This window comes from Podarcis raffonei, chromosome 4, assembly GCF_027172205.1.
Source record: "Podarcis raffonei isolate rPodRaf1 chromosome 4, rPodRaf1.pri, whole genome shotgun sequence".
NCBI lineage: Eukaryota > Metazoa > Chordata > Lepidosauria > Squamata > Lacertidae > Podarcis > Podarcis raffonei.
Genome location: NC_070605.1, coordinates 21663732 through 21952089, shown reverse-complemented (window position 1 = coordinate 21952089; position 288358 = coordinate 21663732). Strand labels below are relative to the sequence as shown.

At 42.5% G+C, this 288358-nt stretch overlaps 2 protein-coding genes and 1 long non-coding RNA gene across 5 annotated transcripts; 2 read left to right on the top strand and 1 right to left on the bottom strand.

The window, feature by feature from the left end:
• Positions 1-90977: 90977 nt before the first annotated feature.
• DYNC2H1 (dynein cytoplasmic 2 heavy chain 1) lies at positions 90978-243643 on the bottom strand. Of its 3 annotated transcripts, XM_053385713.1 has the most exons (89): positions 243329-243643; positions 241220-241390; positions 239117-239252; positions 238449-238567; positions 236724-236868; positions 235358-235590; positions 234305-234439; positions 234093-234206; positions 232836-232947; positions 232297-232421; positions 231165-231340; positions 229708-229903; positions 227761-227856; positions 226576-226716; positions 226385-226483; positions 225781-225920; positions 225412-225640; positions 223814-223941; positions 222839-222954; positions 222183-222310; positions 221088-221237; positions 218849-219054; positions 218034-218189; positions 217834-217948; positions 217277-217447; positions 215066-215448; positions 214699-214831; positions 214034-214151; positions 213410-213522; positions 213202-213321; positions 212164-212314; positions 210708-210910; positions 209471-209653; positions 202132-202314; positions 201176-201399; positions 199181-199296; positions 198281-198480; positions 196566-196830; positions 195901-196108; positions 194156-194285; positions 193162-193317; positions 191893-192152; positions 190822-191068; positions 189283-189434; positions 187481-187625; positions 186712-186814; positions 185540-185707; positions 185298-185428; positions 183254-183502; positions 182318-182426; positions 181452-181565; positions 180936-181078; positions 179249-179327; positions 177026-177180; positions 176737-176874; positions 175342-175455; positions 173751-173911; positions 173018-173141; positions 172303-172424; positions 171113-171199; positions 170466-170592; positions 168786-168927; positions 168149-168258; positions 167400-167498; positions 166667-166790; positions 165289-165452; positions 162541-162660; positions 160888-161022; positions 159120-159263; positions 155586-155675; positions 149395-149460; positions 147877-147927; positions 146994-147071; positions 145604-145735; positions 142318-142390; positions 140567-140727; positions 139201-139326; positions 138065-138175; positions 137000-137155; positions 135693-135768; positions 131426-131637; positions 130592-130696; positions 116036-116152; positions 110775-110984; positions 110509-110598; positions 103119-103228; positions 101418-101499; positions 96209-96325; positions 90978-91169 (listed from the first exon to the last, which is right to left on the bottom strand). In XM_053385713.1, exons 1-89 carry the CDS (start codon positions 243530-243532, stop codon positions 91011-91013), a joined length of 12915 nt encoding a protein of 4304 aa, XP_053241688.1. In that variant the 5' UTR covers positions 243533-243643; the 3' UTR covers positions 90978-91010. The 3 variants fall into 3 exon arrangements, with proteins under 3 accessions (XP_053241688.1, XP_053241686.1, XP_053241687.1); XM_053385711.1 differs by lacking the exon at positions 226385-226483; XM_053385712.1 differs by lacking the exon at positions 226385-226483 and having other exon boundaries at positions 185540-185686.
• A 1781-nt stretch (positions 243644-245424) lies between these two features.
• Positions 245425-261655, top strand: DCUN1D5 (defective in cullin neddylation 1 domain containing 5). Its single transcript, XM_053385710.1, has 8 exons — positions 245425-245846; positions 251827-251918; positions 253408-253478; positions 255100-255191; positions 256299-256407; positions 256490-256594; positions 257495-257597; positions 259071-261655. The coding sequence occupies exons 1-8, from the start codon at positions 245770-245772 to the stop codon at positions 259124-259126; spliced, it is 705 nt and encodes a 234-aa protein (XP_053241685.1). The 5' UTR covers positions 245425-245769; the 3' UTR covers positions 259127-261655.
• An 8143-nt stretch (positions 261656-269798) lies between these two features.
• Positions 269799-272861, top strand: LOC128412340 (uncharacterized). Its single transcript, XR_008330049.1, has 2 exons — positions 269799-269908; positions 270025-272861. It is a non-coding gene; the product is annotated as an uncharacterized LOC128412340 (long non-coding RNA).
• Positions 272862-288358: the final 15497 nt, after the last annotated feature.

The following is a 288358-nucleotide window of genomic DNA, read 5'->3' as shown; positions in this document are numbered from 1 at the left end:
CTCAGTCCAGTATATCTGAAGGAGCGTCTCCACCCCCATCATTCTGCCCGGACACTGAGGTCCAGCTCCGAGGGCCTTCTGGCAGTTCCCTCACTGCGAGAAGCCAAGTTATAGGGAACCAGGCAGAGGGCCTTCTCAGTAGTGGCGCCCGCCCTTTGGAATGCCCTCCCATCAGATGTCAAAGCGATAAACAAATACCTGACATTCAGAAGACATCTGAAGGTAGCCCTGTTCAGGGAAGTTTTTAATATGTGACATTTTAGTGTATTTTTCATCTTTGTTGGAAGCCGCCCAGATGGGCGGGGTACAAATAATAAATTATTATTATTATTATTATTATTATTATTTATTAATTATTATTATTATTATTATTATTATTATTATACTACACTAGATGGACAAATGGTCCAACTTGGTATATGGGGACTTCCTATATACTTTACTCCAGTCTCCTTGTAAACGTTTCCTATCTGAGTTTCAAACAAAAGCAAAACAAAAAAATTGGAATAGAAAATAATAGCCCAGTTGCCCTAGAAATCTGAGATTATTATTATTATTATTTATTTATTTATTTATTTATTTATACCCCGCCCATCTGGCTGAGTTTCCCCAGCCACTCTGGGCGGCTTCCAATCAAGTGTTAAAAACAATACAGCATTAAATATTAAAAACTTCCCTGAACAGGGCTGCCTTCAGATGTCTTTTAAAGAGAAGATAGCTGCTTATTTCCTTCACATCTGAAGGGAGGGCGTTCCACAGGGCGGGCGCCACTACTGAGAAGGCCCTCTGCCTGGTTCCCTGTAACCTCACTTCTCGCAATGAGGGAACTGCCAGAAGGGCCTCGGCGCTGGTACTCAGTGTCCGGGCAGAACGATGGGGGTGGAGACGCTCCTTCAGGTATACAGGACCAAGGCCGTTTAGGGCTTTAAAGGTCAACACCAACACTTTGAATTGTGCTCGGAAACGGACTGGGAACCAATGCAGATCTCTCAGGACCGGTGTTATGTGGTCCCGGTGGCCACTCCCAGTCACCAATCTAGCTGCTGCATTCTGGATTAATTGCAGTTTCCAGGTCACCTTCAAAGGTAGCCACACGTAGAGCGCATTGCAGTAGTCCAAGCGGAATATAACTAGAGCATGCACCACTCTGGCAAGACAGTCTGCAGGCAGGTAGGGTCTCAGCCTGTGTACCAGATGGAGCTGCTAGAGAAGCAACTTTGACCAATTTCTGCAATAACACACCTTCCTACCTTCAGATTTGAGCTTGCCGCTTTCACCGCCTTTCAGTGTCATTAAAACCACATAATGCTGCAGTTCTGCGTATGGAATAGCTTCCGTAGGATTGATTTTATTATATTTCCATACAGGGGAAAATAACAACAGTAAAGCTGGAAAGAAAATGAACAAGCAGACTCAGCCTAAGGCCTGACTGTGCCTGGAACAAAGGACCGACAGCAAGCGGGGAGAAGAAGCAGAGAAACAGCAACTGTAAAGAGAAAAGGAAGGATTCCTTCACTAGCAGCAGCCTAAGAATGCAATCACTTATTGGCTAACTGCTACCCCCTACCTGGTACTGCAGAAACCTGCACTCGGATATGATTTCTAGGAAGCAGAGCCAGGCAGGATGTATTACACTTTGGGTCCAGGCAGGATGCAAACCAGAACTGCCATGGACATCGGTGAGGAAGGAGGGCAACTCCACCAAGCCTGTTATGATTCTAACAGCTATCAAGGCAGCTGTCTGGGGCAAGATCCACATAGCAGGAGTTGGCCTCCCAGCCTGAGTGCTGTTGTCACCACCTCTGCTGGATCTGGCCTGGGTTGGGTGGGTGCTTGCAAGCAATTGGGGTCCATTCTCGCATTAAGGGTGCTTGAGAATAGGATAATGGCCAAGGCTATTGCTTAAATAAGAAAGCATTTTGTTGCGGCTTCGGTAGCTCATGGGTGGTGTTGTTTGGCTAAAATTGGGGTGATGGCTAAGGTGTTTAGTTCTAGTCCAATTCAGGCTAGAAGCCAGGGGTCAGCAACATCAAAAGCAACATGATGGCCAGAAACAATAACAATGTGAACAACTTTATGGAATAATTCAAAACATCAAAACTAACAAACTGAAGTCTCTGAAAGTCCTTAAATGAATCACGGAGCTGGACTTTACCCGGCGGAGAGCAAGCTGTGAAGCTTTGTATAATCAGCAAATGTCCAATTCTGATGTCCAACTCTGAACTCTGCTGAACAGTGTTTCCAGATAACAACTACTGTTTCGTTGAATTCTTCATCAGCCAATTAGTTCAAGTTCTAATTCAAGTAAAAAGATATGTAATTTCTTCATTAACCAATCTTTTTTCGAATAGATATAATGGAAAATACTCTGGAACAGTGCTCATGCAACTACATAGTGGGGAGTGATAAAAGCAGAACCCCTCCTGGGAAATAAAGGGGAAGTGTCGTGCTTCCCTGTGATAGGTTATCAGTGGGTTATATTTAGCAGGTGAGGCACACGAACGTGTGAAATTGCCCTGATTTGTGCAGTTTCTCAAAGCGAGAAATCCTAAGGGGAGAAATTGCTTAAGCAGGTAGAACCACGGCTCCTCCAGATATATTTGTTATGACCCAAGGGGATGCAATTTCACTTTCTGAAAACCCAGGAAATGAAAAATGCATATTCCTTACTAATATGTGTCTAGCTATGAGTGATGTCAGCTGAAGGAAGGCTGTAAGAACAGAAGGCAAAGATTAATGGCTGCTCTTATAAATCTGTTGCTTACATTATTGAAAAGATCAAGCCATACCAGGAAAAAAGGGTGTGAAATCGTAGAGTCAAAGTTCAGGGCAAGAAATAAAAATGAGCCACGTGAGAGCAGCCGGGGAACTGAACACACATATTGAATGGGGAGGATTGGCACAGTGGAAACGCTTTGAATGCTCAAATATTGCACTGCTTTGCAAGTGGCTTTAAAAAAAATGCTTTGGGGGAAGGTTTTAAACACAGTTCTTTAAAGTACACGGCACAGATTGTACTATCAGAGCCTGCACACACAGCAGTCTTGAGTGGTGTTTCTGCTTAATCAGAAACAAATGTGCAGTAGTCAAAATATTGGCTAAAAAGATATTCATACAGAATATCCATCCTGCTTATAAACCATATAAATATACACTTCCACTTTGCTGCATTGAGGGAGAGACTGTACTGAAGATTCCAGTCTAGCAGTTCTGTGAGACTAGTTGCAGATCTGCACTCATGGTTTATAACGTTAAGGAATCACGTTAATGGGCACATCACGTTTTGTTTGTAACGTTAATAATGCGTTATTAAAATGTGACAACAGAGTGTTGCAGAGCGACCAGAAACTGGAAATAGGGAAGCTGCATTGTTATGGACAAAACAAAGCAAGGAATGTTTTTAATTTACCTTTCAACTATTATCTTGTACATGCTTTTAGCTTTCTGTGTTTTATTCATGCTTCTTTTAATTTTGGTGAGCTGCCTTGATTCCCAGTTCTGGGAGGAAGGCGCTATATAAATAAAAATAAAAATAATAGTGATGATGATATTTGATGTCCAGTCAGGGGCTTACAAAGTAATGAAATGCCTGTTCTGGATCTGTGATGACACTGGACAGCACTGAGCACACAGCAACTGGAGGTTGTAAATTCATTAGTGCTCTTTCTAATTATATAATGGGCCTCTTGTCAGAGAAACAATCTTTATTAATGAGGCATCTGTATGGCTTTGCCTCGGGGGGTGTTAAAATGTGACAAGTTGGCTACATGCAGCATACCAGCCTGTTAGGACTAAAAACTTTTTTTACAAAGCTCATAAGAAGAGGTTGTAAAAAACATGTTTATGATCCAACCTTGATTACACTGACATTTATAGGGGGTACAATAGGATCCCTATGACCTGTCACAATCTGCTGCTGCTGTTGTATGAATGCTAATATGAACAACGAATGCTCATTCTAGAGGTATCGGTTCAGGGTGGGGGAAATAGGCATTCTTCACCCTAGCACAGCCTTTCCCAACCTTAAGTGTTCACATGTTGTTGGACTACAACTCCCATCATCCCTAGCTGGCAGGACCAATAGTCAGGGGTGTTGGGAGATGTAGTCCAACAACATCTGGGAACCCAAGTTTGAGAAAGGCTGCACTAGCACATCACCTGAGGGCTGACAAATGTGCACGCCTGCTCTTCTCTGTCTCCTAATATTTAATAATGCAAAATACACAATGTTTTGTCATTGTGTTCTGAATCTTACCACCCCTGAAACCAGAAGTGGCTCATCTGATAATTTTGTTATCAAGAAGTGCATATGGAGCAATTTTAAAAGAATTCTTTTAGAATTTGTTTTAAAGATTATAATGTCAGATTATATCACTCAAGATGACAGGAGCTTTACCAATGAAGATTTCTAACTCCTTAATGGAGAATGCTACTTAAACACACACACACACACACAAACCCACCCTCTACTGAAGACTGTTAGGCACAGTCTCCATCAATCTCTACTGATTAAAATGATAGACTTTGTAAGCAATAGTCCATTAAATGAGTTCAGTGTAGGGAAAGTTGGAAATCAATGCATTTTAAAAGATTAGGGAGATCACAAGTTGGAAAAAAGAGCCATCCTTTGCTTTCTACGTCCCAACAAGAAATCAAGAAAAGCAGCTACCGTTTAGTCCAAGAGGGCAATCAATGACATTTCCGATGCAGCAACAATCAACCTGCAAAATGACAACACTAAAAGAGAAGAGAAAACCACTTTCTTGGTGCTTTTAATGGTCAAACTGGTTGGAAGATGGAGCAAGCAAACACAAAACTCTTTGAAAGTGTTCCATGTTCCCTGGTGCTAAGTTAATTGCATACAGAGCCATTCTAAATATAAGAAATCAGCAGGAGGTATGTTGGCTTAAATTCAGTAGGGATAAATTCACATTAAATAGTGAATAGTTTTCATGAGAATTTAAGAAGAAAAAAGAAATCAGCAGAAATGCTGCCAAAATATAGAGAACTGGATTTAATATTGGAAAAGCAAGAAACTGAGAGAACCAAAATTAACAGATTATTTCATCCCCACCCAGGACATAACTTTTCCAAGTATGTGTTCCACCACTGAGCTTGTGGCCTCCTTGTGGCCATGGACAACTCAGAACATTTTATTGTGTGAATACAAGATGGCACCCATCTCCCCTATTCCACATAAGAAAGCTGACAGGACTGGCAGTTGCAACCAGCTCCACATCTAGTGAAAGGTTGGGCTGGAAGGGATAAATGTGCATTTTTCATGCAAACCTACCTAGTTTTCACTTCCTGAATCAATCAACCACTGAAATGCAGTTATCTAGCACATTAAAAGTTGTGTAATTCTTTATCTCCTTGACATCTGAAGGGAGGGCATTTCACAAGGTGGGTGCCACTACCGAGAAGACCCTCTGCCTGGTTCCCTGCAACTTCAGTCTGACATCAATACCAGGGAAGAACTTCCTGACAGTAAGAGCTGTTTGACAGTGAAATTTGCTGCCAAGGAGTGTGGTGGAGTCTCTTTCTTTGGAGGTCTTTAAGCAGAGGCTTGACACTCATATGTCAGGAGTGCTCTGATGGTGTTTCCTGCTTGGCAGGGGGCCCAAGACAGAACCCTGTGGCACCCCACTAGTCACTCTTCTCCAGGATGAAGAGGAACCATTGATGAGCACCCTTTGGGTTCGGTCAGTCAGCTAGTTACAAATCCACTGAGTGGTAGCATAGTCAAGACCGCATTTTACCAGCTTCTTTACAAGAATATCATGGGGCACCTTGTCAAATGCCTTGCTGAAATCAAGGTAGGCTACATCCACTGCGTTCCCTTCATCTACCAGGCTTGTAATTCTGTCAAAAAACGAGATCAGGTTAGTCTGACATGACTTATTTTTCAGAAATCCATGCTGACTATTGGTGATCACAGCATTCCTTTCTAGGTGCTCACAGACTGTTTGCTTAATGATCTGCTCCAGAATCTTCCCTGGTATTGATGTCAGACTGACTGGGCGGTAATTATTTGGGTCCTCTCTTTTCCCCTTTTTGAAAATATGGACAACATTTGCCCTCCTCCAGTCTGCCGGGACTTCGCCTGTTTTCCAGGAATTCTCAAAGATGGCTGCCAGTGGTTCTGAAATCACATCTGCCAGTTCTTTTAATACTCTTGGATGCAGTTCATCTGGCCCTGGAGACTTGAATACATCTAGACTAGCCAAGTATTCTTGTACTATCTCCTTAGTTATTCTGGGCTGTGTTTCCTCTGCTGAATCATTTGCTCCAAATTCTTCAGGTCGGGCATTCTTTTCTTTATGGGAGAAGACTGAGGCAAAGAAGGCATTGAGGAGTTCAGCCCTTTCTGTGTCCCCTGTTTGCATTTCACCATCTTCTCCTCTGAGTAACCCCACTGTTTCTTTGTTCTTCCTTTTGCTACGAACATACCCATAAAAGCCTTTTTTGTTGCTTTTAACCTCTCTAGCAAGCCTGAGTTCATTCTGTGCTTTAGCTTTTCTGACTTTGTGTCTACACGTGATGGCTATTTGTTTGAATTCCTCTTTGGTGGTTTCCCCCCTTTTCCATTTTTTGTACACATCCTTTTTTAATCTTAACTCAGTTAAAAGTTCTTTAGATAGCCACCTTCCATGTTTCCGTCTCATTGGTATTGCCTGAAGTTGTGCTTTTACTATCTCCCTCTTAACAAACTCCCAGCCATCATGAACTCCCTTTCCTTTTAGTATTACTGTCCATGGGATCTCACCCAGCACTTCCCTAAGTTTTATGAAGTCGGCTTTCTTAAAGTCAAGAAATTGAGTCCTAGTATACTTGGCTGCTCCTTTCCACTGTATAGTAAACTTCAGAAGAGCATGATCACTCGCGCCTAATGATCCTTCCACTTCTACCCCACTAACCAGGTCATCAACATTGGTTAGGACCAGATCTAAAATGGCTGTTCCTCTTGTTGCTTCTCCCACTTTCTGGACAATGAAGTTGTCTGCAAGGCCAGTGAGGAATCTGTTTGACCTTATGCTCTTGGCTGAGTTTGACATCCAACAAATATCCGGGTAATTGAAGTCCCCCATTACTACTATCTCCCTTCCTTTTGCATGCTTGGCCATCTGTTCCAGGAAGGCATCATCTATGTCCTCCGTTTGGCTTGGGGATCTATAGTAAACTCCCACAATGAGGTCACTGTTATTCTTCTCTCCCTTAATTTTGACCCAAATGCTCTCACTTTGGCTTTGAGGTTCTAAATCTTGGATCTCTTCACAGGTATACACATCCCTGACATATAACGCCACTCCTCCTCCTTTCTTGTCTGGTCTGTTTCTCTGAAATAGATTGTATCCCTCCATTATTACATTCCAATCGTGGGACTTATCCCACCAGGTTTCAGTGATGCCTATTATGTCATATTTAGTTTGCTGTACCAAGAGCTCAAGCTCATCTTGTTTATTTCCCATGCTTTGCGCATTAGTGTACAGACATTGAAGTCCATTAATCATTCCCCCATGTCTCTTATTTAAGGATTTTTTCCTCCCACCACTAGGTCTGCGTGCTGTTTGCTCCATTCGGTCCATGACATTTGGATGATCATCTTCATCAATTGATAGACTCCTACCTTCAGGAGCACTGTCTCCCTCCCCCACATTAGTCAGTTTAAAGCCCTCCTGATGAGGTTTCTGAGATTTTTTGCAAAAACATTCCTCCCAACCATTGTGAGGTGCAGCCCATCGCTTGCCAGAAGTCCATCTTCAAGAACTGCATTCCGTGATCTAAGAATCCAAACCGTTCCTGTTTACACCATTTGCAAAGCCAGTTGTTCACTTCCACTATTTTCCCCTCTCTCCCTGGGCCACGTCGTTCAACTGGGAGGACAGATGAGATGACAATTTGTGCATTTAATTGCTTCAATTTCCTGCCCAGAGCCTCATAATCTCTTTTGTTTTTTTTTTATTATATAATTTTTATTAAAGAATTTTTTATAACCACAAAAACATAACAATACAATACAATAAACACAACAAACAAACAAACAAAAACAGAAACAAGTACAATTTCAGATCTTATTTTCTTATACCTTTCTTCTCCGACTTCCTCATGCCTCCCTTTTCTGTATTCCAATTTCTAATCATTTATTCAGCAAATCTTCCCTTATTTTAATTTAGTTTAATCTTCCTTATTCCCCTTATCTTATCCATTACTAATAGTAACCATTTATTTTCTGGTCCAACATCATTTTAGCTTTCATTAATTTTGTAATATTTCTTTAAATAGTCCTTAAATTTTTTCCATTCTTCTTCCGCTGCTTCTCTTCCCTGATTTCGGATTCTGCTCGTCATTTCTGCCAGGCCCATGTAGTCAATCACCTTCATCTGCCATTCTTCCAGAGTGGGTAGATCTTGTGTCTTCCAGTACTTCGCAATGAGTATTCTTGCTGCTGTTGTAGCATACATAAAAAAAGTTATATCCGTCTTTAACACCCCTTGGCCGACAATACCCAAGAGAAAGGCCTCTGGTTTCTTAGGGAAGGTATATTTAAATACCTTTTTCAGTTCATTATAGATCATTTCCCAGAATGCCTTAATCTTCGGGCACGTCCACCAGAGGTGAAAGAATGTACCTTCCTTTTCCTTACATTTCCAACATTTATTATCAGGCAAGTGGTAAATCTTTGCAAGCTTGACTGGGGTTATGTACCACCTATAGATCATTTTCATAATATTTTCTCTTAAGGCATTACATGCCGTAAATTTCATCCCGGTGGTCCACAACTTCTCCCAGTCAGCAAACATAATGTTATGACCAATGTCCTGAGCCCATTTAATCATACTTGATTTAACCGTTTCCTCCTGTGTATTCCATTTCAGCAGCAAATTGTACATTTTTGACAAATTTCTAGTGCTGGATTCTAACAGTTCAGTCTCCAATTTTGATTTTTCCACCTGGAAGCCAATTTTACTGTCCATTTTAAACACTTCATTTATTTGATGATAGTGCAGCCAATCTCTCACTTTCCCTTTTAATTTCTCAAAACTCTGCAATCTCAGTCTGTCCCCTTCCTTTTCCAGAATTTCCCAATATCTTGGCCATTTAGACTCCATATTTAGCTTTTTAACTGCCTTAGCTTCCATTGGCGACAACCACCTTGGGGTTTTGTTTTCCAACAAATCTTTATATCTAGTCCAGACATTTAGTAGTGCTTTTCTGACAATATGGTTTTTAAAACCTTTGTGTGCTTTAACCTTGTCATACCACAAATATGCATGCCACCCAAAGATATTATTAAAACCTTCTAAATCCAGGATATCTGTATTTTCAAGAAGTAGCCAATCTCTTAGCCAGCAGAAAGCTGCCGCTTCATAATAAAGTTTGAAGTCTGGCAGGGCAAATCCCCCCCTTTCCTTTGCATCCGTTAGTATCTTAAATTTTATTCTGGGCTTCTTGCCCTGCCAGACAAATTTAGATATATCTTTTTGCCACTTCTTGAAACAATCCGTCTTATCCATTATTTGCAATGCTTGGAACAGAAACAACATTCTTGGCAATACATTCATTTTTATAATCGCAATTCGACCTAACAAGGAAAGCTTCATATTTGACCAAATCTCCAAATCCTTTTTCACTTCTATCCAAGTTTTTTCATAATTATCTTTAAATAAATTCACATTCTTAGCTGTCATATTTATCCCCAAATATTTCACTTTTTTAACCACAGTCAACCCTGTCACATTCTGAAACCTTTCTTTTTCAAACAGTGTTAGATTTTTCTCCAATACCTTGGTCTTTGACTTATTCAATTTAAATCCTGCCACTTGACCAAACTCATGAATTATTTCCAAAACTCTTTTCGTGCTAGCTTCTGGCTCTTGTAATGTAAGTACCAGGTCATCTGCAAATGCTCTCAATTTATATTGTTTAGCTCCGACCTGAACCCGTTTAACCAACTGGTCCTTCCTAATCATATTTAACAAAACCTCCAGGACCGATATAAAAAGTAGTGGGGAGATAGGGCACCCCTGACGTGTCCCTTTTTCGATCTTGAACTCTTCTGTAACCACATTATTTACAATTAACTTTGCTTTCTGTTCAGAGTATATTGCACCTATACCATTTTCAAACCCTTGACCTACCCCCATCCCCCGGAGGTTCTTCAGCATAAAACTCCAAGATATATTGTCAAAGGCTTTCTCGGCATCCACAAATATCAAAACTGCCTTAGTGTTTATATTCACTTCTAACTTTTCCAAAATATCAATTATATTCCTTACATTGTCCGACAAGTGCCTTTTCGGGAGAAAGCCCGCTTGGTCCCCATGAATCTCCTCCATCAAAACTCTTTTCAATCTCTTTGCTAAAATATCAGCAAAGATTTTATAATCCACATTTAGTAGCGAGATGGGTCGGTAGTTCTTAAGTTGGGTCTTTTCAGTCTCTGTCTTTGGTATAAGTGTAATGTAGGCCTCACTCCACGTATCTGGTGCCCTTCTCCCCTCCATAATTTCATTACAGACTTCCTTCAAAGGTTGTAGTAACCCTTCCTTCAAAACTTTGTAGTATTTGGAAGTCGGAGCCTCATAATCTCTTTTGATCTTCTGGAGGCTATTGCTTGCAGTGTCATTGGTTCCCACATGAACCAAGAGGAAGGGGTATTTGTCAATAGGTTTTATGATTCCTTGCAATCGTTCAGTTACATCTTGGATCTTAGCCCCAGGGAGACAGCACACTTCCTGAGACATCTTGTCAGGCCCACAGATCACTGCTTCTGTTCCCCTCAGTAGGGAATCCCCTATCACCACTACACGCCTCCTCTTAGGTCTGGTCGGGGTTCTTCCGTGAGCTGTCCGTTCCAAGGTCGCCTGCACATTCCCTGAGGACTGACTTTGTTGCTCGTCTTCATATACCTGATCGACTGTAATGAGGGAGAGATCCTCAAATGGAGTCTGCTCTTCGTCTTCCATGCTAGGGGAGAGGACCTCAAAGCGATTGTGTATTTCTAAACAATCAGAGCGAACCCTGGGCCTCCTACTTCTTTGAGTCACGTTTCTCCATATATCTGGCTCCTGTGTTGGTGAACCAGCCTCCTTCTCAGGGGAGTCCCCTGTCTCCTCCTTGGTGGAGACGGTGTGCTCTGTTGCTTCCAAGAAGAGCTCCAGCTCTCTAATTCTTTTGAGCGTAGCTACACGTTCCTCCAGTTGCTGGACTTTGTCTTTTAAGAGGGCAATCAACATGCAATTGCTACAGGTAAAGCTGCCTGCAACCCTGGGAAGATGGCAAACATTGCGCAGGAACCACAGGCGACTGCAGCTGTTCCCTCACCCTCCATCTTGAGAACGTGTCATTGGGGGTGACTACAGCGGTCCTCCATCATAAAAAGCGTGAAGACAGGACAAATAAATCCCCCCCAAAAAACCTGATAGGAGAGGCTCAGAACTTACAGGGTTAAGAGTTCTGAGTGATGACGCCTCACATTCTGAGGGCGGGCATAGAACACGGAAGGGGTGTGGTTTTCTCTGTGTGCTTTCAGTCTGCGTGTTTGCTCTAAGGAGAGAGCAAGCAAGATGGGTGAACTGTCTCCAGGCAGGAGATTTATAGCTGTTGTGTTTTGCTAAGGAATAAAGACTTTAAAGATAAGGAGACTGCTGTGTTTCAGCCTGAGTTATTACCACACGACAGAACGTTCCTGCTTCTGCTGCTGCTGTGTTTACTCTGCTGAGTCAAAGGTCCCGAGGGGGAGAGCAGAGCTGCGCATGAGGAAGTGTGCCGGACCCCCCTGGACGTAATTGACCCGAATAGGTTATGGCGATCAGCAATAAAGATAAGCAACGTTCGTGCGTGTGAGGAGGCTGCAGCCGGAGGCCAGCCGATGAGACGCTGGGAAAGAGATACTGCAGGCAAAGAGGCTGAGCAGCAGCCAAAGGCCAGCTAAGGAGTAGCTGGAGCCAGCCGGGAGGAGCTGAGATCTGCCGGACCGGGAGGTACCTGTAAGTAAGCTGGGCCCCCGGGGGAGAGATGGCAGACAGCCATGAATCGCGTGCAGTCCCTTTTGAAGAGGCAGACGGGAAGGAGCCCTGGGTCGGTTGGCCCAGAGGGGGCCAGATGCTGCACAGAAGCTGGGGAACGCCCAGAGAGTCAAGGAGGGGCTGAGGAATGCCCAGAAGGCCCAGAGGGGGCTGGGACTGTGTTGGAGGGCTGCCGGAATGCCCCAATACGTGAGCTGCATGCTGCAGAGCAGCTGAGAGAAGAGAGGAGCTTTGCACCAGAGTTTGGGGGTGCAGGCCAGAAAGGCCGGTCCAAGGGTCTTGAGAGTGCCCAGGCTGTTTGGCAGGAGCTGGAGGGGGTTTGCAGAGAAACCACAGCAGAAGCCAAAAGCCATTTTCCCAACGGCAGAAAAGCCTCAAGGAGGAGGGCTGCTGGAAAGGTTGGGGGGGCACTGACGTCCAAAGGCACGTTTGAAAAGTTTTCCACTAGGCGATGTTTTGTTTGTGCTTCGACTGAACATCTGCGTCGCAGCTGCCCACAGAGAGCAACGGAGCCAGGGCAGGATGTTTTCAAGGTCGTTTCCCATGGGAACCAGCCGGGTTTCCATGGCAACAGAGGGAGCAGGCGTGAGAAAGCTTATCAGCTGACTGCTTCGATGGCTATTGTGGAAAACACCACCTGCAGCGAAAGCTCCAAGGTCGGGGGCAGCAGGAAGTCAGTTGCAAAGGCAACAAAGAAGGACAACTCCGGAGGGGGGAGAGTGCTTCGTTGGGTTGTTGACTCGGCTGCGAATGCCCATCTGGTCACAGCGCCACCTGATGGACAAATGTGGAACTGCAAGGCTGTTTCAACTGAGAAAACAGATTTGCTACAGGTTCACAGAGACGTGTAACCCATGTTTCTAACATGTTTGTCTCTTTTTTACAGGCTGAATTGAAGGTTTATGTTCTCCCTGAGATAAAACATTGCCTGCTGTCTGTACCTTGTCTTTTACAGGAGGGATATTCTGTGAGTTTTGAAAAAAATGTTTGCACAATTTCCAGAGGTGGAGAGCAACTGGTACGTGTTGAAAAAAATCAGAACAACCTCTTTGTTCTGGAATCACCTCTCGAGGGTGAGGGGAATGTTGGGAAAGCCACTGATCACACTCATGTGTCGTGTGCTTGCGTGTGGCACAAGAGGATGTCACATGGGTCCTGTGAGGACGTCCAGATGTTATCAGAGTGCACCAAAGGTTGCAAGGTAAAAGAATGTGGTAAACCTTTGAATTGCAAGGCTTGCAGGAAAGCCAGAAACAAGGGATTTAGCCATCCCAGGGTAGAGAGAGTAACCACAAGGCCTTTTGAGCTTGTGCATGCAGACCTTTTAGGTATGCCACAGCCAAGTCTGGGCAAGGCCAAGTGGCTGATGGTGCTGACAGATGATTATACTAGGAACGCATGGGCTTTCACGCTGAAAGCTAAGGAGGCAACGCAACTGATCAAAGATTGGGTTGCGGAGGTGGAACTGAGGTTCTCCACCAAGGTGCAAGGTTTCCAGTTTGACCGTGGTTCTGAGGTCACTGGGTCTGCTCTAAAGGGTTTCTTTCGCCAGAGGGGGATACGTCACAAGGTGACTTCTCCTCAGAAGAGTGGCGTGGCAGAGCTTAGGAGTAAAGCTCTGGTTCGAGCATCCGAAATTCTACTGGATGACTCTGGTTTGCCTCACAGTTTTTGGGGGGAGGCGGTAAAAACGGCCAATTTCTCGATGAACAGGTGCTACAATGCAGTGGTAGGTGACACCCCATATTTCTTGCTCAACGGACAGAAGCCACAGGTGCATTTCTTCCGTTCGTTTGGTTGCAGGGCCATGGTGCCTGTACCAAAGTGGTTGCAGCAAGAGGGTGGTCCAAAGTACCAGGAAATGATCTTCTGTGGATATGAGCCTGCGACAAAAGGGTGGAGATTCGCATATCCAGAAGGTGATCAGACCAAGCTTCTGGTCAGTAAACAGGCTGAGTTCTTTGAGCAGGATGGTTGGGCAAGGCGCAAAGTGCGCTCTGACACTGTCTCAGATTGTCTGTCTGACTCTGAGGAGGAAAGAGAGCCAGAGCCTGAACCTGCTGGTGGAGACCAGGTCCCTGAACAGAGTAGGGCGTCTCCACAGGTTGTTAAGAGAGTGTCCAAGAGTGAGCCCTCATCTCCTGTGCGCATAATGGAGAAAGCTCACAGACGTGTCAAGTCAGAGGGGGAGTCTTCTGATGAGGAAGACGCACATGCTGGCCCCAGTGGGTCAGGAGGAGCACCCCAGTTTGTGCCCAGGCGGTCATCGCGGGCTACAAAGGGAATTCCACCTGAGAGGTTTCAGGTCACAAATGCGTGGGTTGGTTTCGCACAGTGCGAACCTGAGGTTTGTGAGGTTCAACAGGTGCCTAACAACGATGCCAGGAAGGGGCGGAAGGCAATGGGGAAAGTGTTGAACACTCAGAGGTCCTCTCAGAACGTGATTCGAGAGGGGGTGATAGGAGAGGCTCAGAACTTACAGGGTTAAGAGTTCTGAGTGATGACGCCTCACATTCTGAGGGCGGGCATAGAACACGGAAGGGGTGTGGTTTTCTCTGTGTGCTTTCAGTCTGCGTGTTTGCTCTAAGGAGAGAGCAAGCAAGATGGGTGAACTGTCTCCAGGCAGGAGATTTATAGCTGTTGTGTTTTGCTAAGGAATAAAGACTTTAAAGATAAGGAGACTGCTGTGTTTCAGCCTGAGTTATTACCACACGACAGAACGTTCCTGCTTCTGCTGCTGCTGTGTTTACTCTGCTGAGTCAAAGGTCCCGGGGGGAAGAGCAGAGCTGCGCATGAGGAAGTGTGCCGGACCCCCCTGGACGTAATTGACCCGAATAAAACCTAGGTCTCCCCCAACAAACGTTTGAGACTAGCTCCCCTAAATCTAAAAGATGGATCAAACTGCCCTACAAGCTCTGATAAGCTCCTCCCACAGCTAATCACCTACCTCAACAGAAGCCCTGTCCCCTCTGACCTTTGCACAGGGAGAGCAGCTAATCAGCCAGAAGAAACACACACAAGAAAACCCTTTTTGGGAGGTAGATGGCTGAGGGTTGGCAGCTGCCCCAGGTTCACCCAGTGAGCTTCAGAGCTGATTTGAACCTTGGTCTCCTGGATCCTCGTCTGACAACCTAACCACCACACCACACTGGCTCTGCCTTCCCACTGCTTGCTTGGGATTGGAGTGAGCAGTGATCCCTCTCCCTCCATAGCTGCAGAAGGGGAAAGGGGCAAATCTTCCTCTTCCACTTCTGCTTCTGCTATCGCCAGCTGTCAAAGAAAGAGGGAGATAGCATTTGGGGAATAGATGAGGATCGGCTGCCTTGAGCGTGGTTTAAATATGGAAACATAGGATTAGGATGACGACGACAACAGAAACGATGATAGTGCCCTGTGGATCGGGATAGCTGAATTGTGTTGGGAAATTTTCTTTCTGGTTTTGCGGGGAAGAACTCGAATCATTTTTTTGCCCATCTGAGCTGAGCAGAAGAGAGACTGCCCATCTCTGCTTAACAACCATTTGTTGTTGTTTAGTCGTTTAGTCATGTCCGACTCTTCATGACCCCATGGACCAGAGCACGCCAGGCACTCCTGTCTTCCACTGCCTCCCGCAGTTTGGTCAAACTCATGCTGGTAGCTTCGATAACACTGTCCAACCATCTTGTCCTCTGTCATCCAACTTCTCCTTGTGTCCTCCATCTTTCCCAACATCAGGGTCTTTTCCAGGGAGTCTTCTCTTCTCATGAGGTGCCCAAAGTACTGGAGCCTCAGCTTCAGGATCTGTCCTTCCAGTGAGCACTCAGGGCTGATTTCCTTAAGAATGGATAGGTTTGATCTTCTTGCAGTCTATGGGACTCTCAAGAGTCTCCTCCTTCAAAAGCATCAATTCTTCGGTGATCAGCCTTCTTTATGGTCCAGCTCTCACTTCCATACATCACTACTGGGAAAACCATAGCTTTAACTATACAGACATTTGTTGGCAAGGTGATGTCTCTGCTTTTTAAGCAACCATTAGCATGTCTTAAAGAAGCCCTGGCAGCCTTGAAGAGCGCCTTCGTATGTTCTGTTTTCTTGGCAAATCAAGTTTGGCAGCTCCGTGGCTTTGAGAAGGTATTACATTTCATGCCTGCAGCTATGGAATGAAAGCACAAATTTACTGAGGGGTTATGCCATCGCACCATGCTGAATGGCTCCCCTCCTAGTTCATCATGGCTCTCGTAGGTCTGTTCTGCGCAGATGAGCCTAGAACTGGCTTTGAAGTGTGAGATTGAAAATGCATGCCCTGACACCAGTAATTAATGACGGGTTTATAATATTTGCGAACGACAGGATATTACGGAGGGGAAATGCCGAGATGGTGGTGGAGAATGATATTGCTGAACAGCTACGGTAATTAATGGAATACTTTTAGAAAGATATAGCCCCTGGTTCAGCATTGATGAATAACCTGTCAGATCCCGAGTTGTCTTCAAATGAAATGTGACAACGGAAGCTGAGTTTTAGCTCTGAATCCATAGCCGGGATTTCATACTAAAGTTACTCCCTTGTAAAACACAATAGGCAAGTGAAGGTTTTCATGCTTGGATTGCAGTCTTTTTTAAAAAAGAAAAGAAAAGTGTGTGCGTCTAGAAAGAAACAGCTTCAGTTCATGCACAATTTTAAGCCAAGCCATGGCTTAGTGTGAACATGTGAGCAAGTGGGGAGCACAGGTGGAGGAGAGAAGGGGAAATCCCATTGCACAAGTAGAAGTCATTCTGCTCATACAATTTTTTTTTTAATGACACCCACAGTTTGCAAGATATCCCTTTTGATGTCACAGGTTATGTTGGGGCACAATGCTTGTACAGTCATACCTCAGGTTACAGACACTTCGGGTTGTCCGATTTCAGGTTGCACAGCATGCCGAACCCGGAAGTACCGGAACGGGTTACTTCCAGGTTTTGGCATTTGCGCATGCGCAGAAGCGCTGAATCGTGACCCGCATGTGCACAGACACGCGGATCATGGATTGCGAATGCTGCAGGTTGCGAACATGCCTCTTGCATGGATCACGTTCGCAACGTGAGCATCCATTGTATCATGCACAATTGCCAGTGAAGTACGCATTTGTATTGCTTGTGCAATCCAGCTAGACTCACTCAGAAAATGTGCAATATGGTACATGAACAACATGATGGGGAGTGGAGAAATAATGCGGCATCATGTGACATCAGTGCTCTCTCTCTCATACACACACACACACACACACACACACAAACCAATCAAACAAACACCCAGCCAACCAGTGACTCTATTACACTCTTCCATAATTTCCATCATCTACCAAATGGTATCCAAGCAGAACATTGTGATCAACCTAGAGACCGTAGATACACCTTATTTTCTCAGAAACAATCACTGCTTATGGGGTTTTTTAAAAACAAATTCCTAGTTCCATGGACTCCTATTTAAAATGTGTCTGAGCAAAGAATTAGCTTCTGTCTGTACCATGAACGGTTGAGCAAAAGAGGAAATTTCAGCAAAGAAATAACCCAGCATTGTTTACACCTGAGGAAGACTAGTCTCATGGACCACACCCTTGGCAGGTTGGCAAAGGCTGGTATAAACCATTTAACATGATTTCCCTCACTGCCACCTACAGGTATTGATCACCTGACAGTCTGCAGTCTCCAAATGCCTCATCATCAAGTTACATTCCTAAGCGATAACAGCAACAGCGAGCTAGGTGTTAATTTTGTGTCACTGTTCATCTTTAATCTGCCCGATTCGTGCACACACAAAATTACTCATGCAAACACCTTGTCATAAGGCTCACTTGAGCAGCACAAGTGACTTCATTTAATTCTTCAAAATTCGTTCTCCAAATGAGACACTTAATGCCCCACTGTGTGTCTCCTGGTTCTGCTGTGTTCTTTGGCGACGGAACATCCCACTCAGACTTTCCCCACATGCTGAGGAAACTCTTAAAGCTTCAGCACGCAGGTCTCTTAACTGGCTGCACAGATGAATTGGAGGAGAAAGCTATTAAGGGCTACTAGCCATGATGACTCGACTCCACAGCTGGAGGTTGTAATGTTTCTGAATACCAGTTACTGGAAGCCACAAAAGTAGAGAGGGTTCTTGTGCTCAGGTCCTGCTTGGATCCTTGCTTCCCCATGGAGCAATAAAGGAACATGATGCTTATAAAAATCCTTAGATCTCTTATCCCCAGATCTGTCCAGACCTTCTTCTCCCATGAGTACACATACCACCCGAGAGAGGGACTGAAAAAATGTTGCTACCCCTACCCCACCCTCAGCGCCAATTTTCTCACTGGCCATGTTCCCAGTTGGATGTGCATTTGGTGATACGGTGGTGATGGGGGCTTGGGAGATGCAGGCACACAGGACTCTCCCTCTGTGTGCATGCAAGCACATCTTCATGCTAACTGCAAGTGTGTCAATCACCAGGGGCAGGTGTGCCGACCTGAATAAAATATTGTGGGGGCAGGTAAGCCCCAGCCTGCACAATCGATCACAATATACACCATTTGAATGGCCGTGGCCATCAACTTTGGGGGGCCCTGGCCCCCTCAAATATTACATTGTGGGGGCAGAAGGGATCTCGGCCCCTAGGAGTTGGCTCCTAGGACTGGGGGCATGGCCGGAGAATGTGTGGGGGTGGGAAAACAGGGTGATCATGTACTCTCCTTTGTGTGTCTGCAATATACAAGCAAAGGAAGGTTTCAGCCAGGGATGGTGAACTTCAGGTTCAAATGCTGTCCTCCAGAGACCATGTTCCCATTCTGTAGGACCTACCCCTCAACAAAGTCCATGCTCTGTTAGAGGGATTTTGACTACCTAATAATAATAATAATAATAATAATAATAATAATTTATTTGTATCCCGCTCTCCCCAGCCAAAGCCAGGCTCAGAGCGGCTAACATCATATAAGTAAGACAATATACATAATACAATATGCAAATAAAATAACATTCAACATTCATTAAAACAATATAGAACAATATTAAATATCAGCATTTCAAAATTAAACAGAAATCCACTCAACAGTTACAATAAGTAATTTCTAAACTACAATCAATAAAACAACAGCAAACCATAGTGCACAACATAATACAATACAAAATGAGAAGCAGAGACTAGAGGGTGGAGCAAGGCAGGTGGAAGGAGGCCTTGCCTGATGAAGTTCCTCCCCTCACCAGAATGTCTAGAATGTCTAGCTAGAATGTCTCCTGCCTGCCTGCCTGCCTGCCTGGAGAGATGTGTGTGTGTTGTGGATGAATATGGATGCCTCTGACATTTGTATAGCTAGAACGTAGCCGGCTGTGCAAAGATAAGAGTCATACATGTTGCCCACCCTGTTGCCCACATGTTGCCTCTGGCCCTGCCCATCACTGGCATATGGTCCCTGAAAAGTTTGCCCACGAGGCAGGACAGCCCTTCCCATTTTGCTGTCTGCGCTGAAATGGAAAGGTCCCACCCCACATGGCTGCCCGCCCCCCCTGCTTACTGGGGTTACATGGCTGCAGCGTCAGCTTCTGGGTTCTGGTGATAACAGCACCACCACCACCACCACAGAAGAAGTGGCAATGGCTTCTCCTCACTTCTTTGGCAGCAGGGGACTACAGTTCCCATCATCCCTGACAGCTGACCCTGCTAACTGGGGATGGTGGAAGTTGTAGACCATAGAGAGATTCCGAGGCAAGAAGGGGAACACTCTGACAAAACATCCTTCACCACTTCACCCATCTGTGTAGGAAGAAATTGAGTCTTTAGTTCCCATTTGTCAATAATCTACCTAAATGAGTAATAGCTTCCAGCAGTGAGCTCTATAGCCCTTCCAACAAGGCTGAACTGAAACAGATCTGGAATAAGTTCTGAAAACTATGGTTGGGGACAAGTCATCAGACAATTTTGCTTCCCTGATTAATTCCCATGCGGGAGCTTGCAACTTGAGCTCTCCCTTCTCCTTCTTTACATATTTTTTTTAAGCATTCCCAAACTGACTTGTTTCCTCTCAGCAAACTGGAACAGAGTTTAAAGTGGGTTAACCATGTTGCACCAATCCTGAGGGTATGCGCAACAGTTAAAGAGTAACCACTTAATTAAAAGTCAATTAAGAGTTCCCATAGCACTGAAGGAAAACAAATGAATATAATGGTCTCCTAAGTGAGAGGGAAAAAGGTTAAAGTAATTGTTTCTGCTGATAGGGCTCTTTCAAGCTTCAGCTAAGTGCTGTGGGTAACAGGAGACATGGCAAAGTTGGAATTAAAAGGATGGTTCAATGCTCACTTCCAATCAAACCAGAAGGGTGAGAAGTCTTTGCGCTAGAGGAATAGTCTCATTCATGCTGCTCAGTCATCTAACCAAAAGGGCCGTGTGATAAATTCAATTTTGTTTGTATTTACAGCCAAATCTACCAAATTTGCACTTTCTGAAACACTGTGAGGACTAAAACACAGCCATCCTTTGAAATTCGCAACTCTCTGAATTTTGTAATGAGTTCTCCAATCAAAGAATGTTCACAAAAATGTATATTTTACAGGGGGCATGCATAAAAACGAATATATTTGGGTAAATATCATACAAAAACACCTTATATTAGACGAAATATTTCCATTCTACTCTCCTATTTCCATGCTCCAAGGATCATTTCACAACTGTTCCTCTTTCTGCTATCTCTGGCCTGAAGAACCATCTAGTCTGATTTTGCAGCTTCAACCAGATATCCTTCAATTTCAACGTCTTTGAACCACTCCCACTACCCTAAAATGTAAATACCATCACCACCAATGGCCCCACAGTTGTGGAAAGGAATATTTGGTCTGCTCTAGTGCCCAACTACTCATCTCAGGTTGTTGTAAGCTTGTGCTCAACATCCTAGTTGGACTTTGTGCTGGCCATGTTAAGTTACCCCACTGTTTCCCAGCAAAGCATCCGAGGCATTTGAGAGACAGAACAAATTATGGAATGCAGGTTGGTTGTCAAGGTAGCGGAATATGAAGCAGTGGATCTGTCAAGGGGTTTGAAAATGTATTAAGATGCAGATTGGAAAACAAGATTCTATTTAGTTCAGCAATAATGAAATCAGATGCAACATGCTGACATGTTGCAATACCAATTCTGAATTTAGCCTTGATCTGTCTTCAACTGGAGTTGTTAGAAAGGCTCTGTCTTAAGAACACGAAAATTGCCTTGCTGGACAGATGAAAGGAATGATGGTGGCCTTCATCACACAGACATGATGGCACCTGAAAGCTCAGAAAGAGTTTGGTGATGCAGTGCAATGGAATTCCATCAGGGTGCTCACCTGTAGCCTTCTTCTGATTGGTTGTGGGTACCCCTAGCCAGAAAGGGATGGAGTCAGCACTTTGGGGGGGGGAGAGCTGTTGGAAAGTGAGAGAGAGGAGAGTTGGGGTTCTTGGAGTTCAGCGGGATAGGAGTGCAGCTCCTGAGCTGTGTTTGTAAGATCCACTCTGAGGAAAATATATGTAGCCAGAAAAGGAAGTCTCTGAGCTTTGTTGGAAAGACAGTGATTCGTGTCTTTCTCAGAGTATTCATACAAGAGTTAACTGGCAAGCTGAATTTGAGCAAGAAGTTGAGGTCTACTTGGGTCTCAATTCAGTCAGAAGGAGAGAGGTCTTCTGGAAAGAGGAGAATCCCAAATCAGTTAGGAGGGGTGTGGTGATCCCCTAGGTCAGTTATACTCCTAGAGTGTGATTAAACTGGGTCAGTTATACTCCTAGAGTTATACTCCTAGAGTGTGATTTAAAGAAGGCTGGGGAACTGACAGAAAGTCTCACCTTGTTTAAGAACCCAAGTATTAAGACCTAAGCTGTAACATCTATACAATTAAGTTTAAGATACTGAAGTGAACTAATTAAAAAGAAGCTGTTTCTATACTTGCATTCACTGAAAATGGTCCCAGAGCAAAATAAGACAATTACAAAATTACTTGTTTTGCAAAAATAATAAATAGTAAAACATAATACATAATAAACAGAACATTACAATAATTATCATAAAATTACACGAAAACATAAAATAGCAGCAACATTAAAAACAACACCTTATTTCCAAACCCTTCGAAAGCCCTTTTTTTTTGTGCACACCAAACAAATTGTTCTGAATGGTGAGTGCTTGAAAAGGTGTCTCAGGATAGATCCTAGCATTTGGGAAGATTAAATGAGGTGACCTGGATCCAAACCATTCAGGGCTTTAAAGATTTAAATCAACACTCCAAATTGAGTTGAAAAACCTACCGGTAGCCAAGGCAAGCGGCGCAAAGTTCTGTATTCAGGTTTCTTGCCCTCTTCCAAGAGGCAGTAAGAAAAAAGGACCACCCCCTTCTCCAGACACCATTAGTAATTTTCATGTATTGCCATCCAATCCAATCCAATGCCATTGGAAATCTCGATGACTTCCAGTCAACTTACTTCCAAGTGCAGTTTATATCAATGTCTGGGAATAGCAGGTGAGAGAGTGTTGTTAACGTTCAGGCTCCTGTTTGTGGGCATCCTATGAGCATTTGTTTATCCACTGTGAGACCAAGATGCTGCTCTAAATAGGCCTTTGGCCTGACCCAGCAGGATCTGCTAATGTTCTTATGCTCTTAGAAACCCCTGTGCATAGGACTACAACCTTCCTGTGAAACCCTGTGCACACTTACTAAGAAGTAAGTCTCATTGAGCTCGGTGGGTCTTATTTCTGAGTAAACAGCTTTAGTCCTCCTTTTCTTCCCTATAGTCTGGAAAGATCTAACCACACATGAAGGCTTCACTTTGCAATTCTGACAAGAACTCACAGACCAGACTGACAGAAAAGTCAGCATTATCTAAGATTCCTGACCTAACACTGTCAGCCTGGGGGAAATTCGGGTCACAAATGGTTGACAGGATGAGCAGTGGCTTCAAATGTCAAAGTTTTATTTATGTATCTGAATGCAGTATTAACTTCAGCTTCACCACACCCAAATGCACTATTTCTCTCAGAGCAGTTGCTCAGGAAAGCACACGAGAGGGCTGGCAATCCTACAGAAAATCTGGTTCCAAACTGTTTAGGCCACCTTTGAAGTTTTATTCACGTAAAGAGGAAATTATGGTGATGATCCCAGTTGGTATCCGTACTAGAGTTTTTCAAATTGTTAATCGCTTTGAGCTGTTTTCATGGAAAGTGGATTCTTAAATTTGGCCATAATGATGATGATGACGCTCACAAGGTGACCTTGGGCCAGTCATTCACTCTTATCCTAACCTATCTCACAGGGCTCATGCAAGCATAAAATAGGGAGAACTATATAGGACAAACCTAGACAGCATCTTAAAAAGCAGAGACATCACCTTGCCAACAAAGGTCCGTATAGTTAAAGCTATGGTTTTCCCAGTAGTGATGTATGGAAGTGAGAGCTGGACCATAAAGAAGGCTGATCGCTAAAGAATAGATGCTTTTGAATTATGGTGCTGGAGGAGACTCTTGAGAGTCCCATGGACTGCAAGAAGATCAAACCTATCCATTCTGAAGGAAATCAGCCCTGAGTGCTCCCTGGAAGGACAGTTCCTGAAGCTGAGGCTCCAGTACTTTGGCCACCTCATGAGAAGAGAAGACTCCCTGGAAAAGACCCTGATGCTGGGAAAGATGGAGGGCACAAGGAGAAGGGGACGACAGAGGACGAGATGGTTGGACAGTGTTCTCGAAGCTACCAGCATGAGTTTGACCAAACTGCGGGAGGCAGTGGAAGACAGGAGTGCCTGGCGTGCTCTGGTCCATGGGGTCACAAAGAGTCAGTCACAACTAAACGACTAAACAACAACAACAACATATAGGACACTTTGAGCTCCTTGAAAGAAAGACAGAATATAAATGCAATAAAACATAATGGTTATGGTTATCTGAAGTTCTAGCCCACCTTTCGCCATATGCACTCAGGGTGGGTTGCAGCGGTATAAAAACAGTTTAAACAATTTACTATGGGGTGGGTGCTAAAGATCTATATCCTGGGAGCCAAATGCACCCATGCACTTTCCATTGAAATGAATGGAGAGCACCCCACTAACTCTGAGCCCAATGCACTTGTGGGGTGCTCTGGATCTGGGCACATTAGTGTAAAATTCTTAAATGCTAAATGTTCTGTTAGAGACTCTCTCTCTCTCTCTCTCTCTCTCTATCTATCTATCTCTCTTTCACTGCCCACCTGAACAAGGTATGCTGGAGTCAATTCTAGAGCTGCTTAGAAAATGGAGCTATCATAAGATAATTGAGAAGGTTCTTGAAAGTACTAAACAGGCCTAGGACAACAATAAGAATGTGGTATAGTAATATGGATTTAAGACAATAAGAAAAGAGTTAAATATAGTTAATTGAAGGAACTAATTATCTAGAAAGATGTTTGGGAGAACTGTTACAAGATGATATAATGAAATTCAGTTGGGGGGATTTGAGGAAGTCACTTAACAATGGGATTTAAAATGAATATAAGAAAGAATATGTGTTTTTCTTTTTTTCTTTTTTTAACATTGTAATGTGATTTGTGTGTTTTATATGTTATATTTGTTATAAATGTGGGAAATTAATAAATTTTTTGAAAAAAATAAATAAGAAGTGGAGCTATCATGGTTTCTATGCGGTAATGCCTGTTAGTTCTGTGTTAATGTGAACTGCCTTTGCGTAAAGCCCAGGGAGAGCTTAGCTTTAAGAGGCTCAGATCTATAAAGATCAGACAATGGGAGTGATTAAATTTCCTACCACTACCAAACTCTGTGGACTGGTTGTCAAGAAAACACAGAGCTGAGAGGCAACGGGGGACCCCCTTTTCTCGTCCATTATCTTGGCGGCCGTATGAAAGGTAGAAATAGCGGAAGCAGAGATGACTGACATGTTTATACAAACCCAGGAAGCCAAGGGATCAAACCCCCCGCCTTCACCCCCACCCCCACAAAAATGGTTTCACAGCTTCAATCTTTTTGAAAAATCTTATTCCATAAAGAGAAAGTGCTGATAAAACAAGTTTCGCTCAGGGCTCTCCTCCGCAGTCTAAAAGGAGCAACACGATATAACACCCTTACTTTCTGTGCAGGGAATGTCATTACAAGGCCTGTAGCTTGACAGTTGCAAATGGACATGTATTGAGGATCACATCGAAAAATAGAAAAATTTCAGGTCATCCAAGGGAAGGCTGGAACCTTTGGCCAAAGCACCCATTCCGTTATTAAATACTTGTTATTGGATTGTTATATATAGTCACAAAACCACAATATAACATCCCCCCCAACACCCATAACAGTTATCTAGTTGTACATTAACATGGTAAAAAGGTAAAGGTAAAGGGACCCCTGACCATCAGGTCCAGTCGTGGCCGACTCTGGGGTTGCGGCGCTCATCTCGCTTTACTGGCCGAGGGAGCCGGTGTACAGCTTCCGGGTCATGTGGCCAGCATGACTAAGCTGCTTCTGGCGAACCAGAGCAGCGCACGGAAATGCCGTTTACCTTCCCACCGGAGCGGTACCTATTTATCTACTTGCACTTTGATGTGCTTTCGAACTGCTAGGTTGGCAGGAGCAGGGACCGAGCAATGGGAGCTCACCCTGCTGCGGGGATTCGAACTGCCGACCTTCTGATTGGCAAGTCCTAGGCTCTGTGGTTTAACCCACAGCGCCACCCACGTCCCTTAACATGGTACTAATAGCCAAAGCTGTCAGGCAGTTAATAGATGATAATGTGGAGAAAGCACTTAAGTTTACAAAGTTCAGTGAAAGGCACAGTTACCTGCAGGAACAAGTGAGGAAGCCTTGTAGCAGCCTCAACAAATCTGTTTGCAAGCTTCTTGAGAATAGGGGGCCTTTACCCAGTATGAGAACACCTGTGAAGCAAAGGAGACTGTTCCATTATATAAAAATATATCTATTGCATGTAGGTTTGTTTGGGGATAAAGTTTTCAGTCTGTAAAAATTGATCTGCCCAGGGATCAAGTGGGAAGGTGGTAGAATTTTCAGATCTTGTGGATTAGGAGTCATCTAGCCCCAGGGTATATCTGATCACTAATGTGCTTTGGTAGGCAGATCAAGGTGTGATCTTGGACTAAAGATCAAATGCTATTCTAATGGCATCAAGGGTGCTGTTCTAACATGGTAGTGAGCTGATAGGAAACTTTTCAGCTGGAGGGAAAGTGGATGGTGCTTAACCCTCTGTTCATTTAACTGTATTTTTTGCTCCAACCTCATCTCAAGGGCACCATGTTGGCTCCCCCCCCGCTGTAAATATTTTCCCCCTTTTAAATTGCCTCCTATGGCTGGGGTCTCTTAACCAACAGCTCACCCCTGCTGCTTCCTTGGCTAACAAAGATGTGTGCACCATTTTATTTGTGACTTGTGATTGTTTTACTGATGATTTGTTAAGCATTCTATATGATTTATGCTTTATTTGTGATGTTTCATCATGGTGATTTTATCTTTTATTTGTAAGCCGCTTTAGGATTTATTTGAATAAAAAGTGGCATTGAAATAAAATCAACCAATCAATTGCCTAATAGAAAGATTTTTTTTAGTAAAGCAATCTAATAGCTTAGAACAGTTAGATCAGTGGCACTTAACTCTTTATGGGTCATGGACCCCTTTGACAATCTGATGTAACCTATGGACTTCCTCCACAGAAAAATGCACACAAACCATACAAAGAAAATTATGCATACAATTTGTTTCATTGTATTTCTGGGGGAGGGAGGGCATTTGAGCTGGATCATGGACTCTTGAAGTCCATCCATGGATCCCCATGGTCAATGTTCAAGGCTATCGGAAGGGCACCCTTTATCTAGGGGGTGGGAGTTCCATTATTTGAGAGCATCTCTCCGTGGATTTTAGCTATTCATTACTGTAATTTATTTTTGCCTATATTGACAAAACAGATGGAGAAGGAGGAGGAGGAGTTTGGATTTGCTATCCCGCTTTATCACTACCCGAAGGAGTCTCAAAGCAGCTAACATTCTCCTTTCCCTTCCTCCCCCACAACAAACACTCTGTGAGGTGAGTGGGGCTGAGAGACATCAAAGTAGTGGACTATCCCAAGGTCACCCAGCAGCTGCATGTGGAGGAGAGGAGACGCAAACCCGGTTCGCCAGATTACGAGTCTACCACTCTTAACCACTACACCACACTGGAATGGAATGCTTCCTGGCAAAACCAAGCCAACAAATGCACCTCTCTAAAACTTTCTAAGTTCCATATTAGATATGGCAGAGAGTCCCGTCTAAAATATATTTATAATAACCATGCTTCTTATTAGCTGCACGGTGTTCAGTGGTGGGAAGAGCCCACTTCATTCCACCAAAATGGATTCCAAAGAAGATGCCTCATTAAAAAAGAATTATGCCATCATTTTAAATTGACATAATAGGATTTTAAATGAGTTTGCTACCAACCTCCTTCACTGCCAGAGGACGTGAGACTGAATTAACACTTGCAAAGTGCTGTGAGATCCTGGGAGTCTCAATATTATCTCAGTGCAAAGCATTAATATGATAATTCCCTTATCCTACAAAATTCACCCCTGACTTAACTTCAATAGGTCTACATACCGGTAGGTTAGAGAAATCTGCCAACAACAACCCAAAAGAGGAAAAATGCAATAATGAGCATTACCATTAATTTCCCTTGGAACTTTGGCTGCGTACACAATTTATCAGCTTAAAATACATTGAGGTCTCTTTTGACGTTTGCCGTGTTTCACATGGCATCTGCATGATGCTATACACATCAGTGTGGTTTAATGTGCTTCTGAGTCACCTGCTCTCTGTCCACACCATTGGGTGGAGAGGGGACAGGGACGTCTCCCCCCCCCAAAAAAACCCCTCCTATTTATGAAGCTTCCATCTGTGCATGTAAGACCACCCATTCGTAAGAAAGGTACCTTTCAAAAGTATAGACCTTAGCTTAACTGAGAACTGAATGTGGCGTAAGTTTTCAATTCAGCTCAAAGGTGGTTTCAGGGAAAACACAACAAACCACAGAACAGCGGCTAATGTTGTCTGTACATAGCTTCAAAAACCAGCAACTGGAGTGCACAGGATGCAGAGTAAACAGTACTGTGGACACAGTGTTTCCATTTCAAGCAAAGAACCTTTATAAGCACTTGTTGGACTCCAGTTTCATAAGAACACAATAGTCCTTCCAGATCAGACCACTGGTCCATCCATTCCTGTATCCTTGTGTCAGCGCTGCCCGAGGTCCCAGCTCACATAAGACCAACGCTGCCTCGTTGTTTAGTATAAAAGTCTTTATTGAAGTTCAGTTCACTTCCACAGCCGCAACGTGCAGCACTACGTCTCAAACTTTAGACCGCCGAAGCTCCGTCTGAATCTCCTCCCCCCTGACACCAGTTTAAGACTCTAGCCTTGCTCCACCTCTTCCTCTGTTCCTTTCTCCTCTGGGTCCGCCTGCCCGTCGGGGTCTCGCCCTTCCTAGACTCTTCTGACGCTGAGTCCCCTGACTCTTCCCCCTCCCTCCTTCGGGCTTTAGGACCTGGCTCCCAATCCGGGTTTTCTGCTGTCCCGCGCGCCTGCACATTTGAACTTGGCGCGCGCGCCCAGCCTCCCACTTTCCTTCTGACCGTTACACTGCTGTCACTGCTCCCTCCTTCAGGGAGGCTAGCTGGACCTGACCTCCCCTCCGTTTCCCCACTTTCCGATGGGGGCGTGGTCAGCCCTGACTCATCTTCTCTCCCCGCTGGAGGAGAGGCTGGTTCTGACACATGTGACTCTTCCCCCCCACTGCGCTCTGGTGGGGGAGCTGGTCCTGATCCTCCACTGCTGCCTTGGGAGTCCCCGCTGGCCCCTTGCTTCTGGTGCATCCCCCCGGGACCCCCCTTGCCCTTACCATCGGCGCCCCCTTCTGGGAATCTTCTGATTCGCTGGAGAAGCTCATGGAATCTCTCGGGTCACTGTCATACTCCCCTACGCTCCCCTCGGATTCCTCTCCTTCGCTCTCTATTTGCTCTCTCCCCTGTGCTTCTGCTCCTGAGCCCCTGACACCTTGTTTCATAACATGCCTTGTTTCATAACATGCCACTGGTCCATCCATTCCTGTATCCTTGTTTCATAACATGTCTCTGAGATGGGAGCCTTCTTGGGTGGTTGCTCCCCGGCAACCAGCACTCCCACTTCTGAAGCATAGAGGATGCATATAGCCAACATCACTAGCAGCCATTTTCTCCATGAAACTATCTAATCATCTTTTAAAGCCAGCCAAGCTCATGGTCACCGCTACATCTTGTGGCAACAAGGTCGTCTTGTGGCATGTTCACTGTCTGAACCTGCCCCTCCCAGGGCTTTTAAACCAGGGACAAGTCAAACCTGAGGGGCAGCTGCAAGTTTGAAGGGGGCCTGTGCAAGGTGCCCTCTGTGACATTGGTGGCAACGCTTGACCTTGGTTGCTGGAAATGCTTTGCCTGCCATCTCTGCTTGTCCACAGGAGAGGAGGCAGTGACTAGCAGTGCTATTCTGGGCTCCTAGGCTTGCTTCCACCATCACCGCCAGCGGAGGCTGCTCTTCTGGGGCAAAAGCAACATTGCTCCACCAACTGCAGGCTGTTTTGCAAAGCACCAAATTGGAGTCCAAGCCAAATCTGGTGCTTGATGCATGCCTCTAATATGTGCTGAGCTATTTAGAAGTGTGTACCAATAAAGCTTTGAAAAGATATTTTCCTTGGGCTAAGAAATCTTCACAATCTCTTGCACTTTAAACACAAACAAAAACCAGTCTGGGTAATGCCCTGAGCCAAATATAATTGCATGCAACTTCCATTTGCATGTCAGGTTCCATTGTGCATGTGCTGTATGCCTTTATTTATTTACATTATTGGTATACAGCTCTTTATACAGATATATCCCAGGGTGGTTCTAATCCCTGATCCCTAATCCCTGGCTGCAATAGTTCCTGTCAAATCAATAAAGATTTACTCCTAAATTATGGGCATCATAATCTCAATATGAAATGCTGAAATATACAGGAATATGTTCAGTATATGACTTAAATGTTTATTCAGAAGTCCCACTGCTGTAGGATTTACTCCTTAAGAGAGACTTCCTTCCTTTCAATTATACCTTTCCTAAGCATATATCCACTGCAGAAAGTTCTGTAATTCTCTCATAATAGCCTATGTCTCTGCAGGAATTCTGGTTCCCCCTCTCTCTCTCTCTCTCTCTCTCTCTCTCTCTCTCTCTCTCTGTGTGTGTGTGTGTGTGTGTGTTTGGTCTGCAAAGCAATCTCTGAAATTTCTTTAAAGCTACAGCTCTAAATGTAGACTCTAATAAGTAAATTCCACAGAGTTCAATGGGACCTGCTTCTAAATAAACATGAGGCATTATCCAGCCAAGATTAAGCACTTTTAAATACTGTTGCTGTACATGAGGGAGATTTATTTCATTTCATTTTGTTTATTTTTACATCCATGCACCACCTCCCTGCCTTACAAATGCTCCCAAGGCAGGTTGCAGTATTAAAATAAATAAATTTGATAATAAAGAACACTCCAGCAACAAAAGCAATAAGGGGGCACAAGCAACAAAACAATCAAAATGGTGGCATCAAAACAACAATAACAATCAGCAACATCAAGGAATGTAGAAGAGTTTAGCTTTCTTATTTGAAAGAGAGAGACAGAGGCCCAGTGTGGTGCAGCCATTTCAGAGTGCTGCTGACCCTGGAGACCAAGTTTCAATCTCCACTCAGCCAAGAAACTCACCAGGTGACCACAGGAAAGCCACTGTCTCTTAGTCTAACCTACCTCACAGGGTTGTTGTGAAGACAAAATGGAGGGAGAGGGCGAACCACCTGAAAGGGGAGGGTATAAATGTGCTAATTAATGAAACAAATAGATAAGTTTCATCTCCACAAACTTTCAGGAGATCTTCTTACATTGCGTAGCCTGCATGTGAATTCTTCCCTAATGCAACTTTGAGCGCATATTTGTAGGATAAGTGTCACCTTTTCCCTATACCCAAAGAAAAGCAAAATCAAAATGCAAATTGCTTATTAAAAACACACACAGAGAGAGAGAGAGAACCTCATTAAGATGCCAACAGCAAAACAGAGGCGGAAGGCAAACCACTCCAGAGAAACAGTCGCGGTTCACGTGTTTGCAGGAATCTGACTGGAATGATGCCATGTTGCTTAGAATATAAATTAATGGCAGTTATTACAATCAAGGGCTGTAGCGTTCAAGAGCCAGTTTTATGATCTGATCAGGTACATTGCAATTTAGGTCTTGCGCTCTCGCCATTGCTGTTTGTCATCCTCCTGCCTCTTTCATGCAAATAGCTTGATCCTGGTGTCCCAGCAGACCCTGTCGCCATCTGCATCTGTTTGCCTGAAATAGCTTTGAAGCTGACAGCCTAAAGAGTGGAACAATTAGGGAGAAATCATAATGGGACATGAGTGAGGATGGAGGGCGGGTGCTCTAAGATGCTCCATTAGTTTCTCCATAAGAGCTATGTTCCATAGTCTATCCTGCCATGCCACTAGTGTTAACTTAGTAGCCAGGGTGTCAACTTGAATAAAATATTGAGGGGGCCTAGTAAGTCCTGCCCTGCATAAATGATCACATGATGCAGTGCACACACACCATTTCCCCCCAATAATTTTTATTATTTTTTCCCAAATATCTTAAACACAACACAGCTTAACAATATTATTCTCCTTTCAATCTATATCTTATCTGAATTAACTTCCCTCCATCCCGCTTCTGGCTTCTCTACATTGCTCTTACTTAAGTGTGATTACTATATATACATTCTATAAATGTCTATAATTCCTTAATAAATTTTTGTACTATACTTTAGACATACATATTACAGCATTACATCTTGTGGTCTAACCAAATGTTTACAATAAACATTACGAGTTTTATTTCGGTCCTGTGAGTGTCTTTCTTTATGTACAGTTTTCTCTAAGTATACCATAAATTTGGACCATTCTTTTTGGAATTTCTCATCGTCCTGCTGTCGGATTCTTCCAGTTAGCCTTGCTATTTCCACATGCTCCAATACTTTCTGTTGCCATTCTTCAATTGTCAGAATATCTTTGCACACACACCATTTGAATGGCAATGTCCATCAACTTTGAGGGGGCCCAGCCCCCTCAAATATTTTATTGAGGGGGCTGAAGACACCTCAGCCCCTAGGAGTTGGCTCCTAGCTGTTTTCCAGTATTGCATTAATTTATTTCTAGCTGCAGGCATGAAAAGAATTAGTAGGTCCTTAAGCAGGAAATTCTTATGGTCATCTGTAAACAGCTTTAATACAGCTTGCCTTGAATCAGGTTGTATCACCTGTCCTGCAATGAGCGCTCACATCTTCCTTTGTGGGCGGCCTTTGCAGAACCACGCACAGCACCTCAGTCTACGTGGGACCCACCAGCTGGTTGGGCTGGCCTGCCTCCCTGTGTTAGTCATTGGAGGTTCCTGCCAAACCTCAGTTAGCCAATCAGCACTGCAGGGAGGCGGGGCCAGTTCCTTAAATAGGAGCTGGAGCCGGCGGCAGCCATGCAGTCTGCTCCGGAGCTTCACCCACCCAACCCTCCCTTTGTCTAATGTTTGCAGGTTAACCATTTTCCTTCCTGTTCAGCAGGTGCTGCTACAGTCTTTGGATGGTTGCTGTTGAAGAGCCGGGAAGGAATTTCCTTGCATTGGCAGGTTTTGCCTTCCCCGTAGCAATTTGTCACAATTTTGGTGGTTTTAGGCCTTGGGCGGAATCCTTTAGTCTATCTTCCCTATATGGGGGGTGGGGATGAAGTGGTGGCTCACCCTCCCCCCATGGCAGCGATTCCAGGGTCCCCTCTTAAAGGGGTTTGTATATGGGAGTCACTGGCCATGCACTGAAAGGTTGTCAGTGAACTCTCCTGCATTGTGGGGATATGGGGTGGGATGCCAGCATACACAAGCGTCTTGCTGTGCACCCTCCCATATCCCCTTCACCCTGAGGAGCCCCATTTCCCCTGGCTGGGGGGCTGGGAGGGATACACGCCCAATGCCTAAGCCAAGGTCTCCCTACATCTGAAAGGTTTAATAAAGTTGTGGCCAATTTTTAATTCCGTAACACGTTGTCACGAGTCATTATTCCTTCTGGTGGTCTCTTGGGGCCGGGGGGGGGTCTCCGCCTGGGCACAAAATAGAAGAAACATTTTCAAATACCATTTATCAAACTAATGGTACAGGTTTTCAGCCCCACCACATCTGAAAATATGTACCTGGCTGTTGACCTCTCCAACAAAAGGACTTCACCGGTGGCATTTCACAGATGTGCCGTGCCATCTGTGAACTGTGTCAACACTATTTTCATTCTTGTCAACGCTGGTTTAAAAAGGTTTAAAAATAGTTCTGGTGCTAAACAGCTTCCAAGATGGTGCCACAAAAACAAGTTCTAAAGTTCTTTTTTTAAAAACCTGAAAGGATGTCCAGAGAAGGCATGAACAATGAGCTTTCCCAGACCACTTAGCCTCTACAGATTTACCTGAGAAGCCTACATTTCAGAATCCATTTCCTGCCAATTCGTTTGGGACAAACATTTTACTAGCATCATGCTGCTTGCAGCCACAGTTTGCTCTGACATCCTTGCAGCAATAAAACCTGAGGGAGCCCAGGATAGGTGTTCTGAAATGCAGGCATGCTTTCCTCCAAACCGTCTACACAGTACAAGTCAATGCAAAAAGGACAGTCTCCCCCAGCTCTGTTGGCCCTTTGTATCAGGGAATGTGTTTGCCAGCTGATATTTCTTCTCTTTTTTTATCAAAGGGTGGAAGGAGGATAAGCCAGAGCGCCAGAGGGACTGAAATCCATTTTAGATAAATGTGTCAAATAATGTAAGTCTTCTTTGCCTCAAAATTAAATCACTATGGAATTATATTTTGAACATTACTCCAAAGGCCTACAAGGCTTTGATATGTTAAATTCTGGGGACAAGCAGTAGATGTTGAAGTTCAATGTGGGAAGGGAATTGTGTGGATAAGAAAAGAAACACCGGGGGGTCTTTATATTCAGCATGTATGCCCTAGAGTGGTAGACCATGGTTGAGGCCAGTAGCTATTTGCCTAACAGGGAAGGGTCATAGCAACAACCTTCCAGTGGCAGCACTGCTGTCAGATACCAGGGGGAGGATGTGGTGGCAAAGTCAAGGCTGTTCAGGTGCACCCGTTGAGCCAATCCAGCACTCCTGCAGGTGCACCCACACAGTCCCCACCTTGCTGCTTCCTGTCCTCTACCCCTGTTGTTAAGCAGCAGCGACACCACTGGTGGGAGGCTATTGCTGCGGTCCACACACACACTCCTGGTTAACACCGACAAGGGAAATCACACTGGAGTGAATTCACACTGGAAGGAGTGCACTGCACATTACAGTGGTACCTCGGGTTACAGATGCTTCAGGTTACAGATTCCACTAACCCTGAAATAGTACCTCGGGTTAAGAACTTTGCTTCAGGATGAGAACAGAGGCGCGCCGGCAGCGGAAGGCCCCATTAGCTAAAGTGATGCTTCAGGTTAAGAACAGGTTCAGGTTAAGAACAGACCTCCAGAACGAATTAAGTTCTTAACACGAGGTACCACTGTACTGACTCTCAATTTCCAAGCTGTGATTTCACACTCAGCCTGTGTGTTTTTCTGCCATCTACCTGAAATTGCAAAGTATGCCGACATATTTATAGCTATGCTGCTGCATCATTAGCTATGAGTTTAGGTCCAATTGCCTAAACTCCTATTCAGTCAATCAAAATGCCCATTACGTTTATCCACTATCATGATTTCCTTTGCTGGCAATGTCAAGGAACTGCGAGTGGATTCAAGAGTGCCTTTTGAAAGGAGCCTGACTGCAAAAGGCTAACTGGGAACAGAAATCATGTTTGTCGGTAAGACCAACAAATTGGACAGAATGGACCGGAACATGAAAACAGACAATGGGAAGTGACGCTTGACATTCCTAGGAAGCGAAAGAGTGGTAATCTGGCCACAGAAATTGAATTCATCTGAAATAAAGCTGAAAGGTTCATAAACTGACCTCAGCACCATGGACCAAAGAACTTGTCATACAAGTGTACAAGTGTCATCTGTGGGAATCAAAGATGCTCAAGTTTACCTCAGGAGGCATCCAGCATCTGGAATTATACGCTCCATAACATGAGGCAGGATTAAAAGGCAGAGAAAATGGTTAAACTACATAAGAAATAAGAAAAACAAAAAAGGGAACATTTCATGGCCAGAAATTGGGAGCAGTTTCAAGCAAGCAAGCCCTCTGTTGTTTTGCGTATCTTGAAATAAGGATCTTAGTAAAGAACTGAGAGAATTAACACATTTTGAGAATTGAACCTTTAAAAATATGGAGCATCTTTTGTCAAAGATTTACAACTTATTTTCAAAATTCAGTATCAAACCTGAGCAAGTAAAGGGATTTAATATTAAATGGCCACAGAAAATAAAGAAGAATGGAGTTTATTTGTTTGTTTGTTTGTTTGTTTGTTTGTTTATTATTAAATAGATCAATCTGCAGGAAAGAACACAGATGTTTATTCGAAACATATCTGTTGTAGGGTTTTGTTTTGTTTTCATTTACTCCTACTTTATTTTTGTAGTTGTTTGTAAAAACAATTTTACAACAGTGTTCCATGCTTCCTGTGTTTGTCACACTGGGTTCCTAACTGCAGAAAGTTGAGGTGTTAATTTACTTAATCAGGGAATGCCATTTTATTTACTTGCGCTCTAGGCAGGAAACCTTTATGCACAATAAACTGGGGTAAGGGAAGCTGGTGTAAATCAAGCCGGCATAAATTTACGACAGATCCAAACCCCTTTTATCAGTGTTGCTGCTGTTGCTCTGCCCTAAGCCTGGCAGGGGAAGCAGCCTTTAAAACAGTGTTGCATGCTGGGTTATCAGGTCATGTGACAGAACTGAATGGACTCAGGATCCAGCCAAAGTCCCCACTCTCTGGTCCTGCCCTCACCATGTGCCCAGAATGCTGAGCCAGAGATCCACTGCCAGTGGCATAGCATGAGGGGCACATTATTGGAAGGGGGCTCGACCAGGCGCCCCCACAACAGGCTCTCATCAGAGCCTGGCTTCAGTGTGTGAGGGAGCTGCCAAGGCAGCTTTCTTGCACCCAGCCGCTGCTTCGTTCCCGGGTCATGTCGGACCTGGGGGCAGAGTGAAGAAGAGTTGGCAGCAGCTTTGCAACCCCTCTCCTCATTTGGGCTGTGTCGCATGTGTGTGTCCCTCACTGTGCTTTGGGAGGCAAGCTGCAGCCGGCTCCCTCCACACCCCATGTGTCCGTCCCAGGCAGCAGTTGTGGATGCTCTGCCACTGTCCGCTGTATCCTAAGCAGCTGACCTGGTGGATCTTGCCCCAGGATTGCCCCCTTAGCTTTCTTTCCAGTCCGCTTGATGCGAAGTTCTTTGTAGCTGAACCTAGAGCGGCCGTGTGTCCTACTTCACAGAGGATGGTCAATGTGGCGTTTGCCTGTTCGTTTGAAAATGTCTGTACGGGGGGGAGAAAGGGTTAAAATGTAGACCAATAGGAAAGCCGGAGGCGGAGCCTACCTGTTTATAAAAGGCCCAAGGTTTGGGTGGGGGTAGTTGGTTGGTTTTAGTGGGTTGGTTGGATGGGAAAGGCAGTTGGAAAAGCAGTTGGCAGGCAGTTGGAAATAGATAGTTAGTGCAGTGGGTTCTTGTGTGAGGGGAGGTAGAAGAGATAGAGACAGGATAAAATAAGACTAAGAAGGTAAAGAGTTACAATGTTTGGAATGCAGTTAAAGTTTGTTTGTGTCTGAAATAAACTACACTCTTCTTTGTTAACTTGAGAACCTGACTGAGACTAAGTGATTTACCGGGGAGGACTGGTTGGTGGCAACAGATTAGTGGTATATGGGTCAATAGTCCGTGAGATGACCGGGGGCTCCATACAAATGCCACAGTCCTCTATTTGAAGGACTGCCTGGTCCAAGTCCATTTTAAAGGTGAAGAACCATCAGAAAGAAGAGCATCAAAGGTCCTGGAAGTTGCTCATCAACAGCTAGGAGCACTAAGCTTTTGGCGATTGGTTTGGGAGGGGATGGAAAAAGAAGGACCCCTTCCTTTAAAACAAAAAACAAAAACTAGGATGGAGAATCGTGGCCAACAGGAAATGGGACTGGGAAATATGGAACTGGGTATGAATTACCGAAGACATAACAAGTAAATAATGGTGGACTAATACGCTGTTAAGAGTTGTTGGAACCCTTGGAGAGAAATTTATCATATTGGATCAGAGAAAGACTATTTTTGACATTTAGCAATGTTGAAGAGTTCCTTTTGGACTTTTTGGGTTGAAAAAAGAATGAACGAACTTGAGATACCTAAGGTTGAAAACTGGGAAAACACTGCTGAGCATATTGAGAAACAGTTGGATATTCTCTTGGAACACAGCTAGATGTTTTCCTGAAGTGTATATTTTGAATAGTCTTTAATTGGCAGATAGAAAATCCGAAGCACTTCACACTTTTCCCCCTTATTTCTTATTTTATTTTTATTTTCTATAACTTCTAATTTTCATTTCCTCTCCCACCGCTAACTCTATCTATATTTATGGTCTGTCTCTTTTTATGTTTCCCATGCCATGTTAATGAAGATACACATAGGAAGGTGAAGGATGGAAGACGAACAGCCTTGTGTGAAGGTCAAGGCAGGGAGGATCTCCCAGGGTGGGAGGCTGGGGGAAGAGGGGGAAGGTCCCAGGTGAGAGCTGAGAGGGCTCACCCTCCTTTGGGCGGAATAAGGGTAAAGTCACATCCTCTTCCTCTTCCTCTTCCTGCCTTTTTTCTATCTTTTCTCTCTGTTTTATTTTTATTTTGTTTGTCTTTTATTGTATTATATGCTGAACCATAAAGAAGGCTGATCGCCTTCTTGATGCTTTTGAATTATGCTGCTGGAGGAGACTCTTGAGAGTCCCATGGACTGCAAGAAGATCCAACCTATCCATTCTTAAGGAAATCAGCCCTGAAGGACTGGAAGGACAGATCCTGAAGCTGGTGCTCCAATACTTTGGCCACCTCATGAGAAGAGAAGACTCCCTGGAAAAGACCCTGATATTGGGAAAGATTGAGGGCACAAGGAGAAGGGGACGAGAGAGGACGAGATTGGACAGTATTCTCGAAGCCATGAACATGAGTTTGACCAAACTGCAGGAGGCAGTGGAAGACAGGAGTGCCTGGCGTGCTCTGGTCCATGGGGTCACGAAGAGTCAGACACGACTAAACGACTAAACAACAACAATGCTGAAAACGTTCAATAAAATGTTGTGTGTGTGTACACACACACACACACACACACACACACCCAGGAGCACCTGAACAGCAGACTGAGCAGACGCAGAGTTCCACCTCTTCGCAGCCTTGTTCCTCCCTATGGTGAGATGCATTGTATTTCTATTTAGAGTGATCATTTCCAAATGTGCATCAATCCCCGTAAATTAGCATATGCATATTGTATATAAATCTGCATCCTCTTTTGCCCTGCTTTTTAGGCAATGTGTTTCCTCCTGCTCCCTCCCCCTCCTGGCTGCCCAAGCACGCCACCCTAACATAAACAGATGTCAGCTTGATTAAAAAAAATCCCTTTTTTATTATCTGCTGGGACTGACACAGCAACAACTGTCGATTCTTATTTTCTCGGCGTTGCTTCAGCTGCGAGGTGCCTGACAGGTATGCACTTTGTCTTCCTCATTTTTCCTTCTTCCCTGACAGCATCCTATTTGCATAGACACTTGTAGCCGGACGTCGAGGGTGTCCTTAGGAAGATATCCTGTTTAACTCATTTGCTTTGTGCGGCACGCAGCGCAAAAGGTGCCAATTAGAAGGCAGCGGGAGGCTAAGAAGATCCTGTCTGTCAGCTTGGCTGGGAGAGAGAATTTGTTATTAATTATTAAGGCTGCTCTGCCATGAAAGGATTCGCTCACAAAACACCTGTGCCTCAATGAGCAGAGCGAAAGGAAGAGATCATGGGAAGGGGGCCAGGAGGAAGAAAGAACTTCCTCCAGCATTGAAATGCACTCTTATCTCTCTCTCTCTCAGGGTCCATTCTCATTAGCCACCTTCTCCTTCGCTCAAGCCCAGGAAGAATGTAAATGGAGCCCTGCTGGGTGAGACCAAAGCCCATCCACTGTCCAGCATGCCACGTCCCGTTTAAGAGATGCCTCACTGAAGCCTGCCTGCTTCAGAGAAAGGCTATAGAACCCAGCCTCTTGGATAATGGCATTGTCCTGAGTGAATCTCCACCCTGTCTCTCCCACTTCTTCACTCGTCACTTCTACGGGTGCCACTAAGTGCCCTCTGTCTTTGAGCTCTTTGCTCTCCTACTTTTAAGGCTCGCTGGGTTCTGGGAGATGGTGATTCTGGAATGCTTTTTAATGACAATGTGTCAGCCAGCTGCTCTGACACTCCCATGATTTCCCAACTTTCACCCTCATTTGCCTCTGAGCTGTGACCTCCTTCAAACCCCTGTTGTAAATCTATACTGTCTTCTACCTTCCCCTCCCTGGAGCGGTCAGGATGGGGAGGCGGTCTCCACCATTCCTCCTCTGCCCAAGTCCCTGACAATGAGTGCAACAACTTTTCATTTTTCTTGTTCCTCAGCAACTGGTATTCAGGAGCATGCTGCTAATCCTGGAAGTTACACATAGCCATCATGGCCTAGTAGGTAGTGGAGGTGGTCAAGTATCAGGGATTGCAAATAAAGTAAAATCCAAACTCTGCTGAAGTCCACCTTTCAGAGACTGCCCTGGCTTCATTCCCATCTCATTGTGATTTGGGTCTTCTGCTCCTGGTCCACCAACCTTGATGGTGATCTGTATCTGACCCAGAAGATTCCCCCAGACCTACCAAATTCTGCCCTCCTCTGATATGCTGGAGCTGTTTTGGTTTTGTCAGCTCTGCTCCAACCATGCTGCTCACTTCTCAACCATATATAACATTTATGCCCCACTTTTCTTTCAAGACAACTTGAAATGTACACCATACATTTACAGCGCATCCAAAGCCCATTTAAAGCAAATGACTTCCCCCAAAGCATATGAGGAACCATAGTATGTTAAGGGTGTTGGGAATTGTAGCTCAGTGAGTGGGTGGAAATACAGTTCCTAAAATTCTTTGAGGGGAGCCATGTGCTTCAAATGTACGGTTTTAATCTGAGTTTGGAATGCTTGGTTAAAACCACACTTTGCCGTACGTCTCTCCCATCACCATGAAGTGCTAGCATTAAATGTGCCTGTATTCTCACATTTAAACGTTTTGTGCCAATGTATCGCTTTTCTGCAATTTTGTAGTAAGCCTGTTCCTCACACCTTCTTTAGCACTTTCTGTATTTATATAACAGCTGTTTATCTGTGAACATTTCATTTGACGAAGCTTAGGGATGGTGCCACAGCAGAAACTGAGAGGGCAAGGGAGGAGACTAGTGGAATCTAAACACTCATGGGCAGAGCCTGTCAAAACATGGAATCCATTCCATTTTACACACACACACGTATGCACACACCCTGTTTAAATTTGCCCTGAATGATTCCAGCCTTGAATAATGTCTGGTATCCATTGATGATTTGCGTGTATGAATGGGTAACCACAGTTATAATACCAAGCACTTTCATATTGTCTTATATCCCCGCAAAAACAAATGCATTTCACTGGAGATGGTTCCCCATTGCAGGGCTGAACCTAAATGCTCTCTCCGTTTTTGCCACCTCAGCCACAAGTGATGGTAATAGTGGTGGTTGGGACATTTTGGCATTGGCGGCATGTGTGTGTTGACAGCAGTTACCGAATCTGGGACAAAATTTGGGACCAAAACTCAGCTGCAGCAGAGGTTGTCCATGTGGTTGCTGATTGGTACTCACCATTTCCCTTGGAATGACACTATGGCCAAATTCGCACCATACTTTTAAAGCACTACGATACCAATCAAAACAGTCATAGTTTCCCCCAAATAGTTATGGGAGCTGTAGCTGTTATTAGGTGCTGAAAGTTATTAAAGGTAAAGGTAAAGGTCACAGATGACTCTGGGGTTGCGGTGCTCATCTTGCTCTATAGGCCAAGGGAGCCGGCGTTTGTCCACAGACAGCTTCCGGGTCATGTGGCCAGCATGACTAAGCCGCTTCTTGCGAACCAGAGCAGCGCACGGAAATGGTGTTTACCTTCCTGCCAGAGTGGTACCTATTTATCTACTTGCACTTTGATGTGCTTTTGAACTGCTAGGTTGGCAGGAGCTGGGACCGAACATCGGGAGCTCACCCCGTTGCGGGGATTTGAACTGCCGACCTTCTGATCAGCAAGCCCTAGGTTCAGTGGTTTAGACCACAGCACCACAACACGCTTATTTCACTTGGAGAGCTACAATTCCCAGAGTTGTTTAACAGCTAATCCCTCTTCCAAGAGAACTTTGAGAATTTTAGCTGTTAGTCTTTAAGATACCTCAAGACGATTTTCTGGTACCTTGTTTCTGGTACCTTTTCTGGAGGGCCCTATTTTGGGAACTGCTCCAGGGCCCAGGGCCACCTTAAGCCAGACTAGTGCAAAGACTAGTATCATTCTATCCTAATCCAGTTATATCTGGGAAGGAACGGCAAAGGACAAGAAAAAAATGTATTAATCTAGAGGCAGGCATGTCACCAAGTATTATTCTACCTGTCACCTAAAGCCATTTGCACAGGCCAGTAAATATATGGGATCCACATTGCTAAATGCTTTGCTCGTTTCCCTCTGCTATGAGTCAGACATCTCTAATACAAATGGCTGAGAGACTGCCTTAAGCTCTGACACAAACTGCTTCTGCAACACTGTCTTGTGACAATGACCAGGAAATGAATTTCTCTGAAACAGTATTCACTTGCTGTTCGGCTTAAATTTAGGACAGCCGCGCTCTCTGGACAGAATTCAGTATTCTGCAACTACAGAAAATGCGGTAATAGAATTAGATGGTAGAATTTTGGACTCTACCACTTCAGATTTCAGTGAGGGGAGTTCTTTTTAATGCTGCCCTGAATTTTTTAAAAAAATAGAAGCTTCCCCATAGTTGTCACATCAGGGAAAGGGTGATTCTAAAGCAAGGATGGCGAACCTGTGGCTCTCCAGATTATCTTGCTTCTCTCATCACCCCCAGACCATTTGTTGTGTTGGATGAAACTGATGGGAGTTGGAATCCAACAACACAGTAGCTAAGCTGGGGAACTTTTTCCTGCCAGAAGTACTGATGTCCACCAACTTAGATGGCTTCAAAAAGAATTGGGAAAATTCATGGAGGATGTTGTGATTGATAGCTACTAGTCACAATGGCTATGCTCCACTTCCACAGTTGAAAACAATTTATCTCATTTTGCTTTAGTGATGAAGTAAACAGAGATTTTGTTTATGCACCAGTCTACGTGAAAGCTTTGCTCAGACCTTCTGCTGAACAGAAAGCGGTTGGGACTGTTGGGATTTCATTCCCCCGTTGCAGGATGGATGTGTGATTGCTTTCATCACATGTCTGTGTTGACATTCCATGTTGTTGGAGTTATGAGAAGGGAGGTTCAGTTACACTGTTCCGTTATGTTGTACTTTTGCTTTTCTGCTCTCTCGGAGATGAAGAAGGAGAGAGGAGCCATGATCTCCTTTGTTCTGTTTTGTACATAATAAAGTAGCTTAGAAATCCACACCTCCAATGCCTAGCTTCTGCTTGGACTCTGCTATTGTATTGTGTGCATATATCTTCAAATATGTGTCCCAGAAGCACATCAGGAAAGAAGAATAATGAATCATCCCAAGGGTCGCTTGTGGGAGACAACATAACTGCCTGGTATTCTCTAGTTGTTGCAAGAAGCCCAGCGAGGTCTATCTCTGTGTACTCAGGCACCAAAAGGGAATGGGGGCCAGAGCATTCAGTCGCACTTCCTCCCTTCAAATGGTCAGTGAATATTATAGAGACCATGAAGAGAAACTCAGCAGATATTTGACTTTCCCAACCACTAAGGAGCTCCTGGAAGCCCATGGTGGTCTCAGTTGCTTAGCTTGATCAGGACAGGAAATAAATGTGGGTGGATTGTCCTTTGTTTTGATGGTAGGGTTGGTGGTGCAGAACCCCTAGTCTGCAGGTCTAATTTGGCCCAGTAGGCCTCCACATTTACTCCATGAGGCCATTTTGGCCAAGCCACGCCCACATGTGCTACATACCTGATGTCAGGTGCAGACATGGCTGTGCCCCCAAAAGCATTTACACCTCCTTCTGTGGAAACATGTTGAAGAAAAGATGGAGAATAAATAGTTTTTAACCTTTTTTTAGATCTAGTTTGGAAATGGTGGGGTGGTAGTTGCCTTCACACCTTCAAGTCCTTTGTGGGTTTATAAAAGCTATTTCTGGATTCCTAAAAGTACACCTTCTCCCAACTCTTCCTTCCTGAAAACTCATAACAAGTAGGTCATAGCTACAAAGGGGGAAGAAGGAGAAAATTTAGCTTGAGTTCCTGCCTGGAAGTTGTATCAGAAGCCAAATCTTACATTCGTTATAGACCCTCGAGAGTCAAGGTATTTGACCTGCCCCATTTCTACCAATCAGTGGGATTTTCAAAATTTCTAGACTTTAAAATAGTTCTTTACTCTGAAAACACAAAGGGCTGCAAAGGATGAAAGGTCTCCCTGTAGTGTGAACTAACATGCCTGCAGAACCTCAGTAAAGGGAAAAGTGTGTTTTGGAAGCAGGCAGCTGGGAGAACAGCAGAAGACATGTAGAAATGATTCACCAGAGTCTCTGGGCTGGTAGCCAAATTCCAATTTTAAAATGGAAAGAAGAAGACGAAAGTATTAAAAATGCAGGTTTGTATATGGTGAGAATGGTCTTCCCTTATATCTCGGAGCTTTCTTATAAAAGGCTTAAGAGGACGAATGCATGCAGGAGGTCCTTTGGAGAGAAAGGGCAACCCAAATGGTCACGGTGGTACAACAGCTCCCCTATGAAGAAGGGTCACAACATTTGGGGCGACATCACCTTGCCAACAAAGGTTTGTATAGTTAAAGCTATGGTTTCCCCAGTAGTGATGTACGGAAGTGAGAGCTGGACCATAAAGAAGGCTGATCGCCGAAGAATGGATGCTTTTGAATTATGGTGCTGGAGGAGACTCTTGAGAGTCCCATGAACTGCAAGAAGATCAAATGTATCCATTCCGAAGGAAATCAGCCCTGAGTGCTCACTGGAAGGACAGATTGTGAAGCTGAGGCTCCAATACTTTGGCCACCTCATGAGAAGAGAAGACTCCCTGGAAAAGACCTTGATGTTGGGAAAGATGGAGGGCAGAAGGAGAAGAGGACGACAGAGGACGAGATGGTTGGACAGTGTTCTCGAAGCTACCAGCATGAGTTTGACCAAACTGCAGGGGGCAGTGGAAGACAGGAGTGCCTGGCGTGCTCTGGTCCATGGGGTCACGAAGTCGGACACGACTAAACGACTAAACAACAACAACAAAAGTATAGAGAATAGGTGAGTAAAGGATGGCATGGTAGAAGGGTATAGATTTATGCATGGCATGGAGAAAAGTGGATAGAGAGAAGTGTTTTTCCCCCCATCCCCATCTCAGAACACTAGAAATCACGGTCATCCAATGAAGAAGAATGCTGGAAGATTCAGAACAGGCAAAAGAAAGGATTTCATCACAGTGCATAGTTGAACTATGGAATTCAGGAAGGGAGGGCCTCCAGCTTGGATTAGACAAATTCCTGGAGAATAAGGCTAGCAGTGGCTACTGGCTACAGTGGCTTGGTTAGACCTCCACTGTCAGAGGCAGTAAGCGTCTTCATAACAGAGATATTTCCAGAGGAAGAACTGTGAGGGGAGGGAGACTTTGTGCAGTCCACCAGGAAATGGCTTTTTCCACCTGCCTTGCCCCACCCTCCAGACCACGACTTGAAGAACAGCAGAAGCATCTTGGAAGAGAGAAGAGTTTAGGGATTTTTAAATTGATTTTAAATATAAGTTGTGTGCCTTTATTTATCCATGTGATCCTTTTACACGGTTTCATGTAATATGGCATTTTATGCATTGTGACTCGCTGTTATTTTTATTGATTGTAGTTTGGTAGTTATTTATTGTAATTGTTGATAGTGAATTTCTGTTTAGTTATTATTTGCTGATATTTAAATTTTATTGTGTGCTATTGAATAGTGAATAGTACTTAGTTTATTTGATATAAGTCGTTTATTTTAGTCGTTTATTTTACCACTGTACATCCAGCTCCAAATATGTGTGCAACAATCATAGGTATGCATATATATATCAATCCTAAAGATACAGTGGTACCTTGGGTTACATACGCTTCAGGTTACAGACTCCGCTAACCCAGAAATAGTACCTCGGGTTAAGAACTTTGCTTCAGGATGAGAACAGAAATCCTGCATCGGCGGTGCGGGGGCAGCAGGAGGCCCCATTAGCTAAAGTGGTACCTCAGGTTAAGAACAGTTTCAGGTTAAGAACGGACCTCCAGAACAAATTAAGTTCTTAACCCGAGATACCACTGTATATTTGTCAGAGAGTGAAACTCTATAGAGACATTATAGCTCCTGTGTTCATCAACATGGGATAAGGGACTGGGGATGCCCTGAGCAGGCTGCCCCACAACACTGTGATCTACCATCTCTCCCCCCCCCCCCAGAACCAATCTGGTTGCTTGTGCAATACACAAATGTGGCCCTAGGTGAGTGTCTGAAGGCATTTCATATGGGAGCCTATGTGAATATAAAGGTTCCCATACAATTCAGAACCCCAATTGTTTGGTATTCCAGATTCCATATTTATGAACATGGGAGCTATAAGGCCTGAGTCAGGCTTGATTCTTTACATACAGGTACACTGTTTCCCTTCCTTATTCCGCACATTACATAGGAACACAAGAAGCTCACTTCGATCACTGTTCCACGCAGCTCACAGGAGCTCTTGCAGGAGCTCTCCAAGGTCTCAGAAAGGAAACATTTCTAGCCCCACCTGGAGCTGCCCAGGGATTAACCTGAGGCCTCCTGCAGGCATGGTATCAGCAGCGACTGGTGTGGTGGAGCAGAGACAAAGAGATGCTCATCTGACGCCAGCAGCACCAGAGATTATCTGTATGGGGAGACGATGTAGTGGGGCAGTGATGAGGTCAGGAGCATGGGATTGGCTCCACCAGTGCACCCACACAGTTCCTGACCTCATTACTGCTCTGGCCCCATTCAAGCCCCACTCAAGTAAGCTGTACCACTGCCAAGCCAGGAGAGTAGCTCTGTCCCTACTTGCACCAGCCTCTACTGCAAAGCATGTGTTCTATCTCTGAATTACAACTCTTCCAGATAGTGTTGGATCAGGACCCAGATCTTCGTCTTTGGTGATCACTCATAGCCAAGTAAGTTTGTCTTCCATAAATATGGTTTTAAAAGTGAGTCTGTAAGTGACTGTGGAGGCCAATTCTGGATCCATACATCTTTCTACAGTGGGAATATAGGTTCCCGGGTGGGAGTTGATCACGGTGAGGGTTTGCCAAGCATGCCTTCCTCTTAGCACGTTTCACCTTTTTGACCTGAGTTTGAGCATCTTCAAAGCCTATGACACCTTTGGCTGTTCTCCAATTGGCCAGTGTTTCCCAGTTGTCGGTGTTTATAATACTTTTTTTAGATGTGCCTTGAGAGAGTCTTTGAACCTCTTTGGTTGACCACCAGCATTACACTTACCATTTTTAAATTCGGAATAGTGTAGTTGCTTTGGAAGACGATAATCAGGCATCCGCACAACTTGACCAGTCCAATGTGGACCACTTATAAACACCATCTCCAGCTCCTTGAAAGATTCCATCAACAATGTTTCCGGAAAAAATTTACACATCACCTGGGAAGACAGACAAACTAATGCCACTGTACTGGAAGAACCGTATAGATCAGGGTGGGTTTAGGTGGGTATCAGGGCCCGGATCTATACCCACTCTTGTTCTTAACTACGTTTTCCTTGGATATTACCCAATGGAGTAATATCATATCAGTGAAACATCATGTTTCCTCCTATCAACATCTTTTTGACCCAACATCTAAATTAAGGGATATTTTTATTGCCATCTTTAAGGCCGCAGCCCAGCCAAAACCAAAAGCCTCTGATATGATCTGCAATCATCCGTTAACAATCTCGCAAAGAGCCAATCTGGCTGCTTAAGTGGTACAAAAATATGGCTCTGGGTTTTTGGCATTTCTTTTTTTAAAAAAAACCCAAATAAACACACATATTTGTCAGGTTATCACATGGTATAACTTCTCTATGGCTGAAAACAGAAGTTTTCAGCAGAAACTGCAACTCATCCTTAACTATGCGGATGTGAACATTCTGTTCTAATATGTATGGTAAAAAGTTATAAAATTGGCGGGACTGAACGTTTAACTGCCGTAACTGGGTATTAACAGACAATAAACCGCACATCATTTATAGAAAACTCAGCTGGTTATAAATTCCAGGATTTATGGCCATTTTATAGCATCTATAATGAATATGAAGCTGTGATTTTGCATTCAAATTAGGCATGTAAGAAGCCATTCAGAGAACTGTTTACTGTTTTCATTAACACCGGGCTTGCATCCCCCATTCACTACTGCTTGGAGATTGCGTTGGGGGACAGCCTGCAACCTTCGCAGACTTCCCTACTTCCTTATAATCCCTCCATCAGTTACCAGATGTTCATGACAACTAAATCATATCTATAGCACCAGCTGCTCTGTTTTTCAGTCCATTGTCCAAATTACAAGGCTCAATGAGGTATGGAAGGAGACACGGCGTCTTTAGGGAGCACTTCTTGCAGTTTCAAGAAGAGCTTCAGGGGAAGACATGAGATGTACCCAACCCTTCCATCACCTCCTAAATGTTCTCTACCCACCTTGTGTCTGTGGTTAGCCGTTAGGCAGACTGCAAGATGCAAAGCCAATTGAGGTGGGGCAGGAGGGGTATTTGGTCTGGGGTCTGAAGCTGAAAGGGAGCTTCCAATTGGACACTTACCCTTTTGGGGGCATTTGGTATGTTTTACAACTTGGTCATCAGGCCAAATTGTGACACAATTGTTCAGATTACAGCTGCAAACTTAAACAAATAAGTGGTGTGATTTGGTAAAAAACTTCATTTTGTTTTTCAACTGTTGTCGTCAGATGTTTAATATCAAATGTGGCATTGCATAAATATGAGGTTTTATTTGCACAGAGAAATCCTATAAATGCTCTTGTTACATAATAAAAGAATAAAATTACACACACACACACACACACACACACACACACCCCGTCTTGGGCCTTATTTTGTTTTTGTGTGCTGCCGCTTTATATTTTTATTATGGAGACTTCTCCGTTAAGTGAAATACCAAGCAGTTTTTAAATAATAATTAAAAAATCCCACCCCCCAAATCTCAAAGCTGTGCCCTTTCCAATTCCATACACTCTTCTGAAATCCATTTAGATGTATGTGAGGCTTCTCCTGGAAACATTTATATCTATCCCTCATTCTCTGGAACAAGGGAAAACACAAGATGGCTGTGCAACAGATTGCACAAGAAGCAGCTGCTTGATCAGCAACCTTCCACTAACACAACTGCTGTGTTGGATTCCTTTGTTGAGTAACCTGCAAACTCTGTCCTCCGTTTCTGCAAGGGGTCTTGTGCTAGTAGACAGAGAACATTGCCTACAACCCGTAGTTCCTGCCACAGGGCAACTGAAATGCCCTTTCTGTCTACTTTTTCCCCCCTTGGCCATGAGCTGCACAGAAAATAGGTCAAGTATTTGTGGCAGGTTGTCATATATCTTGCCAGCAGTGCTCAGGAAACAAGCCCTGTGAACACAAATGGAATAGCTTTGTATTTTCAATGCATGCAGCAAGTCTTCCTGAGTACCTAATATTTTCTCTCTCACTTCGCTTTCATTAGGTTCAACCTGGGGTGACTGACTAATCCAGCTCTCAATAAATACAACAAAAGTGACACAGCTAAAAAGATGCAAGGTTTCTGTAATCAGATAGATATTTATTCACATAAATCTAAAGGGTGTTAAGCTTTATTATTTCACAAGCAGCCCCCATGAGAAAATGCACAATGCGGGATTTGGATGGCCCATGCATGGTATGTCCTGGTAAGGACCAGAAGTTGCTTTCTGCAGTGAAAATGACTTCCCAGACGATTTCCTGCTTCTGCTGTATAGCGAAGGTCACCATGACATGATACTCTCCATCTCTTGACTGTTTGCTCATTGTTTTAAGCTGTCATTACATGTTTATATTTCGAACATTACCAACTGTTCAGCTCCTTGAATGGGAATTTTGCATGTCACAATAAATTCCTTTTGCTGCTAATTTGGACAATTCATTTATGGCTCCTTTGGCAGAACAGAACATTTTGTGTGTCCATAAAAGCCCACTTCATTACATAATTGTCCTCTATGATACATTTGTTGATCATATTTCCTTGGTATTTACCTACAGTCACAGCCCTGTTTTCCTGTAGATTTATCCCAGCCATCATTACATAAAGGCAGGAATGGGACATGTTTTGCAGCCCCAGAGCCACTTTCCCTTCTGGATAACTTTTTAAAGGCCACATACCAGTAAGGGGTGGGGCCAGAGACAAACGTGGGTAGATCAATGGGTGTAAATTTTGCCTTTGTGTGATAGGCTAGTTTCTACACACGCTTGCACTCCCCTCTCTATCCCCCATGCGGAAAAGCAAGAGGCATTAGCAGAATTCAAGGCTACATTCCACCTAGGCAAAAACACTTTGGGTATAAAGCAAGACCGTTAAGGGGTGTGGCCTGGGTTTAGGAGGTGTGGTCTAGAGAATGCCCTGAGAGGCCTGGAGGGCCACAATTGGCCCCCGGGCCCAAGCTTCCCCATCCCTGGATAAAGGGCACCTGCAGATGTTCAGTATTTTGTGGGAGGGATTCAAGGGTATTCTAGGAAATTTAGGTTTGCAGCATCAAAGTAGATTAAGGCACTCTGTCATCCCTGCACAACAAATCCACTTTATAAAAGAAACAGACCTTTAGCTCTCAGGGAAATGATGGGGAAATGCATCAGAAAGTGTTGAGTGGATGAATGATTGATGGGAAGATGTATAAACACCCCATAAGCAAATTGGGATGCATGCAGTTTGAGTACTCATTGTTGCACAACCTCCCTGCAATGACATCAGAGCAAATGTTCAATAACAGCTGGATATAAGCTAACCTCTCTTTGCTCAAGCAAATGAGGATGAATGCTCAGTACATTGGAGAATCCCTTAGGTATTCCTGATCTCCCGGTCCTCGCTCTCTCTCTCGCTCTCTCTCTGGGCACTGCAGTATACATTCAATGATGCATGTTAGCAGTTCAGAGTTATTGTTGCATTTAATGATAGGAAGGCAATTTAGCATTATACTAGTCATCATCCAACTCATCGGAAACAGACTTAAGCAATTAAAATGCAGTTCCAGGGAGCAATTCCAGCATGTGCAAATACAGGTGCATTAGAATCCCTGTGTTTGCCTTGAAAAGCATTGTGGCTTTGGGCATATTCCAAGCAAATGCATACAAAACCACACCTCACCTCCATTTTCCCTGTTCTGTGGCTAAGAACCTTACCCTGGATCATGTGAAGGCAGAGACGGTATCTGGAGGGCATTTGCAGCCACTAGCAAGCAGTCTTTTCCCATTCAAGATCTGTGACTACCAATCACAGAATCCCCAGTAGAAAAATATATTGTACTGGGAATTTGGGGTTGTCCCCTCCTTGCCTACTTTTTCCATGCACCAAGGTAAGTTTCCTTGTAGTCAGCATTGACCTAGACTAGTTCTGTTAGCAGTTTTGAGATACTGCATGATAAGGTTGCCCAAGTTAATTAACCTCAAGGAGAGAGCCGGCGCAAGCTGACAGAGGTCTAAGGAGAGGTGAAGGAACAGAAGGTTAAAAAGGTTGCTCCCTCAGAGTTGAGAGAACAACCTATTAGGAGCAGCAAGTGGAAGGGAATGAAACCTGGCTGCTGCAAAAGATTACTGTTTCCTCCTGGAAAAAAGCAAACGTAGCTGGGCTGGACTCATAAAAAGAAGGAAAATCCCAGCATCCCTGACTCTGTGTAACACTCATGAGGAAAGATGGAATGGTAAGAAATTATAAGAATAGGTGCCAACACAATGCCTTCCAGATGTTAAGTACTACAACACCCATCAGCCCAATTAACAGGGATGATAGGTGTTGTAGTTCTGGAAGGTTGATCACTGCTGGGGTCTCAAGCAGAGGTCTTTCTTATCAGCTGCTAACCAATCTAACATGCTAGGGATTGAACTTGAGACTTTTTGCATTCAAATCATGCACTCTTCCACCAAGTTATGGTCCCTCACCCAGTTGTCTTTTAAGATAGAGCCCACTACTAGGAGACTCCACCAACCACAAGATTTGCCTTGTTAGGAAGCAACCCATTCAGTTATGGGGCCATTCTGTGTCTTTACAGTTTAACAATATTCAGGTCTGAATCAGAGCTACAGTGGTACCTCGGGTTGAGAACTTAATTTGTTCTGGAAGTCTGTTCTTAACCTGAAACTGTTCTTAACCTGAAGCACCACTTTAGCTGATGGGGCCTCCTGCTGCCGCAGCGTGATTTCTGTTCTCATCCTGAAGCAAAGTTCTTAACCCGAGGTAATACAGTGGTACCTCGGGTTACAGACGCTTCAGGTTACAGACTCTGCTAACCCAGAAATAGTACCCCGGGTTAAGAACTTTGCTTCAGGATGAGAACAGAAATCGTGCTCCAGCAGCGCGGTGGCAGCAGGAGGCCCCATTAGCTAAAGTGGTGCTTCAGGTTAAGAACAGTTTCAGGTTAAGTACGGACCTCCAGAACGAATTAAGTACTTAAACCAAGATACCACTGTATTTCTGGGTTAGCGGAGTCTGTAATCTGAAGTGTATGTAACTCGAGGTACCACTGTATTAAACCTGCAGTTCTGTTTCCTCACACTGATTATGATGGGGAACAGCTATAACTTTACATCCTTTTCACAGAAGTGGATGAAATTTGCAGGCAAAGGAGCCCCTCCAGACTGAATTAAGCTCCCAAATTGCAGGCAGATCAGTCAAGGGGTTTTCATGCAGGCAATGTGTAGCTGTATTTATTTTTTAAAAGAAAAAGCCTATAACCTTTTTATTTACTGTGAAAATTGGACACAATTTGAAGGCACAGATGTTCCTTCTAAATGGATAAAATCTGCAAACTTTCAGGGCAATATGCTCAGTGGTTCCCTCCACAAACTGTAGATTTTATTGTATGGGTAGGTGGGTGTGGGTGGGTACACACATGTATGTGTGTAGATTGATCAATTGATAGATCGATAGATAGTTGAAGGAAGCAAAGGGCTTGGGCCAATGCAAAGGGCTTGGACCTGCTCTCCACCCATTGCTTCCTTCACCCACCTGTATGAACTAACTTCATTTAACATGTAATGTTAAATTCTATAGGAATTTAACATGTAATGTTAAATTCTATAAAATTACATGTTAAATTCTACAGAAATTTCACTTCCCAGTGCAAGAATATTTAGCTCACACACATCCCCTTTTTGTCACCTACAATTAGCATCAATAATTTTTAGGATGTCATTTCTGCTCAACCTTACTTGGTAGAAACGTTCCAGTGATTGCAGTGGGACATGTCTGTAAACATGTCTGAGATTGGGCTGCACAGCAATCTTGATATGAGCATTTTATCTAGGAAATACATTTTCTCCCAATGCTTTCTTCTTCTTCTTCCTCTTCTGTCAAGCACAGTCTTTTCACGCTGAGCTGCCATTGTGATCAAACAGATGGAGATTTGCAAATGATCTTGGTGGCCGTTGTATTTTTTTTATCTTACTGAAATATTTTCTGAAGTATTTTAACCAGCATATGGCAAAGTCACTTTCTATCAAATGAAGGGATGGGGGAAGTGGAGGAAATAAAGAGCCGAAGAACAAAGATGCTCTACCTTCTGCCATTAAAATTAGGATGAGTAATGCTGCTACATATTAAATCAGACTCCGTTACAGCAGCAGAATTTGCTTTGGAGTCACTCTAAAAAAATATGCAAACTTATTAAATGAAAGCATGCATTTAGTTCCTTTTGAGCTCTTCTCTATGCAGCAACTGGGGATATGCATCAGCTATGTCTCCCACTGGCTGCTACCAGTGGACTGATGCCAGAAACACTCCTCTGATGTGGAGTTCTCCCACCTGTCCACCCAACGTGTGAGTTGGTGGAAATGTTGCTGGTGGAATCCCCACGGGTGGCAAACAATGGAAAGCCTCAAAATGGGGCTTTCCAGGAGTGGAGAGGGAGTGGGGCTGAGGAAGCTGACTTTGAGTGATGGCATCAGACCCAAACCTTCCTGTATGCTTATGAAACATGGACCACTTATAAACCTCTTCTGTGGAGGTTTTTGGCTCAGAGGATGATCTCCAAACCATCCTAAATAGCTTTGCAGAAGCTTATGAACAGCTTGGTCTATCACTCAACATCCCAAAAACCAAAGTGCTGCACCAACAAGTACAAAATAACCCTTCTGCAGCACCACAAATCCAACTCAGTGGTGTAACGTTGGAAAATGTTGATCACGTCTCCTACCCAGGCAGTTATCTTTCGACAAGGGCCAACATTGATGCCAAGGTCCAGTGTCGCCTGAGCTTTGCGAGTGCAGCTTTCTCCCAACTGAAGTGCAGAGTGTTTGAGGACCAGGACATTCACAGGGAAATCAAAATGCTTGTTTACAAAGCTATTGTACTGCCAGCCTTCCTATATGCTTGTGAAACATGGACCATTTATAAACTCCAACTCCTCGAAAGATTGCATCAAGGGTGTCTCCGAAAAATTTAAACATCACTTGGGAAGACAGGAGAACTAATATCAGTGTACTGGAAGAAGCAAAGATCACCAGTGTTGAAGCAATGATTCTTCAACATCAACTTCGTTGGACTGGTCATGTTGTGTTGATGCCTGATGATCGTCTTCCAAAGCAACTACTCTATTCCAAACTTCAAAATGGAAAGCAAAATGCTGATGGTCAACAAAAGAGGTTTAAAGACTGTCTCAAGGCAAATCTTAAAAAAATGTAGTATAAACACTGACAACTGGGAAACACTTGCCTGAGAGTGCTGCAATTGGAGAACAACCTTTACCAAAGGTGTCATGGGCTTTGAAGACGCTCAAACTCAGGATGAAAGGGAGAAACGTGCTAGGAGGAAGGCATGCTTGGCAAACCCTCACCGTGATCAACTCCCTCCCAGAAACCAATGTCCCCACTGTGGAAGGACATGTGGAAGGACATGTGGAAGGACATGTGGAAGAAGAAGAAGAAGAAGAAGAAGAAGAAGAAGAAGAAGAAGAAGAAGAAGAAGACTGCAATCTGCCTACTCCATGCCCCATTTTTTACCCCAGCCATTATGTGACTGTGGATGAGCAGTGGCCCCAACGTGCAATAAAAACCAAGCCACTTGGATAGGGAAAGTGTGAGGATTTCTCCCTAAGCCTTCTGTTTTATCAGGATGAAAAATCTGTGCCCCAGCATAGGACTGTGTGGCCTCAGCTATATTCTCCGGAGTCAACAGTACTTGCCTCGGCAGGTGATGGGGTTGTCTCCAATGCTGTGTATCAGGAGAAAAATGATAATTCCTTTTCAGCTTAGCCTCACTTAAAAAGGATCCACTTCAACAAGGAGCAGACCGGAGTGAAAACTTGATTCCTTTTATAAATCAAAGGATTGTTATTTACAGCATAAATAACTAGAGAAAGAACATAATGGATGAAACCCATCTGAGTTGCAGGGAGGTTTTTTATTATTATTTTGAGCTAAGTAAAAGTGAAATGATGCACTGACTCATTATCAGGAAATATTTCAGTTAATTCAGAGAGATCCGCATTCGGAAGCGACAAGGCCATCTCAAAGGCTGCCATCAGAAGAAAGCGATGGCTCTTTCATGCTTCATTCTTTGCTCCCCATCACAATATGTTCATGTCCAATGGCACTCTTCTTGCTAATCATAAATTTAAAAATGAATTGACCTTTTTAGCTGCACTAATAAAACAGACTTCCTTTCTTATCCTTCATGCAAAATTCCAGGACCATAAACCTACCCGGGGTGCACCTTTCACGATGCAACTTACATATAAGTAGACCTACAAGATATTCCTTCTATGATGCTGCAACAAATTGTCACTTGCACACCATCAACACCACACACACACACACGACATAAAATGCTCTAGAAACATTGGATTTTGTGATTGGAGTGTGTTTATTACTCCAGCCAATGTTAGCAAGAGAAGGGTAGGAAAATACCCTGTCATTTTTCCATAGACAATTTCATACTAAAAAAACAAGCTTCCTCCTTCTTCTGCCTCCTCCTCCTCATCATAAATAAGATGGTTATTTCCACTGCACCCTCCATCCGTGGGATCTGGCAGCATCAACCAAGGATGGTTGAATCAAACTTTTTCTGGACATTACCCATTTAGCATGTGTTCATCATAGGTCCACTCTGTTCCATTTCTGTAATAAGCTAAAAAAATTAAAACAAAAACTCCATGAAAATTTGCATTTAAATGATATTTACATATTTAACCATATATTTAAATATTTAATCATATATTTAAATATTTAAACATATTTTCTCTCAAAATTAACATATGTAACAAGTACAGCCTTGTACTCAGAAGGAAGTCTTATTGAGATCAAGGGGACTGATTCCCAGTCCAGTCTTATGCTACCATCTGAACCACACTTACCTGGGAATAAGTCCTCACAGGACTCACTTCTGAGTCTATAAGGTTAGGGTAGCAAATGTATTTTGATACTTCTTTATTTGAAACTGAGAACTGTGTTAGGAAGTGCAAAAACCCATAGATAACTAAGCACATCAGTTTGGGAGATGCAGCGTGTAGGTCCATTCAGTCATACTGAAAGTCAGAAAGACTGGATTCCTCAAGCTTCCCCAGTGTCAGTGGCTATGACTGTGAGGCATTCTAAGCGTGAGCCCCCACACACTATTTGAAATACTGTTGTAATATTGTGGAGTCATATATCTGCATTGTTCTCACTCTGCTCATCCTACGAGGCCTCTGGGAACAATATTTCAAGGTGCAATTGTCCTTAAGATTTTATGGATTATTTTAACGGACTATCAAATACCAGGCACCAAGACTTTTAACGTAGCTTGAGCAACTTTGCTGAGGATGGCTGCTTCTCCCATTAATGATTAGTCCGTCTCAGGAGAAGATTGTTCCAACATGAGACTGGCTGGCTGATCACTTTATAAAGGGTTGTTTCAATAATCATTTCATGTTGAGCGAGAATAGAGAAGTGAATTCATGCCACTCTTTGATTAATGGAATAACGATGAAATGCTTCATTCCAACAGACAGAACAAAAAGTTCCAGTGATGGAGCCATAAATGTTTTCAAACTAAAGAAAATTCTTCAGCTTATTCCTTTAAAAAAACTGCCTCCCATCCTTGGTCCATGGAGCTCAATGTAGGGCTTTCACAGCAACCCTGAGAGGTGGGGTAGGCTTGGTGTGGAGACCTGACTCTCCACACCAAGATGTGGTGGGTCCTCATCTGAGACATGTTGTCTGCAGATGACACAGCCTAGACAGTTCACTTCAATGAAGCTCTCTACGGAGTATTATCAACCCTTCTGCCCAAGCCTGAAGGGAATTCAGTCTTAGCACCGGTCTGATGAAGACCAGTATCCTGAATTGGGATGTTGCCAGCACTCCATGTATCAGCATACTCAAGGTGGTAGATGATTTTGCCTGCCTGGGCTCCACCATAACCAGCAACCACTCCATCAATGCTGAGATGGGCAAGCATGTTGGCAAGGCAGCTGTGCTGGTCCCGGGGGGTTACCATGTGGCGTGGCCCAAGTCCAGTCAAGGGTGTGGTATGGAGACTGTCCATCAAGGCTGAAGCAGGGTCCTAGGCAAGGAGTCGGGTGTGGTAAGGAACTCTGGCAGACAAGCAGGACAGGGTGCCAGCAGGAACAGGTTACCAACAATGTTGCTCCCGCAACCTGGGACTGGGCGGGCTGGCTTTTATCTGCCCCGAGGCATAGGGCGGTCCCGGTCCACAGGTGACTCACCTCCCCTGGCCTGGAGGTGAGCACTCCTCCTGCGAGAACTTAGTTCCTTCCGCCTCTCTGCCCTGAGCCTCTGCAGCTCAGGAGAGGCTGGAGGGTTACTGGACCCAGAGGCAACTTCACCTTCCCCTGACGGGGCTGAGAATGGAGCACCTGCAGGCAATGGGTCCTCGATCACCTCTGGAGCCAGAGCAGATCCAGCTGGTGTCTGCTCCTGAGGATCCAGCACAGGTGAGGGCCCTTCAGGTTCAAACCCCAGCCCCGGCTCAGCTGGTCCTGGAGGCAGGGACTCCTGTGCAGGCTGGGATTCCTCAGGTTCAGCCTCTGAATCCGATTCCCAGGCCATCACAGCAGCCAATGGCAATGGCTCACCTCTCCAAAAGGGTACGGGAGAATGTGATGCTTATCAGCCAACACCAAGATGAAGGTGTACCAGGCTTACCAGCCAACTCCAAGATGAAGGTCTACCAGGCTTACGTGTTCAGCATGGTAGTGAGACATGGGCAACTTACTCCCACCAAGAGCGATGCCTCAATGCCTTCCACATGCACTGTGTCAGGAAGCTTTAGGGCATCACACAACAGGACAGAGTCTCAAACAAAGATGTGCTTTCCCAAGCCAACATTCCCAGCATGTTCACACTTCTGTATCAGTTATGTCTATGCAGATTTGGTCATGTACACAGATCCCCAAGGACATGCTCTATGGGGAGCTGGCTGCAGGCCAGGCCAACTCTGCAAATGTGCTATGAAAGCTGGCGACATTAACCCTGCCATGTGGGAATTCCTTGCAGACAACTGCAATGTCTGGAGACAGACAGTCAGGCTGTGCATCCGTAGTAGTGACCAGAGGAGGAATGGCTGCTGGGAGGAGCGCAGAGAGATGAAACGGCATGGTGCATCTGCAGCAGCACAACCGGACAACTTCGTCTGTCCCAACTGCAACAAAACATGTCTCTCTCATAGAAATCATGTTGCAATAATCCAGCCAACATGTAACTAAGGCATGTTTTACACCTCGCAATCGGATTTATTCTGGGCTAGTTTGAGGGTCCAGTAACACTTTGTCAGGTGTGCATGCAGGAGCTGGGCCCTGTGACCAATAGGACTCTGCAGCACTGGGGCCTTCCTAAGTTTGTTCTGGCGAGGCAAGGCACGGCCGCACAGGTGAGGCCGATTGGTAACTCACAGCACCTGGTGGCAAGAGCCGGGAAGGGATATAAGGTCAGCATTTTCCCTTCGGCTCTTTACCACAGCAACATGTTTCCTGCCTTGCTGCGTTTGACAACTTGACTCCTTGCTTCTTGATCCTCAGACCCTTGACTTTGTCTCTCCTTGCTTCCTGACTCTCAGACCCTTGGCTTCTTGACTCTCAGCTCTCTGACCCTCGGAATATGGCTTCTGGACTCCCGTTCCTGCTCCCACCCTGCCATCTTGCCCCTGGTTCCGACGTCCCCAGCCAGGACTTTGATCGCCCGTGAACTGGACCGTGACACACTTTAGGTTGGAGTTTCATGAGTCTCAGTCTAATTTTGTTCTTCAGAAACCAGTGGGAGGGAGCAATTTGAATTGGGGTTACAGCACGATAGGAAGGGGGTCCAACCTTTTACTACTACATAGTGCAGCCCTGATACAAATCTCTCCCCCCTCCCCAAGCTGCTGTTAACTTGTACCATGGCCCCAATGCAAATACTCCACCCATAACAGCTGCTTTTTGCATGGCAAATCTGTGTTGGGAGTTCCAATTATACAACTCCAGGTTATTGGCCACAATACTCAGCTGAGGGACAAACCTGACCATCTCTACAAGTTGTGAGATATACCAGGCAGGAAGAAATGTTGCCAGGTGGTACAGCATAGTCTAACAAGCACCGTAAGAACACAGCCCTGTATGAGTCTACTGAGAAGTGAATTCAAGGGGTCTTCATCCCAGGGATATGTGTACTTATAGGACTGCAGCCTAAATGCAATTTCAACAGTGCAGGACTTGACTAAGTCCAGTTAGGGAAACTTTGGCAAAATCCTACTTTGCTTCACTCTCCTACTGATTCTTATTTCTCAGGGGGAAAGCACACCTGGGTTCCTCTCACGTAGATGAGAATACCGGCAGCAAATGTAATTAACCGAACATTTTACACTTCTCTAAACATGAAGCTTCACAAAATAATTTATTTTCTCTCTAGTGCTCTTGTTGGCATTCTATTCCCCCCCCTTTCCCACTTAAAATAGATTTGGATTGCTCTCTTCCATATGTAAATCAGATTTGGATGCCAAGATCTGAGCTCCTACACATGATTGCACTTCACTTTTTCAAGGAGGCCCTCAATCGTTGCATCTCGAGTGATGATGAACGGAAACGCAGGATCCCCTTTCCCAGAGCTGTATCCCTGAGTGACCTGGGGGAAGGGCTGTAGCTCTGCAGTAGAGCATCAGCTTAGCATGCAGATGGAAGCTCTTGGGTTCAATTCCTGGCACCTCCAGGTAGGGCTTGGAATGACTCCTGTCTGGAACCCTGGAGAGCTGCTGCCAGTCAGTGCAAAGCATGCTGAGTAAGTGGAACAATGGCTGGACTTGGAATAAGGCAGCTTCCTACCTCATTATTTCTTCTCTAAAGTAGTTATCTGTGAGCTGGTTTAGCCTCATGTCTCCAATTTCACCTCAGCCCCCAAAAGTGCAATCGGGGGATAATAAGATCGTCAAAAGAATCCCTGAAATAACATAGAAGAAGTTCCTCGAGCACTTGAAATGCACTTTATGAGCGCTAAGGCTACCGTCTAGCCAAATGTTAGTACTTGTAAATCCCGCTGATTTTCATAGGACAGATTAAAACCTGATCTGAACTTTCTCAGAGCAATCAATTAGACTTGCACTGCGTAATTTTGAGTGGCTCAGAGAAGTATTACAACACCAGGAAGAGCTTTCTAACAGTAAGAGCTGTTCGACAGGGAAATGGACTTCCTTGGGAGATGGTAGACTCTCCTTCCTTGGAGGCTTTAAGCAGAGGTTGGGTGGCCATCTGCCGTGGATGCTCCCATCTCTACAATTCTATGATTCTAGTATGTACATTGTTTATTCTATTACAGTACTCTTCACATGTGCATCCATGAAGTCCTTGCATGCAAATGCTGCCTCGTTAAGCTGAATGACGTGAGTCAGCCCAGGCATGCAATGGAATTCATGTAGATTTCTTTCTCCATTGAAATTCTTGGTCTATACAGCACTTCTGGAGGTAGGGACGCAAACAAGCTTCAAAGCCTCCTTTCTTCAATCTTTGTTCAATGCTGGTTGGTTTCCAGTAAGTTCTGTATGGCAAAACTGGGAATGTCAACTTCATTGCCTTTGTTACTAAGAAGTGTTTCCCCTTCCTTCCCTTCCGAGTGTGGGGAATGAGAGGACTGAATTTGCACTCAGTTCCCAGGTAGCCAGATCTGATTGGTTATGCGGTGACAGTCAATCTGAAAGCAAAGGCCTCTTATTTCCCCCATTCAATATCCCTGTTGCCAATGCAAGAGAGGGAGATCCCATCTTCCCTCCAACCAACAGAGAGAGGAAAAACAACGTATGCCACCCTGAACGCCTTGGTGGGAAATAAATGTAAAAGTATAAACAAACAAATCTCAATCCACACCGTTCAATTCAAAGTCTCAGAATAATCTTCAAAGGGGGAAGTACTAATGAAAAGATATTTATGATGTTACTAAAAATCACAGCAGCTTTGTAATTTGATTAAGAATGTTTAATATCTCTATATATTATATTTGCACTGGTCTGTTGTCACACTGTAGTTTGTGTGGCCACCAGCAGATGGTGCTAGCCCTGCAACTTATAGCAGGCAGTGTCTCCAACTGTTTTTGGACTACAATTCCCATCATCCAATGGTCCTGCTAGCTCAGGATGATGGGATTTGTAGTTCCCACATAGCTGGAGACCCAAGTTTGGGAAACTGTGACAGAGTAAGAGGAAAGAAGGGTGGAGGCTGAAGGAGGAAAGGAGTCTAAGGCAGAGGAAGAGGCAGTGACTGAGGAGAAGACAGAGAGAATGGAAGGAAGACTGTGGGGGGCCATTGCCACTGGCATCATCACCTCCATCCCTCTCATCAGGCTTCTTGAGTATCCTGAGGAGGTGAGGGGACCAAGCAGGGGCTTCGCCGTTCGTTAATATTAAGGATTTATAATTCTACAATTACTTGTGCTCACAGCAACCTTGTGAGAGAGAAGTACTGATGCGCCTGTTTTACAGACAGATAAATCAGTCCAGGGAATACGGACTTGCCAAAGGCCACAAAACAAGATCACAAAAAACAGAATTTGAGCTAAGTTCATCAGTATGCGGATGATACCCAGCTCTACCTCTCTTTTAAATCAGAACCAGTGAAGGCGGTGAAGGTCCTGTGTGAGTGTCTGGAAGCGGTTGGAGGATGGATGGCGGCTAACAGATTGAGCTTGAATCCTGACAAGACAGAAGTACTGTTTTTGGGGGACAGGAGGCGGGCAGGTGTGGAGGATTCGCTGGTCCTGAATGGGGTAACTGTGCCCCTGAAGGACCAGGTGCGCAGCCTGGGAGTCATTTTGGACTCACAGCTGTCCATGGAGGCACAGGTTAAATCTGTATCCAGGGCAGCTGTTTACCAGCTCCATCTGGTACGTAGGCTGAGACCCTATCTGCCTGCAGACTGTCTTGCCAGAGTGGTACATGCTCTGGTTATCTCCCGCTTGGACTACTGCAATGTGCTCTACGTGGGGCTACCTTTGAAGGTGACCCGGAAACTACAACTAATCCAGAATGCGGCAGCTAGACTGGTGACTGGGAGTGGCCGCCGAGACCATATAACACCGGTCTTGAAAGACCTACATTGGCTCCCAGTACGTTTCTGACCTTTAAAGCCCTAAACGGCCTCGGTCCAGTATATCTGAAGGAGCGTCTCCTCCCCCATCGTTCTGCCTGGACACTGAGGTCCAGCTCCGAGGGCCTTCTGGCGGTTCCCTCACTGCGAGAGGCCAAGTTACAGGGAACCAGGCAGAGGGCCTTTTCGGTAGTGGCGCCCGCCCTGTGGAACGCCCTCCCATCAGATGTCAAAGCGATAAACATCTACCTGACATTCAGAAGACATCTGAAGGCAGCCCTGTTCAGGGAAGTTTTTAATATGTGACATTTTAGTGTATTTTTCATCTTTGTTGGAAGCCGCCTAGAGTGGCTGGGGAAACCCAGCCAGATGGGCGGGGTACAAATAATAAATTATTATTATTATTATTATTATTATTACTAAGTGTAATGTATTTGCTAAAAATGAAAATGGGATTTGAAGGAGCATTCACTGTGACTCTTAATGAGACAAAAGGAAATACCTACAGGCAATATTCTGTTCCCTTGTTCTATATCTATATCTATATCTATATCTATATCTATATCTATATCTATATCTATATCTATATCTATATCTATATCTATCTGTCTGTCTGTCTGTCTGTTTGTTTCTCTGTCTGTCTATCTACACACACACACACAACCAGCTCCCTGTATTGTGGTCAAATATTGGTTTTCTGATGAAAGAAATTCAGGCCTTTTTGCCAAGATTTAAATCACGTTGCAGTTGTGGTTAGTGCCCCACTTTACAAATCACAAAAATCTACACAAGCTAACCTGCAATTCATATTTTAACCCCAGAGAGTTTTTTGGTTCCAGCTTCCAAAAAAGTAATGGTGCACTCCACATCGATTTCAACAAAAACTTATCTCAGGTGCTTACGGTATCAACTGCAAGAAGCTATTCCTTTGGATCTTCTGATAAACAAATAAAGAACCGTAATGGTTTATTACCTCATTCTCGTTCTTCTCCAGGAGTATACCCTGAGCGACTAGACATTCCATGAAATGCATTTACTGTTTTATGGACTACCAGATAATCCTAGGAGCCAAATATACTCCAGGTGCAACTTGAGAACCAGATAGAATCCATGCAAAAATAACACATTCCTTTCCAGTAATTTCCCACAGCTTTTAAAAGTGTAGATCTTTACCCCCACAAAAGCTGTTTTGTGAGCTTCACAATAACGTAGGACTTGCTTGCATCTAAAGGCAGCTTTTCATTTTCATTTTTTAAAAATCAAAATACAGTTCCTCCAGCAAGAATGGTTGTTAACATGCCAGAGCATAAATAATCACCTCAGCGCTTGGAGTATACCACACTTGATTATATGCCTCTCCTGCTCCAATAAGGCCATTTCCCCCTTTTATTTTCTTTCTTTCTTTCTCGTAAAGCTTTGTATCGGCTTTCTCTGATTGTGCACCACCACCTCTCATCTCTGTGAGGAGTCCAGGAAGACTGAAGCATGTCCTTATTGTGGAAGGTGCTAGGCAGGAGATTCCCCTCAGGATTAAATAAAATTGGATAACGAGAGACGAGGAAACGAGGATAGCAATTATGCAGCAGAGTCGAAGTCGTTTGCATTTCAACCAGCTTTTCAAATACCGTTTTTTGCTGGACCTTTTCCACTTGCCAATATGTGAAATGCAAATGCGTCTCAAAGATTACCTGACCTCGAGTGAAATCTGTGCCAGCTGCCGTAGGAAGATACAGAATTGGGGCCTTCACACTTGGTCGCTCCCTGCTGTACAGCTTGCCCAGAAAACCTGAAGTTCCTCTGCCCAGGAAGTCCCTTTCTTCACAGATGCAAATTCACTGCCTCCTTTGCAGAAGCGTTACTTCACTTATAAGTCCTGGGGGAATTCCACAGAAAGTGAAAAGTTAGGTGAATTTGCCGACTCCTTTGATGTAAAAGTGTTTCTTTGTTTTACTCTAGTTTATTCATAGACCTGTCAACACCCCGTTCATCAAGGGCATGTAACCAGAATACAATATGCTAAGCAAAACGTATCATTCAACCAATTCTACTACAGTGGTACCTCAGGTTACATACGTTTCAGGTTGCATTCGCTTCAGGTTACAGACTCCGCTAACCCAGAAATATTACCTCGGGTTAAGAACTTTGCTTCAGGATGAGAACAGAAATCGTGCTCCGGTGGCACAGTGGCAGCAGGAGGCCCCATTAGCTAAAGTGGTGCTTCAGGTACAGTTTCAGGTTAAAAACGGACCTCCGGAACGAATTAAGTACTTAACCTGAGGTACCACTGTATTGAGACATCCCTCCGTTATCACACACCAAGGAAGGGACGTAGCTTAACAGTGGGTATCTGCTTTGCCTGCAGATGCCCACAGGTTCAACACATGACATCCCCAAGTATGAGCTTACCTGTGTATTTGGACATAAACCAAATATTACAAAAGTGTCGCAAGGAGTTTCCTTTTCTGCCATCCTCCCCATCTATTAAGGAACATAAATTCAGCCCGGACACTGAGATCCAGTGCCGAGGGCCTTCTGGCAGTTCCTTCATTGAGAGAATTGAGGTTACAAGGAACCAGGCAGAGGGCCTTCTCGGTAGTGGCACCCACCCTGTGGAACGCCCTCCCTTCAGATGTGAAGAAAATAAGCAGCTTTCCTATTTTTAAAAGACATCGAAGGCAGCCCTGTTTAGGGAAGTTTTTAATACTTAATGATGTATTGTTTTTAACACTCGATTGGGAGCCGCCCAGAGTGGCTGGGGAAACTCAGCCAGATGGGCAGGGTATAAATAATAAATTATTAATAAATTAATATTAATAATATTGTTACTATACAGTGGTACCTCAGGTTAAGTACTTAATTCGTTCCGGAGGTCCGTTCTTAACCTGAAACTGTTCTTAACCTGAAGCACCACTTTAGCTAATGGGGCCTCCTGCTGCTGCCGCGCCGCCGGAGCATAATTTCTGTTCTCATCCTGAAGCAAAGTTCTTAACCTGAAGCACTATTTCTGGGTTAGCGGAGTCTATAACCTGAAGCGTATGTAACCTGAAGCATATGTAACCAAAGGTACCACTGTATATATATTCTTTAAAATATGATCTCATATTGAATTTTCATTGAAACTCTTACCTGGCAGCCAGTTTTACTTGTTGTTGTTGCTTAAGTTTGTACATGACATATATTTTTTGTTCTTTTCAGTCATTTGTTTGTATTTTCTTTGAAAGAGGCCATTTATTGTCTGCATGGCTGCTTTCTTTTGAATATCTTAAAATTCAGTAAAAGCCCTTTAAAGGTTTTTCTGATCCCACCACACCCCCAAAAAACCAACCTTTCACTTGTCATTTTCAAATAAATAAATAATTTTTTGACCATACCCATTTTTTCATTTTGCCTATATCCAGTGCTATTTTTCAAGAAAAATGGGTGCTGGAACTCACCATGAGCGTCCCCCGCTTTCCTCTTTCTCTTTGAATGGCAATGGGACTCGCCTGAGAAGTGTGGGAACTGGGTTCCGGTGAGTTCTGACTGAAAACAAGCCCTCCTTATAGCAATTTTGATAATTAGGACACACCCACTTTCACATGAGGCGCCCTGAGGTCAATGTGGCCCTCAGCTTGAAAAAGTTTGCCGGCCCCCGCTTTACCAATTATGCTGTTGTGCTGCATGAGATAAGCAAAACGAAATCACTAGCTCAATCCCTGGCACAACAGGAAGCATCAGAGGTGGGATGGCTTACCTGTGGCACTCCAGATGCTGTTGGACTTCAACTCCCATCATCCTTCGGCACTCGCTATGCTGACAGGAGCATAACAATATCTGGAGGGCCACAGTTTAGCCACCCATGTGCTACAGAACCAATGCGCAACTAGCACTAATGGCTACTTTTCCTGCAGCTCACAGTTTTTCGAGTCCAACCCCTAATGACTTTGGAGCTCATCCATGAAAGCCACTTACATAAAGTCTGTACACAAAAACATAGTGTGGACCATATTAAGCCTTCATTCAAATGGTGTACAATCTTTATGGAGAAAATGGGCGCAGATGAGTGGCCTAATCATTTAAGTAATGAGAATTTTACACTTATCTAAGGAGATTTATGAGGACAATTATCCTAAGCAGGAGTTTCCAGAATGAGAATTATTAGCAGTAATAATTAACCTGCAACGGGAGGGGGGAAGAGAGACTGATTTCTCAGTGTGTTGGCTTAATCATAATTGAATGAATGACTAAATCTACCATTCTGAATATTTAAAATAAATTTGAACTCATGTTGATGATAATTATGACTAATGGAAAGGGAGGAGAAGAGAAAAATCCACACAACTTTGCACATCTAATGGGTTACCTTCCTGGAAAATCTGAGAACAGCAAACTTGAGCATTTGTTATGTGGCAAATCAAGTTGGTAGGGAACGAAAGGCATCTTGGTATTAGACACAGTACATCCAAAGTTTCTTCGTTGTTTCTGTTGGATCTGCTCATTAATTTAAATTTGTGTTGTTGTTTAGTCATTTAGTCGTCTTCATGACCCCATGGACCAGAGCACACCAGGCACTCCTGTCTTCCACTGCCTCCCGCAGTTTGGTCAAACTCATGCTGGTAGCTTCGAGAACACTGTCCAACCATCTCGTCCTCTGTCGTCCCCTTCTCCTTGTGCCCTCCATCTTTCCCAACATCAGGGTCTTTTCCAGGGAGTCTTCTCTTCTCATGAGGTGGGTGGCCAAAGTATTGGAGCCTCAGCTTCAGGATCTGTCCTTCCAGTGAGCACTCAGGGCTGATTTCCTTCAGAATGGATAGGTTGGATCTTCTTGCAGTCCATGGGACTCTCAAGAGTCTCCTCCAGCACCATAATTCAAAAGCATCAATTCTTCAGCAATCAGCCTTCTTCATGGTCCAGCTCTCACTTCCATACATCACTACTGGGAAAACCATAGCTTTTACTATACAGACCTTTGTTGGCAAGGTGATGTCTCTACTTTTTAAGATGCTGTCTAGGTTTGTCAATTTAAATTTAACCCACCCCATTCCAAAAGCTTCAGGTGAGCAACCCACCAACCCCCCAGCAAAAGAGAGCAACATTTCATTCCCTACTCTACTCCAGTTGAACCCTGGTCCCCAAAGGTGAGCCTTAGGTCACTTTCAAAAGGTGCTGAAAATTCACCCCTTTCCATGGGGTGGAACTCCAGAATTTAGATGGGAAAGGGCAATTAGAGAAGCACTACAAAAGCTTCTCTTTATAATGTTTGAGCCTGACCACACAAGTTATGAGGATGTGCCAGTAGTTCTTGGCGATTTTTGTAAAATATACAGAGACTGAACTATTTGGTATAGCTGATCATCCTCTCCTTCAGAGGACGGGCCATAGCTCAGTGGTAGAACACTCACTTGGCATGAGAAGGTCTCAGGTTCAATCCCTGGTGTCTCAAGACACGGCTGAAAATGACTCCTGCCTGAAACCCTGGAGAGCTGCTTCTGGTCAATGTAGACAATACTGAGCCAGACAGAAAAATGGTCTGACTCAGTTTCAGAATGCAGGATGTGTGCCCTCATTTAGAATGTTTTCTTTGTGTCACTTGTCTTCTTTCCTCATGAAATACTTTTGCATGTGGGTTTATACTGGCTTGGCCTTTTGTAAACAAAAACAAAAGCAAACAAACAGTGTGGTAATCCTTAAATTCCAGTGGCACCTTCCAGTTCTGGAAAAGACCCAATCCCATTCAGCTCGCGGTGCCCGAAAACTCCCATGCTGAGAAAATGAAGTATCATCCAACCTTTAAGGCGCAGAGAAAATGACCACAGTGATTGTTTGCTCAAACAAATACAGTAACTGCGTCTGGGAATGTAATTTAACAGCCATGTTCGGACATTTCCTGTCATCCATCAATTACCCGATCAGCAAGCAGAGCTGTTTTCCCACAGAGAAGGCTTGTTGTTACCACACTAAATGGTGCCTCTGCTTGCTTAATGCAGGGGAGACACTGCCGGGCTTCAGAAACAGAACCAAAAGAAAATATTTCCGCCTTTCCAAAGTGGCAAAGTGAGCATGGAATGTCAATTTCCTTCCTCTTTTCTGATTCACATCCAGTTTCTGAAATATAACCTTCCTTGAACTATAACAAATTGCAAATGGAAGAGATGGATCAGTTCTTCATGAGCCACAGATTCCCCCCCCCCTTTCCTTTTCTGTAACACATTTCAAAGGCAGGGCATTAGTCAGTTTTAAAATACCAAATGATAGGATTTCTATGAACTCCCCAGAGCCCACATCAGGCCACAATTTAATTCCTTGCCATGACCTTCCCTTCTGTTCTTGTGTTCACACAAGCTCTGCCCCCCGCCCAAGTTTGCCCAATTACCATCTTCAGCTTACTGAATAAATGCATTTTTTTCATGTTATTTCCCTCAAAGTGAGGCATGTTTAGCCTGTCCTAAGTTGCTTGTTTGCTGCGATGGAGAACAAATAAGGGAAATTCGACAGGCGAAAATGCATCACTGCCCAGAGATCAGATGTGAAAGGTTTTCTTTTTAATGGGGTCCAACTGCTTTAATGTACTCCTCTATAAGTGCATGACTGAGCGTCAAAGAGTTCAACTGGATGCTTCTTTGTGTGGGGGTGGATGGGTTGGGATTGCACAATAAACACACATCTGTCTCCAATTTGTTGCACATAGCCTGCTTGCTGTGTCTTACAGTTACCCCTTTATTGCAAGGTCACACTTTCGCCGCAAGCAAATCACATTTTCTGGACACTCCAAGGCCACATGTCACACTTCCTCGGGGTGTTCTGTTCATTGCTCTTCTCACTGCTGTGTGGCTTTGTACCAACTGTGATTCATTTGACGGTGGATAATATAACCCTACCACCTTAGGAACATTGGAAAGTACCTTATACTGAGTCAGACAGACCATTGGTCCATCTGGGCCATTGCTGTCTACTTTGACTGGTGATGGCACTTCAGACAGAGGTCTCTCCCTAAGATGCCATGTGCTTGACCACTGAGCTACCTCTTCCCTACTTGCGGCCAGTGCTTTTTTCCTGGGGGGACTTTCCTGGGATTTTGTGAATCTAAGTTTGGCTTCATTGAGGGGCAGTGTTTCAATATGGGGTGAATTGGGGTGAAGTGAGGGCTTTGGGGTCTTTGCAACTGTATCTTACTTTTGCATTTCTTTGTAAGCATTTGCTGCCATTTGCCTCCCTTGTTTGAAGCAATTTTATCTCCTACTTCACTGCAAGGTTCAGGCAGATCAGGGGTCACGTAATGAATGAGATTATATCATGACCAGACCTTACATGGCCCCAAACAGCCAAATTTCTTTCTTTCTTTTTTGAAATTGTTTTATTTGATTTTACAAATGTAAATTTATTACAATGCCAAATAAAAGGTAAAGGGACCCCTGACTATTAGGTCCAGTCGTGACCGACTCTGGGGTTGCGGCGCTCATCTCGCTATATTGGCTGAGGGAGCCAGCGTACAGCTTCCGGGTCATGTGGCCAGCATGACTAAGCCACTTCTGGCGAACCAGAGCAGTGCACAGAAATGCTGTTTACCTTCCCGCCAGAGTGATACCTATTTTTCTACTTGCACTTTGACATGCTTTAGAACTGCTAGGTTGGCAGGAGCTGGGACTGAACAACGGGAGCTCACCCCGTCACAGGGATCTGAACCGCCGACCTTCTGATCGGCAAGTCCTAGGCTCTGTGGTTTAACCCACAGCACCACCCATACAATGCCAAATACATATCCATAAAAAGATATTTCTCTGAATCTTGAGACTCCCCCCCCCATCCCCTCCATGGATTCGATTGCCAACATTTCCAACTGCATATTATTTCACAGTCTATATTTTGTATCTATCCATAGTATTTGTTACATTACAAGTGAGGTTAAAATCCTGCAAAAATTTTCATCTGCTTACAGTGGTCTCCTAAATAAATTATGTTTCCCCCCATTCTTTCTGAAAGTTTTTGTCTTCTTGGTTTCTCAGCTTTCCAGTTAGCTTTGCCATTTCGGCGTAGTCTAACAGCTTGGTTTGCCGTTCATCTCTGCTAGGGTAAAACAGCCAAATTTCAATAAGGGTGAGAATTCCCCTCCTTCCCTGATCACCATAAAACAACAGTCTGTGGTTCCTACTAGCACCCATCATCGTCCCATTGACTTCTGCATGTAGAGCTTGCCCAAATGAACATAGCTTACTGCATTGCTACCCTTCTGAAATAATCCACACTGATATACCTGTGAAGGGATATTCATTTTCTTATGACATATTCACTGTTTCCTGATGAAGTTTACAGGGAACCAGGCAGAGGGCTTTTTCGGAACGCCCTCCCAGCAGATATCAAACAGATAAACAGCTATGTGGTTTTTTTAAAGACATCTGAAGGTTGTCCTGGTGAAGGAAGTTTTTAGTGTGTGATGTTGTATTGTGTGTTTACTATTTTTGTTGGTAGCCACCCAGAGTGGATGGGGCATATAAAATTGTTGTTGTTGTTGCTTTAGTTCCCAGAGCCAGATTATAGATGGCAATCTTCTTCCACAAGATATGCAAGTTTCTCAGTTTTTTAGTTTTAATTCTGACATTCTGTTGGATGTGGGGTTTTTTGCTTTGATTTTTTTTTTACAAGTTGGCAATCATATAGGTGAAAACTTGTCCTAATGTGGATAATAAACATCTAATTTTCTCCTGCATTCATTAGCTTTTCTGAAAAATAAACCAGCAATAACTAAGTATAAGCTTTTTGTGCACTCAGTGGTTTTTGCCTTCCAGGATTTGGAGATCTAAGAGCCATTCAAACATCATGTAACACGGGACCTCCTACCACACCATACTTTATATGATGATACAAATAGAAACTATATTCAGGGCCAGCCCAAGACACGTTGGCACCTGAGGCGAACCACAAAATGGTGCTCCCCCTCCCTGCCAGGGAAGAAGAGGTGAGTGAAGCTCTACATTAGGAACAAGGATGGAATAACAATCAACACGGGATCTGCTGCTCTTGTGGGTTCTGCCGCCTGAAACATTTGTCTCACCTTACCTAATGGGTCAGCCAACCCTGACTGTATTGCCTGCAAATTCTTAACCTTTTAGCAGAATCTTAAAATAAATAGCACGTTTCTTTACTTTACACATGCTCAGTTGCTTGGAGGCCCATCTAATCCAGGATCCTGTTCTGACAGTAGCCAACCAGATGCCCAAGGGAAACCTACAAGCAAGACTTGAGCACAAGAGAATTCTCCCTTCCTGTGGCTTCCAGCCACTGGTCTTCAGAAGCATTCCTGCATCAAAAAGCTAGAAGGCTTTTGTTGAAAGGCATCCCACAAAATAAGCTTCTACCCAAACAAGTGACTACATTCACTCCGAGATCTCCTTCCTGTGTCAACCAGAGTTCAACCAAGTATTTGCAAATTAATTTAAGGACAATCAAATTGGTAAAAGCTAGGAAAAACTCTGGGTGCTTTTCCACCCTCCAGAAAAATTGCTCCTACTCCTCATCATAAAAGGTAAAGGTAAAGGACCCCTTACAGTTAAGTCCAGTCGCGAACGACTCTGGGGTTGCGGCGCGCATCTCACTTTACTGGCCGAGGGAGCTAACGTTTGTCTGCAGTTTTTCCGGGTCATGTGGCCAGCATGACTAAGCCGCTTCTGGAGAAACCAGAGCAGAGCACCGAAATGCCATTTACCTTCCCGCCGGAGTGTTACCTATTTATCTACTTGCACTTTGGTGTGCTTTTGAACTGCTAGGTTGGCAGGAGCAGGGACCGAGCAACGGGAGCTCACCCTGTCACGGGGGCTCGAACCACCAACCTTCCGATCGGCAAGCCCTAGGCTCTGTGGTTTAGACCACAGCGCCACCCACATCCCCATTACTCCTCATCATAGCAATATGTTATTATTGAACCAGGCTGTGAGTTGCCTTTGCTATCTCTCCATGCATATGCAGCCACATACCTTTGCATCATCAGTTCCCTCGGACTACAAGCCATTACTATGCATCCCACCACCTTGATGACTATTATGCAAATTTGCTGATGGCTCAGCTGCACAGCCTAGACAAATATTTATCATGCTTAAAGCCTCCCCTTGCAAATGGCAAAGCAGAAGGTAGGGGCCATCTAGTCATTTATCATGATCTGTTAGACTAACTCGCTGCCTTGACATAGGGGAACATCTGGGCCTGCTGTGCTTTGTTGCCACCTTCCCTAGTTGTTCTATAATAAGGAGAGGTGAGACTCGTCTGCTGTCGTTGTCTGTTAATAATCTCACAGCTAATGACTGCCACATTAAGAGAGGCTGCTGTTAAGGTTCTGATGACAGCGATTTCTGCACGGGCCACTTCGATGATTGCATGTTTCCAGCATGTGTCAAAACAAGCTTCCTTTGCCCAGTATTAAAGAGCAGTGATGTCATGGGCTTTGAACAACAGGCCTAAGAAGAGACACCGATGGACTTCACCATGCTTGGACCCAGAATCAGATTTTAGGGGCCGTGTTTTGGAGCTAAGAGCCAGTGGCTTTTGCAAACATCGGCCCCATAAATAATGGTCTTAGGAGCAAACCATTGTATGGGGCTTTTCGGTTTAAATCTCCATCTGCCCAGAAAATCTTCACACTGCTTTACGTCAATGAGACTTACCCTTTCAGGAAACAGACCTGGGCAGTGTGGAGTCATTTGTTCTTATTTCCCAGAAGGGTTTACCAAAGGTGAGATGTGGATATCCCTGTTTTTGTACAATTCTGCCTCTTGCCTTCGAGCACACGGAGTTACCATGTGCTTCCTGTTTTCCTACTGCGTTTAGCATTCCTAGAAATTTGGCTGCAATTTCTCATTCCTCGTTGGCTGCGTAAAGGAAAGGGAAGTAATTCTGGCATTCCAGAGAAGTGGAGAAGAGGAGAAGGGATGGGAGATATCTTGGTTCCTTGGAATGCTCACCAGGATTGTAAGGTTTTTGGGCCGGGCCAATGTTGAACATTTATTAATGTATTTTTATGTATTTATTTCATAAAATGTGTATACCACTTTATTATGATAGGAGAAAACCCAACAACCCCAATTCAGTTTTCAAAAAGAATAAAAATACCAGTAAAAAACTACTATTTTAAACATTTAAGAAATAATTAAAATCAACGATAAGCCAAAAGCCAGATTAAAACACATGTCAACATTCTACATTTGTGGATAGGTTTGCCCAGTGCTTTTTTCTTCTTCTAAAAAAATGTTTAGGGGTACTCTCTTTTTGACTCAAGAAAGTCACCATTTTATAGTTCAAATCAGGGAAAATAAATACAGCAAATAGACAAAAGGTCAAAGATTCACAAAATGTTTAGGGATATGCACCCCCCCCAAAAAAAGCACTGGGTTTGCCTAAACAAAAATGTTTTTAGCAGGTGTCAAGAATAGTATAGTGGCCTGATATCAATAGGAAGGGCGTTCCAAATTTTGATTCCACAGTTGCTTTAGCTTCTTTTTCCTTGTTCAGGAGAGATAATATGAATATTTGAGCAGGGGAAGCAGACATGGCGGCATCAGTCTCTGCTTCCCAACCTACACCTATGTACAAGTCTGCAGAGAGTCCACACACAAATGTAAACACACCTAGATCACTCACTATTATTACGGCTACATACAGAGACTCTTCACTAAAGATGGATGTGTTTGTCAATTTCAGTTTCTTGCAGTTTCTCGTTTTTCCAATCTTAATTTCATTTCTCCCCACCATTTTCACATCAGGTTGCAAATAATATTATTTTAAAGCCTTTATGAATAATGTGTATGCATTTTCATGCGCAGCTCACTGCTGAATGCATGCATCTTTTGTATAAGCATTTTTGCAAGCAATTCCCCCTGATATAATGCATTTCTGTGCATTATTTTCACAAATACAAGCATTTTTGTACCTACATTTCCCTAATATGATTTGGTACTTGTTTGTGAGTTTTGAAGCATAGCTACACAATCAGAGGAGAGCGAGAGCGAGAGCGAGATGAATGATTTTTGAAAGAAAAAGGAAATATTGAATATGCCGTGATTTTTTAAAACTTAAGTAACTTTTCCCTTTCTTCATTGCCACAAGTTCCAGTCTGGGCTAAACATCTCTGTAAAAATTGCTTCGGTAAGAATTTAATTTCCCTGTTCACTAGTTTTATACCATTTAATTAAGGAGCAAATTCTCCATCACAACTTGTCTTAAAGAAAAATATCTCAGCCCAAACCTCTTTCAAGAGAGGGAGGGAATCTCTCTGCAGCTCAAAGAGATTTGTTCCCCTAACTCTCTTGCAGTTTAAGAGAGAAAGAAGAGGGGCAGGAGGAGGTTGTTTCTAACAGTAGCAAGCTGTGAATTTTTAATATATTCATTACCAGGGAGAATTGGGGCATTGTTGAAAAAGTATTTCACAAGCGTCTATGTATTTTATGACTGCCTAGTACTACAGTTGGTGTGTTGCAGAGGTTGGAGTCATGGATTAGGGCTGAGGAGACCCAGGTTCATATACCAGTCTGGCCATGAAAGTCACAGTATGGCCTTGAGCCAGTCACAATCTCTCAACCTAACCTCCTTGCAAGATTGTTGTGAGTATCAAATGGCTGGGCAGCATATAGACTACATTGATCTCCTTGGAGCGAAGATGGGGTCTAAAATGTAATGAATAAAAGCATCAGCAGTATAGTCAGTGATCAGGGTAGGTGGGATTTGTGACTTCTGGCACCTCTTTTTCTAGAAAAATAGCACTGATTCTCAGCCAGTTGAAGACCATAGAATCATGGTCCATAGCTAGGATGCTAAGACACTTAGAAGTGAGGCCATGCTAGGGAACTTAGCATTTTTTGTTTAACAACTAGATATTCTGGAGGATGTTAGGAGGAGGAACCCAGATTAGATAACCATATTAACCCATATACCTCCTGAAGTCTGGTACGGCGAGGATGATGACTGCATAGCTTGACTCTTTGTCCCCCTTTTCTAAAGGTGTGTGACCATGTGAGCTGGTTTAGCTTCTTTTCAAAGAAGGAGATAATCACCCTGTATGTAAATGCTTTGCATGTTCTTTGGCATGGTAAAAATATAGCACTTATCACAGTAGTGGCCTCACAAACAGCCTTTAAGTGCTGTTTGCTTAGCTGGAAGCAGATGCCACAGGCTATGACAAAACAGTCCTGCCCCATGGTTTGCAACTCTTAAAGGGCACACCTGGGGCTGCATTAGGAAAAACAGATGGACGAGATGTTATAGCGGCAAGAGCTAATTGGACATCCCACTGGTGGATGCTTGAAGTAATTGGGGGCTTATTGTGACATATGTTTACCTTTTCACTCGTGTTAAAGATATTGTTTTGCTACTCACCATGAAATAAGCTACTGGCCCTGCAGTTTCAGCACCTGCAATTCTTCTTTGAATTTTCTGTACAATGTGAACGTAATAAAAAACATGCCTTTTCTTTTCTTTTTTCTTTTTTGCATCGACTCCTCTTTGTGTGTAAATATCCTGACCTTCAGAAAATCACCGCCATCGTGTGAGCAATTAACCTTCAGCTGAAAATGGCCACGGTGAGAGTCAACTACTGGAAAATTATTCCAAACAATCTGCTGCACCATGATGGCTTCCACATTTGGAAACCAAAAAGCAGCCGTGGTCCACTGCAAACCATGGACTGAGATGCATTCAGTTCTGCTTCTCATGCATTCAGTTATGCGTCTCCCCAGACTGAGCAGCACAATACTGTCAAGTAACACGATGTTTCATAACTTTAAAAGGAATGGAGTGGGGGAGTGGCCTGCAGGTAAGAAATTGCAAATTGTGAATGCATTGGAAAGGTATCTTTGCCTGCATCTGAGCAAGCTCTAGGGCAGAAGTTGGCAACATTTTTAAAAAAAATAATATTTATTAACAGTTTAAAGACTATAAACGACCTCCAATGCCATTGTCCGATTTTACCACCAGAAGGGCGGCAAACACCTTCCAGCAGCAATTCAAATATTTAATGCCAAAGTTGTTCCTAAATTATTATATGGCTGTGAAGTATGGACTACAGCAATATCAGGTAACTTGGATCGCCCACTTCATATGTTTCTGAGATCTCTTTCCGGTGTCCCGAGATGCGTCTCAGGTGCAGCCCTACGACTTGAGTTCGCCCAGCCCTCAATTGTAAAACGAGCATGGTGTCGAGCCATTTCCTATAGCTCCCACCTACTAGCATCGGATGATCGAATTAGAGGTGGTTTTTCCAATCTGATCCTAAGAGATATTCATAATTCCCCTTGGAAAACTACAATTAACCTCAAACTCCGCTCTCTTTTCAATCTGAATTGCAAAACTGTTCTTAAATTAGAGTGTATCAGTCCGGCGGCCCTACCCTCAATCAAAAAGAAGCTACAGCAACTTGACTTCTCTAACACAGCTGCCGATGCAAGAGGGCCGTGTTCAGGCCTAGCCCTAGCTATTCCTCCCCCTGAAGGAATCCCTCTATACTGCTTCACAATTTCTTCGGAGGCTAAGCGAAGGGCCTTTACCTGTGCCCGTCTCAACTGTTTTCCTACAGCAGTTCTGTCGGGTCGTTATTCCAGAGTCCCCATTGCAAACAGAACATGCACCTGTAATGACACGGCTCTGGAGACTATGGAACATGTAATGCTCTTCTGTCCCAACTGGACAGATGAAAGATCTCGGTTTTTAACTCCTCTCATGAACAAGCTTCATCTCCCAATCCAGCCCTGGATAGTGTCCCTTTTTTTGCAGGATTCTGACTGTTGGATTACCGAGATGACAGCTAACTTCCTGCTCAGTGTGATGAAGAGGAAAGCGGCACTAACTTCTATTTTAACACCACAGCTGCAGTCGATACGCTGCACAATCGAACGAAGTTCCAAGTAGTTTTATTGTACAAGGACAATGGAGCTAGGACAAATCTGAGGAGCTGAAGGACCCCTTTAACGATCCTCCCCCAGCCTCAGCAGTTTTTTGTCTTTTTGTTTTTTGTACTATCGGTCACTCGATGTTTTAAATCCCCTGTTGCTTCTGTTATCTCTCCCCCCCCCTTTAAGTATTTGCCCAGGACGATATCTACCTTTACCTCCCCACCCCCATTTTATGTTATTATTTCTATGTATATCATGCTATGGCCACACGGCTAATGCAATAAAATCTATTGACTATAAAAAAAGAAAAAGAATTCAACAAAACAATACAATACAATACAAAAACAAAAACACTACGTAACACTAACACTAAAACATTGAATTAACAAAACAAAACAAACACAATTTAAAACACATCCAGTAATTTCAATATCTTATCTTTCATTCACTTGTTTCCACGACCTCCTCACACCTCCCTTTTTGTATTCCACTTCAATTAACTGTTTCAGCAATTCCTTTCCATCTTCCTCTGTTTTCTGTCCTGTAATTTATCTTAACTTATTCTAACCTTATTTTTTTCCCTTTAATACATTAAAAATCTATTTGTACTTAATTCCTTATAACATTTCTGCTAAAGCCATATAACTTCATTCCAACATTTTTCTAACATCCATTAATTTTACAGTATTTCTATAAATAAAAAGGTAAAGGTAAAGGTACCCCTGCCCGTACGGGCCAGTCTTGACAGACTCTGGGGTTGTGCGCCCATCTCACTCAAGAGGTCGGGGGCCAGCGCTGTCTGGAGACACTTCCGGGTCACGTGGCCAGCATGACAAAGCTGCATCTGGTGAGCCAGCGCAGCACACGGAAACGCCGTTTACCTTCCCGCCAGTAAGCGGTCCCTATTTATCTACTTGCACCCGGGGGTGCTTTCGAACTGCTAGGTTGGCAGGCGCTGGGACCGAGCAGCAGGAGCGCACCCCACCACGGGGATTTGAACCGCCGACTTTCGATCGGCAAGCCCTAGGCGCTGAGGCTTTTACCCACAGCGCCACCCGCGTCCCATTTATTTCTATAAATAATCTTTAATTTTTTCCAGTCTTCCACCGACTCTTCTCTCTGGTCTCAGATTCTGCCAGTCATTTCCGCCAGTTCCATATAGTTCATCAACTTCATCTGCCATTCTCCCCGGGTGGGTAAATCTTGTGTCTTCCAGTTGGCAACATTTTTTAGCCACAGGGTGGTCCACTCTCCCTCAGACATTGTGGAGGGCCGGAGAAGCGGCGCCTGGGGGGGGGAGCTGGAAGAAGAGCCAAGGGGGCAAGTAGTCCTTCCCCCCCACCCCCAGCCCCAGCCCCAGCTGCTGCGCTTACCTTCCCAGGGGTTGCCTCCACCATTGCTGCTGCTGCTGCTTCTCGTGGGTAGTAAGTAACCAAACAAACCCCTGTGTTGGAAAGAGAACGTCAGCAATGTCTAAAGTGACTACAGTGGTACCTCAGGTTACATATGCTTCAGGTTACAGACTCCGCTAACCCAGAAATAGTACCTCGGGTTAAGAACTTTGCTTCAGGGTGAGAACAGAAATCGTGCTCCGGCCTCACAGCGGCAGCGGGAGGCCCCATTAGCTAAAGTGGTGCTTCAGGTTAAGAACAGTTTCAGGTTAAGAACGGGCCTCCGGAACGAATTAAGTACTTAACCCGAGGTACCACTGTACATTATTACATGAGCACTGTTCCACAGCATTTGATATTTTCATTTACATACATTCATTCGAAATAAGGTGGGTTTATGAAGCAATTCTATATCCTCCCACCACGCTGACGAAGAATTCTACGAAACAGTAGTCAATATCCGGAATCGCTGTTCAGCGTTGGACATCATATTTGCTGAATACACAAAGCTTCACAGCTTGTCTTTCATCGTACAAAGTCTGGTGCCTTGCTTCATTTAAAGACTTTCAGAGACTTTGAGACTAAAGATTTCATTTTGTACTTGTTATGGTTTAAAGGAATTCTATAAAGATTGTCTATAGCGTATTTACGTGGTCATCGTGTTGCCTAGACATTGCTGAGCTTCTCGTGGGTAGGCAGAGTGAGCTCATCCGCTCCGCTCTCTGGCCCACAGGAGCACCAGGGTGGCGGTGGTGGTGGAGGGAAGATGAGCAATGTGAAAGGGCTGGCTCTGGAGAGCAGCTGCTTAAAATGGCTCTCAGCCAGCTCTGCCCAGCTCCCTTCCTCCTCTAGGCAGGGCAGGGAGAAGCCAGGAGGGAGGGAGGGAGGAGGCGCCGCCGTGGTGTGTGTGTGTGTGGGAATGGAATGGTGCAGGAGGGGAAATGGTGCAGCCCGAACGAACAGAATCCCTATGCCAATCCATGGACAGTCTGTGGGCCGGATCCTGAAGGCAATTGGGCCTGATCCAGCCCCGGGCCTTAGTTTGCTGACCCTTGTTCTAGGGATGCTGGAGAATTAGGATGAAAACGGAAGAGGAATTGGAAATCGCAAGTGGTTCTTGCGTTCACAATTGTTGTTCTTTTCAAGTCTGCAAACGACACGTGATTAATGGTTGGGGCTTTTTCTACATTGTTTTGACTTTCACTTTACATTGAAACGAATTTGAATTACATAACTTAAGTTAAAAGGTGAGACAGATCTTGAGTGTGGTGTTTGGCTCAAACTAAACTGCAGCTCAAGGGAAGCAGTCGCTCACTGTGACAAGTGGAGGTTGCATTGGCAACTGCTGTCTTCTTACATCCTCTTGTCACATTTCACTCAGTGTCACTGTCATGCCATCTTGCTGGTGCCAATCAGAGGCGCCATCGTCTCAAGTTGCGAGGAGGATCCGAACGCCCTCTGAACCCTCTGAACATTGAGGGGGCCCAGCCCCCTCAAAAAAAAAATAGGGGGGACTGAAACTGCTTCGGCCCCTAGGAGTTGGTGTGTATGGTCTCATTTAACAAGTCCATGTTTCATTTATGCTTGACTCTCCCAGAATATGAGTTGGGTAGAATATCAGCTCATTCTCACCAACCAGTCCCCTTGTACGGTAGCTGGAACCTGCCCTGTCTTTCCTTCATCAAGTTCGATACAAACTCTCACTCCAAGCTATAAATGTGGTTTATTCTGGTTATAAAAACAGCCATGACTTTCAGCTCAGAGTTATGATTTCAGCTTGTTAGATTTAGATACCTCTATAATTAATCTAGGCTTTGGCTACAGCTATATGCATCGTGCGTGCATTGCTTTCACTTAGGCCTTAGGAAATTTCTGAGAATATGTTTGCCAGTTTCACAGTATGACTTATCTGAAATCCAGGGCAATAGGGTTTTGTTTTGTTTTTTTAAAAAACTCTTCTTCCCTTGCCCTACCCCCCATGAGAATTGCCCCTCCCTATATTAAGAACAGAGGCAGCTGCCTTTTCAATACAAATAGCAGCTTTGGATGGGGGGGGTAGCAGGTTTGTTTTGTTTTTTTTGAGACTGGTAAAGACAGCGCAAGGCATTGTATGGCTATTTTGAATGGATCTTTGATGCTTATGTTCTGTTTTTAAAGAGTTCTGCAAGTAAAAGTTTCAATAATATTTTCATGGGTCTGGACAATGATTTCTTCCAAAAGGAGTCAGTTCTTATGCTTCCAGTTACTTCAGACTGGAATGTTAATATCTGCAATATAGTGGATTCCTTCCTTTTAGTGGATAAACGACTTGCTAACATTTACAGTACTCTAGTGACCTTCTCAGAAGGATTAGTGAAAGCATCCAAAAGCTAAGAGGAGAGTCGTATTTAAAGGTGGATTTCAAATTGCCACATATTACCTAGATAATTTGCCCTTCTGAAAAGTCTACTGATATTCTTATGGGGTGAGCTGCTCATAGCACTGACTTAATGCTGTTTGTGTGTGTGGCTCGCTAATTGAATAATTCACTCAAACGCCAGTGCTGCACTTAGCAGAGGAATATCAGTAGCAGCTGGAAATGTTGCAGTAGCTTTAGCAGTAGATACTTCTGGAGGGATTGAATCTGCAGTATATAAAATAGCAATCTTTGGATATATTCAAGAATCAGCTCGCTCACTCTTTTTTAAAGGGACCTTGCCCTCCTGGCAGGGCTGCAGCAGGATCAGTTGCCAAAAGAGACATAGCAAGTGAGATTGGGGACTTGTCTACACTCATAGTTTTTAACACTAAAAATGAGTTTTAAAAGGGCTATGGTAACCATATAGCCATACGACTTTTTTTTTTTTAGTTAATAATGTGTTATTGGGACGCAGGTGGCGCTGTGGGTTAAACCACAGAGCCTAGGACTTGCCAATCAGAAGGTCGCGGTTTGAATCCCCGTGATGGGGTGAGCTCCTGTTGCTCGGTCCCTGCTCCTGCCAACCTAGCAGTTCGAAAGCACATCAAAGTGCAAGTAGATAAATAGGTACCGCTCCGGCGGGAAGGTAAACAGTGTTTCTGTGTGCTGCTCTGGTTCGCCAGAAGCGGCTTAGTCATGCTGGCCACATGACCCGGAAGTTGTATGCCGGCTTCCTCAGCCAATAAAGCGAGATGAGCGCCGCAACCCCAGAGTCGGCCACGACTGGACCTAATGGTCAGGGGTCCCTTTACCCTTTACCTTTAATGTGTTATTAAAATGTGACACCAGAGGGTGCTGCAGAATTCTCCCTGTCAAATAAATGGGTAGACCTTCAAGGAAGCGAAAGAGAAACAAAATGCCTTTATGCTTTAGAGCGATATCAAAAACACCGTTCTAGGAATGTTTAAAGAGTAAGCATAGATCCAGCCTGGGTGTTTTGTTGTTTAACCTCCGACCAGGCAACAGGGATGAAATGAGCGTTACCATGCATTGGAGCGGTCCTTGACCAGTCTGACCTTTCTGCCTCTCACTTACCAGTCCAGGAGGTAGAACTGCCAGTTAGGTACCTCCTCTTGAGCCTCAGTGTTGCCAGTGGCGGGGGGTGGGCAGGGAAAAAGCTAGAATTGGTTTGTGAGGTTGTGTCAGGGACCGTGTTGAGGAGGGCTGCACTGAGGAGGAATGGTGGGAGCCACCCCTCCCCCTGATCCTGAATCTTCCCAGGAGCAGGAGGACAGTATAGATTTGGAAGAGTGGTTTGCAGAGGGGCATAGTTCACAAGGCCGAAGCTGGGAAATACTGGATGGGGAACACCTAGGAGAAGAAACACTGGAAGAGAGAGGGTTAACAGATTCACAGTCATTGGACAGCATTCCTCCACCGCCCTCCCCAAGGTTGAGAAGAGTCTCAGAACAGAAAGCGCAGGGGGTACAAGCTCAGATTACAAGACATAGGAGTGACATAGATTAATAGGGACAGAGGGGGTGTAAGCCTTAATTGGGAACACCGCCATTTCTAGGGAGATGTGTTCTTTTGTCTCTCATTGTGATTATAAAATAATCAAACTGGTAAGATGTTCCTTTCATCTGATCTTCTTATTTACTTCCAAGGGGGAGGAAGCCAATTCCCCAAAGCCTGACAGGTTGCTACTTCTTGGGGGGAAATGCTCAAGCCCTGTGTTCTTCAGTGTGGTTCCAAGATGAATACCAGACCAGAAACTGTGTAACAGAAACCAAGAGTTGCTTCTCATCTTACTGGTGTAAGCTACATACATTACACTGCCAGTAACTGGTTCTGGATCCACCTGCTGTTGGTCTTTGATGGAACAAGTAGCCTTGACGCCACACGCTCTTGAATCCGCTTGTCATTTCCATTTGAGATTCGCTTTTAGGGGATGTTTTTCCCTTTTGCCGGACTGCAAAAATCAGCCACGGGCTAATCTGCTTGGAATGTCAAGGAACTCTGGGCTGACGCCTTGATGTATGAATCGTCTATGCTGATAACTCTCCGCTGGGCTTTGATGAATGCATAAAGAGCTGGCGGACGAGCAGAGGTTTTGATTAACTCTGCCAGCCTGGGCATACTTAAACTTCAGCGCAATTGTGTATTGTCAGCCCGCTTGTCTCTTGTGTGCTGAATTCTCATCTAAGCTCTTAAAAAAAAGAAAAAGAAATATCAGTTGGAAAATGCCAGTTTCTCTTTCAGGCTGGCTTTTAAAATGAAGCCTGAATCAGGCATAATTTGCCTGGGTAATATTTTTCTTTCTCTCCAAGTAGCTTTGAAATCAAATTACCTTTAATGTTTATCACCTCTTGTATTCACATTTCCATTAATACAGTTTTCCTAACGAAATGAAAACGTTTCTCTGCCAAGCACATCCTTGTAGAGAACAGATAGTTCCTGTACGTAGCTCTGTGTTTCAGGGACCAACAAAGGCTGGCGGTTAATTTTCATTATGGGGGGGGGGGGAGGTGGTTTGAACATTCTTGGATGCCAGTAAAACCAGCCTTTTATTTGAGTTGATCACCCCTTGCATCATAATTAATGAAGGCTTTCAGATCATAGCAATCTGTATTGTTTTAGGGTCTCAGCCTCCCTTCCTTTCTCAGATGTAACTCTTGGATCGTTGGCTTAAGTTTTCCATTCCAACTTGTAACAGACTCAGAATGGGAAGGGACTTCAAAGGTCATCTAACTCAATCCCTTACTGATGCAGGAAATACACTGCTACAGCATCTCTGATTGGTGTCCATCCAGCCTAATGTTTAGCCTAAATCCTGTGTCTTGTAGTTTGAACCCATGCGTTTGAGTCCTACCCTCTGGAACAGGGGTGGAGAAACTTTTCTGCCCAGTGGGCCAGATCCTTATGTCTCCACCCCCGGGCTCAATTCCCTGATGCCATATTGATGTCAGGTGGCACTGCACTTTGATGCCTCCAACCTGTTGGGACGTCAAAGCCCAGTGCCACCCCTCCACTCACTGTTCTATCCTTTGTCTTCTGTCTTTGTACACGCCCCCCCTCCAGATGAACATACGATGACGCTCTGTATTGCGTCACACCATCGATTCATTTAACTCAGAATTGCACAATCTGTGCAGCAACTCTCCAAGTTTTCAAGTAGAGAGATTCTTCCTAGCTCTGTTACACAAGATTCTATTAACAGAAGATGCCAGGGACTGAGTCTGGAACCTTGTGCATGCAAGGCTCTTCCTGTTCTTCTCCAAATCATTCACTTGCCTTGGGGAATCCTGGGAAATGTAGTTCTGTGAGGGAGGCTGTGGATCTCTTACTGAAACTCAGAATTCTCACTACCTTTACCAAACTGCAGTTCTTTAGAGGAAGTGTGTCAGTTGAACTGATATGAGGATATGCCCTTAGAGAAGATTCAGGTCCTTGACAAGCTACTTTTGAAGTTATGCAGAACACCTACGTTTCTCCAGGCTAGAAATATGTATGAATTTCTATATGTGCTTTTCAGACATATGGGTGACACATGTGCTCATTCCAGTGTATTTCTGCAGCACACATTCAGCTCTGAAGTCTCTTGTGAACTACTTTCATACTATCAATGTTTAATGCTGTTGACTCTGAGTGACTGCACTGTGCTAACATCTAAATATTGCAGTGGTTTGCTAAGTTGCATCCTTTTTGTTGACTGAGAAGCTCATTAAGGACATCAGACAATGGATCACGGAATCCACCACGGTTCATCCTACCTGTGGCAATGACAACGGCAAACAGAGACGCAAAGTTCGAGGCTGCACGTTGAAGCGTTTGGAAGATGTCAGGTGAAATTTGTTGCACACCGTGTTCTTCATGCCTGGGTGGATCATCTGGTAAAAACCACTTGCATTAACAAATTGCTTTATCGTATGCTATGTTGCTTCTGATTTTATGCTCTGTTAACTCAACTAAAGATTAATTAATACCAGTTGAAGCCACAGACACTTCCTGAAGAAAAGCTATCTTCATAGCAGCCTCCACTAGAGCACGGGCGTTCAGCTGGCAGACCAAGACCCATAGTGGAAAACTGAGGAGGCAGAACTATGCTGGGTCAGACTCTTTGTCCAGCTCACCCACCAGTTTCTACTTGTGACTTTCTGCTTCCTTCCTAGGTCACAGGCAGAGGTTTCCTCACCTTCTTCCAGATCTTCCAGGGATTAGACCTGTGTTGTACCACTGAGCTACAGTCCCTCTCTCTACTTGAAGAAACAACTATTTCTTGAAAAAACAACTATTTCTTGTTTTCTGGATCTGTACTAAGTATCAATACAAACTCTTGATGATTTGTGATAAACAGGGGTCTAAGGTAGAATATCTGTTCTAATTGCTCGTGTATTTTTCTCAGATGCATGTGCCCATACATACATAAATTTTAAACTGAGCTGCCCCATAATTTTCTTCATTTTAATCTGATTAAATGTGAGTGTCCTCTTTTTTTCAACAATCGACCGTCTTTCGCTTCCAAAGTTGTTTTTTTTAATATCCAAAATCTATTTCATTTCTAGCAGTCCTCTTAGTGCTGTAGAGTTAGGATTAACCAGTGTAGAGTTAGCCGGTACCATTGAACGAAAGTGTCAAGTACTGTTAGATGTATTAAAACTACAGTGGAATTAATTACCTTGGTAGAGGACCACAGAGTTGGGTCAATTAGATTGGCCCATGGTAATTAAAGTCTCAGATCTCGCCAGACCATCCTCCACGGCCAGTTCTTGAGAAGTGAAAGTGTCCAGTGTTCAACTCAAGGCCTTCTCTGTGAAACAGTAGGAGCTCATCAGGAAAAGCTGTCAAGATCCTACAGTCAATGTTAATTCCTTGAGTGACCTCCATTCTGGCGTAGGCAATTGCAGAATGTACAGGCTGTTCCATTACTTCTGAATGGCAGCGCAGGTGTCAAGATAAAGCAAGGCCCCTCCCTTTCCCTTACCTCTTCTCATGCTGAACTTCTGCTTCACTCCTTAACTGCTCTATTTCAAAGCCTTGACAACTTGACAGGAGTATTACAGCAAAACCTCAGCATTACAGCTATCTCAGGAAGGAAAGTGGTTCATAATTTCAAAATGCCTGGAACTCTGAAAGTTCTCCCAGTCAAAGGAGTGAGGGATGAGGCACCAGGCATTCAAACAAGGCTGCATTTGGTGCTATTTCCCTTGGAGGGAAATAGAGGCAAGGGAAGAGGAGAGGGGGTTGCTTTCAAAGAGAAACTGTGGCAGATCCTCCAAGTGTCCCTATTTTCCAGGGACAGTCCCAGATTTACAAAAGCCATGCTGGCTGGGATCTGATTTGATCCCAGAATTTCCTGCTTTTCCTCAGGACGTCCCTCAGGGAAGGTTCATCAGGGAAATATTGGAGGGTATGGTAGGACGTCCCTATTTCCTTGGAGAAATGTTGTAGAGTATGGAGTTATGTGAGATAAGTAACTATACAACCTTTAGAAATCTGAAGGCCGCCATGTTTAGGGAAGTTTTAAATGTTTAATTATGTGTGTGTGTCTGTGTGTGTGTGTATAATATATATATATATATTGGAAGCCGCCCAGAGTGGCAACCCAGCCAGATGGACAGGGTATAAATAATAAAATTATTATTATTATTATTATTATGGAATTTGTTGTTGTTTAGTCGTTTAGTCGTGTCCGACTCTTCGTGACCCCATGGACCAGAGCACGCCAGGCACCTCTGTCCTCCACTACCTCCCGCAGTTTGGTCAGACTCATGTTTGTGGCTTCGAGAACACTATCCAGCCATCTCATCCTCTGTCGCCCCCTTCTCCTTGTGCCCTCCATCTTTCCCAGCATCAGTGTCTTCTCCAGGGAGTCTTCTCTTCTCATGAGGTGGCCAAAGTACTGGAGCCTCAGCTTCACGATCTGTCCTTCCAGTGAGCACTCAGGGCTGATTTCCTTAAGAATGGATGCGTTTGATCTTCTTGCAGTCCATGGGACTCTCAAGAGTCTTCTCCAGCACCATAATTCAAAAGCATCAATTCTTCGGCGATCAGCCTTCTTTATGGTCCAGCTCTCACTTCCATACATCACTACTGGGAAAACCATGGCTTTAACTATACGGACCTTTGTTGGCAAGGTGACGTCTCTACTTCTCAAGATGCTGTCTAGGCCTGTCATTGCCCTTCTCCCAAGAAGCAGGCGTCTTTTAATTTCGTGGCTGCTGTCACCATCTGCAGTGATCATGGAGCCCAAGAAAGTAAAATCTCTCACTGCCTCCATTTCTTCCCCTTCTATTTGCCAGGAGGTGATGGGACCAGTGGCCATGATCTTCGTTTTTTTGATGTTGAGCCTCAGACCATATTTTGCGCTCTCCTCTTTCACCCTCATTAAAAGGTTCTTTAATTCCTCCTCACTTTCTGCCATCAAGGTTGTGTCATCTGCATATCTGAGGTTGTTGATATTTCTTCCAGCAATCTTAATTCCAGCTTGGGATTCATCCAGCTCAGCCTTTCGCATGATGTATTCTGCGTATAAATTAAATAAGCAGGGAGACAAAATACAGCCTTGTCGTACGCCTTTCCCAATTTTGAACCAATCAGTTGTTCCATATCCAGTTCTAACTGTAGCTTCTTGTCCCACATAGAGATTTCTCAGGAGACAGATGAGGTGATCAGGCACTCCCATTTCTTTAAGAACTTGCCATAGTTTGCTGTGGTCGACACAGTCAAAGGCTTTTGCATAGTCAATGAAGCAGAAGTAGATGTCTTTCTGGAACTCTCTAGCTTTCTCCATAATCCAGCGCATGTTTGCAATTTGGTCTCTGGTTCCTCTGCCTCTTCTAAATCCAGCTTGCACTTCTGGGAGTTCTCGATCCACATACTGCTTGAGCCTTCCTTGTAGAATTTTAAGCATAACCTTGCTAGCGTGTGAAATGAGTGCAATTGTGCGGTAGTTGGAGCATTCTTTGGCACTGCCCTTCTTTGGGATTGGGATGTAGACTGATCTTCTCCAATCTTCTGGCCACTGCTGAGTTTTCCAAATTTGCTGGCATATTGAGTGTAGCACCTTAACAGCATCATCTTTTAACATTTTAAATAGTTCAGCTGGAATACCATCACTTCCACTGGCCTTGTTATTTGCAGTGCTTTCTAAGGCCCATTTGACTTCACTTTCCAGGATGTCTGGCTCAAGGTCAGCAACCACACTACCTGGGGTGTACGAGACAGATAAATGTTGGAGGATATGCTGTGGCAACAGAGAGAGAAATTGTGGTTGTGATGGGGACAGCGGGGCCCCTCAAACCTGCCATTGACCACTTCCTATTTCCACTGTGCCCAGGACTGCCCATTTGAGAGTTCTGTGTCCTTCTTGCATGCACTCATAGCTTTGGGTTAGAACCAGTTGAAATTAAAAGAAGGTTTTATCTAGCAGTAGCCCAGGTGGCTACCCTATATTTCATTTGAAGACTCACTAAGAGCAGAGGTGCAGGATCCCAGACTTAGAGCCCAAGGCCCACACTTACCAGTGTCACTGCTTATAGTCTGCAAAAGAAGCCTCGAGATGAGGGTAAGTAAGTAAGTAAATAACTTTCGACATTCCTACTATAATTTGGTAATATATTGGCAGGCATATATTGCTTACGAGTGTCTGAATATGTTTGCAGAATTCAGGACCAAAACACGCTTTCAGGCTTGAACAGAATTAGATTCTGCTAAAATGGATTGAGCAACTTGTTTCTGCACATTACATGCTGGGAACTAAGTCAATGTTGCAATAGGCAGGTTGAGACGCACAAGCTCCAATGAGCTATTCAGTATATGAATCTGTCAATGCGAGCCTTATGTTTAATAAACTATGCGGTATAATGTCTCTCTGTACCTCATCAAACAATGTTAGCCAAGATGAGATGGATGGAGTGACAGCCAGTGATCAAATATATTTTTAAAAAACCAAGTATTGTTTTCTGCATCCTTGTTTCCTTTTGTCAATTCCCAGTTTATTACTGACACCTCAAAAGGACTCACATATCTAGTTGGCATCTTCATTTCAACTACCAAAATGATCAGCAATTGAAACAGAAAGGTGTTGATGCTGAAATGCCACCACCAGGCTGACACTTTGCTGAGAATAATCAGGAACAGAGGGGTTTGAAATCTGAGTTGCTGCTCCAAGCTCTCTACTGACACTATGACACCAGCTAGCATTCTGTTCACAGTTGCAAAGTCAGTGGACCCTGAATGCTAAAAATTCATTTGCAAGAAGAGAAGGGAAGATTTTCCACAAACTGTGCCTGTCAGAGAGACAACCTAAGCTATATCATGTTTCAGGCCCTTGACGCACAATACAAAATACTCAATAACCTTTGGGAAATGCTAGAACATGTTTTAGCCAAGTGAACATATTTTGTAGAAGTTCCATCACAAAAGTCCTGATAGCTTTGAAGGCAACGAGGCCTCTAGAGCTGCACCAATTTATTCCACACAGGCTAATATTATGCCTTGTCTTTGATCCATGTGCTGCTTTCATGAATCAGGTATGGTGGGGGCTGCTCCTAGATGATATTATTATTATTATTATTATTATTATTATTATTATTATTATTATTATTTCTATACCACCCTTCATCCGAAGATCACAGGGCTGTTTACAATATAAAAAACACAAAACACATATCATAACATACAAAAACAATAACACCCTCACAGTATTGTTATTTATTACTACTTAGAATCAGTGAGGCACACTGTTGAGATGGTGCAGTTCTGAGTAAGCTCAGTAACTATTCTTCTCCATTGCAAAACTCATTTGCTGATGCAGGTAAAGGTAAAGGACCCTGGACAGCTGAGTCCAGTCAAATTCGACTATGGGGTGCGGCGATCACCTCCGCTTTCAGGCCAAGGGAGCTGGTTTTTGTCTGCAGAAAGTTTTCCTGGTCACATATGTGGCCAGCAAGACTAAACTGCTTCTGGTGCAACGGGACACCGTGGCGGAAACCAGAGCGCATGGAAATGCGGTTTACCTTCCTACCACAGTGGTACCTATTTATCTACTTGTACTGGTATGCTTTTGAACTGCTAGGTGGCAGGAGGTGGGACAAAGCAACAGGAGCTCACTCTGTCGTGCGGATTCAAACTGCTGACCTTACAATCGGCCAAGCCCAAGAGGCTTGGTGGTTTAAACCACAGCGCCACCACTGATGATGCAATAGGTCATTGGAAGAGAATCTAGATCTCTCTGAAATGGGAGCCCACAGCCAGCTCTGTTGGGTTAGAGTGCATTCATTATTTTTCATCTCCCCCAAAGTGAGGCATGTGATGTAAGAAGAATATAGATCTATCATTTTAATCTGGAGCTTATTAACATTCTCCTTAATTTGTGGATTTTCTTGTTGTATATATATTCAGATCCTGACTGGAATTCAGTCCAGTCCAGACATAAGTCTTTCTGCTGCAGGAGTCAGATAAAACAATTAATACACAGCACACGGAAGAATCTGGTTACTCACAAACCACACTCAAACAAAATAGCAACTGAAAAGCTACAAATGTTATTTAATGAGAGATTTATAATAAATATAATTCACATATATATTTTTTCAGTAAATATATCAGCATGACCTGTTTTTAAAATTTGTACCTAGACAATTCTAAGGTTTTTATCTTTTACATGTGCACAAAAAAATATACTCTTTAAAAGATGGAAATGTAGAAGATGGAAAAATAAAGAGATCACAGGAATTTCAAAGACTAAATCTGCTAAAATACTGTAACACATAGCTTGAAATAGATAGTATTACAACCTTGAGAATATGTAGAGTTGTGTGGATGATGTTTAGTAAACCACATGAGTAAATAGTTAGTAAAGTTAACGGAAAGACTCTGCAAGGACTAGTGATGCACAACCTGGATTCATTTTAATGCCAGGATGCACAAAATAAATGGAGGTTGCACAGCACATGAATTTAATGGATTATGCATAATGGGCACAATCCACAGAGAAATTCAGGCCCCACTGAAATAAATAGGAGTTGTGCAATGACACTACTAGGTTTTCATGTTCAGATTCTGCTTATTTGAATTCAGCTTTTGCAGGAGAACTTCCTGGTGGATTGTGCTACAATGAGTGATGTGTCCATTGACTAAAAAAAAAGAAGCATTTTTTTTAAAAAATAAAATTTAAAAATGACCAAGTCTTAAGTTATGCTGTCAGCCCATTGGAATGCAATGTGAGAATTTCTTATGTACAGCTATTTATATAATCTTTGGATTTTTCACATTCTGGTTTTAAATTAACTTTGCAAACAGAGACAGTTCTTAGATAACAGAGCTCTATCTGGTGGCTAGCAGCAAGAACATTTATAGCCTTCCTTCTTCTTACTGATTTTTCAAAAATAAAGCAGCTCCACACTGGATCCACTGATCTTGGCTGCCTCCACATGGAACATCAATGTTTGTTACCACGCAATCCCTCTCAGCACTGGTGTAAACTGGCAAAGAGATGCATTCATCAGGAGAATAGGACCCATAAGCATTCTGCCAAGAAAAAAACAATCCATTTGAATGTGAAGGCATTAGATGAATTAATCTCATGACACTCAAGGATGTAAAGGCCAAGTATGACGAATTCATTTATGTTTAGATATCAGAAGAGAACTTGAGTAAGAGAGAGCAGAGTAGGAATGGATATGTCAACTGCTGGAAAGCCTTGCTAGCCAAATGCATTGAAGGTCACTACCAATTACCAGGACTCATTTCATACAGGGTTGTGAAATTAGGTAAGAATGCCAGGAACTCAATGAGGCTGACACCTGTGAAATTAGTCTCCACAGTTAGCAAGAGGGTCCTCATGTGTGCACAAGTCTTTGATTTAAGGATGTGCAACCTGAATGCTGCAGTGAATTGGGGTGATTCAGGTCATGGTTTCACATTGCTGGTTAATATGGTGTCTTTAGGTTGATCAAGGGCCTCGAAAGCTTCTGAGCCACTCTGTGGGCTTGGGTTTTCCAAAAAGTTAAGCACACAGCATTTTCATTCTATTTTATTTTCTGCTTTTATTTTCTGAGATATATAATAAACCTGACTGGTGAAACACCCAGAGTCCGAGAGGGGAAGAGGCCGAGATGTGTGCAAGAGAGAGATGTTTCATTTTGACCAGGTGTGAGGAACCTTTGGCCTCCTCAGATTTTGCTGAACTACAAGTCCCATCATCCCTGGCCATTGGCCACACTTGCTATGTCTTATGGGAGTTGTAGTTCATCAACATCTGGAGGGCCAAAGGTTCCCCACCCACAGGTCTAGTTTAATCACAGAGAATTATTTTCTGAGGCCACTGAATCGGTGATTTAAGGGACAGATGTTAAAGTAAATAAACAGAGCAGGGCGTAAGTAACAGAGTAAGATTATGGGAGCAGCCTGCTTCTTTCCCAGTTATGCTTCTTCCTAAAAAACAATGAAAAATAATAACACCATCTTTTTAAAAATAAATAACACAATTCTATAAAAACAAGCCTTGCTGAATTCAACAGAGCTTGCAACCATTCTACAGCAAAAGAAACCAATTTGATAGGTGTGAACTGTGCCCCAATCATTTTATCCACCCTCTGTTTTCTAATATGTCCCAGAAATCTGTGTTTCCTTTTCTCCAAGGACAAAGCAACATATATTTTTTCTGCAATAAAATTACCAGTTTATATTTTCATAGTGAAAACCCATGTTTAAGGAAATTAGCATGTAGAACAAATTATTTGAGGCTTCCAAATCTGCATTAAATAAAGATTATTACTTTAATTGGAAAGTTGTATGGAGCACAATTCTTAATGTTCAAGGTTTTTAAAATCTAATTCTATGCATTTAAATAATATTTGGGATTTGTTTTTCTTTACGTATATGTAATACCAAACAACCCTTGTACACTGTTTATAGAACATTCTGTTTAAAATGTTATTTAAGGGCACATTCAAAACTTCTCACTTTGCTCCTGGCAAATTAGTAGCAATTAGGAGTGTGCACCAGCATCAGGATTCCTAACTTCCTACCCCTTGTGGACGGAAGTGGATAAACTGTGCAGGTGTGGTAGCCCGTCTAGAGTAGATTAAGCCAGCCAGAAACATTCCACTGGATGCCTTTAAATTTGATTTTTAATGGAAATGTATATAGCTCTCTTTCCCCCCCCTAGCAGAATTTGGAGAAATTTGCAGGCATGGTTGTCCAGTGTGAGCTGTAGTCGTTCTCCTTCAAGGGCAACATTACAGTTTCCTTATGAGCAACAGTTAAGGGAGTTGATGGTTAAGGGTATATGGAACAGTTAAGGGTATGCTGAGCCTGGAAAAGAGGAGGTATCTTCAAATATATAAAGGGCTGTCAATGGAAGATGGAGCAAGCTTGTTTTCTCCTGCTCCAGAGGGTGGTACCCAAAACAATGGCTTCAAGTTGCAGGAGATCTGACTAAACACCAGGAAGAACTTCTGGCAGTAACAACTGTTTGACAGTCTCTCTCGGGGGGTTGTGGACTCTCCTTCCTTGGAAGTTTTTAAGTAGAGGTTGGATGGCCATCTGTCATGGATGCTTTTACTCGAGATTCCTGCATTGCAAGGGATTGGACTAGATGACTCTCGTGGTCCCTTCCAACTCTACAATTCTATGATTCTATCATCACAAATAATATAGGACAGATACTGTAGGTGTGTATGAGAGAGAGTGATAATAAATTATGGTAGACTAAGATTAAGCAATTCACTTTGGCAGAGTCAGAGAGAGGCACACACGCAACTAGGGGCTCACTTGAGTATATGAGAGAAGCAGGCTGAGCTAAAAATAAAATGAAATAACTCAGCTTAATTAAAAAAAAAAGACTCATATACAAAGTCTCAAATCTAGAGGGGGCAGAGGAATGAAACTCTACCAAAAATGAAAGTACAGCAAGGTAAAAACAGAATGAAATAGAAACACAAATAATTCCAGCATTAAACTGAAGGGAAGAGGGATAATACTGCACTGTGATAAAACTTTGCACCAATTCCAATGAGAAAAGGATATAAAGAACAGACTGAAAAGGAACATTAATGCCCCAACCCTACATACAACTAAGGTGTGTGTGTGTGTGTGTGTGTGTGTGTGTGTGGAGAATAGAACTGCATTTAATAAAACTGCACAAAAGTACTCAGACAAATGGATTTTTTAAAAAAGAAATTCAAAGTGTGGAGATAGGAAGAAAAGCTCAACCTAGTTCACTGAAAGCTTTTGCTTCTCACAATAAAATAAAATAGCAGTTTATTGCTACCAATTTGAAACAAGCCTTTTTGGAGACTCTCCTTTGACATGAGGGACCTTGCACAGATTCTGCTGTGGGAAAGCCCCCAAAGGCTCTGAGACACTCCCGTTTGACCCAGAGTTCATATGAAGCACATCTCTAACAACAATACACTTTACTGAGATCCAGTAGTGAATGTCATTGTCCATGTCTTTGTATCAAATGTTCTTTTGATCTGCCCTTGCTGAGGTTCCCCCAGCTGATCTCTCAGAATTGCATTCGGTGAAGTCTTATGGGATCATAGGAAGTTTCTACACATGACTCAAAACTGCCTTTGAACCACTCTTGCATTGCTTCTACATGTGTGCCAACATTGTTAATGGAAAATAAGATACCTGAAAATCATGACTTCGTTAAAAAAAAATCATATAAAGATTCTTATCAAAGTGTTATATTCAGACTATAAACACAGGAAATACACACAGCAGCACAAAAATCTGAGGGTCAAATAAATGCAGCTACATGTCTCCTTTCCCTCAACTTAAACAAAAAGGGATAGCAGTTTTGAGAGCAGAAGGAGGTAAGTGTATGGAAGGGCTGCACAGTCTATTTCCTTCCAGCACTTTGTCAACTCAAAAGCACCCCAAACATGCTCCCCCCTCCTGCAGAAAATATACAAGGTCCTTTTCCCCTGCGAATAAGCAAACAGGTTGGGGTGAAAAAGCAAAAGTGAGGTCTTGAGCAAATGAACAGCCAGAGGGGAAAGAGTAAAATACTCCCCCCCTCTTCCTTACTGCAATATTCAATGCTGTTTTTAATTAAGAAAACACTGGAGGGAAAGAGTCATATGACTGCATATCACACCTAATTTGGTTCAGATTTCAGTTTTATGGGGAAATAAACTGCAGACAATCTGGCAATAATTATTCATCTGAGGTTAATTGGGAGAGTGTGATAAATGGCAGACAATGAACAAAAGTTATTCTTCAGGACAGTTTTCTTCCCTAAGGATTTATCAACCAGTCATATGAAAAAGTCTGGAGTGCTATACTATATTCATCTAAGAGCTCTGTGATATTCAACAACTATTGATTAGCCAAGTACAGTGCTTTTTTTTCTAAAAAAAAGTTTAGGGGTACTCTCATTTTTCTACTCATATTGAAATCCTGCCCCTCAATGAGGCCAAACTTAGAATCACAAAATGTTTAGGGGTATGTGTACCTCTGCATCCCCACAGGATAAAAACACTGGCCAAGTATGACCTGCACCTTGACAGACCGCTGTGTATACTTCCAGTTGCTCCTTGCTTATTCCAAAGGCTGACTCCTATTGTTTGGTTTCAGCCTGCTCTTCTCCGCACAATTGTTTCTGCATCAGTACATAGTGAGATACCTGTATGACTGAATTGTTTCACTATGTAAAACTAATGCAACTGTGACCATCATGGTTTAGAAAAGCCTTAATATATCTGGCTTATTACATGATAGGAAAATTAGTCATTCATTCTATTCTGAGGGACTATTCCTAGGGTTGCCATATTTCAACTTTTTTGGGGGAACGTTGTTGAGCTTTTTATTATTATTATTTGCCAAAGCTGTTGAGCCATTTTTAAGAAAAGTTGCCAGAATCTACACTTCTGACATGGGTTGCCCGGACACTGATTCTGACTGCCATATTCCAGCTAAGTCTGGGAAATTCTGAATGTATGGCAGCCCTATCTTCTCTCAATAATTTTTTGCGTGTTGGAATCAACTTTGCAGATTCTTTGCATGAAATTGTTTAAACAAAAGTTTGTATAAAGCTACAAAAATAATTGGGAAAATTTACTGAATCAAAGTAAGTTGAATGTGATCCGGGCACATATGAAGCCTTGAGACTAGCTCAATAGGTAAATAGCCATTGAAAAGAACTAATTTAAGGTAACATCAGTGAGTTAAAAAAATAGTCATGAAAACTGGCTCTGGTTATGCAATATGGCTTTTGTGGTTAGTCTGGTTAAATGTTCCCAGCTAATATTTGAGGAAATGAAAATTATATTAACCTGCACCAGGAATAGAACTCTCTATTTACAGGTCCACACTGCAACAACAAAGGGCGAATGAGCCCCATGTGTTCTATGAAAACCTATTTCCTCTTCCCGAGAAGTATAGCTTTAGATAAAAAGAAAATCCACTTTTGAAGATATGAAGAATGGAGCTTATTAAACTGCAAGGAATCTGACCTCTTTTTTTTTAAAGCAGGTCAGACGTCATACTGAAAACCTATTACAGCAAAGGAAACCAATTACAGAACTTAAAGTTTAGGACCCTTAATAATGAATTACCTGTGGAATCCAGGCCATGTAACAAGGGAGCACGGATGACACACTGGGAGAATCATGCTGGTTTTCTGAAAGTCGATTTCCATCAAAACTACAGCCTTCCAGTTGAAGGCCACTGATCTGTCATGGAAACACATAAAATATTCAAATGTGTGTTAGGGATTGAAAATGTGAGTAGTGATCATGTTATATCTTAGCATAGGCTAAAGCAGTTCTCTGAATGGTTCGTGTAAATAACAAAAATCAGCTGAAAATAGTACAGAACAGAGCAGGAAGTGTGATTACAAAGTATGTTCTAGAATAAAGGGCACTTCCTATGTTTTGGATACAAATTATTTATTATCGCTAGAGAAAAAATACCAGTCTATGTCAGTACCTGTGTCAGTGGCAAGTGTCAGGGCACTAGAGTAATGGGAATAGAGCAGCGAGAGCCAAATAAACATTAACCATGTCACATAAAGAGGAGAAAACAAATGCTCAAATAGGCATGGCTTTCCATTGAGAGGTTTGACATTCACTTTCAAAGAACGAATTCAGTTACTGCATGTTTTCTGCAAGTCACTGAAATGTTTGCCACTCTACTATGTGTAGAAATAATGCACAAGGGGAATGAATAAAAGAAATCTTAAATGTATGGGGGGGACTGTACAAGGTCTGCTGCTCACTTTATTTTTTTCTATTGTGCTAACAAATCTGGCACTCTAGAATTCTAGGGGTGATGTGTTTTGAAAGCTTCATTTTAGCAATTAATTCCTGAAGCACCACATACAATTTCTGAAGGAAGTTTCTGAAGGAAGCTAATTTTTGCTGAAATTAATAATAAAGTAAATTATATTTTTTTCTCATTGGCATTCCCAGCTCCATATTTTTTTGAATCCATTTCAATATGATTCTCAAAAGCAATGTGTATAATAAAAAATTGTTGCCACTTGCCACTGTTGCAGAGCTCAGTTCAATGGAAGTGCTGCACATGCCCCCAAAACTGTGTATCATTTAGCATCACACTGAAAGGGGGCACATTTAACAAGAGGACCCTCAAACCTACTATGTCATATTCAAGTAGATCCCCAGTTGTTTGGTCTAAGGATGCTCCCCAGAGTGATTGCTGAACATGAGATTTTCCCTGTGACAAATGAACCACCTTAATGCTTGCCTAATTAATCCTATGGACTCTGTGTCATGTCAAATGCAGGTAAACACCTCAAATTCAGCTATTAATTATCCTGCGCGAATAATGAGCTATCTCCAGCAAACATGCTGCTCTAATTAAAATAAGCAACCTTGTTTGTATTTCCTTAGAAATCCAAGGTCAATCCCTGTAGCGTACACAGTCTTAAAGCATAATCTTGACTGGTGAAGTCAACCTTTTGTGACTTTGGTGGGAAATGTAATTGCTATTACTCATGGCAGATCATTAACTGCACATTTTGTTCTTCAGTGTCACCTGTGCTTATCCCAGACATGAATTAAGATGACCTTGCAAATTTAGGTTAAATGTCAGCTGATAAATCAATTCTCTCTCTTGCACCCCCAAGTTGTACAGCTTTTTTGAACCTATCCAGAAGGCGATCCCATGCCTCTCCTTTTCAAGATACTTTGACCCCATGACCTACTGGGGGGAAAGCCTTCTCTCCCCTACCTGAGGTTTAGCTAGCATCACTCCCTTTATCTCTCACTCCTGTATCCCTGTTGGATAAGGCCAGTCAAGGCCCACAATATGGAAGGTTGTGGTGGAGATAACTGAAGACATAGAACTGTAGAGTTGGAAGGGACCACAAAGGTCATCCAATCCTACACCCTGCAATGCAGGGATCTTTCACCCAATGTGGGGCTCGAACCCACAACCTTGCGATTAAGAATCTCATGCTTTAGCAGATGAGCTATCCTCCAGAATACAGGGGGAGTTGGTTAACTCTCTGTTCTGAAAAGAAACCCCTTCCCACCCAAATCAGCAGTAAACCTCCAAACCCAGCCACAACAAGACTCCAGCGGTAACAGTGAAATCTCAAGAAACTGCTTCTTAGTATTCATTCTTCTTAATATTCATTTATGAGACAGGGAGCCACTGTGTCCCAACCCTCTTACTTCTTTCTGCCTTTCATATTTCATGAGTCTTATGCACCTACAGCTCCTGGGAGAGCTGAAAACCAGCTATCTGCATGTGAACTTTTCCTCCGCTTGGTTTATTTAGTATCTTTTTGCTTATGTTGGGTTTAAACATCCACCTCATAATCCCTTATACTTTTCCTATCTCTGTTGGGAATTGTTTTGGGCAGATAAGTCTGCATAATTTTAACCACTAATCATTCTATTCTATTTTCAGTATTTGTGCTTCCATCCATAAGAACTATTTTTTACTCTGTCAACCATTTTGAGTAAATAAACACATTTAAATGTAATACAGTGGTACTTCGGGTTACGGACGCTTCAGGTTATAGACTCCGCTAACCCAGAAATAGTACCTCGGGTTAAGAATTTTGCTTCAGGATGAGAACAGAAATCGTGCTCCAGCGGCATGGCAGCAGCGGGAGGCCCCATTAGCTAAAGTGGTAGCTCAGGTTAAGAACAGTTTCAGGTTAAGAACGGACCTCCAGAACAAATTAAGTTCTTAACCTGAGGTACCAGGTTGTTCTTCTAATTCCCTGTGCAGGAAAGGTAATATAGACATTTATTGCCATTGCTATATATTCCCCTGACTTATCTCACTGCAAAACCTCATTGCTTTGTGGGCAGGGGGGTCCTTGTTGGATCCCCAGGCAAATTTTGTGCCACTAGTCCTTGTATGAGGACTGGTGCCATCCAGGACAAATAATGCAGCAGTTTCGCCTTGACTGCTGGGAGTTGGGAACATGGAATGGCAGGGAAGAGGCTATTTCTTCCTGCTGCCTCCCTTGACTGATTGTATGCACAGGCAGGTGGACAGAGGACAGAAATGAGGGAGAAAGAAAGAGCTCACCCCTTTTCTTTCCTCCTACGATTCAAAGGAAGGAATGATTTGCAGCACTGATAGAAAAATAAAATACTGTTGTGCCTTAAGTAGCAATGCAGCCTTCATGATCATTATTAGATAAATTTGCCCACACATATCAAGCTTCACTTTATTTCAAACAAATGTGTAAGCTGGCTGATTGCAAAGAATCTCTGATTTTCAGGGTTCAAGTTCTCCACTGTAGGAACTGAATGATCATTAAGTGCAATCACAACTCAACTGGAAAGCCATCAGGAAGGCACAGCCATGCTTCTCTTTAGTTTATACAGAGCCAAGTGTCTGTATGGTTTTAATATTTGTGTGTATAAGCAGCACATCTGATGTTTGCAAAACTTGAAGACATAACTTGGGATATATTTTCTCTAACGTCTTTATATTCTGTTTTAACTGAATTCATGCTACTGCTAAAATGTCATTGGGAACACCTCTTTATTTTTCATTTCCCAGTGATTTAAAATGATCACAAGAGGCATGTATTTGCATATGGGCATGAGATGTGTCATGGTAGAGTCTCTGTCCAAGTAATTCTAAATGTCATTAAAAAGATATAATAATGTACAAACTGACTCTGAATCAAGAATGCCTCATAGCCTTAATAGGAAGGAATTGTTACCCTAATCATGCCTTGAGGTTATCTGGTGAATTAATTATCCATTTCAGGATTGGAAATCCCTCTGGACCAAGCTGTAAACGTGGTTCAGGTACCTGACTAAAGAGCACCTGCACTTCCAATGGTCTTTCAGAGGATCCCAAAATTGTTAGGTGACCTTTACAGATACACTTGAAAACCGTATCAGAAGTCTGAATGTCTGAAAAATGCATTTGTTGACAATCCGCTCCTAGATTTACAATCTGCAAGTCCTAGCCTTCATTAAGCCACAACAAATGCCTTTGCTCCTGTCAACTGGTCTTTTTCTTAATCAGTTCATTTTTAATCTAAACATGCTCTTGTTATGCATGTCGTGCTGTCGCCCACAACCCCTCCCTGAGGACTCTGCCAGTCCTTGAAGTGCTATTTCTGCCTCAAGGTGATGACTTCTGCTAGGCTTCTATTGGCGCCTGACTAGCAGTTGCTGAAGTGACAAGCTTTGTTTAGTCGTTTAGCCGTGTCCGACTCTTTGTGACCCCATGGACCAGAGCACGCCAGGCACTCCTGTCTTCCACTGCCTCCCGCAGTTTGGTCAAACTCATGCTGGTAGCTTCGAGAACACTGCCCAACCATCTCATCCTCTGTCGTCCCCTTCTCCTTGTGCCCTCAATCTTTCCCAACATCAGGGTCTTTTCCAAGCAGTCTTCTCTTCTCATGAGGTGGCCAAAGTATTGGAGCCTCAGCTTCACAATCTGTCCTTCCAGTCAGCACTCAGGGCTGATTTCCTTAAGAATGGAGAGGTTTGATCTTCTTGCAGTCCATGGGACTCTCAAGAGTCTCCTCCAACACCACAATTTAAAAGCATCAATTCTTTGGCAATCAGCCTTCTTTATGGTCCAGCTCTCACTTCCATACATCACTACTGGGAAAACCATAGCTTTAACTATACGGACCTTTGTTGGCAAGGTAGTGACAAGTGACAAGCTTACCTTTCTGCAATACTCACATGTTACAGCCAGCAGTGATCAGTGGAGTGGCACAGGCAGGGCAGCATTGCACACCTGGCTTCCCAATATCGAGCACTGCTGCTGCTAACTGAGAAGGGTGGGGTATGGGAAGCTCAGCGTGGTGCAACCAATCAGATGTTCCTACTATTGCATTCACACCACATTGAGCTCCCTGTGCCCCATCTCTCCCGCTTTTAGTAAGCAGCAGTGATGCTCAGTGTTGGGAAGACAGAGGTGCAACACCATCAAGCTGGTTACTGCTGCCTATAGAAAGCACCATTTACCAGAGAAGCACTCTAAGAGGAAAGCTCCTTAAAGGAACGGAATTTGGTTTGTGTGCTACAGCAGTGGATTCTAGTAACATTTTCTGTGACCCCCATACTCAGCTTTTTGAATAATTTCTTCTGGAGACCTGCATGTTTGTCTTCCAGAAGTGGTGAAAAATGTTATTGGCTTTTGGTTCCCATGGAAAATAAGAGAGTGTCTAGGATAATTAGGTAACTGATCACGTTTGGGGAGTGGGTAGGCTATAATTTCAATAGAACAAATGAAAGGACATTTCAATTGGCTTTCATAGAATTTCATGGAAGCTTCAGTGAATGAGAAAAACATGAACATGCAGAATACCTGAACTTGGAGCTTTGCTGCTCGTATCTGACCTTTCCAAGATGCTGTAAATTTTAGGCTGTCTACTGAACAGCCCATCACCCTAGAAGAGAGAAATAAGATGAAAACCTAAATAATGTATTTCACAAGACCATAAGAAACTTAAAATAGCAGATTCATCTGCTGAGTAAGGGAGTTGGATTTTTTTTATTAAAAAAAGGAGCAAGAGAAAATACAGCATTCTGTAAAAGAAAATATTTCTGGCAATGAAAAATAAGATAGAAGTATTTTTTTCAAACAATATTGTTTCAATTTGAATAAGAATTTAAGAGCCTAAAAAAACTACATAGTAATTTCTGAAGAAGCAAAATCTCTTATTTCCTGGACTATGAATTCCTAATTTACATACCTACTGGTATGTTTAAGATAACATTTTCTGCACAAAAACATGTTCTGTCTCCACAAAACATTCCCCCGAGAGCTGTCTTCATGTTCTGGCTCTGAAGAGTAGAAATGCTGGGACTTAACCAGAAACCGCTGGCAGAAAATGTGGAAACCTAATGGAGCTGCTGCTGCCAGGCAGGGGAATTCCAACCACAGGCACAAAAGTACCCACATGTTTCTCTTTTAACTAATTACTGATAACCATTGCCTTGATAGGCAAGGGAATGCTTTCAGTGCTACACTGTCTGAACAATCCTACAAATTTTTTTGTTGGCTGCATCCCAATATATCATATGAGCTTTGGCTCCTTTAGTATAGTCTGTCTTTGCTTCTTGTGTTTCAGCTCTTCTCATGCCAGTGATGCTCTACCGCAGTGGTTTTCAACCAGTGTGCCGTGGCACCCTAGGGTGCCTTGAATGATGGAATTTACTTTCAAGTAAGCCTGGCTAGCTTTGCTGTCCCCACTACACCGTTGGAACACTCATTTTTCAGGGTTTCTGCTTGAGTAACATCCACTTATTTCAGTTCATCTGGTTGAGTCAGGATAAGGAAGTTATGCCAGCATACTTATGGCTGTGTTGGGAACTGGCCAATAGAGCTGGAGATTTGCTGGATCCTAATTTGCTCATCCAGGCGGGTTTTGAATTTGGGTTGCTCCCTAAAATATCACAGAAGGTGCTGCCAGAAGGAGGTCCTTATTATTGGAGAGAAAGTTGTACTGCGGGGCTGCACAACATCAGGCCAAGGGTGCCAAATGCAGGCCTCCAGCAATGTATTGTGGTCCAATGGATGCTTGATATCCCTCCTCCATTCCTTCCCCTGCTTTTACAATGCCAGGAGATCAAGGTTTCTCAGCTTATCTTACATGTCATTAGGCTTGGTGGCCTAATGGTTTTTCACCCGTTTATTTAATTTAGGAAGTCTATATCCTGTTTTGCTTTCTTTTTTACATTTTTAGAAACACCACTCAGGGTGGCCCACATTAATTTTTAATGCAAAATGTATAATATCTTTAACATCTATCTAAAAGAGAGTCCCTAAAAGAAGATAAAACCACAGGTTTATAATGCAATTAACTAAAAGTCTCTCTAAACAGAAAAAGGTCATAACAAGAGGACAGGAGAAAGACACGAGAAGGGGCCAACTGGCCCCCATGCAGAAGAGAATGTTTTTGATTGCTACCATTTAGTATTTTCCTGGAAAGAAAGGCAAACAGGAGGCAATAAAAGGAAAGCAAAGGTGTTAAGAGATTCATAAAATGGCAACCAATTCACTTACCTTGCGGTCTCTTGTCGTAAGGCATTCAGAAATGTGTCAGGGTGGAAGAGTTCTGAGAGGTCGAGGGTATCTGAGAGCAAGATCTGCTTTTCTGCTTTACTCACCCAATTCTACAAAGTTAACAATATTGCACATTAATTGGGGGGGGGGGAAAACACCTAGTTTACTGTTGTAAATGGTCTTGAATCTTGAATACATTCACCCACCAATCCTCTATACATTATATGCTTATATGTCCCACTGACATCAATGCATATAACCAAGCCCAGGACTGTAGTTTTGGATGCAAATGATAAATGCACTTTGAACTTGATTTTAGTGTGATTGAGGGGCAAGAAAGATGAAGTTGATGCACAACATGATTAGGGTTTATTTACTCATATGGCAGCTTCCAGCTCAGGGAGCAAAAATTCATATTCAATGAGAATGGGGGTGACAATAATAATAATAATAATAATAATAATAATAATAATAATAATAATAATAATAAAAATAAAAATAATAATATAATTTCCCATTCTGGAAAATGTCAGGAGGTAAGTGAATGCTATGGGAAGTCACCCCTTTTACATCAGACTGCAAAAGAAAAGAGACTTAACTTGGATTGTGTTTTCCATTCAAGCAAACGTAGTCTCCATATAAAATGCTATTAATCCCCTAAATTGGATCGTTCAATTTATTTATTTTGACATTTATACTTAATCTTTCTATGATAAAATCAAATTCAAGGCAGCTTAAAATGAATATATAAATCACACAAAATTAAAGTGATTGTGAGAACTGTGGACTGCATCTGCTAGGAAAAGTCTCTTCCATTTTCTGTTCTCAGAAAGAATCTGCTTATCCTGGTATGTTGGTGAACCCTCAAGTGAAAATTTGGTGTTTGAGAGAGGAGCTTACGATGTAACAGAGTGGTCCTGATATGTGACAGTTGTCTAAACAAAAGGAAATTGTGAAGTCTCATTTCTACTAAAGGGGTGTTACTAATGTCCTAGGGGCAGATTTATGAGTGGGAGAACCCTGAACTAATAATGTTTGATGTGATTCGTCTTCTTGTGGAGAGAAACACAGGAACATTGAGCCTGCATCCTTCTAATAGCTATCCTGGATTATTACTTTTAATGAAGTTAAGCTTTTTAGCTTTAAAATGGCTTATTTGTTCCTGATCTTCTTCAGAGAAGACAGACTGTAGGCCTTATGGAATGATAGAGTGAACTCAGTATGTCATATCTAAAAGGTAAAATGAAGTATAAAAATCTTCTAGTATTATCTGGAAATGATTGTTTCCACTTTGAAACAAAAAAATAGTTTTATGAAAAGAAGAACAGTCTTGTTTGATGAATGGGACTTATTGGATACAAGCTGTGAACTGGCCCACAAATTCAAATTGGCTGCCTAGGCTTGTCTGTTTTCCCTGTATGTATCCCTTCTTAGTACACAATATGTCACAAAGAACATTAATCTCTTCCCAAATGAATACGCCACTGTATATAACAATATTTACTATGATTCTGAGTAAGCCTTATAGTTACCATACATAAATTAGTTCACAAATTACACTGAATTTTATAAACAGCTAATCATAATACATATGTGTCAGTAAACATTATAGAAACATAGTACCCCACATAAATTTTGCATGTGAAGTGAAAGTTGGTGAATTATGGCAACAATGGTCACAATATATTATGAAATAAAATAGCGGAAGTGCCACATAGCTTTCATAAATACGTATCATTATCACACTCACATATCCTGTAACAGACATTTTCCTTCAGCTCAGCACAATGCATTGGACAATAAGAGACCCATTAGTTATAATTTTTGGGTTTTGAAGTGAAATATTTATCATAAAGTGAAATCCACATATGCCGTGCATCAGAATAAAGAGACCATGAAATTCTCAGTCATAAAATGAAATCTCACAACCAACCAAAATGCAACTAATTCATTTTCTGAAATCTATCCTTATCCAAAATATATTGGATGGGTTTAGAAGTTCAGCGAACAACTGACAGAGAACACGTTGTTCCTTTTTCTTCCAGGACAATATGGATGAACTTCACATTCATGAGAAGTTCATGCATCCCACTGTTTCAATGAACAGAACCCTCCTTGCTATAGTCATATATCACAAGCGCTTAAAGGAAGAGGACCAAGACTGGGGCTCCTCTTTATACCCTCATATTGATTTCTTCTTCCTTTACGCTTTGCACTCTTTCATAAAAAAACAGCCCTCAAGTCCCCAAACAATAACTTCTTAACCATCTCTGCAGTTTCTATGCTGAGCCATGCATGTTCTGATCAGCAAAGAAGCACAGAATTCCCTGATGCAGGTAGATGTGCTGCCCATGGCATGCAGCCCCTAGCATTGAAGTGTCTCCTCTTCTCATCTAATCACAGCTGGAACATCTTAGGTGAGTGCCATCAGCATATCCTTCTCAATGGCTCACTAGTTGGCTCTGGTCACCTCCATCTTTTGTAGGAGCTGCCTGATTCATGTGACAAAGTGTGGGGACCCAGCTAGCTTCGTATAAAAAATATATCTATTTTTCAAAAAATATTGCTAGTTTTATAGCACTGAGTCATCGTTGAAGAAGCCACTGAAACAATAATATCACTAAATAAATTGTAATTTGCTTTTCTGTCAGGGTCAAAATATGTTGCTGTGGTCTTTCTCTCAGACACAGCCATTTAATCAGGTGACCTTTAAATGTGTCACAACACAGATTATGAATGTTCATCCCTGACAATTAAGAGTGATTTGATTTTGTTCCCCTTTTCTGTATTCATTAGTTGTACACTGGGCATCTCTGCATGCTCCTTTCAATGATTTAACAACAGTTCCTTTTATAGCATGGCCATAATTGCAATTCCCCATTAGAAAAACAGCATTTTGTAAATTGTTCAGTATCTAAGTGGTCATGGGAATCATTTTGTAATTTGTTTTTAATAAATTCATTTTAGCAGCGCCTTCAAAAACATTTAATTCAGTTCCTCAAGAAAGTTATGGGCAAGCAGTTATATTCAATAAAATTATAAGAGACTGCAATGTTTGACAGTCACATGAAGTCTGAAGTAATCACTCCTAATTTGGTGTTTAATAAAATCTGTGAGCTTGGCTGGGAGATTGATATTTAAATACACAAACTTTTTAACATCACTATATTTTAGTTTAATGCCGGAATGTTTCTATTTAAAATATATACTTATTATACAGTTAAATTCAATGCAGAATTCATTGTGAACTTCCCATTTTAGATTGCACTGAAATGACCGAGAGATTATATAAAAAAGCTACAGCAAAGGTGTTGAAATTTCCAGTTGAATTATTCCACAGTGCTTTTGTAAATGTCAGAAAATCCACACAGATAGTGCCTGGCCAAGAGGGCAACCGATCAGATGGGAACGCCACATCAAAGTGGTCCACCCATGCGATTTAAGTATTCACATGCATAGTGCTGTGGGATATTGTTACAGAAAAGAACTCCAGTGTTACTAGAACTAAAGGAAAATGAGGGATTAGAACTGACCTCAAGTGTAAAGGTAAAGGGACCCCTGACCAATAGGTCCAGTCGTGGCCGACTCTGTGGTTGCGGCACTCATCTCGCTTTACTGGCCGAGGGAGCCGGCGTACAGCTTCCGGGTCATGTGGCCAGCATGACTAAGCCGCTTCTGGCGAACCAGAGCAGCACATGGAAACGCCGTTTACCTTCCCGCCGCAGCGGTACCTATTTATCAGGTAGGCAGGAGCTGGGACAGAGCAACGGGAGCTCACCCCGTCGTGGGGATTTGAACCGCTGACCTTCTGATTGGCAAGTCCTAGGCTCTGTGGTTTAACCCACAGGGCCACCCGCGTCCCTGACCTCAAGTGAGGCAGCAGCTTTTGGAATTGGGAATACGTATCCTAGTCCTGGTTCTATAAACTAGCCTGTCCTCTCCTGCTAGTGTATCAATTTAGTTATGGCTTAAGCACATACAGAACACACATGGTGTTGTGCCAGGAACCTTCTCCATCCTCTTCATGACATAGCTGTACTGTGCTAGGGTGCTGGAGACAAGGTGCAAAGGCAAAACATTTGTAGCATTGTCAGAGAGATTGTTTCCATAGAATTGCTGGTGGAAACTAAGATTTAGTTCTAAAATGTAGGAATTTATAAGGTACATTGTAAGGTCCTCCTTTTCCAGCTTGAGACTGGTGCTTGCCTTCCTGGACTTGGGGGGGGGCACTGCATGCTATAAATCTTCTTCCCTTGAGGGGAAAATGCTTCTTTCCATTCCAGTTTTGGAATTCTGGGGAACTGCCCAAAAATTCTGAGTCAGCTTTTTGTGGCTCCTTCTATTACATCATTGTCTTGGCTGTAGAGCAGAGAAGGGGCAGGGTCGGCATTACGCTACAGCAGCTGCTGTATTAGAGTCTGGATATTGTTAAGATTCCTGCTCCATGATTGCAGTCATGAGATTGTTGTCTATCACATGACTGTGTATGTTTTCATTCCACAGAGTGGGAAGTGACGGAGACAGGATGTTTGTGTTACTGTGTTCCGTGAAGTGGGACTATTGTCCTTTGTTTGTTTGTTTTTGCTGTCTGATGCTAGAGAGAGAGGGAGCCATGTTGCAGGGCTCCGTGTATGCTTTATATGTAAATAAAAGTAGATTAGCCAAAATGCTGAGTTCTGTCAGGCGAACCACGAAGACTCTGCAGATCCCTGAGTGTGCCGATGTCTGTTGGCATCGGTTGCTGTGATGTTCGGGCAGAAGAAAGCTTTTGAAGCTCCCGAACAATTGACCAGGAGGGAGAGAACATGCCAGTCAGGCATGTGTCTCTGCCAGGGTCCTACTCGAGTGTAGGACAAGCTCCTGACAGGTATTAAGTAAGCTACAGTTTCCTATCCCCGTCCCCACCCAAATAAGTGTCTCTAACTAGGAAGAGGAAAGGATGTACAATTCCGGACTTAAGAAAAAGAAAACTATAGTCAGAATGTAGGAGGGATCACAGAAGCTTTGTGCCCGAGAGGTGGGGATAATCTGGGTACCCAGGAAGCCTCTCCTCTGCCCCCTCTCCCAGTTGCCCTGTGGAATCAGAAGATTAAATCAGTCTTCAACAAGGAAGAGGTGCTATTCCCAGAAGCAGAGACTGCACTCTAAATGCCAGAGACAGAACACTGTAAATAATTCCCTCGGCGATGCAAATTTGGCTAAAATAACTACCAGAAACTAGCACACACAAAACATTATTGTCACAAAGCTTCCTCAAGGTTTAATAAGGTTTCATGCCTGTGGAGTGGCCTAATGTATCTAATAATCCTTAGCAATATGACAGGCTGAGATGTTAATTTGCTAGTGCATTCTTCATCTCATTACGTGTTCCCAAGGGTAAAGTCATTTTATATGAAAGAATGAAATTAAAACACTCTTTATTATAGAACTTCCTAATGCAATATGCATCACCTACAGACAATTCAAGGGAGCCTATTAAGGAAATGAATTTTGGAGCTGGCAATAATAACCTTTTGACTACAATATCTGTCATGGGATGTGCTAAGGTTGGATCTTCATAGAACTTCCGAGAGCCACCGTCAAGGTATTTTGTAGTACCAAAGGGAATGCTTGCATACAAATTCACCTCAGCTTCTGAATGAGTCAGATTCTTCAGTAAGAATGAAAAATGTTATCTGACTTTCAAAAACCACGACTAGAGTTTTGCGCATTTACTCCAATGTGCACTTTCATTTGTCTAAATAAAAGCTAAAATGTTTCTTCATATTTGTTAGTTTTCTTGGGAAACTATCCACTAAGTATTTAGAATACCCTAGACATGAGTTACTTTTTCAAATTAAATTACCTTTAAATGATTTTTTCCTGCCTCAAGCAACCAGAACACAACCCCACACGCTGGTGCCCTAGTGCCCACTGAAATATGGACACCTGCCAAATCATATTCTTCTTATCCTTATAACATCATGCCAGCTTTTGAAGTAGAGTAAGCCATATGAACTTAGTGGAGAGAGAAAAGCCACCTCTTTGTGCTCTGCTTGTGCTACCATGGTGAAATATAGGAATCAGAGTAACTCCCAAGCCTAGTGACAGCACACCACCAGCAAACCATCAACTCCTGAGAGGGAGAGCATAGCTCATAGGACAGGGCATGGGACTATATCATTCTGGCTTTGTGTAGTGTAAACTTAAATCACAGAACATTACAGGACTCTAGGCACAAACACCCAACACAACCCCAACACCGTTCCTGAAACTATGGATGCAAGGACAATATATCCATGTAAAAGCTTGGAAACCTTTAGTCACAGGGGTTCATACTACTTCAAGACCAGATTACAGTGGTACCTCCGGTTGCGGACGGGATCCGTTCCAGAGGTCCGGTTGAATTCTGAGGTTTCCACAATCTGAGGACGGCTTCCGCGCATGCGGCGGTAGACCGCTTCTGCACAAACACTTCCGGGTTTGCCGCTTTTGCATCCTGAAGTTTACGTAACCAGAGGGTCATGTAACCGGAGGTACTACTGTACTGCAACGTGTTCTATGTGAGGCTTCGCTTGTGCTTGATCTGGAAGCTGCAATTAGTGCAGAATACTGCAGCCTGGTTGCTGGCAGGAGTGAGACCCTGTCAACGCCTGTGTTCAGAGACCTGCACTGGTTGCCAATTTGCTACCAGGTGCTATTATTAGTATATAAAGCCCTGAACGACTTGCAACCCGTCCACCTCGACTCGATGATTTGTGGAACTGACACAGTTACAAATGCCCAATAATACTTGTTCCACATTTCAAAGAAATCGATCTTTTGGTGTGGCAGCACCTACAGTTTGGAACTTCCTGCCTATTGACATCAGGCAAGGACCTGCTTTTTTGGCACACACTCAATTTTTTATGTTCTACAGATGTGTAGAACATATATTTTAATCTGGGTGTTTTTTTAAAAAAAAACTTATCACTGATTTTAATTATTATTTGGGTGTTTTAAACACCCAACTGTTGTTAACAGTTTGTATTGACAATTTTATTGCTCTATTCTTTTTGTAAACCACTTTGAGGTTTTTTACAATCAAGTGTTATATGAATTTAATGACATGTTGCTGTTTTTTAAAAAAGCAAGTGAAGCGGGAATTTATGCTACAAGGTATAAACTCTACAAGTCTATGATTCTAGTCAGTTCTATGAAATAGGTTCCACATCTTCCGCTCCCCCGCCTTGCTATATGTGAAAGTGTTATGTAGACAAAACTGTATTTGTGGAACACTCCAATACAAGCTACCTAGAGATTGTCTTTAATAAAAGAAAGGTAGGTATGAATATGAAATATAAAGAGAACACACGTGAACTTTACTTTTTATTATTAAAATTCTGAATCTTAGAGAAATATTAAATTGTACCTGGATAGCATGTGCTCGTGCTACAACAGCTCTGAGATATTGCAAAGGATCTTCTGGGCCTTCCCATTTGCTCTGCCATGTTACGGGGCACTGAAAGAAGAAGAAGATAATAATTGCAGGCGTTGCTGAGCTTTGTGAGTCACACAAGAACCTAACTGAAGATTAAAACTTGCACTTATCTAAATTAGTTGGCTTTGGTTCAAGCTTGCCATATTTACAGAATAAAGATGTATTATGTACAACGAGAATTTAAAAGAAGACCTTACCTTTTGGTTTAGCAAAGCACTTGCTAGTTGTTGTACTTCTGAACTCAACAGCGAGGTTCCTCTGATGACTTTACTGAGAGCAGCAAGAGACAGATGAATACTCTGAACCAAGCGAATGGCATTGAACTGTTCAAGAATAATGAATGAAAGGATTGGAGATCCTTGACGCTCAGAAGGAGGGGACACCTTCTGATGAATCAGATTTGAATTCTAAAAGGGGGGAAAAACGTTATTCAGTGGGGTGCCACAGGGTATTATTTTGTCCCTAATGCTATTCAACATATATATGAAGCTGTTGGGACTCGTCACTAGCGGTTTGGAACAGGGTATCATCAGTGATACTAAATTCTATTTCTCCATTACACTGGAGTCAGGAGAACCTGTACAAGCCTTGGCCTGGTGCCTGGATGCATTGCTGGACTGGATGGGGGTCAATAAACTGAGCTTGAATCCTGGAAAGATGGAGAATGGGTGGGTGGGTTGTTCCTGTGTCCAGGAGAACACAGGACTGCCAGTTCTGGATGGGGTGGCACTCTCTCTAAAGGAGCAGGTACACATTGTGAGGGTACTCCTTGGCACATCTCTGTGAGCGGCGTCCAATGTGACCTACGTGGCCAAGAGTGCTTTTTGCCAGCTCTGGCTGGTACTCCATGTGTAACCATTCTTGTAATGTGACAGCCTGACCACAGAAGTGCATGCGTTGGTAACCTCAAGCCTTGAATACCATAACATGTTTTATGTGTCATGCCCTGCATCTCGTCCAAAAGCTTCATCTAGTGCAGAATGCACTAGCAGCAAATGGTCACTGAATAATGCTCCTGTGCATTATGAAAAGACGGTGTTTGTTTTCTGAGACAGGTCAATTATGAAATTTGGTTTTATTCCTAGCTAAAAGCCTACACACACACACACAGAGAGAGAGAGAGAGAGAGAGAGAGAGAGAGAGAGAGAGAGAGAGAGAGAAACATATATATCAGGAAGTAAACAATGTTTTAAATAGACTCTAACAAGTGAATTATACATGATGAACCTGAAACTCGTATTTTGGGGAAACATCTGATGCTGTAGTTTAAATGCAGCTAATTAGTGCTTCCTCTTCAATAATCAATGTTCTTAAATCCCCAGAACTCTGCAAATTGCTCAGCTAAAGCCATTAGCAGAAGATTACTCCAGATACAATTTTCTGTTTCCTGATTTCCCCCCAAATCAAGCTTTGAAATCATATTATATGTAATGGAAAAAAGCTACACAGGCTAAAAGTCTTTACATAAATTATACATTTACAGCATTACATTTTCTTTTTTGATAACTGTACAATAAGATCAGTCATTTTTATCAGCTGGTTTTGAGTTGGTTCTGATGATATGCCAACCTGACGTGTGTTTTAAAAAAGCTATTCATACAAGCGAGTGTGCGCCTCTCTTCCAGCGTTCTGGCCAATGCTTGTGATGGCACTGAGACAACTGGCAAGCACTCAGCACTTATTTTGAAATTTTATAAAACTACATTTTATTTAATTAATAAAACCATGGGAAAGTATGTTCAGAGATTTCTTCGTTTGACTCACAAACCATGGAGGACCAAAACATTTATGTATATGGCAAAAGGTTACATTAAAGCAAGCTCTTCTCAGATTTTTATTAGAAACAGATTACATATATATGATTTTACCTATTGTTTTAATGTAGCCCAATTTGCATTACACACACACACACACACACACACACACACACACTTTGTGGAAAGAAAGTTACAATTGAGCATGCCAAACTATTTCCACAATGGACTAATTCTTGCTATATGCATACAAGTGTGCTGAACTAAATTTCATAAGAGCACAGTGGCTGACTTATTTAGAATTTTAATTCAATATGTAGGAAAAAGTTATCAATCACATTTACTATATGGTACAGCAGTGACAATACTTTCATCACCTGTCAGTTTTTACCAAGAAGTTGCTTCAGAAAATGGCCTGACGGCTGCAACTGATTTAGGTGGCTTTTCATGGGCTTCATTTACCACTCTCTTTCCAGTCACCATTGTCAAAAGAAAGGAAAATAAATAGGAAAGCTCCGCCAGAATTTATTTTGACAATGTTAGCACACCACATTATTCTTGTTGTCAGCTGCGCTGTTCCCACATTTATATAGTGAGTTTCTTCATCACCAATCCATGTCACTGATAACTACTAGTGTAAAAAAATCACTACACAATGGCTCACACAGTGGGTCCTACTAGATTTAAGGCCATGGGGTGGGAAATTCATCATGGTGATGTTAATTATTACATATATTTAGGTGCCAGGCAAAAACATTGTTCTGCCAGGCCTTCAGCTAATTCAATGATCTATGGCCTTTTAAACTATGTACGGGTTTTTGTTTTTATTTGTTATTATGGTATGCATTATTGTGTTTCTATATTGTAAACTGCCCCGTGATCTTTGGATGAAGAACTGTATAGAAATGTAATTAATTAGAAACTGTATAGAAATTATAATAATAATAGTAATAATAATAATAACCCATGTGGTGAATATAAGATCCTGTCCAGATTCAGTTATCATGTACAGTTATATCTCGGGTTGCGAACATGATCCGTGTGGGAGGCGTGTTCGCAAGCCACAGTGTTCTCAGCCTGAAGCACCGCGTCTGTGCACACGTGTGACGCGATTAGACTCTTCTGCGCATGTGCGTGACGTTGTTTTGCACTTCTGCGCATGCGCCAAAACCCGGAAGTAACCCGCAGGTATAACTGTACTCATTTCTAGTGATAGGAATTTGCTACATAGACACAAATACACAAATTTCGCAACACTTTTGCATTCCGTGTCTGGTTTTCATGAACTTTTCTTGAAAACAGCACAGATGATATGAGACTGACACAATGTGTATTCACTGACTACAAACTACGATAGAAGCCTTAGTGGTCAAGTCATTTTTTTGTGATCAGCACCAACTCCAGGATTGCCATATTTTAAACAGTGAAAATCCAGACAGAAAAGTTGTTGGGGGTTTTTTTTTGGCTTGCCCAAAGTTGTGCACAAGGGTTTGCTGGGGAGTTCCTGCAGTTCAGTGGCACTTAGAATGCCCCTATATGAATTGCAGCATAAAATCAGAGATTTATATTGCCACACCCCAGTGCCTGTGACTCAGTTGAGAGGTAGAGCTTTTTCTCTGACAGCATGATCAGAGGCAAAGAAAGCGACTGTGTGGTTGCTATGGTGACTAAATTTGTGGACCCTTGAAAAATCCTCACACTGTTGCAGAGACTCCTAGTAACAGTATCATGCAAATTACTTTTGTAGGGCTACATCAGTTTGGGCATCTCCTGCTCAAAACAGGGAAATAATACTTTTAGAGAAACTTTGTAATGATAAGTGGTTCCACTTTAGTGCAGTACAATGAAAGTAATTTAGTTTATTGACTACAGAACTACACCCCAAGCATTACAAACATATGCATCATCATCATTATAATATATATTTTTAAAATGGCTACGCTTTGCAGAACTGTTCATTATAATTTTTAGTAACAAAAATTCTGTAGTTTAGTAAGCTGTGGAGAGATGTCAAGTTTTCATAATTTTCATAGTGAAATATATTTTAAATATACATTAATGTGTACTAAAGAGAACTATTAAAATTATTTCAAATCTGCAATGTTTCCTCACTTAAAAATTAAAGTATTTCAAAATTAATTATAATTTTGAGCGGCACAAACTGCACTTAATGCTGATTAGTATTCTTAACTGAGTAATTTTTAATTCAAAATGACCATCAGAAAGAAATGTGTCTATAGTTAATCATATTGATTTTAATAAAATATAAAATGCAGTGAGTAATTATGTAGATTAAAAATGGAAAGTGATTCATCCAAAGGAATTTGGAAAGAGGCGTCTATATTAAAAAATATTCATAGTTTTTCAGGTATGAAAGTATAATTTTTGGTTGGCAGTTTCTACTAACTGAACCAGGAAGATAATAATTATGGTCCTTACTTGAGCAGATCTGCATACATATCCCACAACTAATGGTTTTCAGAGATGGTTTTGACAGTGCCAACAGTCAAACTGGATGATTTCCAAGCAGTGATTGAAAATGTCCAAGCCCAGCGCATCAGCTCACAACAGATAGAAGCTGCAATGCTGGCTTAAGAAAGGAAGCACCACAATAGTTATTTTCAGGTGCTACCTATATGCATTTACTAAATGCGCAAAGGGGAAGGAGGATCATCTACAGAGGTGTGCTAAAAGCTGGATTCAAGTGGAATCCTGTATATGCTGGTCAATACTCATGACAGCATTTCCACACACTGATGCCATTGGCTTCATCCAATTCATTGCTTATTTGTTTAAATTTATATTTCTCACTCACAGTAATGACTTAAGGTTGATACTGAAAGGGACATAATTCAAATTTGGGCTTTGGAATAAGTTCAAGTAAGTTCATGTCAGCAGTATGAAACTAACATGTTTTCTTTTTGGCCTCTGCCATAGTCACTATTGTCTCCTAAATGTACAGATTTCTCATCCATTCTCACTCCAGTTATCTTTGTACCCATTTTTAAAACAATATACAAAGAATACATGTAGTATTCAAACAGATGATGAAAATCAAAACAAATTTACATAAACCAGTATACATTGTAGAATTTATTTTAGTCAAAATTTAACAAGGACCTGCAGATCCCTTGAATACGCCATAATAGTACAGAAAATAGAATCGAACCATACAGAAAATAAACTTTTTAAAAAAAATCTAGTCCTCAGCCAGCTGGAATTTTTGCATTAAGTTTTCTACGAATACTCAGAATCGTACATAACTTGGATTACTGGTTGCCTAAAGTGGTTCACTAAATCTTTCCAGACTCTTGAAATGATGAGACATGCTGCCAACAGTATGTGGGTTGAAAGGTCTTTACTTTTCAAGTTTTTATCCAACTCCTCAATTATATTGAGCATCGCCACTTCTGGAGATATGCTCACTACCTGTGAGGTGATATTACTTGTCTCTTGAAAAATTTGTACCGAAATGAGGTCTACCTTACTACAACCTGCAGCACATTCTTTTCTCTGACAGAAAAAAAAATTGCATCAGTTGAAAGGAGTCTTTGGCTCCAACAAAATATTATCTGAAATCCATGTTGTACTGGAATTCCCTTTTTGTGGAATGCCCATCTTTCAAATGAATGATATAGACATTTTACCTAGACTGTTCTGTTGAAAGTAATACTGAAAACTTTACCAACAAATGACCCTCTTACCTGATTAAGCTTCTTCCATAGATTGAGGACTGGAGAAAGCTCATTAGACCAGATTTCCCTGTCAAATTTGCAGCCAGCAGTTACAGACCTGCTCAAGATCCGAAGCTGTGAAATTACCTATGAGATAAAAAGATAATATGACAGTGTGTGAACACTTAGACAATTCTCTAGTAAGGTTATGGGTAAGTCAAATAAACAGAATTGTCTTCTGGAGGTTGGGGTGGAATCAAGCACTTCAAAACCGACTCAAGGCTGCAGTACCCTAACCAGTTATGCGTGTATATTCATGATGGCAATGCAACTGTAGCAATCATAAATATGTGCAGGATTGAACCACATATTATTGAAATTCTTCTGATATGGCCGGAGAAGGAAGCAAACATACATTGTCTTGCTCAGGGGTCGGCAAACTATGGGCCGCAGGCTGGATCCGGCTCAATTGCCCTCTGGATCCAGCCCGCGAACAGTTCGGCAACCACCGCTTGGATCGGTGCAATCACCATATTTTTCCTGGGTGCCATTTTTTTTGCGATCCCCCCCCCCCGGACTAAATCTCCCAGCATGCTCTGAGGTTGCTCAGACTTCTGCAACACTGGCCAATCCGAAGCCTTAGCAACCTCAGGCCTCCCTTCCACTGGCCGGTTTGATGCGAGCTGGCTGCCAATGGCAACCCTTCCCGAGACTCGCTGCGCCAATCAGGGTGAGGCGCAGGGCAGGGTGCCTTGTTGACATCTAGCTCAGAGAAGGGAGGAAGAGAAGCGAAGGGGCGGGAAGAAGCGGGAGCAGAGGGCCTGCGAGGAGGGAGGAGGAGGAAGAGGAGGGGGACTCTTCTGTGCTGCTTGGCGGTGAAACATCAGCAGCATGGTCATGGACACCCTGGGGTAGGGGCCCTTCCCGGCGGGGATACTGCAGCCGCTCCCCACAAGCTGAGACCCAGTGCCGGCAGGACGCCCCCTCCCCAGCCCAGCCTGCTCCATCTGAACATGGTGAGTAGAGGTATCTCAGCCGCTCTGTCTCTGAGGGAGTGTGTGCATGCGCGCACATGTGGTCCAGCCCGCCACAAGTTCTGAGGGACAGTGAACCGGCCCCTCACAGAAAAAGTTTGCTGACCCCTGGTCTTGCTGCTATCACTATTGAGGCATAGATGCTGGCATTTGTTTCGGCCTATAGAGACAGGCAGCTGTAAGAATGCCATGCACACCCCTTATGCGCCTGTCTTGCCATAAGCATTGCTAGAGGCTCTGGTGAAGGGGGGGGGAATCTTTCCAACAAGGAATATTAAAAAATCAGCTGCATTTATTAGTTTTGATCTTGGCAAGAAATCAGTATTTTATCTTTAAAAAAAAAAAGTTCCATTGGGATTTTTGGAAGTTTAAGTGGGATAGTTTCATTTTACTTCGTCCTTGTTGGAATAATAAAATATCCATGAATTGTTATGCATTTTTTTCACAGCAATGCAGTAGCATTGCCCATACTGACATTTATTTATCTTATCAATATTTACAGGCTGCCCTGTAACAGAGCTGTCAGGGTAGCTCCCAAGAAGATATGAAACAATTTTAAATTCAAGATCAATAAAATAGCAGCATGTTTATTTTCTGTTTACATGTAATTTAAAATGGTTTTTTTCTTCTAAGATTTTAAAACCACAGTGTAGTTCCTGTTTTGCTTGGCCACACAGAACTTTTGAAATAAATAAACATTAATCTTTGTCTAGGGCAAACTATTTAGTTGTTAAATAGTCAGAATTATCCACTTAAAGTCCACCAGTGCATTTTTGATTGATTTTCTAATCTTGAAAAATGTGTGATGATGCACTGTTTCATTTTCTTTGTTTGTCTGATAAATTATGTACTGTTGTTTGGTTCAGTGAAAGCAAATTAAAATAATTTATCAGACTTGCTAGAACATGAAGCCTCACTAGTTGGTAGTCTGTGGAAGTATTATTTTAACTTTTATCATTGTTGCTATCGATTAATTTGCTAAACATTGAAGAAAACAAATTCAAGCTTTAAAAAGAACATAGACACAAATGGGGATTTTTTTAAAAACATTTCCATTCTCAAACTAGATACAAAAGATTTTGAATTTTGATGGAAATGCATCACTTAACTTATTGGGAATGTTTTGTTCCCTTGAAAATCCAAAATGCAACCTTGCTTTTTCTGAGCAGAAGCAATATTTCTGCTACTAGATAAAACAGATTTATACTAAGCCATATACCATATTTTTCCATGTATAAAACACCCCAGTGTATAAGATAACCCCTAATTTTTGAGCCCAAAATTAAGAAATAAATATTTTAAACATTCCGTGTATAAGAAGACAACCAATTTTAAACTTAAAAAATTGGGGGGGGGGATATATTCTTATACAAGGGAAAATACAGTAATTAGATGCCCCCCTCCTATTCCTCCCAATATATATAGGATTACAAAAAAAAATCCTGTCGAATGAGTATATTTTATTGCACTCATATTAGCCAAACTAATCTTTATCTGGTCTCTTAAGAGGAGCAAAATGAAGGTGAAGACTAGTAATTATTTCTTTCAGAGGCCCAAACAGAAAAAAGTTTCTCACGCACATAGCTGTGTGGTTAACATAACACCATTTTTTTAAAAAAAGCTCAGGGTGAATCCTGGAAGTTACACACTGGTTACTTTAATGCTTGTTTCTGGAAAACTGAAAGAGGGGAAAACACTCTAAACCACTATGAACCAATAATGCACTCCGTTTCTAAAGAAAAGAACCCTCAAACAAGCAAAGAAACCACCTTTGTATATTAAAAAAATCTTAGCTTGTGACTGAAGTTCTTGCAATCTAAACAACAATCTAAGTACTAGCAGAAAAAGTGCTGTGGAGTTCAAGTGAGAATGCAAAGGGCAAGCTGGAAGCCTGGAAAGCAAACTTGGGGTTAGAAAGGCAGAAATTGAGGAGGTGCTTGCACACTATTTCTTCTTAAGAAAAGTACAGCCTTTTCCATGGCACAATGAAATGTTAGGGCTGAAAATCCTCTCTCATCCTGAACTTCATAATACTATATGGCAGTCCTAACAGTTATAGGAACCCACCTGAGTTAAATAATTCTACCTTACATTCTAGTTCATGGGCAGGCAAACTAAGTCCCAGGGGCCAGATCCGGCCCAATAGCCTTTTGAATCTGGCCCATGGATAGTCCGGGAATCAGCATGTTCTTACATGAGTAGAATGTGTGCTTTTATTTAAAATGAATCTCTGGGTTATTTTGTGGGGAATAGGAATTTGTTCAATTTCCCCCCCCCAAAAAAAAATATAGTCCGGCCCCCCACAAGGTCTGAGGGACAGTGGAGGACTTCCGGGGTGGCGCCTTCGGTAATGGCTGCCTCCCTCTGAACTGGAGGGACCAGCTCCGCGTGAAACGGGTCATATCCGCTGCGGCGAAGCGGGGATCCTCTTAAAAATCACAGGCGGATGAAGCCTGTGACCATGGGACTCGGTGGGCACCTTTAGCGCCCCCCCAACCCACTAAGGAACCCGCCAACGGGCTCCGAAGTAAAGAGGGGGAAGCGGCGCGGTGCTGAGAGTCACCGGCTATTTCCGTGGAGCGAAGCCACATTGCTGTTGCCGGAGAGCGCTGCCTTTTTCCTGGAACAATTGGGACTTTAAAACAACAACCTGTGAGTAGTACGGAAATTGGATCTTTTAAATATTCTTAAATTCGGCACTGGTCGGGGAAGGTCCAAACAGGAAGTCTGCCTCCCCTTTCTGTAAATATTTTAAAGCAAAGAACCTCCAACTAAGGTCGTGGAGAACTTTACTTTTTATAAAAGATTTTAATTCCACCGATTGAGATTACAAGAAAACTTATTTGGAAGCAGGGGAACCTGCGGGAGAAGAGCTAAATTTAAAAACTGACGTGCCACCCCGCCCCCCCCCCGGACCCGGGAGTGGTCTGTGAGAGCCGGTTGAGGAGTAATTGAACAATTTGACAGCTATCAAGTTAGCTGTCAAGATACAAAAAGAGGACTTTGTCTCTGCTGCTTATACTGGTTACAAATTTATGTTTTAAAAGAAGGAAGGATTGCTACAATTTAACGTATGGAACCTTTGGTTTTGTGCTGAAAGGAGTAAAAAGAAACTTAAATTCCCCTAGAGGGAGTTTTGGGACATTGCATTAAGAACCAGCTGAGAAATTGTTTTCTGACCTTGATATGTTTAAGAATGGCAGTTGGCAAAGAAATACAGTCTGAACTGAACAAGACTTTCTTTCTCTTGGGAAAGCTGCAAAGTCAAATAGGTGTTTTGACTACAAATGTTACAACTTTGGGCACAAGAGTCAGTACTAGTAATGAACTTGATAAGAACTTGGTACAGGAATTCTACTTAACTGAACAAACAGAGGAAATTGGGAAGGAGAATAATGTTGCCTTTGAAGAGAAAAAAGGGGGGGACCCAACCCTGCAGAAGCAAAAAGTGAGCTGTAACCTGAGGCTGGACACGATGGTAACAAGAAGAAACAAACCTTTGAAGATGGAAGCCTGGCCTGAATTGGAAAATGAAAGATGGAGAGATCTCCTTATCTGGGGATCATATGACACTTGGATTATAAATTTGACTCAGTTGGAAGTTGGAGCTATAGGGACATTTGGAATCCTAAGGAGAATGAAACAAGATGTGGAATACCCTATAGGCCTTATTTTCAAGTACGTAGGCCTGGCTGGAAGAAACCTGGATGCTGCAGGGCGGGAGTCCCATCGAGATTTGGTCTTGAATATTAAAGACTATCAAAGAGACTGGCAGAGGGGCCATGAGAGAGACTTAAGAGCCTCGGACATTAGATCACCGGGTTGAGGGTTTTATTTTGAGATCTGTTGGGGACTGAAACCGGGAAGGGGGATGGGTGGAATGAAAAATGGGAATTTAAAGTGTACATAATACAAGTTGCTCTTTTGTTTAATTTTTTTTGTCTTATTTTTAGGAGAATTGGAAATTTGTGGAAGGGAACTTTCTTTTGACCTTAGGGAAATGTTTTAAGAATAAGTACCATTATATAGATTTGGACGAGAATTAAGTCTGGATAAAGTAAAAAAGTGGCTTATATAAAGAAAAAATATGGTAAAATTACGGACTTTGTGATAAGGACTTGTTGAACTAACAATTTGAACTGGAACATAAGGATTTGTTGAATTAATAATTGGAATTGGAATACATAAAAGGGAGGTATGAGGAGGTCGAGGAAACTTGTTAATGAAAAATAAGCATTAGAAATTTTGTGTGTTTTTAATTTTTATTCTTGTATTTTTGTTATTTCTTTTTTCTTTTCTTTTTTTCTTTCTTTTTGATTCCTTTTTTGTATTAATATTGAAAATTCTAATAAATATCTTATAAAAAAAAAAGACAGTGGACCAGCCCCCTGCTGAAAAAGTTTGCTGACCCCTGTTCTTTCCCATCCATTAATGAACGAAGTCACTAGATGCAAAGGTTGATAGGAAAGGCTCTCTATACACATGAATAAAGAAAGGGTTGATTTTCACAAGAAATGTGCAATTTAAAGGATAAAATCTGAACTGGAAAATAATATATGAACTAAAAGTTGCTTTAATTTTTAGTAACTACATGCATATGTTTAAGTTAATTTTTATGTATATAAAAAAAATGATTCTGTTTTGTCTGCAATGTAGTTTAGCTACAGATTTCCCCTACTCTATATTAAATATGGCTAAACCATTTGTTTATTTAAGCAAATCTACTCAACAGTTTTAACAAGTCACAGAATGTAAACATACATTAAATTCAAAGATAAGTGACAAAAACGAGTTTTGTACAGCTTCTGCAGAATTATCTCTTCAAAACTCTGTGGCAGACTTTTGTACTAAAGTACAAAATCTTTAATGACTTGATTATTTTTTCTTATAAAATCAGCCAATAAACCTTCTTCTACATTTTCACCTCCCCATCCATAGGAAAATAAAAAGGCAAGTACTCTACTGCCACCTACCATATTTAGTTACTGTATAATATATGTGACAGAAATGTTATTTCCTCAGATTTTATCACCTCGCTTGAAAATATACTATTTTTTACCATGTTAATGGCAACAGGCAGTTTTCAAAATAGGTAGCAGCATCTAAAAATTATGTTATGTGCCCTGAATAAACTAGCAAAGAAACTCATGAAAGATGACCCTCATTCAAACACAGAAAAGCTATTTTCAGTCACATGGTCCACTTTTGATGAATGTAAAATGGAGCCTATTTTCCAATGCAGTGATTTCCTGCCTCTACTTAACTGCAAGAAAGACTCTTTGGGGAGGTACATATAAACAACTTATTCTTCTCCTAGCCTTCTGCTGGAGCAGGCTGAGGTGTCAAATGATATTTTGCTTCATCTGTACTTTACTGGCTTTCATCGTCTGAAAGAATAACTTTCTGACAGTACAGACAGTGGAATGGACTCCCTCGGGAGGTGGTGGAGTCTCTGTCATTAAGCAGAGGTTGGATGTCAATCTGTCAAGGATGCTTTAGCTGAGTTTCCTGAATTGCAGGGGGTGGGACTAGATGCTCTGGGGATCCCTTCAAACTCTACAATTCTATGACTCTAACTGCTGTGCTTACTAATAAGTATAGGTAAAGGACCCCTGGACAGTTAAGTCCAGAATTCAACTATGGGGTGGGGCGCTCATCTCTGCTTCCAGGCCAAGGGAGCCGGTGTTTGTCCACAGACAGCTTTTCCGGGTCATGTGGCCAGCATGACTAAACTGCTTCTGGTGCAACAGGACACTGTGTTGGAAGCCAGAGCACACATTTACCTTCCCATTGCAGCGGTACCTATTTATCTTCTCGCACAGGTATGCTTTCGAAGTGCTAGGTTGGCAGGAGCTGGGACAGAGCAACGGGAGCTAACTCCATTGCATGGATTCGAGCTGCCTATTTTTGATCGGCAAACCCAAGAGGTTCGGTGGTTTAGACCACAGCGCCACCCATCTATATCTACAGTCATACCTCGGGTTACAGGAGCTTCAGGTAGCGTTTTTTCAGGTTACAGACCTGCCGAAACCCGGAAGTACCGGAACGGGTTACTTCTGGGTTTCGGGGATCGCGCATGCGCAGAAGCACTAAATCACACTTTGCGCACGAGCAGAGGCGCTGAATCGCAACCTGCGTGTGCACAGATGCGCCGCTACGGGTTGCGAACGTGCATCCCACACGAATCACATTCGCAACCCAAGCGTCCACTGTATATCTATATCTATATCCCGTATATATATATGGGTGGCGCTGTGGTATATGCTAGCACAGTACTTAGTTAAGGATACATGCGTACTGGACAAAATTATGGGTAGGTCCATACTGGAAACCTCAACTTATGCAGCGAGAGGAAGGTTCGATAAGAAGCAATAGTGCACTGTTCTATGTCAGGGCTGGCAGCTTGAAAGCACACTCAAGGTAGTTAACCCTGAAGACAGGCAGCACATGGCAAATGAGTGTAGAGAGTGCAGGGTGAGGCAAAGCAGCTGGTGGACAACAAGGTCTGAGGATCCGTAGAAGATTCTGAGGATTTTAGGCCAAGGTGAAAGCAGAACACCTTCAGCTCTTGTGCCAGCTGACAAATGGCTTAATCATACTGGCCATGTCAGCTAAGAGGCTGCAGTACTTCCTTCTGGCTACCTTCATTGCCAATGGAAAACACGTTCAAGACACCAGTTGCTCGCTAGCTTGGCAAGCTGACACGAGTGTTGTTAACCAGCTCTCCTTGTCAGCAGTTCTACTGTGAGAGAACCATATCTGAGGGAGTGTGCAAGAAACTGGCTGGATCAGGTCCATAATTTGCATGGAAGGAAACCTTCAGTCAACATACTTCCAGAAAAGAATGCTAAATACTTAAGCCCTAATGTTAAAATCCTTTGTCTCTTGTAATTTGACACTCCTGAAAATGAATTGTTTGTATTTTGGGAAGCTTCCTGGTGCTTAGTTAGATTTAATGTTTGTATTAAGTTAAGTATTTAAATCGAGGGTTACATGAAATCCAACATTTTACAAATGTTTAAAAAAAGAAAACTGGGATTCTTTCTGTAAGCCTGCCATGAAATGTGTTTTTAAGTATGAAAAATTAAACTGCATAAGCTTCCTCAGTGCTTACACCAAATGTCATTTACATTTTTTATCATTTATTTACTTATATCACTGAGAACTTGACTAAGGATCTGTTAGCATGAGACAGTACTAAAGATTCGTAACTACAATAATGGCACTCTTTGTCAGGATAGTGAATATTATGAGAACATAGATTGTCTCAGTATCCTTCCAATATGCATTCTAGTCTTGTGCATGTCCAAACTATAATTTATGGCAGTGATTTGCAAGATGAGGTTTTTACTAAGTATCAGAAGTAAAATGTGCAGGCTTTATACTATGTCAAGGAACTGCATCAGCATATTTTTCAAGGGAATTAGGTCTTAAAAGCTTGAATACAAATCACAGGAGACATGCTAGCTTATGCAATTTTAACTTAAGCAAACTAAAAGCGAACCTCTCTGTCACAGTGAAAAACCCATTCATTCTGCCAGCTGTGAATATGAATATCATCAAAGTTCAAAACTATGTGCCACTTGTTTCTGTGAAGAGGCCATGTACTGCATTTTATTAGGAATACAGTCAGTTAGTCTTTATCTGTATATAACCATAAGTCATTACAAATAAGCCAAAAATGAAAAGAAAAAGGAGACCAACAAGCAAACTGATGGATATACTGTGTGTGAATAAACCAAGGGAGTACATTCATTTGTTCTGTCCCAGTTACAAAACACAGGGAGACAAAGACCCGGTTTGCACCCCTCCTTGCACCTAAGATACCTGTCAGACATGCAATGCCACTAGATGTTCCATGGGTAGGTAAAATATTTGAATAGGGCATATGCATGTAAAATACAGCATATGAAGGTCTACAGATCACATTGATATTCTAGATAAGATCCATTATTTGGCCATAAAGTCTGGGCCTACATACAATTGATTTTATACATGAACGCTATAATGAAGCATTAGACCCACGGCTGAAGGAGGAAGGTTCTGCCAGTTGGGAAGGCACTTTCTAGCTCCCCCACCATACAATAAAGTGATGATAAGAGAGTTGCTGCTGGGCATGGATGCTGCTGTGAGAAGCAGAGAAAAAACTCTGCTAAAATTCAGGCTTTCTTCTCTCTCTGTGCAGCTGTGGCAGCAGGTGGAGGGGGGACAAAGGAGAGAAAGGAGCTTCTTTCTCCCTTTCAGCCCCCCCCCCATGACTGCCACAAATTGCTCTCTGAAGTGCCCCCACTCCATTGAATATTGCTCCTGAGACAAGTGATGGAAGGGGGAGGTGCTTCAGAGAGCTGTTTGGCAAACTTCTCTCTGAAGTGCCTCCCAAACTCCTTTAAAAGGGGGTGGGATAGCCTGTGAGGGGATAGGCAGGTGGGTGGGTTAAGGTATAAAGAGAGGATGGATTGGCCACGTGTTGGGGAAGGGGGGGTGGGTTGGCAAAGGGAATGGCAAGGGGAGCGAACAGGGGAGGTAGCCCCTAGTAATAAGGTACTGGTATATTTGTCTAGATCCAGCAGCAGCAGCAAAAACAGCACCTCCTCAGTATTTGTATAACTTGCAGGCAGAAAAAAATGTCCTGGTTCTGTTCAGTCACTTGTTATATGGATTTATTCTGCTTTGCATCTCACTCCTCCAATTTAACTAAGAATGTATAGTAACTTTGTTTGCATGTAACACTAAGTAAACAGGGACGCGGGTGGCGCTGTGGGTTAAACCACTTGCCGATCAGAAGGTCGGCGGTTCGAATCCCCGCGACAGGGTGAGCTCCCGTTGCTCTGTCCCTGCTCCTGCCAACCTAGCAGTTCAAAAGCACATCAAAGTGCAAGTAGATAAATAGGTACCGCTCTGGCGGGAAGGTAAACGGCTTTTCCGTGTGCTCTGGTTCGCCAGAAGCGGCATAGTCATGCTGGCCACATGACCCGGAAGCTGTACGCTGGCTCCCTCGGTCAATAAAGCGAGATGAGCGCTGCAACCCCAGAGTCGGCCACGACTGGACCTAACGGTCAGGGGTCCCTTTACCTTTACCTCTTTATCACTAAGTCAAATCATTTTCAAGCTGCCTCTCTAGTACTGGAAGCTAAACCACGGCTTGCCTTAACATCTGTTTAGCCTCAGTTATGCTGTTTTCTCTTCCAAACAAACCACAAGCAGTAAGCCCAGAACAAATCTTGGTTAATGCTCACTGTTTGTTTGGAGCAAGGCAAACCACAAGCTCTGATTTGGATTTAACACAAAGCCAAACCAATGTTTCACTCTCAGTACTGGGCAGCAGGAGGAGGCAGGGGGCTGAAATGGTCAGCATGTTCTCACTATGCACCAACATGTAGCATGCAGGTGGCCCAGAACATTGATGCAACACCAGTACACTGGTAAAGCACCACACGCACTTGACAGAACCCTACATTCAATCTCATCAAGTAATTGTGTTGTGGCAGTGTTTTATGAATGTGCACTGGGCACAACTACACAAGTGCAAAATATGGCTCTAAAGAAGCTTGATAAGATCACAAATACAATCACATAAAATTGCTTTTGTGGTGTTTTTCAGTTTGTACAAGTGCACATATATAAAGAAACCCAGACGAAGGAACTGAAAGCTGAGGGAAAGCAAGCATGCACCCTGCACAGAAATCAGAGATTAAAAAATGGTACAATGTAGAATTCCAAATGCATTTGTTCCACTGAGGAAGCAAGTGCAAGTAAATCCAGACTCTAAAATCTAGGATGAAGCCCGATTCCCATAAAGTTGACAGTAACGGAGGTAATGAAAATATTATCTATTGTGTTTAGGCCACACATACGTAAGCACTGGTAGACTAGGATTCCAAGGTTTTTCTTCTGAGAAAGGCATTGCATAGAAATAATCAATCTTCCGATAGCTTTCCTCAACAGAGGGAAATCAGCTCTTTAAATAACCGTATTTTTCTGTGTATAAGATGCCCCCATGTATAAGATGCCCCCATTTGGGGGGACTCCAAATTAAGAAAACACCCCTCAGCATTACCTGTGTATAAGACGAGCCCCAATTTTAAACCTCATTTTTTGGGTAAAAAAACCTAGTCTTATACATGGAAAAATACGGTACTTTGGATATATATGATTCAGGATAAGAAGATGGTACCATTTTGAGAAACAAACTTCTCAGATCATCATGCACCATTTAGAAAAACAACTAGTTGTTTGGCTAAGAGTTTTCTTTTTTCTTTTAGTAATGCTTGTTGTCAAGTATGAACTGGGTCAAGGTGTAGTCCAAGAGGTAAGTGCCAAAGCTAAACTCCGTATCTGAAATCTCAGTATCTTTATGTCAGAATTTAAACTAACAGGGGCTAAGGGCAGGTTTCACTTTTTCATAGTCATTTTTCATTATTATAAAAATGCACACCTTATTAATCAAAGACTTACAACTACTGTATTATCTGCTGTAAATGGCTGCTGCAACATGATGCAATGTTTCAAGGGCATCGTAAAGGATCTTTATGACAGGAATTTGCAAAGCTGAGGCTCAGAGCCGAGTTCAAAACTCCATATGGCAATAAGATAACTGAGTGTATGATTGAATAATAAAAAGCAAACGGTACTTTATAAATGATTTCTGTATCCTCCAATTATGTGGACTAGAAGAAAACAGTGTGAATTTCATGGTTCAGGTCATGTTTATGAAAGGGTAATTTGCAGAGATCCTTGCATACAGTAATAATCGTGTCTGTGTGCATTTATATACCAAAGACACATATGCAGAATGTCACTAACATTGCTTAGAGAGAATACTGGAGTTTTGCTGTTGACTGACTATGCCACTCAGTTCGGAAATGCATTCGTGATGCAGTAAGATTTCAAAGGGGATCCCATGACTCTGCAGTATGCTGCATTGTGCTGCAGCGTATATTTGTATTCTGCATCAAAGAAGGGCCAGCATGCTTCAACAATGGCTTTCCATGCAGAAAACACATTACAATTGAAATATAAAAAGCTAGAAATAAAAATGATTGTTTAAATGGTTAATTAAAGGATCACCAATATGATCCTTTCTCTTTACTTTTTGTTTAGGATGAAATGTTTAATACAGCAAAATGCATCCTGAAATAACCATCCCTTAATTCAGCTCACCTTTCTTATATGTTAAAGTAATTTATCAGAGGGCTGGATCTCCTGATAAAACAGGGGCTTTTCTATTGCTTCTGATATATTTTGTAATGAGTGGTTGTGTACAGTATTTCTTCAGTTAAGCAGCAGTGAACTGAACTCAGACTTTGATAAGCTGCAAATGGGCTCACAAAATGAACCAAAGAATAAGGCTATAACTCCTTTCTTGTCAAAAATGATTTACGGCTATTAATTGTCAATTAATCTTCATTAAATCTCAGAGAAACTCATTACACCTCAGTGTAACTGAGCTCTAACACAGACATTCCAAACATTTTTCACAGAATAAATTTTAAGCACTTGCATTTTCCTGTTCTTTTTGAATCCGAGAACAGTGCACCCAATACCCATCTCTCATTGATGGTTCAGCAGGATACCATGGTTGATGCTATCCAAAAGTCACCAAGATCTAGTAAGACCAACAAGGTCACATTTCCCCTCTCCCTCTCCCTTTAGATGTCATCTATCAGTGCAACCAAGACAGATTCAGCCCCAAACAGGTCTGGAGTGGATCTAGATAGTCAGTTTCCTCTAGGAATGCCTTAGGCAGCACAATGATAAGTTTTGTTTAATCTCTGAATTAAATCTGCAGTCATTGTTTTCCATTTCTTTCTGTTACCAGAATCAGAACATTAGAAAATACACCAGATTTAATGGAACTCGTGTATGAACAAGGTAAACTGATACACAGCTTTATTATGGCCATCTTTATGGTTTGTCTGGTGAGATGTTAGCTGCAAAAGCGTATCTCAGAAGCTAGCAGATTCTCACCTTCCATTTGCCTGGTGGAGAAGTGAATGCACACCACCAAAAGCAGCACTTTAATTGACTTACCCCAAATAGAAAGACATTAAACAATTGACTGGAGTCTAACATTGCATTCTAATCAATGTTGCAGAACCTTCTTTTGAATATGTGTGCTGACAAGCAACTCAATTTACAATTAATATTGTTTGCACGCCACCTCAAACTTTGAGCCGTGCAAGATTCCAAGGTTCCAGGTGCGAAGGACAGCAAAGACTGGTGTCTTTATGATATATGGCTTATTTACACGCTCACACATATACACCCTGAGCCTATGATGGAGGGGTTCACAGCATTAACACCCCAAGAGGGTTTTGCTTCTTCCATAGTCACAAATGTGGCAGAGCTCTGGCTCCCATCTGTCCAGCCTGCAAGCTTCTAATTGTCTATCATTAAATAGTTGAAGTAACTACTACATGATAGTATTTTGTTTTAGGAAAAATTAGCTCAGCACATTTAAGGTTTAGAGTTAGAAAGTATGTATTGGAAGATGGTCTTTCTAGCTGCAATCCCCTTTTTGTATCCTAAAATAAAGCTGCAATCCCACACACACTCACCTGGTTCTAAGCCCCACTGAATATAGTGAGACTTACTTCTGAGTAGACAGGCATATGATTTCACTGTAAAACTGATAACTATTTTCTCTGACCATAGATCTGGCTCTGTGTCAATTGTTCTAAGTTAATTCCTTTCTGTGGTTCTTCCAATGTAGCTGGACATATTCTAGCTAGTTATACAAACAATTCACATGAGGACTTTTGCCTGCTAAGTTTACTGAAAAAAATTCTTTAATGTAACTTGGAAATATTAAATAAAAACTACCTAATATTTGATAGCATGTGATTTCATAAGATTCTATGTAGCTGGGCTACCAGTAATATCAAGAGGAGTGAAATCTTCACAAAATTACAGAAAGGGGTCTTTATCATCACACTTCCCATTACAGTGATACCTCGGGTTAAGAACTTAATTCGTTCTGGAGGTCCGTTCTTAACCTGGACTGTTCTTAACCTGAGGTACCACTTTAGCTAATGGGGCCTCCCGCCGCCGCCGCACGATTTCTGTTCTCATCCTGAAGCAAAGTTCTTAACCCGAGGTACCACTGTACCACATGTGATATATCAACATGAGAGAACCAAAGTTCCTCAAATCTATAGCAGAGTGGCTGTCCATGACTCTACTGACAGATAAGATTTCCTCCTCATATGAAGAGAGAAATTCCTTCTATATATAGAGTCCTGGATAAGACAGAAGAAGTAACCAACACATTCCTTATATTCATAGGATCAGCATGGTCTATACAACACAGGTTCAACACAACTGTTCTGAGTATGAAGAGGCGTCAGATCCTTTATCTGAATCTCATCACCTTTGATCAATTATCCCTCAGAATGAATTATTTTCCTTACTTTTCCCTAAAAAGGGAATGAGCCTGGAAGCAATAGATCTCACTATCACAGGGAACCCTGTAAGATTTATTTTTGAACTGATATGATCTTTTTAGCAAGTGAGATTTGAAATCTTGATAATAAACAAACAAACAAATGCTTACTAGAGAACTGGTCATTCGTTGAGATGAGCGAGCAATGTTGGCAGGCAAGCCGAAGAAATCAGGTTTATCATCTTCTGGAAGACTTTCAATAACATGACGGTAATCCTATGCAAAAAGGAAAACTGGTATTCAATATGTTAATAAAAAAATATCCGAGCACTCTTATTTTAATGAAAGGAAGAGAAACATGTGGGTAATATACTTTGGAAATGAATTTCAGATTTAGATTTCAGTCTTTTTGTTATGTTCTTAGCCAGGTGAGTTCTGAATACACTAATAAATATATGATTTTGAATGTGCCCATAGATATGGTTAATATTATTAATCAATCTAAGTGACACAAAATTTAAATTTTTTTTAACTTAATAAGCTTAAACTTGATAATAAAGTACCTAACAATAAAATCATTAGGGCTGTAGTCCTATATACATTTCCTTGGGAGTAAGTTTGAGTGAGCTCAATTCAATTTACTTCTGAGTAAAAGTTCTTAGAATAATGTGGTGATTAACAGTAAAACAAGAAGAGTTGTTTTTAAAATGCAGCTTATCATATGCTCAAATCAGGAAAAGACCCACAATCCAAAAAAACCACGAGCCCAGCATTTGTATTTTTTATAGCTGTACTACTAGTTCTGACAGAATAAGGTAGCTATAAGTCTCTAAGTCTGAGATTCTCTCACTTCTGGTCAGCCTTCAGCATGCCAGGAGCCATAATAAAACCAGTCTTTAGTAGGTCTACAATTAAGCAACAAGAAGCATAATCACCTGCCAATTTAATAAAGCCAAAGAAAATTAATATTATTTTAACATCTGATAAGAAGGGACACATACTCACCAATATATTGCAGGAGCTAGGGAGAGTGATGGAATATGGAAATCTGCTCATCTTCTTGCCCCGGAAATTTGAGTCAGCAATGACTCTGGAATTAAAAAACTGTTCCAGGTATGATCTAAGGACTCTCATATCAAAGTAATTATCTATACGACCTCCATAAATAGCATTTTCCAATAAACCATGCACGAATTCCCACTGAAAATCTTTGGCGCCTGTAAATTATTAAATATAAAGCATGTAAAAATATGGCACAATGGCTTGGTTTCGGATTTCATCATTAAAGCAATCTTTAATACAGTGGGCAAATAGAATCTGCCATGCAGTGACTCATGTCTATGCAGATGACCTAATGTTTTCATTTAACTATGACATTACCTCCATTATAGATCCCTAAGGAGCCTTAACCATTTTGGCCTCAGGGACATTAGACAGTCCCTCTTTCCTTATAGCAAATCATAAGTACCCCCAGCAGCTGAGGACACACTCTAGAAAGTGAAGTCTATAGAGTGGTACCTCGGTTTATGAACTTAATCCGTTCCAGAAGTCCGTTCTTAAACCAAAACTGTTCTTAAACCGAGGCGTGCTTTCCCTAATGAGGCCTCCCGCCGCTGGTGCCTTCCACCATTCAGATTCCGTTCTTAGACCGAGGGAAAATTCTCAAACCAAGACACTATTTCCAGTTTTGCGGAGTTTGTAAACCAAATTGTTTTTAAGCCGGACTGTTCTTAAACTGAGGTACCACTGTATATCAAATAAGAGAATGTAAAGACCATTTCTTGGAGCATATTCCCAAAGCAAAAGAACCCTCCCCTTCTCCAAAGTGCAGTAGGAATGAGAGACAGGCACTTCAAATGGAGATTCCTTTTTTTCTTACCTGTTTACCTTCCTTCCCCAGTTTCAACAAAAACCTTCTACTTAAACTTTCTCTGTGTGTGTTTTTAACGTACTGTTGTAGCTCTGCCTAACTTGGCAGCTATCTTTTTAATTTCCAAGTGATCTATTTCCAGATGTGTTGAGAAGAAAAGCGTGACAGGGAAAAATAGTCTGGCTGGGATTTTTGGGAAGATGTGGGATATGCCCTTTCCCCACAATTTTTGGTGTTTGCATCTTTGCCTGTTTCATATGCTTGAGTTTTGGCATCATAGTTTTTCTTTCTTTCTGGAAGTGAGGCTTAAAGTCTTCAGTTTCAAACAACCCACCACCTCATCAACCTGTACGCACTGATAACTTCCTCTGCCCAACCTCCCATAGTGTAACTTCCCACATAATGCGCAGGGTGGAAGCTTAGATTAGCTCCAGAGAAGCTGCTGATTTGGGATGAATTGTACCAACACAGAGGGAACTTGAGCTGCCTGATGCTTCAGTGTTTCTTGAAGAAGGAACGACTCTTGAAGAGGGAGTGCCCTGGGCATTATTTTGAGTTATGCTCAGTCTTGGAAACCACTTCCAATGTTATTTTTAGGCTTTAAAATATGTGAAGCAAGAAGAAGTGGTCTCTGAGCATATGGCTGGAGAGAAAAAGTGACAGAGGAGATGCCTGCCTCCCAGGATTCTATGCTCTCCTGCCTTGTCACCAGATAAGATCATACCCAACCAGTGAATGGATTCCAACCAACGCAAATAGCGTTTTACCCTTGTTCCGGAGTAATTTCTATCTTACTGGTTACATGGGTGATGAATGAAAAGTGCTTCTAGTTGAAAGGAAGTGCATGGCAAACCAAGATTCATACTGATAGGCATGGTAAAAAGGTAAAGGGACCCCTGACCCATTAGGTCCAGTCATGGGCGACTCTGGGGTTGCGGCGCTCATCTTGCTTTATTGGCTGAGAGAGCCGGCGTACAACTTCCGGGTCATGTGGCCAGCATGACTACGCCGCTTCTGGCGAACCAGAGCAGCGCACAGAAACGCCGTTTACCTTCCCGCTGGAGCGGTACCTATTTATCTACTTGCACTTTGATGTGCTTTTGAACTGCTAGGTTGGCAGGAGCAGGGACTGAGCAACGGGAGCTCACCCCGCCGCAGGGGTTCGAACCGCTGACCTTCTGATCGGCAAGCCCTAGGCTCTGTGGTTTAATCCACAGCGCCACCTGTGTCCCAATAGGCATTGTAAGGAGTTCAAAAATCCCCTATTCATCCACACCTCTAATCTAGCCATCCCCATGCTGTGTTGGAAAGAAGAGTCTTCACCACAGAAACACAGTTTGCTGTTGGGTAGCAAAAGGCTGCTCTATTGTCTCCAGCAGCTTGACTTCTGTGTTGGGCAGGGAGGGAGGGAGGTTTCTTCTTTCCACCCAGCATGGACACTCAGAAAAGTTAAAAACTATTTCACACTGTCTTAAATAAAGTTGACCGAAAGTCCAGAGGTAGCATTATCAATTTACGGTGGTGTGGAAGGTTCACAGGCTATGAAGGACTTGCTCACAAATTTACTGACAACTGCATGAGTTATTATAGATAGGAAGTAAAAGGGGCAAGGTGAATATAAAATGGAAGGATGGTATAAGGAGGTGTGGGATATAGCTATGAATGATAAATTAATACGTGCTATTAAGGTAAGATGGGAAATATGGAGGAGAAATGATTTTGAGGTGATATAGAAGATATTTGTAGAATTTGTACCGTTAAAACGGAAAGGGGTCAAACCATCGCAAGAGGTGTTGAAATTATGGTAGGCTGGATACTTACAATGGAATGGTCTTGGGGGTGGGGTGAACATTTTTATTTATTTTTATTTATTATTATTGCATTGTCAAAATAAAAATAAAATCAGGATAGGAAGGGTGGGAAGACAAGCGGAAACCTTGCATGCTAAAAAGAAATTGTATATGATGATAAATATTTTGAAATATTTACAGAGACTTAATAACAATGGAGACTTTTAAAAAAACTATTTCATTAAATTCTGTCCTTTTGACAACAGTAAATTTGGAAAGTCAGTTGCCTTGTGACATATATTTTATTTGTATTCAAAGAAGCATCTTGCTGTACTAGATAAAGAGACCTTAGAGGCAACCAGCTGCCTTTTGTTGCTGCAATGGAAGAGGAAAAAACCCACTCAAGGCAGCCAGCTGCTTATTGCTGGCTCTGCTGCAGCAGTGGCAAAAAAGCCCCCTGTAACAGCCAGCTGGACTTCACATTCCTCTTAAACTAATGGAACAAGTTCTTTGCAAGATTTAAAATAATTACCGTATTTTCCCGTGTATAAGACAATGTTTTTTGCTAAAAAAAAATAGTAAAAAATTGGGGGTCGTCTTATACACGGATGGTGAATGCACAAGGGTTTGGGATCTGGTGTGAGCGGCCACGTGGTCAGTTTCACTCGTCCAAGCAGCCTGTGCACATCCTCGGAGGTAACAGACTGGAACTGATCCTACGCAACTTGACCAGACAGGACTCTAAGCACTCTCCTGCCCCAGCCCCACTACCTCTTTCTGAATCTGAGCGACTTTATCTGCAAAAAAAAAACTTTGCAAAATCATTACAGAAGATCTTGATGTCCTCACCAGGCCCCAATGGTGAAGGTGGTTCCGTTAGATTGTGAACCAAGGAAAAATATGGTAAAAACCAATCCTGTTCAGTCAGAAAAGAATGCAGTAGAATTTACCTCATGCTAAGTTTGAATAAAAGTGCACCCCTGTCACATCCTGCCCCATCAGGCAATGGGGTACCAAACACCCCTGTCGAATGTAGTGAAGCAAAATCCTCAAACCTTCTACACTGAGACTGAGCTGGCTTAAGTATTGTGACCTCCTAATCTCTCAGAGAAGCATGTTTTAAATAATTAAACCCTCTAATTAACTTTGTACTGATACGTTTAAATGCGTCCTTTTGGACATGATCAAATTTATCTGTCTATTATTTGGCATTTTTCGCAGTTATACATGCAGTTATGTTCATGTGACAAGTCAACCATAATTAGTCTTCATTCAAAGTTATCTGAATAACTACACATTTTTATAAAAATTGCCACATTCTTTTCCAAATATTTTCTTACATAGAGAAAATTCATGAATTGTTAATGTAAATATGCTCGTGAACTATTTAAGAATTAGTTTTCAACCACCCTCCAAGGAAAGTCTTGTTTTGAATTAGGACAATAAACAGTATTTTGGATCAATGGCTTAGGTGCTTCCCTAGTCTTTTCCGCAATTGTTATCCTTCCATTCCTTGTTAAGCTCAAATATGGGAAGCTCACATGGATTTATGGTTTTAGCAAAATGAAGTCAGACAATGAAATCAGAGTTCCCTGAGAACAAGATGACTCACCTTCAAAGAGTCTGTCAATAATGTCATACCCTGCACGAAGATCAGATAAAGAAAATTCATAAAATTTGGTCCAGCCCTGTAAGAGAAAAGGCAGTTTCTATTACTCATTATTAAATGTGCATGACCATATGATGATAAGAAAATGTTCAAAACTATGTATCATGGAGAAACATAGTAAAAAAAAAATGTAAAAGAAAACAGCACTAAGGCGCCCTAGACCTAAAACGTTCTACAGGTCTGAGTGAATGATTACTGACCAGTAAATAATGAAAGAACTTCCAAAACAGTCTGCTAACCTATAGATTACCACCACCCAGATTTCTAGGATTGCTAGCTATCCCAGAAAACACACAACACACTGAACTTCTATGCCATTCAGGCCCTACATGCAAGGTAATGTTTCTGAGCAATGCAGAGATCCAGTGCTTTTAGCCTGAATTTTGGGAAGAAGGAAAAAAAACCTTAACATTGAGGAATAATGCTATTTTCAAATGCTTTAAAATTCAAAGGTCTCAGGAGCGGAAAAAACCCAAGTGTGAGGATCCAAATTAATCACAGGGGCACCACACAAGACAACAAGGCAGGGTTAGCTTTGGCAAGTGAGGAAAGAGTCTTATTTCATTTAAGTCATGATGACCTCCCAAAGTAAAATAAGAGCAAGTATCAATTTTGTGGGGGGTAAAAAAAACACCCCAAACTTGCCCTGGACAGCTTTCTCAAGGCATAGTTCCAAATGAAACAAATTGTAAGAATTTATGACAGCTGCATGGCCTGCAGGCATTTAAAACAGCTTCTTTCAACCAAAACTCCAGTTTGGGAAAACAAACCCCAGTTACTACATTTTAACAGTTCATTTTAGTACAAGTAAACAGTGGAAGCTAGTGGAGTTTATCGTGGGATCTTCTGTTAGGTGGACATGGAACAACAGCTATTCTATGAAACAAGCTGTTTCTTTATAAAGCTTCTCCCATACAACAGAAATAATGTTAGCTTACAAAAAATAAAAGTTCACAGAATTCAATTAGCTCCACCTACCCACCCCTTACTTTTTCAGCACTGGTCTTTATGGTTCAATCTTTATAATAATAAATAATAATAATAATTTTTTCATTTATACCCCGCCCTTCCCAGTTCAGAAAACCAGACTTAGAGCAGCTAACAACAAATTTAAAACACTTAATTGATTTAAAATCAAGAAAGGGAAGGTGCACAATTTATTTTAAAATTAAAAATACATCTGAAATGAAAGGAAACAATTAGTAACCGAAAAACAAGATAAAAACATAAGCAATGAGTAAGACTCATACCTGAGGGATGTAATTTCTTCTTTCTTGACATGCAGCATGAAACCAAGCCAGGCTAAAGAGAGCATGGGCTCGAGACAAATTCCCTTTTTTGCTAATTTGCTCTGGACTCCAGGATTCATAAGTTCGCAGTAAGTTCTTTTTCAGGCCTGGAGGTGCCTATGGAAGAAAATAAAGTCTTAGTATAAAAATAGTATCTGCAAGCAGAAGTCGTGCAATAGGGCTTTACCATTCCTGTCCTCTCCTTCCCACTATAGCCCATTGTGACACACAGCAAGGGACACAAAGAGTTACAATGGAGATGTTGTTGTTGTTTAGTCGTTTAGTCGTGTCCGACTCTTCGTGACCCCATGGACCAGCGCACGCCAGGCACTCCTGTCTTCCACTGCCTCCCGCAGTTTGGTCAGACTCATGTTTGTAGCTTCGAGAACACTGTCCAACCATCTCGTCCTCTGTCGTCCCCTTCTCCTTCTGCCCTCAATCTTTCCCAACCCCAGGGTCTTTTCCAGGAGTCTTCTCTTCTCATGAGGTGGCCAAAGTATTGGAGCCTCAGCTTCACGATCTGTCCTTCCAGTCCTTCAGGGCTGATTTCCTTAAGAATGGAGAGGTTTGATCTTCTTGCAGTCCATGGGACTCTCAAGAGTCTCCTCCAACACCGTAATTCAAAAGCATCAATTCTTCGGCAATCAGCCTTCTTTATGGTCCAGCTCTCACTTCCATACATCACTATTGGGAAAACCATAGCTTTAACTATACGGACCTTTGTTGGCAAGGTGGAAAAACTGAGAGCAGGAAGTTTGCCCCTCTTGCACAATCTGACTCCCAACGGTTTTTGCAGATTTCTCCCTTCACACTGCAGCCTTCATAGCCAGGAACTTTACTGAGGGTCCCCAACTCCCAAAAGAGGTTTTTCAAAGGCTGCTGTGAGAAAGAAGGCACAGGAAACCCCAAATTCCCCACTGGACATCTGCTCATATAACTCAGAATACAATCCTATGTGTTGCTTTAGGTGTCAATATATTTGTGAATTCCCCACTATGTTATATTTTGCTGGTAATTTAATCTTGCCTCATATGTTATCTTCAAACTTGATTGAAGCAAAATAGGAGAAAATTTAGAATGGACTTCAGCAGTCAGCCAAAGACGAAAACCAGGCTGGGGTTGCAGATTATTCAGTTCCTGTAGAAAAGAAATGTATTTATATAAACAAACAAAAATTTAAGCAATACCACTGATGCACACGATTCCTGTCTGAAAACCTTGGGCAATAACTGAGATTTTAACACACCAAAAGGAAGCACAAGCCTTATTCATCCAAAAATAATTTCAGATTAATTTTAGTGTTGACTTAAGCAAAGGGCGGGAATAAACCAGGATCTGAAACTACGGTTTGGTCTTGGCTTGTTGTCACAAACTATTGTTTAAAAAAAACAATTTCCATGAATTTGGATGTTATTGGGAACTGCAGTTATCTTAAAACTCACAGTAAAAGCTTTCAATCTTCTGTTCCATGTAGAACAGGAGAACAGGGGGAACCATGGAAGCACAAGGTTTGTGCAGACTCAGTCACATAGTGGGAAAACCAAGTTTCTGGTTATGTCTGAACTCAGCTTCCAACAGATTCCTCTCTTCTTTTGTTGTTTGAGCCCTTGGAGCACAGTACATTTTTCTAAGCAGCTGAAATATGTCATATTTTTCCTAAGGAAATTGAATGCATAGTATTTCAATGGTATTTACTAGGGACGCGGGTGGCGCTGTGGGTTAAACCACAGAGCCTAGGACTTGCCGATCAGAAGGTCGGCGGTTCGAATCCTGCGACGGGGTGAGCTCCCGTAGCTCGGTCCCTGCTCCTGCCAACCTAGCAGTTCAAAAGCACGTCAAAGTGCAAGTAAATAGGTACCGCTCCGGCGGGAAGGTAAAGGGCGTTTCCGTGCACTGCTCTGGTTCTCCAGAAGCGGCTTAGTCATGCTGGCCACATGACCCGGAAGCTGTACGCCGGCTCCCTCGGCCAATAAAGCGAGATGAGCGCTGCAACCCCAGAGTCAGCCACGACTGGACCTAATGGTCAGGGGTCCCTTTACCTTATTTCAATGGTTTAGTATTTTTAAAAATAAATAAATTGGGGGGCACCATATTCTTTTCAATGCATAGGGCTTCTGGAGATCTTAATCTGACCCTGCTGCTGAACACGTGTATTCTCTTACCTTTTCTAATATGGGAAGCCATGACACAACCAGATGCAAATTCTTCAAGCAGAGCCATTCTCCATTTCGTGCACATTCTTTTACAGTCTGAATAGCTAGATCAGCTTGGCCCTGGCCCATAGCAACCTGCAAAAGACAATCAAATGTTCTAGTTTATCATGGATATATGGTTTTATGTATCGTTTTTTAATTGGACGATGGGTTCTAGCTGTGTTTTATCTCCAATTTTATTTATAGATTGCTTGGAGAGATTTTTAAATAAACAGAATTCCCACACTATGACACTGTGAAAATGCACAATATGGTAAGTTTAGAATTGCTATTGGCATTTATTTGTGAATCATTTTGGACCACATCATCTCTAGTTAATGGAGACAGATTGCAGCTCTGTTGGTCTCATTTACATTTGTTCTGTGTCTTTATTGTACACAAAATTACTTCAGTGTAAGCTGAAGGGTCCTTCCTCTTCACTTTACATCTTATTTTTATTAGAGGGAAGCAGAATAGCAAGTTAACACAGCTTCCATCAGTCTTGTACATCTTACATGCATAGTGTTGTACATCTTTCCATTTGGAAGATCTAGTTTTTAGCAGCCAAATATATTAAAGTAGACTTTCAGAAGAAGATATGACAAACAGGAAAGGATTTCTATTTCATTCCAGTATATTTATTAATAAAACTTGTATAAAAATAGTGCATTTGCTGGCCCAATTCAAGCTGCTGGTTTTAAAGTGATAAATATTTAGGGCACAGAGTATCTCACACATCATCTTTGCCCAAATGTTCCCACCCACCCCAGCTTTGAGATTTGTTATTGGCATCATACTAAGGATGACATTATTTGAAAACAGAAAGACTAGCATTCACCAGGACCAGAGCCTTTTCAGTAGCTGCCTCAATTGTTGTGGAATGGCCTCCTCCAGGAGACTTGTTTAGCCCCAGATCATGTCTCCTTTCAAGGAAAATCTTTTATAACTCTTGTTTTGTCCTATTGCTGCTTGATTTCTTCTGTTACGGTTTCATTAGTTTTGAAGTTGACTTAAAATTGCTTTATTCATGGTTATCATATTAAATCATATTGTAAACCAATTTTAAAAGAGCAAATAGAGGTATATAAATCTACTAAATAAGCAAACAGGTCTAGCCATCGATAATATTCATATTTCTTTAAAGGCCTGTGAAAGGAGGGGTGGGTGCTCTGAGAGCTAAGCTGGTCGGGGGGCCCTGCCAGGGATTGGCCACTTTTTTGTTTCTAACAACACTCCTAGCCCTGGGCATCAGACAAGCTCTGCATGTGCCTGCATGAACCCTTATCATGCAAATAATTTGTGGGCTTTTTAATGCACTGACATATATGAAACTTACCTGATGGTAGCACTCCCCATTTCTTTCAACACTTGCAAGTTCTTGTAATTCCTGAGAAGGATCAGCACCAGGAGAAATAATGATCAAGATAGGTTCAATTTCTAGCGTTTCTTTATACAAGCGTTTCAGATTCAGTGGAGGAGGTGACAACTCTTTGATCCCTAGAAATGGACAAATATATATATATATGAATTTTAAAATACCAGTAAAGTTGGGAATGCATTCTGAGTAGCTACCTCTTTGCATCAGTGGTTGGAATTGACTAGTTTCCCAAGTTCCCGATTTCACTTGAAACAAAACAATAGATCTTTGATCTATAAAATACCTTGTTATAGAAAATCATACTGCAAAAATCAGACAGTAAACTACAACAGGGTGGATACTGTCATAGATATTGACCTTCCTTTCTAGTAATGTTGAAGCTGGTGATAAAAGTGCCTGTATTGGAAACATATTACTGTAGCTAAAAATACCATAATTCAACTCTTGAGTTCATATACACAAATCCTAGAGCTGAAAAGGAGGTACATTTTAGAACTTGAACACTACAAATCACACCACATCTGTTAGTAAAATGAAGAGAGAATGGTAAAAGGTACGATATGTTTAAAATGTACACAATCTCCACGTAAACTCAAACACCAGCAAAAGCAGTCATAAAAAGGCAAACTCATGTGCAGAACTACTGTGTTACAACTTTCAGGCTATTTACTTGTCAGTGTTTTAAGAAACTACATCTTCCTGTTTAGTGTGTCTGATGAGCATTTTTCAGGCTTTCCTGAAAAAAATCATGGGTAAGTGCACACTTAGATTCTAATGACAGATTGTTACCATGTAGAAAAATGAACAGAAAAGGCGAGAATGAGAATAGCGACAAGAGCTGCCTTTTGTACGAAGGAAAATATAAATAAAGCTGCCGCAAAAACTGGTTCATGGGCAAAAGGGGAAGGGACAGATTCCTAGGAAGAGATCCTGAGCAGACTTCAAATAATATTTTAACAATGTTTAATAACACCAGTGGAACATCAAGAATATCAATATCAATAAATTAATAATACAATAGCAGCAATAAAAAAGAATCATTTACAGGGCAGCAGACATTTAAGGATTAACAGGTTGGGGGCAAGGATGAGGAGAGAGTCCAAAAAACAAAGGGTTAAGTTTCCTGGTCCCTACCCAATGACAGCACTAGAGATAAAACATTGGCCATGGAGGGACCAAGAATATTTGGTGGAGCCAAACACTTATTTCAAACGCAGAAGCTGCTAGAAGATAACTATGTTTAATTCAGCACATGTAATTCTAGCCGTAAGCTTGCATGAGCGCTGGCCAGAGCCAGCAAGGCTGGCTAGGGAATTTGGGGGACAGGAAAGCACAGTTTTCGTTTTGCCTCTTTCTTGTGTTCTTCAGCTCAATCCCCATGTTCTAATGCTTAACCTTGAGTTTTCCACATGTAGGTATAAATGACTCTTCACATCAGACAGAATGTGGTTCTGCAGTACTATTGAATCAACTCCCCGCTTTCTCATTTTCCCTCCCACCGAGCCACTGCCTGGATTTTAGTTTTCAAAAATGGCTTCACCTGTTGCCTCAGCTACTGGATCAGAAAGAAAAATTGTATGCAGCATCTAAATGTGCATATGGTTCTCTACATAGGGATATGCATGTGCTTTGAAATATATAGTACCCATACTAGAATCAAGGCGTAATTTTTTTTTACCTCATGTTGTTCTAAAAACCGATCAACTTACCCAGAGCTTTACATGCGAAAAGGGCCATTGCGCTCTGTAGTCTATCTGGCCTGACAGCTTGAACCACAAGGACCTTGAAACAAATATAGTCATATTAAAATTCCAACATATTATCAAATATCAGTGTGCATTTTTTGATGTTAGCCGCCCTGAGCCCGGTTCCGGCTGGGAAGGGCAAGATATAAATAAAATTTATGATGATGATGATTACTACCACATGATTAACACAAGCGCAAGGATTCACGTTAGCACAGACGGAATTCCCCCCTCTCCTTGCCCTGCACCATCCTCCTGCTAGGGGAGGAAAAGGTAATACAAAAATCTTTAAAAGAAACTGGGTATGCTTTTTAAAATATAAGCTTTTTTAAAAAAGTAGACGAAATGACTTTCCAGATAAGTTACAATGCTGATTTAAAATACATCATTAATTCAACGAATAAGGGAGATACAAGTTGTTATATATGTTGTTTGTTCTGTGTTATTTTGAGGTTATGATTTTTTTAAAAAATTCTGTACTTGTAGGTTCAGATTCTTGGTAATAGGAGGCACTCAATGAAAATAATTGGTGCTTGATTCAGGACAGGTAAGAGCGCAAGAGAGTTAATCTATCAAATTCTCTGCCACACGATGTGGTGATGGCAATTAAATTGGATCTTTTTTTAAAAAGGATATTGGATCTGCAAATGGGTATTAGTTATGACAACTGTAGTGGAATATTCATGTTCAGAATGCCATCGAATACCAGTTGATGGTGTATGTGGAGGACAGAAGTAATTGATTATTAACATGACTTATCAGTGTTAGTCCTGGAAAAATCTGGCTAGTCACTATGGGAGTAAAGAGACCTGGACCAGATAAATTTTAGTTTTGATACAGCAGATGTTTTTGCATCATCTCAATTCAATATAAATTCTGCAGTATTTCTAGGCTTGTCAACCAATTAAAGTATGCTTTCTGGGTGATTGACTTTTGAAGTTAAGCAACTAAAATAAACACCAATTGGTGAGCTGTTGTATAGGTGAGATTGAAAAGCATTTAATGGAAAGAGTGCTTTATTTTAATAAAATGAACAGATAATCTTCTTAAGTAGTGCCTGAATTATTTTTTTAAAGTAATTTTTAACAGTTCCATCAGCACTGATAACCTTCTCACAGGTGACAGCTCCAATTAAAATCAATTAAAATGGCAGTTTTTAATATGTGACTAATACATTAATCTATCAATTCTGTTGCTCAGTCAGTCAATGCTTCCAATTCTCTCTCTTTACAATATGGCAATCTGATGTAGCTGGTAGAAGCTGACAAAACAGCAGCACTGCAGGGGGAAAGGAAACACTGTAGCACCCACTGTAAGAACATAAGAGGAGCCCTGCTGGATCAGACCAAAGTCCCATCTAGTCCAGCATCTTGTTTTCAGAGTCATCAACCAGGTGGAAAGTCCACAAGCAGGACAGGAGTGCAACAGCACTTCTCCTCATTTGTGATTCCCAGAGGCATACTGTCAGAGGCTAAGACCTCTACCTGAGGGATAGTTTTATTCCCCAGAAGATGTAGTAAATAACAAGGCGTCCCTTTGGCCAAATTGCCACGCATACCGAGACAAGAGAGGAGGAGGGGTGAGGCAGAGAGCCTGAAAACATGCTGGCAGAGCCAATCCAGTCCTCCTGCCAGTGCGTTTCCACCATTCTGACCTTACTCCTCCTCTTCTTCTCTAACCAGGTAGGTAGCAGTGACTAGGGCTGGAAGGAGGTCAGGTAAGTGATGTGCCCCCCCCCATTGTCTACTACTGCCTGGAAGGTGAGAAGTAACTACGGTAACTTCCTCTTATCAAAGCCCGAAATTTACCTGCACAGATGGGCTAACTCTATACAGAGTTTTGCCTAGACAATCAGGAACAGTGGCCAATCTCCTTATTATAGCCTTTTATTATAAATATATATAATTGTACTTTAATAAGGCAAGCTGGATCAAAAAGTCAAAAGTAAGGATGGATTGAAAGTTTATAGTCCTTGAAAATATAATTAATTTATTTTACTTCTCGGGCAAGATCCTATCATCTTAATAATAAAAGTAGGCAGGCGGGCAGAGCACAGGCACAAGCGTGTTCTTATTTCCTTAAGTCTCATATCGTAAACCTTTTATTCCTCTCCTCACCTGGAGACAGTCTCCACCATTCCTCCTCTGCCCAGTCCCTGACAGTCAGAAAGGAAGGAAAAAAACAGAGAGAGGAGACACTTGCTTCCCAGAATTCTATGCTCTCTTGCCTCATCACCGGATGAGGTCATACCCAACCAGTGAATGGATTCAGACCTCCAAAATCTATTCTTCAGGTAAGACCAATCATACTTTCTCTTGGTGCCTGGTGTGAAAAACACAAGCTCCGTCTGGCCTTGCTACCTTTCAGACTGAGAAAAATCACTCTGCAGGCTCCAAAACATTCCCACGAGGTCCACTGTTCACATTTTCACAGGCCGATTCTGGCTTAGTAAGGTGTAAACTTGAAATAACTTTTTAAATAAGATGTTAAATAATATCAGTGCATCAAGAGTGGCTTCATCAAGAAAATCATTTTTTTTAAGGGAATAACAATTAATTGAGGGAATGTTAAAATCGATCAATTAATTTATGGGGAGAATCAATTTCAAATTGGAAAAGGAATCAAAGGACAACAACAGACAGAAGAAACCAATGGACACACACATTCAGAGGAAAAAATAAACTTAAAAGCCCTTAAATAAACCCAAGTACTGGAATTAATACAGGGATAAAGGCACACCACTCACACCCTCATCTAATTCACAAACCACACAAATCACAGACTAACCAACAACAAAGCAAGGCCAGAAACACACAAGCATTTGCCCTAGTGCCCACTTGAGAACATAATACTTATTTCCAAAGCACCATGGAAAAATCAGGCTGATGCTAAAAAGAGGTTATACTGTCTTGGGTATTTTTATATTGTTAGTTATACTGTGAAGCTTGAATAAGTCTGCTTTGAATGAACTGTGGTCTATAGTGCTAGCCATCAGTAATTCTATCTGTTTTATTGCTACTTGTTAAAAACAACAACTTCAAGCCATAATAAAATTACATGTTAAAACACCAAATTTAATTTTGATGAAGTTCCATTGCAAATGGTATTTTAGCAATGACAAACTTCTTGTTTCACAAACTCACTGGTTTCAATGAGACTAAGGATGAGTAGTTTCATTGAACATGGCTGCAACGGCCACGTTTAGCTAGACTGTGGTCTAATATTTAAATAAGGAAATATCAAAGTATACCTGTTGGAAGAGTGAGATTCTGTTTGCAATAATAGACGGAAAATCTTGTTCACACATTGAACTCCGTGAGAAAATCTGCCATAGAGGTGCATCTTGAAAGCAAATGGTCTGATACAGGTTTGGAAGAGAGATCTGAAGAACAATTGTGCAAGTTTTATATTTAACAGCAAAAAAAGTAGTGATCTATTTTTAATAGCTGAACAAGGAATAATTTGAATAAACTGTCATATAATTGCAATTGTTGAACAATCCATTCTTTGCAGCCCTTTAACAAGCTACTTAGGAGTAACTTTTTTCATTGATTTCTAAAGAAGTGCACTCATGTGGCTTATAATGTACCCAATGTGTCAAAACAATATGCCAGTTATAAGACCACTGCTAATTTAAGAATGTGGTCCCATTTACATATATTTCTAGTGAAATGAAAGCTATATCCCATGCATAATCTCACAGCATCACCAGTGATGAGGAGAAGAATTGTTCCACTGCTATAGTTTTCTATGGAAAATGTTCCATTTCTAAAAATGCATTGCTTCATAAAATTAACAACTTTGTAAATTTTTACAATACCAGTCAAACTGAAAACAGCTCAAAAGTGTGACTAACTTTCCCAGGAAATGCATGCATGCACACACACAGGCACAAATAATGCACAGCAATTTGGCCACCAAAATTGGTATGCTGATTTAGTGCCTTCAACCGTCCCAGCGCCTTAATACAAGCACCTTCTGGTGGTTCCCTCACTGCAAGAAGTTAAGTAACAGGGAACCAGGCAGAGGGCCTTCTTGGTAGTCACTCCCGCCCTGTGGAACACCCTCTCATCAGGTGTCAAGGAAATAAACAATTATTTGACTTTTAGAAGACATCTGAAGGCAGCCCTGTATAGGGAAATTTTTAATGTTTGATATTTTATTGTGTTTTTAACATTTTGATGGGAGCCGTCCAGAATGGCTGGGGCAACACAGTCAATTGGGCAGCATATTATTATTATTATTATTATTATTATTATTATTCCATATTTGTATAATTTTTCTGCTAAAATATTACTTAATTAATGCAATTCATACTGTTTTGGTAAATTGAGAAATGAGGCAGCAAAACAGGGACTACAGAGAAGACATACTGAAAAGTCAAGAGTACATGTTACATATAAACATATATAACTGAACCTCAACAATACTAGATCAATTGCTGCATTATTATCTAGAAAAGGCAGGCCACTCTACAGAATGAAAATATATTATATGGGTGTGGTTTGGATGCAAGAAAGTGAGTGAAGAATTCATTTTGGAATAGTCAAATTTAAATTAACTAATCCGATCATATTAGCAAACACCAATTTTCTTAGTGTTAAACTGATTTTTGAAGAAAACGTCAACTGAAATAATACCTTTAGAGTTGCTACCGCCCATGCTCTTTCCTGTTCAATCCAAGAAGGAATCTGGTCTCTAATGCTTTTTTGGGAATCCTTAATAGAACAAGAACAGATTATTGTATTTTGAAAATGTTTCACATATACCAGCAAGTTTTAAGGTATAGCACAGTAAAATTGAAACATTTTAACTTCCACTGGTTTCAAAGGCAGTGTTAGGCATATCTCAACCTTACTTCATTGAAATCAAAATAATGTGAAAGTGCCTATTTGTTATGGAAAGGTGCAGTAGAGAAGAAGACACAATGCTGGAGTTATAAAAATGCATAATCAATAACAGCTTTTGACCATTGCTTTTCTGTATTGATCACTTGTAATGTGCCTCAGAAATATCCACATCTTTCACTACCTGTACTCACACAGCTAAAACTGAAAACAAGTGATGTGAACATACCCTAATCACCCATGTTTTAGAGGTTTTTTCTCCTTCAATCATTCCTGGGGGGGCAGGATTAGTTCTGATTTCAAAATGATATCTGTGATCTCATGAGTAACATCTACAGTATTTTCTATAGTAGGGATCTCTCTTAATAAAGCTCTTCAGCATTGCTATGTCTTATGAAATCACTACAAAAGCAGTCTCCACTTCCTATGATATTTGGAATCTCAGCTTGTCTAGAGTGGTCAGAAGGAGCCACCCATGACAGGAACCTGAACTACTGGTTTGGCCCAATCAGGTACCCGCTTGGGGCTAAAGTCCAAAATTCTCACCAGCACAAAACAGTTAAAAACAAAAAAACACACATGTTTTTAAGGTCTGAGGCCTCTGGGCCATGGAGGTATATGGCATTTGGAAGATATAGTGCACTACTTTTCATGAGAAATATCTGTTAAGACTCACAGATTTTCGTAACATGTCTCCAATGATCACACCCGTAAATGTGTCCCATTCCTATAAAATAATGAAAGAAACCCAAGTTAAAATATGCTGAAGCGTAACGTACATAATTGTAAATTCTGAAAGCCAAAAGGAAATGAGTATTACATTTTCAAAGGGACCTAAGAAATGTAATGCCCCACTTCACGTGCAACGGTGAAACATGGAAAAGCCTCAAAAAGCCCAAGTGAAATGTCACACCTCTGCTCTCCTCCTGCAGCATAGACAGGAGGAGCACTTCTCCTGAATTTAGTTAAACTATTAAAAGAATCTCAGCTTAGCACTGTGTTTGAAAGTAACCTTGGCAGAAGTCCTGGTCATGTGCAAGGAGTAGTAGTAGGGAGCGTGAGAGTGTGAAACATCACTTGTTAAGGCTCATTCCTGGTTCAGTGTTACATGCAAACGTGACAATTATTGGCTAGCAATGACTAAAGCATATGTGCTTGGAACCCTGTAAAAGATGTGGGAAGAATTTGAAGTGCAGAGGTGGCAGGCAAGAGAGCAGCTAAACCCATCCTACATCCTGTTGATAATTTTGTTCTTAGCTACTTTCTGAGATTCCTGGATCAGGAGGTCAGTGTGAAAGAGACTAGTGGCACTGGTGACAGTTCCAGGGAACATTTGAGCTGGAACATCTATAGTACCCATTAGTCAGAGGTAGACTGCTCCTACTACTGCTGTGAGACCATCTTCTCTCCCAACCAGGGCAGGCCTGGAATCATTGGGAAGATACCCTTCTTGCTAGTCTGAAAACCATCTATTGAGCAAGCTAAGGCCACTGAGACAAGGTCTGCCAGTTTTGTACTGTCTGAACGAGAGAAGTCTACTACATGTGGAATCACAAAGCTTATATTGCAATCGGGAAAGGAAATTATTGAAATTTTTATCTCATCTTTGTTGATAAATAAACCTCTGTTTCTCTTTGCTTTCCTTAAGTACACCTTTAGGAGTATCCCGAATAATTTCCCCCAAACACAAAGAGGACTAGCGGTAGCTACATTTGTTTCATATGTTGTTTTATACTTTGAAGCTACATGTCAATTTTTAGCCATATATTATGTAATCACAAGTAACTTCTAAAAGATCTCACACCCATAACACACAGCTGTTCTAGCAAAATGTGGAGAGAGCTACGGGCTGATAGTGCTAAGGAATCACAAACTCTGCACACCACCATTTCATTTCATCCTGTGGATCTCTCATATCCGGTGGCAATATTTCATCAGGCATTACAACTGTCAGAGGAACATTCAAATGTAAAAGGAAGCATTCCTATATCACTTACAAAAAATTTTTTTTCCTTCCAGTAGCACCTTAAAGACCAACTAAGTTAGTTCTTGGTATGAGCTTTCGTGTGTACACGAAAGCTCATACCAAGAACTAACTTAGTTGGTCTTTAAGGTGCTACTGGAAGGAAAAAAAATTTTTTGTTTTGACTATGGCAGACCAACACGGCTACCTTTCTGTAACTATATCACTTACATTATCTTGAAAAAGTTCAGGATGCATGCCTTTCACAAAATGCAATGCAAACATCAGTTGATCAGCCTACAATAACAAAAAGTTAGATACATTAAGGACAGCATGCTAGGCTACATTTTCTAGAAATTTAAACCCTATAATTTAGTTTTCACATATGCACAGGAACTAAAGGCAATGTTAATTATAAGACCATATATTATTTTCAAAGAACTGGCAACATACTTTGAGGGTGAAACTAGATGTAGCTCATTTTCCTTTCATCAAGCCAGTTTGGGAGTGTGGTGTGAAGGCTTTAACTCAGGCTTCCTCAACCTCAGCCCTCCAGATGTTTTGAGACTACAGTTCCCATCATCCCTGACAGCTGGTCCTGCTAGCTAGGGATTATGGGAGTTGTAGGCCAAAAACATCTGGAGGGCCAAGGTTGAGGAAGCCTGCTTTAACTCTTCGCTCCCACCATGGTCCCAATTAGAACTGCCTCACCCACTTCCTATTCATAACGAGGGGAAAGATACTGATGCCAATAAAAGCTTTCATCCCATTCTCTGGGAATAGGAGCTAAGAGTTAAGGCTTAATTCCAATTACAGCATAGTCCTTATCCAGATTACATATTCCCAATGCAGAAAGAAAAATTAAACACAACCCCAAACTATGTGACGATCATGTCTTGTTTAGCTCTTAGTCACTTCTAAGAAATATCTCTGCTGACATGGCAGGGGTGGGATCAGAGCTTTAGGCAGAGAAGCAGCAGTCCCTCTGTTGAATGGGCTTTGGATCTGATGTAACTTTACACTAGCTTAGTTTACACCGGTGTACTTTATGCCAACTTCTTGTGCATAGGACTGCTCTCTTTATTTCTTAAATCAAGTTTAAGAGAACATGCTATGTGATCACATGTTCCTCTCTCCCCTCTTGTGCAGATATTTTCCCCAACAGCCTTAACAGTGGCTGAACAGTTATGACAAACTAGAACCATTGGTTAATGCTAACTAAGGTTGCGTTTAATCAGAATCTGAATTGTGCTTCAAATTATTCATTTCTGTGAATAAGATCATATGCCCTATTTTAGTCTGTTACTGTTAACGTGGTTACTATGTCTTTAAGTGTGGCATGCAATGATTTTGGAAATGATATGAAAGATGCAAAACAGATCTAATTAATTAATTTTGTAATGCACAAAGGCTTATAACTTTAGCTTGGAAATCTTTTAATATTGAATGGCTACAGTGTCAGTGCAGTACACAGTCTTACATTACAGCCATATATCAGCTGAAGTGAAAGGGTAATTGAACTAGCTCATTTCTGAACCAAGCAACTACATAAATCCCTAACTACTAATTTATAGTTTTTCAATGAATTCGCTTTCAGAGCTAACCAGCAGCATTTTAAATTCATCTACAGTACCCAGCTGAAACAAAGGGTCAGATGCAGCAATGTTGATGATATAAAGCACCATCATAACAAAAGCAAATGGTAATAATTCATTTTGATATCACAAAATTATATGTTTAACCTTCCATTTATCTTCTACTCTTCAGGGGAGATTTTGAAAACAAGAAATCTCTCATATACCGTATATTATGAAGCGCTTGGAATGTGCTATTTCATTCAACCTCTGTGGTAATGCAAAGTCATATAACATGCTGACAACATATGGAAGACACCAGTGTAACTATTTAGGTTGGTGAAGAAAAACTCCAGTCTTCCAAAAGCACAGTTATTGTGCAACCCCATTCCGTTCAAGGGGACTAGAACAGAGGACAGTGGACTTGGTGCAAAGATGGGGATAATGAACAACAACAGCCTCCTTAGACAGTCTTAGCTACTGAACCGAAAAGCTTGCTTTCAATTGTTGGGGTAGCTTGAGGTTTTCTTCTGACAGATGCTAATAACGAAAAAATTAATCTAGAAAATAAATAAAAACACATTGAAGAATATGTTTAAGGATTAGCTGTCCGCCAAAAGAAATCACACCAGCAAGTGATGAGCAGCTTCAGAAATTGCAAGACGAACCTAAGCATTTAAATCTTGTTTGAAATTGCCTTGGTTGCCCTGATATATGAACTACACTTCAAGAGGCAGGAGAGTGAAGCTCTGTTGCTTCTACTGTATCAATTATTGGCTTTGGATACTAGCAACAATAGCATTCTTCTGGGAAGGTTCTTGCACCTGGGAACTGGATGGCTCTATTGGTTGCATCCTACCTGGAGAGGCTGTTTCAGAGAACGGTAAAAGAGTTGGAGAGTTCTGCCTGTGAAATTTATGCTACTTGCTTCTGCAGGGCTCATTCTTGTTCCCCCTACTATTTAACATGTGCATGAAATGATTGAGTGATTTGTCGCTTGATAATTTGTTTAAAATAAAAGTAAAGGTAAAGGTACCCCTGCCCGTACGGGCAAGTCTTGACAGACTCTAGGGTTGTCCGCCCATCTCACTTAAGAGGTTGGGGGCCAGCGCTGTCCGGAGACACTTCCGGGTCACGTGGCCAGCGTGACAAAGCTGCATCTGGCGAGCCAGCGCAGCACACGGAAACGCCGTTTACCTTCCCGCTGGTAAGCGGTCCCTATTTATCTACTTGCACCCGGGGGTGCTTTCGAACTGCTAGGTTGGCAAGCGCTGGGACCGAGCAACGGGAGCGCACCCCGCCGTGGGGATTCGAACCGCCGACCTTTCAATCGGCAAGCCCTAGGCGCTGAGGCTTTTACCCACAGCGCCACCCGCGTCCCTTTGTTTAAAATATATATATGCATTTTTACAACTTATATATGCATCATACAATATTCATCATTTATCTCCTATCCTCAGACTTCCCAGTCCATCTCTCCATGGCATTCTAGGTTGTATTTTGTCGGCTGCATATTCTATTATTCCATCCATTTTCATCTCAGATCTTCCTTCATTTAGTTTCATCTGCTGCTCATATGTTCATTCCTACTTGTAGGTTAAAATTGACTATTATACCCCCTAAGATATTCTTCAAAGAACTTCCACTCATCTCTTATCCATGGCTCATCCTTATTTCTTAATTTCGCGGTCATAGTTACTAATTCTGTGTATTCTATCAATTTATTCTGCCAAATTTATTTCCATTTTTTTCCATAAAACACTCTAGCTGTGGTGGTCGCATATAAAAAGAGACTGAGTGCCTTTTTTAGGATATCATTACTTGTTATTCCTAATAGAAATGCCTCGGGTCTTTGGGGAAATGTGATCTTAAGTATCTTTTTTTTTTAATTCTGTATGATGTCACCTGATAATTTGGAGTGAAATGTAATCAATGTGTGACTTGGTTTCTATATATATTTATAGCTTAACTTTCGGGATACAAATTCTTCCAAAACAGCTTGTAAGTAACATAAAATACCTTAATAAAATAACAGCAAACAATAATAAAGCCCTCAGAATCCTTCCCATAGGACAGTTGGCAGCAGATGGTTCAGAGAGGGAGAGGGCAGATCAGCTAGAAACTGGGGTTATCATCACTTGCCTCTCTCCCCCCCCCCCCCGAATTATTCCTATAGACCAGAAGTGGCCAACTCCCAAGAGACTGTGATCTACTCACAGAGTTAAAAACTGGCAGTGATCTACCCCCCTTTTGGGGGTTCAGGTCTAAGTTGCAGTTGGTGGTAGGTAGCCCTGTGGGCAAAGGGCAGTCCAGGCGAAAGAGGCTCTGAGGTTTTATTAACTTGCTTTCCAGCTGGAACAGAACTAGGCATCACCAATGTTATTAGATGTGGGGCCTTCTTTGAAGACAGCTTGGAAAATCCAGTCACTGCTAGGCTGCTAAATGGGACTGTGTATCCAAATTACCGGTATATCTCATCTGTGTTAAAAGCATAACTGGTTCTTGGTCAATTTCCAAGCTCAATTCAAAGTGTTGGTGTTGTCCAATCTGCCCAATCACTGAAATCATCACCTGAGGCTCTTTCTAGGTTCTGTGCCATCCGAGATAAGGTGAATAGTGACTGGAGAGAAAGCCTTTTCAACTGTGGCAGTCCCTCTTTGCAATGCTTTTCCCAGGACAGCTTGCCTGGCAGCTATTAATGGCATTTCAGTGCTAGGCAAAGAGCTTTTCTTTGGTTTCCCAGACTTTGTAAATGTTTTGATCTCTTGTAGGGTTTTATTATGTGCCATTTTCAGTGCTTTTATGAATACATTTTCGTGTGTGGTATTGCTTTATTTCCATTAAATAAAATATTACTCTGCATTTCATTGCTGAAGGAACAATTAAAAAAATACATAATAAATATAGCTCTTTCTGAGTCTTGTACACACTACACTAGCTCTACAATATAGCCAATGAAATACATAAATAAGTATTTAGTTTTATTAAATGAATGATTTGCCTTGCATCATTTGTTATGTATAATCTTTTTCCGGGGGGGGGGGGGAATTTGTTCATTAGAGCTCAATGAAGCCTCTGCATGTACTCTGACTGTGAATACAATCTAAAAACTGTATGCTTATTTTAACCATACAACCACTTCACTCTTTTCAAAGTGAGTAATTGGGCAGTCCACTGGAAAAATATGTGCTGCATGGTCTGTTACAAAACAGGTCAATCATTTTTCAGTGCCAGGTAATTCCCTTTCAGCCTATAATAATAAATAAATAATAAATTTTATTTATATCCCGCCCTCCCCAGCCGAAGCTGGGCTCAGGGCGGCTAACAACAATAAAACAATACAAAAGTACAACACAAACAACACTCTAAAATCATTCATTATAAAATTAATTAAATTCAAGCCACTGGCCACTATTGGGCCAGAGCTCCGCGAAGATTGCCGAGGGAGGGAGTCAGGCTGTGTCCTGGCCAAAGGCCTGGCGGAACAGCTCTGTCTTGCAGGCCCTGCGGAAAGATGTCAAGTCCCGCAGGGCCCTAGTCTCTTGTGACAGAGTGTTCCACCAGGTCGGAGCCACAGCCGAAAAAGCCCTGGCTCTAGTTGAGGCCAGCCTAACTTCTCTGTGGCCTGGGACCTTCAAGATATTTTTATTTGAAGACCGTAAGTTTCTCTGTGGGGCATACCAGGAGAGGCGGTCCCGTAGGTATAGTGTCATGCATACAAAATTATGTGTTCCCTCTGTTCTCAGAAAGGTTATGGTCATGCAAGAAGCATTCCTGTGCAATAATGCTTCCTAGTGAACTAAGCCAATAATGAAAACCCGCTGTTCATTCACCAAAATGGTTCTCAAATAATAAGGTACCACTCTGTGGCGATACTGTGCTTGAAGCTATCCTGTTTGGGACTCTCACCCTTGACATAAGGCAATCTGGAGAACAAGTTCCTAAGTGATGAATACAAGATTCCACTAAGGCCTGGAGTGGTTCCAGTGTGTATGATGGCTATATCTTCCCACAAATTCAACTACAGTCCAGATGTTTGCTCCTTCCTCATCTGACACAAGACCTGTCACAATGTTGCCAAAAGGTACCCTTCCGTATGTGTCTGGGGGTACAGTGCAGTGCACTGCGTGCTAATGTGAAGAACTGGTCAAAGATGCATAGGTATAAATCAATTGGTGGGGCAGCACAGGATGAGGTGAAAGCAGCTCCTCCCCTGATCAAGGTTTCCAGCTTCCTTCCAGCAAGGGTTTTTTATAGGACAGGTTATATATACCCTTTTCTACTAAGTTCTATTTTGTTAGAAAAGGCAGAGAACATGGGCTGCATCAGTTCTGGGGTGTCAGAAGGGGCTGATATGTTGCTCAGTACAAGAATTCCTCTATATTACAGCATACAAAGATACCAGGATCCAGTACGACTCAAGAGATTGATGATTTTATGAACTAAGGCAATGTGCCCTTAATAAAAAAGAGTTATCAGTAAAGCCATAAGTGAATCCTGAAAGAACATTGTTTGTTTTGGGTACCATTCTTTTCCTTCTTTTTCCAGATACTGGTGTTTCTGAAGTTAATGGTGTCCCAGTGCTGTAATAAGGCAATAGTCCCAAGGTGAGCAAAAAGGCTGTTTATAAAGCAGGAAACTCATTTGTTCTGCCAAACAAGGCAAAAAGATGCTGTGTACAGCTCTCATGAGTAAAAAGCAAATACCTCTTACTAACAAATAAGCAAATTTTAGCATTATTCTGTATCTACTGATCCATATATTCAAGCGCGCCAAGCTATGGCTGCAGTGGGAATATAATTTCACATTCAGTACTGTGAATCAGTGCAGAGGAAAATAAAATCTTACCTTAAACAAACAGCGACAGACATATTCATATACCATGTGTTTTAAGGAGCTGATAAGAGACTTGATTCTTTCCTCTGTATTTCCCAAGTCCTGAAAATAATGGTTAATAATAATAATAATTTATTTGTACTCCACCTATCTGACTGGGTTGCCAGTTAAAATGTTAACTATCACTTTACAGATAAAAACCTATTTCAAGGAACTCAAATATCGCTGGTGTGCTATATTGTCAACCTACGGAAATTGTGTGTGTATACCAAGCAATAGAAGGGACGTGGGTAGCGCTGTGGGTAAAAGCCTCAGCACCTAGGGCTTGCCGATCGAAAGGTCAGCGGTTCGAATCCCCGCGGCGGGGTGCGCTCCCGCTGCTCGGTCCCAGCGCCTGCAAACCTAGCAGTTCGAAAGCACCCCCGGGTGCAAGTAGATAAATAGGGACCGCTTACCAGCGGGAAGGTAAACGGCGTTTCCGTGTGCGGCTCTGGCTCGCCAGAGCAGCGATGTCACGCTGGCCACGTGACCCGGAAGTGTCTGCGGACAGCGCTGGCCCCCGGCCTCTTGAGTGAGATGGGCGCACAACCCCAGAGTCTGTCAAGACTGGCCCGTACGGGCAGGGGTACCTTTACCTTTACCTTACCAAGCAATAGGCTCCCCCTACAATCAGCAGGCATCTACTTCAGGCTTCCTCAAACTCGGCTCTCCAGATGTTTTTGGCCTACAACTCCCATGATCCTTAGCTAGCAGGACCATTGGTCAGGGATGAAGGGAATTGTAGTCTCAAAACATCTAGAGGGCTGAGTTTGAGGAAGCCTGATCTACTTCATTCAGAGAAGTAATTTAAACATGTCAGCAGTAACACTGGGCTGAGAGAAGCTTGCCTGGGTATGGCCTACCAGAGAGGAGTACTACCATGACAGATTATACAAACTTTTCAGAACACAATGTACAATTAAATCCTGGGAAAATCTACCTGGACTCTCAAAGTTAGTTAGTTGGCAATATGAAGGAGGTTAGTTGGCAATATGAACTAAGCCGGTTTTGGAACCTTTTCCATTTACAATCCTTAAGTATTTTAAGCCTGGATTCTATTTTAATTGATCTGTTTTACACTAATTCAATGGACCCATCAGGAAGAATTCATCCAAGTAAGCTGTGTCCTTTGATACTCTTTTTTCCTGAAATTGGGAGGTTGGCTCATCATGCTTGAATCTTATTCTTCCTGCTCAGAGACAGAAATAAAGCCTTGCATGCAGAAGCAGGTGGTGTGCTGAGTCTGCCCCACTCATCTGACCTTATCCAGCTGAGTCAATGCAGCATACTAGGATGGAGAGGAGAAGAGGAATGGTAGTAGCAAGGCTGGCCCACCACAGTGCAAAGGCATTGGTGGAGTCAACCACGAGCTCCATGCCAACCCCACCACCATCCTGTTCCTCCCCTCCGCCAGTATGCAGTAGGGACTCAGCTGGATGGAGGTCAGGTGGGTGGCACCCCAGAGGACAGGATCACACTTCAAAACGACCTTGACAGATTAGAGAACTGGGCCAAAACAAACAAGATGAATTTTAACAGGGAGAAATGTAAAGTATTGCACTTGGGCAAAAAAAAATGAGAGGCACAAATACAAGATGGGTGACACGTGGCTTGAGAGCAGTACATGTGAAAAGGATCTAGGAGTCTTGGTTGACCACAAACTTGACATGAGCCAACAGTGTGACGCGGCAGCTAAAAAAGCCAATGCAATTCTGGGCTGCATCAATAGGAGTATAGCATCTAGATCAAGGGAAGTAATAGTGCCACTGTATTCTGCTCTGGTCAGACCTCACCTGGAGTACTGTGTCCAGTTCTGGGCGCCACAGTTCAAGAAGGACACTGACAAACTGGAACGTGTCCAGAGGAGGGCAACCAAAATGGTCAAAGGCCTGGAAACGATGCCTTATGAGGAACGGCTAAGGGAGCTGGGCATGTTTAGCCTGGAGAAGAGGAGGCTAAGGGGTGATATGATAGCCATGTTCAAATATATAAAAGGATGTCACATAGAGGAGGGAGAAAGGTTGTTTTCTGCTGCTCCAGAGAAGCGGACACGGAGCAATGGATCCAAACTACAAGAAAGAAAATTCCACCTAAACATTAGGAAGAACTTCCTGACAGTAAGAGCTGTTCGACAGTGGAATTTGCTGCCAAGGAGTGTGATGGAGTCTCCTTCTTTGGAGGTCTTTAAGCAGAGGCTTGGCAACCATATGTCAGGAGTGCTCTGATGGTGTTTCCTGCTTGGCAGGGGGTTGGACTCGATGGCCCTTGTGGTCTCTTCCAACTCTATGATTCTATGATTCTATGATTCTAGGTGGGTGGCACAACCCCATCATGTTGTGGTCTGCTGCTTACATGTACATTCTATCGATTTCAGGATTCCTTAGACTCTGGACTTCGGCTTCCTAAATCTAAGAATTGAGGTTCTTGTAAAACTGCCCCTTTGTTTCCCTGCCACACCAAAGCATTGCGATAAGCAAGCCGGGCTCGTGAAAGCTCCCATGGGAAGTAGTGGCATGGGTGCAACACCCTGAATGCTTTTTGTGCTGTACCTTTTTAACAAGCCACAGTTAACGGGCATTAAAGCAAGATAAATACTTGTAAGACTGAATCCAAGACTGCATCTTCAAAGTAACTCGTCGGAGCAAGTGCTTTGCAGAATGTCACTAATGGCAGCTTACATAAAAAAAATAAAATCAGGGGAATTTCAGTAGAAACTGAAAACATGCTAAGGCACGAGTTTGGTAGCAATTTGGGTCTTCCTTTGATAGAGTGTTTAACACTTTATCTTCCTAAGATAAAGTGCTCTGAGTAAAAAGGAGTTGAACTGATTATTGGGAAGGTTGCCCCTTGCTGGTCCCATGCTGCCTCACCATGCCTATTTAACCTTGACTAGCTGAAAGATGCATTATGCCTTCACAGTCCTAACTTCATAGTACCCTGGGTCTTCAAAAATCTCCCCTTACAGCTGCTGTTAACTTTGATTTGATAACATATGAGCAACTTCAAAAAACCCTTTGAAGCATGATTCCCTATTCTGACAAATACAAAAATAATTTGCTTTATTTACAAATTAGCTAATAACTGGATATCATGTATTTACATAAAATACATCTTAATATCCTCATCTGAACTTGCTTTTCAGAATTTATTACCTTTGCATCCAAGAACCTTTAGAGATACAGTATTTTATTAAGACATTCTCTGGGAAGATTCTGCAGTTCCCATAGGACAGAATTTCTCTTTATTCATACCCTGACAGTACAATGTATGCCACGTAATACTGCCAGTATTAATTTTATGTTCTTATTTAAAATATCCAAAGTACTTAGACATTTTGTGCTACCATTAATAGATTGCTTTCCCCCTTATTTCTTTCCTTTTCCTTTCCAATTTATTTCAAACAGCCCTATTCCTAGGACTTGAGGCAAGTAACAATTTAAAAGCAATACATATATAAAACTCTAAAAATAAATAACACGTTGCCTGCTTCAGAATAATGGCACATACCAGTTCACTTTGTAGGGCCCTTTGAAAAAGTCTTAGGAAAGAAGCCAAGCTAAAGCGGTACATGTTATTAATTTTGGACAAGTCAGAGATAATAAAGTACATCTTGCTGGCACTTTCTGCCAGAGGGAGATAGGCGTCCCTTTCCTAAGAAAAAAGAAGAGTTAGCATTAGAATGCTACCGCCATCTACTGGTCACAAAAAAATAAATTCATTTCTAACGAAATACTTAAAGATATATACAGTACAGTAGTCCTGCACATTGTAAGTCATATTATATGATCCCTCATTCTTATATACATTTCAATAAAATTTCGCAAACTTAAAATATATTTCACAAATGTTCAACTGTAGAACTGGGAAAGAAAGCAAGCAATGATGAATCTGCAAGAGGAAAAAAATTAAATGGAGCTTAACATTGAGCAAGGAGACAGGGGATTTCCAAGAGGGACGCAAACCTATCTGCAAATTCCTGGCAGTTTCAAAAGCCATCTATTATTTGGTATAACTGCCTAGTGTAGCATGATGAACAAGTGAAATGTCCTACCGGCTCCACTACAAACCCTTTGATAAATCTAGAATTGTTCTCTCTGGATTTGCATCTGTGTATTAAGCCACTATTAAGGAAGGGACGTGGGTGGCACTGTGTATTAAGGAAGGGACACGGGTGGCACTGTGGGTTAAACCACAGAGCCTAGGACTTGCCGATCAGAAGGTTGGCGGTTCGAATCCCCGCGACAGAGTGAGCTCCTGTTGCTCGGTCCCTGCTCCTGCCAACCTAGCAGTTCAAAAGCACGTCAAAGTGCAAGTAGATAAATAGGTACCGCTCCGGCGGGAAGGTGCACGGCGTTTCCGTGCACTGCTCTGGTTCACCAGAAGCGGCTTAGTCATGCCGGCCACATGACCCGGAAGCTGTACGCCGGCTCCCTCGGCCAGTAAGGCGAGATGAGTGCCGCAACTCCAGAGTCGGTCACGACTGGACCTAATGGTCAGGGGTCCCTTTACCTTTATTAAGCCACTGAAGTTCTTTGAAAATAACTTCAGAACACTGGGTTTGTGGGTAAAATTTATTCCATAAATCCTCCAGTTTGCATGTCCTATTGAAAATAAGTCTAGGCATGCGTAACTACAATAATAACACATCTCCCTGCTGTTCATCTCTACCTCCTTTCCCTTTCACATCATCTTGTTGTGTTGAATTTAAAAAGTTAGTCACTAACATGTATGCAAATTTAATTTGTGACGTATCAGGGAGCCAGTCATAGAAGTCATATACCTTTAACGGCCTTCTGTTCACCAAAGTATACCCAAACTTAAGAGATAAAATTTCAGTCCAAGAACACAAAAATGTCTCTGCTAGTGACTGAAGACATCAGAAAAGATGTGTTCATTCCACAGTTTGAGAATTTCAGTTACATCACCTGCCTTGGCACTGGTGAAGGTAGAGAAAACAGTGTCCAGCTTAATATATGAATGAATAAGCCACTGCTTTCAATGGATGAATGAATCACCCTGCTGAACTCTGTCAATGAAATCACAGTGACATAGCAGGGCCAAGCATAATTCTGAGCTGGATGGTGCCCTATGTCTCTTCCTTGTGAAATAAAAGATTATTACTAGATATTTGTAATTGAAATAGTTCTACCAAGCAACGTAAGATATACTAACAGACTGCAGAATTAGGGCCAAGTTAATCAAATGGAGCTATTATAAAATATTTTACTTAGCAAAAGTGCACCCAAATAAAACAAGTATAAGGAAGCCAAGTTACCTGATCGAGAGAAATCTGAAGTCTATGAAATTCAACAAGTGATTCTTGGATTAGAGCACTACTTGCTTTTGTCTGATTCAAGGATTCAATCAGATCTTTATTTTCAAGTATATTTCCCTGAGAGGTTGCAAGTGTCTGCAGGGAGGAAAAAGAGTTCAGTTTCCTTATAACTGGGCAATTTTAAGGAAAAGTGAGGTGTATATATGGAATATGTGGCAATACTTTAAAAATTAGAGAGATGCTGATGAAATCTAAGTATGCATTACATTTCTTGAATACTGGAACCAGGCTACCCTACCCTTCCATCCTAGTCACAGCATTTCATTCACTTATTGCCAATTCACATTAAAATGAATTTGGGTATGCTCCTGAACTCATTTTGAAATTGGATTCTATTAGTCCCACAGCTTAGTCTCATCATCTCTAAATCTGGGTTTTCACATGAAGTTTGAACAAGCCCTGATAGGGGCTTGAACTGATAGGGTTCAATGAGTAAAATTTCAATGATTTATTGACATATTCCAAGAATATACAAAAATCTGCTGTGATTTTAAATGAGTTATTGACGTAGTCAATGAAATGCTTCACTAATGATCAGCTAGGTAATTTTTAAGAAGTCATCATGCACAGATATGGATTGTGTTATTAATCCACAGGTAATGAGGCATGCCTGAGAAACTCTACATATAAAGATGAAAAAGGACCTCTACACTTTCAATCTTACACAGCATATAATTTGTTTGCAACTGTATCAGTTATACAGTGGTACCTTGCGTTTCAAACATCTCTGTTGACAAACGTTTTGAAATTCGAACACTATAAACCAGGAAGTAAATGCTTCCATTTTCGAACGCACCTCGGAAGTCGAACTTCCGAGGCAGCTTCCTGTTTGAGTTTTCCATATTGAGTTTTGAGACTTCTGTATTGAGTTTTCAGTTTTTGAACGTTTTGGAACGGAACGGATTACGTTTGAAAACCAAGGTACCAATGTAGAAGAATTTTCTGAAGGGAGAAAAAAACTGCTGACCTGAAAGTGTTTTCCATACTTTCCCAAAGAAAAACATTCAAATTTAGCACTCTCTCATTCTAAGCAGGCATAGGGAACATCCAGCCCACAGTCCTAATTAGGTCCATCAGGCCTCCCCATCTGGCTCACAATACCATTTCAGCCAAGCCATACCCACCTGCCCTATACCTGATATCTTCAAAAGCCCCTTTGAAAACACTGTCTTGCCCAGGGGCTTCTGAAGACCTGACAATTAGCTGCACAAAACAGTACCTTGACAGGGGCTTCTGGAGACCCCTTATAAGGCAAAAAGGTCACCTGATATCATTGCAACATCAAGTGGCTGGCAGGTGGATGGTTCTAGGCCACTTTCTGCTCCATATACAAGCTTGATTCCACATCCCCTTTTCCTTATGCATTGTTCCAGAGCACAGTGCAGCCTTTAGAAGCAACTTTCCAATGTTAAGACTGTTGTTTTTCCTTCCCAACTAACCCCAAGCAAGCAATCCATATTCTATGGCAAGCTGGCCTAAAATAGTTATAGTCATCAGATAGTTAAACATATTTCTGGTAGTAACAATCTTCTAAGTCTGTTGTTGTCTTTCATACAGAAACTCCTAAATAAATGCAGCCCATCTACGTTTTACCTCCAAAAGTGATTCTTCAAGTTTTGCTAATTGTATCTTCTTATCTTCTTCCTGCTGTAACAATTTTGTCTTCTGTTCTTCCAAATCTGGTTTTTCATGTTGAATAGTCAAAGCTAGAAGCTGGCAGGCAATTAGTGAGATGTCAGAAGAGAATATCACAAGACGATGGAATTTTCAAGCAATGGTTTATCACAGAAATGAGAGGAATCCTGGAGGTTATCACAGCAGGATTCAACTATAGCTCCTGTCCAAGTTTCTCTTGCTATTTAGTTGAAATCTGCTTCCCTACAATTTTCATTCATTGGTTCCAGTCCTGTTCTCTGGAGCAACAGAGAACAGGTCTATTCTATTTTCCATGTGACAGGCCTTCATGTTTTTGAAAACTGCTATGTCTTTCTCTTCTACAGGATAAACATACCAGTTCTTGCAATAGTTTCACATAGGATTGGTTTCCAGCCTAAGAATGAATTTGGTGTTTCATTTTGTTTTTAGCAGTCCAACTGCACAAATGGCTCGTGTTAAGCTTGTGATTCACTACGATTCTATTCTTTATGTACTGCTAGCAATACAGGTCCCCCCTATCTTCACTTGTGCATTTATTATAATTTATAGTAAAATACAGGATTTTACATTAATCTCTCTTGAATTTCATCTTGCTGGTTTTGATCCAGTGGTTCAGCCTGTTAATATCCTTTTGTTCTGATTTTCTGATAAAATCAAGATATTTGCTTTTTCAACACTGGTTTGGGTCCAAAAGGTGCTGTTTGAAAGGTATGTTATAATGGACTCTGTGTGTCTTCCTACTTTTGAGCATTAGGAGAAGTCAAATCCACTTGAGTCCATTGCAACACCACAGGATAAAGGCACTTTACTCCCCCAAACTTGCTCCCACTCAATACTATTGATTCCCTTGCCCTTCTCAGATACTGTGCCTATCCTACACTACTCAGAGAGCTCTCCAACCCTGAGGCAGATTTTTGGGTATTGCAGGGGACTACAGTGAGGAAGAGAAGGCACAGAAACTCCTCTGATTTCACCACTCATGGCTCTCCAAATCTAAAACACACTATTCAAGTTTCCAGTGAAAACGAATTGAATGTAATGGTAGCCACTGAAGCTCTGTTGTTTTCTAGATTCATACATGCAAATGTACCAAACACAAAGAGATGTCTGGTTTATAAGTATATTTTGTTTATCATTAACATGAAAAATGTTATTCCGAGACAATGCTTTTCATTCATTGCTTAGCTTATCAGTCAAATAAATAAGCAAATTAATATCCATTGTTAGCACCAACAAGAGCACAATAAAATGAATGAGAGAACATTGTAGCACTATTTACTGCTTCTCCACCATTAGTCTACTCTAAACTGACCTTAAATAATTTTGATTTCTTATATGCATTAGACATATTGCCTTGGCCCACAGCCCTGTGGTTGTTCCAACAGGTTTCTATGTGACTGGGGTGCAACACTCATTTTAACAGAAGAAAAAAGGATATTTTATAGGCAGGGGAACTCTATGTGAATCAGAACCCACAAAAATAATTGGACTGTAAAGACTTTAAGCGTAACTTCCTAGTCCACAAAATCCAACTCAGCCCAGTGATTCAGATGGATTCTCACCCCGTTTTTCAGTATTAAGTACAGTAACTTGCACACATTAAACCTTTGCACATTCAGCTTTGCGTGCATGGGGGAAAAATTAATTAAAAGGGAGTGGAAAGGAGGCAGGGTTCTGGGGAAAATGGCACTGGCAATCCTACTTGCCATTGAACCCCATGTGTTTTTACTCTTCACAATTTTAGCTTTTAGGCACAATCTTCAAAATGTAACCCTCATATAAGCTGCATGTTATTGTATACCTTTCTCACGAGATATTTTCTATTATAATGGAACTTTCTAATCTAACCACTTAAGGACATGTTAACTAAAGTGAGAATATTTTTTTCTCTGTGGAGATTGCCAGCTGTGCAAGAGTGCTAAAAGGGATTAACGCACCATGAGGAATGTTGCAGAAAAATAGCCATTCATTGTGTTTTGATCCAAACACTGCCTGGAGCTTCTTTATTACAATCATGTTGGGAGAAACAGCCTAACAACTGAGGGCCACAAGCTGCTTGGCCCTAAGCAGAGAATGCCATGCTTATACACTGGTACCTCGGGTTACATACGCTTCCGGTTACATACGCTTCAGGTTACAGACTCCGCTAACCCAGAAATAGTATCTCGGGTTAAGAACTTTGCTTCAGGATGAGAACAGAAATCGTGCTCCGGCGGCGCGGCGGCAGCAGGAGGCCCCATTAGCTAAAGTGGTGCTTCAGGTTAAGAACCGTTTCAGGTTAAGAACGGGCCTCCAGAACGAATTAAGTACGTAACCAGAGGTACCAATGTATAGGGAAAAAACCCACTAACATGCTTCCCTATATCAGAGCACAATGTGTTTTTGGCACTAGCTCAAAATATGTTCATCAACGTAAGCACTATCATTGTGGTTACAGAACCACCTGTATGTTCTCAGAATCTTCTCATTTTCTTCATTACCCATCCCATCTCCTTGTCACAAAACAGTGGTTGACCAAAGTTTAGGTACGGCCATTTTTCCTTTACAGGTTTTTGTGATACAAGCATTAATACTGTTCAAAAGGGCCTCTCAGGGAAAGAAATCAGGATCTTCCATGAGTGGTATAAAGCCCCGTGTCTTTAGGTTAAAATGAAGAGTATCATTCCTGGAGATATGAATGCCTACCTGCCCTCTTAAGCCACTCCGTGTTATTGTAAAGTTAACCTCCGTAACAATGGAAGCTGCATCGGGCGGAATGTCAGGATTTGGGTTTCGGGTTGATAGAAACAGGCGGAATTCTTCGTTATAGTCAATTATTTTGTCACCAATTTGTACAACGTATCGAGGACCTGTGGGAAGAAAACATACCAAGATGAACAATTTTTTAAGAAGTGTTACATGCTCAGTATTATCTAATAATTATTATAATAATTAACATAATATCAGCTCCACTGTATTTACAAGAAAGTAAAGTATGCAAGAAAATAGGCAAATGACCCATTCACTATCAATACCTTCTTGCTGTATATCTAGCGGCTGCCTAGTATAACACAGTAGGCTGGACAATCAACCTGTAACCAATTCCTATTACTAATCTACCCAATACAAACCAAAGTATGGTGTACTGATAGACACCATAGTATAAGGCACTATATGTCTTATAATGGAGTACATCTGTGGTATGCTATTGGTAACCTACCACCATATCCTGAACCAGATGCAAAACAGCACAAGTAGTCTTTGTGTACACTGACACAAGAAGATACTGCTTCCTTTCTTGAAAGTAAGTATTCCTGGAACTGATTGGCAATCCAATTATAACAAAAAATAGCAAATAATAATAATCTTAAACTCTGCTTAATTTGACCAACTGAACAAACATGGAATGAATCAGACCCAGGGTGAGTCCTTGCTGTGCTAACTGTGGACCAAAGATGGTCGTAATGAAGTGTCACTTAAGGATAATTGTGCAATTAAGAAAAAATGTCCAGGTGTGAAGAGGTCAGTGTGAACCTTAGTATAATCTATCAGCCGGCAGATTGTTTCAGGTGAAGGACGTGCACTGATTTTACTTATTCACCACATAAATTTCACCTGCTTGTTGTAAAAATGTTGAATCCCAAATAGGATTTGTGGATGCACCAATTCACTGTAAAGTATAAATCATATTTTTATAACAAGCTGTGAAACATTACCAATGCATGATGGTCAAATGCAAAATAATAAAGAACCCATACTCTGTAGCTTGTGAAAAAGTGTCCATCTGCAAAGCAGACAGAGGGGAATTCTGCATGGCTGAATTGTTTCTATTTCCTCAGTTAAACAACATCAGAGTTTATTGTTCCATGTCCAGACCTGGGTGAACTAGAAGCCGGGCGAGAATTTTTAGAGATGATATAATTTTTTAAAATATATTGGATTTTTTAAAAAATCCATGTTAAAAAAAAGTCCATGCAAACAGCACAGTTACTTTTAAACTGATTTGTTCATTTATCTGACTGAGAAGTGGGCGGGAGGGTGGGAGAGTATTGTATTCCTGCCACAATTAAAGTTGGAAATTTACCTTGTGCAACAAGGTCCTTTCTGAGCAATGGATAAAGCACAGGTTCCACTCCATCCATTTCCTGTATAATGAGAGTTTTCCCAAATCGCACAGCCAGCTCAAGAGCGTTAATGAAGTTGGCATCCTGCACAAATAAAATTTTACCACCATTGTTTGATCTACTTCAGTATTAACATATTAAGTCGACGATAGGAAAAATAAATGCATCATCAAGACATTTTTCAGATCCAGTCAAGATGTAAACAAAATACAGTGAAACCATTTTTATCAAGGCTGTATTAAAACATACAGTCCCGGTTTGGAAGCATTGCCAAACGATGGGCTCTTGTGCTCCACATCTCCTCCTCTAGTAACAGAAAAATCTGGTACAGTACTTCGACAAAGCAGCACCTCTGTCACATGCAACATTAGCCACAAGGTGGAGGCGAAGGTGAGCACTGGCCCTTGAAACAGCAGAAGAAGACATTTGGAGCGATATGAATGCCTCTGTCATTTAAATGCCTTTGAACCCAATGAGGAAGAAGTGAAATTGGGTTGCTACAACTCCCACCCCCAAATTGGGAATAAAACACTGCAGATGTAGACAATTCTTTTTCAGATCAGGTATTTGCGTAAGCAGGCTCATCTTTGCAGTTATCAGTGGAGGGAAAATTTATAATTTAAAAATGGTATAAGAGAAAAAAGGGATTGCTTTTCCAAAATTAAAGAACCATCTAAAAGATGCAAATAGGACCTGTTGGTTGACGATTTCCAAGCGTGACTCTTTCAAATGAGTTTTCAGCCATTCAGTAGCTCTGGAAGATGGGTCTATCAAAAATGGGCAAACTTTACTCTGTTAAAAAAAAAGGAGGGGGGAGAAATGTGTTTCAATCATGTTTCTGTTTGAAAGAAACTACACAACTATATAATTTGTATGAAAACACCCCATTAATCATCCTAAAAGGAAGTAATGAAAAGCTGAAAATGTTTGCATTGGATACAGCAATCATAGTATATAAAGAAAAAAAGGTATCACAGGAAGGGGGAGGGAAACAGGAAATAAAATTCCATGTGTAACATTTAACATTGCAGTATCCCTTCTTAGATATTCAACTATTACCAGGATTTCAAATGCAGGGAAAGAAATTTTAAATGCTTAATAGTTCACTTGGGGATACTGGGGGAGACATTGTTTTACTTACTTATTATTTATTAAATTTATATCCCACCCTTCCTCGCAAAGGAGCCCAAGATTTCCTAGATAATCTAATACAGTATTCATGGGATCATGTGTCCACTCTGCAGACGACACTGAGTAGAGGCAGAAAATGATCTAAAAGACTGCACAGACGAGAAAAAGTGACAGACAACCTCATTCTTCACTTGCACCCCCTAGACAGTCAGGTTGTAGCCTTCCCCACTGCACACACTACCTCAGTATGAGAGTACTATCATGCTACATAGACAGTGCCTCCAAAAGAATAAAAAAGCAATACAATTTACCTGTAAAATCACAAGGGCATTTTCTATGGACAGATCATCCGAGGGCAACCCTTCACTTTTCCAAATCAATTGCTCACTCTCTGTGCTCAGGAATCGCATAAGATCAAATTCTAACAAACAGAAGACGCTTCGTTTAATTCCATTAAATTTGCTAGAGCATTTTATGTTTGTATGGCTTCTCACCATTTGGATGACCATCTAGGGCATATTAAATTGTGGTTACCTCCCCATACGTGTGTGTTATTTCATTAAGGGACCCCATAAATAAATAAAATAAATAAATTGATCACTGAGAGCTGGTTGGAGGGACAACCCCTTATATAGAACACATAACTTGCTTTCATTGGATTCTAAAGCACAATTCGCACACAAAAGTCAAAACAGATTATCTGTTTCTAAGCACAGAGTAGCTGATATTATTTTGTTCAAGTTCTATTTGAAGAGGTTTCAGGAGTCCCTCCTCCCCTTCCCTTGATGTAGAGAGGTTCCCCATGACTATGTTTGAATAAAGGAGTTAGAGCTCCGGCTTCCCAGAACAACACTACTGACTAATCAGTGTTCAATAGCGCATAATTATACCTTATAATTCTGATTAATATTTTATTTATTTTCATATCAAAGATATAGCAATACCTACTTTCCAGATTAGCTGATTTTGTCCATGAATCCAAACTTGCTTTTCTTTGATCTTCAGGCGCAGCAGAAAGATAAGTAATGAATGCAGCAGACAGTTGAGCTCTCATTGGCAGTGTGCTCAATTCATCTGCTATCTCTGAAACCTGAAAATAGATTTCCAACACAATATTGTATTTCTTTGTGTACTTAAGTGAATTTTTTTACATGAGTAGAGCAGTCTTATTAAATGATAATATAGCCACACTAGTAACTTTGTCAGCCTTGAATAATTTTCAGGGTCACAAGACAGACAACATGTAGAAATGCATACTGGACCCATCGCACATCTCGTCCACTCCATCTTCACATGCAACGACTTCAGCTTAAATGCCTGTGAAAATGCATGTGCTAAAGCTTTTATAGAAGGAATTTTGTTTTATGTTATCTAGTGAATCTCCAGGGGACGCGGGCAGTGCTGTGGGTTAAACCACAGAACCTAGGACTTGCCGATCAGAAGGTCGGCGGTTCGAATCCCCGCGACAGGGTGAACTCCCATTGCTCGGTCCCTGCTCCTGCCAACCTAGCAGTTCGAAAGCACGTCAAAGGGCAAGTAAATAAATAGGTACCGTTCCGGCGGGAAGGTAAACGGCATTACCGTGTGCTGCTCTGGTTCGCCAGAAGCGGCTTAAGTCATGCTGGCCACATGACCCAGAAGCTGTACGCCGGCTCCCTCGGCCAATAAAGCGAGATGAGCACCGCAACCCCAGAGTCGGCCACGACTGGACCTAATGGTCAGGGGTCCCTTTACCTTTACCTAGTGAATCTCCACTGAGCACAGAACATCACTGGGGATTGGGAAAAGCATGGTAGATAACTGTGTGAGCTGAATCTTGTGTTAGACGAGTTCCAAGTAATTGTAAAATGAGAGAACTGTGCTACCAAAACCTTTGAAAATAGCCCCAAAACTGAGGTAAAGTGGTACCATTGGATACTGTAGATGAAGTGAAGGTCCTTTCTATGGAATAGGGGAAATGGAAAATAAAAGTATGCCTCTCAAAGTCAGTTCAGGGCCTTTAAATAGTTTTTAATACTTAAGGCAATCAAACCTAGCATAGAGATGGGCCTCAGCCTGTAGTGTCACAACAGAAGACAAGAAATACATTGTTCATGTTGCCTGCTATTGAAGGCACCTATTGCCTTCATTAGAAGAGGGGTGTGTGAAATGAAACTATGCTTATTCAACAGTAAGGAACCCCAGATTAATTGCTAAGAAACCAAAATCAGAAGAACTAAAATTGAAAGTAAGAGGTGAATGCCAAGCAATATGCAACAGTAAAACAATTCCACACAATTACTCTACTGTAGAACTTCATACGGTACAGAATAAAAATTAAAATAATAAAAAATTGTCCAGTAGCACCTTATAGACGAAGTAAGTTTGTTCTGGTATAAGCTTTCGTGTGCATGCACACTTCTTCAGATACATACGAAAAGCATACACATGAAAGCTTATACCAGAACTTTTTCAACACTGAACTTTTTAAAATTTTATTTATTTTTTATTTTGACTGCTTCAGACCAACACGGCTATCTACGTGAATCTAGAATACTGTACACAGATATTTAAGCTTTCTGAAAATAAAACACTGACTTAAGTTTGAAGAAGAAAAGGCATATTTTTATTGAAGCTTTAGCAACCAACCTGTGAGTTCCATCTCTTATGCTCCCTATCAAGTTGTTTGATCAATATTTCTGCAGCTTTCACTGTCTCTTGTGCTTTAGCAACTTCTGCTTCAAGCTTAGCTGCCTCACTTGTTCTGGCCTGGAACCTGTGGACCAACTGAACTGTTAAGACTTAAGGAACAAAAGAACGCGTTTCGACATAAAGCCTTTTTTAATTTCAAAAGGATAGCAATGGTCACTTTTTGTAAAACATTTCAAGGCAATTTAACAATGAAAAAACATCAACAAGAACATACATAATAATTTAAATCCGATACAGATACGGACAGGTGGAGAAATTTCCACTTAAAAGGCCTATTGGAAAACAAAAGTCTTCAACGGGTGCTGAAAAGATAAAAGATAGGACCTGTCTGGTATGTAACAGCAGAGATTTGAAAGAGTAGGTGCCACTACACTAAATGCCTGATTACTACATCTTCTGGAGGAATCCTGATGGAATTGTGCCAGCAGGAGGACCTCTTCTATAGATTGCTTTGTTTCGTTAAGATATATATTTGGTGAGATTATCTTTTAGGTATCCTTGTCCCACTCTGTACACAAGTACCAATAGATGGGACATAATTAAAAGTTCTAATGAACTAAAGAGTTTGGATGAAAAATACATACCTATCTCTTAATTCTGCAACCCTTTCACCAACTGAATTAACCATATCTTCTAGCTTCTTTTTTCTGTCTTCTGTTTTCCTAAGATTACTGAAATATATTAAGAATAATAATTGAGATCCTTACCAATCAACACACACACACACACACACACACACGTGTAGGCACCTTTCAAAGATGGATGTTTCCAATGTTTGGGATCTGTAGCATATGGATTTAACCCTGCTGTGTGGGAATCTCTTGGGCTGCAGATGGCATATGCCACACAGACAAAAAGGAAGGAACCCTCAAGTCCTGGTTTTCTCCACCTGCATCAACCTCTACCTCGGTGGCAATACTAGGCCTGAGAGATCTCAACATGGCAGCAAAACTCCCCAGTGAAGCTAACAGGTGGTTGGCCAGAAAGATGCAGGCAAAGAAGGTGAGACCAAGGCCATGGCAGGACTAGTCACCCAAATTAAGAAAGAATTAGCATAAGACTGGACAAAGGCTTTAGGTCACAGCGGTTCTCAACCTGTGGGTCCCCAGATGTTGTTGGACTACAACTCCCATCATCCCTGAGCTCTGGCCTTGCTAGCTAGGGGTGATGGGAGTTGTAGTTCAACAACATCATTAAGAAAGGCTGCTTTAGGAGAAGACATCTTCCAACCAACTAGCCTCCAATCCACTTCTTCTCCTTCCCCCTCTTCCTTTCTTATCTAGGGAACTCAAACCATGCCAGCTCACAATAAATCTAATGGGCCCATGACACTATGCAAGCTTACTTGAAAGTAAGTTTCAGAATGACACTTGCAGTATGCACAGAATTTCAGCCTTGGACTAATGAGATACCTATTATATCAAATTGGATTAATACGTTAACGAAATATTTTCCTAGTGCCAACAACTGTTGGTATAGAGAGTGACAACAACCAGTGCAAAAAGAATGTTTGATTCCAAACTGTATTTCATAGGGATGCTGAATTTATTTTTCAGACTTGAGTCAAACTCTTCTTCCATCAGATTAGTCCCATGCTTCAAATGTAAAACTAAACCAAACCATGCCTTGATCCCAGGTTAACGCAGCAGGACGACCAGGGAAAGAGAACTGTGGCCGTGATCTTCACTTCAGGAACCCAAACATTGGTTTCATATTACTGTCATATTACTGTCGAGGAATTAAAAGCAACTCTAAAAAAATGTGCATTACTTACGCTTCAAGGCCTGCCTGTTCAGTTTCCAGAGGTTGAATTCGTTCCAGGACATAAGAATATTGAACATTGGCTTTAACCCATGCAGCTAAGGGTGCTGCTGCAGTACTGGCCCTTTTAGCATTCTAAAATATTGAAAAATACTCATATTATTGTGAGAAGGCATGCATCCATTTTAACTGTTTAAATACACTTCTATACTGTAAATATAATGCTTCCATCCCCATACATAAAATAAGCAATACAGAATCACTGGAAATTGTATCCTGCATTAAACCAACAACATGATTAACTTACAAAGCAGCACTGTCATTTCAATGTATAAAAATAAATAAGTTTTTTCCCCTTTCCCACCATTTCTGTAAGGTTGGATGATGAGTGATTCCAAAATGTAATTCATTTAATCAGTATTTATTATTTCATTTTATAGTTCTTTTTTACTAGCTCTTTATTCTGCCTTCCAATGTACTAAACCACAAAAATGTTTACAGCTTCAAACTGTGTTACAATATATTTAAAATTAAATTGAAAATTGAGTAGTCAAGCATAACACTACAGAATAATTTTATGTGTGTCTTCTGTGAAGTAAGTGTTGCTTAGTTCAATGGAATTTACTCTCAGGGAAGTGTGTATAGGATTGCAATTTGAAGTAGAAGAAGCAAATAACCAGTTGCAAAAGCACACTGTCATAAAATTGTTAAGTACACAAAGAAATTACCTTTGGATCAAAAGATCCCTTATTTTTAGCTAGAAGTTCTTCCACACTCTCACGGATTTCCTTTGGAATATTTCGAGCATCAAAGGTTGCAATATCTTCCCTCACACCTCTTTTGGCAAGAAAACTGCAAAATATATTAAATGACTGAATACAAAGGCAGAAATGGGCACTTCATAACAGGTATTGCTATGGTCTTTCTTTGGTATTCAGAACAAAATACATAATCCTTGGAAAAGATATACAACCAAGTTGTTTTTCTTAATGATATTTCCCCCCCGCCCCTGGATTTTATTCCTAGGAGAGGTAGGTAAGCAAGCAAGGTGTCAGAGCAGCAGCAAACAGCATGACAGCTTTTACCTGGTCTCCCAATATCTAATCACTGCTGCTTCCTGGGGGGAGAGGGGGCAGGGAGGTAAGTGTGGTGCAAATGCACCAGCAGGGCCAGTCTAGCACTCCTGCCAATGTGTTTGCATTCGAACGACTTCCCCAACCCCTCTGTCCCCATAAGCAGCAGCAACTCAGCTGTTGGGAGGTCAGCTAAATGCCACCACCCTACAACACCATCTGCTAAGGCAGGACTATTCCCAATCCTGATGACTTGGGTTTCAATATTTTTATTGTGATTTTATTAATGTGTATTCATTGACATCACTTGTAAGCAACCTTGGAAGGATTTCTGTCCTGAGAGGCATACTACATATAATGAAAGAAATAAATAAAATCTTCAATTTACCTCTTCATGCTCACCCATGATGTATCAAAGATGCCCATCAACCGTAAGACACCCTCTAGTATATCTCTAATTATGTCTGGTGGCATACGCAGGGAGCGGATTTCTGACAGAGATTCTGGTTTGATATTTCCAACGGCTAGCTTAGCTTCATTAACCAGCGGCTAAAACAAGAAAAATAGGGAAATTACCAAAGTTGATTAGTTTTAACAAAACTTTAACTTCACCTTTTTAATTGCAGCTACAATGTCTCAAGAATCTCATAGCTTAATTAAAAGCAGGTGGCAATAAGTGGGAAATATTAATTTAGGTCTTATGGTCACTGTTTATGAAAAATGGATGAGAGGGGATTGGGAAGGGGGTGCAATAATAAGCAATACTCCCTCTCCTGTCCAATTTTCCCACTGTGACCACTGACAAACCTTTCCACATTCTGCTATGCTCCCAACCCGACCCCTTGGTCTCCTGCTTATTAAGTGTGCTCTTTCTGCTCCTCATTTCACTGCCACAAACATGGCTAGTTTCTTCACTCCTTGTCGGGTGTGAAGCTATTGGCTCATGCTGGGGCCAGAATTTGCATAGTCCCACAATATAGCTGAAGGGCTATAAAAAGTACCAAAAAGGAAAATAACTAGACTGGGACCAGAACACTAGAAAATAAGGAGACTGCTAAGAGAAAGCAAAGATGATGAAGAAAAGATAATGGAAAGGAGAAGTGATAGCCAGTGATAGCCATGTTCAAATATATAAAAGGATGTCACATAGAGGAGGGAGAAAGGTTGTTTTCTGCTGCTCCAGAGAAGCGGACACGGAGCAATGGATCCAAACTACAAGAAAGAAGATTCCACCTAAACATTAGGAAGAACTTCCTGACAGTAAGAGCTGTTTGACAGTGGAATTTGCTGCCAAGGAGTGTGGTGGAGTCTCCTTCTTTGGAGGTCTTTAAGCAAAGGCTTGACACCCATATGTCAGGAGTGCTCTGATGGTGTTTCCTGCTTGGCAGGGGGTTGGACTCGATGGCCCTTGTGGTCTCTTCCAACTCTATGATTCTATTCTATGATTCTAAGTAAGGAGTCAGTGAGGAGCCACAGCTATGTACCTTCCAGGCAGAGAACTGAGAGCACGTCACATGACAGGAGACCCCCTCAAAAAGTGATGAGAAGCAACATGATACTAGCCTGAGAGAGGCTTCTTACCCCAATACTCATCTCTTCCTAACTTCCTGCCCCTCCAATCACTCCAAGTCTTGCTGCTCCGTCAGAAAGAAAATAATCCTACTCCCATTAATTTAATGGCCTATCCAGCCATGCCATGGAGATTATCTCCACAGGGACCAAAGTTAGCTTTAAGAAGCTAACATGAAAATAAATGGAGATGCTCACATCCTTTTGTTTTTACTCTAGCCAACATTCAAAGCCATTATGCACTCAAGCATGTCTTTTTCAGTACTTGTCCCCTTAAAATATACATAACTCATTCTTGATTGCACATCAAGAAAATAATGGAGCACAAATAAAAGCTCCATGAAGCTCCATTATGTTCTTTGTGTTTTATAAACCAGGATCTAAAGCCAATAAAGTTCCATTGTTATTACCTGAACCTCTCTCAGTTCATCCTCAATTATCGTTTTTCTTTCTTCAATTTTTACAACTTCTTGCGCTATTTTTTGTTTTATTTTCTCCATTTCTGATTTCTGTTCACTTGCATCCTATAAGAAAATAGGTATTATCCACAGCAGCTAAGAACATGGGTCCCCCCCCCCCCCGTTTCTTGGGTTTGAATACTGCACCACAACATGAGGACTTTTACCCTTTATGGTGATTTTGTACTAGTGCACAGATCACTCTGGTGCACTGATGCAGAGGTTCACAGGATCAGATAAAAACCGTGCTTCACCTGGCCTTAAGACTCAACCCAGCCCTTATTATAGCACAGCAGCAGTCACCCACAGTTAGGTTGCACACTCTCTCTCTATAAATATATATACTGATTGATTGATTGATTGATTGACTGATTGACTGGATTTATATACCGCCCTATACCTGGAGGTCTCCGGGCAGTTCACAGAATAAAATCAAAATATAAAACCTCCTATATTTCAAGACAACAGATCTAATATTCAGAAGTCCTACAGTCCTAAGAACAATTTTATATTAGACCCAACATGTTAAATCTTGCAATGTTGACAATGGCAAGAAATTTTGCCAACGTTTTTCTCTGTCAATGGTAGCTTCTGCAGAAATCTCTTATCAGTTTCTGCTTCATGCTATTCTCTTCCTACCACCTTATCTTTATTTTTATTTATTTCAAGATATCCATGCAGACTTTTCAACAGTAGTGGACATCGAGGTAGAACGACTTCTCAATAACGTATTGGGAGGAAGAGAGCAGGCAGGCAGGTCATTGCGTGCATACACATCTGTGAAACCAATCTGGCACTCTTGCCAGTGTGTTTGCACCCTCCCCATCCTTTCCCTTCCTGATAAGAGCAGTAGCTCATCTGTCTGGAGGTTAAGTGAGCAATGCCACCCCAGCACATGTCCACTGCTGTTTTTAGAAGGAAAGCACTCTCAGTGCAGCTTGCATTAAACACTTGTCAAATATACAAGAAAATTAAACCAGCAGTTAAAACACTGCAAAAAGCAGCAGAGTACTCTTATGAAATTAAAGGGAGTAATTTACAATCGACATGTTTAAAACCAGCAATATAAGCCTTTAAAAAGTTCAAAACAGCACCATCATTAAAAGAGGCTTGGAATAAATGGGTTTTCAAGGCTCATTTAAAAGCCAGCACTGAAGGATCTGTTCCCCTCTCTCCAGAGAATTCACCTTTCTTTACTAACTGTGCTCTTTTTCTGCACCTTTCTATGCCTTGTTGATTACTTCATTTAATCTTTTTGAGCATATTTACCAGCATGCTATCAACTGGACAGTATCCATTCTCAACCTTCCTGTAATGCATTTGCAACTTTATGTTTATACACATTACCTGCATAGAAACAGTAATTTCTTGGAGCGCAGCATCAGCTTCACCTTGCTTCATTTTCAGCAATATACTTTGTTCTTCAGCTTTCCTGTTCAATTCATCAACAAGAGCTTTTGCTTCATTCAGTTTAGCTACTCCAGCCTAATTGACAAGTGGAGAGTGAATAAATGTCATTTAGATAGTAAGAAATATACAGAAACAATACCTCCTTTATTTGGACAAAAAAAATCCAAGACAAACAGATTGTTTTGGAAAGATAATGTAAATCTAAAGTAACCTATGTCTTATATACCTGCAAATGGCTTTGCCTTTTTATCAGCTCTGCTCTTTTGCCATTATGGATGGCACGATACATATGCAGGAAAGTCAAGTATCTTCTGGGCGTAGCTCCATAGGGTTTACATGAGTCATGGATCATCAAAAATGACTTCAGGAACTCAGAATCACCTATGAAACATGTTTAGAAAATCAGCATTTATATGTAGGCAAAGAATATACAAACACAACTATAACAAAAAACCAAATTATTTGAAGCATGGCAGAAAAGGAACTGTTGTTCTCATCTAAAAGGTGTTTCTCCTTCAATGATTTGAAGCGGACACGGAGCAATGGATCCAAACTACAAGAAAGAAGATTCCACCTAAACATTAGGAAGAACTTCCTGACAGTAAGAGCTGTTCGACAGTGGAATTTGCTGCCAAGGAGTGTGGTGGAGTCTCCTTCTTTGGAGGTCTTTAAGCAGAGGCTTGACAACCATATGTCAGGAGTGCTCTGATGGTGTTTCCTGCTTGGCAGGGGGTTGGACCCGATGGCCCTTGTGGTCTCTTCCAACTCTATGATTCTATGATTCTAAGCTCTCAAGCGGGAATGAGTTCCACCTGGTGCTCAAAGGCAGAACACACAGTAGTTTTGAGGAAGAAGGTGGCTCTCCTCTCCCCTCAGGAGCCAAGTCAAGTTACAGACAAATAACACAACAATGCCTTTTATTTCTTTCAAAATGTCTGTGTTTAACCTGAAAAGCCTGAGGGGTATGGGGTGGTAATGCAGTCAACAGCTTGACAAGGCAAGAAAGAAAAACTTGGGCAATCCTCCTCAAAAGAACCTTGAGGGGACTCAAATAGCCTGGGTTGAGTGAGGTATATTACATCCTCTGTGTCATCAGAGCTGTTCCTCCATGTGCCTCTCATCTGCCAATCAATTGAGGAGAGTAATCCCACCCCCCAGTAGGCCCAGGCTTCTTTTCAACAAGCTGCTGTATAGTGTACAACATGAGCAACCTCAGCCCTGCCTGAGACCTATATGGCAATGGACACTGATAGCAAACAAAGGTTAGTACAGTCGTACCTTGGTTGACAAACGCCTTAGCAGTCAAATGTTTTGGCTCCTGGACCCCGCAAACCCAGGAGTGAGTGTTCCAGTTTGCGAACATTCTTTTGGAAGCCGAACGTCCGGCGGGGCTTCCAATTGGCTGCATGAAGCTCCTCCTGCAGCCAATCGGAAGCCACGCCTTGGAAGTCAAACGGACTTCTGGAACGGATTCCATTCGGCTTCCAAGGGACGACCATATCCGATTGCTGGTGTAATTTGGAACAATGGGTGAAATTGCAGTAAGTGCTTGGGCCAGGTCTTGAGCAACCTATGCCCCATCTGGATTCTGTTTAGAGAAAGACCCAGCCGCAAGTGGGTGGCTAGAAACAGTGCAAAGCCAAAGGGCCTACAACATGACTTGTCTATCGTCCATTTCTCTAACTAAAGTTTGTACATGCAGAGGAAGGGTATAAAGCCAAGGTTGTATTCAGCAGCACTTGGCAGATGTGTGAGGTATTTGCTCAGTTGAAGGTATCAGTGTTGAAGCGGAAAGTTACAAGCATCTTCTTCTTTGACGATCACTGGTAGCCGAGTAAGTTTGTCTTCCATGAACACTGTCTTAACATTAAGTCCCTAAGTGACTGTGGAGGCCATTTCTGGATCCACATGACCTTCCGCAGTAGAAGTGGGGATGATTAACATTGATTAATTTCAGTTGGTCAACTCTGAGTAGGGTGTAGCTGAATAGACTCATGGGATCTACTCTGGACAAAGGCAGGAAACAAACTGAAACATAAGAGAGCTACTTCTTCAAACTATCTGTGTTTCTTGCCTTCAGACACTAGGTTGAACTAGATTCCACTTGAGGATCTTCATCATCCATGGGAGAAAAAAATGTCATCCCAGGCATTTTCTTTTAAAAGTATTAGAGTAAATTTAAAGCAGCTAGTTTTAGTTTCTAGTATTACCTGTTTTGATTAGAATTGTGTTTATTATGTATCTTTTGCATATACATTATTCTCTGCAGGTCACTTTTCCTACTGAAATTCTACCCAAGGTTGATAAAATCAAATTATACCATTGGTCTACTAATTTTGTATACAATGGTTCATAATTTAATGTCTAAATGTCTTCAATATTTCTTGTTACTTACACAACAGTTTTGAAAGTAACTCTAACTGCTTAATAGAATAAGCAAATATCTCACCAGAATTCTTCTTTCTGCGTTCCTTTGATGTTTTAGTTTTTTCTTTTTCATCTGATTCAATAAACAACATTTCAGGTATCTAAAACATGAAGTTTAAGATAAAAACAAATAGTATCACTGGATATTTTTATTGCAAGTAGATATTTACCAAGGAACTATCATTGCATGGGTGCCACCCATTCCAAGCTTAAGAAAGAATCCTGGATGCTTCTCGAGTGGTTAGTTCTAAGAAAATGGAGCTGAGCACAAGGAAAAGGCTTATTAAGGCTGGGACACTTAGAGTAATCGTGCTGTATCTCGAGGTTACACTGCTTCCACGCCTTAGAAGCAGATGCCGAAATGAAGAAGTAGGTCTAGGCATTCATAGTTGTGGGTAAAAGGATGATGAGTGAAACGAGTCTTGAACCATTTAGGATGAAATAAAGGCTACATCTACATAGAATAGTACAGTGGTACCTCGCAAGACGAAATTAATTCGTTCCGCGGGTTTTTTCTTCTTGCGAGTTTTTTGTCTTGCGAAGCACGGTTTCCCATAGGAATGCATTGAAAATCAATCAATGCATTCCTATGGAAACCGCCTTCAGACCAGGTCCGGGGACAGTCTGTCCCCCAACCACTTCTGAAGGCTGGGGGGGGGGACAAGGGCTTTTCTTCCCACCGCCAGCCTTCAGAAGGCTGTTCTGAAGGCTGGCGGTGGGAGGAAAAGCCCTTCTCCCCACCTCCCGCCCCGCAAGCTCCAGGGACAGGAGGGCTTTGCTGCCGACCGCCAGCATTTTAAAAGCCCCCGGGACAGTGGAGACTTCTCCGCTGTCCCGGGGCGATTTTAAAATGCTGGCGGGCGGCAGCGAAGCCTTCGCTGCCAACCCCCAGCATTTTAAAAGCCCCCAGGAAAGCGGAGACTTCTCCGCTGTCCCGGGGCGATTTTAAAATGCTGGCGGGCGATTTTAAAAAGCTGTCCGGGATAGCGGAGAAACGCGCTGCGCTTCTCCGCTATCCCGGGAAGGCAGGCGGTTGGGAGCAAAGACTTTTGCCCCCCGCCGGCCTTCAGAAGAGGTCCAGGACCTCTTCTGAAGGCCGGCGGGGGGCGAAAGTCTTTGCTCCCGACCACCAGCATTTTAAAAGAGGTCACCGGAGATTTCCCTATGGGCTTTCTTCTTGCGAAGCAAGCCCATAGGGAAATTCGTCTGGCGAAGCACCTCGAAAAACGGAAAACTCTTTCTTCTTGCGAGTTTTCCGTCTTGCGAGGCATTCGTCTTGCGAGGTACCACTGTAGTCCTATTGCTCACTCCTAGCCAGTCATTCACAATAACTGCTATCCCTCTACTTCAGTAATTAAATAAAATTACGCAACTTTGAATACAGTGGTACCTCGGGTTAAGAAGTTACTTTGTTCTGGAGGTCCGTTCTTACCCTGAAACTGTTCTTAACCTGAGGTACCACTTTAGCTAATGGGGCCTCCCGCTGCCGCTGCGCCGCCACTGTGCGATTTCTGTTCTCATCCTGAAGCAAAGTTCTTAACCTGAGGTACTATTTCTGGGTTAGCGGAGTCTGTAACCTGAAGTGTCTGTAAACTGAAGCGTCTGTAACCCGAGGTACATGAGGTATATGAATACAGAAGCAACAGAAATTAATCCTAGAGGGCATTAAATGCGCTGAATGGAACTTCAGTATTTCTCTCTGTGCTTACCTTTTTCATACTGTTTTCAGACCAACTCTCCATCCAGAGGACCTGACATTTCTTATGAAGGGCAGGATTACTTTCGCAATTTATTGTGAAGTTCAGATTAGTAGAATCCATAATCAACACAACATGAAGGTTCTGTTGAATTCCTACAACGTATTTGTAAATCATAAACATTGTGTTTAATACTTTACATAACATTTTAATATGATATTAGGGGCTGTGCACCTGCTTGCTTCCTTTACATCACAGCCACAAGCAGGAGACAAACAAGATTTGGAACCCACCTCTGGGCTACATGGAATCTGTTTTGAAAAAGTATCCAGTAGGACAGCAATTATTATGTGTTTATATAACCTAATGCATATCAAATTTTAGTAATAGATTTTTTTTAATCATATATACTTGTAAAATTGCCATGTTTCTCCCCAGATTCCTTTGTAATGACTCACATACATACACAAATACATACATACATACATACATACATACATACATACATACATACTGTGATTCACTTACTGTAAGTGAAATAGTTAAAAACTGGTCCTGTAAATCCATCTTGTGATGCTTGATCTTTCAGAGGAGACAGGAGTGGCTCTAATTCTTCTATTGTGTACAAGCCAGGAACCTCACCTATTTCAGGAACAGGTTTTTATAAAAATCTAAAATTACTAAAATCATTTTCAGCATTCCATTTTGTGAACAATTAAATAAATGTTTTATGACTTCTTTACTTTAAAATATTTTAATTCGAACATAAAACCAGATAAAGGAAAATACAAGTCGTATATTTTTCTCCTTTTTTAGCTGAAATTTTAAAAATTTGTACAGGAAAAGCCAATACTCTTCCATATCACTATAAAATAAACAATTAATTTACTATTTCCTTAAGAAATCCTAACTAGCCTTTTGCTTTAGGATACAGGCTCCTTAATCCTTCTCTTTTGTAAGCCACGATGATGCCAGGAAATGTCCAATTGGCCATGGTTTCCCAGCCACAGTTACCAGGAAACTATGACAACCAGCTTCTGGAACAAGCCAAGATCTTAAATCATAGTTCAAAGTTGTTTGAGATTCTGGCTAGTTCTTAACTTAAGAGTAACCACAGTCCATATTGCTTCAGGCAACAATACAAACAACAGTTAATCCACAATGGAAGCAAAAGCTTCCAAAAAACATGAGGAGGAAGAAGAGAACACAAGCCAGGGCTGGGGGAAATCACATACTGTAGATTAATTATTGTAACACTGAACTATTGACAAGTGATATGTTTTAAGGCCATTGTACTTTACAAGACACAACTAGATTTCAGTGCCTATTGAAATTTGTAGCCGCCATCACATCAGGCCCTATTGTAGGCCACTGACCTCTTATTTTAATCTCACCTGACGATAGTAAGCTGTTGATCATCTCAAGAAATGTGGATTGGACAAACTGATAGTCCTCAAGCAACAACACAACATGTTGAGCTTCAATTCCCGCAAGCTGCATCACCTGGAACAATGGAATAGATTGTTTATGGGAAGATATATCAACCTCCCAAATCAGTAGAATTGAAACATCACTAATAAATTATCTGAAATAATGAAACTAAAGTTCTCAAAATAAGATCTGTTTCACACTTCAACCTAGGATTACATAGGATCTATATTTTCATGGTATAAACAAATGCAGAAAGCCACATAATATTTCAACACATAAGCTATAAGCACATGATTTGAGGCTAAATGCAGTGAGAGGTGCCTGGTCTCAACTATTTTACTGCAGTTTTTGGTTTATTTACTGTGTTTAACATCACAAATCAACAAAGGTTTATTTGACAAGTTATAAAATAATTAAATAATTCAAAATATTTTAAAGAAAAAAATAGTTTATGATGTGAAGTTATTGAGACCGTTGATATATTTCTAATGAAACTCTCCTCCTCATAGTCAGATATACACCTCAAAATAGAACAGACAAGATTGAGGAAAGAAAGAAACAAAACACAAAAGTATGGGAGGGACAGATAACACTTTTAAAAGGTGAATGGTATTAATCCAGAAATCTTGTCCAAACTAAAGCAGCTAATGGATAAACAAAAGAAACTGAAAATCCCTGAATTTCTACTCATTTATAAAGACCACTTTAAAATAATTTAAGAAGGTATATATAGCACCATCCAGTTCAGCTTGGCACGTATAAATAGCACACAGCATAATGTTTCAATTCCTATAGACAACAGATTGTCCGATATGGAATCTTTCAATAGTGATTTTCCTTTATTTAAGTTTTTTGAGAAGCAAGCTTGAATAACATAAAATATATATATTGTAACTTACATGTTTCAAATCATTTTTAAACTGCTTCATTTCATAGCCTCTGGAAATTTTGGGTGTAATGAGAACAGCTCCATGCATGTGACTAACCAATGAAGTAACAGTTCGACGGCCCACTCCACTTTGGCCTGCTAATAGAAGCGACCCTCCAGGAAAACTCAGTACTCTGTCGATTCTAGAGACATAATCAAGGACTTCTGGGAACAGCAAAATTTCTATTTCGTGGTTATCACGCCCATAGTGAATAATGCCCTGAAGAGAAAGAAGTAATAAGTAAACAAATGTAAATGCAACCATTAAATATAATGATATGCAACAGCAGAGACATAATACTGGTTTGTTCTTGAGATATACTAGCCAAAATGTAGAATTATAAAAATCCACTTTTATTCTAGAGGATAAAGTTAAAGGGACCCCTGACCGTTAGGTCCAGTCAGGGACGACTTTGGGGTTGTGGCGCTCATCTCACTTTACTGGTCGAGGGAGCCAGCGTACAGCTTCCGGGTCATGTGGCCAGCATGACTAAGCCGTTTTCTGGTGAAGCAGAGCAGCGCACAGAAATGCCGTTTACCTTCCCGCCAGAGCGGTACCTATTTATCTACTTGCACTTTGACGTGCTTTCGAACTGCTAGGTTGGCAGGAGCAGGGACAGAGCAATGGGAACTCACCCCGTTGCGGGGATTCGAACCACCAACCTTCTGATCGGCAAGCCCTAGGCTCTGTGGTTTAACCCACATGCCACCTGCATCCCTATTCCAGAGGATAGAAGTTGCTTAATTCATTCATAGGCTTCTCACCTCAATTTGTATTGGGGAAAAATGTTTGTACAGCTGGAAAGTTTGGGTGAGTGATGAAATCTGGTGGCCTGCTGTGAAATTATCTTGCCAGCTATACAAATGGCTTCTATGTTGTTATTATAATACCAAAGTCGTGTCTAGATCTCCCTGATTAGGAATAGAAGAACAGGTGATTCATTGATTCACACCTGTTCATCACTCAATAAGCAGCAAGAAGATATGAAACCGCTATCACAGACGAAACATCACCATTAGTAGTACATTACATCACTTCAAATGGGACCATTAGTCTTATCTGAAAGGTGCTATTAAGTGGGCATTTGGACACCACCAAGTAGGTTGTGTTCCTCCAGTTTCCTAAAGGCAGGGAAAGATTCACACTCTTCAGGAAGCTTTTGGTCAACCCTCTCTTGGCTAAGTCTATAAGACACCTAATACTATGGTATATTATTCACATACAGCAGGAGACAATAATTTACCACAAGAAGTCTGGGCCGCGCCATGGGCATTGTGACAGGTGCGGCGCGGGGCTTCAGCCAGAGTTTGGTGCGCCTGCTGGCCCCGCGCCTGGCACCCGGCTCAGCGCTGCTGCTGGTGGCACGCTCGGCGGCCACGCTGGAGCAGCTGGAGGGTGAGCTGCGCGCCGCCTCCCCAGCGATCTGCATGCACAGCCTGTCCGCCAACCTGGCCTCGGATGACGGGCCACAGTGCGTGGTGCACGCTACCTGGGAACTCCATGGGGAGAAGCCGATGGAGCGGCTGCTGCTCATCAACAAAGCCAGTGAGCAGATGGCGACAAGACGCGCTCCTGAGCATGTGCAGAGTACGTTCCTCCTCCAGGTCCGGAGGCAGCTGTGGGACCAGCTTGCAGGGTATTTATATTTTTCAAAATATAGTCCGGTCTTCCACAAGGTCTGAGGGACAGTGGACTGGCCCCCTGATGAAAAGTTTGCTTGATCCTATGCATATTTACACAGAAGTAAGTCCTACAAGTAAGTTTATGAGGGACAACCTTAGCTGTATAAGATGCTGCCTTTAGCAACTGTTTATAGAATAAGCAGCACTGTGTGTTTTTATAGCAGTTGGGGGACTTCAGAGCAAATTTTGGGGTAGTGAGGGTGCTACAAAAAGGAAGAGAGAAGGGGAAGTCGCATTGAGTGAGGGAAAGTCTGTCTGTACAAGTTAGTATTCAGTCCCAAATGAATTTCTGAAATACATATATATAAATATCTTGATCTGTTTTGATATACCTTTTTGATGACATCTTTTAGGTCTGCTGAGTTAAGTTTGCCAAGTGGCCTTCCATGGGATGGCAATGTTTGTCCTGGGGCCATAGTGGTTCCTAGTTCATGACGAGCTCCCCATGTTACATAGAAACTATCTACGAAAATATAATGAAGGTGGGGTCATATTATATTTTATATAAATTTTATTTCAATGCAATAAATATTGGAAACATGAAAACAAAACCAACCATTTTATTTTATTTTACCTGCCATGTTGTCCAAAATATCTGAACCCCAATCTCCTTGAAAAACTTTCATCAAAATATTATCAAATACATGAAGTTCCTTGGATCCAACAATTTTGTCACGAAAGAGACGGCGGGCTTCATAAGCAACAATTTCCAAAACAGTATCTACCGTGTGTGTTGATGACCCTATGAAGTATAAATTAATAATATACATTATAGACTTCAACCTCTGAAATTCTGTATTTCAACAGAAAGTCAAAATTAATGCAGCAATATAGGTTACATACCAGAAGGAGACCATCAAGAAGCAAAGGGGGAAATAAAAATCAAGAATGAAAATGAAGGCTTCAAAACTATTCTAATTTCAAAAGTACATGGTAAAACCAGGCACTTCATAAGCATTAAACAAAAACAATACAATGGCATTTAATAGGAATTTTCATTTAGGTCATTGGCAGGATAGCTGTCTAAGTATAAGTGCTCCTCATCTTAGCAGCAAGTAAGACAGCAAAATGGTGTGACAAATAAAAGATGTATGCTACATCATATTACAGCTCATACTGTCTCTTTTTCATAATGCGAGAAAAGACTTCAGTAGATGTTGCTGCATATGTCCCTGACTTGTAATTGAGATAAAATAATATCTATCTATCTGTCTCTCTATCTATAAAATAAAAGCTTTGCCTTTTGCTTATTTAAACGGATGTATCAATCTTTCTGCCAGGGCTAATTGCCACAACTCGCTGTACCAAGAATTCAATGTCAAAAGTTCTGCAGTTTTCCGTATTTTGGTTATCACCCTGAAATAAATGAACAATGTAAATACTGTTGGTTCCTTAGATATTAATTTCTCATTTTGCTCCTCTCAAATGGTTAAAAGAGCTACTTCTGGCGTGGCATATAGTTTGATGTGTAATGTTTGCCATTTCTGCAAATGGCAGGTTCCAAAACTTGGATACAACAGGACATGGTCACCACATATGCATGTCACCATACTGACCACAATGTTTACAACCTTTTATACTGTTTGCATTTATTATCTTTGCCAGACATACTGACAATAGTATTGAACCTGAAGCAGCATATGCATCAGAACAGTCTGCAGAGATTAAGAAGCAGCTTGGCAACTTCAACTCCAGCAAAAACTTAACTAGGTGCTTAGTCATAGAGAGTAAGTCAGAGTTACTCACCTCCTGCTAAATCATATCTGAACAATCCTAGAACCCACTGAGTAAGAATGCATGGTGTGAATAGGTAGTGGCTATGGTCATCTACTGTGAATTTTGCTCGAATCTGGAAATATAAATGATGTCAAAACTACCTCTTTTACTACAAGACTACCACTTGTTTTCAACAATATATTGTCGTAATTTCCTACAATTTTTCTACAAAATATATGTATATACATTTACATGCCTAGAAGCACAATTGTGCACAAGTTTACTTCCTACCAAATTCAACAGGACTTGCTCTCAAGTAAGTGTGCACAGGACTACAGAATTGTTTCATTAGTGAATAGACAAAATAACAATATTCAGGATATAACTCTTAATCTCAAGGTCGAGGGTTCGAGCCCCACATTGCAGGGAGTTGGCCAAAATGACCCTCATAGTCCCTTCCAACTCTATGATTTTATGAATCTTGCTTCCAGATGTATTGTACGCAGTGCAGCTGCATTGTTCTAAAAGACACTGGGGCATTCAAATATTCACCATTATAAATATGACTACAAAGTTTAAAATCATTAAAACTTGGATAAAAGTGAATCTGGTATACATACAGAAACAGTTTGTAAAACACAGAGGAAACATTGAATGGGAGACACAATTGAACAGACTCATTTGCGCCACTAGGTATTTTGCTATTTCACCAGGATGTAGAAACTCTTAATACAGGAGACATAAATTCTACACCAAAGTTTATACCGTTTCATTAGAATCCAAATTAAATCATTTGTACCTGCTCATATACTTGAACCATAGATCCTGCCAACTGATGGATTTTCGCCAAAGATCCCCAAGCAGGATGATTCTTTAGGTTCTTGTGTAGAACAGGTTCTAAATATGCACTATAAATTGTTTGCAGCTGATCTCTTTCCGGATAACTAGAAATTGGAATTATAAGTATCAAACTTTCACAGTTATTTTAAATCATTTTGTATTGTTTATTTAGAACTATAACCATCAGTATGAGCCGAACAGACCAAAAATGAAATGAAGTTTGGCTTCTTTGAAGATCTTCATCCAAAAGATTGTTCCAGTAACTGGTTAAAAATGTTAATTTATAAGATCATTACATACAGTGAGCATTTTGCACAAAGGTTCCGTTCCTGGACCCCGTGTACATCGGTGGAGTGTGTATAAGCCCGCCCTGCCCCCGTTATGCCCTCTTCCGGGACCAAAAGGACCTGTATATCTGAAATCTCACATCAGTTGGATAGGCACAAAATGGTTGCTGCCTGTACTATTTTTCATCCAGTAACCAAAAGATGAGTCAGAACCAGACTGCATTAGCTATGCTTTCAATTAGATTAATGCAGGACTACCTTAATATGGAAGGGACGCGGGTGGCGCTGTGGGTTAAACCACAGAGCCTAGGGCTTGCCGATCAGAAGGTCGGCGCTTCGAATCCCTCAACGGGGTGAGCTCCTGTTGCTCGGTCCCTGCTCCTGCCAACCTAGCAGTTCGAAACCATGTCAAAGTGCAAGTAGATAAAAAGGTACCGCTCCGGCGGGAAGATAAACGGCGTTTCCGTGCACTGCTCTGGTTCGCCAGAAGCAGCTTAATCATGCTGGCCACATGACCCAGAAGCTGCACACCAGCTCCCTCGGCCAGTAAAGCGAGATGAGTGCCTCAACCCCAGTCGTCCACGACTGGACCTAATAGTCAGGGGTCCCTTTACCTTAATATGGATGGTATCCAAGTTTAAGATCATATGACTTTAAGATAACAGGGAGGATTCTACATGTGTGCACCCAAACATTCTTAGAATCTCCCTTCATACTTTCCATGCTGAGAGGCAAGGTATGAAATTGAACCAGCAGAGGCTTGCATGTGCAACACTGCCTGCTCCCTTCATTAAAGAGTGGACATGTTCACCCCAAACGTCTAAAGAGAACGTATAAATAAAAATTCTATTCTCCATAAGTGTCAAGACTCCGGGGAATTCTCTCCCTTCCCTGGTGGCCGCAAGGAGCAGAGAAGAACACAGTTCTTACTAATGAGTTTATTCAACCATCACGGCAAGAGACAAAGAATGCAATCTGCCTCCCGTTAATAGCGTTGCTCCTCCTGCCTCCCTTCCTACCAACAGCATTTCCCCTTACGGTGGCCGCCAGGGGCTAATTGTCTCTGAATCCTTTGCTCTTGCACCCTCAATGAATGCTAAGTTCTGGGAGAAGGGGGGGTCAGAAATACTCTCCAGTGATAACATCAGCTGGCTGCTCTGTCTCCCCGCTCCCTTCTCCCAACACCTCTCAACTCTTCTGTTCGCCTGTCTCTGAGCTGTGACCTTCCTCAAACCACTGCTGTAATTCCTCTCCTCTGGAAGCTCCAGGAGAAGGGGGGTCAACCTCTACCATTCCTCCTCAATCTTTCCCCCTTAAGTCCAGGCCCTGACAATAAGCATACTACTTTTCTGAGGATAATGTATGTTAAGCTATAATTCAGAGAACATAGATGTGTAGAGGAATAAAAAGAGTTCATAAAGTCAAAGTCAGCCTAATACATGGAAATATGAAGAATTATCAAGAAGATACTTACTCAATTGCACACAGACGGACAATAGAAGTAAACCTGGAAGTAAGTTTATGCTTTCCCAGTGTTCCCCCAGCAGACATGGAAGCCACAATCTGGATGTTTTCTAACCCCACCCATTCAAGATTTTCATCGTAAAATCCCTGATACGTCAGCACCTTGGGATAAGATAAAATTTACAGAACAGACACATATAATAAGCAGAAAAAAATGTTTAATATGTGTAAGAGGCTTTTTTAAAGACTATGCAAATAGCAGTAACTATGACTATGTGGTCTAATAAAGGTTAACTCTATGCGAAATGTATACATGCACACATTTCTTCAAGGAGAAATGCTGAATTATGTAAACAAAATCTACTATGGAAAACACATAAATTTCCTTAATTCATTAATTCTGAATGTATGAAATTTCTACAGTATATGAAGGTGCACAAGAGGTCGCTAACACTCAAAATGGAAGGCACTTTGGGGAGAACTAGTCACTGGGAAAAGAGGGAAGACATGATCTTATAAGTTGGGAATGCTACAGCAAGCCCACTGTTAGCTGAAGACACTGCCCAAATCACTACTGATGTTATGAGCCCCATAGAGATATCTAAACAGGGCTGCTCAGAGCAAAAGGAAGAATGGGTTGATTGTGAACTGGATCCTGGACAGGAGCCCAGCAACCTGGGAGGCACTGATATAGATGCTGGGAAGGGACCAAGTGGGTTGCCAGGAGAGTCCCGACTCAAGGTCATTAGATGCCCCAATTGCCATAGTGGAGCTGCCTGATGACTCGCGACACAAGGGGTAGAATTCCTCCTCATAGTGCATCTGCGAGGTTCATTATGTAGCTTTCATTGAATCTTGAAGCTGCACCTCTTTATCTGGGCCTTTGGTACCTTATCTGTATCTATAGACAGAATTCAAACCCACCCTATTCTTTACACTGTAGCTTGCTTTAACTGATTTTAATATTAATATTTTAATTATTGCAACCCCCTGCTGGAACCTTAAGGTGAATGGCTGGTAAGAAATAAAACAACACTAAATGGAAGCAATTTGAAGTGCATATAAATGTAGGTTTTCTTACATGTGACCTGTTTTCCACAATAATTGAAGCAAAATGCTGCACTACAAACACTCCTGAACTTGTTATTTAAACCAAACATTGTGCATCATAACTTGTCTTGCTTACTCTTGTCAAGCTGCAAATTTTATTCTGCACCCATGTTTAATGGACTGCGTAATTTCCTATTTGGGGAAAGGACTAATGTCAGAATTACGACCTGAGACGGTAATAAATGAATAGATAGCCATGCAGCGCACCCAGAAGCTCACCCTCCTGAACAATAAGTCTTCTACTGACAGGCACACAAATGTATTCAGAGAAACATGCTTTTAAAAAAATACACAAGGATTTTCAAGAAACAAATATTATACCAGATATTATAGTGCAATTTCGTGAAATATCAAATGTGACTCAAAGCAGAACAGGAAGTGTGAAGTTCCTTCCTATACTAGAATTCTGAAAGCAACATTTAAACCAAATTCTATTCACCTGCTGCAGGAAAGCCACAAGTGTGCTCGTCCCCCATTTATCCGGTTTGGGCAAATTGATATCCTTTAAGTATAAAACCAGTCTTTCACAATCCTTTGGCCTGTATACACGCCCAGTATTGGTGCTGATCACCAAGCATGTCTGGCTTAATTTTTGGAGCAGATGTCGAGATGTAGTCTGTGCGCTGCAGTGAACTGTGGCAATTTGAGTGGACCGAAGCTGGGAAAAGGCATAACGAAGCAGCATTCTGGGGGGGGGGGGGGAGAAATGAAAAGATGCAAATACAGCACACTGGGGGGAAACATCTAAAGTCTGTCTTAGCCATGTGAAATGAACATGCAACAACTAGAAAGCAAAACATTAACCTTGGACAAGTACATGGTTTTCACATGAGTATTCATTACAGCACAGTTAGTAAGATAAACTTTAAAATTGCTCTAATCCTTCAGGCTTCTTTGAATTTTCATTTATTTGTGAGGTTGACTGTTCTTGCACAGCACTTCAGTTGGAAGCTCTCGTTTCGCTAGCTCACTCCAAATCCCACCCACAACTCACCCTCAAGGCAAAGCTCCAACCACTTCGGACTCCCTCCAGCTCAGCTAGAGTTGGTTCCTTAAATGTGAGGATGAGCACTAGGCTTGCAGAAGCAACATATAGCCTAGGACCTGGGAATAGTTGCCTAGGCGCTAGATTGGTGTGCATAGGTATTCAGAGCCATAAAAATGACTGTAGGTGTTCTCTTTGACAATGAAGAGTTAACTATCTGCATTCCTTTGGCTGGGGAGCGTCCCTGACACCGTGCGACAGCCTGACATGAATGGGAAACCCACAGCAACCTGCACATTATATTTTAGGAATATTCTTAGTTAACCTGCAATTCAGAAGGAATGGAGCACAGGGCAGTGATGTCATGGTATAAAAAAACAGGAGGAGGAAATCCACATGCCTGGAGTAGCGGAACACATCCATCAGAGAACATGTGATTTTCAAGTAATACTGCCGTCAACATCATTTTAAGTTTTAGTAGGACTGCACTGATATCACAATTAGTATGAAAATGAAAATCCGTACCCTTTTCCACATCCTTCAGGCCCAACAAGAAGAAATGGCTGCTTACTATGAAAGCCTAGCCAAGGTTTAAAGTAATCCAAGCCTCTTTGCATATCAGGCGTTTGAATGACTGGAAGAGTCTGGACATTGCTGAAATCATCAGCAGTCAGGTTTTCAGGCTTTTTCAATTGGTATGACATTAGGCGTTCAGTATCTGGATCATAATAGGTGTCCAATGGTTTGTTGGGATTCGGTGGAGACTCACGTGCCCAAGCAAACACCTTTCAAAAATTATATTAAAACATTGTTAAATGTACTCCTAAAAATACCAAACGTAATTGCTATAAAACACATCCTCCACAACACATCTATTTATTTATTTTGCCAGATTTTATTTAACACTTGATTCAAATAAAACCTCAAAGCAGTTTACAAAGTGAATAAAACAATAAAATTATCAGTAAAAACAGTTAAAAACAAAACATTCTATATCTAGACCATATGTCTGGATATAGAAACTTAGATACAGAAAATAACTGTATCCTCTTTTCATCTAGAAAATTATCTCCCAAGTTTGAATATGTCAGTTCATGCTCAGAACATAAAAAGGATGTTCCCTTCTAATGATTCTAGAGAGTTAGATCTAGACTGTTAGCCACATTTTAGTCCTATTGAAATCAATGGGACTAAAGCATGACTTAGTCTGGATCCAAAACACTGACTCTTCATACTCCACCACATGTAACAGATGTTTCTGCTACTCAGGGTATTATTTCATTACTATTTATTAGACTTATTAGTCTCCTTTCTTTCTTTTTCTTTTAACAAACTAAATGTGACTTTCAACAATAAATATTCACAGCGATGTGGCAAAATGGCTTCACCGCTGTTCTTCTGCCCAAGCCCTCTATATAACTTCTCTTGCTTCTGCCTGAGAGCCAACAATAAAAAGCTTAGCTTCAAAAAACAGTGTACTAATCTTTTTGTACTGAGACATGCAAAACTTGTACAATGCTTTATCTTCATATGCTATCTAGAAATCACTATACATTTTCCCTCATCACATTGTTTGTTATGCAAGAAATTTTGTTGCACTTCACATTTGGTTTAGACTATTAGGTTTTGTTTTTGGTGCTGGTGGTGTTTTTTTACAGCTGAGTGCCAATATCAGTTCTTGGCTATTTTTCTTCTTCTTGAGATATATTTTTAATCTCTCCTCTCCCTCTCTTCCCCTCCCTGCCCACCCTGAAACTGCTAATGATTAGAATAATTTTGTCTTCCAAATAATACCTCTTTTGTAAATTCCTGCCGTGATTTCATGTTGAGATTTCCACCCAGTCCTCTTATCAGGCTGATTATAAATTGTCCACGTTCAGTGCACTCATGAAGATGAGACAAACCATTCATCACTGTTCCAACCAAACTTGTTTCCACCACATAGTCATTCTGTAAAATAGAGCATGCAGTAAGCAACCTGTAAACTAGCTTGCAACAGCAGGACCAAGTTTTAGTGCAGAGTCCTATTTAAGTAGGGAGGTAAATATTAACAGAAACTTGAGAGTGGCCAAGACAGCACTCAAAAGTACATATACAATCTTAAAACATCAATTTTAAAAAAGCAAGATGTCTAGTAGAACATCTATCTTAAGAAGCAACACATAGCTTCTATCTACTATCTTAAAACATTTGCTCTGGTAACTACAGTGACTATAGTTAATCCTCATAGGCTCCACAATCAGCAGAGCAATGGATAAATGATGAGCAAGAAGGAAAGATAAGACTGACTCCCTCCCTCCTTCTGCCTCTCCACTCTCTCACACCTCAAATGTGTTCTGACCTGAGGGATACCAGACGCTTCTTGGCCCAGGAGATCAGGACTGTCCCCTCAGAATGGAGAGACCCAATCTGATATCCCCTTGCCTGTTGAGGCTTTGGTCACAGTGTTATCCATGCAGATGAGCAAGATAGAATACATGTACGGAGCAAGATAGAATACATGTGGGTACTGCTCCAAGCAAGGCAGGAAATGAAATTGAAGTTCAGCAGAGGGAGAGGCTTTAAACAAGAAAATGCTAATATCATTTCCTGCCTTTGAAACAGGAGGAGGAATTAGAACCCACTTAAAGACCTCCGACACTCAACTTAGAATTTGTCCATTTAAAATATTTATATACAGTGCTTTTAAAAAAACAAACAAACAAACATTTATCCTACTCATATTGAAATACTGCCCCTCAGTGAGGCCAAACTTAGACACTGTTTATATATATATATAATCACTCACCTGTTTTAGGACCCAATTTAGAGCTTTCTCAAAATAATCCCCAATCCAGTTTTCAAGATTTTGTCTGCATTCTTCGGGTTGGTTCCTCAGCCAGGATTTTATCAGTGAATTAAGATCAGTATCTTCATCACTAGAATTGGACATACTTCAGATTAAAGCAAGAATATATGTTGCCATAAACCAATACATAAACAAGTATAGGAAGAGCACATGCAGCCTCCTTGCCCAAGCCTACAAACAGGGGCAAACGAAGGCTAACTGACACCCGGGGGGGTGGGGACCGCCGGCTGCGCATGCATTGTGCTGCTACGTACGACACATGCGTGGCGTCACTACATAAAGCACATGCATACCACACTGCACATGCGTTGTACATAGCAGTTTGCCGCCGGCGCCGCTCAAACACTGTACAGACGGTGGCAGGATCCTCTGCTCGTGGCTGCAGCTGCGAACGGAGGATACTCCACATGCGGCTGTGGCGGGGTGATGGCTGTTCACGCCGCTGCACCCGGGGATGGCGGGGCAAGCACCCCTTGGGGTGCCTTGTCAACCCCCCCCCAGACATGGCACCCAGGGCACACCGCCCCCCTGCCCAATGCCCTACAAACAAGCCCAGAACTTATATTTGTTTTTTGAATGGCAGCTAAAAGGTTTATTTAAATAAAATAATCTTCCATGTCATCTGTACTGAAAATTACATTTGACAGCTTCAGAACAAGCCAAGCTATTAAGCATACTTCAAACACTGCCTTCATGTCTTAGCATGTTCCAAAGCTGCTATTTACGATTTCCTGGTTTTGGATGAAATGGAAAACCATAGTTTACTGAAGACTTCCTGGCTTGTTCACTTGCTCATGCAAAGGAAGAAGCAAAAAAAACCTATGCGGCAGCTATGTCTTCTTCATATCTCAGCTTATTAAACCCAACATGGCCAACTATCTAATTGGTGTTTCTTTGAAGCCCTCTTTGAAGTTGTTAATATGCATAAGAATCCCATTACAATTGCTGTCAGACCCACAACTCAATTTAAAGGGAACAATAGGGAGAGGTCACCAATTCCATGTATGTAGCGAAGCCTGCCAATAACATTTGTTCAAGAGTTTTGTGCTTATAAGAAACACTACTATAATGGTTATGGGGTTGCTCGTGCGTAAGTTGCCGCCACTCCTGGGTAGGTGGCCTGGTTAAACCTTTCCTGGCTGGACAGCCCCTCACTTCGTGGCTGCTCAGTCGCTGGCAGAATCCGACAGTGGGCGTTTCTTCAACCTTTTCCAACATAAAAGTTGTTTGACGCCCAGTCTCCTCCTAGCCTCCCTGCGCGGAAGCCTTCTGCGCAGGGTGGGCGTGGGTAGCGGAGGACCTGTGCTCTCTCCGCTGGTGTCCAGTGAAGAGTCTCTGAGCCTGCTCTCCGCTTCCCCCATTGGCCCCCCTCCATCCCTGGTGTCGCGCTGATTTTCTTCCCCAACAGGAGACCTGCCTCTCTCCCTACTTGGCCCCTCTCCAGCATCGTCGTGGAGCCCCTCCTCCTCCTCTCGTTCCGATGGCAGTTCCCTGACAACTACCTACCTTCCAAATGAGCAACAAGCAAATGGAAACAATGAAGGCACAATGGAATGAAGCAATGGCTGGTTAAAATAATTTGTGTATTTTAAATTAACTTTACCTCAAATTTTGTTCAACCTTCCTTAGAATATATAATCACTGAAAATCACTCTAATGCACATCTATGTCAAATGTCAAATTACCTTAGGAAGATCATCCCCATTCGAGATATTGTGGCAGGAGAAGCACAACTCAAATCATGGGTTTCAAAAACGAAGTTCACATTTGGGCCAAACTGAATTCTTTCTCCACTGGGCATAGTAAGTAGACGGTTGTCATCAAGGACAGAATTCAAGGACTCAATCCACTCGGGATCTATGTCACCATCACATATTATCCATGAAGTAACATCTATTTACAAACATTAACCAAACATTGTATCTCAAACAAGTCACTTTTCAGTAGGAGTTCAAATTAGATTTATTTTAACATTTGCAATTGAATACAAGGGACGGCAAGTATAAATTCTGAAGAATTCCAATGTGTGCAACTGCATGTATGAACAAACAAGTAGATCAAGCCAGATGAATATGCTCTCTCTAACCACATGCTTATAAATGGCTACAATGCAAACAATTCTTATTGTCCCCATTGTCGTTTTCTTATTTACTTAGTGTCTTGTAAGTAAACACACATAGTAACACAGCTCCTTTTATGGTGATATCATAAGATCGACCAAACTTAGAATTATAATTCTATACACACTTTAATACGTACAGTGGTGTCTTATTTCAGAGTAATCAAGATTAGGATCTAAAAATAAAACTCCTTGTTTATGAAAGCCAAGATTTCTAATTCACAGACGTACCTGCTGGTTCACGTACCACTTGTCGAGCGCTGTTTGTAAGCACACCATCAGACCATTCTCTGGTGTCCATGTCTATATGGCCTAGTAACTGGCGGCGAGGCATAGCTTTGGGGTTCATGGTATATTGTTTCACTACTTTGCCAACTTTCCCAAGTGCAGCCCTCAACATTCTCCAGAGGGTTGATTTGCCTGCACCGCTTGGGCCTACAATAACTACCCCCATCCTCTGGCGTAGTTGCTCATACAATTCCAAAACTTTCTTGATCTTTACCAAAAAGAAAAAGTAGAAGGATAAAACACACTTAAATAATTATAGACATCATCCCTCAAACAAATAAGGAGCAGGCAATAAGACATTTTCAAGTTTTCGTTTACCTGTTAAAAACAAAAAGGAACATCAAGTACTGGTTCCTTTCACTTTTGGGTGAACAAGGCACCTGATATTCTGGATTAACTCATCTCACGACCCAAGGAAGAAAGGAACATGTAACCAAGTTATGCCATTTAGTCCAGATCAGATGATTGCTCCCTAATTCTGTCCCATGGCCAAGCTTAAGAAAAAAGACTGAGAAATATCCACAGCCAATTAGATAATGACATCTGAGAATAGAACCTTGGTCCCTCATCCTGCCTCCCAGGGGACTGGCACAAGTCAAAGCTCTCTGCCAAGTGAAGCCTAGTTGCTATGTGTATAAAATGCTAGCCATTGGCTATAGCCAAGTGTGCCTTGGATGCCTCATTCATCCCAAACCAGAATGAATCTTCAAAGCCAGGACCCCATGTTCCTGTATCCATTTACAGCGGGAGAGGCATCCGATAGTGTGGAATGTGCCCTAGTTAACCTGATCTCTAGGGTGGGAACAGGATACAGTATGCTTCCTCTCCCATTTTTTTTTGCAGGGTTTGCTTTGACAGAAGGAAACCATAAGAGAAGAAAAATAGCAGAGAGAGAACAAACACGCCCCTCCATCTGAATTAAAATAGGACAGTGTAGGAGGGAGAAAGGAAATGACTGATCAGCAAAAAAAAAGTGAGTAAAGGTACCTAGTGGTTTGAGACCATGAATACAGTTCTGTCCTGGGCTAAGGCAGGTAACTTTTATGTTGCAAATAATGATCACAGGGTTGTTTGCAACATAAAAACACTAAACACATAACATAACAGCAATAATAATAATAATAATAATAATAATAATAATAATAATTAACACCCCCCCCCCCCATGGAAGGAGTCATCTGACTAAGTCTAGACCACAAAATTAGTTCACCTGTTCCGTTTTCCTGAGCAATGTGAGGAGGTAACTAAAACAACTGGATGCTTCTTTCACACAATTAGATAATAAAATCATTGCTTTTAGTGTCTTTAAATTGCATGGAGGGGTTTTGTGTCAAGCAATTCAGATCAGATCAAGAACTGTCCTAAATTATTTTGACTCTAATCTTACAGGTTTGCAAAAGTAAGTGCCACAAGAATCAATGAAGCTTATTAAAATGTAACTTAGTAAAATATTTTTAGGTTTGATTTTACATATATACATTTTACATATATTCATTTACATAAACCGCAAACGTATTTCCAATAACTATGGAATTAAGATTTTTTTTCCTTTAGTATTTTTATAACCACAACAGATTCACTAGAAGTTTCTTAAGACTTTTAGGTAAAGACCAAACTCAAGGTATTCAGTGTCAGTTAGGGTTGTAGCTGATACTTACCTGAGTAGATATAATTTCCAAATTGGCCTCCTCAAAGACTTCTCGTAAAGCATTATTTAGCTCTGCATAATCTACATCCTTGAAATCAATACCAGGAAAGACATCTCTGACTAACGCATCAAACCGTGCACAATCTGCAAATGTAAGCTTTGACATCGTATTGAGTCGCAGTGCTTGGACTACAATATGGCTTTCATTAACTACATGGGAGAAAAGATAAGAGGATACAATTTAATTTCTTCGTGCTTCAAGATGTAAGAGAAACACACTAGCTGGTGTCTAGCATCACAAGATAATGCAATCCCTACAGATGGTGGATTTGTAATGCCTTAAATTTCACGTGGAAATTCAGTGACAAAAGGATAAGAGCTAGATGATATACTGAGTATGAAAATATTCAGCAGTGTGGTGAAGACATTAATTCTTAGGTTTATGCCACAACTCATAAGAAAGCTATGGACTTTTTAACAATAAGCTCAACAACTCAGAAAAAATTAACTAATTGTTAATGCAAACCCACTGTGCCAAGCATTGTCTACTGTTTGACAGGACGCCAGATTCAACAAACTTCCTAGTTTTTATATTTCCCTATGACTTCAAAAGACATTAGGATTCCTGCAGCCATGTTAGATAATACGCTACTGTGAAGCAGCATCCAACTTTGGCTTTTATTTGAAGCAACTAGGTTCCTAATGGAACTAGGAATCAAGAGTACTGTGGGTATTACCAGCTGTCAGGGTAATACATCAACTCTTCCAATGACTGTGGGTCAGTTGCAGGATTCTAATTGTGGGGGGGGAAGATTTTACATCTGCTGACAAACAGATTCCCACAAAAACAGAATGCTTGAATTTGAGAAGTCATATAAAGATATAAAGAAAGACATTGTCCAAGTTTTACCTGTCTCTTTCATTCCATTTTTTTTCAGCTGTCGAAGAAGGTTCCCACATCCCCTCAGAACAGTCTTCAGTGCTCGCAAGCCCCAATCATAATGCTGCTGAGGTGTCAAGAGTTCCCTGATAATTTTTTTAAAAAAAACAGTCATATTTTAATGCTTTCTCCATGTACAATCATTGATCGACTTCCCTTTAGTACTTGAGAAGAAATCAAAAGCTTTAACAGAGTAACGAAGAGATGCAGAACCAGGGACTAAGTTAGAAACCAACATTAAACCATGGTTAGTTCAGCTTAACTCCACTGTCAGAGGTGGTATGCTTCTATTATTCCTGCATTGCAGGAGGTTGGACTAGATGAACTCAGGATCCCACTCAACAATTCCGTGATTTATACCAGTTGCTAGAAACCACAGAAGGGGAAGAGTGCTGTTGTGCTCAGATGCTGATATGGGCTTCCCATAGGTATCTGACTAGACACTGTGAGAACCAGACATTGGATCAGATAGGCCACTGGCCAGGCTCAATAACTACAGTTCATCTGAAACCATAGTTTGAAACTGGATTATGAATCTCAGATTGCATTAACTATGGTATATTATTATTTCAAAGCACATAATAATCATAATTTGCTGTGTCACTCTGTGCCTTCTGCCTCAATGGCCACAAAGATTAAAGGGAAGAGAGCTGGAACACAAAACTAATAGTGTAGATAAGAGACATTCAACAGCACTTTCACACAAATCTATCTTTCATCTACCCAGCAACTGACTCCCTTCTCTGTCCATACCTCTCATTAACAAGAGTCTCCAATCCAATTGCCAGTTGTAATTACTACAATAACTTTATAATAAGGGCGGGGAGCCTTTTTGGCTTGTGGGACCAGATTCTTATCTCCCCCCCACTGCATGGGTCAACTTTGACAGGGAGTTGAGCCAGCCAATCAACTTAATGACAACAGGTGATTGACAGTTGGGTGGACTGCCCCACCTTTCAAAGTTGGTCAGCAAGGGTGGGGGAGCTAGTTACAGAGCAGGATTTAACCTCATTCATCCCCTGATGGGACGTGGGTGGCGCTGTGGGTTAAACCACAGAGCCTAGGACTTGCCGATCAGAAAGTCGGCAGTTCAAATCCCCGCGACGGGGTGAGCTCCCGTTGCTCAGTCCCTGTTCCTGCCAACCTAGCAGTTCGAAAGCACAAAGTGCAAGTAGATAAATAGGTACCGCTCTGGCGGGAAGGTAAACGGCGTTTCCGTGCGCTGCAATGGTTTTGCCAAAAGCAGCTTAGTCATGCTGGCCACATGACCCGGAAGCTGTACGCCAGCTCCCTCGGCCAATAAAGCGAGATTAGCGCCACAACCCCAGAGTCGGCCACGACTGGACCTAATGGTCAGGGGTCCCTTTACCTTTACCTATCCCCTGATGGGTGTGGAGTTGAGCTATGTGGAGGAGTTCCCTGAATGAAACTGGTATCAGCAGCAAATCTAGCAGGATTTAACACCACCACATCAGTCAATGAGCAGGGAACTACCACATGCAGCTCAACTGAGCTGATCCCACCTATCAGCTGACATCAAGGTGACATCAGTTAATTGACAGGTAGGTGTGGTTTCAAAAGGACGGCCTCATGAGCCAAACAGGAGCCTCTGACAGAGGCCCCCCACCTCTGCCCTATAAAGTTAGTCAGTATTACTATGCTTGTATTGGGGAAGGAGATGTAAGTCAGTAATTCCCCTAAAGCCAGTCAGGAAATTGATGCATGGGCTGGCATTTGAACCTGGGTCTTCCAGCTCATAGCACCTACCCTTAATGAATATGCTACACTAGATCAAAAGAAGAACACAAGAATGCTTCACAGCCATGACTTCCCCCTCTACGATTTTTAGTATTCAAGAATAGCAAAGTACCATGTGAGGTGATATTAAAGAATTAGCATGCATCCCAAAGAGCCAAAGTTTATATTTCCTAAATGGACTGCCTGGAGATAGAATAAAACACCTACCTTGCTAAATTAAAAATATCCACTAATTTTCTTCCCAGAGTTTTTGCATCTTTGAAACCTTCTGAATATAAAATCACTTCTGCAATGAGTTCATTATCAGGCCGAGTCATAGCAACAGGTCTAAAAAGTTGTTTGAGATTGTCGGGCAATTTTTGTCTGCCTCCATAGCCCTTTCCAGCAGGATTCATTGTGATAAAAATTCCAGAGTTGTGATCCATTTCAACCTGACATTTAAAAAATGCATTCATAAGGGACTTATGAAACAATTGTGTATCTAATGACTATTTGGCAAAGTCCCCATGTATTCTCATTCCCCATTTGCCAGAAACGGCAAGAAACAACTCTACCCTGAGGCTATTTCTTCACATCTTCCTTTGAAGCACCAGCACCAGCCACTGACCCAAACAGGACATTGTACTAAAGAAGCAGTTGTTCTGATCCACTGGTGCCAAACAAATACATTTTAGACATCTATCTAGTTTTTATGTTCTTCCTCTTTATGAGAGCCTTCTAAAGATAATTGTTGACACAAACAAGCTGAAAATTCTAATTACTAAAATCCTTCGAATTATACTAGTTTACATTAAGGACAATTCTTTGACCTTTACAGTTTTTCTCACGCAAAAAAAAGGTTTCATAAGAAATTTAGAAGAAAGAAAAACGTAGATGGGCTCCAAGGATGATTCTTTCACTCATTAAGATCCTACAGATTAGAGCAGGCACCCCCAAACTCAGCCCTCCAGATGTTTTGGGACTACAACTCCCATCATCCCTAGCTAACAGGACCAGTGGTCAGGGATGGTGGGAATTGTAGTCCCAAAACATTTGGAGGGCTGAGTTTGGGGGTGCCTGGATTAGAGTGTCACTGCAAGAGTACAGGAACGGACAAGGTACATAACCCTAAATAAAGAAAATGGCAGAACTGTTGTAAAAGAGGATAAAATACCATACTTTACCTCCTTTCCAAGTAACTCACACACAGGTTGGTGTTTCTTTAAAGCATGTTGAATTGTCTGGATCTGCATAGATACAGCAGACAGAACAGCTTCCTCCAGCCGGTTGAACTCATCAAAACAGCCCCAGGCTCCACATTTCACTAAACCAACAAATATTCGCCCCATCGATTTCACATCAATGCCCTTGAAATAAGAATGCTAGTTAAGATATGGAACCTTCAGGATTCAATTTCCTATTTGAAAAGTTTTAATAAATGTATTGAAGGGGGGAGTAATGGTATTTGAAAAATACATTAGGGCCTATTCAGACATTGCTTCCCTCTCCCACTCCTCATGCATGGGGGGACTAGTTTGCACACAGGTCTTAGTTTTGCATACTTCCTACTCCACTCCTGTTACTAGAAGATAGCACACAAACTAGGAGATTCTGCCTTGATTTAAATACTGGTTCTGTGTTTCTCTTTCACAAGCTTACAAGGAATCAGAGATGGCACTGGGGGAGCAAAAGGAAACATGGGAGCCCAAGACCCACTCTTGATTTTGTCACACGCAGAGGTCTGCAGCAGGGGCAAATACTGTCTGAACATTGTTGTATTTATTAATAGAGCAACATTCTAAATTATTGTTAATTCAGGATTGTCAGAGGTTCAGGAGCAGAAGAGCAGGGGAGAGAGCAAATAGAGAGCGGAGGAGAGGAATCAGAGGGGAGCGTAGGGGAATATGACAGTGGACCGAGAGATTCCATGAGCTTCTCCAGCGAATCTGAAGATTCCCAGGAGGGGGCGCCTATGGTAAGGGCGAGGCGAATCCCAGAGGGGACGATCCATAAACAAGGAACCAGAGGGGAGTCCCAAGGGAGTAGCGGAGCAGTAGGGCCAGTTCCCCCACCAGAGCACAGTGGGGGGGAAGAGTCACGTGAGTCAGGACCAGCTTCTCCTCCATCGGGGAGTGGGGAGACGGAGGGAAGGCCAGGTCCAGCTAGCCTCCCCGAAAGGGGGAGCAGTGACACAAGTGTAACGGTCAGAAGGAAAGTGGGAGGCTGCGCGCGCGCGCCAAGTTCAAATGTGGAGGAGCGCGGGACAGCAGAAAACCCGGATTGGGAGCCAGGTCCTAAAGCCCGAAAGAGGGGGGGAGAGGAGTCGGGAGAATCAGCGTCAGAAGAATCTCGGAGGGCTGAGACTCCGACTAGCAGAAAGACCCAGAGAAAGAAGGAACAGAGGAAGAGGTGGAGTAAGGCTAGAATCTTAAGCTGGTGTCAGGGGGGAGGAGATTCAGATGGGAGTTCTACGGTCTGACGGATAGATGTAGCGTTGCGCGCTGCGCGTCTAGAAATGAGACTGAACTTCAATAAAGACTTTTAAACTTGAGCAAGGAGCAGCGTTGGTCTTGTGTGAGCTGGGACCTTGGGCAGCGCTGACAGTAACTCCCATCTGAATAAACTCTGCAAGCTCACGGAGATAGGCAAAGATGACGACTGAGGAAAAAGTCAAGCAATTGCAGGAAGCGGTGTCAACGCTCTACGCAGAATTGGCTGCATCTAAGAAAAAAGAAGAAGACACAGCTGCGCTCTGCCAGGATCTGCAAGCCAGGTGGGACAAATGGGGAAAGGAGGGGCAGCTGGGAGCCAAGCCGGAGGGAGTTAGCCTCGGGAAAAGGGGGGCGAGCCTTGTGACCCATTTTGACGGGAACCTGCAGCAGTACCCTAACTTCAGAGCAGAAGTAGTCTTCGCGCTCAATTTGCTTCGGAAAGATTTTAGAGATGAGGAGGAGAAAGTGGGTTTCATAATCACTCATCTGCATGGGGAAGCTAAGTCGTGGCTGCGAACCTTGCTACGCGAAAATGACCCCGCCCTCAAAGATTCAAGCGCTTTTATTGGAACCATGGACGCTTGCTTTAAATCAACGGTGGATGTGGATGTCGCTAGAAGGGAAATGCATGGATTGCGACAAGGAAGAGCGACGGTGCGCCAGTATCATTCCCGCTTTTTTGGGTTAGTAAATGTGCTGGGCTGGCAGAAGGACTCAGCTGCCGTCAGGGATCTGTTCTGGGAGGGGCTGAATGGAGCCGTGAAAGATGAGCTGGCCAGGGGAGAGAGACCCCAAAATACAGCAGAAGTAGTCCAAAGGGCGCTCGCAATTGGGGTGCGCCTGGAAGAACGCCCGTGGAGCAGGGAGGAGGGGCGAAGAGCAAACACGTCAGTTAGAACGACTCCCTTCCTACCCAGAGAGACAGAGCGCGCTCAGTCCACGCCTCCTCTGATGAGTGGAGAGGAGCCAATGGAAATCGGAGGTGCAAGGGCTCAGACAGCAAGCAGAGCCCACACACCAGGAGCAGTCAAGGCGAAGGCTCCTAGAGGGAGCAGGAAGTGTTACATCTGCGACAGTGCACAGCACATGGCGAAAGAGTGTCCCCAGAGGCTCCAGAAGCACACTGCAGCCTCAGCAACTGTTAAAGGAGGAATTCAGCAGGGAGTAGAGCAGCAGGGAAAAGGCGACGCCTGGTTGGAGATGGAGGCTCTGGGGCTCAACCAGGCGAGTCAGTGAAGCAGTCCCCAGAGATTTTGCAGCCCACAGACCCCCTCCCACCCAAACCAGTGGTGCAACTCACTGCATCGCTCCAGCTGCCCGATGGGCTCACCCTGGAGGTCCCTATTACCATTGACTCTGGTAGCAACGCAGACTTTGTAGGGTTGGACTTCGTCAAGCAGCATCGCATAGCACTCCTGCCAGCCACGACGCCCCTAAATGTTGTCACGGTAGATGGCAGGAAGATACTGGGAGGAGAGGTGGTACAGCAGACACCGCCTCTGGTGATGCAAATTGGGAACCACCGCGAAGTCATCAGTTTCAACGTCACCCACCTGTCGGACACGCCCATAGTGTTGGGCATGAGTTGGCTGGATAGGCACAGCCCGGCATTAGCGTGGTACCAGCGGCAATTGACCTTCTGCTCTTCCTACTGCGCAGCGCACTGCATCCAGACCTGCCAGGAAGAAGAGGGGCAAGAGGATGCACCGCAGCTACACCTAGGCATGGTGCAAGCGGTGCCCAACAAGTACAAGGCCTTTTTGGAAGTCTTCTGCGAGAAGGAAGCAGACAAGCTGCCTCCCCACAGACCCTACGACTGCAAGATTGACCTCCTGCCGGGGGCGACGCTGCCGACTGGGAGACTGTACTCCATGTCTGAAGACGAAATGCAAGAACTCAGGGAGTTCATAGATCGCAATTTGAAGCGGGGATTCATCCGGGAATCCAAAGCAGTGGGGGGCAGTCCCGTGTTTTTCGTGAAGAAGAGAGACACGTCCGAACGGAGGCTCATAGTGGATTATAGAATCATCAATTCCAGGACAAAGCCCACAGCATTCCCCATGCCCAAAATTGACGACCTGCTCGCGACGGTGAGGAAGGGACGGATCTTCACCAAGTTGGATCTACGAGGGGCCTACAACCTTATACGCATGCGGGAGGGCGACGAGTGGAAGACAGCCATGTTTACGCCTTTAGGAACCTATGAATACAGAGTCATGCCGTTTGGTCTCCAAAATGGCTCCCATTGTTTCCAAGCTTTCATGCACCACGTGCTAGCGGGACTCCTCTACAAGAAGTGCGTCTGCTTTTTAGATGATATCCTGATCTTTTCGGACTCGCAGGAGGCGCACGAGGAGGACGTCAAGGAGGTCCTGCAGAGACTACGGGAGCACAGACTTTATGCCAAACTGGAGAAGTGCCAGTTCGACACGACAGAGGTGGATTTCCTGGGCTACAAGCTGTCCGACAAGGGACTTGCCATGGACAGCGCCAAGGTCCGCTCACTGTTGGACTGGAAGAGCCCGCACAACCGGAAGGAGGTCCAGAAGTTCGTCGGTTTCGCCAACTTTTATCGCAAGTTCATCAAGGGGTTCGCGAAGGAGACGGCGGCCATCACGGACACCCTCAGCTCCAAGAAGAAGAAGTTCACCTGGACGGACCAGGCGGAGCAGTCCTTTCGGAGGCTCAAGGGTCTCTTCGCGTCCGAAGAACAGCTGCTACACGTAAACCCCAGCAAACCGATGAGGGTTGAAACAGACGCCTCGGACAGAGCGGTGGGGGCGGTCCTGTTGCAGCAAGATCCGCAAGGGGACTGGAGACCGTGCGCATTCTACTCCAGGAAGCTCAGCACGTCGGAGCAGAACTACACCATCTGGGACAGGGAGTTGCTGGCCATTCATGCAGCCTTCAAGGCGTGGCGGCACTTCCTCGTCGGAGCCAGACACACAGTGCAGGTCCGCACGGACCACAAGAACCTGGAGTACTGGCACACGGCGAAGTTCCTGAACCAGAGACACATCCGCTGGGTGGAGTTCTTTGCAGATTTCGATTTCCGGATAGAATACATCCCGGGAGACAACAACGTCATGGCGGATGCGCTATCCAGGAAGCCGCAGTATTTCGAGGAAGCGGCACCGGCAGCGGCCAAACACATTTTCGCACCAGAGGTGTGGGCGTGCGCTTCAGCCGCAGTGGACCTGGACGCAGTCCGTCGCGCGCTACAGGCGGATTCGTTTGCGCAATCCAAGATGGAGGAGGTGAGAAACGGCACAGCGAGGGACGACGAGTTCCAGATACGCGACGGACTACTCCTCCACAAAGGGGCTCTCTACGTACCGGGAGACGACCTTCGCGCGAGAGTCTTGCAGCAGCTGCACGACGCGCCCAGCGCTGGGCACTTCGGCAAGGACAAGACGGTGGAATTAGTCACCAGGGACTTTTGGTGGCCCAAGGTGCGGGGAGAAGTTGCGGATTACGTTTCCAGGTGTGACACCTGCCAAAGGGCCAAGCCAGTACACAGGAAGCCGGCAGGTCTGCTGGAACCGCTGCAGACGCCGCTCGAACCATGGGAGAAAGTGGCCCTGGACTTTGTTACAGATCTGCCCAGTTCGCGCGGCAAAACAGCGGTACTCGTGGTCGTAGACCTCTTCACCAAGATGGCGCATTTCATTCCGTGCGCGAAGGTGGCCACAGCGGAACAGACCGCCAAGTTGTTCATAGACCACGTGTTCAAAGCTCACGGCCTGCCGCGGTCCATCCTGTCCGACCGGGGCCGCCAATTCATCTCGAACTTCTGGCAGAAGCTGCTGGGCATCCTGAACGTCAAGATCAACTTAGCGTCGGCACGACACCCGCAGACCAACGGACAAGCGGAGAGGGTCAACGCCATCATGCAGCAGTACCTGCGATGCTACGCCAATCAACAGCCCTCGACCTGGGTGGACTACCTACCGCTAGCCGAGTTTGCCTACAACAACACGAAGCACGGGTCTACAGGGGTGACACCGTTCTTCGCCAACAATGGGCGCCACCCCAGAACCTTCCCGGGGTTGGAGACCGAGGCAGAGGGGGAGCCACGGGGGGCAGAGCACTTAGCCGCAGAGTTACAGGAGGTCCATGAGCAACTCCGAAGGCACTTGGAACTCGCGAAACACGCCTACAAGATGCAGGCAGACAGGCACAGGAGGGTTGGGGAAGACATACAGGTAGGGGACTGGGTCTGGTTAGCAGCTCAGGCAGTGCCGGCCAGAACGCTAGCTAAGAGGAAGCTAGGACACAAGCAGCTGGGACCTTACCAGGTCGCGGCACAAATCAATCCAGTGGCCTACCGGTTGACACTCCCGGAGGGCTCCAGAATGCACCCAGTCTTTCACAGGTCAGTGCTCACGCCTTACAAGGCGCCCCACAGGTTTCAGGTGCCAGGGACCGCACCAGCTCCACGTAGCCCATCGCCAACAGGGGAGGGACCACAGAGGGCGACCCCACTCAACGAGGTCACACAGATTTTGGACTCCAGATGGGGGGAAGAGGGAGTTGAATATCTCCTCGCCAGGGAGGGTACTCCGGCCAGCGCCAACGAGTGGGTGCCGTGCTACGCCGTGGAGGAGCACTACCTCAAAGACGAGTTCCATTCGATCTTCCCACACAGACCCATGCCGGAGGAGTATTTCGACGACTGGCTTTTCACACCCACACTGTCAGCCAGCACGTTCCAGGGTTTCTCCTCAGATGAGGAGCCGACGCCGGGGATGAGCTCCCCGGAGGGGTCGCTCTCGGGGTTTGCCACGGACCGCTCCTATTGGTGGGACACTCAACCAGAAGTGGGGTGGAGCAGGGAACTGCTGAGGGGGCCCTTGCACACAGCCTCACCCGAGGGACCGGGTGGAGAGGAGGACATGGACGTGTGGGGGGAGGATCTTGGTTTTGAGCACGACAGCAGAGAAATGGAAGCAGAGGAAGTCGACGTCGACGAACCCATCGTGGGGGGGCCTGATCCCGCTGGCCGGTTGCACACCAGGGGGAGAGAACAGAAGCCAGCACTCACACCCCCAGCGCTGGAGCACCTGGAACCCACACCCGAAGAGGGGGAGGGGGGAAGGGGGGCTTCGAGGGGGGGTGGATGTCAGAGGTTCAGGAGCAGAAGAGCAGGGGAGAGAGCAAATAGAGAGCGGAGGAGAGGAATCAGAGGGGAGCGTAGGGGAATATGACAGTGGACCGAGAGATTCCATGAGCTTCTCCAGCGAATCTGAAGATTCCCAGGAGGGGGCGCCTATGGTAAGGGCGAGGCGAATCCCAGAGGGGACGATCCATAAACAAGGAACCAGAGGGGAGTCCCAAGGGAGTAGCGGAGCAGTAGGGCCAGTTCCCCCACCAGAGCACAGTGGGGGGGAAGAGTCACGTGAGTCAGGACCAGCTTCTTCTCCATCGGGGAGTGGGGAGACGGAGGGAAGGCCAGGTCCAGCTAGCCTCCCCGAAAGGGGGAGCAGTGACACAAGTGTAACGGTCAGAAGGAAAGTGGGAGGCTGCGCGCGCGCGCCAAGTTCAAATGTGGAGGAGCGCGGGACAGCAGAAAACCCGGATTGGGAGCCAGGTCCTAAAGCCCGAAAGAGGGGGGGAGAGGAGTCGGGAGAATCAGCGTCAGAAGAATCTCGGAGGGCTGAGACTCCGACTAGCAGAAAGACCCAGAGAAAGAAGGAACAGAGGAAGAGGTGGAGTAAGGCTAGAATCTTAAGCTGGTGTCAGGGGGGAGGAGATTCAGATGGGAGTTCTACGGTCTGACGGATAGATGTAGCGTTGCGCGCTGCGCGTCTAGAAATGAGACTGAACTTCAATAAAGACTTTTAAACTTGAGCAAGGAGCAGCGTTGGTCTTGTGTGAGCTGGGACCTTGGGCAGCGCTGACAAGGATAATTTTACCTTGCTTTTCACAACCTGACTTCAAAAGGGACTTGCAAAAATATAGCATCAAAAATAAAGCAGCAGTAGCTTATAAAGGCCAAAACGAGGACTTGGAATTGAATATGCTGTCTCACCTCATCACAATTAAAAACTAAAACTTGTCTTCCAAGCAGTCCTCCCAGAGCCTTTACAGATTCTGTCTTGCCAGTTCCTGCTGGACCATAAGGATTCCCTCCAAGGCCCATCTTCATAGCTTGGGTAAGTGTGAGGTAACACTTATCAGTTAATGGCGTGTAAACAAGCTTTGGCAAATTACCCTAATGACATAAAGAAACATATCTTATCACCCAGCACAATAAGATCAAATTTACAATCCTAGCTCAATCGCACAGATGTAAAATAGACAACAGAACTGCAAACTCCAAATAAGTAATAATCTCAAATGTCAAATATGAGGGAAACCATACAAATGTGCATAAGTCTATATTTCCTGAAGTCGCCCACAAATCTGTTAGCTTGCCATGGAAGGAAGGAAGCACACCATGAAGTGAAAGAGGTACCTTATGTATGTCATATGGCTGAACAAAAAATTTTTTTCCTTCCAGTAGCACCTTAAAGACCAACTAAGTTAGTTCTTGGTATGAGCTTTCGTGTGCATGCACACTTCTTCAGATACACTGAAACAGAAGTTGCCAGATCCCTCTATATAGTGAGAAGGTGGGGAGGGGTATTACTCAGAAGGGTGGTGGGAATGGGTGATTGGCAGATAGCTGTGATGAGCCTGTTGACGGCTCTTAATGATCAAGATCAAATTTAACAGGCTCATCACAGCTATCTGCCAATCACCCATTCCCACCACCCTTCTGAGTAATACCCCTCCCCACCTTCTCACTATATAGAAGGATCTGGCAACTTCTGTTTCAGTGTATCTGAAGAAGTGTGCATGCACACGAAAGCTCATACCAAGAACTAACTTAGTTGGTCTTTAAGGTGCTACTGGAAGGAAAAAAAATTTTTGTTTTGACTATGGCAGACCAACATGGCTACCTATCTGTAACTGGAAATATGGCTGAACAGTTGATGATTAAAAAAAGGTAAACAAAAATGGCTATTACAGTTGATGGGGACCATGTTATCAAGAGCAAACACAAATGAAAATAATTATCCATTCATTCTGGGATACAGGAGTCAAGAAATGTTTCAAGCACTTCAGCTAGTGAGCAAGGATGACTATAGTTTTTGCTCCCCTTAAATAATATAGAATGTGCTGTGAAGGAGGGATGGGGGAAGCGGTAGTATTTCTGAATGCAAGAAAAATGCATGATTAGGAGATCCCTGCAATAAATCTTGAAACTGAAATGAGAACAGTACCTGATACTCATAAGTGTACTCGAGTTCAGCATCCACCATTTGAATGTAGCATCTTTGATTCTTTAGATAAAACCTGAGTTGCTTCTTCCAGGCCCAGTCATCATTGCTCTGCACCTGGGCTTCATTTAGCTGCCGCACAGTATCAATGTTATGAATAACATCAAGTATAAGAGCTTTAAGCTTCAGCTCAAGGATCCCAGATTCTGAAGATAAATAATATTATTTCCAGGAGACCATTAAGCAGACCATTAAAAGTTTAAAAGCAATTATATCAGCCTCTTATTTATCTTGCTTTATCCAATCATAAGCTTCTCGTTTACTCTTACAAATGAAATGTAACAAAAGGGGGAAAGTGTCACCCATTGTATACAATGTAACTATTTAACATATGTAATTTTTTAAGGATCTGAATTTAGAAGAGTAAGCAGCTTGCCAAGTGGCTTGCCTTATAGTATTAATTTTTAATAATTTTATTATTTATACCTCGCTCATCTGGCTGGGTTTCCCCAGCTACTCTTATGGTATACAGTGGTACCTTGGGTTACATACGCTTCAGGCTACATACACTTCAGGTTACAGACTCTGCTAACCCAGAAATAGTACCTCGGGTTAAGTACTTTGCTTCAGGATGAGAACAGAAATTGCACGGTGGCAGCAGGAGGCCCCATTAGCTAAAGTGGTGCTTCAGGTTAAGAACAGTTTCAGGTTAAGAACGGACCTCCGGAACAAATTAAGTACTTAACCCGAGGTACCACTGTACATTAAATGGTTAACATTACAGTTAGCATTGGAACGTCTACTTCAAATGGATTAGAGGATCAAACCTCTCACCCAGCATATGCCCAGATGTCATATCCATTATTTTTAACCTAAAATTATTGGTTGTGATAAACAGATGAGGTAGTACTACACCTATGAACTGAGAACTACCACCCCATCACCAACTTTCCCTTTTAGGACAAAATGTTTCCCTTGGGGAAGCGTAAGTACCACCTGAGGACACCTTACATGCACAAGGAATCCTACATCCCCCGACCTGGACTTTGAAGTCAGGAAAGGGGGTGTTTCTGGGTGTTCTAGGCGAATCAAAATGTTAGGATGTGCTGACCTGTGATGGTTCCATAGTTCACTGATGATATTTGGCAATTCATTGATAATGTTAATTGTTCAATTGTAATTTCTCTCTCTAATATATTGTTTTATACTATTTTGGAAGCCACTGTGATACCTTTGCAATATAGAGCAGTCAAAATGAAATACTACGCATTAATCACATACAAAACAGTTCTGGATTACAGTCAAAATAGGTACAACCATACAAAATTACAGCCGTCATTCCAACTGTACAATTAGGGGGATAAAATTTTTAATATAATTATTAACAGCAAGTGTGCTTCAGTTATGAGAAAATAATTTCAAGCCTGGGGGAAAAAGCCATAGCAATCCTCTTTCATACCTGTATTGCCTGAATCTTCTGTATTAGTGTCTATGCTGGTGTAATGCTCCAATTTAGCCATCAGTTCTAATTCTAACTGTTGCAAATTACCTTCTTTGATTGCACATTCAACATCTTCTGTGAACTGAATTTGTTCAGCTAAACAAATAATCTATTGAGAAAACAATATTCATAAGCAAGAATGGATTTATATGTATACAGTGATAGATGCTTCAACAAATCTTACCACTTCATTCAGTGTTAAGCAAACTTCAAACCCACACTACTCCTCTGCTAAAACATACTAATAAGCAAAGAGCTCTTCAAGTAGCTGGTTAACAATCTAATGTATGTTTTTTTAAGAAGCAAATTGCATTGAGTTCAATGGGGCTTAGTTCCAGCTAAAGGGGACTAAGTCATTTTTTTAAAATGTATGGAAATAAAGGGTTATGTTTATTTGAAGACAGTAATAATCTGGAGGTTCAAAGAATAGATTGAGCTGCTATGCAACAGCTACAGGCTACAGGCACCATAAGTGACTGGTAAGAGTCACCCACCATTCAGCCTGGAGTAGAGTGACTCAAACAGGCAGCTCTTGGCTGCAAGCTGTTGTAGCTCACTGCACCATTCACAGAAGCACTGGGAGTTATTTGCAAAAACCAGGAGACTTCAATCCTGCCTGGGGTCTGCTGGGGTTCTGGGAACAGAAAGTAGCAATGCAGTAAGTTTATGGTCATGCCCTTAACTTTTAGGTTTCCATTAAATATTATTTAAAGCCAGCCCAGATGAAGCTTCAGTTACTATTGGGCTTCTTAAAAATACAGTGTTCCAACAAACAAACAAAGGTGTTCCCACCTTTACCAGTACCAAAACTGTGCCTAACCTTTAAAGATAAATGAATAAAATCCAATACAACTATCTGTTAACCTCAGCCTGTTAGCTTTAATTCAAAGTGCACAAAAATATTATTTCTTTTCAAGTCAGATATTCCTCCAAATGCAGTCTCTCCTTAAACAATTTTAATAACTACCATACTGCAAAAGAAGGAAGAAAAACTACCTGTGAGGGGAAAAGTGATGGATCAATTGAACCCTGAGTTCTTTTCCCAGCAGTTACGCAGTCACACAGTAATTGTTTCAGTGTTTCTTTCATCACCGAAGAAAGCTTGTTTAGCCAAACCTAGCAAATAACATAAAAGGAAACATCACAAATCACACTTACTTCTCCCATCTTGTGTTATTATTATGTTTGGAGTCTACTTTCTCACCTCAACATCATTTGATAGGAGGATTTTATGTTTTAAAGGTACAACTTCGCCTTCTAAAGATTTCATTGCAAGAATGTTTTTAAAGTCCTCATCAAAGCTCACACTGTGAATTCCTGTTAATTAACAGCATAATATTCAGTTAATGAAGTATAATCTACTCCATGTTATTAGATTACAATAAAGCTTTTATACTACAGTACTATGTTTCATAAGAGAGGATACAGTGTCTAAATAAATGTGTTCATAATTAATGACATAATTTTATTAAAAGGTTCATCATTGTTATATGCATGCATGCATAAATGACAAGACAATTATTTTTTTTTTAAAGCAAGACTTCTGAAGAAAGATTTTCATCAGCCTTCTGTGGCTCAGGTGTTATACTTGAAGTATTTTCCAATTTTTCCATATCAACTGCTAGAAAGGAACTCTTTTTTATTATTTGAAAGTGAAGATGATTGTAACTAAAGGTGCTTTGAAGGCTTCTATTGCCAGGAAACTAAGAACTGACTGCCAGCTGTTTCTAGATATATGCAGGTTTGTAAAACCCTTGCACACAACATTGTTTTATGCATGAATTGCTTCTCATGTGGCATCCTGAAGCAATGAAATGACTCAACTTACCAGCAAAAAGCTTCTTCAGGTGAGACTGAATAACTAAAGGATTGGTAGACTGTCCCAAGATTTCTAGAAGATCATCGTCCCCAATAAAATAGAATCTAGGAAATGCAGAGCGCTTTTCCTGTTTCAAAATAGATGAATTCATTCTGATTTTAATGCTAATATCATATTCCTCACTTTCTTACAAATGAAAATAGGCATAGCTCTGTACTTTTAACTTTGCTATCTGTGCACCAAGGTATACTGGCCAAACAGCCCACCCACTCTTATAGATTGGGGCAAGCACCTCTCTGCTTGTTATATGCTGCATTTATTTGATACGGCAATTGCCTCTCCTACACTGACAGGAGTTTATGTTAATAAAATACCTCCAAACAATTTATTTTTAAATAATATATATCTAATAGAACCAGAGGCCATTCCGTGCTGCCTGCTTTTCTGCATGCGCCCCTGCCCACGACATTCACCAGCCTGTAGCAACTAGGCTTGCTCAATCCTCACTGGGCCGTTTGGGTGTTTCGCTTTTGTTTTTTTTGCCCTTTTAGGTTGCTTCTATTTTTCCCTACTTCTACAATCCTTGGGATGCACAAACACATTCTTTCGTGTTTCTCAGTGACCCTATTCTGACTCCATCTATGTCAGCTCACTATTAGATTAGAAATGTTTACCTCCAAGAATTCATTTAAGGATTTCTGACATCTCTGAAGCTGGTCAAGAATAGTGATCAAGGCGTTTCTTATTCCTGCTCGAGCAGTCAAGGATGTTATGCGGTTGTCAAGCTTGATATCTAACAATATTGATCTTTTAAAAGAACGGGGGTGGGGGGGAGAATATGTCATTATAATGTGAAAGGTCATAGATTAATTCCTAAATTATTGCTGCAGTTGCATCCATGTTATAAAACTATTAATTCTGTTCCTGGGTATGAAAACACATGAGATTAAAATAAGCTGTGCATACTTTTTCGCATTGTTTCATTCTGAAGAATGTTTTGAGATATTTGGATTGAAAGACATTGTGCAGCATAAAACTGACCTGAAGTCTTCATCGACTCTGTTGAAGCGGGCTTGCTCACGAGGTAAAGCTCCACGCCCAAAAATGGGTTCCAGATAGACCCACTTCCTCTGAATTTGATTTAAATTTTGAAGATACTCATCCAGCTCAGCAAGTTTCTTCTCCCAAACAAAAACTTTATCTTGAAAACCTTTGTAATATGGAGAGTCCTTGAGTGACTGGAGGAGGCAACGATTGTCACCAACCTGGTTGACAATGTCTTTCCAGTCCTTAATCAATTTAATCATCCGGCTCTGGCTGTCTTCATAATCTGTCAATGAAAAGACAGCTCCAATTCCCCACAGCTCGAGCTCACGCAGGGCTTCTCGGATTGTGACTTCGCCATGAGCCCGACTGTTCAAATCCTGTTTTCAGACACAAATCACATTCAAGCAAATGTTTGACTCTCATTTCTACTACAGCCAAACTTAAAACAAAAAGAGATTCAGACAAATGACAAGTCATGAAATATAATTTGTTAATCAATACAAGTTTATCTTTTTAAAATCAAACACTATGGAACTATCTACATGTGAATGATGATTTAAGGAACTAAATAAAAGATTCTATGACAAACGCCACCTTTTCATTCACACAACAGCCACTCCCATGAATCTTATGGAATCCACAATGCGGCTCTGAATAGCAGTTACTAAGAATCACAGATGAGCAGAATGCTGCTGTGCTGAACTCCTGCTTGCATTCTTCCTGCAGACATCTGAACTAGATGGGCCACTAGCCTGATCCAGCAGGATCTTATGTTCACACCGTGAGCCTCCTGTAACAATCTGGGAGAAACACACTCCTCCACTTCTGTTCTATGCGGCCTAGGACCCACGTACCTACGAGACCGCCTCTCCTGTTATGCCCCGCGGAGGACCTTTAGGTCTACAAATGACAACATTTTGAAGGTCCCAAGTCGCAAGGTGGTTAGATTGGTCTCAACTAGGGCCAGGGCCTTTTCAGCACTGGCCCCAACTTGGTGGAACACTCTGTCACAAGAGACTAAGGCCCTGCAGGACTTGACATCTTTCCACAGGGCCTGCAAGACAGAGCTGTTCCGCCTAGCCTTTGGTTTGGACTCAGTCTGACCCTTATGTTTCCTCCCCTTATGGTTTTGATCTATGGGCTATTATTAAAATGAGGCTGCATTTTAAATTGTATTTTTAACCTGTATTTTAAATTGTTTTTTTCCCCTATTATGTTTTTATTGTAATTTTACTGGTGTTAGCCGCCCTGAGCCCAGCTCTGGCCGGGGAGGGTGGGGTATAAATAGAAATATAATATAATATAATAATAATAATAATAATAATAATAATAATAATAATAATAATAATTATTCTATCACTCCACTCTCCTTCCACTAACTTAGGTGTCAGGAAATGATCTAAAGGAATCTGAAATCTGCTGCTCATCCTCCAGGCAGCAGTCACTCACACTCTCACACAACTAGAAAAACAGTGCCACAAAATAGGAGTGTGTGTACACACACACACACACACACCTGATCCAGGCAAAAGCCAGGAAATTGCTGAGCTAGATGGACCAATGGCCTGACTTTGGATGGCCATTTGTCATAGGTGCTTTAGTTGAGATTCCTGCATTGCAAGGGGTTTGAACTAAATGATGCTCGGGATCCCTTCCATCTCTACAATTCTATGATTCTATGATCCAGAGAGTAAGGTAAGGTAAAGGTAAAGGTAAAGGACCCCTGGATGGTTAAGTCCAGTCAAAGGCAACTATGGGGTTGCGGCGCTCATCTTGGTTTCAGGCCAAGGGAGCCAAAGTTTGTCCACAGACAGCTTTCCGGGTCATGTGGCTGTTTACCTTCCTGCCGCAGCAGTACCAATTTATCTACCTGCACTGGCATGCTTTCGAACTGCTAGGTTGGCAGGAGCTGGGACAGAGCAACGGGAGCTCACCCTGTTGCGGGGATTCGAACCGCCAACCTTCTGACCGGCAAGGCCAAGAGGCTCAGTGGTTTAGACTACAGCGCATCCCTCTGATCCAGAGAAAGACCCACTGAGAATGAACTGTGTTTCCCAGCTTTGGACACTAGAGAGCAACCTTGATCCACATGCCCTCCATTCAGCACCACAGAAGAATGGAAACTACAAAAAATGTTTTAATAGCCAAGTAACTGCTCCACATAATTTTCTGCTTCTCAGTACAACTTTGAAAAGTAATTCTTGCCTTCAGTTCTGCTGCTTTTTCCACGATGACATCAGCCACTTTTAGAAGGTCTCCAAACACCAAGTTCTCTAGACTAGTACCCTTGGGAAGACCAAGAATACGAAAGAGGTCCAGCCAATGATCTGGCGACAGATGTTCTCCTCTAACGTATTTCAAGACAGGAAGTGTCATCTTTGGCAATAAATAAATAAAGGTATATGTATGAGTCTACCTCATTTTAATATAACCTTGTTACATTCAGACAACTAGATTATTCTTCTGAATACTTAACAGTTATATGCATGCAAAGCATTATTAAAATCTGGAAGGAAGCTCAAAATTTATCTAACTTTCTACATGACAGAACAATTCCTTATCTTCCTGGGCTCCTTTTGTGAGAAAGGGTGGGTTAAAAATTAATTAATTAATATGAGATGCCTTCTTCTTGCACAACTATTGAATTTAACCCTCCATAAACACATATACATTTATATATAAAAACACCTCTCATAAATTTGGTACAAAGTATTCCAATACATCTTTTTTGCTTTCTTCCCCTTTTAAATTCAGCACCTTACTTTGTATGTGTCAACTTCTTTCTGCAACTTCACAGTCATTATAGTGTGTTCCTCAATCTTTCTCAGTTTGTCATGCCAGTTCAGTAAGAATTCTTCAAACAAGTAGGTCTTGCTTCTGCAATGGAACACATGTCAAAGAAAGTTCACAATGGGTCAACTACTGTTATAACCAAGGAATGCCAGCAGTTCAGAAGACAGACCTGAATGTAATCCAGTCTTCATTGGCTTTTTCTTGAAAACCTTCTTGGAATTGTTCATATAATGCCCAAATTTCTGCACAGCTCTCAATGTCTCTGCGTATTTCATTGGCTAAAGAGAAATCAGGCTCTTCTAACTCAAAGTGACAGCAGTCATTGCTGAAGGAAAAGAACATGGCAATGTTAAAAGTGTATCCCAGATAAAATTTTATATCCCCCTCTTCCCTTAAAGAGTTCAGACTGGGCTAAATGGGGCTTCTGTCCACATGGCTTCAACAATGCTGAAATATCAGCTGCTCTCAAAACATTAACTGGGCCATTTTATTTTTATTACATAACTAAAGTTCTCTAGGCAACAAGAGTATCCTGGCCAGGTGAACAATTGAAAGTTCTGCTAATGTGGATGTTTGCATTGACAAGATATCTTTTACACAAAGCTAAAGAAAATTCAGGATCTTTCCATTCCAAAATGATCATAATTACTACATATATTGCCTTGCTATTTAAGCATTGTAAGACATAGAATTGACAATTTCAGGAAATGACACTTTATACATGGTTATATTTTGCTCATTATTGTCTAACTTTCTTTCAAAAATTGTATTTACAAGACTTTATTTTTTTATTATTATTTGTTTATATTTATTAAAACCTTCAATGGCAGATCTCAGGACGGTTCACAACATAAAAATACAAGATAAAAAACACAAAATACATAATAACAAATACAAATCACTAACCCCACCATCCCCTCACCTGTCCTGGACACCACTTATAGGGTAATATATATATCCATGCATATGGAGAAATAAACATACATTAACTTTTGTTTTGTGTTCTCAAGTTCATCAAACTCAATTTTCTTTTCCTTTATGTTCTCAGCACTCTTCTGCAGCAAATCATGATGACCTGTTTCAATTACATCATCCTTGGGTTTTAACTGGTCCCAGCGAGCTTTAAACTTCTCCAGCTCTTGAAAGTATGTATGAATACGTGACATCACATTACTTTTCATCACTTCAATCTAAAAAACAAAGAGTGAGTTTTAAAATGAAAATCTTACTACTTTCCTTGGAAAGCTTATACTAGAAGCAGACAGATGCTATCAGTCTGCCTAATAGTGCATTACAGACATATTAGAGTAGCTATTATTCAAACTAGCATTGCCATATTTTATATTTCATAGAAAAGGAATTATGTAGATACACTTGTCACAGAGCCAACTCACGACAGTAAAATGTGGATTTGGTGGCAAAATCACATTTGGTGCTGTGCAGTGGGTCAAGTGGTCCTCAAAGAACATGTTATTGAAGCATCTGTGTTCACAGCTATAGGCTTTTATTAATAATATTTTTAGATTGTCTGATATAAAGTAAACCTCTGGGCATATTTTTCTGCCATGTAAAAATTTGCAGGGGGGTCCCAAACAACATTCCCTCCCCACTTCCTCTATTCAGCTGTCCTTGCTCCAAAATCCTGTTGCAAAACATGCTGAGCAGTCCAGAACACTCTACAGTGGTACCTTGGTTGTGCAATGGCTTGGCTCCCGAACAAATTGGCTCCCAAACGCCGCAAACCCAGAAGTAAGTGTTCTGGTTTGTGAACGTTTTTTGGAAGCTGAACATCCGACGCAGCTTCCGTGGCTTCCAATTGGCTGCAGGAGCTTCCTGCACTCAATCGGAAACCACGCCTTGGTTTTCGAACAGTTCCAGGAGTCGAACAGACTCCCGGAATGGATTACGTTTGACAGCTAACGTACCACTGTACTGGCAAAAGCATTATGGCCCTCTAAACCAAAGTTACACTATCAGAGGGGTTGGGAACTGAAGGCCTGAGGACCAAATACAGACCTCCAGGCCTCTCTATCTGCCCCTTCCAATTCTCTCTACAGCTCTGCTTCATATGCAGAGCACTTTTGCCTGGCTTGAATGTGTCCTTGAATATTATACCTGTTGCTGGGAATCACAGGTAGGAAAAACGCTGTTGTGCTCATGCCCAGTTTGCTGGCTTCCCACAGGCATCTGGTTGGCTACTGTGAAAACAGGATGCTAGACTAGATCATAGCTGTCCACTTTTCCCTTTTCTTGCGATGAATCTATTCGGAATAAGGGAATTTCCCTTTAAAAAAGGGAAACGTTGACAGCTACAGTACCTTTCATAAGAAACCAGAGGCTTTTCTCCTGGGCATGGTAGGCCAATTGGTGTCAAGGAAAGATAGGACGTTCTTTATGTATGCTACAACAGCAGCAAGAGTCCTTTTAGCAAAGTATTGGAAGACACAAGAACTAGCCACGCTGGAAGAGTGGCAGACGAAGGTGATTGACTATATGGGACTGGTTGAGATGACGGGCAGAATCTGTGACCAAGGAAAAGAGACGGTAGAAGAAGACTGGAAGAAATTTAAACTTTATCTTAAGAACTGTTGTAAAATTAATGAGTGCTAAAATGTCATGGGTAATGTAAAGCAGATTTGCAGCGATAAATGATTGGGTAAGAGAAAAAGGTTAAAGAAAGTGAATTATAAGTAATTGAGATTAGGGGTTGCTGAAAAAGTTTAAAACAGGGATGCAGAAAAGGAAGGCATGGGGAAGTCGTCGAAATTGGGTATAAGGAAAAAAAGGTTATGAAATTATACATGTTTATATGTTTGTTTGTTTTTGTATTGTCACTTGTAATGTGTTATAATATATGTTGGAAAATCAATAAAAATTTTATAAAAAAAAAGCTATGGACTAGATGGGCCACTGGCCTGATCCAGCAGGCTATTCTGTTAACAACTCTTGCTTGATGAAGACTAGAGGGGGATGTGGGTGTGCAGGAAATAGTCTAATGTACACAGGGAAAATTTACACGTGTTGCTCTCCCCACTCTTGCCTCCAGTCCCTGCCCACTATTAGCATGTGGCCCCCGGAAAGTTGCCCCCAAGGAAATACTGCCCTCAAGCTGAAAAACTTTCCCATCCCTACAGAATCACCTGACAAAATCAAAAGATGTTCATGTCCAACTGAAAAAAAAGTAAGTCAAGGGGCGGAACGTTTACAATTCACCCCAAATTACCTGCTCTCTTATCATAAGCTGATGACTTTCCATCATTAATTCAAATTTATCCCACGTAGCTCTCAGGTTGCCAATTGTTTCAATGCCCCCACCAGCCACAGTTCGCAGAAGTTTGTTTTTACCTTCTGCTTCTTGAAAGAGATGGAAGATCTAAACAAAGAGGTTTTTTAATTAGTAAAATTGTCAATGCCAACGTATTTGTTTATGCCAGTAAATGCTACAACATTAACCTTTGTTTTAATTTATTCAAACTGCAATAAATTGCCCCCAACAGTTTTCCAAGTTTCTTTATTTTTCTTTATATTGAGCAAGACTTTGGGAACAATGGTCATTCAGACACAGATATGGCAGCTTAAGTCTCTCACTCTGGCTGAACAGGGCATCAGTTAGCTGATCCTGATGGATCTCAGGTCAGTGTAGGTCCTGAAAAGGCGAAGGCTCCAAGTGAGTGATGGGAAAGGGACAGGAATGGTGGTAGGGGTGTGCCTTACACTAGGTGCTCAACCAATTCAGCTCGGTAACATGGTCTGGTGATCTGGCCTAAGTTCCACCAGCAAAAAGGGTGCTGTTAAGTCAAACCACACAATGAAATCAATGGAGTGGCCCTCAGAAAACAGGCCCAGGCACACCCAGCAGTCCCACTCCCCACACAAATGACACTGCAACAACACGACTCTTTTTAAACCACAAACAAGCACAGAAAAAAATCTCAGCATGAAGGCAGAAGTAAAAACTGGTAGGGGCTGGCCAGGTGACAGCAGAAATCTCTTATTTGACTGAAATCCTGCCTGCAAACACTAGATGGCGCTCACCCCACCTGAGATACTCATTCACTCAAAGGACAATAGACCTGTAATCACATCCCATATCCCCTACCTGGCCAGGCACCTCCATTTGGTCAGGGAACAAGAGCCTGATGTTTGCGTCCTTGACCAAGCAGAGCGAGGAGAACTGTACAGGGATATGAAAGGTCTCCCATTCACCATGACCACTTGGCATGTTGAATGCCCATATGCAATGCCAAGAGAGGGTCTGTTGTATCCTACAACGACCCCCTCTGTGCAGGGGAGACTTGGTAGTACAGAAAAAAATTACCTCTTCTTTTTTGTCTTTTAGGTTTTTATATTTTAAATTATCTTCTGTTATTTCATCTACAGTTTGGGGCCTTGCTATCAAGGTTTTCATGGCATCATTGAGAAATGAAGAAATATCATGTAGATGACCTAAACAAAGGAAAATAGAAAACAAAAGTTTTGGTTTAACACAACACAAATGGTACAGCAGGGGAAAGTCTTTTCTTTCTTTCCTCCCACAAGGAAAACAGCATAAGCAACCGGACAAAAGCATCATACTGGATTTTAACCGTTTTTTAAAATTGGAGCTGTAACTAGACATAATGCACAGCCCTTACTAACAGTACAACCCAAAACAGTTTAATTGGTGAAATTTAGTCCCACTGCAGTTAATAGTACTTACTGAGCAGCAAAAGATGGATGTGGGATAAGACTGTTTAATGTACAAAATAATCGCTATTATGAAAGGTTATTATGGATGATGCAACCAAATGCACAAATGTTACTTTTCAAAAGCCAGGCCAGCACACCCACCAGAGTCACTATATGTCACAACATATCTGATAACTAAAATAATGCTATGCAAGGTAACTGTTTTTCACAGAGGGAGCAGGAGTGAACAATTTATTGCTATTTTCTAAAACTTTAGCAAGAACGTTTCTCTCTTTTGAGCATTACCTTGTATGGACTTTCTCAAAGACATCACGAGAACATCATACAACTTCTGGATAAGATCATCAATCATAGACTTCACAGGGTTGCAATTCACTATTATGCAATCAACCTTCACAGTGCTTCAAGAATTAAGACAACCAATTATATAAGAATATAGAATACAGTTTAAAATAAACTTTAAACTGTACAGATTTGAAATATGATCCATTTGTCTTATTCAGTTGTAACAACAAACCATGGGCTGTCATAAGCATGAGCCTGAACAAACCTCTGACTCTTCTACCACACCTCCACCATCTCTTTCACATTCAAGAAGAGATTACTGAAAGCTTTTCGCATTGCTTATGAATAAATAAACCTGTTTGTGGTTTAATAGCTTGGCTCATTAATTAACCACAATTAGAAGAAACTAAAGTCTCTCATATTTGACTATAACAAGAAGCTAGTTTATTTGAAAGCTCCTCTCATGCATGCAGGGCAAAGGAGCGCAGAGCATGCAAATTCAAATTCAAAGGGGAAAGAGTGCTGATAACATTCATGTGCATGCCCAAGTTGTTCAGCTTTTTGGGACACCAGAAGGTTGCCCCACATTGCTCTACATCAGACACACCAATCATTCAAATTGTGGTTTAACTCTCTTTAGAGAGGTTTTGACTAGACTGACCTGGCACTGGCTTCTCTGATTTTCAATTTATCATGAGACTCAGTTCAAGATTCTGGTTTTAATCACTATAGCCCTAAACATCCTGTGACCAAATTATCTCAATAAGTACTTCCCTGCATGAGTATGCCTAATAACTTTGATCTGTTCCACGTCCACTCACACTAAAAATTACCCCAAATGAGATTCCTCCACCTCCCAATTTCCACTGACAGATTATTCAGGCATAAAATGAATTTGCTCATACAGTCCATGCTATCAAAACTAACACATGCAGGAACCTATTACTCATTTATAGTTCTTCCAGGGTACAATACCTTGGAAGGCGCTCCACTTCTTTTCCTCGCACTTTTAGGGCTTTGAAATTTTTTTCCCAGTCCTGTTCATTGAAAAGATGATTCTCCACCAGAGCTTCCATATCGACTTGTCCAATTATAACCCACTCCTTTGCCGTAGCATCCATATTTTTATAACAGAGAAGATGAAAGGTCCTTTGTGTAAAATACTCAACATATTTTTTTAAAACAAAACGCTAATTTTCTAAACAGGCAAACAAAGCATGACTCAAATGACTCTGATGAAGTCGGCTCTTACCTACATGAACCCTTGACATCATAAATCAAAGCACAATCCCATCTTTACATACCAGAAACTGTAGGTATACACTCCCTGCAGTTTCACTGTCCATGATGGCATCTCATGCTAGATAGAGGAGGTACACTGTTTATTTAAATGGCCACACATTCATGGGGCCAAAAAATGAGAACGAACTGCAGGACTCTAAAGGCCTCTGTGTTTGCAAGTCTCAGATCACTGTCCTACCATCTATCTGGACATTTCAGAAATCTTACAGCCTGTCTACACACACAGTGTATACCTGGCCCTTAAAGCCACCCCTGGTGAATTAATCATTTTAAACACAATAGCTGAGATTCACATGTTCCAGCTGTTTCTTAAGCAGCTGGTCATGCAATGATGTCCACATTCCCACAGCTTCTTTTCAAATTCCTCCTCCAAAACTCTACACTTAAGGTCAGACAGCTAATCCAAAAGAAAATTCTGAAAGAACTCTAGTTCACAAGTGCTGACATTCAAATTAAGTGCCTTGTGGGATTGAAGCTCATAACAGAAGTTCCTTTATACACCATATTTGCACTGCTTCAGCCAAATCCTACTGGTTAGCATGTCATAGCCACACCTAAGAACCTCCTACTAAACATTTGTTGAATATTTGTGGGCAATCCATCTCTAATAATCATAAAATTTGAACAGCAATTATTATATTTTATATTTGATATATAGAACAAAAGGCTGCAGTTCTAAGCAAATTTACAAATAACTCCCATTGATCTTAGTGGAATTTACAGAGGTACCTCGGGTTACATACGCTTCGGGTTACATATGCTTCAGGTTACAGACTCCGCTAACCCAGAAATAGTACCTCGGGTTAAGAACTTTGCTTCAGGATGAGAACAGAAATTGTGCTCCGGCAGCGCGGCAGCAGCGGAAGGCCCCATTAGCTAAAGTGGTGCTTCAGGTTAAGAACAGTTTCAGGTTAAGAACGGACATCCAGAATGAATTAAGTACATAACCCGAGGTACCACTGCATATCTGAGTAAGTAAGTTCAAGCAGCTAGCAGATGTGCATCAATTAGCATGCAGCAGACATGTGCTAGGAAGACACAGCCAATCAGCACACTCTAGTGCATGCCCTTAAGAGATGCATTTCTAATCTATATACCTTACATGTTTATTGCAAGCAATATAAATACATGACCTGCAACAAATGTGATTGCAACATGAAGTGAAGAAGCACTCAGGTGCTTGACTAAGCAGAATGGAATATAAATGAAGGTTAAGCTGCTTCTAAGCCCATGTTTAAAAGCCCTTGAAGGAAATGCAACTATTTCTGCACCTTAAATTGGTCCGCAACTTCTGCCAATCTTCGGAACAAGTCTTCCGCTTTACTGAAAGTGGTGAGAAATCCACTTGCGTTTCTTTCAGTCATGACAGAAAAAATGCACTCCTCATCAGTTTCACTCACGCCCCTAAATTGGTTTGGAATAGATATGAATCTCTTCATTTCTCTATAATATCTTGCTCGTACTTCTTCAAAAGGTGGTTTAAACTGTATTCTTCCTTGTCTGAAAAAAATGTTTTTAAAATACATTAGCGATTAGAATCACATACCATGGACCAGCCAGGTTTACTATATTACTATATTAGTAGGTATGGAAATGTACGTATTGTTGTTGATTTTGCTAATTGAAAGAAATAAACTTACTTGTAAGTTAGATCAATGTTTATTTCTGGTAAATTTTCATTGAGTGCTTCCAAGCCCATTTGATACTGATGCTCCAGAGCTTTATACAATTGATGGTTCCAGTGCAGCCTCCATGCTTTCATGTCACGTGCAAGGAAACCCTATCATTTGACAATATTAGAACACAGTCAAAGGTTAAGAAGTCCTACCATAGAAGCAGTTCGCCATGAGAACTAATTGACTCAGAAGACTGCCTAGAAACCACCTTCCTTTTCAAGAAAAGATTATCCCGGCAACTAAGAGGATTTGGTATCTATGGTATATCTTACAGTACAGCAGAGAGTTGAACTAATCCCTCTGGCTTATCTAGTTTTTGAATCTTCCCAGGAACTGTAAGGAAAGTTATGTGTGATAATGCCTTGGTTCAGGCCAGTCAGTGAGTTGCAAAGCAAGCAGGATTCTCAACAATGAACCTAGTCTATTTCCAAATGTATCCATATTCTTGATGAACTGACAGCTTTCAACAAACATTTTGTACAAAAAGTTCCGCACGTTCACCTATAAATACATGTGTATTTATTTTTACTTAAATAGTAGTGGCAGTTAAGTAAGATTGTAACCATGCCTGTGACTCAAGGTTGGAAAACACCCCTCGGAGTTCCTGCAAGCCATCTTTCCAGCGCTGCTGTTGCCGAAGCAGATCTATGTTCATGAGGCCAACAACCTATCAAGAAGAATTCAAAACATACTAAATGTGGACATCAATCGAGTGGAAGGAAATAATAAAGCAAATTAATATATGCCAGTCAAGCATACCTTTTCTGTGAAATTAGTATGCCACTTCCTTAATTTTCTGTTTTCAGTAGCAAGTCGTTCTGCTGCAATTTGGAGTTTCTTGATATATGCTTCGAGCTCTTTAGGATTATCCCATGTTATCTGTCCCTCTGCTTTCGAATGCTATCAAAGAAAGGAAGCGCATGCAAATGAAGAAGTAGAAATATTTACTTGTTTGTTCATAAAAGGGAGCGCTGCCACTGCTCAAGGCAAATAAAATTACTCTCAATTGAGTTCCTGTTAGCCGCTGCTAGGAAAAACATTCCCTGTCCTCTCATGTGCCAATGCAATTGCTGCTCCACAGAGAAATAAGAGGAGAAACAGACACAGGGGATTATCATTTTTACCATGAAATTGTAACTGCGCTATCTGCACAGATGATGATCAAAGCTGTGTAAGTATAATACTGCTGTACTCTGGCTATACACATGACATACATGAATGAAAACATGAAACTGACAAGTTTCCCTCTTTACCACTGCAATGCTGCTACAGTTTCAAAGCTTTATGAATAGCTCTGACAACCACCTTATCAATGTCACTGTTCTGCCTTGACAGTGTAGTAGGAGCCATTTATAGTTTCAACTCCAGGACTCCATAACGGATGGATAGCATATATGGACATGCAGTTATGGAGGGAAGGGGCATATAATCGATATTAAAATATCACCAAGCATGTCATCTCCAAAGGAGTTTTAAAACACCAGGACAACAATGGGTAAAAATGTGAATAGGATTGCAGTCCCAGTAAATAAAGCAGGCATGACTGGAAACCGAGTAAGATCTCCACTAACAGAAGCTTAAATATTTGTAGTGACTGACATACAGCATGTAGGGGTAAATCCATTTTAGGATAACTTGCTCCAGTGAAGGAGAATTGATGCTCAAGTCCACTTTCCCTAACAATGGCTTTCAGAGGAAAACAAACTGATGTAAATACGCATGTTTCAAACAACATGATTACTACAACAAAGGCATTTATTTCCTCCTCTACGTCTTCTGAAATTCCATGCAAAACATCAGTACCCATGGACATGAAGAGATGTAATCAGACATACTGAACAATAATGACCAAAAGACAGACAGCACAGGAAATATACAAAACAGGGACTATACAAGACAGCTTCCGAGAGTAATAAAATATTGAAACAATAAAAATTATATTACTTTAATTATCTGTTCAAATGCTAAAGCAGACTGTAGCATCATTGGCTTCTGACTTGGAATCATCTGCTGATCAATACTGTTGTAAAAATGTGCCACCTATAAAAACAAAGCATATGAAGTCTGTTATGCATAAGCACCACGTCTAAATTTAAATGTATTTTTCGCTATTCTTTAGAATATTGTTTCCATTTCATTTAAACAGAAAAGCAACTCATAGTGCAAGCATATGCATGTTTACCCACAACTAAGTCTTACTGTATTCAAGGGGGCTTGCTCTTGTGCACAAGATTGCAACATCAATCTAACAACTTGAAAGACCATGAGACTCAGGTACAATGGCCACATATATATCCCCTTCATTATTGCTTCTACCATATCTAAACTAGATAAACATTTACAGCTAATACTCTACAATAAGTGCTTGAAATGTTAGCCTCAATCACAAGACACCAGCATACATTCTGCCACTATTTATTACTAAGCCATTTGCCCTTGCTTATAAAAATCAGCCAGACAATCCTCAAAATTGTCTGGGTCCATGGTATGCTCAGACTTTTTAATTTATTTACTTGCACTAGGGAGAGCCAAATCACATGAGTCCATTATAACATTACACAGAATGGTTTGGGCACAAGAGGGCAGCATAACCCATCACACCATGTGTTCATCACCTTCGGAGAAAAGATGTTTTCAAACTTTCTATCTCCATGGTGCTTTCATCCATCCTATCTGCGTCTTTCACATTTTTCTTCCTACTATAACAACTTCCTTCTCTTATCCCCTTCCTCTTTGTCCTCACTGCATTTTTATTTATTTTTAAATATTAACTTTTATCTCTCAAATTTCCTTCAGTGCCTCCTCTGGTCCTTTCTCTGAAGAAGAGAGACCATTCCCCTGCAATCTTCCCTGTCCCCCAACCACATTTACTCAGTTCCATCTTTTCTCCCCACCCACCTTGTCACACACAAACACACACACACATACATTCTTGCCCAAAACCAGGCTGTTCTGACAGACAGCAGATAGCTGCTGCTGCTGCAGAATTAGTCAACAGAAGACCAGACGGGTAAAAGGGAGCACTGGTGTGTGTGACAGGAGCAGAAGGCACAGCAGAAATCCCGGGCTCTTGTCCTGTTCCTCAGTCCATCCATCCTTTTTGCCCTCTACCTCCATTTCCCATTATTTCTCTCAGACTTCATTTCTCCATCATCTGTTTCCTGTCTTTCTTTTCTTCTCATCCCTCCAAATTTCCATGCTACAGCCTCACTCTCTAACCACCTCCCGCACATGACTATGTACCGTATTTTTTGCTCTATAACACACACCAGACCACAAGACGCACCTAGTTTTTGGAGGAGGAAAACAAGAAAAACAATATTCTGAATCTCAGAAGCCAGAACAGCAAGAGGGATCGCTGTGCAGTGAAAGCAGCAATCCCTCTTGCTGTTCTGGCTTCTGTGATAGCTTGCATTCGCTCCATAAGACGCACACACATTTCCTCTTACTTTTTAGGAGGGAAAAAGTGAGTCTTATAGAACAAAATATACGGTACTTAACATTCAGGGAATCAAAAGGCTGCAGCACTACCAGCGGGAAGGGCAGGCAACAGAGGATGCAGTGAGCACTGAGGACCACCATTTGGCAAATATTACTGTAATTTACATCAAGTATGTATCTTCTGGTGCAGAGAAATAAACGACACATCTATGTTTGGGTGCAAACTTTAGTTCAAATTCCACCATACCCTTTGATTCGGTTTCAGAACTAGATACAATTTTAACACCTTTTGGGGCTGAACTTACTCCCTACTCGTACCCTCACAAAATACATTGTAACAGAAGCAGACACTCAAGGTAAATTTATCACGAGCCCCATCCTAGATAGAACCAATCCATTCAGATTGACAGTGCTCAGTAGAGTCAGAACTTCTAGCTCGTGGTGTCATACCTGCTTGAGAATAACTGCTTGTTTGCAGAATTTTTGTGCTGTGCTTGAAGTTTGCTGTATTTTGGCAGGAATAACAAAGCCAAGTGCAGACAGTTGACGCACTTCTCTTAGGAGCACCACCAAGCGATCCGAATAATGTATTTTTAATGCTCCATCAGAGTGATCAAGTTCCATAACAGGACTGCTGGCCTGTAAGCTAAACCAAAACATTTCCATTACTAGACATTATTTTCCAGTAGCACTATAGCCTGCACTATAAACTGGGATGTAGGGGCTGAACTGGCTATCACCTATGCCAGCTGTTTTCATTCTAAGCCACAGCTATAACAAAGGCATAAAATATACTGTACAAGCCAAACATTTTTACCACTGCTACCTCCTCTTCTGGTTGGAAGGATTAAGAAAGTGCCGCAGTCGTGGTTTCCTTATTTCACATGGGCACTTGAGAATGCAGGCGGCTATTCTGCTTCCTCGCTTTTTGCCAGCCCTTTATGGATGTCCAGCTACTCTGCCTACGTCACCACCCCCACCTTATTTCTCTCTAACATGCAACAAAGCAACTAGGATCCCAACCCTCTCACATTGAGCAGGGTTCCCAAGCATGGAAGAAGCAGTGAAGCCTCTTCTCCTTTGTGGATCTCACCTAGCGTCTCTGCAGCTGCCATCTGTTAACCCTTCCCTTCATGAGGAGCTGGTGGTAGAGGCAGTCAGGTGAGTGAGAATGAATTTGTGTGAGAACTTGCACTTCCTCTCACTACTCAGAGCACTGTGAAAGAGGCACCCCGTAATGAGGAAAGCAGTGAAAGCAGCTACAGCTTTTTCAGTGGAAGCGATGGAATGCATCCACTCATTATTTGTGCTTCACACACATTTCTACTGAAGGAGGCTCACTCCTCTCCTCAGTGAAGTAACAGAAGCCACACTGCTTTTTTGCTCCTTTCTTTGCTAGGAACATTCAAGGGAGTGCAAGTTTCCCTCAGTTTAATGTCCCCTACAACAAGCTACTGGAGTGAAGGTCTTCAAACTCTTCCTCATGGCGGAGGAGGGTCTATGAGCAAAACAGATGGAGTCATTGCACTGTTCTCAATGCTGAGCAACATTACTATTCCCCCTGTTAAGCCATTACTTCCTACTCTACAACTTAATAGCTCATTTCAGAAGAAGAACCTCATGCAAGAAGCACAAGAAGTGAGAAGCAAGAAGCAAAATTAGTTTTCGCATCTGCAATTTGCATGGACACCCACAACAGTTGTAAATCGTTCTGTAAAAGTTCTGCCGTCATGATCTGGGTTCTTTAGTCCTCTAGAGAGATGCTTTAGATCTTTTTTTAAAATGCACCTGTTTGACTCAAACCTTATCCTACTAAAATGCTTAACTACAGGTTCTAGAGTTGCTCTTTGAATCATAGAATTGTAGAGTTTGAAGGGACCCTGAGGGCAATTTTTTTTTACACTTACCAAAGACCAGACTTGGGGTTTGACAACCCTGCCTGAATGTCCCTGGACCAATAGTCAAATTGTTCCTGTTCGTATACTTTAAAATGTTCTAGAAGATCATCTGCAGTTCGTCGGAAATTGTGAAATCCAGACAGGTCTGAAAGAAGGGCCTCTGCGATCTTAATGGCATCATCTACCTGAAACGTTCAAAGATTGGAAGTTTAGCGTGTAGTTTAGCATGTAGACAATGATTTATTATTCAGAATATCAGACTACAGACTGCCTAAACCTGCTCGAACTATCAGGTTCCCTTACACTTGTGGAGAGCTGTTCACCTACATTTTCTCTCACAGAGCACGATCTAGATTGTGTCCTATATGAGATTTGAAATAATGCAACCACCACTGGAGTACCTAGCCATTTTCAGTAAGAGGGTCACACCAACCCATGGTCAACCCTCTAGGAGACAAATGTCACAATGTAAAAGTCAATGTAGCCAATTAAAAAAGGTGTGCATATTTTGTGAATCGGTGGGTCCCAAAAAGGAGGGGGCATCACAGAATCACAGCAATGGACTCACAGGAGTGATAGATAGATAGATAGATAGATAGATGATTGACAGAGAGAGAGAGAGAGAGAGGGAGAGAGAGAGAGAGAGATCCTTTTTTAAATAAAAAAGTGGATGAATATTGAAGTACCACAATAAATAATTTTTGGTACTACTTTATCTCAGCAGGGTACCTAGAGAAGCAAGCAGTAAAAATAAATACATATTTTTTTTAAAGGGGGCTTTGGCATTAGTTTATTGTACTGATGAACCCACAACAGCAGTTTTAAAAAAGAACAAAATAACCTATTTGGGTCCTCCTGACCATACAATAACCTGTAGATGCCATCTGATAGGGGTGTGGAGGTGAGCCTATTCCATTATTAACAGGGTTCAAGATGGCAGCAACTATGGAGTGCTTTGGATGACTATTATATATATATTCAGGTATTTCATGATCCTTGGTACTGGCTCTTTGATTCTCTGGTTACAGTGGTGATATGTAGTGCCAAATACTGAGTTGAATTGGGCATTTTTGTGTTTTTATGATATTGTGAACTGCTATTTATTTATTTATTTAATCTGCTCAATGATTTTAATTGGTACCTTTAATTCTAGCTGGCGCACCCAAACAATATTATTCACAACTTCAGAAAGATTTTTGCCAGCAAGTGGTCCTGATGCTTCACCAGGAGTACCATGGCATCGTGCCTCAAAATCTGTTTGATAATCTGTATAACAGTAAAAAGCAAATTGTTAGTGAATATTACTGACAGCTCTAGAATCACTGAACAACTTCTCCTTATGCCCAGCTTAAAAAGGCTTGAGTTTGACTAACATTTTGAAAAAGTTCTATACTGGTATGTCCTAGCTTCTGCTGAATTTGTTAAACTGCAAAATTTAAGTATGAATATGCATTCCTTCCATAAAATTTCAACCCTGATTTTCTCACCATGTGATCTTTCACTCATAACCATTTTAACCTACTCTTCTTTTCCAAGCAGATCTCAGTGTGGGTTACATCATGAAACATGCAATTAGATTTATCCCAATTGAAAAACAAACATGATACATTAATGAAGTGAACAACCAAACCTTACACTATTTTAATGCATATTTTCAAAAGTAACAATTGTATTTCTTACCTTTGACCGAGTCCTGTAGTTTCGCCAACAAAGTTTCTCTTTCTAAAATCAGTTCTTTGCTTATGCTTGGGCGTCTTACTAACTCCTTGTATTTCTGAAATGCTTGAAGAAGCTAGAAATATATATTAAAAAAATTGCTACTAAACCAAATGCAATGGATCATCATGGACTGGTGTTCATTAACTATTATATTTTTAATTGGTAGTGGACACCATAACCCATGACTGATCTGGAGCTTCCCACCCAACACCCAGAGAATGGTGAACACACCCAGCATAGCAGCTTGACTTTTCCATACATACTTCAGCTTTGTAGCTAATTAGTGAGCCCCTAAATAAAACCAGGGAATGGTTTATCTAGAGCAGGGGTGATGCATGTGCAGCCCACATGCAGCCTGTGAATTCACTTCCAATGGCCTGGCAGCCCTCCCAGAACCACTTACTTGGAAAAGCTTCTCTTCTCCCTCTCAAGTGGCACCAAGCACAGACAGGAACATGTCTTCCTGTATGCTAAGACCTAGCAAGTGCACTGTCCCGGGGGCAGGAGAGGTGCCTTTGTAAATAAGGGAGGGGATTTGCTCTTCATCACAGAGCTGGGCTGGGAAGGAAAGTCCCTCTCCTCCTATCCCAGCAGTACAATGAGGAGAAAATATTGCCTCTTCATTGTCAGGTATCTGTGTGTAAAGGCAAAAGTAAAGGACCCTTGACCGTTAGGTCCAGTCATGGCTGACTCTGGGGTTGCGGCGCTCATCTCGCTTTATTGGCCGAGGAAGCCGGCGTACAACTTCCGGGTCATGTGGCCAGCATGACTAAGCCGCTTCTGGTGAACCAGAGCAGCGCACAGAAACACTGTTTACCTTCCCGCCAGAGCGGTACCTATTTATCTACTTGCACTTTGACGTGCTTTCGAACTGCTAGGTTGGCAGGAGCAGGGACCGAGCAACGGGAGCTCACCCCGTTGCGGGGATTCAAACCACCGACCTTCTGATCGGCAAGTCCTAGACTCTGTGGTTTAACCCACAGCACCACCCGCGTCCCCTCTGTTTGTGTGTACAGGCATGCATATATGTTTGCTGTGCTTCCCCACTACTGCCATGCAGCACTCAAGAGAGGTGGCTGACTTTCAATGTGGCCCACAAGGCAAAAAAGGTCAGCCGCCACCCCCTAATCCAGAAGCTTGAAGCATCCATTATTTCTAGCAGGTATTTCTTTAAATGCCTAGTTATGCCATTTTTGTTGTTGTTTTTTTAAAAAATACCTGTTGTGGACTGTCTTGAATTTCTGAAATAAATGTTTTCAATTTGCTTGCTATTTTTTGTTCTGCAGGAGAAATAATTCTTTCATATTGGCATACTGCTGCTTTCCATAAAGGCTAGGGAAAAAGAACACCCATTTAGATGGAGACATTTTCATCAAAATTATCAAATACAATCTAAAGGGGGTGTAACAATAAGATCTAAGTGTGAATACCTCTGTATAAGGATTATAGTGCACAGGATTCAAACCAGCAAAGGGCTCAAAGACCTGGGCAAGGTGCAGTGCTTGCTGTTCACCAGTTGGCAAAAAATATGTAAGTTTCTCATGAAGTGTTCTAATAGTTAGCACCTATACGAGAAAAGGAATATTTTAACTATATATATGAACCCCTCACCTGCAACAGGTTATCAACTAACAAAACTGCATGCAACAAATCCTAGAGGCAATAAAAGAGCATTTTAAAACCTTCTCTTAAAAATTATCAACAAAGCATTCAGTCTAGTGAAAATTACATTAACCCATTATCATATTAACATTTAGATTTGTGATCATATCTATAATTAGAATAATTAATTATAATTAATGTTGCATTATCTGAAGTAATAAATACAACAACACATCACTGAGGCCAGGAGTAAACTTTTTAATGGGAATTCCATAAGAGAATAGAACTCTCAATAATACAGTTTTGACCCCAAAAAAATCCTAGGAATTGACCATATGAAGCTCCTTTATACTGAGACAGATCATTGATGTTATTAACCCAATATTGTCTATTTTGACCAACAGCAGCTTGGTCTCGCAGCTGCACTAAAGATCCAATCAGCATCCATGATTATCTCCCTGACCTGCTTAAATATTGCAACAGTGCTGGAAAGGATTAACCTTTTCCTCCTCACAGCACCACCTTAATTTATTGACGAAAATCACCCCAAAGTTTCTACTGCCCCCTTTAGAGAAACTCAAACATGGAAAGGGTTTAAAAAAGTGTTTCTCCCCACCCCCACCCTTCAGCATCAGGGTTCCAGTCTGAATAAGGTCCCCTGCAGCAGCTTTTTGCAAAAATAGAGGTGCAACTCACGGATCTCCATCATTCATCAAGTTGCTTGATGCTCAAACATAAGTCTTTATTAGAACCTGCTCCGAGATGCATGGGACTGAACTTTGCTCTATCATTAAGCTATGGGCCCTCCCCAATAGAATGCATTATGTTTAAAAGCTTCAACTCTTCCCCCTCACCCTAAAAGAGAAAAAGCGAATTGATACCTCTTCAAGTCGTTTACCAAGCTTCCCTAGCATTTCAGGAACGTATTTCTCATCTTGCCATACATGTGGGGTATAACGCTGCCAAAGCTGCCCAGTAAGGTGATCACAGGCTGCTACCCATTGTTCACAAATCATGATGCCAGCCTTTAGATTTTCTTTCACAATGTGGAAGGAATCTTCCCATAGATTTAACGTTCCTAGTTTCTTCTGAACAAATCTTCCAAGAGAGCCAGCTGAAATCACATACAGATAGTGCAAAATTACTTACAAGCGCTGTACCTCCTCTAGCTGAAAGAAATGTTCCCCATCACTACTTATGGCTTTAGACCTTTCTTCTTAACATACTAGACAGGTGTAATAATTCAGCTCAGAACATGGCACCTTTATGCTGTCAGTATCAAGCAGCTATCACAAAAAATTTAATACCACTGAGTCAAATACTTCATACAATTGGATGTAATATGCAGCCTCCATCAGTCAAGGGACAACACAGATACTTTACTTAATAACTGACTACCAGTACAAGATTATCTAAAAACTACCCCACCCCAAAGTCCAACCCAATCAATGTCGCCCCCACTAAATTGGCAAACCTGCCATAGCTGCATTTCCCTATAATCATGTTTACTACTTTATCTTTTTTAAAACTTTCAACAGAAATATTTGTTCCAAATCTGCATTCACCAACACAGTGAAGAAGATTGTTCGGGCAGAGCAATACCACAAAAGGTACAGAAATAATAGTTGCCAATCCATGTTGCAGACTAGAATTGTATCTTAGCTGGATTTTGACTTGACATGAGGAGCATCAAGCATCATTACAGATTGTTCAATGACTTGGGCTGAAGGGTCAACTAGAGATGTCTTTATCTGATTCAGGGGCACATCTAGGCAGACCCAAATAAGATTTACCTCGAAAGCTCTGAGTAGCAGCCATGTCAGCACACAGGTTACATGTAGAGGAGCCAGTAAGATCCTTGTAAGGGTTGAGGAATAATGCTAACCCCCAGATTTTCACGTTATATTTAACATTGGCTCAGCAGACTATGGGTATGTTCACACAGAACTGCCAAATACCCAGTATCCTCGTTTAATAAATTCCCTAAAAGGCACAGAGTCCTTGCAAATCTGCAACACACTGGAGACAACTTGGAATCTCATACTGAGCAGAATACATTAGGAAGAGGAGTGACGTGGGTTCAGATAATTTTATTCCATATTACCTTCCCTTTTCAGGCACTTCTCCACACACTTCTAGAGAAGCACATAAGTACTAAAACAAAATGCTAGAAATTCCTCAAAGAGCAACAACCTATATTTTAAGCATCTGTTCATCACAATTGAGTTTCTCTACAAACAACTTTACCTATGACATCCAAAAGATTTTGCATGCGTGGCTGAGGAAAAGGTTCATGTTCCGGCTGTCTCCATACATCATCTACAGTATCCCGTGTAGTCTCGACTAAATCCACAACTTCAAATAAAGATAAGCTGTCCAAATTGTAATAATCCTAGAGATACAATGTGTATTTTAAAAACATAACTTTCTACCCAAAGAACAGGGCTACAATCTACACGGGACTTTACCTATGAATATTTTAATGAAAAGGGACGCGGGTGGCGCTGTGGGTAAAACCTCAGCGCCTAGGACTTGCCGATCGCATGGTCGGCGGTTCGAATCCCCGCGGCGGGGTGCGCTCCGGTCGTTTGGTCCCTGCTCCTGCCAACCTAGCAGTTCGAAAGCACCCCTAGGTGCAAGTAGATAAATAGGGACCGCTTACCAGCGGGAAGGTAAACGGCGTTCCGTGTGCTGCGCTGGCTCGCCAGATGCAGCTTGTCACGCTGGCCACGTGACCCGGAAGTGTCTGCGGACAGCGCTGGCCCCCGGCCTCTAGAGTGAGATGAGCGCACAACCCTAGAGTCTCTCTAGACTGGCCCGGACGGGCAGGGGTACCTTTACCTTTTACTATTTTAATGAAAATACTGTGTAACAAACTTGACTGCAAATGCTTTCGGGATTTTGCCATTTTGATTGTTATTTACTCACTACTTAACGTCAGCCTTTGCCAACCTAGTGCCTTCCAGATACTGCTGGACCATAACTCCCATCAGCTCCAGCCAACCCAATGGCTGGGGCTGACCAGAGTTGTAGTTCATCAACTTCTGGAGGCCACTAGATTAGTGACAGCTGACTTGCATCTTTGAAGGCATGACACACAGTAAAATCCTAATACAACAAGAACTGACAACCCTGTTCATTTTTGTGAAAATATTGTTTTTTATGCAGTTACATGCAAATGTATTTTATTTTCTTGAAATTATTTGTAGCCCATTTTTCAAATGCATTGTCTGAAGCAGCTTATATTAAGAAACAATGGCAACTAGTGACTGGCAGTGAACGAAGAGGTGGCAGAAGAAGAGGGGATTCCCAATGCCCTTACCAGACAGTACTGCAAGACAGCAACAGCTGCATAGCTTTGTCTGGTCATTTATGAGCTGTGTGCTGGCAATGCTAACCTAGCATGCCCATGCCTCTGTTTCACAACATTTCAGGTAAGGAATCAGGAGCCCTCCCACACAGATGCTGCTTATCAATGGTAACCACTTTCCTCCCAGCATGCCACTTCACCAGCCACCACATCTCACAAACAGAGCTCAATCAACCAAACGTTTATGAATGAATGCACATTCTCAACTATCTCAGGGATGTCACTGGGTGCCACAGGGCATGTGCTGCCCCACGTTATTCCTAAATATTTGAAATGGAGCCAGATAACAACAAGCTCAAACATGTGAGAGTACCTGCTGATTTCTGTAGAGAGCAAAAACATTCAAATGGGCAAATTCCTCATGGGCAGAGTACCTAATCCTTCAAACCCTTCTTTGCGGTTTCAAGAAATCACTGAACTATGCTTCCAAGCAAAGACTACACTCCAGTGAAGCCAAATCCCTGAAGTTGCAAAGAGGGTTTCAATCTCTCAAAGCTGGGAATAGTAATCAAGCATGCATGTGGAGCTGTTGGCTGCGACTATTGTGCTAGACTGGGGCAGGTTTTATATAGAACATCACTGAATAAATAAAAGTTACACACATATGCAATGGCTTCAAATAATTCTTTAAAATGTGAGGCTCTCTCCTTGCTAGATGACTTGCTTCCACGTTGAGCACGCTCTGTCCAGAACTGAAACTCGTCATTTGGACAAAGTATTGCTGTAAAAAAAAGAAACAAATCCGGCAAATACAACATTCAGAGTTGTGTCTATTAATGTATATGAAACAGACTGAAGATATGCTACAGGATTTAATCAACTTCTGTTAAATCTCAGTAAATTTATACTCTGCAATGCAGTTCAACACTGAATTAAAATACATTCATATGGAAATATACAATGTGAAGAATGACTCAGAATTAACTAGCATTGAAGCCTTACATCATAATTCTCAATTTGCTTATTTCAAAGTCTAGGGAACTTTGATATCAAGGGGATACATTTACAAGTGACACTTGGAATGGCAGGTTGCTGTATCACACAAATTACAGCTTCATTTCTAATTTACATTCCACTGTCTGTAAATAAGTGCCTCGTGTATTTTTTTTATTTTTTAAAAAACCTAAAGCCCCACTCTTCATTGGTACTGATACCAGGGCAGGGTATAACATTAAAAAAGTTCTAGACAACCATAAATATTTTTTAAAACCTTGAAAACATTAGCAAACAACAGTAACTAAAAACAACTAACCAGAGTCAAAACACGTACCTTGAACATCATCTTCCCGGTATTTGGCTCCTGCATAAGCAGGATCTGTTCTCCTCAGAACAGAACCTAAACCAGCCTCTAACTCTCGTAAAAGATTCTGAAGCTTGGGATCAAATTCTCTACTCCATTTCTCATCCTGTAATAAGAATTTCAGGTGACAAAATTTTCACACTAAAACCATCCCTTATCCAACACCTCCCTCAACCCTTTCCGCTTCTACTCCATCCTGATCTCCCTTAATAAGCTGCCTTCTCTGTGGTCTGATTCCCCTATGTACTCTCTTTTACCCATCCCATCTCATAGTTGCCGTCTGCCATACCATTATCCCTCCTCTTCACCACACCCTCTCTCCCTTCTGTTGTTTCCCTCCAAACTCTTTGGAGCATTCCCACTGGCTACAGACTATGGGGCCATGGCTCTGTGGTAGAGTCCAGGCTTTGCATTCAAAAGATTTGGGTTCTTTGGACAGGGCTGGGTAAGATCCAAAAGTTGAAAAGCTGAAAGCCACAGTCAGTGAGTTTAGCTATGGGATGAAAACCTGAGGCTCTCCAGATGTTGTCAAACTCCAATTCCATTGGCCCCAGAAAGTATGGCCAATTGTTAGGGATGATGGGACCTGTGGTCCAACATCTGGAGGGCTGCAGCCCCCCCCCCTTGGTACAGGCCATATTGAGCTACATAGAGCAACAATATGACACAGTATTAGGCAGTCCCCTATATTCCTTTGTTTCTCTAACTTCACTTTCCATTCCCTCCAATACAGCTGCTGTCTCCTGCAATGAAACCATCTTTTGAAAAATAATTGATGACCTCCTCACTGCCCAGTTCTCTCTCTCTCTCTCTCTCTCTCTCTCTCTCTCTCTCTCTGTGCAACTGTCTGCTGTCCTTGATACATGTTTGGTCTCTTACCTTTTCTTGGCTACCTCTATACCCTAAGTCTCTTCCTACCTAATTATGATTCTCTTCCTACCTAATTATGTTTCCATAGTGTGAAACTCTACTAGAGGGAGGGAAAGCAGAAGAAAAGTCCCCTAGGATTTTATTCTGCTTTTCTCACTACACACTCTTCAGAGGTGAGCTCATAAAATCATGGCTTTCTGTACCACATATACACATCATCCTATTCAACCTGTCTACCCCAGACCTTTCTCTCATCATCTCCATAATCTCTGCCTCTGTGACACTTCCATTTGGATGCTACATTATCATCTCAAGCTCAAGACTAAACTTCTAATCTTCCCTCGTCCCCTTCTTCTTGAGTATTTTAATTTAATTTAACAATATCACCATGCTGAACAGGTAAAAGCTCTGCCTCTCCCTCCTTTGTTCCCCTTATTTGTTGCAAGGTTGCACCACTTTCCTCTTTACAACACTGCAAAAATATGGCCTTGTCCTCTACCTATGCAGGAAAAACTATGGTTTATGCCCTAGTTGTATCTTGCCTTAATGAATGCACCCTTGTCCTCTCTGATCTTCCACCATCTCATCTTGGTCCTATCAGCTCTACCCTCTCCGCTCCCAAAGAAAACACAAACTTCTTGTTCTTGCATAAAAGCTCTCCATGGTCTTGTGGTGGAGCTGGAAGTGTAAAGGTCCTGGGGCAGAACTTTACTGGCCCTTAGGAGTGGAGAGATGGGAGAGGCAAGCTCTCTTGCAAACATCCATCCTGCCAGGGGATAAGGCATCACCCAGAGCACTGTTCTGCACATTACTCAAGAGTTTCCAAGCCACTCTTCTGTTCCTCTTGCAATGTCAGGGAAGAAGTAAACTAGATGCTGACTTCACATTATGTGCAAAGCAGCACTCATGGTTTGCTTTCATCAAACCAACCAGAGTCAGGAGGCCAAGAACAAACCTTGGATTCCCAAAATGTGGTTTGTGTAAGGGAAACATAAAGCCAGCCTCTAATTTGTTTCATCCCCAGTGTGGAAGGAGTAGTGCACGAGCTATTCAGGAACTTCAACTCATTCACATTAAAGCATTTTTTTAAAAAAACCCACTATGGTTTAATGTGAAGTGTGAACCAGACTATAGTAAAATTGCAGCAAAAAAACAAACAAACCTGCATGCGTATTGAAATAAGTTGAATATTGCATTACTCACCCTCAACAATACTGGTGCAAATACCTGCCGTACTGCCTGATAAAGCATATTTATAGGAGAATCTAGCATAGATGATACAAGAATATTGCTATGAAGGTTCTCTTCTGTGATTATATCTGGTCGTAGTTTGAAAAATACCAGCATTCTGTCTTCTGAACTGCCAGCTTCAACCTATACAATCAAGAAACATAAATATTCATACAGTCTAATGAAGAAAACTTATTAACCAAAATGGTAGTATTTATAAACCACTAAAATTAAAGTGCATGTAAATTACAAGTATAGTGATGTGTTTCTTGCTCATACTCTACATGAGCGGTTCCCAAACTTTAGTCGCAGAGCACTTTTCTGGAGGGAAATTTGTCACTATTGTTGCTCTTATGCCAAAGGCACGTATGTGCATTATTCTTTCTAATCTCTTCACAGAGCACTGGAGATGCTTCACAGAGCACAGTTTGGGAACCACTGCTCTACATTATTTACAAGAATCATGAGTATGTTGCCTGAGCGTTTTGTACAGCATATGGTTTATCCCGGGGAAGACTCACTTCAGGTTTGTGACTTGCTTTTTTGTTTTGCTAAAATCCCAATAGTTTTCCAATGGTTTGGAATGTATAAACCATGAATGCTTGAGATCACTTATCAATTAAACTGCAGCTGATTTGTGTCAATGCAGCTACTGGTACTTTATACCAGGGAAGATTACTTGTCTACCTAGCCCAGTCTCCAGAGTTTTTTAGCAGAGGTCTTTCCCATGATCTGTAACCTATTTTTTCTGCCTTTAAAAAAAAAACACAAAGGTCTTTTTGCTTAAGATTTTGGCTTGTTTTGCTGGATCTGACCATCTAGTTCAGCATTCTTTATAAGAATTCCAACAAACAGTATGCAACAGGTGATCCACCTGAAGGTGGCCATGGCCAACTTCCTTCTGCCCTCCTCAGCTTATACGTATGCAATAAAAACAGTGGAAACAGATTAAAATAAGTGTACAGTCTAAGCACTGCAGCACTACAGTCTAAGCTCCATTAATTTCAGGGGAATTTGGAGGCCTCATATAAAATCCTAAATGAGAATGCACACAGCCTCAGTCTATCTATCCACAGAGGATGAGCACCTGCTCAGGCAGAGTTGTGCACACCCATATCTCTATAGTGTGTTAAGTAACTGGATCATGCATCACATACTGTGGTATACTTGGCTGTTTTATTGCTGTAATCTAATCTATCTCTTATATTACTGCAGTGCATTACATGTGGGGCTGCCTTTGATGAAAGTCCAGAAACTACAGATAGTGCAGAATTCAGCAACCAGATTATTGATCGGAATCAAAAAGCCTGAGTGTATTACATTGATTCTGGCCTGACTCCACCAGTTTCCAGGTTCAATTCAACTGAAAAAGTAGTGAGGGAGGAAAAACTTCCTCTGTCAAATTTCCACTTGTCAGTCATACGCCCAGCGGTTAAAAGCACAGGAGCCCTGGCAGGGCAGAGTGGCAGACTTGTAAGAGGCATACCAGATAGTATCCCAGCATTCAAGTGCCTAGAAGCCTGGATTCACAAGGGGATCCTCAAAACATGCAAACATGCCACAAAGCTGCAATCCTCCTCACCCTCAGTTCTCAGGATGCCAAAGAATCATAGAATTGCAGAGGGGGAAGGGACCACAATTCTGCATTGCCCAAGGACCCTCAGATTTAAGGCTCTTGTGCTCTACCAACTGCTCTATCCCTGCTGTATAGCAGTCGTAACAGTGCAATCCTAGGAAGCCAAAGCTACATTTGGCCGGGGGTTTGCCCCAGATGAAGACTCCAGAGGGACACCACTGGGGCTCCCAGCCTCTGTGTGTGTGTGTGTGTGTGTGTGTACGCAAATGTGCAAGGAAGGGTGCCAAACTGGGTGTCTGGCCCGGCTGAAATAAAGCCTCGTTTCGCTCCTGGCTTGTTTCTTGGGAGCAAACCCAACTTTTTCAAGCCATCCTGCCCCAAGCGCCGGTGCGATCCTAAACTCGGGGGGGGGGTGATCCCCCTTGGATTCCACGGGACTCCGCAGTCGTGGCTCGACTTGCGTTGCTCGGAGCCGCAGCTGCTGCTCAGGAAGGCATGCCCCGTACCCTGTTGGAGACCATGATCTGGTGGTCCTCCGAGTGCTGCACGCACAGCAGGAACTCGTTGCCGTCGTCCAAGAAGTTGGCCAGCTCGGGGCCGCCCGAGAGCGGAGCGAGGCTGGCGGACGACGACAGACCGAAGTAGTTGGCGGCCGTGGCCGAAATGAAGATCTTCCTCTTGTCTCCATCGCCGTCCCCGTCCAGAGGCATGGCGGCCGGCAGAAGCGCGGGAGGCTCGGGGGAACCTGGGAGGAGGAGAGCTCTTCAGACGGGCATCATGCTCGGGACTCGACCCGGGACCTGGAGAAAGAGACGGGGGGGACGGGACAATTTTCCAGGGCTTGTTAGGATTGCCTCGCGATAAGAAACGAAAGTGGGCGGTGAAGGCTATTTAAGTAATATTCATAATAAAAGCTGTCCTGAAACCGGTGTCGAAGGGGAAGGGGGCCCGACAACGCATACCAAGCAGGCAGCGGTTCTCTGAGAGGCGGGGGGGGGCGTGCGGGGGGGGGGCGAAAGAGCCGCTACTACACGGCCCAGGCTCAAGAGACAGGAGAGAAGCCGGGCTGTGAGGCCAGGCGGCGATGCGAGGCCCGGTTGCTATGGTAACGCGGGGCAAAAATGGCCGCCAACCCCAGTGGAAGCCGTCTGCGCGTGCGCGCGCGCCTTCCCAGGCCAGAGCAAGCGACGGCCGCTTTCCAGAACGCGAGATCGGCAATCGCCAGGCCAGGCCGGTTCTGCGCGCCACGTGAAATACGAAAGCAAGCGGGGCTCGGATCGCCCAGGGCTAGTGTATCAAGCCTCCCGTTTGCTACTCCGGAAACAGCCCGAGGGAACTGCTGGGTTGTCGTTGGTTTTTATTTATTTATGTTAAACAACAGTTTAACGGAATGGATTGTTTTCTCTTTAAAAGTTTTTTTAAAAAAACAAACAATCGTACTGCGAGTTTGCATCATTGAATGAGTAACCAACATGCTGTTTCCTGAACAACATAAACTCTTTGGGCAACTAAGTTGCAATTGTTAACTCGCAGAGGTTGATGAATGGCAGGCAGCCAGGATGAAGCTCACGACCCTCTCCGCTTATGGAGAGGACCATCACTGATTGTTATGCTGTGGTGAAGCCCCGAACACTGCCTAATCATATTGGGAGTCTAGTTGGTGGTAGCCCCGAAAGTGGCCTTTTCAGGTGCAAGGCAGAGCTGGGCTGGCTCAGGAGCCACCGGATTGTGAGGCCGGCGTGGACTTTAGCGATGCGGCGCCCTGAGCGAGGACAAAATTTGCCCCCGCCAAAAAAAAAATTCTTATTTTCACAGTACTGTACTGTAAATCCTTTTGTAATTTGCTTTTTACACGAATATTCTTCCTATTGCTATTTTGTACCGCCTGGGCACGGCACACTGTATGTGGGGGAACTGCCCGCAGCACCCTCAATCCGGCGCTGCTAAGGCTAAGGGGGGAAAAGAAAACAAGCCACTCCACACCTCACTTTCCACCCTGACCAGCAGAAGCCGCCTGGGCTTCAGATGCTGCTTCCCCCTGGAGACCTTGCGGCAGAGTGAAGCTTGCCTGCAGCAAGATTATTATGATGACATAAGCCAGTCTTTGCCAGCCACTTTGGACTACAACTCCCATCAGCCCACGTCCCCCAGGCAGGCTTATGGGAGTTGTAGTCCAAAGCGACCAGAGAGCGGGCTACAGCTCGCTTCCCCTCAGATGCGATGCCCTGACGCCATTTCCTTGGGGTGTAACACCGTCTCCCCTTGACCTCCACTGGGCTTGCTCCTGAGTAAACATGCCTACGGCTAGCGGTGCTGCTTAATTAAGGGGTGTGTGGCTCGAGTCCTTAAAAACACACACACACACACGCAAATGGGAGAGGGGAGCTGGGCGAAGCGCACGCTTATTGTCGGCTCACAACGCCCCGCTGTCCCCTCAGCGGCCCTGAGGCGGGCTACGTCACGACCTCCCACCCCAGGCGGGGCGGGGCCAGAGTGTTGGCTCCGCCCCCGTCTGTTAGCTCCGCCCGGCGACGGGGGCAGGCTGGACTAGCCAACGCCGCGAGGCGCGCCTCTGTCACTTCCTGCTCCCGCCTCTCCGGGGCGGCGCGGCGCGTCTCCTCCTTCTCCTCCTCCTCTTCCGCTCTTTACCGGCGTTGCCGCCGCCGCCGCTTCTCCCTCAGGAAAGCTCTTTCTTTCGCTCCCCCCCCCCCCATATTCCCCCCTTCCCACACCTGAATCTACCAGGCGCGGCGGCGGCGACGGCGACGACGAGCTGAGGGGAAGGAAGGCAAGAGCCGCGACGGCACCGGCAGCTTCTCCGCCGCCACCTCCGCCTCCTCCTCCTCCTCAGCCGCGAGGGAAGGAAGAGGCGGCGGCTCCCTCCCCCCTGCCCAGGGGCCCCGCGGCCCTCCGCCTCCGCGCCCCCGTCCGGGGCGAACCGAGGGAGATGCCCGTGAAGAAGAAGCGCAAATCCTCGGGGCAGGCGGGGGACGAGACGGGCCTCAAGAAGTGCAAAATCAGCAGGTACCAACAGCCACCTCGGCGGCGGACGGGCCCAGTTCTGCGGCGGCGGGGGAGGGGGTAACCGGGGTGGGGACCGAGCGCCTTCTTTTTCCCCCTCCTCTCCGTTGCCTTGGTGACACAAGGCGGGAGAGGGTCTTTTGTGATACCAGAAAGGCAGCCTTTAGCGGGGGGTTCCCCTCCTCTCCCCTCTTGCATTTGCACCCAGGGGTGCCAACTTAAATATTTGGGGGGCAGGTAAGCCCCTTCCCACATAATCACATGATGAGGCACATGAATGCTATTTGAATGGCCGTGGCCTACAATTTGGGGTGGCGTTCCCCTCAAATATTTTATTGGGGGGGGGCTGAAGGGACCTCTGGTCCCTAGATGGCTCCTATGTTTGCACCTCACCTTTTCTGACACATATGCCAGGCTGTACCCTATCCTTGCGCAAAGTGAAGCTTCAATAATTTATTGCAGGTTATGCATATCCTTTCATTTTTCACCCTTATGTTTTAACTCTGCCCCACCCTGAGCAAAACTTGGTATGTTTCTTGGGGCACAGGCATCCTTCGCATACACACATGCGCGCGCACACACACACACACCTTCCCGTGTGTACCACTGAAGCAGTGCTGCAAACATGCAGCTGTAGTTCTTCTATCAAGCAATGCATAATGCTGCAGTAGGCCTTTGTCAAAAAGTTGCGCCTGCTTGTCTTGCGGCGCTGGTTCTGAACAGAAACACCAACAGCCTTTTTTTGCACCACCAGCCAGGCCCTATCTCATGTATGGACTTGATTCACTTTGTGTCCCCAGCCTGTAGATCTTGAATTGGCATTGCCTCATCAGAAGCTAGCTAATGCAGAGTCAGGCCATTCCTCCATGTAGCTTAGTATTGTCTACCAAGACCGGCAGCAGATCTCCATGGTTTTGAATGGGCATTTCCCAACCTTGTTCGATGACGCCAGTGGTTTAATGTGGGACGTTATGTGTGCAAAATATGTGCTGTAGCTCTTCCTCTCCAAGCTCTTGCCAAGCTGTGTCATAACTGGGTCATGTTGTGCTGGTTTATGATACCAGACTTTGACAGCATCTCTGAAGAGAGGAGGTTCCCCACCTACTATTTCCAACTTGCTCCATGCAGCGGAATGAATCACTTGATGCTTTTATAGTTATGTGTTCATGTTTATATAGTATTTTCAGAGTAACAGGATAGGTCTCTGCTCCAAGGTGCATACGTTCACCTCTCCTGTGAGACCATTTCCCTGTGACAGAAATGCCTGTGTGCTTTATCTGTCCAGAGATCAACTCAATCCCTAAAGTTCTATCTACTTATTCTCTGCATGTCACATATGCGAATTCTATACAACAGAAAGATGCAACCACCACTGCAGGAGCGCAGTCTGACTTCCAAAGATCTCCCATTTGGCTTCCACCATAGCATCTATACCAAGGTCTCACCCATCTCTATTATATATCTCAACCGCTTTCTCTAATGTAAACTAAGATTCAGGGAAACAGTTCTTCAAATTATCCTCCAGAGTTACTTCTCAGCACCCTTAACAAGCTGCACTTCCCAGGATTCTCCATTACTGCTGAAGTAGTATACAAGTGCTCTGAAATTATGGTGTATATGTGACCTCCAAGGAAGCGCTTAATGCAACCTTTCATTGCTACCTTATTTTGCATGCTACTCTTATTTGAACAGTAGCAGTCAGTTGGGCAACATGGACAGGGCAGAACAGTGTTGGTCATGTGCCTTCCCAACACCAATGATTGCTGCTGGTCCCTGAGATGAGTGGGAAGCACAGCACAGGGTGGGTATGCTTGCAGGAGCATTGGATTGGCTTCACAGCATGCTGAGCTCCCTAGGCCTCTTCCTCTCAGGAACTAGCAATGACACTCAGTTCTGGGAAGGCACATGAACAACCCTCCCCTCCCTGCACCACCCCATCAACCTGTACTGTATTTTGCACTGCTCTGAGAAACCTTGATTTAGTGGCTTTTATGTCAGACAAAGAACAACTATTTGTTCCATAAATTAGGGTAATAATTCTGCTTATGCTACCAAACTCTAGATATTCTCATATATCTAGTATAAAGTCTGTCTGGGTGTTAGGCCATGAGTTTCTCAGGGCCATGTCCTACACATTGGAAAAGCATGTTTTGTTTTATGTGTGGTAAGAACCTGTGTTACCTACAAAGAGATACTTGCCATTAGATTTCTTACTACACATATAGCCAAATGCTTGCACAAATCAGTATCTGCTGCTATGTGCAAGTTACACCATTGTTCTACATTCAGACTATTGGATTTTAATATCCTGGAAGCAGTTGGTTTTTTTTACTAAATATGCACCAATGTAATATAATCAAATATGCTGGTATTGCAGATGGAAGCAGTGGCAGAAATATTCAACCAATCTCCTTTATTGGCATAAAAAGTGCATTATATGCATGGATCAGAACACAACACAGTTGATGAAACATGGTAGGAGATACTTTAGGACAAAACTGTCCAAACATCATGAGGTACGAAGATGGCTCTTAGGATCTATGGTGACGTAATTTCATAGTGTCACTCAAAAATCTTGCCACATTCCAGATAGCAGAAATATTTTGGATGATGCATTGAAATACATTTGGGATAGCCAGGTTGCAACCTTCATCTCTTGCCTGCCCCCCAGCTCAGAATATAGATTCAGCCCATCCCCTTCACGTTCTGTCGTCTGTCTTCCCTTCTAGCTTGCAGCAGGACAGATTTCTTAAATAAGAGGAAGGAGAAAATTGGCAATGAATGGAGTGAGCAGTGGCTGCATCAGAGAAAAATTTATATAGTGCTTTCAGTGTCCACAGCATTTTAGAGTACAATAAAGCAAGCCTTTCCCAGAGGAGCTTACCATCTGACATTTAACATGAGGGATACTAACAGAGGAGCAGGAGGAAAGTGGAGGCAGAGGCAAATAGTAAAGCAATTTGGGGCAGCTTTAGCTGCATATGTGTTGGCTGCTAGAGGATGAGTTTCTGACAATCCAGTTACCCAGGTTGCCATTTGTCATACGCAGAAGTCAACATGATTCTAAAGGCATCTCTGCAGATATCATATGCACAAAATTGGCAACACCATGAATAGTAAATTCTTGCACTTTGCTTTTCTTTACTTGAAGCTATGTTTAATTATGTATTCAGGAACAGAATGGATTAGATGCTTCACTTTAAACATCAAATTGTCAAGTGCTTGTTAGCAGCAACAGTTGAGTGAAGTGCAGCACTGTTATGACTTGCATTAAAATACTCACTTCATGGGGTATGAGTGTTCAGCGGCACCTGGGATTCAGACTTTCAGTTAAACCTGAAACTTTGTTTTCAGATGAAACTGCTAGTCACAGATACCATTATTACATGACATGTAAAAACCATTGACTCTTAGCTGCCGTGTACAGTTGAGAAGACATGTGTTTCTAAGCCTGAAAACTGGAAAATAAGTCCCTTTGCATTTAGTAGGGCATACAGTCAAGGTAACATACCGTATTTTTCGTCCCATAGGATGCTCCGTCCCATAGGACGCACCTAGTTTTTTTTTGGGGGGGGGGAAATAAAGGAAAAAATTTTTTCTTTTATTTCCCCCCCAAAAGCTGGTCGGGGAAACCGAACCAGGTTGAGGAACAGCGGGATGGCGGCGCTGCGCCTCCCTGCTGTCCCCCGAGCTTGTGGGGCTGGCCGATGTCTGCCCGGCGCGAGGGGCGCTCTGCTTCAGGGTGCCCCACGCGCCGGGCAGCAGGCTGCTATCTGCAGCGTGGGGAGCCCTGTGGGGAACTCCTGCAGGGCTCCCCACACTGCGGATGTCTGTCCAGCACGCGGGGCGCTCTGCTTCAGGGTGCCCCGCGCACCGGGCGGCAGGCTGCTATCTGCAGTGTGGGGAGTCCTGCGGGGAACTCCTGCAGGGCTCCCTACGCTGCGGATGTCTGTCCAGCACGTGGGGCGCTCTGCTTCAGGGCGCCCCGCCCACCGGGCGGCAGGCTGCTATCTGCAGCATGGGGAGCCCTGCGGGGAACTCCTGCAGGGCTCCCCACGCTGCGAATGTCTGTCCGGCGCGCGGGGTGCTCTGCTTTAGGGCGACCCGCCGGACGGCAGGCTGCTATTTGCAGCGTGGGGAGCCCTGCGGGGAACTCCTGCAGGGCTCCCCACGCTGCGGATGTCTGTCCGGCACGCGGGGCGCTCTGCTTCAGGGCACCCCGCCCGCCGGGCAGCAGGCTGCTATCTGCAGCGTGGGGAGCCCTGCGGGAACTCCCGCAGGGCTGCCTAGGCTGCGGGTGTGTTCCCGAAGTGCCGGGTGCTCTGCTTTCAGGGCGCCTGACACTCCGGGAAGCAGGCTGCTATCCGCACCCTAGACAGTCCTGTGGGAACTCCCGCAGGGCTGCCTAGGCTGCGGATGTCTTACTGAAGCCTGTAGAGAGAGAGGGGTCGGTGCGCACTCCAAGCTTCTTCGCTCTCCAAGCTTCAGCGAAAGCCTGCATTCACCCCATAGGACGCACCCAGATTTCCCCTTCATTTTTGGAGGGGGAAAAGTGCGTCCTATAGGGCGAAAAATACGGTAATTAAGATGAAAACATTATAACAATTTTATTCTGTTCCCTGCCTTTTAGATAAGGTTTCAAGCTGCCTACAAAAAACTTGAAACATTAAAAACAGCACTCAAGGCACCATAACATAATATAAAGACAGAGATATAAAATCATCCTGAACTCATTCAGTTGCCAGTCTACCACCAAATGAAACAAGTAACTTGCTTTCCTGAGTGAATGGATAGCAAAAGCTAGAGTCCCCTTCAGGTTGTAACAGATTTCACACAGTTTGAGGTTCTAGTAAGTAGCCAGTCCATTTCCGTGGCCAAAGAACTTCATTATGTCAAATAGGCTAGGTTCAGAACAGCAGAGAGTTTAATTTTAGCGATTTCTGAGAATATAGTCCATCAACATTAATTTACATCTATGATCACTGCTACTGTCAGGTCAGAAAGTAATAGAAAATGCTTGTCCGAGGGCAGAGCTTTTTCCTCGATTTCCCATGGATCATTTTGTTTATCCTTTGTTCTACAACTAACTAGTATTAGTGCCTGTACTTGCAAGCAATGTTGTTCATAACAGTTAGCGGCCATGATAGGGATGCAGATCCCCATATGCTTCAGAAGGCACATCCAGTAGTTTGCCTAGAGGAGTTGCACATCAAGATCTGCCTCAGTTATGGTTACTTCCAAATCCAGAGCTCCTTTGCTCAGCGGTGTATCTGAATGGCAGAGCAGTTCTCCAAGTTTTCTAAGATACTTAGTTATTTTAACTATTAAGTGCACTTTGTGAGGACCTAAATTATTTCTGATTTCAAACATATAGTGGCCCAGTTTGTGTGCTGCCTAAAACCGTAGTTTAAAACAAACTGGTTTAATGTGAATGAGCAGCATGTTGGGTGCACACTGTTCAAAAGTTCCCATGTTGCTCCTGCTGCTGCCACACCACAAACAAAATAAGCCAGAGGTTGGCTTGTCGTGTCATCCAAACCCCAGCTTGTGATTTCTCTCCAAGCAAGCATTTAACCAAGGTTTGTTCTTGTTCATGGTTTAGTTGGAGAGAAACAAACCCTGAGCCTGAGTTTTGATGACATGACAAGCCAGACTCTGCAGCGGGGTAGGAATGCAGCTGGAATCTTTGAGCAGCCTGCATTGTATTGCTGTTTTTTTACTTTGTAATGTGGAATACTTACATGTTTACTTAAAGAGGAAGAAGCAAGGAATACTCTCAATCTGACATTCTGAAACTGTAAATACTCTGAAACTTTTAAAAATCAGCAAGTCATGATCAAACAGTACACATTCATTTTAGGTATACTTTGGGGTGGTGGTGGTTTTTTTTTTTTAAAAAAGTGTGCCTGTTTTTAATAACTTGCTATTGGGAATTTTCCCAAGAAGTGATATTTACTGTAGGTTTTTCTTATGTCTTCATAAGCTACTGCAGGTCTCAAGCTTCTAGTAAAGTGATAAGTGGGGAGGAGCATTTTTCAAGCAAGAAGTGCCTGGCTTGGTTTTATGAATATGCAGGTATGAAGCTGGTACATTTCTAAATTCTAGTTTTTGCTTCGCTTATTTAGTAATAATTAATAGCTGTTTCCTTCCTCCTCAAAATAACTACGTTTTTTGTTGTTGTTTTTTTGTGGATCTTTGAAGTGGATCACTGTGGTGCAATCCATAACTATATTTTATTAAGGGTTTTCTTGTTTTACAGTGTAAGTGTAATGCCTTGTATTTTTTTCCCCATGTAACATTTTTACAAATTCGTTTCATTTGTTGAGGCATTACCCGACTCCACCCCCATCCATAACTACGTATTTTTTGGTCTATAAGACTCACTTTTCCCCTCGTGTGCGTCTTATGGAGCGAATGCAGGCTGTGCAGCTATCCCAGAAGCCAGAACAGCAAGAGGGATCACTGTTTTCACTGCGCAGCGATCCCTCTTGCTGTTCTGGCTTCTGGGATTCAGAATATTTTTTTTCTTGTTTTCCTCCTCCGAAAACTATGGGTTTTGTCTTATGGTCTGGTGCGTCTTATAGAGTGAAAAATACGGTATTTCACTTACACGTACTTAAGCAAAATAGGGTGGGGGGCATTTGTCTACAGTGTCCAATTTTTTAAAACCACTTAAAGCTTGCAAGACAGCCTTGCAAACAGTTACTGAAGGAATGATTGCTTACCTTAACATTGTTTGCCTGTCCCTTCTACCCAAAAGTCCATGAGGTTCACTGCTGGCACTTGTCAGTCAACAGTAAAAGGCCATTCTTATCTCAGGCTTTGTTTTTGTTTCACTCATAAACATCTACTGACCCTTAAGGAAATACTGAAGCATCAAGAATTTGGAGCCTCTTGAGAAGAACACCAGTTTGGGATGATTATATCTCGCTCCAAACTGCAGAATTATGTTTTAATGTGTCTTTGTATGTAAGTGAATGAGAGCCTGTTTTGTGTAATCAGATACGCTGCGCTAACTACTTAGCTTGTTTAAACCTCTGTGCTTTCACAGAAAAGGGGTTAATCTGAGGCTGAACTGAAAGCATTGAAGAGAGTCCCTTGAATAATTGCCTCTGTTTGTTCAGAACTGTAAACAGTGGCATGACATTCCCTCAGGCATACTGAGGTGGTTGAAATTTGGCTATCTCACTCCAAACACACAGTGAACTGAGTTGATGAACTGGAGGACATGCTTCTCAGTTAGGACTCTTGGTTCAGGATAGTAGTCCTAAACCAAATATATCCAACAATGTATTACTTAAATTGGTCTTGTGACATTTGCAGCTGTGTGTTCAGTGGCATTGTTCTAGGTCCAGGGACCCCAGGTGTCTGAACAACTGGGTTAGGGACAATTTATAGTAGATAACTGGCACAAAGGCAGGGAGTGCTTGACCCTTCCTGTGTCTGTTAATATCTCTGAGCCAATCCAAATATGGATGTGCTGCCGAGCATTTTGTCTGATCAGAAGTAAGACTAGTATGATATTTGTATGGCATGTGTTAGCTTGATTTCTTTTGTTTTGAAGGTGATGATGAAGTGGTAGGGCCAGAAGGAATGGAGAAATTCTGTGAGGACATTGGCGTTGAACCTGAAAATGTAAGTCTTGTCCCTAAAGACCAATATGCTATTTCCTGCAAATCGTTAGACTCAGATTTTCAAGTCTTCCTCCTCCCCCCCAACAAACGTCTTCTTCACTTGCATTGTGCATTAATTTTACTGGTGGAAATTGATGTGCTTAAACGCTCCCCATTCACCAGTTCTCCAATACACATGCCTCTTCATCAGATTTCTATACTGCCTTTCCATAAAATGATGTTTAGAGTGACTCACAGTAGCTGTGCAAGCAGCTACAAAATATCGAAGTAGACCAAAAATATTTATAACTTTCTCTATATATATATGTACTGAACACACCAAATTCTTAATAGAAATGGTTGTTTAATAAATAACAATATCTAGGGGGTCTGTAATTTTAGCTGGCCTTGGTATCCAAACCAGAGATTGTGGTCACCAGATTTCTCTCCCCTTCCATTTCAATAAATCCTCCCCACCACCCTTTCTGTACGAGAGGAAGGTGAGGAGTCTGTTGTTAGTTGAGTGCCTCCATGCATCTACAGCCAAGCCAGCCTTCTACCAGCCTTTCCTATAGGAAAAGCCAGGAAGGAGCAGACCAGCTTGGGTGCTCAGAGGAGTGTTACACCAGACAGCTCCTCAGTGAAGCAGCCAAACAACCCCAGTTTACCTCGCAATCTTGGATCACCCCGTAACTGCTAGGCTGATATATACTGTATTTGCACACCCCACCACAGCTTCAAATTTTACAAGAAGTCTGGTCACCTGTCTCCTTGTTCACAAGGCAGCGGCACAGTTGCCGTGATGACCAGAAATATTGAGACCTGACATTACAATAAGTACACCTTTAGTTAACGGTTACTTCGTATCAGAAAACTCAAGAATAGCAATTGGTTCATTTTCTTACATATGAAACTATATATTGCAATAACTACCTAACAAAATGGTTTTGCATTACCTCTACAAACACAGGTTTGGTTACGTCTTTGCCAAGATAACGCCACAGAACTTAAGGGGGAAAGTCTTCTACAGTTGAGCTAATTTTAAATCACATCTTCATTTTGAATCCTTGTGGATTAGTATTGCTGTTCAGAGAAAATAAACTAGGTGTTAAATAGATAGTGTTTTTAATGTAAACGTATGTTATTAAATTATTATTGGAGCATCATTCCAGATGTTGGTCTGAAGCTACTTACATAAAAATTACAAAATATCAGTACAACAAACATAAAACTATAAGAATCCCCCCCCCCAGAACAACCAGTCAGTCAGACAATAAAATCAATAGCAAAAAATAGTTAGGATGCGAAACAACCATCATAGATATATTTCTGTCCTGATTGGTCTACATTAGTACCTGCGGGACAGAACAGCATGCCTGTCAGGAGAGGTATGTCATTAGGACCTTCCAAAAGGCTTGAAGCATAGGAGCCTGCCATAGATCTGCTGGCAGGAAGCTCCAAAACCATGGAACAACCATGGAAAAGGCTCTCTCCCTCATGGTGCCCAACCTTGTTGATGTAGGAAATGAACACATGAGGAGGGCCTCCATTATAGATCTCCATGTGCAGCAGGCAGAAACAGGTGCAGGCAGTCCATCAGATAGCTTGAATTCTAATTTCTCCCTTTTCCCATTCCCATACAGATTATTATGCTAGTTTTAGCCTGGAAACTGGAGGCTGAAAGCATGGGATTTTTTACAAAGGAAGAATGGTTAAAGGGGATGACCTCATTACAGTAAGCTTTTTATATTTGAAATCATCTTCATGCATGGCTGAAAGTGCAAACTTATTCTACAGAACCTTAGCAAAGAGCACGACAGATGGAATGTTGGGCACTATTATCAAGAGGGCTTTTGGCTTTGACCTGGAAAGGTCCTGTCACTTTCTGGTGCTCCTAACTTAAAGACCACTGAACTTTGTGTTGAACTCTACTTTTAAAAAAATATCAGAAAAGCAAGTACTTCTATGAATTATTGCTGTGTGATTTATACAGTTGTAAGAAAAATCAACTTGCAGGCTGTTTGATGCATAAGAATATTTCTCCTATTTTATCTGGCTGGGACTGATAGAAGTTATAAGGTAAAGGGACTCCTGACCATTAAGTCCAGTCGTGGCCGATTCTGGGGTTGCGGCGCTCATCTCACTTTATTGGCCGAGGGAGCTGGCGTTTGTCCGCAGACAGCTTCCGGGTCATGTGGCCAGCATGACTAAGCCGCTTCTGGCGAACCAGAGCAGCGCACGGAAACACCGTTTACCTTCCCGCCAGAGCGGTACCTATTTATCTACTTGCACTTTGATGTGCTTTCGAACTGCTAGGTTGGCAGGAACAGGGACCGAGCAACGGGAGCTCACCCCATCACGGGGATTCGAACTGCCGACCTTCTGATCGGCAAGTCCTAGGCTCTGTGGTTTAACCCACAGCACCACCCGCGTCCCGATAGGAGTTATAGTCCAAAACAAATGAAGAGCACCATGTTGAGGAAAACTGAACGAGAGTAATAATGTCCTCCCCACTAAAGTCCCAGGTCAATTGGTGGTTAGAGCAGGCATCTTTTTGGCAGCCAAGAGGGAAGCAAGCTCACTGCAGCTATTTCTTCACTGGTCAGTGAGGCCAGACAGGGTAGACAGGGTACAACCTTCCAGTATTCCTTGTTCTGAGAATGTCCTTTGAACCTCTATTTGTATATTCTCTGTAGAAACAGCCCTAATCCTGGTAGTTTAAATGCTTTTCTACTATTTTGTTAAAAGCGTGCGTTGAAAAAGTATATTTTATTTACTTCTGTCTCCCCTCCCTCCCAAAAAAGAATGTTTGGCATGTAATTTTTTAATCTTTTATTTTAAGATGTGACTGCACAGAAAAGCTGCAGAGTAAATTTGATTTTTTGCGCTCGCAACTGAATGATATTTCAACATTTAAGAATATCTACAGATATGCCTTCGATTTTGCAAGGGTAAGTGCATCTTCTCCTTATAAAAACATGGAAGGAACTTGCCATTTATATCTGAGTGCTGCCTTTTTAAAAATCTCTTTAGGATAAAGACCAGAGAAGTCTGGATATTGACACTGCAAAATCTATGTTAGCTCTTCTACTTGGAAGAACGTGGCCTCTGTTTTCAGTATTTTACCAATACTTGGAGGTAAGCACACATTTAAAAAAATAAAAGGTGTTGCATATTTTGATTTGCCTTGTGAATAGGTCTACAAAAACACCACATATAACAATAGAAACAAAATCTCAGCTGATCTCCAGTTTATGAATGTGTACCTTCTTGGTCTCACTATAGGCAATCCAGTGAAGCAGTTTAAGCCTTTTTTCATTTCCTCTTTGCTTTTGGAATGGGAGAGAGTGCCTCTATTTCTATACGCACTCAGTTCCTTAGTTCCATTTCTATACTGACCATCAACCAAATTTCATCTGCTGAGTGGTTATGTCCACCCTACCTTCATATTTCACAAGAAATGTTTGGGTTCCTACATATGTTTCAAACCCCTAGAAACAAAATATTTTATGATTGTTGGCACTACTTTAGAGTGGACAAGCAGAATTAGATTTGCATGGCATCACCACTAGGTGGGTCTTGTGGATAAGGCAGCCCTTAGGTGGGTTTCTGCCTCCTTTAGCTCTGCTGTCAGAGTAAACAATATCAGCTTGCCTTTTGGATGCTGGCAAGCAACTACTAACAAATTTATTCCAGGCCATATTATTTTGCTATTAAAAAAATGTTGGAACTTCCTGTGCTTTCTATATCAACTTCAGCTCCTGGTCCTTATGCATATCAATCCCATTGCCTTTCTGCTCCACATCATGTCATTTGCTACCAGCTGCCCTTTTCCATGTTTGCATGCCTTCCTTTGAGCCTTGCACAACATTACTCCCCATTCCCAGGCAATAAATCTTCAAGGCGGCTCTGCCACCCCACACCTGCTTCTTCCTCAAACATTTCCTCAGCTACTGTAATAACTTGGCTTGTGCAAAGAAAACTGAACACATTATTCTATAATGGCGGGCTGAGACCTGATGTCTTATTTTTCTGCAGCAGTCAAAATACAGAGTAATTAACAAAGATCAGTGGTACAATGTGTTAGAATTCAGCAGAACTGTCCATGCAGATCTTAGCAACTATGATGAAGATGGGGCATGTGAGTATTCCCATTTCAATTAAAATACTCTAAGTGATACTTTAATCCCTGCAGATTTATCTCTCAATCTCAGGCACTGAAATCAGGAAATAAAAATCCCTCTGCCTTTTCTTTGGAGACCCTCTCTAAATAGGCAGAGTTATCCTCTCTGAAGATCAGGCAGAGGAATCTTTTACCCCCAGTGTAAGCACCAAGCAGTGCTAAGGGAATGTCCCCTGCTTCCCCTTTAAAGAGCAGGATCCTCCCCCCAACCTACCGCTGGAGAGCAGGTGAGTGGGAATGCTGCCTTTTACTTTGATCCTTCTGTGCAAATGAAAGGCAGGATTTTCTCCCACTCCAGCCGCAATGGAATGGGTAAGGCTGGAAGTGCTGTATGTGTAACATGCATCTCTGCATATTTGTGTGAGAGTGTATGTGTGAGTTTATGTGAGGTGGTATATGCCTATGTCCCTATATATAGGGACGCAGGTGGCGCTGTGGGTTAAACCACAGAGCCTAGGACTTGCTGATCAGAAGGTCGGTTGGTTCAAATCCCCGCAACGGGGTGAGCTCCCGCTGCTTGGTCCCTGCTCCTGCCAACCTAGCAGTTTGAAAGCATGTCAAAGTGCAAGTAGATAAATAGGTACCGCTCCAGCGGGAAGGTAAACGCGTTTTTGTGTGCTGCTCTGGTTTGCCAGAAGCAGTTTAGTCATGCTGGCCACATGACCTGGAAGCTGTACGCTGGCTCCCTCGGCCAATAAAGCGAGGTGAGCGCCGCACCCCCAGAGTCGGCCACGACTGGACCTAATGGTCAGGGATCCCTTTACCCTTTACCTATATGCCTAGCGAATGTGGGTGCTGCATACGTGAGAGTCGTGTAATATGTGCACACATACATTAACCTCCCCACTGCTGAGAGTGCCGCAAGGATACTTCTGGCCCAAAGATGGAAACAGGAAGAAATTCCAACAGTGGAAGAATGGAGAAGGAAATTGACTGAATATGCAGAATTGGACAAATTGACTGGGAAGATTCGATATCAGAAAGACCAAAAGTTTATTGAGGACTGGGGGAAATTTACAGAATATCTGAAAAATATAGGTGATGTACAGACAACGCTTGTTGGTTTTGAAGAGACTCTGTGAGATAGTAAGAAATATTGCAAAAAAGAGAGTAAGAGGAAAAGGAGTTGGGAAAGGCAATATCATGTTTAGAAATGCGTCAACAAATAGATTGACAGAGAAACTGAGGGAAGTCAAAAATTGAAGAATGAGTGCAAAATAATTTGTTGATTGTATAAAATTTGTTTGGAAAATGAATAAAAATTATTAAAAAAAAAAGAGATGTGGCCCTCAGGGATGATTGAAACAGGTTAGCCACTCCTGAGCTAGAGCTACATGTTAAGATGATTTAAGACTTACGGTAATTTCTTCTGTCTTTGTTATGATTCAACTAAAACACAACATGTTATAACTGGCATTATTTCTTCTGCAGGGCCTGTTCTTCTTGATGAATTTGTGGAGTGGCAAAAGGTTCGCCAAGCATCATAGCAAGAGCAGCTTTGAAGAAGGTGCTGGATCTTGTGATGTTGCAAAAACTGAGTCAAAACCAAGGGTTGCGTTCACATCCTTATGAACTTTAGTCATTTTTTTCCTTTTATTTTTAAAGGAAGCCTTGTTACATGTGAAATGGGCATTGAACCACGCCTCTTCTGAGACTGAAAATTGGAGGGTTTCGTCTTAAGTTTCTAGCATTTCAGAACAATAAAGATTCAGATTTGTAACAGTCTTAAAAGTGAAGGATATCCCTTGAATATGACTGGTTTCCATGTTCAAAACCAAAACATTGTAGAGTGCATCAGAAGTATCTTGTATGAGTGTTTGAATCCTGGAGATGTGTTTAAAATTGTAGTTGTAAAGGAATCTGATATGGTAGGTCGCTGATGAAATGATTGTTTTTAGGAAGAAATGTTAACGTCGAAGCCTTGGCTGGTGTTTTGCCAACACCCACCATCGCTTGTGCCATAGTTTACAGCTTCATATGGAGACATGGCCTTAAAATATTTTTTTCTGCAGTTCCCAACATTTTGTCTTCTAATGAAACATTCATAATTGTCTTAATTATGAATTAAGTTTAAAGGTACTAAAAGGATGGTGATGTCTGTAGCATCTGTAGGACCTTGAAAACATTAAACTGTGTTTGATTAGAAATTGGCCTAAATATTAAAAAAAAAACCCTAGGAAGGCAGAGCTAGAACTTCAATGAAAACACTGCAGATGATCCTCCTTCCTCTTCATCTCCTAATGTGGGACCTTTGGTTTTATTATCTGATTTCATGTGTCTACTTAGCCTGAACTAAGAAAAGTTGCAGTATCCTCATGTGTTTGATTGCCATTTAGCAAGAACGTGAAAAGGCACAGTTGTGTGTGCTGAGTTACATTGAAAATCAAGACATGTGTGGAAAGCTGAACTCAGTTATCTCTCTTGTTTATTATTTGAGCACCATCATAACTTCCGTAACATTCAAATTCTACTTCAATATATCTTGAGACAGAGAGATTGGCTGTTTAGTCTGTCAAACATAGGAATTCCCAAGGCCTATTTTGTAATAAATAAATGTATGGGGTGAAATGGCAACAAGTTGGCATGGTGAATGTTAAAGAAATCATTTGCATCCCTTCTTCCACTCAGGATGCTATTTCTGTTTACATCATCATCCTTTTAGCAAGTCTAGGTCAACTTTATTAATTACCCCCATAGCTTACTATGCTAGGTGAGACATGGTAGTATTTGGCTCAGGATAATGAGAAATGTGTTGTGTGCACTGTAAGCAGGTTCAGGTAGTACAAGATATCCACAATGTTTTGTCCAGACAAGATGTTGCTTTGGTGCATTTCCCCCTTCTGATCATAGAGTCCTTAAGTATCTGTTTTGGGTATTCAATAGAAAAGGGCTATTTCTTTTGCAGCTCTGCCAGCTGTTCAGGTGTATGTGACCCAAGTTAGTCATTGGAATTGTTTTGCGTCATCTTATAGGGATGACCTTACACTGTGTTATTTTGCTTTTCTGTAATTCTGCACAGGAAAAAGGAGATTGGAGTGAGGGGAAGCATCTAACATTTCAAACTTGCTGCTCTTACTTCATTGCTTGTGTTAATGTGTATGCCATTACATTTTAGATAACCTTGGGAGAGTTCTTAGCCTCATATGAACATGGTCTGTACCAGTTTTTGTTTTTGTATTGACATAGCCACTTATTAATATTTGATGCCATACCATCCTAAGTCTGCAGTCTTACGCATATTTCACCTGGGAGCAAGTCCCATTGAACTTGGTGGTTCTGGGCTGCAAGTTTGTGCATCAAAAGAACACTGTTGGACAGGACAAGATGGCTATTTGATTACCTCCAGAGTGCGAGTGGGCAGAAGAAAATGCATTATCAGATTAATATCGTGGATATGAAAAATGCTGCAGTGTGTCTAAATGAGACATGAGATGTTTTCTTTAAGAGATTGCTTTTGCAAAGTGCTATTTACTGTTCCAAACCCAAATCCTTGGTAAAATCTTTTCTGGTGTTTCCCAGGACAGGCTATGATTTAGGATGGTGTCTTTCCCAAAAGAGGGCAATGCAGCCTTTAAAAGAAGTACAGCCACGAGGGAGGCCTGTCACAGTTGGTGCGGGACTGGCCTCTGTTATGGGCACTTTCTTGCGCTCTGATACCAATGGGATGGGGCAGCTTGAAATTGCATCTAGTGATAAGGCACGGGTCGCCACAAGGTCATTCTCTTCCCCTGGTTTTTTGCCATGGTGCTTCCCCTCCAACATGTCCCCATCCTAATTACGTCTACCAGTGATATGCACAATCTCTTGGGGATTAAACCCCGAAGAAAATGGGGCAGACCTCAGAGCAAGCATGCATAGGATTGAACCATCAAGTCATCCTAATTGGCATCCAGTCCTTTGTGTTGTGCTTTAGAAAACCTTTCTCTCAGGTTTTTAAAGTCTCAAGATACGAATCAGGAAAGCGCAACTATGTTTATAATGTAAACAAAACCATCTTTTAATTCAAGTGATTATTTTTTTAAAAAACACTAGCCCAAAGGAGCTGGTATTAACATGGTAAATCGACAGACTGTTGTTTCCACCATTGCCAGTGTCTTTACTTAATGTGAAGGTATCAACTTGCTGTGTATGACTTGTATCTCTGAGGTTTTATCACTATTCTTATAATAAAACCATGTTTCAGGGATTTAGACCTTGTTTTTTGTGAGTGGTTTTTAAAGTACCAATATACTATTAAAATGATAATGGGTGTATGTTACATGTTAAGAGCCACTTCTGCAAGAAGATAGAATTTCGTTGAGAGAAGCTTTCCCATATTGCTTTTTTATATTTTTAAAAAAAGTAAAGACAGAGAGAAAGAAAAGTATTCAGTGTTCAGTTATCAGACACTAATTAAAACTGGAATACTTCCAAATACTGTGGTAGCATAAGAAGGTTTGATTTGTAACACAAGAACATTTTTAACCAAAACTAATTTTAAAGGAGGGCTCAACATATGCAAACTTCAGGCCTTTTGGGGGAGGGGAGGGATACAGGTTCTACAGTCAATCATGCATGTTAACTATTGACAGTGGAAAATTATGGGTAAGGTATGGATACCCACTCACGCTGAAGAAAATCTCTCAACCATCAAGGTGATAAATTCTCCATAAATCTTCATAGGTCCCATTTGACTAGATTGGTGAAATCTAGCTTCTATTGGTTTCCTACCAACCTATTTTAGTCAGGTGTTTCTTTTTGTCCATCAAATTTGTAGAGTACCCGAGTCCATGAAATGGACAAGCATGGGGAGGAGTGGGGAGCTTAAGTATTTAAATCCCTGTGAAACAAGCAACTTACAGATACCAGATACCGAGTCTCCAATTGATTTCATCACAGAATAATGGAGTTATTCTCCGTTTCTTTGGTGTGATGGGTTAATTTAGCAAAAGCACTTGTTGCCAACTGTGGAAATGATGGTACCAAACAGAATAGTATTCCCATGAAGATGTTAATAATTACTGACACACAGTGAATGAGTTTGTTGTGGCAAGAACCTGAAGCCATGGTTCAGCTGCCTGAAAGAACTGCATTCATTAGGCTCAATTGTCTTCAATGTTTTATCTTTGAGAGGTCAGTGTTGGGACTGCTTACAAAATGTACTGCACAAATTCAACAAATTCAGGGACACGGCTGATTGACTTTTTGTAAAACCTTTCTTTTTTAAAAAAAATGTATGCCGAAATGCAATTCGTATGTGTCTTTAGCTTTCTGGAACGTAGAAGATAGGAGTTCTAGTGATCTTAAGTCTTGAGACAACTAGAAAGTTTCTGCTAGTAGCAAAAACTGAAACGTGTGTCCAGCATTTTATGAACAACTATAAACAAATCTGTAATTTAGGCTTGCTCAATTCCAAGTGCGGTCTTTCCATCCCACAAGAAGAAAATCAGTTGCCAATCATAGGTATATATTTTAACGGGGAGGAGGGTGAAAAGCAGCTCAGAAGTTTTGTTAAGATATAAAGCCGCATGTTTGAGCTTTGATACTGTAATGTCATTTCTGCCTTTGTTTTTACCACATGTTATGACATAGGATAGATAACTTGATTAGGTGGTTATGATGCATGACCTAGGAAAACTTATTGTGGTTTGTTGAGAAGTTGCTCCGAATTTATGTCAAGATTTTCAAGTTTTCCACAGGATTGTAGACTGAGATTGAAACCAATGGGATAAAAGTTTCCATTGACTATAAAAATTCCTCATTAAAAACGGTTGTGCATTTTAAATCTAGACTTGCATGCAGATGGTCCCAGTTTCAACCCACACCATCTCCAGGTGGGGCAGGGAGAGCATCTTGTCTGAAATCCTGAATATCAGCTGCCTGTCAGTATAGATAGTACTGAATTGGGAGAAACAATTGACTCGATATAAGACACCTATGTATTCCACTTTTCCACTACTCTTAATACTTCCTCATGTGAACAAAAGGGTCTTTGTGACCTCTTTCCCTATTTGCATTGTTCCCTCAACAGAGGGAATATCACCTGAACTCACCACTCACCTGATCCTTCAGCAGTTGCTCTTTAATAATTCTTGTCAAGAGCATCCTTTACCAGTGAATTCTTCCCCTTAGTGCAGGGGTAGGCAACCTAAGGCCCATGGGCCACAAGCGGCCCACAGGGGTCGTTTAACCGGCCCACGAGCTGCCCGCTTGGCGAGTCCCCATGCGCTGCGCTAAACAGGCGCAGCATGGAGTGGGGACTCGCTTCCGTGGCGCCGGAACTCATGTCTGTGCAGATACCGGAAATCATACACACAATCCGGCCCACAGAGGGATCTCCACTGGAGTGAACCGGCCCAGGTGAGGTAAACCTAGCCGACGCCTGCCCTAGTGGATGCTGATCTTATTTCTCTCCTGTAAAGTTGCCAACCGTTTGATATTTTATCTGTCCTGTTGGTATTTTTGCCTCAGAGCTGGTACTAAGTATTTTGAGTTGTTAAAAAGCCCAGTTGTACCTGTTCGCCTTATGGAGCCTGGCCCACCAAGATTGTCCCTTGCTCGTTCATCTTACATTTATATTCTGCCTTTCTTTTATCACTGTACCCAAGGCAGCTTACATGTGGTTCCCAGCCAGAGCAGACCTAGATGAACTTAGCTTCAGGAAGCTGGTGGCCTTGCACACCTTCAGACCATACCCCTGGATTTATTTATTTATCTATTTCTACCCTCACCTTTCCTCCAAGGTGCTCAAGGTGACATACATGGGCCCTCCCCACCCTTCGCATTTTATCCTCACAACCCAGTGAGGTGGGTTAGGCTGAAAGATTGTGACTGGCCCATCATGGCTGAGTGGGGATTTGTACCCTGGTCTGCCAATTCTAGTCCAGCACTCCAACCGCTGCTTGCAATACAGCTTCTGCTTGTCTATAATTGGAAAAGCAAAAATCACCTTATGTCGTATGACAAGCTGCTACCACTAGAGGTCTTCTAGTACTTTGGCAGACTATTGTATGTGAACATACACAAAACAAAACAACAAAGAAGAATCCAAGGAATCTCAAATAATTGAGGTTATTAGGTTAGACTGAGAGAGAATGATTGGCCCAAAGTTACCCAGTAGACTTAGTTGCCCAGCCTGGCCACTGGTGTCCATTGGGGTTGGTTGGGTGGAAGACAAGGAGTTCTACAGTAGATGGTGCTAGAGCCCCATGATAGACAGAGCCAATGAATTCTCATTTGGTCCCCCCTCCCACCCAGGGGGAGGAAACTGACAGGCTGCACCACCCCTGCACTGAATGCAAGTCATAAAGCGGGTAGGTGGGGTCTAGCTGAGGGCAGACTGAAGTTGTTGGGGCAGCACCTCATTTTCCCTAATGGACCAGCCTCCACTAGGCTTGCTCTCACCTGCCTATAATTATGCTGGTTAGGGATTTGTCTGTCGGAAATAGCGTAGTGTCTGGGCGGAATTTGCGATAATCACAAAAATGTCATGGAAAACCCAGACAACCTATGTTGGAAGTTCAACAATAGTGTCTGGATTTTCACTTTTTGAAATATGGCAGCCTTGCTTTAAGTAGGTTTGCCTATGAATGTGAACGGAACTGAATTTCTCCCCCATCCCTGTAATCCTGAATATTGTGACTACATTGGACAGGTGGGATATACACATCTTGTTAATAATCCTGTCCTGGTTCTCTTTTTTCTCAACTGCTTTTATTTGGTTTAGTACTGGAACTTCTTTTATGTTGTTGGTGTTTAGTTGTTTAGTCGTGTCCGACTCTTCGTGACCCCATGGATCAGAGCACGCCAGGCACTCCTGTCTTCCACTGCCTCCCGCAGTTTGGTCAGACTCATGCTGGTAGCTTCGAGAACACTGTCCAACCATCTCGTCCTCTGTCATCCCCTTCTCCTTGTGCCCTCCATCTTTCCCAGTATCAGGGTCTTTTCTAGGGAGTCTTCTCTTCTCATGAGGTGGCCAAAGTATTGGAGCCTCAGCTTCAGGATCTGTCTTTCCAGTGAGCACTCAGGGCTGATTTCCTTCAGAATGGATAAGTTGGATCTTCTTGCAGTCCATGGGACTCTCAAGAGTCTCCTCCAGCACCATAATTCAAAAGCATCAATTCTTCGGCGATCAGCCTTCTTTATGGTCCACTTCCGTACATCACTACTGGGAAAACCATAGCTTTAACTATATGGATCTTTGTTGGCAAGGTCTTTTATTAGTGGAACTTCTTTTATAGTGGAAGTCATAAGCCACCATGCGGGCCCTAAAGAGCCACGCCGTGAGGATTAAAACCGCAGCAACACCCCCCCCCCCCCAGTTCCCATTCTTTAACACCAACACGGTCCATAGAAAGTAGCTCTCATCTGAGCAGGGTCTTGATTTACAAACGCCCTCCCTCTTTCCTGCTGCCTGTATTTACTAATGTCTCCCTTGGTGAGCTCAGGTTTTTGTTTTGCTTTTTGCTACGCTAGTCGTTTAGTTCGCATCAAGGCACAGCATGGGCTAAGGAGCTGAACAGCCAAAAAACTCTGCTGAATTCTAGGATGGGACTAGATCAGATCACTTTCCATGCCCCATTGCAGCAGAAGTACCAGGCTGCTGTGAGCTTTCCACATTAAAACAGTCGCCGCTTTGTGCTTGCCAGATGAGCACAAAGCCACTTGATGTTCCGCCAGCTTCGATGCCGACTCGCAGCTGTCTGCTGCAGAGCTTCCAATGGCTGGCCAGCCTCTCCAAATTTAATTGGGGAAATGTTGCACCGTGCCCAGTGCTTGCCCTGCCCTGTAGGCTTGAGCCAAGAAACACTTGGCACCCCAATTCCACGGAGCTGCAAAAGGATGCTGTCCTATTTTTTTCCCTGAATGGGCCTTTCTTTTTAGGTGAAAACAAATGCTGTTTTTATTATGTGTTGTATTACTGGCACTGATGAAGCCCAGATTTTAAAATTGTACTACCGAGGCATTTTTCCTGTTGTGTCAGGGCTGCATCCAAGGCCTCTGCAACCCCTGGGGCTTGTTTATTACTATTGTTAATTTATTACGTTTGTATCCCACCTTCCCCCCAAGGAGCTCAAGGTGGCTTACATAGTTCTCCACACACACACACACACACACACACACATATTTTGTCACCACAACAACCCTTTGAGGTAGGTGAGGCTGAGAGTAAGAGCCTGGCCCAAGGACACCCAGTGGTTGAGTGGGGATTTGAACTCTCGTCTCCCAGATCCTAGTCTGACATTCTAACTGTTAGTTTCTGTTTGCCACTGTGCAGTGCTTTTGGAGTCACAGGACTCTGTTTACAATCCAGGGATTCCAGACTTTTGGAAGTCTCACAGATGTGATGTTACTGGTTTCCTGTTCCTTTGTTGCTCAGTTGCTCTCTGCTTTCACAGAGAGAGGATGTGTTTTCTGTCTGCATAGTAAGAAATAAAGCATAGCGATGTAGCCATAAATCTCATCACTCCCGCCTGCTGTTTTGATTCTCTGCTGAATGAGAATGTGCCTGATTCTTATCAGAGGCTCAGGTCATCAATCACGTCGGAAGCAATTCCGGAGGACTCGGCCAGAGGAGGATGAGCTTTATCAGCTCGGTCGAGAGGCGATTCCGACACTAACCACTATGCCAACTGGCTTCCCACTCCAGGGGTGCTGCCTATGGGTGAAAGGTGAATGCTGAAACAGCCGTCTCATCATTTGGGTTCATTGCAAGACATGCTCAGCCAGCACAGGACAGAATGCAACCCAAGGGGTCTGTTCGTCTGTTTAGAAAAGATTTAATTCCACCAAAATATTTAACTTATAGGAATGTTGCATATTTCAATAATTTCAAGAGACCACTTTTATTTTGGCAAAATATACACCAGCTTATTACTGAGAATCAGTGCCTAATTATAAGTGTGAAATATGAAAAGCTATATTTCTTAAATTGCAGAATAACAAGTGCTTGCAACTAAAGTCCACTCACACATGATTCATCATACATTCCCAGCCCCTCCTTTGCAGTTTTCACAAAATTACAGCACCGTGGACTTTTCCTTATTTTTCTTGGGGTGTTTGCACACTTTCAAGGCCAGCTTGCACCACAACATGTGCAGTTAAACAAAGGTATGATCTGGTTCAAAAATTTGGATTGGGGGAATGAATCCAGATTCCCGCCCCCGTTGGGGGTGGGGAATAAGAAGGGAAGATTGAGTTTCATCCTTGTTGCCCTTTCAGTTAGGTGATAGTAATTGTCAGTGCTGAAAGTGATGACCTTCTGGTGTTGGTAGATATTCCAGGGTCAATGGTCAAGACCCCAAAGAACAGAAACTAGTTCCATGAGCCCAATTTTGTTTAGAGCAGAGTAGGGAGGTTTGACTTAATTCCCCCAGACAGCAGTTCTCCTTCACCATTATGTGACAAGCTACTTTTGAAAGAGATGGCAGTTTCAAAAGCGTTGTTTGATGCAGGATCAACTGTTAGAAGAGGGGCAAAACATTCAATTGGCTTACAAAGGGGTGAGGAACTTCCAGCCACTGACCAATCCAATTTGGTCCACAAGGCCATTTCCCCCAAAATCATGTCAACCTGCCAACAGCTGGTGTCCCTGGGTGACACTAGCTGGTGGGGTGGGGTTCATTCAGCCCAGTATACCTGAAGGAGCGTCTCCACCCCCATCGTTCAGCCCAGACATTGAGGTCTAACTCCAAGGGCCTTCTGGTTGTTCCCTCACTGCGAGAAGTGAGGTTGCAGGGAACCAGGCAGAGGGCCTTCTCGGTAGTGGCACCCGCCCTGTGGAACACCCTCCCACCAGATGTCAAGGAAATAAACAACTGCTTGACTTTTCAAAGACATCTGAAGACAACCCTGTTTAGGGAAGTTTTTAATGTTTGATGTTTTATCGTGTTTTTAATATTCTGTTGGGAGTTGCCCAGAGTGGCTAGGGAGACCCAAGCCAGATGGGCAGAGTATAATTAATTAATTAATTAATTAATTAATTCCTGCTGTGTGCTTCCCTGCAGGAAATGCACTGGCAAAGCAGAGCCCTGCACAGAGCTCATCAACTGGTGAGTGGAGAGTTCAATCCTGCAGGATGCCGCTTCAGTAGCGTGCTTGCTGCTAGGGAGTAGGGGTCTGTATCAGGGCATTCCTGGCAGAAAACATGCTGGCGAAGCAGCCTCTTGATATTTTACGAGAGAGTGGTATATAACTACTTTTATGCATAAATCTTAAGGAATGCACAATGCAAGGCTCACCGGCTGATTGTAGCCCCTTCCCTGATTATTTGTGGTTCCTGGAAGAATTCCAAATTCCCATTTTTGGCAGGCTGATTTCACCTTGTTGTGGGGAAATCTGTGCTATCACACACAGGCACATCCACAGGAAGAAAGAGGTGACAAAATATATGTATCAGCCTTGCATAGGATGTCCACTTCGAGGTAATGGGACCCCTGACCATTAGGTCCAGTCGTGGCCGACTCTGGGGTTGCGGCACTCATCTCGCTTTATTGGCCGAGGGAGCCAGCGTACAGCTTCCTGGTCATGTGACCTGCATGACTAAGCCGCTTCTGGCGAACCAGAGCAGCGCACGGAAACGCTGTTTACCTTCCCGTCAGAGCGATACCCATTTATCTACTTGCACTTGATGTGCTTTTGAACTGCTAGGTTGGCAGGAGCAGGGACCGAGCAACGAGAGCTCACCCCATCACAGGGATTCGAACTGCTGACCTTCTGATCGGCAAGTCCCAGGCTCTGTGGTTTAACCCACAGCACCACCCGCATCCCGGGAGACCAGAGTTCAAATCCCTGCTCAGCCACAATGAAGCTCTCTAGGTGAACCATGGGCGAGGCACAGTATCTCAGCCCAATCTACCTCACAGGGTTGTTGTAAAGATAAAATGAGGCAGAAGAGAACCATGTGCACCTTGAGCTTCTTGGAGGAAAGATGGGGCATAAATACAGCAAGATAAACAAACAAAATCAGACTCATCTTGGAGACCGTTTCGATGAAAGAGAAGCGCTTAATCCGAAAGGTGCAGATACGAATATTGCACTTGGTCTGAAATACAGACACTGCTAGCTGTAATGAGATTTAAGAAAGTGCTTGTGGGGCATGCAACAAAAGGTTGGAGTGTGCAGTGCTCCTGGTCAGAATTCCAGCAAACCTGTTTCATTCTCCCTCTCTCCCCAGCCTGATTTTCCATTCCTTATCCCAGGCCAGCCTGAGGCCAAGAACAAGATGGCGACACCACCATTCCTTGTACAGAAGCCAACTAGGCTAGCAGCTGAGTCTTACTTTAATACTGGTGAGTGAATTGTCAATACCCTCCAACATTCCTCTGATGGAAAATAGGGACTTTTCTCACTTCCCCCCCAAAATGACCCTCATTGACTGCCTATTTTTCTCCCTTTCCCCCTGCAGAGCACTTCCTGTCAGAAGAAGGATGAGAACTACCACTGCTACCTCAAGAAGACACAACACACACACCCTCCACCGTCCTGAGAAAACCCCTTAATCCCTATTTTATTTTATTTTTTACTTTGGTAGATTTACAAAAATAAAAACCCATACCAAAAAATAAATTTTAGAATGGGGCAAGATTAGACATGGATGCACAAAGCACCTCAATGACCTCCCCCACCCCTCGTGCAAAATAGCTCACTGAGCCATAGGTGGCTTCAAGGTCTTTCTCAATTATTTGCTGTTTATCATTCCAGGACATGTTGAAACCCTTTGCATTTATTTGACTACACTCTCCAAATTCTTGCTTAGGCTGGCTCTGGTCCCCCTCCCTTTTTCCTCCCCCCTTTTTTTGCTGGGGTTGTAAGATAATCTCATGGCTGCCAGCTCACCCTTACCCTCTAAACATGGGGTTGACATTCCTAGAAACTCGACTTTGCCAGGAATGGCAACCACAAAAATTGTCACTGTCAGTACTTTGCAGTCAGGAAAGGCAAACCACACATTTCTGTCCTTCTCCAAGTGGGAAGCGGAAAGGGTAGGCCTAGGCCATCTCGACCAAGAGGTGACTTGGTTTCTGTGTCACGCTGCAGGTGGGGAGAAAGACATTGCCCACAGGAAATAACTGATTTCCCAGTTGCCAGGAAAGAGTGAATAGAGCATAGCTTCTTAGCTGGATCACGGAACCAAGAGTTTCTCAAACAAGGCACACAAACTATTGGGGCATTTTGTGTACAAGTCCCACAAAATCAAACAATGGGACCTGTGAGATGCTTAGACGGAAAATTGAGAACCTGTCAAATGGCGTTCCTCTATTTGAAGGGTTGTCCAGTCCATAAGAACACAAGAAGATCCCTTTTGGATTAGGCCAAAGGCCCATCTTGTCCAACACCCTGTTCTCACAGCGGCCAGCCAGATGCCTGTGCAGGAGCCCAGGCCATTTTCAAGATGAAGAACCAAAAAATGGGAGAGCAGAGGCCTGGATGTTGCCCGTCAGCACCTAGACAGCAGGCAGAGGAGGCACATGGGTTAGGTCACATGGTCACAGCCTTCTTCACAAGGGCAAGATTTCTCTTTATTAAATCATCACCATTCTTTCCAGATTTGTGCCTATACTTTAGCATATGCACACTTTAGCTGTGTCCTCTTTTTCAGTGATGCTTTGCCTGTTTCTCTTCTCTTCTCTTCTCTTCTCATCCCTTTTGCAATGGGTTAAGTGGTTCGGTCCCAGCTCCTGCCCACCTAGCAGTTCAAAAGCACATCAAGTGCAAGTAGATAAATGGGTATCGCTCTGACGGGAAGGTAAACGGCATTTCCATGTGCTGCTCTGGTTCGCCAGACGCGGCTTAGTCATGCTGGCCACATGACCCAGAAGCTATACACCGGCTCCCTCAGCCTATAGAGCGAGATGAGCATTGCAACCCCAGAGTCTTCTGCGACTGGACCTAATGGACAGGGGTACCTTTACCTTTACTCCCAGGTCCTAATCTGCCTCTCTAACCACTACACCACCCTGCCTCTCTCAACATTTTACGGGATGATGATATCGCTCCCCCTTCTATGGCCAATGCTGTAAACACATTTTATTTTACTTGCGTAGAAATGTATGTTCTGAGTGGTGTTCCGCTTCCTCTATGCGGCATTGCAATAATATTATTTGTGTTTGTGGTTTTTGCTCCGGTTCTTATTTTCGTTCGGTGGCATTTCATGGCGGCTTGCCAATGTTGTCTCCGAAACATGAATGTGACTATTAGCCTGAGGTCACCATGAATTGAAGATGAGCCAGCCGTGCAGAAAGAAGATATCTGGGGGATATTTTGTGCATGTTTATGTTATTATTTCCAACGTCTGGCAAAAATGCAGAGTCAGAAAATATTCCCTGCTGGGAATTTCCAGTGCATGGAAAAAGACTCCAGTCTTTCTACATCTATAGGAGAGATGCCGGCCACCTCCTATGCAGCAGAACTGACTGGGTTTGACTGGGTGTCAGCTGACTCCCAGATGGCATTGTGGTTTTTGTATACAGAGAGAGGCAAGTTCCCACACATCTGCTCCTGGTCAGATTAGGCAGCAATTTAAGAGCTGCTGTAACATGTCAGTTGGTATTAACAAGCATGGCAGGCACCACTTTCTACCTAGGGATGTGGGTAGATCAATTCTATTCACATCTGAAGGAAAACTTACCTTATTAGTAAAATGAGAAATATGTTGAGGCCCTGGCAACATACCTCTATTTTTTCTCGCCTCAAGAAACACAAGAAGGGCCTTTACTCTAGCCAGAAACTTGGCCTTGCCTTCCCTGGTTTTGGAAGGAACATTTGGAAAAGTCCTGTATGCTCAGAGACTTTGCACTTGCCCATTAGTGGAAATAGCAAGCCCCAAGAATTTATTTTTTAGATGTCCCTTTTATGACGAAATAAGCAGAGATACCATTGACCCTCAGCTGGAGAGGCTTGCTAACCTTTCAGATAAGTCTAAACTCAATTTTCTCCTCTTAGGCAAAGACCACAAGACGACCTGGATGGTTGCCAGATTCTGCGCGCAGATTTGCAGGCGCAGACCACTCCCTGAAACAAATTATTTCACTAGGAAAACAGTCAAAGTTGGCCTACATGGTGGCAGGGCCAATTTGTATGGTAGCCCAAATTTTAGGTCTTTATGTGCATATGCGTTTATCTCAAATTTTAATCTTTAAGCTGTTGTTGTACAATGTTTTAAATGTATATTTTATTCTTGTGAAAGCTGTCCCAATTGTGGTTTTCGAGCTGGTCTTTGACCATAATAAAATTATGAAATTACCTAATTAGTACTTTCCGAAACAATAGGTGAAGCAAAACACAACCATCCTTTGACATTCATCTGAATTGTGCAACGCAGTTCTGCAGCAAAGTAATGTCTACGAAAAGGCATACACTAAAGTAAGGTGTGCATAAAAGAGCACATATTCGTGAACATACTATAACAAGTGCTTATATTGGAGAAAACTGATTTGAAAAACATGTGTATTGGGCTATAATTGGATACAAGATATTGTACCTTAAGAGAAATTTGCACTGAAATGAATTTTCACAAACCAATGTGAAAATGTGGAGAGCTGAACTGAAAACTGGAAGAAAGGGAAACTGGAAGAAGCTGAAATTGGCGCATGTGCCCACCCTTGTCTGAAACATAGGTGAAAAGTATTCTTTTCCTTCTCCTTCTGAAATATACCTGCAATACATCAAAGGACAGGAGTTTTTAAACCTCACACCAGGGCAGTGTTAAAAACTGGGATAGAAAAACTAGGAGCCAAATAGCTTCTGGTTGTGGGTGCCAAAACAGAATGTCTAGGCTCCACTGGGGGGGTCGGTGACACTTTTTATTTATTATTTTGATATGCATGAATTAATATGCATATCACATAAATCACACATAGTTAATATCACATTTTTTTAAGCAGAAATTGTTAATACAAGTTTAATTTGGTGTTGACAATAAAAATCTTGGTACCATACATCAGTTTTCAAAACACTCTTTATTGTTGAACTCCTTAACATGTCGTCTGTCCTTAAGATATTCTCTGAGGCTTCAAAGCACATACATTTCAGTAATCCTTCAGTGTCAGCCAGGCACAGAAAAATGGCACCCAGACTTTTGCAGGTGCTTGCAAATGGAGAATCTTTAGGGGCAAAATGTGTCTGATTCCCTGCTAATTTTGAACCCTGCACCAGGGATACTTGAGGAATTTGTAAATTGAGAGGGGAACTGACCTGACTCATCCCTCCCAGACTAATGAGTGGATTGGAATGTATTTATCCTTCAGATTTTGCACATTTTGCAATTTTATTTATTCATTGGAATTTAAACATTCCAGAGTTGTCCTCTCCTACCAGTATGAGTGGTAAGAAGAGCCCAGCATAAATAGCAGCAGAGGCAATAAGGAGACAGGTACGCATTCTATTTAAAGGCTGTGGTGTAACAGTAGACAAGCCATTGCCCCACAAAGCAGCCTTTCAGGAAGAAACGAAAACAGCTGAGGCTTGGCATTCAGCTCTTGCTCAGAGCATGACCTTATTCCTTGACCATCCTAGCCTTCTCGACATAGGTGATGGTGTGTGACCTACATAGGCCATCTCTGCTGGGAAGCAGTGATTTTTATCAGCTACGCTTGCCACAGACCAGAGATGGCTGGCTGGTGATCCCTGAAGCCAGACTTGACCCCTGAAGCAATGATTCTGATCGATGGGATAGAGAGATTTGTGGGCATCTTATTAAGACGAGATTATGGGACGTAGGTGGCGCTGTGGGTTAAACCACAGAGCCTAGGGCTTGCCAATCAGAAGGTCGCGGTTTGAATCCCTGCAACGGGGTGAGCTCCCGTTGCTCGGTCCCTGCTCCTGCCAACCTAGCAGTTCGAAAGCACGTCAAAGTGCAAGTAGATAAATAGGTACCGCTCCGGTGGGAAGGTAAACAGCGTTTCTGTACGCTGCTCTGGTTTGCCAGAAGTGGCTTAGTCATGCTGGCCACATGAACCGGAAGCTGTACGCCAGCTCCCTCGGCTAGTAAAGTGAGATGAGTGCCGCAACCCCAGAGTGGTCCATGACTGGACCTAACAGTCAGGGGTCCCTTTACCTTTACCTTTAAGATGAGATTGATTAGAGCTGCTTGGCTTGCTTGATGACGCCAAGAGGAAGCTGCCTTAATAGTTCATTGGTTCACTGGGCTCAGTCACAGAGGCAACTTCAGGGTAGTGTGAATGGTTCAGCCACACTGGACGCTGGTGCTGCAGAGGGCGACACAATAATGAGGTAGAATGGAGCGAGAGAGGCACCCCCCCAAATAAGAATTTTAGCATCACACAGGGTGCCCCTGAAATTTGAAAGCCCCAAGTCTGCCACTGTCAGTGGTCTGCAGAAAACTACCTTAGGGAGGTACACACACTATAGTCTTTCAACAGCAAGAATGGCTGGAGGGCTGAGGCCATTTCCACAACCCATCAGCCATCATAATTTGCCACCTGAAGCAGCTGCCTCCCTCTGTCTAATGGTAGGGCCAGCTGTGACAAAATGTTTGCCTCCATAAGTTTGGGGAACAAATATCACAACTGGAGAAAGATCTGTTGGAATTTAATGTAGAAGTGTTGGCTAAAATGTATAAAATATTATTGGAATGGGAGACAAAGGATGAACAAGTAAAATCCTCAATGATACATTGGGCAATAGATATTGGTCATAATAACGACATGGAAGCTTGGGAATGATTGTGGAATAATGTATTCAAATTTTACAGCATGTTATGGACTAAGAAAAATTATATGAAAATGATATATCAATGGTATCTAACACCAAGCAATTTGGCAAAAATGTATAAATCTAAATCAAGTAAGTGTTGGAAATGTAAAGAGAAAGAAGGTTCTTTTTATCATATGTGGTGGTCTTGTAGTAAGAATAAAGCTTACTGGGAAATGATATATAATGAATTGAAAAGGATGTTTAAAATAAAGTTTGTAAAAAAAACAAAAAAACAGAAGCTTTTCTTTTGGGAATTACAGGGACAGAACTTCCTAAATTGTATAGAAACTTATTCATGTATGCAACTACAGTGGCAAGAAAGTTGCTTGCCCAAAAATGGAAAGAAGTCCCAGCAAAGGAAGAATGGATACAAAAACTTATAGAATATGCAGAAATGGCGAAACTTAGAGGAAAAATAAGACATCAAGATAACAAACTTTTTATAAAAGAATGGAAATGGTTTACTGAATATTTGCATGGTCAGGCGGAGTCCCCAGATCCCGAGCGGTCCCCCCCCCCGTCATGTGGAATAACGACTCAAGACAACGTGCTATGGGATTAAATTGGCCACAACTTTATTAAATTTCAAATGTGGGTAGACCTTGGCTCAGGCATTGGGCATCCTCCCTCCCCAGTCCCCAGCAGAGATAGCCGCCACCCGTTACTCCGCCGCAGGGGAGAGCAATGACGACCTTTCGGCGTACGGTCAAAGCCTCCCTTCAGAAACCCCTTTAACGGGGAACCCTGGTATCGCCGCCGCAAAGAGGAAGATGGACTAAAGGATTCCGCCCAAGGCCTGATACCGCCAAAGTTGTGACGTTTTGCTACAGGAAAGCCGAAACCTGCCAATGCAGGGAAATTCCGGCCCTTTAACAGCGACCTTATCGTAGCAGCGCCCGCATACCTGTGAAGAAAAGTTAACCTGCAAAATCTATGAAGAAAAGTTAACCTGCAAAATAAGACATTAACTGAGGGTGGGTAGGGTGGGAGAAGCTCTGGAGCCAAGTGAGGATTCCCAGGTAAGATCCTCCCTCTATTGTGTGGGCAGGTAATCCCTCCCCCACCTGGCCTGATCTCCTTGGCAACGCTTCCCCCAGGTGGGATTGGGCAACTCACTGAGGTAGGCGGGGACCTCCAGGTATCCCACCTGAGGGAAGGCAAAGCCAAGCCTATGCTGATGGGCCGCTCCAGATCTAGGGCTGCACGCGTCCACGCAAAGGGCGCCCCCCGTTTTAAGCGGGGAGCGGTCATTACAGATAAATTGTAAACAGATAAGAATATTGGCTGGATTATTGTAATAACCAGCAATTACGTAAGAGTATATATATTTAAAGTAGATGAATAAATGAATAAATTAAGTTGATTTAGATATGCAGAAGATGTTTAAAATAAATTTAAGGAACTGCAGAAAGAGGGGGAAGGAAGTCAAGTTTCGAACTGTTAAAATGACTGTAAAATTATTGAAATGTATAAACTTGAAAATCATAAATCTTTTTTTTATGACAAAATGTTTGCATCTATTTTGAGATGGGTCAGCTTAGTGCAATGGGGCAGCATTAAATGGCTACTCTCCCAACACACCAGGTTGGGGCGGGGGTGGTACAGGGTAGTTTTGGTTCAGTTCAAAAGTTTTGGTTTTGGTGCCATCGGTGAGTTATTTTTAGCTGTGGAAAGCCCAGTGGTGAATCACAGATAAATGACCACGTGGGAGAGGTATCTCGCACACTTCTTTTCCCCCTCAGGGGAATATTAGGAGAGGGAGTTTCAGGTTCCATTGGACTTCCTGTTGTTTGACAAGACTAGCCGAGCATGGTCTGACTTGATTCAAGATCTTACATGACTCAGGTTTCCTTGTAGTACTGCCTTATCAGTTCGCAAGAGTTTAGATGTAATGAACGCCAGGTCAGCATAAGTGAAAACAAAATAATGGCCGTGGTGCTGAACTGGGTACCTCACAAAGCTTTGGTTTTAGGTCTCGGTAGCAGTTTCTTTGGGAAGGAAATCATATTTTAATTTGTTTGAAAGATTTTTACAACATGATTTAGGAAAAAAAAAACTATTAGGGTGGCATATAGAGTTGAAATAAAACAAAACAATGATTTAAAACAGAAAGCAGTTGTCAGAGGCTCAGGAGCAGAAGCACAGGGGAGAGAGCAAATAGAGAGCGGAGAAGAGGAATCCGAGGGGAGCGTAGGGGAATATGACAGTGACCCGAGAGATTCCATGAGCTTCTCCAGCGAATCAGAAGATTCCCAGAAGGGGACGCCTATGGTAAGGGCGAGGGGAGTCCCAGGGGGGACGCTCCATAAACAAGGAACCAGAGGGGACTCCCAAAGGAGTAGCGGAGGATCAGGACCAGTTCCCCCACCAGAGCACAGTGGGGGGGAAGAGTCACATGAGTCAGGACCAGCCTCTCCTCCAGCGGGGAGAGAAGATGAGTCAGGGATAACCACGCCCCATCGGGAAGTGGGGAAACGGAGGGAAGGTCAGGTCCAGCTAGCCTCCCCGAAAGAGGGAGCAGTGACACAAGTATAACGGTCAGAAGGAAAGTGGGAGGCTGCGCGCGCGCGCCAAGTTCAAATGTGGAGGAGCGCGGGACAGCAGAAAACCCGGATTGGGAGCCAGGTCCAAAAGCCCGAAGGAGGGAGGGGGAAGAGTCAGGGGACTCAGCGTCAGAGGAGTCTAGGAAGGCTGAGACTCCGACTAGCAGGCGGACCCAGAGAAGGAAGGAACAGAGGAAGAGGTGGAGTAAGGCTAGAATCTTAAACTGGTGTCAGGGGGGAGGAGATTCAGATGGAGCTTCGACGGTCTAAGGTACAGACGTAGCGTTGCACGTTGCGCGTGTGGAAGTGAAACTGAACTTCAATAAAGACTTTTATACTAGAGAAAGAAGCAGCGTTGGTCTTATGTGAGCTGGGACCTTGGGCAGCGCTGACAGCAGTGCAAAAGCAAAAGCACAAAAATACAATGTTAAATTGAAAGCAGTGTTAAAACCAATTGGCATAACATGCTGGATGTCGGGTGAGATACAAGCTCCTCTTTACCTTGCACTAGGGTGACATCAGGGGACATGGGTGGTGCAGTGGGTTAAATCCCAGAGCCTAGGACTTGCCGATCAGCAGGTCAGTGGTTTGAACCCCTGTGACGGGGTGAGCTCCCGTTGCTCGGTCCCTGCTCCTGCCAACCTAGCAGTTCGAAAGCATGCCAAAGTGCAAGTAGATAAATAGGTACCGCTGCGGCAGGAAGGTAAACGGTGTTTCCATGTGCTGCTCTGGTTCGCCAGAAGCGGCTTAGTCATGCTGGCCACATGACCCGGAAGCTGTACGCCGGCTCCCTCGGCCAATAAAGCGAAATGAGCGCCACAACCCCAGAGTCGGCCACAACTGGACCTAATGGTCAGGGGTCCCTTTACCTTAACTTTAGGGTGACATCAGAATTGGTGCCAGGTGAGCATCTCTGGGGTGGGCAATCCATAAATGGGATGCTGTGGCTGAAAGGGACCTCTCTCCAGTCACCTGATTTCTTTTTTTGGGGGGGGGAGAATCCAGATTAGAGCCTTTGGATGAACAGAGTGTTTGGCAGGACCAGTCCAGCCAAGAGGCAAGGTGAGGTGGCTGCCTCAGGCGGCAGAATCCACCAGGGCAGCAGATCCTGATGTCCATATTTCTTCCCCCCCTTGTTCCTAATGTCGATCTTCCTTTGCCCCTTCTTCCCTGGTAGGAAGGGGGATGCCATTTTGATGTCCACTTTAGGTGCCAAAATGTTTTGGGCCATCCCTGGTGTTTGGGTTAGGCTTATGCAATAGATCATGGGTAGGCAAACTAAGGTCCAGGGGCCGGATCTGGCCCAATTGCCTTCTAAATCCGGCCTGTGGATGGTCCAGGAATCAGCATGTTTTTACATGAGTAGAATGTGTCCTTTTATTTAAAAAGCATCTTTGGGTTATTTGTGCGGCATAGGAATTTGTTCATTTCCCCCCTTCAAAATATACTCCGGCCCCCCACAAGGTCTGAGGGACAGTGGACCAGCCCCCTGCTGAAAAAGTTTGCTGACCCCTGCAATAGATCATGGAGATCTAACGCTGCATGTTTGGGAAGTGCTTGTGGTTGATCAAATTGTATGGACAATTTTATATAAGACATGTAGCTTGATTCATCTCTTATCTGCAAGCAAACAGCACATTCTTTTTCCATGTCTAGGCATTATATCACATTGTTTAACAAAAAAAAAAAAACCCATGCCTGTGGTTAAGAGATTATTGTTCAAACCAGTTGCTGACACTACAGCAAGATACTTTTGCAAGACCAAACTTCAAGGAAAATATCTTACCTTAGGTGCATGTAGTTTTTGTGACATTTTTAAACGTCATGTCTACTTTGACTTAGGGAGATTTAACTACTCAATTTCAGGCCTTTTCTCTCACCAGGTTATGAGTTGCCCACACAAATGGGAATCGTTTATTGTAAAAAATAGTTTCACAAAGCACTCTAAGAAGTTCATCATCTGTCCTAAACCCAGATTCGAACTGTCCTCTTTGCTATCTCATCACTCAACCATACACCTGGATGGGGCAAGGCAAATCCATTCGCCTCCTAAACAGTAAAGGATTTGTTGTACCATACTGCATAGCAATAAATCACATAAAGATGGTCGTAATCCTAATATGTCTTTCTTGGCATATATGTTCTGTCAAGAAATAGCAACAAATGAGTCAAAAAGCTAAGACGTACAGAGATTTATCCTAACCTGAAATCTGTCTCGAATTCAGCTTTGTTCTAGTATTATAAAGGGCATCAAAACATTTCCCTTGTGCTTTGTGAATGGCAGTCATGCCAAGTTTCTCTCAGTTTTTCATTTTTCCAACCTACATTTCCGCATCAACTTGCACTATTTTTTAAAAACTCCATATTAAAATTCAGCAGCATTTTAGTGGATATTTCTCCTTATACTCTTTTAAAAATGCAATTCCCCCTAACATGCACATTTTTGCAAGCAATCTCCCCTAATATAATACCTTAATGTATGCATTTTGTGCCTCTTATTTGCTTGGAGAACTGCACCCCAAAATTCAAAGGGTGAATTTCAAAGGATAGCTGTGTTTCGGCTCACACCTTGTTTCAGGAACTGTGCATAAGGCCGTTTCACATTAAAATGGGAACTGAACCGGATTTCTCCTCTATCCCAAATAACTGGAAGATTAAAGGATGTGGTTTCTTTAATCTGCAGTCATGTGTGAACTGCAGTAAAACGAAATGACCATTTTGCCATAAGCGCTTTCAAAACCAGAATATAACAAGCCACCCAAATGTGGTTTCTCTGCCATGACAGTGCATCATATTCACACCATTGCAGCACAGCACCATGTTACTCATGATTGTGCGGCTAATGTGGAGCTCAGATCTCTCCCTGGATCTTTGGCAATACATATCTGTCCCAGACTTCTTTAACCTAAGGCTAACCAGTCTTCTTCCTTTCTTCCAACTTTGCATCATGACCATCTGCTTTGAAGTATCAACTCTGCTTTTTCTCTCTCTCAGCAAGACAGTCATTTTCAGAAGTTCTTAGAGCAGCTGCAGGGACACTACCCCAGGGCCTACCCAGGACACTAACCTAAGTCCCGGGGGCCAGATGCGTCCCAATCGTCTTCTCAAGCCGGCCTGCGGATGGTCCGGGAATCAGCGTGTTTTTACATGAGTAGAATGTGTGCTTTTATTTAAAATGCATCTCTGGGTTATTTGTGGGGCATAGGAATTTGTTCATTCCCCCCCCACCCAAAAAAAAATATAGTCTGGCCCACCTCATGGTCTGAGGGACGGTGGACCAGCCCACAGCTGAAAAAGGTTGCTGACCCCTGGCCTAGACATATACAAAGAAGGTGTCTTCCATTGTATTTTCTCCAACCTGATACCAGCAATGGTTCCCCTCTTATAACCTGCATAGAATCATGGAATTGTAGACTTGGAAGGGACCTTGGGGGTCATCCAGTCCAACCCCCTGCAATGCAGGAATCTCAGCTAAAGCATCCATGACAGATGGCCACCCAACCTTTGCTTGAAAACCTCCAAGGAAGTCCACAAGCGAGACTGTTTTACTGTTGCACAGCTCTTCACGTCAGAATGTTCTTCATAATATTTAGTCAGAATCTCCTTTCTTGTACCTTGGACCCATGAATTCAAGTTCTACAACCTACTGAGGAAGTCCATTCCACTGTTGGACAGCTCTTACTGTCAAAACATTCTTCCTGATGTTTAGCTGGCATCACCCTTCTTGTAACTTGGAGCCATTGGTGTGAGTCCTACCCCTCCAGAGGAGGGGAAAACAAGCTTGCTCCCTCTTTCATGGGATAGCCCTTGAGATATCTGAAGATGGCTCTCCTATCTCCTCCCAGTCTCCTCTTTTCCAGGCTAATCATAGCCAACTCCTCCAACTGTTCATCAATACATAATTTCTAAATGCCAGTTTCAATCAACTCAAATGTGGTACAGGTGATAGTTCCTTGTGGGAATTTTGTAATTACTTTTTGGATCTGACTTTTTCCTTTTAATAACTAGCACTAATGCAGCAGCTTAGGATTTCCCTCCTTTCCACCATCCTCTCATGGACCTCTTTTGGGGACAAAACATTAAGTAGTGCCCAGTGATTTGTCTTCCCTCCGGAAAAATGCTCTCTTCCCCCTTCTCTCAGATATTTCCCATCAATCCAGCTGACCGCATACATGTTCCAAATACTACAGCTGCATCAATATTTTGCTTACCCAGATTTTGGGAACTTCCAGTTTTTCGTAATGTAAGATGTGTGGCTTTCTTTTTCACCCAGGGTAATGTTAACAGGTTTAGAGAGACCCAGTGTGTAGTATACGGACAAGAAATATACTTAATGCGTACTGAAGCTCCATCTCTGAGTTCCAACAGACATGATCCAAAAAAAGCATTGCTATGTGGGTTGACCCCAAAACAGCCTTAGGTTAGGCTAGCCTATTCACTTAACACATCACTAAAAAGAAGAAGACGAACTGCATTAAAATTTCATATGATAACTTATATGTATAAATGCAAGTTTAGAAATAATGACTACAAATTAAATGGAAATGCAATAGATCTCATCATAGTAGGGAACGCAAGAAGTGGTCAACCAGCTGCCTGTGGGAAACCAAGAAGCAGAACATGAGCACAAGGGCACCCTCTCTTCCCCTGGTTTTCAACAACTGGTATTCAGAAGCGGGATGTTGGTGGCGCTGTGGTCTAAACCACGGAGACTCTTGGGCTTGCCGATCGGCGGTTCAAATCCGAGCTCCCATTGCTCGGTCCCTGCTCCTGCCAACCTAGCCATTTGAAAGCATGCCAGTGCAAGTAGATAAATAGGTACCTCTGCGGCGGGCAGGTAAACAGTGTTTCTGTGCACTCTGGTTTCTGTCATGGTGTCCTGTTGCACCAGAAGTGGTTTAGTCATGCTGGTCACATGACCCAGAAAGCTGTCTGTGGACAAACACCGGCTCCCTTGGCCTGAAAGCGAGATGAGCGCTGCAACCCCATAGTCGCCTTTGACTGGACTTAACCGTCCTGGCATCCTTTACCTTTACCTATTCAGAAGCATTGCTGTCTCCTCCTGTGAAGGTAGAGTCATCATGGCTAGTAATAATAATAATAATAATAATAATTATTATTATTATTATTATTATTTATACCCCGCCCTTCCTGGTTCAGAAAACTGGGCTCAGGGCGGCTAACAACAAATTTAAAACACTTAATTGATGCAACAAAAAACAGCATAAAATACAGTATAAAACGTGAATAACAATAAATTCAGAATTCAAACATCAATTTAGGGGGGGAAATCCATCCAATAAACATTAGATGATCACCAGGGCTAGCTGGCTAAATTAGTCCTATTTGGGCCAGTGAGGAGACCAGGGGAGAATTAGCTGTGGGATCCCAGAGCGAGTAATCTTCATAAAAAGGGGAGAGGGAGGGAAGGAAGGGGAATAAAAGATCAGGCTAAGTTTGAATTGAAAGCCAGGCAGAATAGCTCTGTCTTCTAGGCCCTGTGGAAGGAAGTTAAATCCTGCAGGGCTCTGGTCTCATGGGACAGAACATTCCACCAGGTCAGAGCCATCACTGAAAAGTCCCTGGCTCTGGTGGAGGATAATCTGACTTCCTTAGGGCCCAGGACCTCTAAACTATGATTATTCATGGACCTTAAGGTCCTCTGCGGGGCATACCAGGAGAGGCGGTAGCCACTGATGGCCTTTCCCACAAATTTGTCTAATCCTTCTTGGAGAACTTTAACGTTATACTGGACTTAAATTGGTGGGAAGACTGTCCTCTGTAAAGCAGGACACATGGCCACCCTAGCTTAGGTAAATGAGCGATATGGGCCATCTTGGTATGCAATTGTTGCGGGACTACTTGCACCAAAAGTACATGAAAATGGATGAAGAATTGCTTTGCAGATATACAGCACAGTGGTCCAAATGGTCAGGAGCAATGTTTCTTATTTTGCCACCTGAGGCAAAGCAGAAAGGTTCTACCCTGATGCCACCGCCCCACCACCAAAGCCTTCCTTACCTGGGGCATATGGTGGCACCCACAAAGCAGCAACGGTGGCAGCGAGTTCCAGAGAGATCTTGCAAGAGCTCATGAAGCTCTTAGGAGGCCTCCTGGAGCACACAAGCTTTCATGAGATTTTGGTGAGATCTCACAGGAGAGCCAGTGTGGTGTAGTGGTTAAGAGCGGTAGACTCGTAATCTGGTGAACCAGGTTCACTTCCCCGCTCCTCCACATGCAGCTGCTGGGTGACCTTGGGCTAGTCACACTTCTCTGAAGTCTCTCAGCCCCACTCACCTCACAGAGTGTTTGTTGTGGGGGAGGAAGGGAAAGGAGAATTTTAGCCGCTTTGAGACTCCTTAAGGGGAGTGATAAAGCAGGATATCAAATCCAAACTCTTCTTCTTCTTCTTCTTCTTCTCTGACAGTGGCAGGCTGGGACACCCACTTGGGGTTCTGCACCTGAGGTGGTTGCTGCCTCATGGGCCGGCCGGCCCTGAAAATGGTGCCGTGTCCCAGTTGTTTATTTGCATGCAGACTTGCTCTTTGGCAATGTTTAAACAAACTGGGATAACCCTGAGGCTCTTAATCTTAGGGTTGGGGGTTCAAGTCCCATGTTGGGCAAAAGATTCCTGCATTGCAGAGGGCTAGATGCCCCTCATTGTCGCTTCCAACGCTACAATTCTATGATTCATGGGGACTGCCTTGAGCAGGTTGCCTGACTGCACTTACAGAAACAATTCCACAGCAATACCCCAAAAATGCAGTACAAAACCCACACAGAGATTGCGATCGGAGACAGGGAAATGACACTCCTTCTGAAACCTGAAGCCTGATACAACTGCTTCCCATTAGCTTATGCTAAGGCGGACCCTACCAAAGGTTAATATAGTGTAATGAATAAATATAAACACCTATGACTCAAGCAAATGTGGAGTGATAAAAGAGGGAGTGAGCACACAACCAATCTGTAAATCTCCTATATTGTCCAAATTCCTTCCCTATGAAAACACATGGAGGGGAAATTCATGATTTGATTGGTGATTTCCCTGTATAACTGCTATACGTAATACTGAACAAAACTAGAAGATTAGCCCGTTGATTAATTCTATTCCCCTTCCATTGTTTTTGCTCTTTTGGCACGACTTGATATAAAGCTGTTATTATCCAAAAAGTTGGTTGAAGTTTAACCACTACTGTTTCCTGTCTGACTATGGTTTTGTCAACAGTCTGGATGTATAGCGGGCAGCAAAATACTCAGTGACTAAATGGGGAATAATGGACAAAGTCCGGAAGTAATAAAAACAATCTTGATGTAATATACACAGACCAACAGGTTTAGCTTTTGATAGGAAATGTTAATTTTCAAAAGAACATCATTGAACAGAAGTGACTATTTTCACTGCATTGGAAGTTTTGTATGCAAAAAAGGCCACACACAAACATTCAAAGTACTATGGGAAGAAGCTTTAAATTTGCTTCATCTTCTGACTTATAGTCAAAACAACATTTTTACAGGTTTTTGCATTTAGTTTATTTATTAATTTCACTTTTGCATTGCTCTTCCTCAAAAGGAGCACAGTTTTGTAAAAGAAAATAGCCAACACAAAATAACTTGAAGCACACACACAAGCACATGATATCTCAGAAACTTTCCCATAGCGCAATCACAAAATCAGCCCATGCTGTTATGCATTTTGTTGTTGTTGTTTAGTCGTTTAGTCATGTCCGACTCTTCGTGACCCCATGGACCAGAGCACGCCAGGCACTCCTGTCTTCCACTGCCTCCCAGTTTGGTCAAACTCATGCTGCTAGCTTCGAGAACACTATCCAACCATCTCGTCCTCTGTCGTCCCCTTCTCCTTGTGCCCTCCATCTTTCCCAACATCAGGGTCTTTTCCAGGGAGTCTTCTCTTCTCATGAGGTGGTCAAAGTATTGGAGTCTCAGCTTCAGGATCTGTCCTTCCAGTGAGCACTCAGGGCTGATTTCCTTCAGAATGGATAGGTTTGATCTTCTTGCAGTCCATGAGACTCTCAAGAGTCTCCCCCAGCACCATAATTCAAAAGCATCAATTCTTCAGCCATCAGCCGTCTTTATGATCCAGCTCTCACTTCCATACATCACTAGTGGGAAAACCATAGCATTAACTATACGGACCTTTGTTGGCAAGGTGATGTCTCTGCTTTTTAAGATGCTGTCTAGGTTTGTCATTGCTCTTCTCCCAAGAAGCAGGCGTCTTTTAATTTCGTGACTGCTGTCACCATCTGCAGTGATCATGGAGCCCAAGAAAGTAAAATCTCTCACTGCCTCCATTTCTTCCCCTTCTATTTGCCAGGAGGTGATGGGCCCAGTGGCCATGATCTTTGTTTTTTTGATGTTGAGCTTCAAACCATATTTTGCGCTCTCCTCTTTCACCCTCATTAAAAGGTTCTTTAATTCCTCCTCACTTTCTGCCATCAATGTTGTGTCAGCTGCATATCTGAGGTTGTTGATATTTCTTCCAGCAATCTTAATTCCGGTTTGGGATTCATCCAGCCCAGCCTTTCGCATGATGAATTCTGCATATATATTGTTATGCATTAGCAGGCTTTAAATTTGTAATAGCTCAGGAAAGGGTCTCAGGATCCAACCCAGTCACACTGGCATCTACCACCCTCTCTGCGATACATTGACGATATTTTTATCATCTGGACACATGGTCAACAGACCCTGGACACCTTCCACCAGAAATTCAATGATTTTCACCCCACAATCAACCTAACAATGAATCAATCTATGCAAGAAATACATTTTTTGGACACTACTATAAAAATACAGGATGGGCGCATAGACACCACCTTATACCGTAAACCAACTGACCAACAAACATATCTACATGCCTCTAGCTACCATCCCAAACATACCAAACAGTCCATTGTATATAGCCAGGCACTACGTTACAGCCGTATCTGTTCCAATTCTACAGACAGAGACTCTCACCTAAGGGATCTACAGCAAACCTTTTTAGAACTAAAATACCCAGCAGATGAAGTTAGACAACAGATCAACAGAGCCAGACAGATACCCAGAGAGAACTTGCTGCAAGACAGACCCAAAAAAGAAAATAACAGAACACCTCTAGTCATCACATACAGCTCCCAAGTTAAAACAGTACAACGCATCATCAGAGATCTACAACCTCTCCTGGACAATGATAGTTCTCTTTCTCAAGCTCTGGGAGGAAGACCTTTCATTGCCTACAGACAGCCACCCAATCTTAAACAACTCCTAACCCACAATAATACTACAACCAGACGTAACACGGACACTGGCACCAGAGCCTGCAATAAACCCAGATGCCAACTTTGCTGCCACATACACCCGGACAACACCATTACTGGCCCCAACAACATCACACATACCATCTCGGGACTATTTAATTGCTCATCGTCTAACATTGTATATGCCATCAAATGCCAACAATGTCCTTCAGCTCTCTATATTGGACAAACAGGCCAAACCTTACGCCAAAGAATAAACGGACATAAATCGGACATCAAGAATCACAAGACAGAGAAACCAGTAGGAGAACACTTCAATCTCCCAGGACATTCTATACAAGATCTCAAAGTAGCTGTTTTACTACAAAGGAATTTCAGGAATAGACTGGAAAGAGAAGCTGCTGAATTGCAACTCATTACCAAACTTAAAACCATGGAGAGACCTGGTCTGAACAAAGACATTGGATTCTTATCTCATTATACATGACAAAGCCATTTTTCACCTTCTCACCCCTTGCTTTTTCCTGTAAGACCTATTGCAGTCGTTAAGAGTCATCAACAGGCTCATCACAGCTATCTGCCAATCCCCCATTCCCACCACCCTTCTGAGTAATACCCCTCCCCACCTTCTCACTATATAGAAGGATCTGGCAACTTCTGTTTCAGTGTATCTGAAGAAGTGTGCATGCACACGAAAGCTCATACCAAGAACTAACTTAGTTGGTCTTTAAGGTGCTACTGGAAGGAAAAAAAATTTTAAAATGTCCCAAACGCTGCAACTTTTCCTGCTAGCAAGGAGCTGCTCTATCCCCTGGATTATATAGGTTGTCCTTTTCTGAAAGGTTTTCCAGCTCTACAATATACGTTTTGAGGCAAGGCCACCGGTGCTGACTGAGAGGCTAGGGGCATTTGGAGTTTATGATCACACGAGAAAAGCCCTGCGCACAGATGTGGAAGTCAGAAATGTGGTGAAAAATCCTTTAAGCCAAGCTGCTGGCTCCCATATTGCTTGCAATGCAATTGTCTATTGAAAACAAAAGGGAAGGATGGTTGAGAGAGAGAGAGAGAGAGGGAGGGAGAGAGAGAGAAAGGCAGGTCAAATAAAGTTACTGCAACATAATCAAAAATGCCGTTTGCCCCACTCAACTCTTCCCACAGCACCTGGGAATATGCTGAGACTGTGTTTATGTGAAGTCATGGTTTCTGCACCACCAGTAGGTCA

What these genes read in the sequence shown, in the direction of transcription:
- DYNC2H1 (XM_053385713.1), bottom strand. Translation starts at nt 243,532, where the DNA reads ATGCCTCTGGACGGGGACGGCGATGGAGACAAGAGGAAGATCTTCATT. An exon ending in GGCAGGAATTTACAAAAGAG is followed by an intron (nt 192,153 to 193,161) that starts GTATTATTTGGA and finishes AATTTTTGAAAG; the next exon opens with GTGTTTGCTTGGGCACGTGA. An exon ending in CCTGAAGGATGTGGAAAAGG is followed by an intron (nt 191,069 to 191,892) that starts GTACGGATTTTC and finishes CCCCCCCCCCAG; the next exon opens with AATGCTGCTTCGTTATGCCT.
- DCUN1D5 (XM_053385710.1), top strand. Translation starts at nt 245,770, where the DNA reads ATGCCCGTGAAGAAGAAGCGCAAATCCTCGGGGCAGGCGGGGGACGAG. An exon ending in TTGGCGTTGAACCTGAAAAT is followed by an intron (nt 253,479 to 255,099) that starts GTAAGTCTTGTC and finishes ATTCCCATACAG; the next exon opens with ATTATTATGCTAGTTTTAGC. An exon ending in TATTTTACCAATACTTGGAG is followed by an intron (nt 256,595 to 257,494) that starts GTAAGCACACAT and finishes ATTTTTCTGCAG; the next exon opens with CAGTCAAAATACAGAGTAAT.